The 268,310-nt window shown below is 60.4% G+C and overlaps 20 protein-coding genes and 1 long non-coding RNA gene across 25 annotated transcripts in view; 11 read left to right on the forward strand and 10 right to left on the reverse strand.

Annotated features, from left to right (window-relative positions):
- Positions 1–1,691: 1,691 nt before the first annotated feature.
- On the reverse strand, positions 1,692–40,605 carry PTDSS2 (phosphatidylserine synthase 2). Of its 3 annotated transcripts, none has more exons than XM_061450984.1 (12): positions 40,437–40,605; positions 31,706–31,807; positions 24,856–24,938; positions 19,378–19,445; positions 17,297–17,431; positions 16,160–16,210; positions 14,956–15,069; positions 10,854–10,972; positions 10,025–10,139; positions 7,858–8,003; positions 3,057–3,242; positions 1,692–2,189 (listed from the first exon to the last, which is right to left on the reverse strand). In XM_061450984.1, exons 1-12 carry the CDS (start codon positions 40,595–40,597, stop codon positions 2,045–2,047), a joined length of 1,425 nt encoding a protein of 474 aa, XP_061306968.1. In that variant the 5' UTR covers positions 40,598–40,605; the 3' UTR covers positions 1,692–2,044. The 3 variants fall into 3 exon arrangements, with proteins under 3 accessions (XP_061306968.1, XP_061306969.1, XP_061306970.1); XM_061450985.1 differs by lacking the exon at positions 40,437–40,605 and adding an exon at positions 39,008–39,148; XM_061450986.1 differs by lacking the exon at positions 40,437–40,605 and adding an exon at positions 33,375–33,394.
- Positions 40,606–40,719: 114 nt separating this feature from the next.
- Positions 40,720–63,393, forward strand: ANO9 (anoctamin 9). The gene is made up of 27 exons (XM_061450885.1): positions 40,720–40,817; positions 45,545–45,693; positions 46,157–46,702; positions 49,164–49,351; positions 50,415–50,588; positions 50,785–50,901; positions 51,392–51,528; positions 51,802–51,851; positions 53,481–53,539; positions 53,979–54,061; positions 55,306–55,440; positions 55,530–55,626; positions 56,041–56,101; positions 57,122–57,204; positions 57,590–57,694; positions 58,606–58,770; positions 58,840–58,876; positions 59,306–59,417; positions 59,573–59,630; positions 59,757–59,854; positions 59,956–60,125; positions 60,544–60,696; positions 61,162–61,309; positions 61,926–62,042; positions 62,238–62,331; positions 62,428–62,540; positions 63,326–63,393. Exons 1-27 carry the CDS (start codon positions 40,720–40,722, stop codon positions 63,351–63,353), a joined length of 3,375 nt encoding a protein of 1,124 aa, XP_061306869.1. The 3' UTR covers positions 63,354–63,393.
- Positions 63,394–68,984: 5,591 nt separating this feature from the next.
- Positions 68,985–74,128, forward strand: SIGIRR (single Ig and TIR domain containing). Its single transcript, XM_061450896.1, has 10 exons — positions 68,985–69,035; positions 71,229–71,349; positions 71,450–71,636; positions 71,725–71,855; positions 72,039–72,179; positions 72,261–72,404; positions 72,477–72,579; positions 72,656–72,806; positions 73,267–73,441; positions 73,587–74,128. The coding sequence occupies exons 2-10, from the start codon at positions 71,343–71,345 to the stop codon at positions 73,769–73,771; spliced, it is 1,224 nt and encodes a 407-aa protein (XP_061306880.1). The 5' UTR covers positions 68,985–69,035; positions 71,229–71,342; the 3' UTR covers positions 73,772–74,128.
- Positions 74,129–75,049: 921 nt separating this feature from the next.
- On the reverse strand, positions 75,050–82,831 carry PKP3 (plakophilin 3). The gene is made up of 13 exons (XM_061450897.1): positions 82,558–82,831; positions 81,499–81,575; positions 80,623–81,344; positions 79,983–80,106; positions 79,687–79,891; positions 79,314–79,488; positions 78,927–79,044; positions 78,501–78,668; positions 77,474–77,659; positions 77,047–77,200; positions 76,524–76,716; positions 76,057–76,144; positions 75,050–75,420 (listed from the first exon to the last, which is right to left on the reverse strand). Exons 1-13 carry the CDS (start codon positions 82,763–82,765, stop codon positions 75,385–75,387), a joined length of 2,454 nt encoding a protein of 817 aa, XP_061306881.1. The 5' UTR covers positions 82,766–82,831; the 3' UTR covers positions 75,050–75,384.
- A 5,788-nt stretch (positions 82,832–88,619) lies between these two features.
- On the reverse strand, positions 88,620–111,538 carry B4GALNT4 (beta-1,4-N-acetyl-galactosaminyltransferase 4). The gene is made up of 20 exons (XM_061450998.1): positions 111,301–111,538; positions 102,184–102,290; positions 100,726–100,836; positions 100,062–100,157; positions 99,652–99,742; positions 99,161–99,261; positions 98,386–98,453; positions 97,910–97,988; positions 96,576–96,642; positions 94,291–94,434; positions 93,955–94,064; positions 93,616–93,716; positions 92,979–93,061; positions 91,145–92,390; positions 90,464–90,771; positions 90,035–90,188; positions 89,624–89,696; positions 89,377–89,530; positions 88,970–89,096; positions 88,620–88,778 (listed from the first exon to the last, which is right to left on the reverse strand). Exons 1-20 carry the CDS (start codon positions 111,449–111,451, stop codon positions 88,664–88,666), a joined length of 3,486 nt encoding a protein of 1,161 aa, XP_061306982.1. The 5' UTR covers positions 111,452–111,538; the 3' UTR covers positions 88,620–88,663.
- A 2,819-nt stretch (positions 111,539–114,357) lies between these two features.
- On the forward strand, positions 114,358–115,698 carry LOC133268058 (dispanin subfamily A member 2b-like). Its single transcript, XM_061450898.1, has 2 exons — positions 114,358–114,602; positions 115,210–115,698. The coding sequence occupies exons 1-2, from the start codon at positions 114,408–114,410 to the stop codon at positions 115,417–115,419; spliced, it is 405 nt and encodes a 134-aa protein (XP_061306882.1). The 5' UTR covers positions 114,358–114,407; the 3' UTR covers positions 115,420–115,698.
- Positions 115,699–118,936: 3,238 nt separating this feature from the next.
- Positions 118,937–120,221, forward strand: LOC133268104 (dispanin subfamily A member 2b-like). Its single transcript, XM_061450987.1, has 2 exons — positions 118,937–119,370; positions 119,906–120,221. Exons 1-2 carry the CDS (start codon positions 119,185–119,187, stop codon positions 120,059–120,061), a joined length of 342 nt encoding a protein of 113 aa, XP_061306971.1. The 5' UTR covers positions 118,937–119,184; the 3' UTR covers positions 120,062–120,221.
- A 447-nt stretch (positions 120,222–120,668) lies between these two features.
- Positions 120,669–122,005, forward strand: LOC133268106 (interferon-induced transmembrane protein 5-like). The gene is made up of 2 exons (XM_061450990.1): positions 120,669–121,126; positions 121,667–122,005. Exons 1-2 carry the CDS (start codon positions 120,983–120,985, stop codon positions 121,883–121,885), a joined length of 363 nt encoding a protein of 120 aa, XP_061306974.1. The 5' UTR covers positions 120,669–120,982; the 3' UTR covers positions 121,886–122,005.
- A 48-nt stretch (positions 122,006–122,053) lies between these two features.
- Positions 122,054–144,007, reverse strand: PGGHG (protein-glucosylgalactosylhydroxylysine glucosidase). 3 transcript variants are annotated; one of them, XR_009742947.1, is made up of 15 exons: positions 143,406–143,584; positions 142,941–143,205; positions 142,234–142,444; positions 140,686–141,115; positions 129,965–130,084; positions 129,719–129,850; positions 129,334–129,445; positions 128,312–128,384; positions 127,751–127,887; positions 126,948–127,081; positions 126,742–126,837; positions 126,171–126,268; positions 123,162–123,367; positions 122,949–123,081; positions 122,054–122,156 (listed from the first exon to the last, which is right to left on the reverse strand). XR_009742947.1 is itself a non-coding variant. In XM_061450989.1 (14 exons), the coding sequence occupies exons 2-14, from the start codon at positions 143,191–143,193 to the stop codon at positions 123,017–123,019; spliced, it is 2,067 nt and encodes a 688-aa protein (XP_061306973.1). In that variant the 5' UTR covers positions 143,194–143,205; positions 143,969–144,007; the 3' UTR covers positions 122,912–123,016. The 3 variants fall into 3 exon arrangements, 2 of the variants coding, with proteins under 2 accessions (XP_061306973.1, XP_061306972.1); XM_061450989.1 differs by lacking the exons at positions 122,054–122,156; positions 143,406–143,584 and adding an exon at positions 143,969–144,007 and having other exon boundaries at positions 122,912–123,081; XM_061450988.1 differs by lacking the exon at positions 122,054–122,156 and having other exon boundaries at positions 122,912–123,081.
- A 3,522-nt stretch (positions 144,008–147,529) lies between these two features.
- LOC133268127 (uncharacterized) lies at positions 147,530–149,461 on the forward strand. Its single transcript, XR_009742949.1, has 2 exons — positions 147,530–147,738; positions 149,243–149,461. It is a non-coding gene; the product is annotated as an uncharacterized LOC133268127 (long non-coding RNA).
- A 1,756-nt stretch (positions 149,462–151,217) lies between these two features.
- PSMD13 (proteasome 26S subunit, non-ATPase 13) lies at positions 151,218–160,717 on the reverse strand. Its single transcript, XM_061450991.1, is given in 15 exon segments — positions 151,218–151,802; positions 152,450–152,566; positions 153,944–154,024; positions 154,830–154,892; positions 155,323–155,448; positions 155,527–155,606; positions 156,032–156,203; positions 157,011–157,097; positions 157,340–157,383; positions 157,740–157,795; positions 157,871–157,905; positions 159,106–159,184; positions 160,287–160,423; positions 160,426–160,672; positions 160,674–160,717. Coding segments are annotated over 15 exon segments (1,464 nt in total). The 3' UTR covers positions 151,218–151,706.
- A 113-nt stretch (positions 160,718–160,830) lies between these two features.
- SIRT3 (sirtuin 3) lies at positions 160,831–165,809 on the forward strand. The gene is made up of 7 exons (XM_061450992.1): positions 160,831–160,894; positions 161,400–161,597; positions 162,254–162,486; positions 162,637–162,737; positions 162,907–163,068; positions 163,381–163,590; positions 165,689–165,809. Exons 2-7 carry the CDS (start codon positions 161,518–161,520, stop codon positions 165,707–165,709), a joined length of 807 nt encoding a protein of 268 aa, XP_061306976.1. The 5' UTR covers positions 160,831–160,894; positions 161,400–161,517; the 3' UTR covers positions 165,710–165,809.
- Positions 165,810–167,896: 2,087 nt separating this feature from the next.
- On the reverse strand, positions 167,897–177,979 carry RIC8A (RIC8 guanine nucleotide exchange factor A). Its single transcript, XM_061451002.1, has 10 exons — positions 177,796–177,979; positions 175,255–175,302; positions 172,789–173,403; positions 172,084–172,178; positions 171,126–171,276; positions 170,397–170,492; positions 169,996–170,140; positions 169,191–169,335; positions 168,768–168,887; positions 167,897–168,289 (listed from the first exon to the last, which is right to left on the reverse strand). Exons 1-10 carry the CDS (start codon positions 177,877–177,879, stop codon positions 168,169–168,171), a joined length of 1,620 nt encoding a protein of 539 aa, XP_061306986.1. The 5' UTR covers positions 177,880–177,979; the 3' UTR covers positions 167,897–168,168.
- A 1,546-nt stretch (positions 177,980–179,525) lies between these two features.
- BET1L (Bet1 golgi vesicular membrane trafficking protein like) lies at positions 179,526–182,471 on the forward strand. Its single transcript, XM_061450993.1, has 4 exons — positions 179,526–179,638; positions 180,103–180,191; positions 180,856–180,912; positions 182,119–182,471. The coding sequence occupies exons 1-4, from the start codon at positions 179,620–179,622 to the stop codon at positions 182,284–182,286; spliced, it is 333 nt and encodes a 110-aa protein (XP_061306977.1). The 5' UTR covers positions 179,526–179,619; the 3' UTR covers positions 182,287–182,471.
- Positions 182,472–186,235: 3,764 nt separating this feature from the next.
- VPS51 (VPS51 subunit of GARP complex) lies at positions 186,236–193,787 on the forward strand. Its single transcript, XM_061450994.1, has 10 exons — positions 186,236–186,474; positions 187,283–187,412; positions 187,495–187,641; positions 188,181–188,403; positions 189,915–190,656; positions 190,963–191,181; positions 191,909–192,130; positions 192,672–192,793; positions 193,171–193,258; positions 193,500–193,787. Exons 1-10 carry the CDS (start codon positions 186,274–186,276, stop codon positions 193,758–193,760), a joined length of 2,355 nt encoding a protein of 784 aa, XP_061306978.1. The 5' UTR covers positions 186,236–186,273; the 3' UTR covers positions 193,761–193,787.
- A 6,963-nt stretch (positions 193,788–200,750) lies between these two features.
- Positions 200,751–216,704, reverse strand: INCENP (inner centromere protein). The gene is made up of 18 exons (XM_061451012.1): positions 216,433–216,704; positions 216,246–216,356; positions 214,680–215,452; positions 212,786–212,837; positions 212,605–212,638; positions 210,747–210,828; positions 209,745–209,796; positions 209,301–209,418; positions 209,079–209,213; positions 206,732–206,841; positions 206,267–206,387; positions 205,400–205,522; positions 204,725–204,897; positions 204,366–204,453; positions 203,323–203,424; positions 203,111–203,122; positions 202,073–202,232; positions 200,751–201,061 (listed from the first exon to the last, which is right to left on the reverse strand). The coding sequence occupies exons 1-18, from the start codon at positions 216,612–216,614 to the stop codon at positions 200,847–200,849; spliced, it is 2,643 nt and encodes an 880-aa protein (XP_061306996.1). The 5' UTR covers positions 216,615–216,704; the 3' UTR covers positions 200,751–200,846.
- Positions 216,705–217,331: 627 nt separating this feature from the next.
- Positions 217,332–234,387, forward strand: LOC133268072 (inner centromere protein-like). Its single transcript, XM_061450922.1, has 18 exons — positions 217,332–217,528; positions 217,676–217,789; positions 220,175–220,791; positions 221,876–221,924; positions 223,456–223,663; positions 224,303–224,402; positions 224,981–225,098; positions 226,016–226,418; positions 226,859–226,980; positions 227,236–227,287; positions 227,411–227,520; positions 228,876–228,978; positions 230,133–230,246; positions 230,505–230,635; positions 230,816–230,894; positions 232,052–232,150; positions 233,634–233,790; positions 234,134–234,387. Exons 1-18 carry the CDS (start codon positions 217,392–217,394, stop codon positions 234,337–234,339), a joined length of 2,919 nt encoding a protein of 972 aa, XP_061306906.1. The 5' UTR covers positions 217,332–217,391; the 3' UTR covers positions 234,340–234,387.
- A 1,779-nt stretch (positions 234,388–236,166) lies between these two features.
- Positions 236,167–243,194, reverse strand: NLRP6 (NLR family pyrin domain containing 6). The gene is made up of 10 exons (XM_061450995.1): positions 242,857–243,194; positions 242,646–242,684; positions 240,835–242,557; positions 239,937–240,026; positions 239,582–239,755; positions 239,073–239,243; positions 238,560–238,730; positions 237,395–237,565; positions 236,613–236,783; positions 236,167–236,288 (listed from the first exon to the last, which is right to left on the reverse strand). Exons 1-10 carry the CDS (start codon positions 243,179–243,181, stop codon positions 236,216–236,218), a joined length of 3,108 nt encoding a protein of 1,035 aa, XP_061306979.1. The 5' UTR covers positions 243,182–243,194; the 3' UTR covers positions 236,167–236,215.
- A 6,308-nt stretch (positions 243,195–249,502) lies between these two features.
- On the forward strand, positions 249,503–251,236 carry LRRC55 (leucine rich repeat containing 55). The gene is made up of 3 exons (XM_061450899.1): positions 249,503–250,142; positions 250,229–250,464; positions 250,704–251,236. Exons 1-2 carry the CDS (start codon positions 249,527–249,529, stop codon positions 250,462–250,464), a joined length of 852 nt encoding a protein of 283 aa, XP_061306883.1. The 5' UTR covers positions 249,503–249,526; the 3' UTR covers positions 250,704–251,236.
- Positions 251,237–256,582: 5,346 nt separating this feature from the next.
- APLNR (apelin receptor) lies at positions 256,583–258,189 on the reverse strand. Its single transcript, XM_061450900.1, has one exon. The coding sequence runs from the start codon at positions 257,816–257,818 to the stop codon at positions 256,718–256,720; it is 1,101 nt and encodes a 366-aa protein (XP_061306884.1). The 5' UTR covers positions 257,819–258,189; the 3' UTR covers positions 256,583–256,717.
- Positions 258,190–259,920: 1,731 nt separating this feature from the next.
- Positions 259,921–268,310, reverse strand: part of TNKS1BP1 (tankyrase 1 binding protein 1) — a 9,980-nt gene continuing 1,590 nt past the window's right edge. Inside the window, 11 exon segments of the mRNA XM_061451013.1 lie at positions 259,921–260,174; positions 260,436–260,501; positions 260,781–260,947; positions 261,041–261,153; positions 261,220–261,352; positions 261,546–261,867; positions 262,724–264,318; positions 264,320–264,961; positions 265,476–266,726; positions 267,256–267,328; positions 267,942–268,310. The exon segment at positions 267,942–268,310 is cut by the window's right edge and continues 256 nt beyond it. Coding sequence (XP_061306997.1) covers positions 260,441–260,501; positions 260,781–260,947; positions 261,041–261,153; positions 261,220–261,352; positions 261,546–261,867; positions 262,724–264,318; positions 264,320–264,961; positions 265,476–266,726; positions 267,256–267,328; positions 267,942–268,310 — 4,726 coding nt within the window. The 3' untranslated portion in view covers positions 259,921–260,174; positions 260,436–260,440.

Below are 268,310 nucleotides of genomic sequence, written 5' to 3' on the forward strand. Positions count from 1 at the left end.
CGCTCAGCACATCCCATCCCCGCTCAGCGCATCCCATCCCCGCTCAGCGCATCCCATCCCCGCTCAGCGCAGCACTGCCCCGCTCAGCGCAGCACTGCCCCGCTCAGCGCAGCACTGCCCCGCTCAGCGCAGCACTGCCCCGCTCAGCACATCCCATCCCCGCTCAGCACATCCCATCCCCGCTCAGCGCATCCCATCCCCGCTCAGCGCATCCCATCCCTGCTCAGCGCAGCACTGCCCCGCTCAGCACATCCCATCCCCGCTCAGCACATCCCATCCCCGCTCAGCGCATCCCATCCCCGCTCAGCACATCCCATCCCCGCTCAGCGCAGCACTGCCCCTTTCCAGCCTCGTCAGCACCACCACACGCAGTACATGGTACTCGTCACCACCCCACAGCAGCACCTACGAGCAGCCGTTGCATCACTGTCCACAAACACTGCACGTATCCAGGAAGGAGCCTGCTGCTTCCTCCCGCCTTGGTCACCCTCCTCTGCCTCAGCCCTGCCCCATCAGCTCTGCTTCACCCACGGAGCTCTTCAGCTGCAACCAAACCTCCATCAGCTGAGCCTGCCCCAGTGCCGAGCTGTTCCCTGTGCGTGGGGAGGGTCTGGGTCACGGTAACATGGGAGAAACCTGGATCTTGGTTGTCACTCATGAGCCCAAACCACATGGGAACCGTGGACGCAGCAGCTCTGCAGCTCTCCTGCCTCTTCAAGTGTGGGGCTGCAGTCCCAGCCCTGGTGGTGGTGCTCCTGTCATGTCCTCCTGGATGAACACCCCCTGAAGAACATCCCTTGACAGCCATTAGATCATGGCATTGGTGATGCCGTTACGTCAGTGCCGTGGACACAAGGCAAAGGTGCTGAGCAGAGGTGACAGAATTGATGCTAAGGCAGCACTTCACATCCTGGAAAAGGACCCGAACCCCCAGAAACACAGCCCAGGTTTCCAGGGTCCTCTCCAGGTGCTGAGTCACAGCGGGAATGCTGCCTGCCCTGGCCTGCAGACCTCTGCTGCTGCACGGGGAGGACCATAATGGGCTTGGATGCGTTCCTGGGTGACACCAGGGAGGGCTCACTCAGCCAGACCCAGGGCTGCTCAGTCTGGAGCTGGCTCAGGGGGAAAGGGGCTGCTCTGGAGGGTGCAGAGCCCCAGGTGCCCCGTCCAGCACGGACCAGGCAGGAAACCCTCTTGAGAACAAAGGAAAAGAGCCAAGAATAAGGCAAACAGCTTAAGACTGATGGAGTAACCACTCCCAGGTTCTGCTTGTAATAAGTTACACTCCATGTGCAGGAAAGGCAGGTTGCCCTTTCTTACTTACCCCTCCCTCCCTCCCATTTAAGAGACGACCCAGACTAAAAGATAAATTAAACCAAAAGAACCACGGAGAAGCCGTCTGTCTCCCCAGAGCTGGGATACAACACAAACCTCCTGGAGGCTATTCCAGGATGCTGGAAGTCAGTTCAGAGAAAGGCAATGGCCCCTGTGCTGCAGGGCCTGTAACAGCAGCGGAGCGGGTGACACTGTGCAGGTGCTGCAGCCTGAGCCCATGTCACTGCAGGGAAGGGCTGGCCGGACACCTGACACAACCTCACTGCACGGCTCAGGGTGGTTTCAGCATTAAAACCCAGCTCATTCCCCGTGCCTGGAATCTGCACGCTCCAACCCCAGTGCTCCTAATGCCCATGGAAATCTCACAGTTTAACTGGCTACATCAGCTGCGCTCCCTTCGCACTCCGCTGTCAAACCCCTCGTCTCCAAACCCGGCTGGAAGGAAGACGTAAAACACGCCAGGATGAAGATCCCGTCTCGTCGCAGTGATGCTGGTTCTCACTTTCCTCCACACAGACTTTCCCCCTCTCTGACCAGCTGCACACGAGGAGAAAGGGTGTGTATGTATGCCCAAGTGACATCTTCCCCCAGAGGATCTCACACCTTGGAAAGCTAACAATGACAAGGACAAGTTAGGTAGGATAAGGTTGAAACTGTCCACCAGGCCAGCTTGAGCACTACGGGTTCCTCTCAGCCCTCTGTCCATGGCTCAGAGTTTCCTCTCCCTCAGTTTGCTCCCGTTCTGTTCCTCCAGCATTGCTGAGTGTCCATCACCATTGCTCAAGCATTTGTCCTTTTCATGTTTGTGCTCTTGCTTCTGCCTCCTGATCTCCTTATACCGCAGGGTGATGTCACTGTAAAGGAAACCAAACATGAACCAGGGATGTGAACAAACTATTTCATATACAGCAGACCCAACAGGGCTGCCCTGGGTGCAAGTGCCCTTGGGATAACGTAACCCACTTGAGTCTTTGGCCTGTAGCCTGAAGGACTTGGGCTGTTGGGTGAGGAGCAGCTCCCCATGACCCTGCTTCAGTGAGCGCTTGAGCCCAGACCCCCCCGTGTGCTGGGCTGCACCCCCAGAGTGTGAGCAGCAGCTCAGGGAGGGGATCCTGCCCCTCTGCTGCGTGAAGGGGAGACCTGAGAGCAGCTCCAGTGCCTGAAGGGGCTGCAGGGAACCTGGAGAGGGGCTTGGGACAAGGGATGGAGGGACAGGCCAAGGGGAATGGCTTGAACCTGCCCGAGGGGAGACTGAGATGAGCTCTTAGGCAGAAGCTCTTCCCTGGGAGGGTGCTGAGGCGCTGGCACAGGGTGCCCAGAGAAGCTGTGGCTGCCCCATCCCTGGCAGTGCTCAAGGGCAGGTTGGACACAGGGGCTTGGAGCAAGCTGCTCCAGTGGAAGGGGTCCCTGCCTGTGGCAGGGGTTGGAGCTGGAGGAGCTTTAAGCTCCCTTCAACCCAAAGCACTCTGGGATTCTATGATTCATTCAGCCTCGGGCAGCTGCTTGTCCTTTACTTGCAGAGCAGCATCCAAACCAAACACATTTAACTGGGCTCACTTGTCACCGATGCTGGGGCAGCTCGGTCAATTGGCCACACAGCAAACTGCTCATGCAATGAAGCTGCAGAACCTCTTAGTCTGCTCTAAGCACAGGCAAACCAACCCAATTTTCCCCCTGAGACCCAGGTTAGGGCTGATCGTGGCACCTCAAACTCCACTCACCGAATGAAGAACCTCCAGGCTGTCCAGGTGAGCACCAGGATAATCCCCAGGATCCAGCACTGGGTAATGTAGAAGGGAAGAGAGAGGGTGAGCGTGTAGGGATCGTACTTGACGACGATGAGGAACTCCGTGGCAGTGATGGCAGCCACCAGCCATGCCTGCTGGCCCAGCTTCTTGTGGAACTTCCTGCACGAGGAGCACACACACACACACCAGCCAGGGCTGTGAAAGTGAGGACTCAGAGAAACAGATACAAACCAGCTGGGTAATAAAGGCATTCAGCTTTGCCCAGCTCTGAAGGCCCAGCCTGGCTTACACAGGCACTGAGGCTCTCCAGGCTCATGACTTTGATGAAGTTTCCTCTCAGAGGCTCTGAACAGTTAAAACTCATCACCAGATGATGCAGGGAACTATCCCCATTTTGAGGGTACTGGGAAAACATCCGTATCTGCCCAGCTTGCAATGAGCTGAGCTTCAGAGAACGGTGTGAAATAGGAGCTCTGCTCCTGGATTCCCTCTGCCAACATCAACCCACATCGACATAACCACACCTAACCCCTGTGTAATTGCACTCTGCCACTTGCTCTCCTCCCAAGCAGGCCCCCAGTGAGCTGTCTCTGATCAGCTCCGAAGGGGTGTTAAAGGAGGAGAGCTCAGTAACAAGCAGGCAAGATCCTGAAGACACCAGGACTGCATTTCAGTTCTAGGACAACACAACCTTGGGGCAAAACCGTGATTAATGTTTAATCCCCAGGGCTGGTTTCTAAGCCAAAGCAGACACTGATGAGAAGCTGCAGGGCCATGGACCAGCCCAGTGAAGGGCCCAGCAATCAGCAAAGCCAGAAATTCAAAAGCACTAGAACCCAGCCATCTACCCAGAGGCAGGGATGGGCAAGGAACCATCTTTTGGGCCCCCTCCTGCTGCATGGGAAGTACCCGAACCCAAAATACCCATCACCTGCCTCCAGGAGACCCCATTACCCTCAAAGCCTTTTGCTGGAAACCTGGGTAAGTGGCTGGATCTCCACCAGCTGGACCCCCCCTGCCTGGCCTTGGCTGTCCACGTCCTCTCTGGAGCTGACATTCTTACAGCTGACTGCCCAGGTGATTCCCATGTGAACAATCCAACAGGGTGCTGTGTGGGCAACACAACAAGCCCTGCCTTATGCAATGGGCTGCAGTGAAACCCTGCCCACAGCAGCACCATGGGTGCATGCAGATGTGCATCCAACAGACCAAATCATTGCTGTTCTATCACCCATCTTCTGAGTCTAAACTGGGACTTTATTCCCCCTGCAGTAACGAGGCAAGGGAGAGCTGCTAGCAGTTGCATGTGTTGTTCTCCTCTTTCCTTCAAAGGCATGATTTAATTGTTCCCTGAAATCCAACAGATTCGGATCAAGGAACACGGAACGTGAGGAAAGCAACACCCTCACCCACCACCACCAGCAAGCACACACACAAGTGGCTGCTTTCAACAGCCTTTGGACTGAATCTTCTACTTAAAATCCACACAAAGCACCACTGGGTTGCACCCTCCTGGTAGCCTTAAACCTGCCACCTCAACTGCACATTGTGCCTCTGAAGATGCACAGATAAATCATGCAAAGGAGCCACCAACTCAGCTTAAAGGGGGCTGTTCTTTTACCTTCTGTTATTCCTTAGCCTGCCTTTGCTGTACCTGTCCCTGCTTTAATCACAGGGACATCTACCCCACAGAGGGCATTGCCCTCACTTAACCACAGCACATTCGGAAGCACATCTGCCTACCAGGCCCTGTCTCTTGCCCATCTGACCGTGTTATCCCACTCCTACCACAGCACAAGATGTGAAGTGAAATGCACCCAGGAAGAACTCAGTGTGAAGTGGCAGAACCACTGGGGCAGGATAGAGGAGATGGGAGCAAAGCGATGCAAGCTCCCTCTGTTGGGCTGGGGAGAGGCAAGGACAAGCTGACCTCTGCAGTACTTGCAGGGCATTGCAGCAGTGGGACACCCCAGCCTGGGCCTGCTGTGATGTGCAGCCTCCCGCCTGGCTGAGGAAACACCGATGTTCAGCAGCCACAAAAGCTCTTTGGGCCAGGTTTTCTTGCTGGTCTCACCGTGCAGTGGATGGAAGAGAAGCCCCCTTACAAATCCCTGCCTACACTGGGAGAGCATCCTTCCTTTAGCAGGCATCTTCCTGTTGCTCAGACACATCTGCCCCACTGCATCCCCCTGGACTGCAGTATGTGGGAAGGGATCTAAGCATGGAGAACAAAGAGAGCTTCTCTCCCCTCCCCTGAATGCAGGGGGGTCATTGCAAGCCAAGCACACAAAACACACAGTGCCTTCAGCATGAGGCCCGAGTTGTGTTTGACACCAATGTGTAAGTTCAAATCCACGATGCAGCAAATCAAGTGCAGGTGGGATGATTCCTTTTTAAAGCATAGCCTGGATGAAAGGACTTCAGAAACTGCTCCAGGTGGTTCCTCTGCTGTGACAGATTAAATGGGCAGAAAGCAGCTCTAGTAGAGAGACAGAAACAGCCCATCTCTGCTGTGAGCTCAAGCTGTTCACAGGACCAGGCCAGCTTCTGCTTCACTGATCTGCTTCCTCCTCTGCCTTTGCTTTCTTGCACTAGCTCATGGCAGCACACTGCCAGAAGAATGAGAGGTAACCCCAGCAGGAGGGCTGTGCAGACCAGTTGGGTTCCTGCCCTTCTGCTCATGACAGATTTTACAGGAAAGTCCTTTTTTTAGTTGATGAATGAGATTAAAATCCACGGCCTCGATGCAGACTCCTTGCAAGAGACCTGAAGACTGGAAACAGGAATATGTGACAAGTCAAATGCTACAGACTCCTCTGCCATCAAGATGCTTCTGGTCAGGAACACTTCACACACTCAAGGACCTGAAGGCAGCATGTCCATCACAACAGCAGTGTGCTACGTAAGGCCTGGAGAACAGCTTCAAGGACCACCCCTCTTCTTGGGCTATGTCAGTGCTGGGTACTTTACTGTCACCATGCTCAGAGCAAAGCCCCAGAGCTGCCTGCAGATACAAAGAACCCTCAGTAAGAAAAATGAGAATCTTCCTACTTGAACTGCACCACTGTCTAGACTAAACACTGCAAGGTTGGCTGAAGAGAGCTAATATGGGTTCATCTCAGACAATCTCATCACTGCCAGACCAGGCAATGAGCCATGTTTCTGACAAGGAACATCAGTGGAATATTCCAACCTTCATCTGTTAAGAAGTTGAGCAAGTTTCTGGAAGGAAAAGGTTGGGAAGGTTTCTGATGTGCTGTTAGCTGGGAGCCCCCGGTGCAGCCTGTTCTCCCCTGCAGCTTCTCCCTACAACACCACAGGGGGAATCCAGAACAGTTCCTGGGCTCAAAATGATGTGCAAGTGAAAATACCCCCTGTGAAGCTGGTAAAACAGGGCCTGATTGTTTTGGATGACCTGAAATGCATGCAGGGATCCAAGTCCAGTTGCAAAAGCCTTCACAGAGATGATGTGAGAAGAGACCAGATGCTGGGTTCTGCCATCAGCAGGAACAGGCCGATGAGGTCAGCTCTGACGTGCATCAAGCAGAGCCATGACCCTCAGCAGTGAGGGGGGAAGTCACCTTTCCACCAAGAAACACAGCAGTGGTGGTGGGGGTGGTGGCAAGGATGAAGACGTGGAGCTCAGGATGAGTCTCTGCTGGGTGAGCTTCTCCAGCTCACTGAAGGAATGGCACAGACTGAACCAGCAGTGACACTCTGGTGACTGATGCTTCTCCTACATTTCAATCTTTAACAGAAGTAAAGGAGTTTTTCCGACCCCAGCACAAGGACCAGAAGATTGTGAACGGTGCTAAGGAGAGGAGCTCAGCGGTGAGAGGCAGAGACCTCTTCTTACCTTTGAGTTGGAGGCACGTCCCACACCAGTAGGTCCAACACCAAGCAGCAGCCTGCCACTGCTGAATGTCCTGAATCCGACTAAGCAATGTGGCTTGACCCTTCTTCCCCGCTCTAGGAGTCAAAGCCTTGCAAGGGAAACTGATCTTCCGAGAGTGTTGGAACCCTAAATTCTGAACACAGACACTTTTGCGTTGGTCAGTGACAGACAATGAACATCCCTGGAAGCCAGATGTTGCCTTAGACTTAAGATGTGGGCTCAGGCAGCTTGAGACATCACCACTAAAACTTAAAAGAACAAAGCTTTCTCAGGCCTTACATGGTCTGCAGAAACAAAAGCAGCAAGGACAAATACGATGCTGAAGTAGGAACAGCCTGAAAGTACATGCACTGCTCCCTGTGGGTGCACTTCACCTCCAATCCACTTTGCTACAGGGGGTCCTCTGCAGCAAGAGGAGCCTCGAGAGCTCCAGAGGAGCAGGGGCCATCTGGAAGACAGCTCAAGAAAAGAAGCACCTTTAAGAAGCACGTCTGGGTTTTAGTTTGGGCCCTGTTGCCCTTAGAAGGTACATCCAAGGACTGCACCTCCTGGCTCTCAGCCTGACAGTGGAGCTCAGGACCCCTCTGCCCATAAGCCAGTGGCACTCCAGCTAATTCACACATTACATTGTCTAAAGAGCTAATAAAAACTGTGGTTAAAACCAGTGCCCACAGAATGCCCCTCACAACAGCTGCTCTCTAACCAGGTGTAGTGAGAATGCCACCTCCAACCCGAAAGAACATAAGGCAGATGCTTTGGGATTAGGTCTCTTTGTCCCTGCCAAGCTGAACTACTGCCCTGAGATGGAAGCCAAGAAGCTGGAGCAAATCCAACAAAGCAGTGAAGCTGCACACGGTATATACAAGAGGACTGGCTTACGGGTCATCCATGAAGTCGTAGATCTCCCTCATGGCCACACCTCCCACATTGACAAAAAAGACAAGTCGCAACAGGACCAAGTAGTGCTCTGGTGGCATCCAAAGGACAAACTTCAAGTAAAAGGTGTTGAGCTCTGCCAATAAAAACTGAGAAAAGGACATTTTAGTTACATTGAGGAGACTTCACTGAATAAAGGCCGGAATCTCCTCTCTCCCTGCAGGAGCCCCCCCCCATTCCTCTGTCACACAAAGTCCACTCAGTGTTGCTGAGGGCACCATCAGCAGCTGCAGCAGTGACCACCAGCTGGGTTCAAGTATTTTCTGTGTGTTGGAAGAGGTGTCACAACCACACAGCAGAAACCACGGCAAGCACTGCCCTAATGCTGAACAGGTTAACTGGAGCCGGAATGCCGGCAGAACCACTGATAACAAACCCCAAAAGCAACAGCTTCTCCTTTCACTATCATACAGAATCTAGCTGGGGAGCCCCACAGCAACAAGAGGTGGAAGCTGCACACCTTGGGGTGCTTGGTTTCTTACATGTCACTGCCAAAGTCAACTTAGGAGAATGGCTTATACCTCTACAGCAAAATGTTCTGGAGTGATCCGCCTGGCAGTGTGGTTATGAGCAAGCAGACACACGTCTCTCGCTTCCAAAGAAAGGGTAACAAATGGCATTGAGCGTTGGATCAGCCAAAGGAGTGAGCCAATACCTGAAGCTGCTTCTGAACTGTCGGCTCGAGCAGGCTTTGCTAAAGAAAACATTATCCCAAAGACTGGTACAAATGCAATGGAATCCCTCGGTTGCAAAAGCTGCTCCAGCACCTAATCCCCAGTTTCATCAGGTGCAAAGTAAGTTTCCAGGGGAACATCTACTTTATTTACACAGGCACCTTTACTGCACTTCTCCCATGAGCTGTGGGACCCTCAGCAAGGCTGCTGGGCCACGTCAACCTGGCAATGTTTGGCTGGTGGAACTCAGGTGATGCGAAGGTGTGCTCAGTGATGCGAGCTTGCATTCACTGACGGGGCTCACAGCCTGCCTACAGACCTCCTGAAGCAAGCCAGCTCTGAGAACAGCACCACTGTAACAGGCAGTGCTGTTGTAAGCCGGGTGGTGGTTGCCAAGCTGGCTGATGTGTCCCACTCAGCAAACAGGAACTGGGAACTTCACCCCAGACTGAGCCACTGCCGGATTTCATATGCCACAGATTTCAAGATGCTTAAAGGCCTGGTGTTCTAGCAACTGTTACCCTGTATCACAGCACTAATACAGAACCTGGTTAATGCCCACTGTCACTGGAATCACTGGAAGTGTCACAAGGTTGGTTAAACTTACAGGTGCTGAACTAAGTTTGAGTGGCTCAGAGCAGAGCCAAGTGACATCCCATGGACAGCACTAAAGCCGAAGTCCCCCAGCTGACAAGAGACAGGAGTGGGGAAAAGCACTTAAATGGCCGAGTTTATCCTCCCTGTCAGTGTCACGTGGCTGCAAAAGGGGAGTTAGGAATTCCATGGTGCATTCCCTAACACCAGTTCAGAAGAAGGAGGCAGAGTGTCAGTTTGCAGGGACTGCTGGAGAGCCCAGCTTCCCCTGTTGTCTAAATGAGGAGCTGGTTCACTTGAAGTGGTCAAGCTGGATCCTGTGAACACCATCACATGCGACATGTTCAGTGACACATGAAGAAAGGAAAACCTGGGATAACTGGATTATTTAAGTCTGTGTAACAATATTATCCAAACCTGTGTGCTCCAGGAGCTGCTCAGAGCTAAGAGAGAGAAGTCCAAGGCTCCGGGGACAGCCCTCTCCAGCTGTAAGAGCAAATGTACCTGCTTCAGACCCAGAGAAACCAGCCCCTTCTACCCAAAGCCAATGTTTCCGGTGCAGCAGTTACTTGTGAACGATATGTAGATCAGTTTATATTGCTCACTCTGCAGATCAACACTGTTCAGCAAGTAAGGACAGGTATTTGTGCAACGAATCCATCAACCGCACCAGAGCCATGGAAAAAGGAGCCTCTTCTGCAGGGGCTGGAAGTGGTCCTTCCTAGCCTCAGCTGAAGGAACATCATCAGGCTGAGCCTCACCTGAGTCACCTTTGTACAGTGCCTCGAGGGCTAAAGAACACGGAGTCAAATGATAGAGAAAAGACAAAGAAGTTTCCTTACTACAAAGATGATGCCGCAAACGGCCAGCCAGCGGCGCAGGCTGGACGCCGGCTTCCACTCAAACTTCACCCAGCTGTAGGGGGTGAACTGGAAGACAATTCTCTTCATTTTACCCCTGAAAAAGAGCAGAGCACATTGAAGAAACAGCCCACAAGCCCTCCCCTCACACTTCCCTTTGAGACACCAGCTCAAGCGTACAGACCGCCTCCATTTCCTCCATCAAAACCACCCCTTAGTGAGATGAACTTCCTGAGTCAGAAGCCTGGTTTTGGACTATCAGCCTTAATATACCTCACTCACTGCAGTAAGCAGTTCCTCAGTCCTGCTTTGCTCAGCAAAGACACTACAGAAAAGCTGTACTGGTCATACTGGTACAGGACTGGTACATCATTACTGGTACGGGACTACAAGGCATCTATTAAATGTGAAGTTTTAGTGTCCCAGTTACTCCAAAGTTCTGATTACTCAGGAATGCACTGTTTGCACAAGAAGAGACCCGAGCTGTGAATGAAAGGGTATGATCCTGACTTGGACTCCTGCATCTCCTTCAACTCTTGTATGAAATCAGCTCATTTCTACCAGATGCCTTCATTCCTACACATCAGACAATGGTCATGACAGCTCTATTGCCAACAACTTCACATGCCAATTCAATAACACACAACCAAGCTTCCAACAGTAACAAGATACTGGAGTCACCCCAACACACCCCGATTCTTTCATCCACATCAGCCTAACAGAAGAACCCCTCAGTGACCACAGTCTTTAGCATGGGCCCAAACTTTGTGCTGTGCTACTGCTTGTGCATTTACCTTCAACACCAACTTACTTGTATGTAGGAATGTTCCAAAGTCCTTGCCATTTGTAGGTTTTCAACGAAAGCCAAGACAGAGTCTTCATCCCACAGTAAATTCCTAATCCATTACACAGGATCACATCCATTATCCACTGAAAGGAGAGAAAACCCACAGTAAATTCCTAATCCATTACGCAGCACCACATCCATTATCCACTGAAAGCAGAAGGACAGGGGTGCTGGAGAAGAAACCCTAAAGCTTGGAGAAGGGAAGGCACTAGAGGTACCCATCCATGCAGATACACTCTCAGTCTTGAGGACTGAACATCACAGAGAAGGGATCTCAAACCAAGCACAAGTGTTGTGCAGGTGATGGCTGCAGGTTCTCTTTTGCTGTATTTGTTCTGCTACAGAACAGACCTCATCCTCCTTACTATGAGCTCAACTCCACTCTTAGGTGCAAGCTTCAGAAACACAGCAAGAAATGTATCTGAACATCTTCTTACAGAATGGATTTTACTGTGCCCAACAGCTTTACACAGTCTTTATGCTCCAGGCTGCCTCCAGGCTCAAGATGTGAAACTAAACAAGGGATTTCTCTCCATGCCAAGCATTAATTCTGGAGATGGAGCTCTTGAGCCGAAATAAACTGGCTGCTCTCTGCATTCAAGGAGAAGGAGTGCAGAGCCTTCATTCCGTAAGCGGTTTTGATGGCAAAAGAGCTTTACCTGGTGTCTTTATACATAATGCTTTTATCCTTATTAACATAATCATGTAGCAAATAACCATTCCAGGGCTGGGAGAGAGCTTGCACTGCGAGGGTAAACCCAGGCTGAGATAACACGAGAGCCATCGCTCTGTGCTCGCACTGGGTCATTTCCTTCCCTCTGGTAACCGATTTCTGTCTCAGAGGAACACAGAAAATCCACGTGCACCACTTCAGGCTGCAGAGCTCGGCTTTGCCACAGAGAAACTGGAGCACAGCAGCCCCTCTGGCCTGAAAACTACCCACAGACAGCAGCAGCAGCAGCAGCAGCATCTGAGGAGAACGCTCAGACCATCCCTGCAGAGAGCGGGCAGCTCCTCAGAGAGGCCAAACGTTTGTCTTTTAGGACCTTTTCGTAACCCACACCAGACATCCCCCCCAGCAATATTTACTGTTACACTGGTCTAATTGCACAGTGACAGTAATATTTACTGTTACAATGACACAGCGTCAGCCACAGCAGTATTTACTGGTGTCAGAGAACAGCACAGGTGGCTTTGCACACAAGCACGAGCTGGACACAAGCTGCACTGAGTGTGGTTTGGGGCTTTTCAAGAGGCAAGAAACATCACTATCAGGAAAAGCCTCACGCTCGCAGGCCCCTGTTCTCATGGGTGACTTCAACCCCCTGACATCTGTTGGAAGGACGGTACGGCCCGGCACAAGCAATCCAGGAGGTTCCTCGATTGTGTAGAAGACAACTTCCTTCTGCAAGTAACAGGGGAGCTGACAAGGAGAGGTGCCGTGCTTGACCTCGTGCTCACCAACAGGGAAGGGCTCGTTGGAAATGTGATGCTCCAGGGCAGCCTTGGATGCAGCGATCACGAGATGCTTGAATTCGAGATCCTCAGGACAGTGGGAAGAGCGTGCAGCAAGCTCACTGCCCTGAACTGCAAGAGAGCAGACTTGGGCCTCTTCAGGAACCTGCTTAGGAAGGTTCCATGGGATACACCCCTAGAGGGCAGAGGGGCCCAAGACCGTTGGTTGATATTCAAGGATCACCTGCTGCAAGCTCAGGAGTGTTGCATCCCAACCAGAAGGAAGTGCAGCAGGAGGGCCAGGAGACCTCCTTGGATGGATAAGGAGCTCCTGAGAAAGATTCAGTTGAAAAAGGAGGCTTATCATAAGTGGAAGCAAGGACAGGTGGCATGGGAAGAGTACAGGGATGTTGTCTGAGAAGCTAGGGACCAGGTTAGGAAAGCTAAGGCCCAGTTAGAATTAAACCTAGCTAGGGGTATTAAAGATAACAGGAAGGGATTCTACAGGGACATAGCAAATAAAAAACAGACTAGGGAGAATGTAGGCCCCCTCAGGAAGCTCTCGGGAGAACTGGCTACACAGGATTTGGAGAAGGCTGAGGTTCTGAATGGCTTCTTTGCCTCAGTCTTCACTGGCAAAGGCTCTGACCAAACCACCCGAGTCTTGGAAGGCAGATGCAGGGACTGTGAGAATGAAGACCCTGTGCCCACTGTAGGAGAGGAACTGGTTTGAGACCATCTTAAACATCTGAACGTGCACAAGTCCATGGGTCCTGATGAGATCCACCCACGGGTCCTGAAGGAGCTGGTGAATGAAGTTGCGAAGCCACTGGCCACCATATTTGAGAAATCCTGGCAGTCAGGTGAAGTTCCTGACAACTGGAAAAAGGGAAATATAACCCCCATTTTCAAGAAGGGGAAAATGGATGACCCGGGGAATTACAGAGCAGTCAGTCTCACCTCTGTGCCTGGCAAAATCTTGGAGCAGATTCTCCTGGAAGGCGTGCTAAGGCACATGAAAATCAACAAGGTGCTTGGTGACATCCAGCAGGGCTTCACTAAGGGGAAATCCTGCCTGACCAATCTGGTGGCCTTCATTGATGGGCTACAGAACTGATGGACAGGGGCAGAGCAGTTGATGGCATCTACCTGGACTTGTGCAAAGCGTTCAACACTGTCCCACACGACATCCTCGTCTCTAAATTGGAGCGACATCAATTTGATGGATGGACCACTCGGTGGATAAAGAACTGGCTGGATGGCTGCACACAAAGAGTTGTGGTCAATGGCTCAATGTCCGGCTGGAGACCAGGAACGAGTGGGGTCCCTCAGGGATCGGTGTTGGGACCGGTCTTGTTCAACATCTTTGTCGCTGCCATGGACAGTGGGATTGAGTGCGCCCTCAGCAAGTTTGCCCATGACACCGAGCTGTGTGGTTCGGTTGATACCCTGGAGGGAAGGAATGGCATCCAGAGGGACCTCGACACGCTTGTGAGCTGGGCTGATGCCAACCTCATGGAGTTTAACCATGCCAAGTGCAAGGTCCTGCACCTGGGTGGGAGCCATCCCAGGCACAGCTACAGGTTGGGCAGAGAAGAGATTCAGAGCAGCCCAAGGAGAAGGACTTGGGGGTGTTGGTTGATGAGAAAGTGAACATGAGCTGGCTTCAGTGTGCGCTCACAGCCCAGAAACCAACCGTGTCCTGGGCTGCATCCAAAGCAGCGTGACCAGCAGGTCCAAGGAGGTGATCCTGCCCCTCTGCTCTGCTCTTGTGAGACCTCACCTGGAGCATTGTGTGCAGTTCTGGGGTCCTCAACATAAAAAGGACATGGAACTGTTGGAACAAGTCCAGAGGAGGCCACGAGGATGCTCAGGGGCTGGAGCAGCTCCTGTATGAAGACAGGCTGAGGAAGTTGGGGCTGTTCAGCCTGGAGAAGAGAAGCTGCGTGGAGACCTCAGAGCAGCTTCCAGTGTCTGAAGGGGGCCTATAGGGATGCTGGGGAGGGACTCTTCATTAGGGACTGCAGTGACAGGACAAGGGGTAACGGGTTCAAACTGAAACAGGGGAAGTTTAGGTTGGATATAAGAAGGGAATTCTTTCCTGTGAGGGTGGTGAGGCACTGGAATGGGTTGCCCAGGGAGGTTGTGAATGCTCCATCCCTGGCAGTGTTCAAGGCCAGGTTGGACGAGGCCTTGGGTGATATGATTTAGCGTAAGGTGTCCCTGCCCACGGCAGGGGGTTGGAACTGGATGATCTTAAGGTCCTTTCCAACCCTAACTGTTCTATGATTCTGTGTTACACACAGAGTTTGACCTTCCTCTTAATCTCAGATTTTATGGCTTTACCATCACCAAAAGGTTGAAAAAGCTTTAGAATCTTTCCCTGGTGTGAAATGAACCAAATCAAGTATTTAACCATGTGCAAGGGGTTGAAACCCCACAAAATACAGTGACAAGCATATTACACATTCAGCAGGGAGAAGCACCAATGCCCCTGAGCTGCAGCAGCCACATGCACATGAGAGGATTTAGTGCTCCTCACTTCCTGCCCCGTCCCTTGAAAAGGCAACTTCCATGTAGGCAAATGCACCGTGATCTGTGCAGTACGTACGTGATCCCACCAACATTCACTGAAGTTTGGAAGCTGGTGTTCCAGGCTGTACTCCAGGAACTCGAACATCACACTGATGATCATACACATCCACCAGTCCCGAATCATCAGCGTCTGTGCAGAGGCAGAAAAGTGGCTTTCAAACATCCACAGCAGTTACACAACAGTAAAATCCATGACAGAAGTGAGTCCTTGCACATGAGCCTGAGCAGAACCAGACACCACTTATAGTAACACCCTCTGGAAACCTAAATACAGGAGAACTCCATTAATCCTGCAAGGACACTGCTCAGATTTAGGTTTACAACAGTGCATTACTATGTTTTTCCCCAGTTTCAAAACCTCTGGACTCAGAACACAGGACACAGTGTGCTTTGCTTAGCAGTTATTTCTATGACTGAGCATCCTGTCTCCAGCATCCAGAAAAGGATCAGGAAACTCCTGGCAACCTTGTTTTTATGATGTGATAGGCCACTAAAGCCAAATGCTCACAGGCCTCCACGCTTGTCAAGTATGGCTAATGGACAAGGCAGGCACTGAGGAGTGTAGATGATGGCATCAACACCCTTACATGGAAGAACAAAGGCAGGTAAGATAGGAGCAGCTGTACAGGGTGCAGGGACATCTAGTCCAGGTCACGCTTTGCTAGAATGTTGGACCAGATGATGCTTGAGGTCCCCCCAAGCTGGGATTGTGTTATTCAGTAGGAAGGAAATCAGTTAAACAAATGCAATCACTGGATATGATCACCACTGGTAGCATCATCCTAATGCTGCTCAAAACAGGCTTTTCAGAGCCTACTTAACACAGACCAAAGAAGTCACCTGCACTGAATCTCAGCCCTGGGCTGGGACACCGCGTCTGTGTTACACCAGCTCCCAGCTTGTGAGGGTGAGCGATGAAGAACAGCATCTTCACCCACATCCAGCATAAGGGTTCAGCTGTGCTGCAGTCCTAGGACATCCCCATCACCTCAGCCCGTTGTAAAGCAACGTAATGCTGCTTGGAAAGAAATGAGGTGACCCAGCATGGGCAGGAGGGGAAGGAAATGAAACAGCTTTTCATGTGGTACACACACACTTTAGTTCACAGATGACTGCCTGGTATAATTGCTCACAAAGGCTGGATCACCCAAACACAAGCAGTCAAGCTTCAAAAGCAGAACAGCACCACAACATAAATGGAACAGAAAGCCCATTCTTACCTTCAGGTACCAGCCAAAAAAGTGAGCAGGGACAAATCCATCCAGTTTGTCCTATAAACCAAGAGGAGAGCGTGGGTCACTCTGCACTACAACAATCACACCTTCTTAAGGCTTTAAGCAGCAATAAACTTCAGTTGTTTCATATCTAAATATAGATGTATGTCATGAGTTTCTTGCTCTCAAGCACAGTGAACAAAGAAGCCATTTCCAATGCAAAGTCAACAATTTTAAGGGGCAGAAACTAGAATTAGGACTGTATTGATAAAGCAGAGGTTACCTTTTTAATGCTAAATGTCAAGCTCATTGCCTTCCAAGGGGACCACATTCCAGACAGAACAAGAACATGCATTTCTTCCTCATACACATCCTGTACCTAGTAAAGCTTCTTCAGTCTTATCAGTCCTGCCCCATAAGCCCCTGGGCAAAGAGTGCCCTTCTCCCTCCTCGCTTTGGTGCGGGACTGGAAAAGGGCAGCTGTAACTCTCAGTTATTCCTGTTCCGGATGCACTGCAGACTTGCAGAGCAGACCCAAAGGACTCCGTGCTCCTCACTACACAAGCACCAACAGCTCCATGTCACCAGGGAGCTGTAAATAACCCTTACTCCTTTGCCCTTGCATTTCAAGTCTTCTGTTTGCCAGCAACACACAACAACCTGGTGGCTTCTGGTACTCAGAAAAGGGCAACTTCAGTTGCTTGAGCAACCTGCTCTAGGGGAAGGTGGCCCTGCCCACGGCAGAGGGGTGGAACAAGATGATCTTTAAGGTCCCTTCCAACACAAACCACTATGATGCAACTTTTGGACCTTGTGGCTCAAGGTGACTGAGCAGAAGGCTCCTGAAGCACTCAAACACACCCAAACTCCTGGGGAAAGGGTTGGCATCAGTAACCTGAGAAAGAAGGGCTGTTAAACAGTTCAAGCTCTCTCCTGGGCAACGCAGTGAGGATACAAAGAGACACATCCCCATCTGGTTGACAGGAAAGGTCAAACGAAAAGAACCAAAGCAGCTACAGGATCAGTTATGACTTGCTGTATGATTCAGCACTCACAGAGACTCACAACTGCACTCTGCAGACTTCACTTAAGCAATCTTTACCTAAAAAGTCAGACTCAGCAGCAGCTTTCTCTGCCTCTTACCCAGATGTTGTGAAATGGATCCGTTTCATTGCCAGGATCATAGACGAGGCAGTTGCCACCATAGTCCCTTTCTGGCAAAGGAACACCCAAATGTGGGTCAATGTACTTCATGAACTGCCGCCCGTCCTGGACTGTCTGCAAGAGGAACATAAGGACCGTGTTTCCCCCTTAGTGAGCATCCATGCACAGGAAAGGATAAAGTTCACTCAGGTCAGTGCTGCATCTTCAAATGGGTGCTGGGTTTCTTCAGTCATTTGTTTCAGAACAATTACTGAGCTACCCCCGGCCCTCAGAGCATCACACAGCAAACACCCGGCTCCAGGGCCTCCAATGCTAAACATGGAGTTAAAAATGACCAGGGAATGGACTTCAGGTTTCCCAAAGATGAAAACTCAGAGACCCATAACCCTGTTTGCTGAGCCCCTCCCCTGCTCCTCCTTCCTCCCAAAGGCTTCACTCCTGAGCTGGCACACAGCTCATCCTCCCCACTGCCCCTCTGCCCTTCCTCTCCCCTGCTCCAGCTTGGAAAGGGTGAGGAAGCAACAGCCAGGGCTGTGCTGCAATGCATGGCAGAGAAACCACAGCACAGCCCACTGAATAGAGCCATTTCAAACAAGGCCCCACTGCAGCACAGGGAATGAACTGGAAGCAAACAGGGAGCAAGAAGTTACCAAAACAACAGTTCTAAGCAGTGACCAGAACCTGAACTCATTCTTTAGGCACTCAGGCAGACATTTGCTGAGTCAGCGAGTCCCAGCTGCTGGGTCAGTGTTCCACAGCAGGAGCAATGGGATGCCTGTGAGTGACCAGCTACAGTAAAGGCAGGGCAAGGCAAAAGGAGTTAATGGCAGTAATAGTGAAATTACAGACTAAAACCACTAAGGTCACATTGAGACAAGTCTCAGCTCCAAGCGAGCCTGTATTTGCTCTTAAGGAAGTTTAGTCACAGGCTCAGCATCCTTTTAACCTTATTTAAACCTGTGCAAAGTAGTGATGTATTTTTAGTAGAGCTGAGCCACAGTCAGTGTGTCCTGAACCACTGTAGGGCTGGAGACACAACACACTGCCCAGGGAAGCAAAGCAGCCCCCAGCTCTGCCACCACAACTCACAGCTACACAGGGACTCCCCATAATAATGGGTGTAAGGATGTACCCAGTGTGGCTGCAGCTCGGCCAGAGCATCATTTATAAGGAGCCTGGAAAAAACAGCATGCCATGAAGCAGGAACAACTTAAGGGCTCCAGGAAACCTGGAGAGGGGCTTAGGACAAGGGCCTGTAGGGACAGGCCAAGGGGAATGGCTTGAACCTGCCCGAGGGGAGACTGAGCTGAGCTCTTAGGCAGAAGCTCTTCCCTGGGAGGGTGCTGAGGCGCTGGCACAGGGTGCCCAGAGAAGCTGTGGCTGCCCCATCCCTGGCAGTGTTCAAGGCCAGGTTGGACACAGGGGCTTGGAGCAAGCTGCTCCAGTGGAAGGGGTCCCTGCCCGTGGCAGGGGGTGGAGCTGGGGGAGCTTTAGGGTCCCTTCCAACCCAAACAGGCTGGAATTCAATAAATCTCCTAAATCTGAAGCTCTTGGCACTCAGACTCGGTTTGCAGTGGGGTGCACACACACAAGAACACAACAGATGTGTTACCAGTGCCTGGTTCACTGCTATTGCTTATCTCAAAACACTCCCACTGCTGCATTTCTGAGAGGCCACAGAAGTGGAAAAGCCTGGAGAAGATTCTCGTTTACCAAAGGATGAGAATATGGTTAAAAATACCTTGGAAGTGCCAGGAGCACGTCTGGCTGGGCAAAACATCACCCTCAGCTCGCTGCCACTACACAAATGGTGCACGAAGTCTGGTTCCTTGCAAAAAGCCCCAACCATTCAAAGCACCCAGCGCAGGCTGAGCCTAACTGGGGGTTAGACAAGGTGAAACATGCCTGGATCATCATTTTCCCTCAGTCTGGAAGTGTCTTTCAGCAGCACCATGATTTGGTTTCACAGAAGTGAAGAACATCTGCTGCAGTCAGCGAGAATCCTGAAGGATTTTATATCCACATTACAGTGGTTCACAATAGAGGTCTGGGTCACTTACCTGGAAGAGGATAAAGATGAGGAAGAGCTCATAGACAACGCTGACACACAGCCAAAACCTCCAGTAAGCTACAGAGAGACACAAAGGGGATGTCAGCAAACAGCAGCTACTCAGTTACCGCAGCACAACTCCACACAAAGAGGGATGCTCCCAGCAAGCAACTAGAGCCCAGCACTGCAGTGATGTGCTCACCACCCTTCCTGAAGGGTGCAGCCAGAAAAGGCCCTTTAACTGCCACACAGGCTGCTACCTGCATGTGCCAGAGCAGCTCAGGCAGTGACCTGGATGTGGGAGATTGGATCAGGATCCATAAGAACACTTCCGTACAATGCACCAAATCCTGAGGAATCAGAAGGAACCATTTGTGCCACCTGCAAGCGCTTTCCAGCAGCCCTGGAAGGGAACCACATCCTTCTGGAACTAAGCTAGTTTCTCGCTTACCCTGACACGTCCAGCCTGGGTTTTTCCAGCCCTATCTCAGCCAACATCTGCCCAAGAGTTGCTAAACCAGACGGGACCGAGAGCAGCAGCAGGAACTGCTGCGTTTGCAAGCCCATCTTTTCCCCTGGAGACAAGGTGCTGGCTTCCTCAAGCACAGAAAGCACTGCAAAATACCAAATATCTTAACTTTCAGTGTGAAGGAATAAAAACGTACCCAAAAGGTACCGACTGCCAGAGGCAAGACCCGCGAGACCATCGGAAGCTCTTCATAACACGAGAAGCACCAGGTAACACTCAGCTGCTGCAGAGCATGCGGCCCTTTTTCACCCTCTCAAGATCTTGTCACACTGAAGCACCTCAGCCTAAGGGGCTCACACGTTACAGTATTTGTGCACTTCCAGCTCCACCAAGGTGAGCTCAGCTCCTCAGCAGCACTACTCTGGCTGTGCTGGTCCCAGCTCAGCCTGCTCCCTCCGTTCCATAAAGTGAGTCCTGGGCTCCAAGATCCCATCCAGCGTTTTGTTAACTGCAGTCCAAGAGCCTCTGCACTGGTGGGGCTGCAGCTTGAGTCCTGTGCTCAGCTCTGGGCCCCTCACTACAAGAGAGACCTTGAGGTGCTGGAGCGGGGCCAGAGAAGAGCAACGGAGCTGGTGCAGGGCCTGGAGCCCAAGTGTGATGGGGAATGGCTGAGGGACCTGGGGGTTCAGTGTGGAGAAGAGAAGGCTCAGGGGGGACCTGATGGCTGCCTACAAGTGTCTGAGAGGAGGATGGAGCCAGGAGGGGCTGGGCTCTGCTCCCAAGGAACAAGGGATGGGACAAGAGGAAACGGCCTCAAGCTGCACCAGGGCAGGTTTAGATGGAGCTGAGGAACAATTCCTGCCCCAGAGGGTGCTCAGGCATTGGAACAGGCTGCCCAGGGCAGGGCTGCAGGCACCGGCCCTGCAAGTGTTCACAAACCCTATAGACGAAGCCTCAGTGCCATGGGGCAGTGGTGGCCTTGGCAGTGCTGGGGTAAGGGTTGGACTGGATGAGCTTAAATCTCTTTTCCAACCTGGTTGGTTCCATGGCTCCAAGAGGAAGCTGCTCAACACTGAGCCAGCCCGTGCACAGACAGAGCCCTCCAGCACTGGTAACTAACCACCTCTGAGAACTCACACAGGTAACTCAGCAAAACCTGCTTCATTCCAAGGGGGTATTTAACTCCCTCAGTAACATCCCATAGTAATCACTCTGGAATGACTTTAATAGACTTTCCTCCAGGTGCTTCCTGTTTATGCTGATAAACCAGAGCTCTCCTTCCATGGTTCCATCCATTTACAGCAGGGTTGGATGGGGGCAAAGAGGAATCAAAAGCCAGTGGTTAATAGGGTTGAGTGGAGACAGAAGCTGCTCCACCTGCACGATTTGGGCATTTATCCCTCTTAACTCCAGGGGAACCTGGGGATGTTCATTTAAAAGCATCAAAATGACATAAATAATGCAAGAACATAAACTCCAGGCTTGCAAACACTGTCCATCAGCTCAGAGCCCAGAACCACCCGGCCCCTGACACAAGAACAAGTGTGCTCTTTGCCCATCTCGGGCTCAGGCAGGGGGGAAAGCCCACCCAAAGAAGCCCAACACAATTTAGAGAGAAGCCTCCCTCAGCCTGGCTTCTGACACCACCTTCAGAACAGACTGGAACGTGTGAAGGTGGCACCTTTGCCCAGCCAAGCCGCTGGACTCATTTCATCCTCATGGTCCATCGCACACTGCCTGGGAAGAGAGAGGCAACCCGGCTGGTGGGGCTGGAGAGCAGGCTCAGAGCTCTGCACATCTGCAGCTCTGAGGGTCGTTATTGCAGGTCCACAAACACAACTGCTGTTTCTTAGCTGTGCACTCCAATGAAGGGTCCTCTCAGGGGTCAGGCACTAGGAACCCAAACGTTGTGAGGTGGTTTGTGGTCGATAGGGTGTCTGCTATCCTCTCCCATAATGACTGTGCACCTCGAAGATGAAGCCCTGTGTTCAAGGCAGAACTGACCTGTCATTAACACGTTTCTCCCACAGGACTGAGCTTTGCTTCCTTCAAACACCACCTTTGGACTGTGAGCCTTGGAAATGCTGCTCTTGCTGACCTACAAAGCCTTGTATGACAGGTTCTGCACCCCTCACAGCCAGCAGCGTGGCAGACGTTCTGACAGCGCTGCACATCAGTTCACAGAGCAGGAAAGGCCAAAGCCTTATCTGAGCTTTTCCCCTCCATGCAGAGGGCTCTGGCACAGCAGATCTGCAGCTGCTGGATGCGCTCAGCAACGCCTCATCATAAAGATAAGATCTGGTGATCATTTCTTGTGCTTTCCCCCTGTGTGCCACAAGCACCCGGCAGGCTTGGAGGCTGCTCTGGATCCGTGCACGTACACCAGAGCAAGCTGTTTTCCAAGCTGTACAAACATCGTGTCCTCTCGCTTCCTGGACTGGCCTCAGCTTTCGCTGCAGGGTTATTTTTGGCATACCTCTAATATTGGCTTCTCCTTAAGTGAACCCATCACCACAAACCTCCTCAACTGGAACTGGTCACTGCTCTGACGCTGCCTCAAACCAGGTTCTGTTTTACGCTGGTCCCCCTTGGTGTACAAGTACACAACAACATGAGTAAGAATCTAACATCATGTATTAAATCAAAATAACTGCTGGCACAAGGGGGGAATATCAGATGCTATTTCTGGCATTAATTGTCATGGAAAATTTATTTCTAATTAGCATGGGGCAATTATAAGTTAACGACAAGATGACATTGAACTCCTACAACACCAGCCTATGGGTGTATTCCAGGCTCCCTAAGAGGATGTGAGAGGAAGGATGAAGGTATCTTTTGTTTGCAAACACTGAAGAGCCAGCACGCTGATGCTGACTGTATCTGTGATGTATTACGCTCCCCAGACTCAGCTGTTCAACCACCAACAGATGGACCCTCAGTAGAGCTTAAGATTCATCCCTTGGGGCAGCAAGAAGAAAATCAGATGATCTCAAAGGACTGGAGTAATAGCAGAGCTCTAATACAGTTTCATGCTTAGGAGCCACTAACTTCCCATGTTAGCTCATCAGCTGGAGCAGAAGGATTTGGGTTACCTGCCACTCACTCAGCTGCCAGCGTAACACAGCCATGAAGAAAGCACACACAGTGTAAGGACAGCCACCAAAGTACTGCCAGAGTGTGGGAAGCTTTAACACCCATCACAAAGCATCAGTGCTCTCACAGCTGCAACATCCTACACATGGACAGCCATTTAAAGAAGAAAACTCAAACTGAACCACACAAAGAGCAGGGCTACCAAAAGATTACGGGGAAAGCAGGCTTATATTGAAGGGGGAGGCTAAAAGCAGAACTTGTTGCTTCAGCAAACTTTGTTTCCTTAACAAAACCAATGGTGTTGGCATAGGCGAGCTGGGTATAAATAAACCAGGTGGATAAGCACTAAGGAAGAGGAGCTGTTTACACGAGCAACGTGAAGCACAAAACCCTGCCAGCAATATAAAGCAACCCTGAGCTGGTCATAAGAGATACACATGGGGGAATAACAGGGCTCTAAAACCACCTGACAGCAGCACTGCATCAAAGCCAGCTACAGAGATCCAGCTTGAGGAGCTCACGCAGGAGACCTGAAGCGGCTGTACGTGATCACTGCCACCTGCCTGACCCCGAGGCTTCCTTCTGCCCTATAAATGGAAGCAGCACGCACGGACGGCCTGCGCCGCAGTTCCTTTGGGATGAGATCTGTCTCCTGGAACAGCACCACTGGACTGCCTCATGGGAGCTTCCCAAGGCACTCTGTAACTGGAGGGCTGAGCCTGGGTCTCGGGGCCTGCAGAACCTGCCTGCGGGACAGGGATGCACAATGCTGCTGCTCTCCTCAATGCACTCGGTGTCTGAGGTGATCGGGTATGTGACTGAACCAAATGCAGGATTCACATCTGCTGAAAAGGACTCCACTCCAGACCAGCACCTGCTGCTGCTGAGACGGGAACATGCAGAGGTGGCTCAGTCTAGGCTAGAAGTTGGCTGCAGACATCTGTGGACCTTCCCCATCCAGTTTGCACTGCTTTCTTCTAGGGAATAAACCCAACTTCCATCCCAAACACAATCACTGGATGTTCGACACTGAAAGCACCCACATACCACCCATGTCCTTAAAAGCAGCAATTGGTCTTACAGGAGGAACCACAATTAACTGTAACAGAAGGGAAAGCCTAAAACCTGCTATTTAAAAGACCTTAGGAATGCCAACCTGTGAATCAACCAGAGGTGTGCTGTGGGCATTGCTCTAGAACTGAGGCTTTTAACGTGCCTGCTGTTTCTCATAAGGAAGAGCATTCCATAACTGGAAGGTTAAATGTTTGGTATAGGAAGTACTTACAGCTTTATCTGACTATAGGACAGCCTAATGCTTTCAGGAATATTGTGTGAGTCTATATAAATGCCCTCAATTCTTTCTCAATGATTCACAGCTAAAATAAGCAAAAGATCAAAGATACTTTAATAAGTTCATATTCACCTGATATAACCCTACAGGGAAGAGGCTTTGTGCTGTGCTTTCAAATGCTTTCAGGACCTACAGCCTTACTAGAAATCTTTACAATCACAATCAAGTGCCTCTGCTCCATCAGCTATTGCAGATAATGGGCATAGGCAAAGGCAGTGCAGTGCTCCAGCGAGCGGATGCATGGGCAGACGTGCAGTCCCAGTGCAGAAAAGAGGGATAAACAAGGGAAGTTCAGGTTCCAAGAATGTGGCAGCTCACACAAAGCTTTTTACTCCCAACAGGAAGCCAGGACAGGGAGATCCAACAAGAAATACCCAGTGTACAGGCAGCCTGGAAGCACAGAATGCTCCGCATGCTGTTTGGAGGCGGGGTGGAAGCTGGGAGGTAAGTGTGTAGTAACGAACCTCTCTTGCTATTTAAATTACTACTTACCTTCTCTACAAGTAACAAACATTTATGTGCACCATAAACCATGCAATTTACCAGAAATAGGTGACTTCAGCAAGGGGAATTACCTGGATGAGGTCTTGAAAATGGTCCATCTTTAGCTTGTGTCACTCCAAAACACAGGAAAACCAAGATACTGGCAACGATACCTCTGCAAGGGAGAAACAGAACAAGCTGCTCACATTGCTGCACCTTCTAATGACACTGGAAATGATACTCTTTGATGGAAACTATGTCTGGTCTCTGTTTCCTAATTACCAACCATGTCCCTCATAAATAGATGCCTTTTGGAGATCATGTTTCAGGGAAACAGGTATAAATTCCTGTACATCCAAGCAGTAATTTGCTTGCCAGACTGTCTCAAACCCCAAAGTTTACTCCCCACCAACTTCCATTCCCTTGCGTGTTGTTGTCATTTCCTCCTATCCATCAAGCCAGGGGAAAAGCCTGATCTGGCCAAGAACTCCTCCAGCCCGAAGGAAGCAGAAGGAGCAGTGCCCTGATGCACACAATGAGCCTTGGCCTGCAGATCACCACGACATGCACGGCTGTCAAATGCTTCCCCTTTGAGAAGCTTTATGCCCATTTTGGCAGAAAAACACAATTTAGCAGTGAGAAAACCCTCAAGCTTGAGAGCTTCTCAGCAAGAGAGCTTCAGTGCAATTGCAAATGAACATCACCACTCCAAAACATTTCCTTAGCCAAGCAAAGACAAGGAGGAGCAGATCAGCCCAAACACTGCTGCTGTTTCAAGACTTTACATAGAGCCTAACAGAAGGTGAGAGAGACATTAAAGAACCAAAAAGGATTATCAGACCATGAGCCCAAGGACAATGGAGACCCAGAGCTGCATCCCAGCACCCCCAGGCCAGACCTACACAGTTAAGTCCTGCTTAGGGACTGCCCTGGTCCTGTCCCTTCCAGGAGGCACCATTTCTGTGTGTGATCAGTGAGGTGGTGCAGGGACTGATCCGGCTGAGAGCTGAGGAAAGGCTTGCTTAGAGCTGGACAGGCTGAGAGAGCTGGGCTCTTCTCTCAGCCAGGAGAAGAGAAGGCTCCTGAAGGGGAGGCCTGAGAGCAGCTCCAGTGCCTGAAGGAGCTGCAGGAAACCTGGAGAGGGGCTTGGGACAAGGGCCTGTAGGGACAGGCCAAGGGGAATGGCTTGAACCTGCCAGAGGGGAGACTGAGATGAGCTCTTAGGCAGAATGGAAGAAGCTGTTGGAACTGGATGAGCTTTAAGGTCCCTTCCAACCCAAATCATCCTGTGATTCCATGGAAAACCAACTCCTGTCCCAGTGGCTGTCACAAGGGATGCAGCAGCCAACGTGTCAGATTAAGCGTGTGAGGAGCTGAACCCTTAGGGCACAGAAGGCTCCCGGAGGAGATCCAGACCAATCAAACCAAGCATGCAGCTGCCAAGATCCAGGATTTGAAACCCACTCATTACATGCAGCCTGGTTTTCAATGCAGCTTTCCTCTGCAAATGAGGAAATGAGAACACTCGCATCCAAACACCCTTACTCCCAGGACCCCATCGTTCAGCGTGAGGACCAGACCTGTAGACACCGAGGTACCAGTCAGGTGCTGAGGTCTGGCATCTCATCTCAATGTACCTGACATCAACTTAAACATCTCCTCAGATGAGATTTTTAACATCTCCCATGCACAAAATGGCTTTTCTTTTCCAGAGGCTCTTGTCTTTCCTGAAGTCCATGGGCTGGACTTGGGCATGTTCCTTTAGTCCTAATGGATGCAACTGTGCAAAGCGACCCACAAATGCCTTTTACTGCGTCTGAACTCCCAATAAACCTTTCCTGCTTTCTCACATTACCCTGTTAAGAGCTGGCTGAAGAGCTGACACTGAGCAATACCTCCCACCCCACGTGGGCCTGCCTGCAGCCGGTGCTGCAGCCCTGGGCTGTAAATAAAAGGGCTCCATTCGCAGGAGCCAGAGAAAATAAAATACCCAAGAAAATAAAAAGAAAATAAAATACCCGAGAACTTTTCTTTCCTTGAGGAACTGTCACATACCAGGAGCTCCTATTGAAACAGTTCACAAACCCCTATCCAAAGAGAAAACAAAGGGATTTATGAACACTGTTCTGTGACATTCACCTCTGAGTGCCAAAGTCTGTGCTTCCTGTTGTATCAGTTCTTCTGCTCGCTTCCTGACACTGGGAGCACAACAGAATTCCCTACTGAATCAGTGAAGAGAGTCCCATCAGGAGTCTCGGAGCTGAAGCTGCGGACAGCTTTCAGCTGATCTCAGATAATAAGAATATTCTGCATCTTGAGGCTGTATTTAGAAATACTGGGAGTACAAATTTACACGTCCACAGAGTCTGCATTCTGTGTCGTGCAACTATACGTGTCTGCTCACAATCACTGCATGAACCAGGACGTCCAGGATCACTGCTTTAGTCCTTGCAAGGGTAACTTCCCCCAAGCTGGAGATGACCTGAATCTAAACCACCCCAGGAACTGAATTCTGTTCCCTTTCCTAACATCCACTGAGGCAAACAGCAGCTCTGCTGGGATCAGCTGCAGTTCCAGCTGGAGGAGTTCACTTTTCCCTCTGGTAACTGAGCATCCCTCAGCTGCCTCCTCACACAGCTCTTTCAAAGCCTGCCCAGCAGCCTAACCTGCTGGTTTAGTGCAACTCCAGGTAAGAGATCCTCTGGGATTTGAGAGGGGTTTCTCCAAACTGCCCCTGCAAGCAGCCCGATGGCCACGGCAAATGAATCTTCTGGAGCAGCACACTGGGAATCATGGAATGGTTTGGTCTGGAAAGGACCTTAAAGCTCCTCCAGCTCCAACCCCTGCCATGGGCAGGGACCCCTTCCACTGGAGCAGCTTGCTCCAAGCCCCTGTGTCCAACCTGGCCTTGAACACTGCCAGGGATGGGGCAGCCACAGCTTCTCTGGGCACCCTGTGCCAGCGCCTCAGCACCCTCCCAGGGAAGAGCTTCTCCTTATCTCCAACCTGAACTTCCCCTGTTTCCATTTGAACCCATTACCCTTTGTCTTGTCACTCCAGTCCCTAATGAAGAGTCCCTCTCCAGCATCCTTGTGGCCTCCTTCAGACACTGGAAGCTGCTCTGAGGTCTCCACGCAGCTTCTCTTCTCCAGGCTCAACAGCCCCAGTGTTCTCAGCCTGGCTCCATAGTGGAGGTGCTCCAGGCCCTGATAATCCTGTGGTGGCCTCCTGTTTTGGAAGACACTAAAGAGCAAAGTGTGCTACAAAACTTACTTTAGCACTGAACCAAACCAGAAAAGAAGAGCACAGCAAGAGCTGCAGTAGCACACAGCAGCTGTTGTTTGTGTTGGTGGAGGAGTCGATTCAGAGGCACAAGACAATGGATCCTGTCTATGAGCATCTGTCTATCGCTCTTTGTTCATGGTGGCTAATGCGGCAGCTCCCACTGCTGCTCCCTCCCTGCTGCAGGGCAGCAGCACGAGTGGTGCCATTCCCCAGTGGTACCACAAGCTGCACACGAGGTGCAGCCTCCTCCTCACCGTGTCATCTCAGTGGGTGCTCAGCCACAGGAGCTGGAGGGCATCAGCTCACGAACAGCCCTCGGTCCGTTACCACGGCTGAGCAGTGAGCTGCTCCTACCAAAAACTAGTGTGAAAAGGCACCTTAAAGAGCGAGCCTTTCATGGTTTGAAATTCAATGCACAACCCACTGCACACAGGACTTCTTAAACCTGGATGTGGTTTTATATGGGAAAACACGAACCCTTTCCCCCAGAACCTCTGCACAGCGCTCAAGGTATCAGGGAGATGTGGATTTGCTCCACAGCCACTCTATGCACAGGGGGTGGCTGAATATGCACTTGGCTGCCCTCAGAGCTGGAGCTCAATCCTGTCAGCTCCTCCTGGGTGCTGAAGGGTGGTTGTCAGAGGGGCTGGACTATTCCAAGGCTGCTCTGAATGCTGCAGAACTGTGTGAGTAAGAAGTCTCACTGATGAGACAGGCTTTGATGCAACATCTCTTTGGCTATGAAGTGAATTCCCAAGAGCCTTTACAAGAGAGGCAATCTGACTGCACGCACCACACGATCCCACCAACACCTCTGGGCATGATCCCAGTGAACTCGGACTGGATTCACAGCTGGAACATTTCTAGAAACCCTACCATAAAAACCTAACCTCCTTCCCTTGCCCTGACACGCTGCAGGGAGGGAAATGGCACCAAATGGCAGCATGTGAACAGACACACGTATAAATCCTGCCTATAGACACCACACCCCATGATCTCACAGGTTCATGCTCCGATTTGTTCCTTGTCCGTCATTTAAGCTGATGACTTGTTGCACAAATCCCATCACCCACCCTGCCCTCAGCTCCTTCCTGAAGAGAATGGAGGAAGAGACTTTTATAGGGGAGAAGCTGGGACCTCAGCTCACTCCTTGCTGCTTTAGTGAGCCCAGGAACCACAGCAACAGCAGCTAGCAAAGGAATCGTGTATTTACTCCAAGGTGATGCTCTGCTCTAAGCACCTAATGCAGTTCACAGGCATTTAGGCACCTCCCAGCAGGAGCTCGAAGTCAAAGGAGGTTCAAGCCTTTGTGACCATGTATTTAGAGTGTGCACTTCAGGCCAGGACACTGCTCCACTGTCATTGTGCAGAGCTTGGAAATAAAGGAGCATGACAGCTACAGACCCTGCTCACTGCTAATAAACCCACTGCTGTTCATTAAGCAGGACAGCATCACCATGAAGTATCTGCACACGGGGACAGCCTCACACTGGCAAAGGGTTTAGATCAGCCCACACGACAGCTCTACATGAAGACTGAGCAAGATCACAGGCTAGGATAAGGGATTTTAAGCCATGGAAGTCACAGGCAACAACCCGTGCAAGCTGGGGATATGGATCTACTTCTGCATGTTGTGACCATCTTACTCCTGCTCTGAAATGCCTCTCCTTGTCCAAATACACACTTAAAGAGCCACATAAAACTGGTCAGGAACAATGAGATGTACGAGAGCAGCAGGCACCCGGATGCTAAAGAGGAGAATAGCTGGGACACGAGGTGAGCTGGAATCCTTCACACTTGATGGTGCTAAACTTGGCTTAGCCCCTACCTCAAAGACCTTAGAAAAGAGACTCAGTGGAGATCAGAGAGGAGTTCACTGAAAACTGAGTGTAAGGAGTGTGTGGACACAGACTCTGCCATCCCTTCTGTAAATCAGGGCCAAGGCAGAGCTTAGGAAAGGCCCACAGGACTCATGTTATGTCTGCACTGATCTCAGCTTGAAAGAAGCAATGATCTGCAGTTAACTGTTGTCTCTGAATTCACCATGCAGCTTGGCTGGCTGTGGCAACAGCACAAGGGTGAAGCCTGAGTGGAAACAGAGATGTAGCCTTCAAAACCAATAACAAAAAACAACATTTGGAAGACCATAATCAGTTCTCAGGATGCTGCTTTTCAAGTAGTTTTGCATCTAGATACTGCAGGCAGCATTCCACAACCAGCACTGCAGAAGGCACCGAAGAGTATGCACAGAATCATAGAATAGAATCCCAGCCTGGTTTGGGTTGAAGGGAGCTTAAAGCTCCTCTAGCCTGCCACGGGCAGGGACCCCTTCCACTGGAGCAGCTTGCTCCAAGCCCCTGTGTCCAACCTGCCCTTGAGCACTGCCAGGGATGGGGCAGCCACAGCTTCTCTGGGCACCCTGTGCCAGCGCCTCAGCACCCTCACAGGGAAGAGCTTCTGCCTAAGAGCTCATCTCAGTCTCCCCTCGGGCAGGTTCAAGCCATTCCCCTTGGCCTGTCCCTGCAGGCCCTTGGCCAAAGCCCCTCTCCAGAACCTGGAGAGAGACACTCACTGCTGCTGCCTTGTATGACGCTGTTAAACAGATTTTAACAACTGGGCACATTATTCCCTCCACTGAACATGCCGAAAGCACCCTGTATTTCATGAAAGAAAGGTTAATCTGCTGCTTAATCTTCTCTGGTTTGTTTTTATTAAAGCAGTAAAAGCTCTAATCCCAATAGTAAGATATTCCACTGAGTCACCTCAGATCTGTATTACTGCCCACCGATGTGTCATCACTTCTCTTCCAGCTTTTCCCCTTCTTTACTTGAGCTGCCGCTGCAGGGAATGTCACAGCTCCATCCGGTCCCTGGGCTCACTGGGACTAAGGTGGCATTTGTGCCCCCCAAAGCCTTGCAGAAGCTTTCCCAGCTCCAAGCAGGGCACACACGGTGTTCAACTTGTTCCATTCCACACCCTCAAGTGAAAATGCAAACCCTCAGCTCAGCACAAGTGTGTGAGTTACGTGTGACACATCTATTGTGTAAGTGGCAGAGCAACAAGCAAGGTTAGCTCAGGAAATAGCCCAATTCCTGCATCTCCAGGACAATGAATGCTGGAATCTGAGTCACTTCAGAAAATGTGAAAAATACCAAGAAACCCTTTAATAGCAAGGGTTGTGGCTAATAGAGTGGTGTAGTTAAGAAACCAGAATGATTTCCATGCTGACAGCAAGGATGCTTTGCAGTCTGTAAGCATCCCCTGCATCTTTAAGATATACTTAGCTTTTTAGAAGACCGCTTTTCTTCCGACTTTGGGTTCCCTGCTGTATTTCTTTAAAAGAGGAGAAATTCAACCACATTAGGGTAGGTCACCTTATACTGGAGCAGGCTGCTCCAAGCCATGTCCAGCCTGGCCACTCACTGCTACGGGAGTGAGTGCCACTGACCTGATTAGAAATGAAGCTCACGGAGCAGCAGCAGAGCAGCTTAGACTTACGCTTGGTTGTCACTATCTAAGGTTGAGCCCTTAAAACAGCTTAATGCAAAGGTCACCTGAGGTGGCTTATGCCCAAGGTAAGAGCGTGGACAGTGAGCTGTTCATGCAGCTGCCCTCCTGTAAAACACACCTTACAGGAATCCCTTCTCAAGCATTTACCTCTTTGTGTTGTAGGCTGTGTCTTGAGGTGTTTCTTCAAGCAGGGTCACGTAGCCCAGCGCGCACGTGAGGATGAAGAGGACTGTTAAGGTATGAGCTCTCCTACAATGCAGAGGACAGAAAATTGGCATCAGAAAGCAGAAGAACTTCGATCCATCAGTGAAGCCTCAGCCAGCCCAGCACACACACAGTGCTCCACAGCACTAAAGCTGTTTTATGGATTGCACAGCACAGAAAGCAGGGTTTTCAATGGCACTAAATTTAGTTCCCAGCCCATTGTGCACTCGCACCGACAGGAGCCTGCCACAAGGACAGGTCTTGCCCATGTTCCCCTTGAGCCTGGAGTTGAGGAGGACTTGGGCAGATGCTTGCCAAGTGACCAAGAGCAGCTTGGAAAGCCCAGCACCACCTGTGCTAACAGAGATCCAAACCCATCAGGTCCCTCTCCTGCTTTGTCAGGTATGGACCTGGCAGTGCTGCTGCCCCGCTCCGTCCAGGCCAGGTAATAAAAACTGCAGCACACTAACAATGGAACAGAAGGGAATTCACTCCAGCCATGGGAATTGTGCCTTACAAGGAAAAGCAGCCATTAAACCCCCCCTTTTCTGAATGGGACCAGTTGCAATTGGAAGAATTGTGAAGCTGCCTCTAGATGCCTTACTTCCTGTAGATCGTGCTTTCATCCCAGCTTGGATCTGAAGGGCAGGTACAGACTCACGGCTAGAAGTGGGTGCCCACAGAACCAGAGGTTTGTACTTGCAGAACCAGAGGTTGGTGCCCTCAGAACCACATGCAGCTATCTCTGCACAAGGGGTTTCTGCTGAACCAGCTCTGCCGTGCCAGCCAAGCTCCCCAGCAAAGCCTGGGGGTTGCTGATCCAGGCTGTTAAAGCGTGCAGCTGGCTGGTGTAACACACTGGTACAGGCATACTGCTGCTGTGTGTGCAGCCACAAGCTCACACTGATTTGGGTAAAGCATTTGGGTGTGAAAGGAAAAGAGCCAAGTACCCACAGTCACACCAGGAGTGAAGAGGGGAACTCACTGCAGCCAGCTGATACCACACACATGCACCTGCTGACTACAACACACACTGTTCCTACACTGCTCTGGCTGCACTGCCTTTAATTCCAAGGTGAACACCCCTTCCCTAATGAGAAGCCATTTATTGTTGAGTGGAAAACTTCTCTGACCTCAGCTCAGAAGCATGGGAAGTCTTAAATGGCCATTTAAGATCAAACCATACAGACACAAGTCTGTTTTCGAGGTCTACACAACATCTCTTTATAGAAGCAACTAAACACAAGTATAAAGCATCAAGCTTAGAGAACTGAAAAACGGAATGAAAACGACTGTGATGGATATTTGTACATACTGGCTCTATTTACATTTTCTCTTTATATTCTACTGGAATAAAAGCTAGCATTACATTTCCATTTTATACCAAAAGACCAAAGTTTGTACATGTTGTACACTGCTCAATAAACCAGAGCTCACTGAGGATTGCCAAGCAGCCCACTGACCTACCTTCAAACACCAACGCCAGTAACCCGCCTAGAACTGCTCTGAAAGTGAAGGTAAGCACTACTGTGAGCTACATTTTCTGCCTAATCCCACTCACAGCCACTACTCACAGTATCCTTTTAATCCCACTGGAAGACACATGCAATACCTCATAAGCAGATGCAATCCTCTTCTGCCACTGCTGGAAAGGTGCTGGGTGTTTAACACTCTCCTCCCTGGCAGTCCCCAGGACACACACTAACCAGCTCCAGAGGGAAAGCAAGAGGGCCTCCGAGCATTCCCAAAGTGAGGAAAGAATCAACGTGTCCAAAAGCCTCCAAATCCCAAGGTGGCTTCACAGGACAAGCTTCCTGCTCCACGGACGCATCCTGCCCTGGCCGAGCCGCCCCGGATGCTGAAGCCCAGGTGATTCACACTTCACATACCTCACATTCACCAAGAGCCACGTGAGGAGGAGCCTGCTTGGAAACCTGCGGGAGCTGAACATCTGAAACCCCAGCCTCTGAACGGAGGCACCGCACCGGGGCCGGACGGGATGCTCGGATTCACCTACATCAGAGCACGCCCTTGCTCGTTGCATTTACACATGTATGCAATACAGAACCAACCTGCATGCTGATCAGAAACAAAGCTCACGGTAAATGCAAGGCTCTGCACTGCATTTTACCTGCTTTATTTTAACTGTCTTGAAACTAGTACCTAAGAGGCTACTAAACTAAACCTAGAAACGCTGACTTCCACCCGATCATTTCACCTCCTGAACACCCAGATGAAGTCAATGACCTTTTCAACGCATTCAGCATCGCGTAAATTGCCAAAACTTCAGTTGTGAGCATGTCCTCACTCAGACAAACACATCTAGAAACCTGCCTAGTAGAGCAACGATGGCCTGCTTCCATCCACCCTTGGGGGGCATTGGCAGCAAAGCACGTGGTCAGTGTTGGAGCACGTCATGGGTGCTGTTTTCCTTTATTACTGGTGCTGCAACCATCAGCTTGGAACTCGGGAGGCTCCTCTGTTTCATGGGGAACAAGAGGCTCTGCATCTCCTCATGCTCCTTTCAGCTCAGTTCTCACCTCCAACTGAAGCCAGATTCTCTTGCAGCAAGTGTTCAAGATGGTTACTCACAGAATCAGAGCAGTTTGTGCTGGAAGGGACCGAGACCTCATCTCAGTCTCCCCTCGGGCAGGTTCAAGCCATTCCCCTTGGCCTGTCCCTACAGGCCCTTGTCCCAAGCCCCTCTCCAGCTTTCCTGCAGCCCCTTCAGGCACTGGAGCTGCTCTCAGGTCTCCCCTTCAGGAGCCTTCTCTTCTCCAGGCTGCCCCAGCCCAGCTCTCTCAGCCTGGCTCCAGAGCAGAGCTGCTCCAGCCCTCGCAGCAGCTCCGTGGCCTCCTCTGGCCTCGCTCCAACAGCTCCAGGTCCCTCTGGTGCACATGTCTTTTCAGCCTAGCATGAAGTCCAGAAGCCACAATGAAAGCTCTTCTCCATCAGTTTGCTTTCTGGGAAGAGCACGTTGGCAGCTCCAACCAGGAAACTGCAAGTGTGACAGTGATGAGAGCTGCCAGAGGCAGCAGAGCATCACACAACCTACCTGCCATAGGAACAAAGGGAGGAGGGGAGCGGAGGGGAGGGAAAGGGCAAGTAGCCACAGGTACACAGGGTATCCACCACAGCTGAGTGTGAAAGCAGAAATCCACATCACCTGGAACAAGGCAAGAAGTGAAGCAGTTACAGCAGCCACAGAGGGAACAGAAACACGAGGGAAGCTGGGAGGAATGAACCTGCAGGAAGGATTGGTTCTGTCTCCACACACTTACAATAACCCAGCAGCAAACAGCACACACTAAGCACAGCCCAGGTGGGCCAGCACTGCAGGGGTCAGCTTTCCTGCACCAGCATTTCCCTGTCCTTCTACACCTCCCCTCTGCCTCTCTCCTCGTTTAAACCCCAGGGCATCCAAGTGAAATAACGCAGGTTTCCCTGTCACCGACACCAGCATCCCAAGGGAAGCGATGTCCCCCGGTGAAACCAATCCTGCACACTCCTGCCACGCTGAGCCTCTGAGTTCACCACTTGCATTGCTTCTGGTAGCGGGGCCTGCCTTTGCCCGCCCCTCACAAGCACGCCCAGAACCTCGCGTTGAATCCCACCGCGTTTTCCCATGTTCCCCTTAAAAATTCCTGGAGCGTGCTTACAGAAAAGGCACCGATGCAGGACCACAGATCCAACCAGGTGGAAAAGAGCCCTTCAAGCTCATCCAGTCCAACCATTGCCCAGCACTGCCAAGGCCACCACTACCCCACGGCACTGAGGCCTCATCTCCACGCTGTGTGAGCACTTGCAGGGCCGGAGCCTGCAGCGCTGCCCTGGGCAGCCTGTTCCAATGCCTGAGCACCCTCTGGGGCAGGAATTGTTCCTCAGCTCCATCTGAACCCCCCCGGCTCCATCCTGCTCACGCCACCCTCAAGAGACGCCCACCCTGCCTGTGACAAGGGTCAAACACTGGGTGCTGACAGCGAGGGATGAGCCTGGCTGGGTTCACACCTGCAGGGCCCTCCTGAGCACAGCACGGGGGGGACGCAGCGGGGCCCTGGCCCCACGTGCCTCAGCCAGGGCAGCTCTGCCCGGGTTGGATGCTGAGGAGGGAGCCAGCAAACAGAGCAGAGCCTCTGCAGTGGAATGACACGGGATGCTTCCCATGAGCATGAGGATCGCTGCCTTGGAAGGGCTGCAGCCAACCCAGCCTCTGCCACCTTGGACATCTCCGGTCTCCCTGAGCCTCAAGGTCCTCTCCAGCCCTCAGCACTCCGGGATTCCCAATGCTGTATTTCCAAACCCGGCTGCTCTGCATGCACGGATCCTCATTCCCAACGGAGCGTCCCTGCGCTGGCCATCGGGAAGGATTTCTCACAAGCCCAAATAAACCAAAGCACCCAGGCAGAGGCCCTTTCCTTGCTGCATGCTCCATGCTCTTTGCACTGACCAGGCGGAAGGAATTCCTACAAGGCTGTATCAGCCCATAGAGAGTCTCCCATCACCACTTCCCTGGGTTTTTCCTTATCTCCCTTTTTAACTTAAACTCCCTGAGCTGCACAGGTCTCTGCCATCACACTAGAACGTCGTGACCAACGCCACAGCCACATGATGGCAATGCAGAGACAGGACACATTAATAACCAGCAGAGGACACGAAAGGTAATTACATTCAAATTAAAGTATAGCTTGGCAAAAGCAACTAAGGCAGAGTCACATCGTAATGTGGCGATGAAGATCTGCCTGGCAGCTCCCAACACCTCTAAATCAAGACGGATGCCTTGCTGCAAGGCTTGGGTTAAAGACAGGCTCTGAAATGCACCCGGCAATCAGGGGCACACAGGTATTAGGAGGGAAGCACTCGCAATGTCTAACTGGGTGATCCCGAACGGGTAACCCAAGGCTGGGCTGGCATGGAACACCCCAGACCCCCCCCCCGGCCTCGTGCTGCCTCTCACTGGCTGCCGGGAGGGGAGGAACGTTTGCTCTTCTCTGCAGGAGGGTTGCAGCACACCCCTGCATCAATCACTGACGAGGGCAGACAAAGCAAGCCACCCTCTCTGCAGGCAGGCACCCACCTCCTCCCTGGCTTTAGGCATCTGCCACAGCCCCTGCTCACGGTAACAAACCCAGCCTTCACCGGACTCGCTTCCACACAGTAAAGTCCCATAGCAGAGACCTGCAACACATCAGCACCCGCTCTTGTGCGGGTTACAGAAGCAAAGCCACAGGGATGCTGTAGAGTGCTCGGGGGGGGCATTTAACAACCCAAACCAACCAGCCCAGGGCCTTTCCCATGCTAGCTCAGGAAAAACATCAGATCCACTGTGCTCACCCCATACAAAAACTGAGTCAACATCTCGGCCACAAAGAGCCCCTTTGTTTGTGCTCAGAAGCCGATTCTGGAAGCAGACAGGCAAGAAACAATCAAAGGTACTGGGAACAACAGGGAACTGCCCAGAGCACAGCCTGCCAGGCAGGCCTGGCATTCCCAGCTCCTGACAGCTGGGATCGATGCTTGGAAACGAGTTCAGGGATAAAGGTACAGAAACCACCAACGTGCTCCATAAAGCTCCTGCCTGGTCCTTTCCCAGCGACACAAGAGCTGTCAGGACACACTGGCTGAGCAGTCCCACCTCACAGCTCAAACACAGGATTGCCCAGCTTCAAGAGATCGAGACTGCATATGAATTATATAGCATTTAACTTGTCATTCCAAGTTCAGGCATTATACATGTAGATATTATATCGCATGTAACTTGTTATTCCAAGTTTATGCATTAGATATATAGATATTATATAGCATTTAACTTGTCATTCCAAGTTCAGGCATTATACATGTAGATATTATATCGCATGTAACTTGTTATTCCAAGTTTATACATTATATATATAGATATTATATAGCATGTAACCTGTGATTCCAAGTTTATGCATTGATATATAGATATTATATAGCATGTAACTTGTGATTCCAAGTTTATGCATTAGATATATAGATATTATATAGCATGTAACTTGTGATTCCAAGTTTATACATTATATATATAGATATTATATAGCATGTAACTTGTTATTCCAAGTTTAGGCATTATATATGTCAATATTATATAGCACGTAACTTGCCATTCCAAGTTTAGGGATTATAGATACAGATATTATATAGCCCGTAACTTGTCATTCCAAGGTTAGGGATTATAGATGCAGATATTATATAGCCCGTAATTTGTCATTCCAAGTTAGGTATTATAGATACAGATATTATATAGCACATAACTTGTCATTCCAAGGTTAGGGATTATAGATACAGATATTATATAGCACGTAACTTGTCATTCCAAGGTTAGGGATTATAGATACAGATATTATATAGCACGTAACTTGTCATTCCAAGGTTAGGTATTATAGATACAGATATTATATAGCACGTAACTTGTCATTCTAAGTTTTAGCAGGAGTTACATGGAGCAGGGACCTGAAGCACCACTTTTGCCCGAGGATTGCACTTACAGCAGCAGAATTCCCTTTGCAAACTGAACACTTCTGGAATGATTCCTGACAGCGTCTACAAGTCCCGGGCTCCTGAATCTGCCAAACTGAGCTACGTGAGAAACCTTATCCCAGCTTCTGAACTTCAGAGGGAAAAGGCATTTTCCACACTTCAGAGACAGAGGGCATCTACTCCCTTCCGCTCCCGTTTTCCCTGAGCACCTCTGAACACACAGCACAAGAGGAATCCCAGGGCCACAGGGATAAATCCTTCCACTGCATAAGCTCCATTCTCAGCCCCTGTCAGAACAGACTCACTACCAAGGAGTTCCTCACACACTCGGGGCTCTTGGGCACGGGTCTAAAGGAACAGCAGGAGAAGCCCGGAACCTCTGACAAGCTTTAAGCTGCTGCTGCCCGCACGAGGGACACGCACTGCTGGGGGAAAGGAAGCAGACAGACGAGCTAAGGGACAAGCTGCTGACACCCGTGTCCTCGCTGCCCTCGGGAAGGGACGAGCTGGCAAAGGAGAAGCTCCTCGGGGCGCTCGGCCCTGCAGAAGAACTGTTCATGGGGGCAAATGAGCCTCACATACAGCCTCCGAGGCCAAACCTTCACAGGGAGCAGACGGCCCCACAACAGCAGGGAGGTGCAAGGAGGGGAGGTCACACAATAAACCCAGCATCGGGTGTTTTTAAGGCACCACAAGACACCAGACAAGAGCCACCTCAGCCAGGCAAGAAGAAAAGGACAATTTTACCCATTTTCCATTTATAAGGAGGCTCCACTCCGCAGGCTCGGCAGGATCCAGGTACTCAGCAGCCTACATGTGCCAACGCTAACGGGTGCTCCAAGAAAGCTCCTCTTCCCTCAAGACGAAGATGTCCTCGGCAGCACCTCCGTATGTCAGGCTTGTGCAGAGCCCCCCCTGCGACCCAGCAGCATCCCAGTGCTCCTTTGCAGTGTGCACTAGCAGAACTATCACCTAGAACCAGCAGCTTCATCCACATCAACACCCTCTGCTCCACTTGTGCCCAGGCAGGCAGGGAGAGAGCCAAGCACCCTCCCCCTGCTGCTCCTTAATGTCAAACTGGAGCCAAATCACATCGCCCTCAGCTCATGTTCCAACAAGGGACCTCAGTGACAGCCTGGCCGCCTTAGGCAGGGAGGACGTGAGGTTAACACGCACAGGAAACCTCTGCATGCATACACACGTGTGCTGAAGGGCATTCCTGCAACAGCTCCAGCAAAGATGGGGCTTAGAAGCGCTTTTCCAGGTACAAGCACATCCCCTCCTGCGAGGATGGAGTTTAACAAAACACTGTTTTACCCCATGGCCTAACAAACAGTTACGGCTTCTGCATGGAGCGTGCCCCAGGACCACACAGAACCCCTGACCAGCAGGGCTTTAGCACAGCCGGAGCTCTCTACAGGGCTACAGGAAAGGACTGGGCAGCAAAAGGCTTCTTCCAAGGCTGAGGGAAGGGGGAAAAGGTGAAGCCCATATAAATGATCACAGAATCAACCGGGTGGGAAAAGAGCTTCAAGCTCATTCAGCCCAACCCTTACCCCAGCACTGCCAAGGCCACCCCCAACCCATGGCACTGAGACCTCGTCTCCATGGTGTGTGAGCACTTGCAGGGCCGGAGCCTGAAACCTGCCCTGGGCAGCCTGTTCCAATGCCTGAGCACCCTCTGGGGCAGGAATTGTTCCTCAGCTCCATCTAAACCTGCCCTGGTGCAGTTTGAGGCCGTTTCCTCTTGTCCCATCCCTTGTTCCTTGGGAGCAGAGCCCAGCCCCTCCTGGCTCCATCCTCCTCTCAGGCACTTGTAGGGAGCCATCAGGTCCCCCCGAGCCTTCTCTTCTCCACACTGAACCCCCCAGCTCCCTCAGCCCTTCCCCATCCCGCCTGGGCTCCAGGCCGGGCTCTGGCCCCGCTCCAGCACCTCAAGGTCTCTCCGGCAGCGCGGGACGATGCCCACAAGGGAACAGGGCTCAGCAGGGCGGGCTCTGCACAGCCCGGGGGCCCCGCTGAGGAAGGAACCCGCGGCGGTGCCGCTGCCACGCTCGGTCCGGGGGAGCAGCCGGAGCAGTACCGCGGAGCGGCCCCGCCGCAACCCCCGGCCCAGCGCAGCTCCCGCGGCCCCGCTCGGTACCGGTGACCCCGCCCGCGGCGCGGGGGCTCTCACCAGAAGAAGGTGTTGGTGCCGTCGTCGAAGACCTCGGACTCGGTGCTGCGGCGGGGCCCGGGCCCGGGGCCGGGGCCGTTGTGCTGCGGGCTCGGCTCCTCCAGCGCGGCCTTACCGGGACCGGGGCCCGGGCCGGGCCCGCGCCGCTCCCCGCGCCTCATGGCGGCACCGGGGCGGGGCACGCTCCCGTGCGACCCGCGCATGCGCAGAGCGCTCCCGCGGGAGGGCGGGCTCAGGCGGGGCGTCCCTTGTTGCCGTGGCAACCGCCCCCTCCCCCCCCGGGATGCTCCGCCCCCGGGGCGCCGCCGGGTCCTATCGCCCGCCCGCTGCCAGCTCCCCCGGGGACGCTCAGCGCGTCCTGAGCGGGGGAACGACGGAGTGGTGCGTGATGGAGGGGAGCTCAAAGCTCCTCCAGCCCCAACCCCAACCCCTTCCACTGGAGCAGCTTGCTCCAAGCCCCTGTGTCCAACCTGGCCTTGAGCACTGCCAGGGATGGGGCAGCCACAGCTTCTCTGGGCACCCTGTGCCAGTGCCTCAGCACCCTCCCAGGGAAGAGCTTCTGCCTAAGAGCTCATCTCAGTCTCCCCTCGGGCAGGTTCAAGCCATTCCCCTTGGCCTGTCCCTCCATCCCTTGTCCCAAGCCCCTCTCCAGGTTTCCTGCAGCCCCTTCAGGCACTGGAGCTGCTCCCAGGTCGCCCCTTCTCTTGTCCAGGCTGCCCCAGCCCAGCTCTCTCAGCCTGGCTCCAGAGCAGAGCTGCTCCAGCCCTCGCAGCATCCCCATGGCCTCCTCTGGCCTTGCTCCAGCAGCTCCATCAATGCATGAACTCACCTCAGGACTTGCTCATCCCCCTCATGGCCGGCACTGCCCGAGACAGAGGCTCAAGAACTGCTCTGACCACACAAAACAGGGCGGGAGGAGGGAAGCAGTCCCAATGGGACTGAGATTCCTGGTGGATTCAGGTGTGCTGACAACCTAAGGTGTCCGTTCCACTGCCGCGAGCTCCCAACGTGGTCTTTGGTGAGCAACACCCGAGCTTGTGAAACCTGGAGACGCCGCTGTTGGAGGCGTCAGGAGTTTGCCAAGGAAGCACAAAATTCTGCCTTCTCTCACCAAGAAAGTAGGAAGAGGGGGGGAATGAACACAGAAAACCTTTCAGCTGTGAAAGGCAGAGTGGTGCCATGGGCACATAGACTCGCACTGAAGCAGCACTGCAGCAATATTCACCGGTAAATCCTGTATCTTCTGGCAAAAGCAACCAAAACCCACGCTATAAAGTAAATGGCTCCATCCTACACACACGTTCCTTGAATTATTCAGGGCTGAGCACTCTCCACAGGCTGTTGTGTGGCTTCCAGCTGCCCCAGACTCTGCTTTCCCACCAGCCCCATCCTGAGGCCGTGGTTTTCCCAGGCCCCGCTTCTTTCTGTGATGGATATCGACCGTTTGACCACTTTTTCCTTTGCAAAACTAACGTGAGAGTGCTTTGCTGCAAAGGTTTGTCCGTCCGGGGCTGGAGCTGCTTCTCCAGGTACATCCCAGGGCATTGTGCTGCTCCTGTGTCCCCCACCAATTCATGTAACAGCTCATCCCCTCCCTACCTGGAGCAGAGCTTACGTCCCCACTGTCAGTTTGAGCCCATCACCCCTACAGTCCCTGACGAAGGGCTCCCCTCCAGCATCCCTGGAGCCCCCTTCCTGCAGGAGCAGGCGGGGAAACGCGGGGAGGAACGAGGCACCGCTCCCGTGCCTGCACTTACCAGCCATGGCCACGCGGTGGCAGCAGCGCCCCGGGCAGGGCGCAGCGGTGCCGCGGCCGGAGCCGCCCCAAGCCGCTCGCTCATCGCCGCTGCTCCCCAAAGGGCTTTTCACCGTCTCCTGGGGAGCACTCCACCGGATCAGCCCTGGGGCCTGCCAGGGCGGCAAGCATTAGTCAGGCTTCAGACGCTGGTTCAGCATCACTGCCTTCCGCTCGAGGCTTTTCTTCCCTCTCCTTCACCCCGCAGTCAAGCCTTACGTTTTCTCTCTCCCAGCGTACTCAGCAGGTTTCCCAGGCACTTGTAGCTGCTTCTGACCAATGGCTTCCAAATGAGGGGGGAAACACAAAGTAGAAACGTTTCTCTTTATTTTCCCCACCACTTCGTACACTCGCTCACAAACTGAACTGCAAAGTCCTGTAGTGGCCAAGGGCATCCCCAGAGCTGGGCTCCCAGCCAGCTCCTGCCTTCACTGGGGCAACAGCACCCATGAACCTCTGCTCCAAACCAGTTCGTGACACAAAGGTGGTTCAGGGACACAGCCCCAACAATCGGAGCTGAGAAACATAGAATCACAGAACCATAGAATGGTTTGGGTTGGAAAGGACCTTAAGATCATCCAGTTCCAACCCCCTGCCATGGGCAGGGACACCTCACACTAAACCATGGCACCCAAGGCTCTGTCCAACCTGGCCTTGAACACTGCCAGGGATGGAGCATTCACAACCTCCCTGGGCAACCCATTCCAGTGCCTCAGCACCCTCACAGGAAAGAATTTCCTCCTTAGATCCAACCTAAACTTCCCCTGTTTCAGTTTTAACCCATTACCCCTTGTCCTGTCACCACAGTGACTTGCAGACTCCTTGATTACAGATAGGAAAACAACTTAGATGGAAAGCTGAGAGATCCTGATTGACAGCATCCTGGCAACAACACTTCCAGGAGTGCTGCTATAAAAGCACTGCAGTGCTACATAGAATACTACATAGAATATCATAGAATAGTCAAGGTTGGAAAGGACCTTAAAATCACCCACTTCCAACCCCTTGCCATGGGCAGGGACACCTCACACTAAACCATGGCACTCAAGGCTCTGTCCAACCTGGCCTTGAACACTGCCAGGGATGGAGCATTCACAACCTCCCTGGGCAACCCATTCCAGTGCCTCAGCACCCTCACAGGAAAGAATTTCCTCCTTAGATCCAATCTAAACTTCCCCTGTTTCAGTTTGAACCCGTTACCCTTGTCCTGTCACTGCAGTCCCTAATGAAGAGTCCCTCCCCAGCATCCCTATAGCCCCCCTTCAGATACTGGAAGCTGCTCTGAGGTCTCCCCGCAGCCTTCTCTTCTCCAGGCTGAACAGCCCCAACTTTAACATCTGGACCACCTCTCCTGAAGGGTCTTTCTGCTTTCACATCCTTCTGTGCACAGGGGAAGGCAACACCTGTTAAACTCTTCTCCTGCAAATGACAAAGTAAACCCCAAGATGCTGGGAACTGAAAAGAGCAAATGAATGTTTTATCACCATCCTAAACCTGGGATGTTGGCGTGCAGTGAGCTCTGGGCACCCAGAAGAGGAGCTCCTGTCAGAAAGCATCAGTCAGGAGGGATGCAGGTGGGCACCACCACAAAATCACATCCCTGCACCCAGCTGGGGTTACTGGGGCAGGGGCTGACACCAGCTCACCCGGTGCAGTCACCACGGCCCAAAGTGGTTGGGGTCTATGGGGCCAATGCGATGCCACAATGGATTAGGATGGGAACCCATCATGGGTGCAGCAGCAGAGCAGGGCGATACCTGCACTGATTCCGGCTGCTTACAAAGGGGTTGTGGTTGCAACGGATGCACCACAGCTCCACACTTCATGACTAAGCTGATTTTCCACCAGTAAAGTGGAAGGTACAACATCTCCCTCCCTGATCTGGGGTTTCCAAGCTCTGTCCTCAGCACCAGTGCCCCAAGAGCAGTGACTGCTGAGGCAGAGCATTGAGGGGGGGCTGCTTGGGAAGGAAAGCACCAAAAGAGGAACCCCATTGGTCTGATTGCTGCCCTAGTGCAAGGAGATCAATCTTGCCAAGGCAAAGCCAGATTCCTCCTAAACAGAGGGAAACACACTGTCTGCTCCAGGGTGGGCTCTGCTCCCAAGGAACAAGGGATGGGACAGGAGGAAACGGCCTCAAGCTGCACCAGGGCAGGTTTAGATGGAGCTGAGGAACAATTCCTGCCCCAGAGGGTGCTCAGGCATTGGAACAGGCTGCCCAGGGCAGGGCTGCAGGCACCGGCCCTGCAAGTGTTCACACCCCATGGAGGCCTCAGTGCCATGGGTTAGGGGTGGCCTTGGCACTGCTGAGGAACGGTTGGACTGGATGAGCTTGAAGGGCTTTTCCAATTGAGTTGATTCTACGACCTATGAAGCACCGTGAGAGATGCTGCAGGGTTCAATACCTGGACACAGCCTCCCTGCAGGCACAAACTCACCTTCCCCGCTGCCCCACAAAGCCCACGAGCTCTGGGGACCACTGCCCGGTGCCCACATTCACCCCTTGGCCCATGTGAGAGGTGCTGAGTCCCCCAGCCTGGCGCTGCAGAGCCGCAGGAGGAAGCAGCAGCGCGCGGGTGTCCCACGCCTCACCCCATCCTGCCTCACCCGGCAGCGCCCATGGGGCAAAGGTCTCTGCCGGGACACGGGGAAAGCAGGATGGATGCGGCCAGACTCCGCTCCATCCCTGGGCGCACAGGGGTAGGTGTGCACACAGGGCAGGCACACACCCGGGATAAAGGCAGTTTCCCCGTCCCGGCCGGCCCTGCAGGTCTCCTTTGGGATGCTCAAGGTCTGCCCGCTCCTTCCCCTGCTCCGTTTCCTTACCCACAGCACGACCCTGGCAAACAACTTCCTTTATTCCCGTTCTAAACTCACAGGTCTGGTTCAGACCTGGCCAAGGCACTTGGCAAAGCCACAGCGGTGCCGGCTCCACCGGGAACACCACTCGGGAAGCGCTGCCCTTCCCCATGGAGTCGCAGCCGGATTCCCTCCAGGACTGCCCGTATCTAAGAGGAACCCGCAGCAACAGCGAGTCCTGCCAGCCCCGGCTTACCACAGCACCTTTCCCTCACCCTGTGTAAACAGCCCTGCCCTGCTCCAGGCCACAGACGGCTCCACGTGGACCAAGCCTCTGCGCACAAAGCCCCCAGCGGCTGCCCCAGCATCCCAGCGCGACCGCCGTCAGGAAAGCAGAGGCTGCAGCAGGGGTCCTCCAGCACCTCCCACCTACCGGCAGTGACAGGGTGCGGAGCAGCAGCAGGGCTCTGGGGAGCGGAGCGGTCAGAGCACGCTTTGATGCTTCCCTCCCCAGCGGGAGCAGATTCCGGGTCTCAAGGGCCATAAAACGCTTCCAGATGTTCCGGTCATCAATGACACCAAACCCTGACGCCCCCCATAGAGCGGTTACCCGTGGGGACAAAGAGCACAGGACTTCCAGCACGGGCTTTGCCGGCCGCGGAGGTGCGGGGAAGGAACCCTCGCTCTCTGCTCAGCCCTTCCAGGAAGCCGCGTTTCCTCCGAGGTTCACACAAGGGTTCTGGGGCCACAAAAGGAAACCAAAGCGGTGCGGAGCAAACCGGGCACGGCCCAGGGCAGGAGGCAGGGAGCTGCACTCAGGTGGAAGAGCCTCGGCGCAGCGTCCTCCCTTACCTGGAGCCCAGGCTCTGCCCCTTGCCCCGTCAAACTCCCCCTGGCCCCATCCCATCGGCTCCCGAGGCGGGCGCTGCTCCCCCCATCCTCTCACCCCCCCGTTCCCCGTGGCCCGGCCGCCCCCAGGCTCCGCTTCGGCGCTGCTCGGGCTCGGGCAGCTCCGCTCCGCACCTCCTCCTCCTCCTCCTCCTCCTCCTCCTCCTCCTCCTCCTGCTCCCGCCCGGGGCCGGGCAGCGGCAGCCGCACGCGGAAGCCGAATCCCTGCGGGCTCCAGGGGAGAGCCGGGGCAGGGAGCGGCGGCTCCGCGGGACCCTGCGGCGCTCCCCGGGGCGAGGAGGGAGGCTCCGCTCGGCTCCGCTCCGTTCCGCTCGGCTCCGCTCGGCTCCGCTCGGCTCCGCTCCGTTCCGCTCGGCTCCGCCGGGCTCGGCTCGGCTCCGCCATGCAGGTAGGACGCGGGACCCGCTCCCGGGGGGGTTTGCAGCCCCCGGAGCCAGCCGCAGCCCGGGCACACGGGGCACAGCGAGCTCGGGCGCTGCCGCTTTCAGCCTTCGGAGCGCTCTGAGCCCTGCAGAGCCCCCGATCCCCTTCCCGGGGAGCGACCTCATCCCCCCCCCCCCCGTGACAGGGGCACGGGTGTGCGGGGCCGGCTCTGCCACCCCCGCTGCACGGGGACCAAGCGCCACACAGCAGCCGAGGTGCCGCGGGGTCACCCATGGCCCCACGTGTTGGCACCAGAGCACAGGGGTGCCAGAGGATGGTCTGGACCGAGACCGGGTCTTCAGCTCGTATAAAACCAGGAAGAGGCACTTAGAGCTGCGAGGTGACGGCCCCAGAGGCTTCAGGAGCACCTCAAAAGGGGAGAGGGGAGATGAGGCTTGTTTCTTTGGCTAGAAAAGACAAGGTGTGGGTTTCTCCCACCCAGAAAGGCAGGGAGACTCAAGGGTGCGTCTCGTGAATGCCCGCGTGTGTCAGTGACCTGCTCCATGAGACTGACAGGCTCCTTGGGAAACGATGAGGTAAAGCTGGAAGTGCTCTGAGCCATCACAGTGCGCATCCTGAGACAGGAGGGATTTGATCATCCCGGTGTGGGAGACGGGAACCACCCAAACCCTCCCTGGGCCCCGGTTAGGAAATAAAACAAGGACAGGAGATGCCACCCAGGTGCATCGCCTCAGTTACTCACTCAGGTGAGTGCATTCCAGCCCAGGAGTGCCTGCTCCCCTTTCCCTGGATCCGATAACCCCACACAGGGCAGGGGGTACCTGGTCTGTACCATAGGGACCAGGACCCCCTGACAGAGCAGCAGAGAAACCTGCTCCGGGGCAGGGAAACCCTCTTTAACACTGAAATCCCTGCTTCTCCTTGTGCCGGCTGCTTCTCCCGCACCTTTGCACAGCGCAATTCCAGCCCCAGGGCAGGAAAGAGGGAAAGGCCCCGTCCTCAGTGATAACAGGGATTAGAGTCCAGGCTTTATCCAGCAGCCCCAAGCAGGGTGGCCCTGCCTGCACATGGGACCGACCCGCCTGCCCTGCGCTGTGGAGTGAAGCCATCACCGGCAGGGTCCTGGTCCCTGGGATGGGAAGTGAATGGATGCGGGAGAATGAGGGACCCCGACCCCTGCTGCAGGATTCAGCTGCCTCCAAGCCACGTCCAGCCCCAGGGCAGGCCGGGCTCCTGCACAAGCAGCCACGGCTCAAAGCTGCCTTTGCCCTGTGATGGATCCAACCTGCTGCGATGCTGCTCTCCCATCACCAGGGTGTGCACATCCCACCCTGCACTGATGCAGGTTTAGCGGTTACCCCACAGAGCTGGGCACCGGGGTGGCCTGTGCTAAACAACCCACAGATTCCTGCCCAGTTCCAGCCCTGTGCACCAGGCACTAAATCCCATCACTGTGGGAGCACAGAGGGATGCCAGGTCCTGCTAACCTGACATCCTTAACACCTACACATGTGTACATGGGTGGCCCGAGCAGCATCCCAGTGCTGGGGAGGGACTCTTCGTTAGGGGTTGCAGTGACAGGACAAGGGGTAACGGGTTCAAACTGAAACAGGGGAAGTTTAGATTGGATCTAAGGAGGAAATTCTTTCCTGTGAGGGTGCTGAGGCACTGGGATGGGTTGCCCAGGGAGGTTGTGAATGCTCCATCCCTGGCAGTGTTTAAGGCCAGGTTGGACAGAGCCTTGGGTGCCATGGTTTAGTGTGAGGTGTCCCTGCCCATGGCAGGGGGGGTGGAACTGGATGATCTTAAGGTCCTTTCCAACCCAAACCGTTCCTTGATTCTATGATTCTTGGGGTTTGACTGGAAAATCAGAGTGCACCAAGTCCCTGATGGGATTAGAAATCAGGGATTGCTACTGCAGGCAGGTGGGGAAGCAGGGCAGGAGCTGGCTGCATCAGGTCAGGGACCAGCAGGTTATGACTGGGAGCGCTGATGGAGGAGGATGCTCTGGGGATGCTCTGCAGGCTCAGCCCCAGTGCCCTCAGGGAAGGTCCCGAGGCACAAGCAGGGGCTGGCAGCTCCATCAGGGATAAGGTTCCAATAGCCCAGCCTGGCTGCACAAAGCCCCGTGGCTGGATACATCCCATTGTGAGCCTACCTTGGCAATCCCATCCGCAGCTCCCCAGGAAAGGGATGCACTGGTCAGGATGCTTCAGCTCCGGAGCAGGGAACCGTGCTGTAGGTGGTGGAGCTGGGGGTCACCTGAAAGAGAAGCTGATACCAGCAGGTCCATGCACCCCATCTTGAGCTGCTGGGGTCAGCAGCAGCAGGGCAGAGGTGCCGAGGGGCATTAGAACACCTTAAAACCCTTGCTCCCAAAGGGTGGGTTCCCCTCCGCATCCGCAGCCCCAGGCAGGGAATCCCGTCAGGATGAGGCTGACAGGGACCAGCCGAGCAGCAATGGGATAGATCAGCACCAGCATCAGAGCCGCAGCAATGGGGCAGAGCCCAGTGAGGCTCCCATCTGCTGCACTGGGCCCAGAGAGCGGCTCTGAGCCAGGGACATGGAGCTGCTGCACCCACCACGGGTTTACCCCCCCGGGGAGACCAACCCAGGCCAAAGCCCAATTACCCCAACCCCCAAACCTGCTTAGGGCTTTGGCAGGGCAGAGGATGCGCTTTAACCCCCCACCGCCCCCATCCTGCCCCAAATCGGGTGCCTTCAGCAGTGAGGAGCTCTGGTTCCTGTTGAACAGCCCCTGCGGGAGAGCAGCCCCCTTCCCACCTCGTCTCCGCTGTCTCCTTGCGGCTCTGCTGCTCTGGGTGACGCCTGGTCCCAGATCCTCGTGTGTGGGCGCGCTTCATCTCTCCCCTCATCCCGGGCTCTGCTGCTCCCACGGCCCCGTTCCCCAGCGAACGCTCTGGAGCCAGATCTTACATCAGGGCAGGGTTGCACCAGAGCTTGCAGCCGGATGAACTCGTCTGCCAGGCCCCGGTTCAGGGCACGGTGTCCTCGGTGGCCGCACTGGTACTGATGGTAGCCCCTTCCCCTGGCAGCCCCGTGCCCTCGGGAGCAGCAGCGCATCTGTGCGGCCACAGCGGATCGCAAACCCGCTCCCAAAACGCTGGGTTTAAGGCAGGATCCATTGCCCCGTTCCCAGCACCATCCACGGAGCGTGTCCTTACCAAACCCACCGCAGTCACTGGGACCTGGAGCCTGACACACTCCTGCACGTCCCCTCTTGCCCAAGAGGGAGCTGTGGCTGCAGAACCAGGCAGGATGAGATCACACCAGGGGAGCCAGGCACCGAGGACAGGGACAAAGGGGTCTGAAGCTGATGTGCCCCAGCTCTGGGTGCCCACCGGCCCCGGGCCACCCAGGGGTGCTCAGTGCAGCATCCCTCAGCAGAGGGACAGGGAATCACAGCGGGCACTTTGCTCTGTGCCCCCCCCAGAGCCGCCCCACTGGGGTGCCTGAGCCTGGAGCAGGGAGGGGGAGCATCCGTGTTCACCCCTTTCTCTGGGGCCAGTAGCCCACAGGAGAGACCAAGCACCAGCAGCTCACCCTCCCCGCTGCCCCTTGGCCACAGGCAGAGGCATCCATGGCATTTCCCAAGGATTGGGAACATCATCACAACATAAAACTCCCTTTCCCACTCACCCCAGCAGTGCCCTGGCTGACAGGAGCACCCCAGTAAAGGACTGTGCAAGCCACTGCAGCAGGGACAGAGGGGCCAAGCGCTGACTCTCTTCAGGTACAAACACTGGGGCATTGGGTGAAACAAGGAGCGAAGTCCAGAGCAGAGGGAGGGTTTCTCCCCTGCGGTTCCCTGACATCCCCAGCGTGAGCAGACATGGGACGTGAGGAGGCTGCGCACTCATCCAGCATCCCAATAGAGCTGGATGTGGCTCAGGAACACCCCACACTGGAGACAGGAGCGTATGGAGAAGGCTCCAGACAAGCCTGCTCTCACCCTCTCCGTGGGCATGGGCAGGGAAGCAGCCGGGGGGCCTCCAGCTGACGCTGGGATGCAGCTTCAGCTGCACGGGCTCTCTTCTGATGCACCACAGCCTGGTCCCGATGCCCGCAGCAGGCTCTGCTCTGGGCATCCCGGTGTCACGCACGCATCCGCAGGGAGAGGTTTGCTCCGTGCCCGGCCACGGAGCCTGCTGAGACCTCCGGGGTTTTCTCTTGCCAGGATGAGATCCTGCTGACCCCCTGGAGGGATTTTCCTGTGGAAGATGTGGAATCTGCCCCCTCCCTGGTGAGTTCTGCTCCCTCCGCACCCAGAGAGCTCAGCACAGCCCAGAGGGGCAGCGCCAAGGCAGCAGCTGCCTCCGTTTCCCCATCAGAGGGGCCTCACACACAGTCATGATCCAGCCCCAAACCCCGGAGAGCCTGGAGCAGGGAGCGCTGTCCCCTTGCCATGCCATTGATTCCCTGCTGGTCTCTATGGGCAGGAGGAAGAGAAGTGGGATTTTGTCCTGGTGAGCGACATCCATGAAGTGGGCAGCGAGAGGGAGATCAAGAGGAAGAAGTTCCTGGATGAGCTGAGCAAGAAGGGGTTCACCATCAAGGTGAGGAACAGGCACTTGGCTCTGTCACAGTACCCAGGATCCAGGCCTGGCTTGGGATCCTGAATCCCAGGACATGGGAGAGACCTGAAACATTGAGCCCATCACTGCTGGGAAATGAACTGCTTGCCCAAGGGGGCCTTGCAGCTCTGCCCCATCCCTGCTCTGCCACATCCCTGCTCTGCCCCATTCTCTGCTCTGCCCCATCCCTGCTCTGCCCCATCCCTGCTCTGCCCCATCCCTGCTCTGCCCCATCCCCTGCTCTGCCCCATCCCTGCTCTGCCCCATCCCTGCTCTGCCCCATCCCTGCTCTGCCCCATTCCCTGCTCTGCCCCATTCCCTGCTCTGCCCCATTCCCTGCTCTGCCCCACCCCTGTTCTGCCCCATTCTCTGCTCTGCCCCATTCCCTCCTCTGCCCCATCCCTGCTCTGCCCCATCCCTGCTCTGCCCCATCCCTGCAGTTTCCCCCCATCCCTTCTCTCCCTGCCATTAGAAAATCGAGGACCAGAAGCTCTTCTATGGGGTCCGTGCCCCGAAGCTCCTCTTCCGGCAGTACCAGTGGCTCCTGAGGAACCCCGACAGCCGGCAGCAGAGCCCCGACGGCCACCACGATGTAGCGGTGACCACGAGGTGGGTGCTGAGCTGGACGCTCACCGCCAGCACCCTGTGCTTCCCTCTCCCCACGCCAGCATCCCCCTTGCAGCAGGGCCTGGCTTTCCGTGCTCCACAAAGCGCCCAACAGCCGGATTCCCATTGTTTCCCCGCTTCCTTCCCTGGATTTTGGTGCCCACCTTCTCCCTTCCCTCCCTGGTTCTCCAGGGCCCCACAACACACGCACTACAAGTAGTGCACACGTGCCCGTATCCCCAGAGCAGCCTTTATCCACGCTCTCTCCCTGCTCAGGATACGGATCGTGAACTTCATCCTGCAGAACACGGTGACGCCCGAGCTCGGTAAGGGAATGGGGCTGGAGGGATCTGCACAAGGCTCCTGCCCCATGGTGGGCACAGGCACCCTGGGGGCATGCAGAGGGGGGACAAAGCCGGGGCGCAGCTCAGACACAGAACTTGTGCTGCATCTGGAGGCTGGGACACCGGGAGTGCAGGACCCAGCTGCAGCCCCTACTCCCTCTCCCCAAGCCCATTGCTGCTCCTGGTGTCCCCAGAGGAGCTGGTCCCTCCCTGGCACCCCAGGATGAGCACTCAGGGCGCTGGCTCTGAGCATCCACCCCAGTCCAAGCAGGCTCTGAGCATCCACCCCAGTCCAAGCAGGCTCTGAGCATCCACCCCAGTCCAAGCAGGCTCTGAGCATCCACCCCAGTACAAGCAGGCTCTCGGGCGCTGGCTCTGAGCATCCATCCCAGTCCAAGCAGGCTCTGAGCATCCACCCCAGTACAAGCAGGCTCTGAGCATCCACCCCAGTACAAGCAGGCTCTGAGCATCCACCCCAGTACAAGCAGGCTCTGAGCATCCACCCCAGTACAAGCAGGCTCTGAGCATCCACCCCAGTACAAGCAGGCTCTGAGCATCCACCCCAGTAAAGCAGGCTCTGAGCATCCATCCCAGTACAAGCAGGCTCTGAGCATCCACCCCAGTCCAAGCAGGCTCTGAGCATCCACCCCAGTCCAAGCAGGCTCTGAGCATCCATCCCAGTACAAGCAGGCTCTGAGCATCCACCCCAGTACAAGCAGGCTCTGAGCATCCATCCCAGTACAAGCAGGCTTTGAGCATCCACCCCAGTACAAGCAGGCTCTGAGCATCCACCCCAGTCCAAGCAGGCTCTGAGCATCCACCCCAGTCCAAGCAGGCTCTGAGCATCCACCCCAGTCCAAGCAGGCTCTGAGCATCCATCCCAGTACAAGCAGGCTTTGAGCATCCACCCCAGTCCAAGCAGGCTCTGAGCATCCATCCCAGTACAAGCAGGCTCTGAGCATTCACCCCAGTACAAGCAGGCTTTGAGCATCCACCCCAGTCCAAGCAGGCTCTGAGCATCCACCTCAGTACAAGCAGGCTCTGAGCATCCATCCCAGTACAAGCAGGCTCTGAGCATCCACCCAGTACAAGCAGGCTTTGAGCATCCATCCCAGTACAAGCAGGCTTTGAGCATCCACCCCAGTACAAGCAGGCTCTGAGCATCCATCCCAGTACAAGCAGGCTTTGAGCATCCACCCCAGTACAAGCAGGCTTTGAGCATCCACCCCAGTCCAAGCAGGCTCTGAGCATCCACCCCAGTACAAGCAGGCTCTGAGCATCCATCCCAGTACAAGCAGGCTCTGAGCATCCACCCAGTACAAGCAGGCTCTGAGCATCCACCCCTAGTCCAAGCAGGCTCTCGGGGCGCTGGCTCTGAGCATCCACCCCAGTCCAAGCAGGCTCTCGGGGCGCTGGCTCTCTGGCTCTGAGCCCTCCTGGCTCGCTCCCAGCCCAGCGCCGCCCGTGGCGCAGCAGCACACCCGCAGGGATTAGCGCTGATCCCGCTGATCCCAGCCTCCCCCAGGCTTCCGTCTGCTGCCCTCCGAGGCGCGGGGTGCTCCTGCCTGGCAGGGCAGAGCAGAGCCCCACTGACCCCCCCTCTGCCTCCAGAGAAGCTGCAGGACCTGATCAAGAAGAAGGTTTTTGAGGCCGCGTTTCCCCTGCACGAGGTGAGGCCGAGCACACGGCGATGGGGCACGGGCACGGGAGGTGCAGGAGCAAGAACCGGGGAGCCGTTGGGTCATGTGGATGAGGGCACAGCAGAGCTCCCAGCGGCAGCCTGGGCATCACAGAGCCATGAATCAGCCAGGCTGGAAAAGCCCTTCCAGCTCATCCAGCCCAACCATTACCCAGCCCTGCCAAGGCCACCACTGCCCCATGGCACCGAGGCCTCGTCTCCACGCTGTGTGAGCACCTGCAGAGCCGGTGCCTGCAGCCCTGCCCTGGGCAGCCTGTTCCAATGCCTGAGCACCCTCTGGGGCAGGAATTGTTCCTCAGCTCCATGTGAACCTGCCCTGGTGCAGCTTGAGGCCATTTCGTCCCATCCCTTGCCCGGGTATCGAGGCTCTCCGGATGTTCCTGTGTCCGACCGAGTTCTCTGCTCCGCAGAAAGGAGAGCTGAGCGAATTCCTGAAGGAGAAATGGGCTCGCTGGAGAGTTATCTTCTGCCGCCAGCCCATCGAGAAGATCAGGTAACGCAGCACGAGAGGCCCAGGACGTCCCTCAGCGAAGGTCCCACCTGAAACCCGGGAGCTTTATGCCCTTTATGCTCCTGTTTCCATCATTACCTTGAGCCTGGCTCCCCCCTCAAGCACTGGGCTCCCTCTGAAGCCTGAGAGCTCTTTGCCAGGGGCCCTCGCTATGGCACCAGCTCCATTTGCTCATCCTGCAGCATCCAAGAGCCCCGCAGACACAAGGGTTTAATGGGCCCCTGGGTTTCCAACCGCAATCAAAGGGAAGGTGAGGCGGGAGCAGAGCATCAGAGGCTGAGCCTGGGGCCACGTTAGCACTGCGGGAAGAGCACGGCGCTTGGCTCAAGGGGGAGGAAGGAGCAGCCGTGCTCGGGAAGGAGGGCAGAGGCACACGCACATCCCTGCGGTGTCAGGGGGCTGGGCAAGGCAGGGGAAGGGCTCAGCACCGCCCCTGAGCGCTGCTGGGCAGTGAATTCCCTGGACCAGAGGAGGGCAGGCCGAGCCATCGGTAGTTGCCATCCTCACCCATCCCAACCCGCACCGGAGCTAAGGGGATGCTGCCTCCAGGAGGCAGGGAAAGCATCGCAGGGGGGACTGAGCCACCACAGCCCGCACCCCCCGCAAGCCTGGCATACCCAGAACTGTTCTGCAGGCACCGGTTGCAGCTTGGGCCCTCACCATCCCCACCTCCCTGACCTGGCGCACACCGGTCCCACAGGCTCTCCCCTTCCCTCCTTCATGGAAAGGCAGGAGCAGCACCCATGGACCATACCCCCTTCCTATCAGTGACAGCAGCTCCCCTGTGCACATTAACGGGGGGGGAAGAAAGCAAAAGGGAAAGAAAAGGCCACCAGGAGACCCCCAGCTCTTTTTCTTGCTGAAATCGCCTGGGAATGCTGCATAGAACCATAGAATAGTTACGATTGGAAAGGACCTTAAGAGCATTCAGTTCCAATCCCCCTGCATCCTGAAGCTCCTCTCCAGCCAGGCTGACTCTCCCCATCCCAAGCCCCAGGCACAGGCATCACCACACCTGGACCCTCACCCTTGGGGCTGTGAGCATCCCGTGGGGCCGTGAGCATCCCCTGGGGCCCAGCATCCCATGGGGCCATGAGCACCCCACGGGGCATCCCATGGGGCTGTGAGCATCCCACGGGGCCGTGAGCATCCCCTGGGGCTTTGAGCATCCCGTGGAGGACCCCACGGGGCCGTGAGCATCCCGCGGTGCCCGCTGTCCCCCCCAGGTGGTACTTCGGGGAGAAGGCAGCGCTGTACTTCGCCTGGCTGGGCTGGTACACGTTCCTGCTGGGCATCGCCGCCGCCGCCGGGCTCCTGGTGTTCGTGGCGGGGATCACGGTGTTCAACTCCAGCCAGGTGAGGTAAGGCCTCGGGAACGCCGGGCGCACCCCGCGGGGCTCGGGGCCGGGCCGCCCCCTTTGCTCCCCTCTGCCCCTTCCTCTCCTTGCAGCAAGGAGATCTGCGAGGCCACGGGCACCATCATGTGCCCGCTCTGCGACCAGCAGTGCCCCTTCTGGCGCCTCTCCGACACCTGCACCTATGCCAGGGTACGCAGCCCCTTCCTTCCCGAGGCAGGCTGCCCCTTCCCTTCCATTTCTCCTTTCCCTTTTTCCTTTCCTTTCCCCTCCTTTCCCTTCTCTTTCCCCTTTCCCTCCCCGAGGCAGGCTCATGGCACAGGATGGGAAACGCTCCCAGCTCGTGCTGCCCCAAACCACCGGGAACTAAACCCACCCCAAAAAAACAACTACAGCACACAGGAAAACCCCACTGGGCCCTGTACTGAGGAGGAGGAGCACGGAGATCACGGTCTCCATCGCCAACAAAGTCCCACCGTCCACCCCCTTCCTGCAGGTCACCCTCCTGCAGCATCTCTGCCTGCCTCGAGGGGATCGGGGTGCCGAGAGCCCCTCCCAGCTCCGAGGTGCCCCTGCAGCCATCACCATGTTCCTCGTCCCCCCCAGGTCACCCACATGATCGACAACGAGGGGACAGTCCTGTTTGCCATGTTCATGGCCATCTGGGGTAGGTGCCTGCGGCTTGGTGCCAAGCGCGCACAGCAGGAAAGAAGGGGCAGCCTCATGTCGCTTGGTGGGGGGAATAGGGGACTCCAATGCAGCTTCACCACGCAGCAGCTTTCACATCCACCTCCAGGGCCGGGCCCTCCCCGGCAAGGCAAAGGCAAGGCAAAGGCAAGGCAAAGGCAAGGCAAAGGCAAGGCCAAGGCCAAGGCCAAGGCAAAGGCAAAGGCAAAGGCAAGGCAAAGAATCACCCCTTCAGCACCCCCTACCTCAAAACTCTGCCCCCTTCATTCACCACAGCCCCCTCATGGCTTTTATAAGGCTCTGTGAGTGGGTGTTATGGGGCAGCTGCCCGGGATGGGGGGCAGCTGCAGGGAGGAGGGGCCAGCAGACCCTCATCAGCCTCCCCAGGCTGCTCCATTGCCTCTCAGCTGCGCTGGAACGAGCCCAGCAGATCCCTGTGCTCTGAGCTGACGTGGTCCCATCACCCCATAGAACCAGAGAGCGGTTGAGGCTGGAAGGGACCCTAGAGATCATCCATGACCCTACCGGCTACCCATCTCGTTTGCCTTACCACGGCAGTTACAAGCAGCACTGCAGGTGTAGGCATTGGCTCTCCACCTGCACAGCCATGGTCTGAGCACCGTGGATGGGGTCTGTGCGCTGCTGTGGGGCGGTTGACACAGGGATGAGCTCCGGGAGGTTACTCCACAGGACAAGGGGGAGGAAAGGGGCTTACAGAGGCGCAGCTCGGGATGTGAAGCCTGAACACCATCGGCCTGTTCCACTCGAGGGGTATTGTCCACTAACTCAGACGTGTGTGCTTGGCACCATGCAAAGCGCTCACCGGGTTCATGCCCCGTGCTGCAGACACTGGGGCTGGTGACATCTCGCCCACCTCCATCCCCATCCCCACACGGTGCCGCGTGTCCAGGTCCCGTTGGGGGGTAACACGATGCCCACCCCGCAGAGGGGTGACTCCAGAGCCACCCCAGTGTCACCGCGCTCCCTCCTTGCCCCACAGCCACCGTGTTCCTGGAGCTGTGGAAGAGGCAGAGAGCCAGAGTGGTCACCGACTGGGACCTGTACCGCTGGGATGAGGAGGAGGTGAGGATGCGTCTCCCCTGCTTCCAGCAGGAGCTATGGCAGCTATGCTTCAGCTGGAGCCATGGAAAAGCCCCGTCACAGGGACCCCTTTGCCCAGCTCCATTCTCTGTAGATGGAACAGCTAACGGAGGCACAAACAGCAAAGCCCACATCTGGCAGCCCTGGAAGAGACAGAGCCCTGCAGAGGGCTGAGCACACAGCAGCCACCTCACCCGCACAAGGGCTTGAACTCATCCAGCTCTGGCCTCACTGCCTGGGCTGGGCATCCACTGCCCACCCCTGTCCTCTGGTGCTGCTCATCCCGCAGCCACCCCTGGACATCCCAGCACCCGGGCTCTGCTCTGCTGGCTCCATCCCCATGCTCTGTCCTGGCTTTGTGTTGCAGGAGGAGCTGGCCCTGGAGCTGATCAATAACCTGCAGCACGAGCCCCGGCAGTACCAGCACTCCTACTTCCGCAGCACCATCATCCTCCTCCTGGTTCTGGTGATGGTACGTGCCGGGGACACAGGAAGACCTGGCTTTAGGGCACGTGGGCTTTCCCCCTTCCCTCCCCACTCTGCTGCAAGAGCAGCACCTCACAGTGTCCTGTGGAGGGCCCTGGCACAGGGTGCCCAGAGAAGCTGTGGCTGCCCCATCCCTGGCAGTGCTCAAGGCCAGGTTGGACACAGGGGCTTGGAGCAAGCTGCTCCAGTGGAAGGGGTCCCTGGAGCTGGAGGAGCTTTAAGGTCTCTTCCAACCCAAACCATTCCATGATATAGGAACAATTTGAGGCCATGCCCAGATGAGCTCTGTGAAGGGGGAAACTAGGGTTGAAGGGCTGGTGGTGCTCAGGGGGCTGGTGATGCTCAGGGGCTGATGGAGCTCAGGCACTGGTGATGCTCAGGCATTGGTGGTGCTCAGGGGGCTGATGGAGCTCAGGGGGCTGATGGAGCTCAGGCCCTGGTGGTGCTCAGGGGGCTGGTGGAGCTCAGGGGGCTGATGGAACTGAGGGGGCTGATGGAGCTCAGGTCCTGATGGAGCTGAGGGGGCTGATGGAGCTCAGGTCCTGATGGAGCTGAGGGGGCTGATGGAGCTCAGGTCCTGATGGAGCTGAGGGGGCTGATGGAGCTCAGGTCCTGATGGAGCTGAGGGGGCTGATGGAGCTCAGGTCCTGATGGAGCTCAGGCACTGGTGATGCTCAGGCATTGGTGGTGCTCGGGGGGCTGGTGGAGCTCAGGTCCTGATGGAGCTGAGAGGGCTGGTAGAGCTCAGGGGGCTGATGGAGCTCAGGTCCTGATGGAGCTGAGGGGGCTGGTAGAGCTCAGGTCCTGATGGAGCTCAGGTCCTGATGGAGCCCAGGCCCCGGTGGAGCTCAGGCCCCGGTGGAGCTCGCTGGGCTGGGACACATTCTGCCTGCACAGATCGCGGTGCTGGTCGGCATCGCGCACGCCCTCGTCATCTACCGGGTGGTGGCAACAGCGCTGTTCACGCAGAGCAGCTCCGAGCTCCTGCGCGAGCAGGCCGACACGGTGGCCGTGATGACGGGGGCCGTGCTGCACTACATCACCATCGTGGTCATGAGCAAGGTGCGGAGCGCGGCGCGGGCAGGGCGCTGCTCCTGGCTCTTCCGCCACCGACCCGCTCGTGTCCCGCAGGTCAACAGGCGCGTGGCCCTCTTCCTCTGCGACCTGGGTAAGGCTCCACACGGCGTCCCTTGGGCCCGCGTGCAGCCACGCTCCTGCCCGCTTCCCTTCCTCCATCCCAAAGCACCCGCTGGGCACCCACGCGCGGCCAGCAGCCCCATGCGCTGCAGGCGGCTGTCCCACGGCCACATCGTGCTTTGGGGGCAGTCGCCCTATAGGGCCGAGAGCCAGCGGGAGCAGGAAGCCGCCGCTGCTGCAGGAGCGCTCCGTGTGCTGCCCTCCCTGCTGCAGGGCCCCTTCTCCCCCCGATGGAGCCGGGCTCAGCTCCACCGCAGGGCTCGGCTGAAGGGTGGGGAAGGCTCCACAAGGGGCAGGGACTCTCCCGACCCTCAAAGAGCCGCTGTGGCACCCAAGGGGCAGCCAGGACAAGGGCCCCCCACGCCGTGACCAAGTCCCTGCGCTCTGCTCCCTCACGCAGAGAAGCCCCGGACCTTCTCCCAGCGCGAGAACACCTTCACCGTGAAGATCTTCACCTTCCAGTTCTTCACCAACTTCTCCTCGCTCATCTACATCGCCTTCTTCCTGGGGCGGTGAGCGGGGCCTGGGACCCCATGGGGGACCTCAGAAGGGCCGGAGTGGGCATGGGGACGCGGGAAGCCCCTCATGTCTCTATCGGAGCCCGGGGGCGATGTCCCCATCATCGGTGCTGGGGCTCAGCAGACGTTGCTGTTCCTTCCCTGCCCAGGATCAACGGGCACCCAGGGAACTACGTGCGCATCGCCGGCAAGTGGAGGCTGGAGGAGGTGATGCTCTGGCCCTCACCGCAGCTCCCGCCCTCCCTGCCCCACTGCCCAGCGGGGCAATGGGGAGCTCAGCTCCTGCCCTGGCCGCAGCCCGCGGACACAGCCCCTCTCCTCTCCCCCTCGCAGTGCCACCCCAGCGGCTGCATCACCGACCTCTTCATCCAGATGGCCATCATCATGCTGCTCAAGCAGACCATCAGCAACGTGATGGAGTACCTCAACCCGTGAGCCCTCCTCCTGCTGCTGGTCCCTGGGAAGGGGCTCCCTCCTTCCCCGCGCAGCCCCGCTGAGCTGCAGGCAGCACAAAGCTCTCCCTCCCTCGCAGCTGGATACGCCACCAGCTACGCAGGAAGCGGCTGCGGCGCCCCAAGAAGAGGAGGATGATGTTAGGGGAGGAAGAGGAGGCCGAGGACCCCTGCAAGAGGCAGTGGCTGAGCAATTACGAGCTCAACGAGGTCAACATCTTCAGCCTGTTTGATGAGTTCCTGGAGATGGGTACGTGGAGCAGGGGGTCAAGGAGGAGGGATGCGGGTGCAGAACCACGTCTCCCCCTTGCCTGGAGAGAGCCTGATGAGGAGCCCCAGCGTAGACAAGGAGAGCTCTGAGACGAGCTCCATCAGCCCTGGCTCACCAAGATCATCCTCAAACAAGAGAGCAGGCAATGGCCTGGCCTTGGGCCCCTGCTCTCCTCCTGCAGTGCCAAGGGAGTGGCTGGGAGCCCAAGCTCAACCTGTGTTCTGTGGGACCCCCCCAGATCCCCCTCTCCAACAGCCCTGTGGGAGGTGGGGGTCCCCAGGACATGTCTATATCCCCCTTTCACCCCTGCAAAGCCCCCCTGGCACAAGGCAGGACAAACCCTATGGGATGTCTATGGTGTGGTGGCTGCACACCGGCACCCCGTTGCCCCTCGCAGTGATCCAGTACAGCTTCACCACCATCTTTGTGGCCGCCTTTCCCCTCGCCCCGCTGCTGGCCTTCTGCAACAACCTCTTTGAGATCCACCTGGATGCCATCAAGATGATGCGGCTGCACCGGCGCATGGTGCCCAGGAAGGCCAACGACATCGGTGAGGCAGGGCACAAGGAGCCCCCTCCTTCCTGCACCACTGCTGGTGCCAATGGTGCCAGTGGGAAGCCTTTTCCCCAGTGTGAGGCCCCTGAGCATCCCCTGGCCAGGGGCTGGCATCACTCAGAACCACAGAATCCCAGCCTGGTTTGGGTTGGAAGGGACCTTAAAGCTCCTCCAGCTCCAACCCCTGTCATGGGCAGGGACCCCTTCCACTGGAGCAGCTTGCTCCAAGCCCCTGTGTCCAACCTGGCCTTGAGCACTGCCAGGGATGGGGCAGCCACAGCTTCTCTGGGCACCCTGTGCCAGCGCCTCAGCACCCTCCCAGGGAAGAGCTTCTGCCTTATCTCCAACCTGAGCTTCCCCTGCTCCAGTCTGACCCCATCACCCCTTGTCCTGTCCCTACAGACCCTGAACAGTGGCTGTGAGCTGCCCCAGGGCCTCACTGACCGCTCCTCTCCCGCAGGAATCTGGCTGCTGGTCCTGGAGGCCATCGGCATCCTGGCTGTCATCGGGAATGGGCTGGTGATCGCCATCACCTCCGACTTCATCCCCGTGCTGGTCTACAAGTACACGTACAGCCCCTGCGTGACTGGGAACAGCACTGGCGTGGAGTGAGTGCTGCCCGTCAGCCCTGCCTGCAGCAGCCCTGCCCGCTGCAGCCCTCTTTGCAGCGCCCCTGCCTCCCTCAGTGCCACCAACACAGGGGTAGGAAGCAGTTGAGCCTTTCCCCACACCAGGATGCGGGGAAAGGGAGCAGGGGAGGGTTTCCCTGGTGGCACCTTCTTCAGCATCCCAGCCAGCTCACAGCACCCCTCTGGTGGGTAAACTGGAAAGAGCACCACGTAAGGACTGGGTGCCTGCATGCGCCCTCTCCAACCCTCTCCTCTGTCCTCCGAGCCCTTACTCACCGGCCAAGTCCATCAAACTGGACAGAAGCCCCAGGAACTTCCCCAGGCTTTGTGAAAGCGGGCAGCCAGGGGCGGGGGGGGAGCCCCAGATGGGTGCTGGCTCCCCCAGAACGGGAGGCTACAACCGGTGCTCAACCACAGTACCAGCCACCCGAGAACCCCCACGCCAGGGGACCCACAGAAAGGAGAGCTGCAGCCCGACAGGCTCTGCAGCAACCAGAGACTCCGGTGTGCTGGAGCAGACACGGGAGCTGCGGGCTGGGGGTCACCACAGCCCCTGGTGCAGCCACGGACCCGCAGCCACCGTGTCCCCCCGCAGCTGCTCCGCCGGTTACATCAACCACAGCCTGTCCACCTTCCGCGTCCAGGACTTCGAGTTCCACTCGAAGCTGCCCCAGCTGCCAGCAGGCTCTGTCACCAACATCACAGAGTGCAGGTAAGAGCAGCCCGCGGCCGCGGCCGTGGCCCAGCGGCATTGCCCAGCCCCTCGCTGGGACACCCGGCCTGGAGCCGGGGAGCAGGTGGTGGTGGGGAGGGCTGGGAGCCAGCCCCCCTCGGGTCCGTGGGGGAGCCGAGGCAGGGAGCAGGGCACAGGGGACCCCGTGCCAGCACCCGCGGGGCTGCGCTGCAGGTACCGGGACTACAGGAACGCCGAGGACTACGGCTACACGGTGCAGTTCTGGCACATCTTCGCCGCCCGGCTCGCCTTCCTCATCCTCTTCGAGGTGAGCACCCGGCGGGGAGGCTGGGGTGAAGGGGGAGGATGCTGACAGGGGAAGGGGGGGCCCGGGGAGCTCCTCACTGCCCCTTGCTCTGCGCAGCACGTGGCTCTGTGCGTGAAGCTCATTGCAGCCTGGTTCATCCCCGACGTGCCCCTGTCAGTCAAGAACACGTTCCTGGGCAGGAAGCACAGCGACCTCCGTAAGGAGCTCAGGTGGGTGATGCCCACGCTCCACACAGGGCCCAGCCTCCAGCAGGACCAGGTCCATGCGCTCCAGAGCCCCACAGCAGGGGGTCACTCACCATCAGAGGCACGGTGGGGCCGCTCCTGGCCCTGCGGCAGCTCCAGCACCCTTCTCAGGGTGGCTTTCCCCCCAGCTCCCAGCCCAGCCTCTGCTACAGCAGAACAGGCTCTTCTTAAGATGAGGTGCATTACTCATAGCTGAGAATCCGTCTCCCTCCGTGCCCGTGGCTTCACTCACTAGCTCAGTCGCCTGGTTTTAGGCACTCAAGGCCAGTGAAATGAGTCCCATGGCAAGTGTTCACCATTTAGTGCTCACCAGAGGAAGGGGCTGCTTCATTTGGGCTTTTCCTTTAGGAAAAGGAAAGCTCCGAGTTAAGACACAATTTTGCCCAAATTTTCCATTTGCACTTTAAAAAACCCCACGTGAAGTCTTTCAGCTGAAACAGAACTGATGCAGCCGAGAGCCACAGCCTGGGCTGCCCCGGTGCTGCTGCCCCCACGGGCTGAGCCCTGCTCATGGTCACCAGGTCCCTGCTACCACCACAAAGGCCTGGCACAAGCAGAGCTGTGTTCGGGGAGCACCACGCTGCCACTGTTCAGCCTTCAGTCCCTGGCTCGCCCGCTGCAGGGATTTCCCACAAGCAGGGCTTCTCTCTGCACTGTGTCACTCCTTTGGCAAACAGCCTGTTCCACAATCCCCATTGCTTCCCAGTCACTCGGTTCCCTTCCACCACAACTCTCTCCTTTCCCCCCAGCATGATGGAGTACTCCACCGAGGTGTAGCCTCTGCTCCCCGAGGAGCAGCACGGATTGAGGCCGTGCCGTGGGTGCAGAGGAACCACTGCAGCAGCACAATGGGCCACGTGTCCCGGCGGTGACCGGGCTTGGACGTGAGCTGGGAAGGGACAATGCGATGGTGGCTGAGCAGGAGCGGGAGGATTTCTGCCTCCACGAGCAGGAAGGCAGTCGTGGCAGAGCCAGGGAGCTGGCTGAGAAGCTGGGAGCATCCATGGGGCAGCATCCAGCGGCTGCAAGCGAGTGCTGTTGGGCTTCCTCATTGACACCGCCTCAGTGTGCGGCACAGGAAGGGCATTTACCTCGCTCCAGGTTCCCTCTGCAGCTCTTCTTTTGCACTTTGGACCCTGTTTTCTCTGCCTCCAGTGACCTCTGGCTCTTGCACCACCGAGACACTCGAGTCCTTCCTCCTTCACCATGGCCAGCACCATCCTCCTCTCAACACGGCCACCATGAGGCTGCAGCTCCAACCCCCTGCTTTCCTGGCTGCTGGAAAACCAGAGCTGTTCCCCTGACTGAGCTTTGCTCCGGGCTCAGCTGAGTCCCTGTGCCTGCCCCAAGCATCCCACAGCTGTTCCTGGCTCAACTACCACGACCAAAGCAGGAAATAAAGCTATCACCCCTGTGGAGACAGCAGCCAGGGCTTCGGCTGTGCTCACACTGGGGTCATCCCAGCCCCTCCTTTGCCACCCACAGAAACCACCCCCAAAACTGCTTCTGTCTTAAATGTGGATAATCAAAACATGCCGGAGCTGAGGCTCCCCAGGGCCACCCACAGCTGTGGGTGACTCCATAGTGTGGGTGCTGCCTGGTGAGAGGCTGAAGAGAAGTTGGTGCTGTGGCCACGCACAGTGGGAAACCGCTTGTTAAATGTGCTGGGGTGACAGAAACACTGAGCTGCACAGGCAGGGCTTTGGAGGGCTCTCCTGCTCCAAACCACGACCTGCCAGCCTGAACCCAACACTCCTCCACCTCCTCCCTGTCTGCAGCCCATCTCACAGGGGTTAGAGCCAGGCTGGACCCGTGGCACAGCAGCACTGCAGCCCATCTCACAGGGGTTAGAGCCAGCCTGGACCCGTGGCACAGCAGCACTGCAGCCCATCTCACAGGGGTTGGAGCCAGGCTGGACCCGTGGCACAGCAGCACTGCAGCCCATCTCACAGGGGTTGGAGCCAGGCTGGACCCGTGGCACAGCAGCACTGCAGCCCATCTCACAGGGGTTAGAGCCAGGCTGGACCCACGGCACAGCAGCACTGCAGCCCATCTCACAGGGGTTAGAGCCAGGCTGGACCCGTGGCACAGCAGCACTGCAGCCCATCTCACAGGGGATAGAGCCAGGCTGGACCCGTGGCACAGCAGCACTGCAGCCCATCTCACAGGGGTTAGAGCCAGCCTGGACCCGTGGCACAGCAGCACTGCAGCCCATCTCACAGGGGTTGGAGCCAGGCTGGACCCGTGGCACAGCAGCACTGCAGCCCATCTCACAGGGGTTGGAGCCAGGCTGGACCCGTGGCACAGCAGCACTGCAGCCCATCTCACAGGGGTTAGAGCCAGGCTGGACCCACGGCACAGCAGCACTGCAGCCCATCTCACAGGGGTTAGAGCCAGGCTGGACCCGTGGCACAGCAGCACTGCAGCCCATCTCACAGGGGATAGAGCCAGGCTGGACCCGTGGCACAGCAGCACTGCAGCCCATCTCACAGGGGTTGGAGCCAGCCTGGACCCATGGCACAGCAGCACTGCAGCCCATCTCACAGGGGTTAGAGCCAGGCTGGACCCACGGTACAGCAGCACTGCAGCCCATCTCACAGGGGTTAGAGCCAGGCTGGACCCGTGGCACAGCAGCACTGCAGCCCATCTCACAGGGGTTACAGCCAGGCTGGACCCATGGCACAGCAGCACTGCAGCCCATCTCACAGGGGTTAGAGCCAGGCTGGACCCGTGGCACAGCAGCACTGCAGCCCATCTCACAGGGGTTACAGCCAGGCTGGACCCGTGGCACAGCAGCACTGCAGCCCATCTCACAGGGGTTGGAGCCAGCCTGGACCCGTGGCACAGCAGCACTGCAGCCCATCTCACCCATGTGCATTCCCAGCCTCCAGCTTTGCTCTCTGCCAGGTCTGCCTTTAGCAACTCGCTTCCTGACTCCAGGCAGCTATTTGTGCTTAAGGAACAAAGTCTCTGCTCGTTGCTGCCCAGGATTGATAAAGAGCTGCCCAGGACCGATAACGTGCCCTCATATGTGACTTCACTCGTTGCGAGTGCAGGAACAGCCCTTTGATGCCCAGGAGGTTCCCCTCCCCTTAGGTCAGACCTGCACAGCCTCACCAAACTGGGTTTGCAAGCGTCCGGGGGAAAAGCTTTTCTCTTCAATGTCCCTAATTGCAGTTAAAGGGGAGGCAGCAGCATGGGCTGGGTGACCCCAGCTCCATTTCTAGCCTCCTTATGGTCCTTGTAAACTGGAGGACAAATCCACCAAAGCCTCTCAAAGCTTTAGTCAAGAACTGGAAACCGTAACTGGTTTGTCAGTTTAACCCCGAGCTCCACCCTTCCATCCCCTCCTCTAGAAAATGCCAAGAGGTGCCTCCTGTGCCAGAGGGGAATTCTGGGATAACCTGAACGAGATGTGGGTGCCACAGCGTGGTCGTGTGTGCGCCTGCACATGTAACAGCAGTGAGAGCCACCCGCGAGCTCAGGGAGACACAGATAAGCAAACATCAGCACCTCAGGTCAGGAACAAGTACTTCATTAGGGCTGATTTGTCTTGTCCTGGAATTAAGAGTCCTCAGCCGCCCCGAGAGAGGAGCAGGATCGTGACTCAGGGTCTGTTGCTACGCGGCTCCTCATCCTGCAGCAGTATCCTCGCTTCTGGGACTTGGAAGCAAACCCCGGCTTCATATCAATGGCCTTGGAACACAGTCACCTGGCAGCTCTAAAGAGCTTTCATGTCATTAGCTTCAAGCTGTCACGCATCAGGAACTGGCTGTTAATGGGCTCACACTGTAATCCTCATTCACCCGCTGGCTCACAGGGAGCATCTTGTGCTGCAGCGATGCAGGAGGCGGCAGGGCAGGGGCTGCAGGACACAGCCTCAGCTCAGGAGGGCTCAGTGGAGGGTTCACATGCAGAGCTGGGACTCTCCACGTGCCTGAGAACCGCAGAGAAAGGCAGCGGCGTTAGCTCGGCCTCACACCTCCCCTCCCAGGAGCATGGAGACCCACTTGGGATGTGGCAGGGACCTGACACCAGCCCCGCTCCCAGCCCTCATTCCCGCCCTGGGACCGAAACCACCTCCACTCCTCGACTGTAACTCACCCACGCGAGCCCCTCTGACGGACAAGCAAGGCCCCACGGGCTCCCGTTCTGCTGCCAAACCCTCTCCTCCCCAGGGCTCGGGCTTGCTCGCTGCGATGAGCGCACAGACCCGCTCACACCGCTCCCGCAGCCAGACGGCGCTGCCCAGGGCGGCCCTCCCTGGAGGGGCTCGTTCAGCACCCGCGGCCCTGGCCACGCAGGCGGCTCCTCGCTGGGGGGCACGGGCCGAGGGCCCATTCCCACAGCAGCAGCGCTCCCTCGGTACCCTGCCCCACACGAGGCCAGCGGCACCGGTATCCCACACAATCCGCCCCAGCACGACTGGGGACCGGCGGCGCCCCGCCGAGTGAACGTGCGCACAGACCTACCCGCAACCCGCACGCTCGCTTCACGGGGCAGCGGGCGCCATCCCCACCCGCCTCCATCGCAGCACGGAAGCTCCCCGGTGATGGGGGGACCCCGGAGCCGCGCGGCCGCCACCACCGGCCCCGGGGCACGCCGCCTCCCGGCCGCCGCCATGTCGCTTGCCGCGGGGCACGCTGGGAGCGGTAGTGCGGCGGCTGCAGCCGCAGGGGAGGCTCAGGGGACGCGGGACTACAACTCCCAGCGTGCACCGCGCGGGCGCGCTTCCGGCGGGCTGTTGCCATGCAACCGGGGCGGGGGGGAGCGGCCATGGGCAGCGGGCAGCGGGCGGCGGAGGCCCGGGCGGGAGCAGCTCCTTGCCGGCAGCACCGCTGCGCCCGGGGCTCGATGCTTTCCCTGCCCGGCGCAGGCAGAACCGCTGTGTCCGCGGTGGGGCCGGGGGAAGGCAGCAGGGGCCCCTCCCGCGGCTGCTCACGCACCGCAGCCTCCGGGGGAGGTGAGGAGGGTGCTGGGAGCCGACACCGTCCCCGCCCGCCTCCTCCTGCTGCCTCTGGGGCCTCCCAGGAGGAAAAGAGCCCCTTTGCTGCCCGCTCTGGCCCCAAAGACAGGGGCGGCACCGCTGTGGGGCAGGGCTGAGGGGCAGGGCTGAGGGGCACGGCTGTGGGGCAGGGCTGAGGGGCAGGGCTGAGGGGCAGGGCTGAGGGGCACACTGGTGTTTCCTTCACCAGCGGAGGCTGCTGTTGTGCCGTTGCTATGCCCAAAGCCCGTGCAGTCTGTGCCTGGGGCCTGCAAAGGCTCCCAACACAGAATCCCAGTCGGGTTTGGGCTGGAAGGGACCTCAAAGCTCCTCCAGCTCCAACCCCTGCCACGGGCAGGGACCCCTTCCACTGGAGCAGCTTGCTCCAAGCCCCTGTGTCCAACCTGGCCTTGAGCACTGCCAGGGATGGGGCAGCCACAGCTTCTCTGGGCACCCTGTGCCAGCGCCTCAGCACCCTCACAGGGAAGAGCTTCTGCCTAAGAGCTCAGCTCAGTCTCCCCTCGGGCAGGTTCAAGCCATTCCCCTTGGCCTGTCCCTCCAGGCCCTTGTCCCAAGCCCCTCTCCAGGTTCCCTGCAGCCCCTTCAGGCACTGGAGCTGCTCTCAGGTCTCCCCTTCACGCAGCAGAGGGGCAGGATCCCCTCCCTGAGCTGCTGCTCACGCTCTGGGGGTGCAGCCCAGCACACGGGGGGGGGTCTGGGCTCAAGTGCTCACTGAAGCCGGGTCCTGGGGAGCTGCTCCTCACCCAACAGCCCAAGTCCTGCTCCTCAAGGCTGCTGCCATCTCGGTTATCATTACCAGTGATCCCGGCCCTTTGGCTGGGTCCAGTTCCCTCTGACCAGAGCAGCCACAGACCTGCTTTCACCTGTCCAAGAGGCTTTTAACATCTCCAAGGAGAAGGAAACAGGAGCCCGCAGTATTCCCATGGGCCCAGCCTTTCCCCCCTCCCTCCATCAGTAACTCACCTTCACGAAGCCAGAGAGCACCGAGTTTGCCAGTGCTCAGCAAAGCAGAGCCCCAGACACCGGCTCTGCCCCAGGCTCTCCCCACGTCAGACACCTTCACCCCCGGCACACTCCGGTGCAAGCCCCCGGCTGCAGATCCGGTATTACCGGCGGTGGTGGTGCCGGCTGCGGGCTCCATCCCGCCCCAGCACCCCCAGGAGCTCGCTGGGAGCACTGCGGGATCGCCGGGCGCGCTGCTTCCCCCTCCCTGTCCCCCTTTTCCCCTCCCCTACAGCCGGGCCGCGGTCACGGCAGGTTCAGGTGAGCCGGAGGTGGAGCGGGGGAGGAGGGACCGAGCCCTGGTGCAGCCCTGCCATTGGGGGCACAGGGCAGGGGCTGGCACGGGAGCGCATAAAGCGATCCCAAAGGAAAGGAAAGAGGAAGGAACCAGCAGAGAGCGGCACGGGGGCAGCGAGGGCAGGAGCCGCGGCCGGGCACGGGAAGCACTGAAGGTAAATGCAGCTTCTCCTCTGCTTCCCCTTCCGTGTCCATGGCCTGGATGGGGTCAGCGGGGCTCTGCCCTCTCCCCAGCAGCCCTGCTGCTCCTCGGCTCTCCCGCTTGCTCCCTGCCTCGTGTTCCCTTGCCGGTGCTTTGGGGGCACGCTGCAGCCCAAACCGTTGCCGACCACCACGCAGCGCCCATGCAGTGCTCTGCTGTGCTTGGAGCAGAGCCGGGTGTCCCCAGCGCCAAGAGCTGGGGAATGGGAGCGTGCTGCTGCCCCTTAACCTGTGCTCCTCCCTCCAGTCGCAGCCCTGACACCGGCCACCCTCGGGGCACCCACTGACATTTCTTGCCCCAGAGCAAAGAGGCCCCAGATGGGTGTTTAGGGCGTCCTTGAGCTCTCTGGCCAGGCGCTTCCTTCTGACCATCAGTGTTCCAGTGCCTAAAGGAACTCGATGAGCTTTAAGGTCCCTTCCAACACAAACCAGCCTGGGACTGTATGAAACGATTTACAAGTGCCGCAGCCAGGCAGCACCAAGCAGAGCTGGATCATCCCCACCAGGCAGGGAAAGGCCCTCGGCTCCCTGGTGTAGCATCTCCCATCCCCTTCCCCATGCAAAAACTGGGTGGGCCGCCTCCTCTCTGTCCCCTGTTCTTCCGTCCCTGGTGCCATGCAGCTAACCTTCAGGAATGAGCCACTTCAGCTCAAGCTGAACACGTTACAACCGTCCCTCTTGGACCTTGACCCAGCTTCACCCCACGCCTGGCACCAGCGCTGCTGTGCCAGAGGGAAGCAATGAGCCTCGGTTCACAGCACTGCTGCAGACCCCCTTCCCCGGCCACACCAGCAGCAGATTCAGCTCCTCCAGGGCCTCCCCAGCCCCACTGATGCCCAAACCAGTTTGGCACAGGGCTAGAGGAGGCTGTGGGGCAGGACAGCCGGGAAGGTGTTGGTCCCTGCTGCTCCTGCTCCGTGGGACGTGTTCCCAGCCCTGCGGAGCCACCAGCACCGTCACGTCCTTGATCCCAAAGCGCACCCAGTGCCTGCTCCCGGTGCTCCTGCAGGTGTCCAGGGATGGAGGAGCCCGGCCCCACTGCCGGGCCCTGCTTCCCCAATTGCAGCAGTGCCCTATCCCACTGCTGTCATTTACCCGTGTCCTCCCTGGGCCCCCTCCCGCGGGCCCTTGCAGCGATGCTGCTGCTGACTGAGTGATACCAGCCGGGGGCCCGTTCCCCCGGTCCCTGGGCACGGTCCTCGTGCTCCCCCCACCTGCACCTTGTGTTGCTGTGCCTGGCCCCAGGCATGGCTGCGGGGCAGCAACGCGCTGAGCCTCCTAATGCGAGGAGAGAGCTGCACCCGCTGAGCTCAACACCAGGAGCTCACAGGCTGGGAAGCCTGTTCCTGTAAATCACAGAGTCCCAGCCTGGTTTGGGCTGGAAGGGACCTCAAAGCTCCTCCAGCTCCAACCCCTGCCACGGGCAGGGACCCCTTCCACTGGAGCAGCTTGCTCCAAGCCCCTGTGTCCAACCTGGCCTTGAGCACTGCCAGGGATGGGGCAGCCACAGCTTCTCTGGGCACCCTGTGCCAGCGCCTCAGCACCCTCCCAGGGAAGAGCTTCTGCCTAAGAGCTCAGCTCAGTCTCCCCTCGGGCAGGTTCAAGCCATTCCCCTTGGCCTGTCCCTACAGGCCCTTGTCCCAAGCCCCTCTCCAGGTTCTTTCCTTGCCTTTAGGCGCTGGAGCTGCTCTCAGGTCCCCCATAAGCCTTAATTAAATCAAACCACCCCACTGCTCACTTAGCCGTTTCGATGGGCGCACAGGCTGAAGCAGCACTGCAGCCAAGACAGGGTGTTGGTGGCATGCACAGGGTCCCACTGAGCCCCCAAACACAGCCATGGGGACATCTCCCCCCATGGTTGAACCACAGCTGTGGCTCGTGTCCCCTCCCTGGCCCCTGGCTTGAGCCGAAGCCACGCTTCAGCGTCCTGCAGCCCCTGGTTGGTCATTAACCACCCCCTGCCTGGCTGCGGGGCTGCAGGGAGCTGTCACTGTGACCGGGCAGCCATGGCCAGGACACGGCTCCGGCTCAGCCCCAGAGCAGCGCCCGCTGCCCCCCACCCGCACCCATGGGGACCCCCGGGGCGCTCCCTGTGCTGCCCGCCCGCAGCCACCAGCACTCCCGGGGCCGTGTCTGGCCCGTTCCAGGCCCGGCCGCCCCGCACCGGTGCCGGATGGACTCTGACCCCGGAAGAGCCGGCAGCGTGGGGCCCTCCTGGTGCCGGTGATGCGGCAGCTCCCGGCGCGGCGCCCCGGCTCACCATGGCAGGTGGGTGCAGGATGGGAGCTCAGCACTTCCAGCAGCGATGGAGCCCCCACGGGGTCCCACTCCCTGCCCTGGCTTCACCGCTCCTCCCGTGTGCCCCCAGACCCCTGCAGCGTCCCCCCCGAGGTCCTGGTCCCCGCCACCAACCAGACACTGGAGCTGGCACTGGGCGCCCGCGTGGTGCTGAACTGCACCGTGCGCTGGGTGGGCACCGGGCTCTGCCAGCACAGCCCCGCATGGAGCAAGGACGGGCAGTGGCTGGGCAACGGCAGCAGCCAGGACACGGCCTGGTAAGCAGCACACCATGGGGGTGTGTGTGTGTGTCTGTCGGGGTGGTCGCTGCTCAGCCCAACCCACAACGGCCCCGTCTCCCCACAGGTTTGCCCCGAATGCCTCGGAGCAGCTCCTCAGCAGCGTCCTGCAGCTCAACCTCACACAAGACAGCGACTTCGGGGTGTTTGCCTGCTGGGTCAGCAATGCCACGGCCACCTTCACCCTGCGGAGAGCAGGTAGGGACACAATGGGACAAAAGGACACCTCCAAGGAGGTCCCACTTGCCACGGGCAGGAGCAGCAGCCCCGTGGGGACCATCGCGGTGGGTGGTGGAGCATTGCACCCCATTGGTGCCCTACCCCAAACCCCTAAATCCGGCGCCAGTCCCTCAGCTCACCGTGCCATTCCTGTGCTTGCAGAGCTGGCAGGGCACGTGCCCGCGGTGCTGGCAGCCCTCCTGGTCCTGGTGCTCCTCATGCTGGCCGCCGGGCTCTACGTGCGCTGCCGCCTGAACGTGCTCCTCTGGTACCGGAACCGCTATGGAGAGCTGGAGATCAACGGTGAGACCCCGGGCAGGGCACCGGGGTGGTGCCCCTTGGGACCCCCCCAGCATCACCCCCTGCCTGCCGTGCCATCCGCAGACGGGAAGCTCTATGATGCCTACGTGTCCCACGCCCCCGCCCCGGATGACCGCAAGTTCGTCCACTTCATCGTGAAGCCGCAGCTGGAGAACCGCTACGGATACAAGCTCTTCCTGGACGAGCAAACCATCCTGCCCAACGCAGGTGGGAGCAGCCCCGTGCGACCGGGCCAGGCTCACAGCGGCACCCCGGGGCCTGACCCCCCTTTCCCTGCAGAGCCATCAGCAGACCTGATCATGAACGTGAGCCGGTGCCGGCGCCTCATCGTGGTGCTCTCCATCGCGTACCTGGAGCAGGACTGGTGCAACAGCAGCTTCAGGTAGGAGCGGGTCCTGCCCGCGCCCGGGGCAGAGGAGCCGGCGGGTGCTCGGCTCTGGCACAGCGTTGTCTCACAGGGAAGGGCTCTGGAGGCTGCTGGAGCTTTCCAAGAAACCCATCTTCATCGTCTTCGAGAGCCAGTACCGGGAGATCCACCACCCCGCCATCACCCTGCTGAGGCAGCACCGCGGCGCCGTGACCCTGCTGCTGTGGCGAGCAGGCTCCATGGTGAGAGCCGAGCAGGACCCGTCCCAGCACCCCCCCACTGCCGTCCCAGCACCCCAGTTTGCGTCAGCCTCCCCACAGCACTCCGGGGCTGCTCCCTGAGCTTTGCTGCTCCTAAAGGGGGACTCGCTATGAGAGAGCAAACACCCAACCAAACCAGCCCCGAGCTGGTGCTGGGTCCCCCCGCCTGGGTCAGGAGCCCCCCGGGGTCTGCCCCAGCCAAGGCACCAGCGTGAAGCCTCAGCTCTCGGGGTGAAGCTGCTCCGGCCATGCCAGGGCCAGGCTGGGAGCGGGGCTTCGGAGCGTCCCAGCCGGTCGGGCCGGTTTCTCCACCAGCACAGCCCTGGCCTTGGCTCAGCTCCCGGTGCAGGGAAGAATGAGCTGAGCCCCACAGAGCCCTGCATGGGGCTGGGCTGGGCTGGCGGCACTCCCAGCGCTGCCCATCTCCCCCTGCCCCACACAGACCCCCTCGTCCGACTTCTGGAAGGAGCTGTGCCTGGCCCTGCCCCGCAGGGTGTCCTTCCAGGGGCCCGTGGGGGACCCGCAGACCCAGCTGCAGGAGGACAAGGACCCCATGCTGATCCTGCACAGCAGCTACCTGGACAGCGGCGAAGACCTGCACCCGGATGGGGACCTGGGTACAGTCCTTGTCCCCTTGACCACCTGGGGGGGGGGGCAGATGTGCGCTGCAGGTCCCCTTTGGGCTGTGCTTCACCCTCCCAAGAGGCTCAGCCCCTTCCCCACCACCCCCGGCCCATCCTAACCCATCTGCCCCATCTCCAGGCCTCCGGGAGTGCGTGTTCCGGAGCCTCCCTCCGCCGCGCCTCGCCGCGCCGGTGCCTGCCGGGACGGGGCAGCCGCAGCTCAGGGACGGGCAGAGAGCAGAGATCGACGTCTCGGACCTGGGGTCCCGCAACTACGGCGCCCGCACGGACTTCTACTGCCTGGTGACAGAGGACGACGTGTGAGCGGGGCCCTCCCCACGGGCTGCGTGGACACAGCAGGGCTGGGGGAGCCCGGGCTCTGCCGTGGGACCACAGCCAAGGTCGCGGTAGGAAAAGGATCCTTCCGGCAGCACGCCCCATGGTGGGAAACCATCACCAAGGGACACCGCAGCCCATGGTGCCTGGGCACCTTCGGGTGCTGGGCCCCTCTCCTTCACCCTGTGCAGCAGGGGCGTTTTTCTGCCTGATGGACCAGCACTGGGATGGGGGATGCTCTGAGAAGAAACATGCCCCAGTGCCAAGGGAATGGCCTGCTGGGGGTGGCTGTGGCACCCCCTCTTCCATGGCAACCCCCGTGGCAATAAAACGCTGCTGCACAGAGTGGGTCCCATCCTCCTGCAGGGATGCGGGTGCCACCAGCGGGTCTGTCCGCACCATGGCTGGTGGTGCTGGTCCCATCCCTGGGCCACATCCTGTCCCCATTGCACCAACCCGCAGCAGCACCTGGTGAGCAGCGGGGGGACAGCAGCAGGCAGCGTTCAAGGCTTTATTTGGGGACACGCAGGGCTCAGGGTGTTTCTACATGAGAATGGAGAGGACAACGGCACCGAGACACCCGGCCTGGGCCATGTGGGTGCCACGCACTGATGGGTGACACCAACACCGGCTGTGCCACCCACTCCCCCCAGCCTCCCCTCTCTACCTGGTGTCCCAAAGGGGGTACACAGCACCCCAAGCACAGCAGGGTCCCCCCAGCCCCACACCCGCAGGCAGAGCGAAGCCACCCCACAGACACCTGCACCCCCGACAGGGAGAGCTTTGACCCGGCACCCTCCCTGCCTGTGCCAGGCACCCACAGCACCCACAGGGCACCCAGCACCCACAGAGCACCCAGCACACCCAGAGCATCTCCCCACCCCGCGGGGAGACACCACCCAGCAAACACAACCTGGCCCTACCCAAATCCTGCTCGTGCAGCAGGGGCCAGGCCCAGCCCGGAGCAGAGCAGCCACCGAAGAGGGGACAGTCCCTGGGGGGCTCCTTGCAGAGAGGGCATGGGCAGCCTCAGTCACCCCCCAGCCCACCCCTGCAAAGGGGGGAATTGGCACCACATCACACCAATAGAGCTTCCCAGCTCCTTACAGCCACCGGACACCCCCTAACACCTGGGAAGCCAGCTCAGACCTCCCTGAGCATCCCTTGGGCCACGCAAAGCCCCGTCCCCCCCCAGGCAGGGCAGAGCCTGTGCACCCCACGGCGTGCCCCACACCAGCCCCTGGAGCACGGTGATTTGGGAAGCCCCTTCGCCACCTCCCTGCAGGAGCTCCCCAAAGCCTGCAGCTCCCGCTGAGCCCCGAGCCAAGCTTTGCTGTGCAGCCAGGCCCCCCCAGGAGCCTGCAGGGTCCCCAGCTCTGAGCACCCCTGGGTGCCATGGGGCAGCCCCTCGCTAACTGTGGTCCCAGCGGGGCCAAAAGCAGGGGCTGGGGTTGGGGCTGGGCAGGAGCGAGGACGAACGTCCCCATGCGGGGAAGGGACCCGGTGGGGGCGCGGGGGACGCAGCGGGGTCTACGCTACGGAGCGGGGTCCGGTGGTGAGCAGCCGAGGAGGCAGCACAGGGCAGCGCGGTCCCGGTGTCCTCAGAGCCCCAGGAAGTCCTCCTTGCGGTACCCCTTCTGCAAGCACACGCGGACACGGTCACCCCCTGCCCGCGCCTCGCCGGGGGCCGGGAGTGCGCGCACGGAGCCGCTGTGCCCCGGCATCAACCCCACCAGGGCAGGGACCAGCACGGGGACGATGCTCTGGGGACATCCCACCCCTTCAGGAGGGGGAATCATGGAGCTGGGGCCCATTGTGCGCCTGGGAGCATTCCAGGTAATCCCAGCATCCCAGCCTGGTTTGGGCTGGAAGGGACCTCAAAGCTCCTCCAGCTCCAATCCCAACCCCTTCCACTGGAGCAGCTTGCTCCAAGCCCTGTGTCCAACCTGGCCTTGAGCACTGCCAGGGATGGGGCAGCCACAGCTTCTCTGGGCACCCTGTGCCAGCGCCTCAGCACCCTCCCAGGGAAGAGCTTCTGCCTGAGAGCTCAGCTCAGTCTCCCCTCGGGCAGGTTCAAGCCATTCCCCTTGGCCTGTCCCTCCAGGCCCTTGTCCCAAGCCCCTCTCCAGGTTCCCTGCAGCCCCTTTGGGCACTGTGAGACTGTTCCAAGTCTTTGGGTTGTGGCTTTTCAGGGTGAAGCCCGTGGCCTTGCCTCCCTCAGGACCCACCCCAGGACCCCACCGGTGGGACGGGACACCGCGGCTGGTACGCACCATCTTGAAGTCCCGGTGGAGCTTGTTGTATTGCCACATGTTGCCCAGGAGGCTGGCTGCTGCTCGGGAGGACTTCTCGTTGTCCGAGCTGGCCAGGGACAGGGTGCAATGAGCTTTGGGTACCAGTGCACGCAGGGTAGTGCCCATCAACCCAAGGATCCCACCCCAGAAGGGCCCTAGGGGCTGAAGACAACACTGGTGGGAAGAGGCAGAAGAGTAAAGGCTGGAGGCCACCGCAGAGTATAGGGTGGCAAGCAGCGAGCGGTGAGGAGCACCCAGATGGGAAAAGGTGACTGCACCCCAGCCCATGAGGGGGTGTCCAGAGGACGTGGCCAATGAGGCCACTCTGAGCTGCTCTGGGGCCTCCTGACACCAAGCCTTGGGAAGGGAGCCCTCACCGGACCAGGGGAACAGGGGCAGAGCAGGACCGGAGCCCGGGTGTGAGCAGAGCAGAGAGGAGCCCCCACCTGTCCCTCCTCTTCTTGATGTAGAAGAGCTTCCTGAGGCCATCGAAGTAGACGATGTCGCGGGCGGCCATGGGGCTCTCCACCACCAGGTTGTTGAGCACGGCGATGATGTTCACGATGACATCGGCCGGCGGAGCCTTGTCCCCGACGCTGCCCGGCAGCTTCTCGATCAAGTGGCTGACCACCTTGGTGGCTGCGGGCGAGGGCAGCGCGTCAGGGCCGGCGGCTGGACCGGGCACACGCGGCAGCCTCGGGGTGCACTGAGGGGACGGAGGGACCAGCACCAGGGATGCCTCAAGCCTCTCCCTGGGCACCCGGGATGGGACGAGGACAAAGCCAACGGGACACGGTGGGGCTGGAGGCGGAGCGCAGCGTGTGGGGGGGGGTTGGTCCTGGGGATGGAGCGGCTTCCGCATGCATGAGGGCAGGGACGCAGTGGGCAGGAGGGTGCTGGAGGTAACTGGAGGGCAGAGTGAGGAGGAAGAGGGCGGAGGGCGGGCGCCGGGCTCCTCCCCACACTCACACATCTCGTCCTTGTTGCGGGCGTGGCGGGACAGGTTGCGGATGAGCCCGGTCAGGGAGCGCAGCTGGTGGTGGTCGGCGGTGCGGACGCGGTCCAGGACCGGGTTCAGGATGCGCTCCTGCTCCAGGGCCAGGCGGCTCAGCACGCCCGCCCACTGCGGGGCACACACTGCTCAGACACGCCAATGGGACCCAACGGGACGCCCACTGCCCCCTCCTCTTCCTCCTCCTCTTGCTCAACAGGGCCAGGTCGGGTCACCCATGCCTGGGTGGTGAGTGGTGCGACGGACACGTTCCCCACCCAGGACAGACCGGTACCAGCCCACATGAAGGTGCATCCCATCCCAGCCCTGTGACTGGTGCGGTGATGGGGACACCCAGGCCAGACGTGGCATCCCCCCCCCGGGCCGCCCCCCCCGCGCCCTCACCCTGCGGTCCCCAGCGGTGATGTTCTGCAGCGCGCCCGAGGCCGCCTCCGTGGTGTGCTTGTTGAGCTCGCAGCGCTGCAGCAGCCGGTTGTAGATGCCCACGATCTGCGGGTTCCAGAGCCACTCCATGCCCTTGGGGTCCTTGGAGACCTCCGTGAAGGTGACGATGTCCGCGTTCAGGTAGTGCTGTGGGGAGGGTGCTGTTGGAGCCGCCGGGATGTCCCCCTGTAGCACCCCCCAGTCCCCCTGCAGCACCCCCCAGTCCCCCTGCAGCACCCCTCAGTCCCCCTGCAGCACTCCCCAGTCCCCCTGCAGCACCCCTCAGTTCCCCTGCAGCACCCCTCAGTCCCCCTGCAGCACCCCTCAGTTCCCCTGCAGCACAACCCTGCAGCACCCCCCAGTCCCCCTGCAGCACCCCCCTGCAGCACCCCCCAGTCCCCCTGCAGCACCCCTCAGTTCCCCTGCAGCACCCCTCAGTCCCCCTGCAGCACAACCCTGCAGCACCCCCCAGTCCCCCTGCAGCACCCCCCTGCAGCACCCCCCAGTCCCCCTGCAGCACCCCTCAGTCCCCCTGCAGCACCCCTCAGTTCCCCTGCAGCACCCCTCAGTTCCCCTGCAGCACCCCTCAGTCCCCCTGCAACACCCCCCTGCAGCACCCCCCAGTCCCCCTGCAGCACCCCCCTGCAGCACCCCTCAGTCCCCCTGCAACACCCCCCAGTCCCCCTGCAGCACCCCCCTGCAGCACCCCGCAGTCCCCCCGCGCCCGGCCTCAAGCCCCGGGCAGCCCGTGCCGGCTGTGTCACACCCGTGGCGCGGCAGAGCGGGGGCTCAGCGCCCTGATTCACGCCACGCTCCTGAATCACCTGCGCTGAGCTCATCCGCGTGTGCCAGCCCTGAGCCGAGGCCGGCGTCCACCTCCGCCCCGCGTCCACCTCCGCCCAGCATCACCTCGCTGCCGGCCGCATCCTCCCGCTGCCACCCCAGCCCCGGGACACGGTCCCAGCGCCCCCCCACCCCCGGCGCTGACCTCTCGCGCCTTCTTGCTCTGGGGGCTGAAGCAGCCCACCAGCTCCCCCGTCACCGTGCTGCTGTTGCTCCGCCGGTGGCCCTCCAGGCGCTGCAGCGAGGACGGGGGCATCTCGTCGTACAGGCGGTAGGAGAGGTTGCGCAGGACGCAGACCGCGTTCTCCACGCTCTGGGTGGGGGAGATGGGGCACGGGGGTGTCAGTCCTTGTGGCGCCTGACGGGGCATCTCTAACGGCACATCCCCATGGGGCTCCATCAGAGTCACCCCAATGCCACCAGCGGTGCCCAGTAAGCCCAGATGGAGCCGGGCTGGTTTTCCCACCATCCCGTCGAGATGGGCCTTTGCACCGTGATGGCCAGGAGACGGGGAGCAGCACCACATCCGAGGGCACCCGAAGCCTCCCAGCGCCCAGCTCCTGGGGCTCACCTTGTCCTCTGACTTGCCCACTTCCAGGGAGCTGTTCACATAATGGATCATGGAATCCACCAGCCCATGGCACTCACGCATCTTCTGCCGGGTCTGCTGGCTGGCAGAGCTGAGGTTCCTGCATGGGGAGCATGGGTTCATCACAGCAAGAAGGGGCTCCCCCACGGCCACCCCTTCCTGCCCCTAGGACCACCGCGGGGAGGGCAGCTGGTCCCTGTCCCATGGGGCTGCCCAGGCTTTGCCTTGATGCACGAGTGCTGCAAGGGATGCGGACGCAGAAGGGGGCCCTGGAGGCCTTGCTCCCTACGTGCACAGCACGCGTGGTGTCTCCTGCTCCACCCAAACCTGTACCCACGGTGCGAGGACCGGAGCCGCCCCAGCAGGTACCTGAGGAAGCCGGTGGAGTTGTAGAAGATCTCGGCCTCCGAGGGGTTCTGCTGGATGACACCCGAGCCCCCCAGCCCCGAGAGTGGGACCAGCACCAGGTCCGTGAGCTGGTCCAGCGTGTCCCGGGCCAGGCGGTCCTTCAGGTTGTCACTGGAGGAGAGGTTCCAGAGGATCCCTGCGCAGAGAGGGATCCTCAGTGCCGGGAATGGGGGGAGCGCACCCACCGCGGGGGGCTCGCGTCAACACCCACGGACAGGAGCGACCGTGGGACAGGGTGGGTAACGATGACACGAAGCTGTCACCCCCAGCATCCCTATGGGACGGGTCACCGCGTGCCACCCGCCCGGGGGGGGGCCCTGCCGTGCTCCCCAACCTGTGACGTTCTTGCGCAGCTCGTCGTCGGGCTCCCGCAGCGTCCGCATCAGCTCGTAGATGCCGTTCTCCTCCACCAGCGCCAGCTTGTTCTCGGCGTTGTCGTAGATGAGGTTGCGCATGGCGCCCGTGGCGTGGCGCTGCACCTCCTGGTTGGGGCTGTTGAACAGCTTCACCAGCTTGGGCATGGCCTGCAGGCTGCGGGCCTGGAGGGGACAGCAGGGAATGGGGCTCCCTGGGCTCCTCCACCACGCAAAGGGGCAGGGGCACCCCCTTGTCCTGCCCCCGGGTGCTCACCTGCTTCTTGGCGTTGCTGTCGCTGTAGCACTTGTGCTGGAGGTAGGCAGCGCCCAGCACCTGCAGGTTGGGGTCCGTGGCTATCAGGTACTTCACCGCCGAAGGCAGGTCGATGTCATCAAACCTGGAACCACGGGCAGGTGAGGAGAGCCCAGGCAGAGCAAACCACAAGGGTCCCGCACGCCTGCACCTCGGAGGAGAACCATCAACCCACCGCGCTCTTGGGCATGAGATTCCAGACCCAGCTTAGTGAGCATCTTCCTACCCTGGTGTCTCAGCTTGTGTCCATGAGAGAAGCTAAACCCCCACACAGGACATGCCTGGCTCCATCACTATGGGGTCAACTTATTCCCACCATAGAATCACAGAATGGTTTGGGTTGAAGGGGCCTTAAAGCTCCTCCAGCTCCAACCCCTGCCACGGGCAGGGACCCCTTCCACTGGAGCAGCTTGCTCCAAGCCCCTGTGTCCAACCCGGCCTTGAACGCTGCCAGGGATGGGGCATTTACCTCCATCTCACCCCTTCTCCCGCATCCCTCGCGGCAAGGTAGCACCAGGCAATAGACAGAAGGGTTTGCCCTCGACCAGCTAAGGCGGCGACAAGGCCCAAGCTGGTGCTGGCCACCCCCGCTGTCACTCACCCCCCCGACTGGTGGCTGAGCAGGGTGCTGTGCCCGTTGTACATCTCCATCCCGCGCTGGTCCTGCAGGTGGTGGCTGGACTCGGCCAGGCTGCGCACCGAGGGCGCGCGGGAGCTGTGCTCCACCATGCCCAGGTAGGAGCTGCCTCCCGAGGCCTGCGGGCCCGCGGGGATGCTGCCGAAGGAGCCGGTGCTGAGCCGGGAGCGGTTGTTGCTCTGGAAGCGCTGCAGCGTGCGCATGGCGGGCGCGCGGATGGTGCGGCTCTGCGGCGCCTCGCTGCCCTCCAGCCACTCCGAGCCCGCCTTGGCGGTGGAGCCGCCGCTCATCTGCCGCTCGAAGGTGTAGGAGCGGGTGAAGCCGCCGCTGCCCTGGCTCCGGTAGAGCGGGCGGTGGCCCACGGAGTCCAGCTGCTCCGAGAGGACGCTGTAGCGGTCGTCAGCCACGGCGTGGGGCGGCAGCGGCCCCTCGGCCAGGCGCAGCGAGCGCAGCGACAGCGTGTCCAGGTTCTGCCGCGCGCGGTAGCTGCGCTCGTGGAAGGAGCTGGGCCGCGGGGAGCTGTTGGCCGCCTGGGACATGGCGTAGCCGTAGCCCCGGCCCTTGGCCAGGCCCCCGTTGCTGATGGTCGCCATCCGCTTGTGCGGGGTGAGGTCCACGGCCGAGCGCGAGGACCAGCCGCTGCCCTTCAGCGTGCCGAAGTCCTTCTTGGTCAGCGGCTGGTAGAGCTGCAGGGGGAGCAGGGGTTAGGGGTGCCCTGAGCCTGCCCCTCCATCCCCACCAGCGGTGGCACAGCCAAAGCTACAGCCAGGCTGGGTCTCTCTGGCGTCCCCAGCTGCCGCAGCGACGGGCAGGGTCAGGGGATGAACCCCCAGTACGTACCGAGGCTTTGGGGTCCACACCATTGCTCTGGGAGCGGGAGCTGAAGGAGGAGCGCAGGGCTGTGCCATACTGACTGCCTATGGGATGGAGATGGGGAGGGATCAGCCAAAGGGGAGGTCGTGGGGACCAGAGATCCCACAGCTCATCCCAGAGGGACCTGCGTCAGGAGCCACAGGGGACAAGGGAGCAGGAGGACACTGCCTTCGCCTGCCTGCTGACCAGGGGCAGTGCCAGCCTCCTGCCTTTCATCCTGCCCCGACGGCAAAGGGAGTAATTGCCACCTCGGCTAGGACATGGCGGCTCAGCCGTAGCCGGATCAACAACCCAGGCACCCTCAAACCCAGTGCCGGCTCCGCCACCCGGGGGACGGGATCCCACTGTGGGGACGGGATCCCACCACGGGGAGGGGATCCCACCACGGGGACGGGATCCCAGCCGGGACCAGCCCCACCGCACCCTTCACCACCGCCGCAGGGCCGCTGGCGGGCACGGGGCCATTGCCAGCGCCGGCAGGGATGGGACCGTGACTCACACCCGGCACGGGGCAGCCCTGGGGGTGCCGAGGGGGGTCTCACGTCTCCCCCCACCGCCGAGGCCCCCAGCACCGCGGATCGGGGCCCGCTGAACCCCGGCACCGGTGCGGGGCGCAGCGCAGGGCGGAGGCCGGGAGCAGACGTTAATGGAGGAGCTTGGAGCCCGGCCAGAGGCGCAGCTCAAAGGCTGGCAGGGACGGGCAGGGAGCTGCCGGGACAAGCAGAACCCCCCCCCCCCCCCGACCCAAGCAGGGAGCGGGACCCCCCCAGTGCAAACCCTCCCGGGGGCAGCGGGGAAGCTGAGGCACGACCGCTGAGTGGGGCAGAACGAGCCCGCAGTGGGGCCGTGCAGCCCCTTCCCCGGGGCTGGGGGTGCGGTGGGGGCTCAGCCGGGTGGGGGCACCCCAAAACCCCGCTCCGAAGTGTGAACCCAAGCCCAGCGTTGGCCGATGGGCTCCCGACGCGCGTTCAGACGCGTGTGCCCGGAGTGGGGGGGACGGGGGGGACACGGGGGGGGTTCTCCCACCTCTGGTGCCGTCGCCGTGGTCGGGCGCGGGGCCCCTCAGCATCATGCGGATGCGGACCTGCTCCTGCACGCGGGCGCTGCGCAGCCGCTGGGCCTCGGCCGTCTCCCGGCTCCTGCCGTCCAGCTGCCGGTCCGACGGCAGCGCCAGCGAGCACACCCCGGCCTCGGGCTGCAGGGCCGAGAGCAGGAACGCGTTGGTCTCCTGCATGGCGGCGGTGCGGAGGCCGAGGCGAGCGGCCGCCCTGTGCAGGTGAGCGGCGGCGGCTCCCTCAGCCCGGCCCGCCCCGCGCCGCCACGCCCGGGAGGGAGGGGACGCCCCGGCCCCAGCGCCGCCAGCACCGGTGACACCGGTGACATCAGCACCAGTGACACCGGTGACATCAGCACCGGTGACACCAGCACCGGTGACACCGGTGCCAGCACCCGCGGTGACCTCGCCGGGACGAGGGTGCGAGGGAGCAGGATGCCCTCGAGGGCTCTGGGGGGGGGTCGTACCTGTGGCTGCAGCGGTGAGAGCCAGACCCACCGTGGGCAGAGCCACCGGTGAGCCACAGACCCCAAAGAGCCCCACCAGTGAGGCCTCAGAGACCCCCATTGGCCCTCCTGTGAGCTCAAGACCCCTAGAAAAGCCCCAGAGCTACACGGGGACACTACAGAGAACCCCAGACCCCCAGATTGCCCCTCTGGCAATCCCCAGACCCCACATGGCCTCCCCCCTTACACCCGGACCCCACGTAATCTCCCTGTTGATCCCTAGAGACCCACATCATCCTTCCAATGAACCCAAGACTCCAGGTAACCTCCCAGGAGAGCCCTGGGCCCGTGGCCCCACCAGCGAGCCCCAGGCAGCCTCCTCAGAGAGCCCCAGACCCCCGAGCCACCCCCTAGGAGCAGCCGGCACCCCAGAGAGCTCTCACTGACCCCAGCCCCCGGGGCTGCCCACCGCCAGCAAACCCCTTCGGCGGGGGGCTGGCCCGCCATAGGGCCGAGCAGGGGCTCATTGGCGGTAATTACCGGGCGGGCCCTCCCTGCTTTGCTTTTCAAATGAGCCGGGAATTAAAGCAGGAGCTAACAATGACTAAAGAAGCGAGAAGGGGCGGCTCAGCGCCGGCGGAACCGAACGCGGTGACTCAGCCGCTGCCACCACAGGTACTAATTAGCCTCACCCCACCCGCCTCAGCCTCCAGGGACACCCCGAACCCCCCCAGTGCCCTGAGCAGCTCCCGAGACCCCCACGGCATCAGCGCCCATCGCTCCGACAGCCCCTGAGTCCCTGCTGCGCTGCTCACTCCTGAACCGAGCTGCGTCCGTTCTCTGCCGTGCTCGGCCCCGGGGCTCTGCCCCTGCTCATGGCACGGCGCTGGTGGCTCCAGCGCAGCGCCGGGGCTCAGGAGCTGGCGCTGGCTCTTTGAAGGGGAGCGTGGCACCGCGGCCGCGGCTCAGCTCCTGGCGTCAGCGCCCCGAACCCGCCCGGCCCCGGCGTTCCGGCCCCAGCTCTGCCGGCTGCGGCTTGCGCCAGGCGGCGGTGACAGCACCGGGGCGGTGCTGGGAGGGTGAGGAGGGCGGCTGGCCCTAAGGAATGTGCCGCCGTCAGCAGGAGCAGCGGCGGGTGCCGGGGTGGGGTGGCAGGAGCTGCGGTGCGCGGTTTGGAGTCACAGAGTCAGGTTGGGGACGGAGGGACCTGAAAGCACCTCCGGTTCCAACGGCACGGGCAGGGACCCCTTCCACTGGAGCGCCTCGCTCCGAGCCCGGGCCCAACCTGGCTTTGTTTTGGGGTGATGGTCCCCGCTTTGCTTCCCTCCCCAAACCCCCCGGGGCCGCAGACCCCGGTGCCACCATCGCATCATGCCCAGGGGCCAACGGGGGTGACACCGCCACCCCCGCCTCCTTAGCCCATGGGTCCCACCGGACCCGTTGTGGGTACAGGGATCACCCCAAGGGCCCCCCCTTTTTCCCTCCCCGTGACGCCTGCCCACGGGAGCGTCGGCGGGCGCCCGCGTTTGGCAGAGCTCAGCGGGACGCTCCCAACGCTCCGGCTGAATCACGGGATCCCCCCGGGAGCAGGCGGGGAGGGCGGATCGCTCCCTGCAAGCCGCTGCCTGCCCGCCCAGCCCGTGCCAGCACCGGGGGGCTCGGGGGCGGCCCGGAGCCCCTCCAGCCCCGGGGACAAAGCGGGTCCGGGATGGCCCTGAGCCCGCTGGCAGCCCCGTTCCCCCAGGAGCCGCCTCCCTTCCGAGCCCCCATCCCACCGGTGTGACACTGCCCTGCTGCTGGGAATGGGGCTTATGGGGGGGCTGAGGCAGGTTTGAAGCCAAAACGGGCAGCGCTCCCCTTGTAAAGCGGTTTGTTCATAGGGAAAAGCATCGGACGGGAGGAGGAATGCCCTGGGATGCTTCAAAAGTAGCAAACTGGCACAAAAAGTCTCACGATTGGAGGAAAAAGCGGGGGTTCCCGAGGGGACCCACCCACAGTGCGGGTGACACAGGGTTAAATTAACTCGGTCCGGGGATCCCAAACGCGGTCACTGATCCCCAAGCCTGGAGGCTGCCCTATCCCTCCCTTTGCAGGTGACAGAGCCACATCCCCGGGGCCACCCCAGCCCCTGGGTGCGCCTCATCCCCGGGCACCCGGACGCCGGTGTCACCCGTCCCACACGCGGCTCCCCGGGGAAGCCGGTGCCGCTTCGGGGAGGGAGGGGCCGCCGCAGTCGGGCACCGCACGTGTGCGAGAGCCCCGCGGGGGAAACGGAGGCACGACGAGAGCAGGGGCGAAGCCTCCGGGCAGAGCGGAGCGGGGGCCCCGACCCCGCGGCCCCGTCCCACCCTGGGCGCGGGTGGCACCGGTGTCCCGGGGGACCCACGCTGGGCACCGGCCGGCACGTACCTTGCTGGGGGGCCCCGGAGCGCCGTTGCCCTGCAGCATCGTCCCGGGCGGCAGGGGCACCCCTGGGTGCTACCGCGGGTGCCGGTGCAGGGTGGGCGATGCCGTCTGCAGTGGGGCCGGTGCAGCGGGCGTGGGGCTGAGCGCGGGCCCGCCCCGGGACCTACCCAACCAGTCTCCTCTTCACATGCGGGTGTTTTGCATGAGCCTCCAAACCCGCTCCCCTCGCAGCCAAGTGTGAGCTCCTGGGGCTGCTGACGGCCCCGCTGTGAGCCCCGGCACGGCCGGGGGGCTGCGGGGTGCCCGGCGTCCCACTGCCCCATCCCTGGAGCCACGTCGCATCCTGCTTTGTAACGCTCCGAACAGTCACCGTTAGTCCCCACCGCCGTGGCCGTGGGACAAAGTGTCCTTCCCACCGCATCCCCTTGAGCCATGGGGCACTCATGGGTACAACAGGAGGGGTTTGGGGCTGCCCAAAGGAGATGGAGGGAGGCAAAGCTTGGGGGGGGATGGGGGATTTTAGGATGCAGGGGGCTCCCCCGGGGGATCACAGGGAGATGTTTGTGTGCGTGGGATGCAGCAGGAGCCCTTTGAAGCCAGATAAGCAGAGAGGGAGCGTTTGGAACGGGCCAAACCAGTTTGGGGGCCATTGCTTCCACCCGGGCTTCACACTGCACCCAGTGCTGCAGAGAGGTGACCCCGGCAAAGCCCAGCACAGGGCAGGAGGATGCCAGGAACTGGCCACTGCTGTCACAGCCCATTCTCAGCCTGGAGGTGTGGGAAGCCCCTGTGCTCCCCTCCAGCCACCCCATAGCAAGGCTGCTTGAGGCTGGTGTTCCCCTCCACCATCCCGAACAAGCCCCAGTGTCACCACAGCATCCCCTTGGGACAGGGTGAGCCACCGGCCACAACCCCACCCAGCCCTGGGGACCTGCCCGCACCCCACTGTCCCCTGCGGCTCCCCATGGTCCCCACAGCTCAACCACTGCCACAGAACCAAAACCCTGCAGGCTCCTGCTGCTGCCCTTCCCCAGTGGAACACCATTGGCTGCCCCTGACCGGACCCCAGCGGGGCTGGACCAGTGTCCCCAGTGGGGATGGTGCTGGGGGCACCAGTCCCTCCCAGCATCACCAGCAGCAGATCCTGGTGCCTGCACTGATGCCGGTGGCTTTGGGAGCTCTCCCGCTGGAAAGCTGCTGGAAAAGCTGTGCCTAAGGAAAGGCGGCTTTAGGGATCAGGGCGCAGGCCACGGGTCGGGCAGCTCCCGACCCACAACAAAGTGCTCCCAAAGTGCTGCAGAAACCAGCAGTGTGGGGAGGAGAGGAGGAGCGTGGGGAGGAGAATCCGCTGCCCCCCGAGGCTGTCCCCTCCCTGCAGCCGCAAGTACCAAATCTGGAACAAAATCCCCCAAAGCACAGTTGTTTGATGGCAAACAGGTTGCTGAGCCACCACCTCCATCCTCACCCCACGGCTCGGCTGATGCTCAGAGCCCTGGGGATGCAGCTGGGGGAGACTCCGGGGCTCAGCTCTCCCAGGCGTGCTCACAGTGACGGTGGGGGACAGCAAGGACGCGATGGTCACATCCCAGGGACAAGGGGACCCGGTTGAGGGGCAGAAGGAGCCCACAGGAGGTTTGTGGAGCCCACAGACGCTGCGTGATGCCAGGCACGTCTATGGCAGGGACAGGCGCTCAGGAAGACGGGGCAGGTACCTCCCATCCCATGAACGGCAGCAAACGGAGCAGCTCACGGCTCCCCCCGGCTCCCCGCCCCGGGGCACCCCGAGCCCCCCATGCAGTGTGTGGGGCGCAGGCAGCTGCCGGGGTGGGGCCGAGGCGTGGGGCGGAGGCTGAGCCTGCTGCAAGCCCGGGCGTGCGCCGGGCACCACCAGCGCGGCTCTGCCGCCTCCTCCCCATGGCACAGCAAAGGGGCCCCTCGGCGAGCCCCGGTCCTCCCCCCGTGCCCGCATCCTGCCCCTGCCCCATCCCACCCGTGCAAAGGGAGCTTTGGACCTTCCCACCAGTGCCTCCACGCAAGCTCCACTCTCCTGGAGGACGCCCCGAGCCCTCCTGGGTGCTGTCTGTGAACAGCAGAGGGATTGCGAGGGGGCACAGGATGGTACCATAGAACCACAGCCTGGGTTGGGCTCAAAGGACCGTAAATCTCCTCCAGCTCCAGCCCCTGACACGGGCAGGGACCCCTTCCACTGGAGCAGCTTGCTCCAAGCCCCTGTGTCCAACCCGCCCTTGAACACTGCCAGGGATGGGGCAGCCACAGCTTCTCTGGGCACCCTGTGCCAGCGCCTCAGCACCCTCACAGGGAAGAGCTTCTGCCTTACACCCAAGCTGAGCTTCCCCAGTTTCAGTTTGAACCCATCACCCCTTGTCCTATCGCTCCAGTCCCCGATGAAGAGTCCCTCTCCTGCATCCAAAAGCGTACTCCCAGCCTGCACAGCCACGCACCCACCACAGCGAGGGGACAGGGGCCAAGGGTGATGGAGAGAAAGGAAATCCCGGCCAAGACAATGATTTTATTTTTTTAAAAATAAAAACCCTAAACCAGACAAAACTTCCTGAAAACAGCTTCCTACCTCATAATTTCACAGAAATTAGCTTGGAAACAGCATTTGCTCTCCCCCTGCTCACGTACCTGCTTTGGGCTCTGCCCTTTCCCACCCCAGCCCAGTCCCTGGGTGCAAGCAGCGCCAGCCCCTCACGCCGAGGGGCTTTGCCCCCCATCCCTACGGCCACGGCAGCGGGTCCCCACCCCGCAGGGCAGAGCCAAACCCCTTCTCCCCCCCTCCACGGTGGCTCCACAGGAGGAGGGGAGGGTTTGGGGAGCCCCAGGGACCCAAATCCCCCTCCTGTGGGTACCGGAGCCCCACAGTGTGCAGCCTGACACCGGAACAAGGTGCTGGGTGTTTGGGGGCGACCCAGGGAAGGGCGAGCACCGGCTGCGGGTTCGGGTACCACCTCCCACCTCCAGCATCCCCAGCTCCGGGATGAGCCTCGGCTCCATCCCTCCCCCAGCCGGTCCCGGCGCTACTGAGTTAATAACTGCGGTTCTGACTACGGAATTAGACCCTTATACAAAGACCTCCCCGCTCCCCCCCTCCCCGGGACACCTGCGGCGCGCAGCGGGCACCGGCAGCGGCCGGGCTGGGGACGAGCGGGGCGCCCATGGCCTCCGGGGCGGCGGGGGGGGGGCAGCGGCTCCGGGCCCCGCGCTAGTCCTTGGGCGGCTTCTTGCTGCGGGCGTTCCACATCCCGCGCTTGGAGTGGTGGTAATGGTAAAAGTTCCTGAGACGCAAGCGCTCCACCTCCAGCCCGCTCTGCAGCACCCTGCGCCGGCGGGCGGACAGCGCTCAGCGGGGCACGGCTCGGAGGCAGCCCCCCCCCCGCCGCCCCGGCCAGGCTCTGCCCCTTCTCCGCCACCCGAAGGAAGGGAGCGCGGGTTCCCCATGGGATGCGCCCCCATCTCCAGCCCTCCCCAGGGTCGGGGCTGCTGGACCCTCCCCCCGCCCCGGTCTCACCTGTCCAGGAGCTCCCAGTCCTCGCCGCCCCAGCGGTCTCTGAACTCCTCCGTGTTCATCCCCCCCACACGGTCAAAGTCCGACTTGTAGATGCCGAAGAGGCCGAAGCCGTTCACCTCCCAGTAGCCTGGATCGGGAGAGCAGTGAGGGGACCCCCAGATCCGAGGCCATCACCTCTGCGCTCCCCCCACTACCCAGGCATGCCCCATCCCAACCCCTTTTCCCATCACTGCTCCACCTCCCCGAGTGTGGGACAGCCTGGTTTCGGGGAGCATCGCACCCAGCGCCCCACAAGCACCCTTGGGCTCGAATCCCATCATCGTAGAGCAGAACAAGCACGTGGAGCCAAATGCAACCCAAACCATTCTCCAGGGGGAAGGTGGGGTGACGGGGGGGGCCCCGCTCACCATTGGGCTCCCGGGGGGAGCTGCCGCAGCTCAGGCGCATGACGATGGGCGCATAGGCCAGCTTCCCCTCCACGCAGTGCTTCCGGATGCTGTCCAGGATGTTGGAGGGGAAATGGATGTGCAGGTCGCAGAGGAACACGATGCTGTGCCCGTCCTGCGGGAGGGGACAGACACGAGCAGCAGGATCAGGGTGAAACAGCTCCAGGAGGGAAGCCAAGGTCAGGCTTGAATCCTCTCCCCGGCTCACCTCGACCGTGTCCACACCAGCCTGCAGCCCGGCCGAGCGCTCGAAGTTCCCCGTGCGCCGCAGGTACTGGTAGCTGAGGGCAGGACAGGACAGGGATGTCAGTGCTGGTGACCAAAGGGACTCAGCCACGAGGGGGACAGGGACCACTGGCGAGGGCAGGGGACCTTCCTGAAAGCCTACAACTCATGCCAAGGGTCCCCGCATGGAGGCAGAGGAGGTTTCTGCACCCAGCTCCTCACGGAAAGCAAGTTTAAACCCCCAAGAAGAGGAGGAAGGGGGCAGCAGACAGACCCGTGCTGGGGTTGGGAGGAGAAGCAGGTTGAGTGAGCCATGTCCCACCAACAAGGAGCCCCCAGACCCCCATTGGTGCCCTGTGGGAGCACAGTGGGACGTGGGGCTCGCGGTGGGTACCGGGGCAGATGCGCATCCTGCAGCGCCTTCTCCACGTCCATGTCCTCGCTGTCAAAGTCCACCAGGATGACGTTGAAGTTGGGGTCCTTTGTGGCCCCGTACAGATGGGCCATGTCCGAGATGAACTGCTGGACCCAGCGGGCTTGGTTCTTCACTGCAAGACACGGCCACAGACGTCCCTTAGGCTCACCATTGGGGTCCCAGGAGCACCCCATTGTCCAACCAAACCAACACCCCTTCTGATGGGAAGCAACAACCTCAGCATCCCATTGGAAGCCATAACCTCAGCACCTCACTGGAAGCCATAACCTCCTCCTCCTTGGGCCAGCCTGGAGATGCAACTGGGGAGCAGAGGGGTTGCCCTCCTGGAGGATGCTGAGGGCAGTGGGAGCAGCAGAGACCCAGGAGACGCACCCTGCCATCACCTACCGGGTACCACGAAGTGCACCATCACGTCCTGCTTCCAGCTGAGCCGCAGGGGCCGGCACAGGATGGGTTTTCCATAGAGGATGCTCCAGGTGCTCGGCGGGGACTCGGTGGCCCCCAGCGCCAGCCCCTCGGGGTTGGCCTCGGCGCTGTCGTCCTGCTTGTCCTGGTGCAGGAGGACGTAGACGTACTCGGAGAGCCGCACCGTGCGCTGCCCGCGCTCCGCCAGCTCCAGCTCCAGCAGGTACCGGTTCCCCCGCGCCGTGTCCCGGCGCTTCTCCACGTTGATGATCCTCAGGAGGGTGTAGATGCTGTGGGGAAGAAGCAGTGATGGGTTCAAACTGAAACTGGGAAATTCAGGTTAGATTGGGGCAGGAACTCTTCCCTGTGAGGGTGCTGAGGCGCTGGCACAGGGTGCCCAGAGAAGCTGTGGTTGTCCCATCCCTGCAGTGTTCAAGGCCAGGTTGGACACGGGGGCTTGGAGCAAGCTGCTCCAGTGGAAGGGGTTGGGGTTGGAACTGAAGGAGGTTGAGGTCCTTTCCAACCCAAGCCTATGATCCTATGAAAGCACCATCACGAGCTCTGCTCCCCGCAGCTCCCTTGCTCAAGGGCCAGCCCGAGCCCCCCCTCCAAGGGTGAACACGCATCCCCCCGGCTCCCACCCGCACCCTGCTCCCTCCCTACCCTCCGTTCTTCTCATTGAGCCTCTCCATGTACTGTGCCACCACGTCCACCACCTCGCTCTCGCTGAGCTGCAGGTTGCCCGACACGTTGCAGCGGAGGTCGTTCCAGTCGGAGCGCAGCAGCTCGAAGTCCACGGCGCTCACGCTGAACGTCCGCTGCCAGTTGATGGAGTCCTCCAGCCAGCTCTGCTGCAGCTCCCCCCCCTCGTAGCTGTAGTCGGACACCTCTTCCTCCTCCTCCTCCTCCTCCTCCTGGCCCTTCCCCTCCTCCTGCTGGGACGCCGTCGTTTCCGACACCTTCAGGAAGGACGTCACCAGCGTCGCCTCCGAGGAGTTGTACCCGGTGGTGGCCGCGGCCCGGCCCGGGGCAGGGGTTGTCTCCTCCTGGGTCTCTCTGCTGAAGAGCCCCTGGGTGCCCAGCGCGAGGAGCCCGGGCAGCGCCCGCCGCTCGGTGCCCGGCCTCGGCTCCCACCTCCAGCCGCCCGCACGCGGGTTCTTCTGCCCGGCAGCGCCCCTCTCCCTGGAGATGCTGCTCAGGAGCCAGGGGCTGCGGTGCCCAGGCACGGCACGGAGCTTGCTGGAGGCGACGGGATGCTTCTGAGGGCTCCTGGAGTGGAGATGGACCTTCTTGAGAGGCTTCGGGTAGAGGAAGAGGCCGGGGAAGGCCGGCTCCCGGGCCGGGGCTTTGCGCTTGCCCGGCTGCAGCCGGGTCACGTAGACCTTCTCCTGGGGTTTCTGGGCCTTTCGGTCCTCCCTGGGTGCTGCAGCCCCGCTGGGACCCGGCGTCCTGGCCCTGCCACCGAAGACGGGAGCAGCGCGGTGGGGTTGGAGGCTCACGGCCCCGGCACGCTTGGAGGATGCCGGCAGCCCCAGGTCATCCTCCTCGCCCTCGCTGGGATCCTGGGGCAGCCAATGGAGCATCCTCCCGTGGACCTGCCCCGGCACGGGGCCCTCGTCCTCCGCTCCATGGAGGCCGGGCGCGGGGCTGGCGCTGGGCTGGTGGGAGGTGCTCCCCCTCCCCGCCTGCCCCGGTGCTCGGGGCACGGCCTCATCCCGGGCCGGGCCCTGCCTGCGCCCGAAGCTGTAATAGTCCAGGTCATGGCCATAATCCCTGGTGACCGGCGGCGTCTCCTGCCCCTTGGCTCCGGGTACCGGCACGAAGCTCCTCTCCTTGGCTTCGGGAGGCGGGTCTGTGGGCTCGGGGCTGTCCGCTCCTTCCTCCTCCTCCTCCTCATCCTCGAGGAAATCTGGAGAGCAAAGGCAGAGATAAACACCCGAGGGGCCTGGTGCTGGCCCGAGGCAAGGAGGCAAAGCCTGTCCCAGCAAGAGATCAACCTGCGGGGTGAGGGACGGAGCTGGTGGGCACTGAGGGATGCTCGCCAGGGCTGGCAGCTCCAGGCTCTGCCCATTGACCCCCCCAAACCTTGGCTGCACCTTGGCACCGCTCCCATTCCATCCCAGAGCAGACCCAGGGCAGCGGGGCCAGCTTGAAGAGCCCGGCTCCTGCATGAGCATCCCCACGCTCCATGCAGCTGCAGCCCTGTGGAGCCCTCCCTGCTTTCCAGCCCAGAAGCAGATACACAGATTCAGGAAGCAGCGAGGGCAAATCCCAACCCTGGCATCCCACTTCCCGTCCCCCACAGCGCTTGTGGCCGAGCCAAGTGGGAGGTAGGACCACGGAGCACATGGAACAAGCTGCTCCAAGCAGCTCCCTCCCGGAGCCCGGGCATCACTGGAGGCATCCCAAGCAGCTGCATCTCCAAGTGGATGGGTTGCTGGGCAGGATGCGTGCGCTCAGCCCCTGCCAGCGCTGCCAGCGGGGAGCAGTGACTCACTGTCTGCGTTGAGGAAGAGGAACGGGCGCTGGCGTGGATCCTCCTCCTCTTCATCCATCTTCATGTACTTGTAAAAGCCAAACCTGGAGAAGGAGGAGAAGGACGAGGGCCTGGAGATCAGGGAGGAGCGGGCGGGAAGGGACGTGCTTGCACACACGTGAGCTGCTCAGTGGGGAACAGACCCGGCTGCAGAGCAGGCACCGGGACACAGCCCGGCTCCAAAGGGAGCTGGGATCCCAACATCACGGAACCGTGGAATGGTTTGGGTTGGAAGGGACCTCAAAGCTCCTTCAGCTCCAACCCCTTCCACTGGAGCAGCTTGCTCCAAGCCCCTGTGTCCAACCTGCCCTTGAGCACTGCCAGGGATGGGGCAGCCACAGCTTCTCTGGGCACCCTGTGCCAGCGCCTCAGCACCCTCCCAGGGAAGAGCTTCTGCCTTATCTCCAACCTGAACTGCCCCTGTTTATTTGAACCCATCACCAGCAGGAGCACGGCCGGGTCTGAGGCCAGGATGTGCCCCAGAGGTGGGAAAAGAGCCAGCCTGGAGGTGGCCCTTCCACGGGGGACGGAGTCTGGGGACACACGGCTGAGGAGGCCTCGTGTCAGCGCTGTTCCTCCACCCAGCCCCAGCACTCACTTCTCCAGGTAGAGGGGGGACTCCCGGTAGAAGCACTTGTTCTCCGTCTCCATGTGGGTGAGGCGCGTGAAGTCGTTGGGGTACACGAACGAGAGGTAGACCTGGGGACACGACCACGGCAACGTCATGGCTCGATCCAGGCATGGGGCTGGGGCAGGACCTGAGGCCCCCAGCAGCGAGGGGACCCCCAGCACCTCAAGCACCCCGTGGGGCTTTGGGCTCCAGCGAGAGCCGCGTTCTCCTGGGTTTTAAGGGGTGGAAACAGCCTGGCCCTGGCTGGGGGCTTCGCTGTGACCCCCACGGGCGTGTGGCCCCATCCCGCTATGGGGAGGCACTCACAAATTGCAGGCCCTGGTAGCGGGCGATGGGGAAGTCCTTCACCACGTAGGTGGGGCTGTAGGCACAGGGCACCAGCACGTTCTCCACGCGGGAGGCCTCGATCGCAGGGGCTGAGGAGAAGCAGCAGCAGCTCAGCCCCAGGCCGTGTCCTGCCACCCCTGTACCCAACCGCACCGCAGCCTGCGGCCCCTGTAGACCCCAGCAGAGATGCTCTCCACCCTAGAGATGGGCAGCAGGGTAGGAGGGATGCTCTGGGTGCCTGCGCCAGCCAGGTCCTGTCTTTTCCTCCCCCAGAACCCCCCAGAGATCCATGAGGATCCCGTCCCAGCCGCTTACTGAGGAAGAAGGTGTCCCTGGGGTCAGATTTGAGCATGTCAGCCCCGTGCTCGTCTTGCTGAGCCTCCCAGAGGTAGCTCCCGCTGTGGCTGGCCAAGGTCTGCGGGATGTGCTCCACGTGGTTCATCTTCAGGGACGATTCATCTGGGGAAGGCAAGGACAGGGGCTGAGCCCCACAGGCACAAAGAGAGCTTGGCCCCAGGAGCAGCCTCCAAGGTGGCACTTCCCAACCTCTCCATCCCTCCCCGCCAAGAGGACTCAGAGGCTTGGAGCCAGCCCAGAGGAGGCCACGAGGATGCTCAGGGGCTGGAGCAGCTCCCGTATGGAGCCAGGCTGAGGAAGCTGGGGCTGTTGAGCCTGGAGAAGAGAAGCTGCGTGGAGACCTCAGAGCAGCTTCCAGTGTCTGAAGGGGGCTACAAGGGTGCTGGGGAGGGACTCTTCATCAGGGGCTGGAGCCATAGGACAAAGGGTAACGGGTTCAAACTGAAACGGGGAGTTCAGGTTGGAGATAATGAACAAGTTCTTCCCTGGGAGGGTGCTGAGGCGCTGGCACAGGGTGCCCAGAGAAGCTGTGGCTGCCCCATCCCTGGCAGTGCTCAAGGCCAGGTTGGACACAGGGGCTTGGAGCAAGCTGCTCCAGTGGAAGGGGTCCCTGCCCGTGGCAGGGGTTGGAGCTGGAGGAGCTTTGAGGTCCCTTCCAACCCAAACCAGGCTGGGGTTCTATGACTGGATTCTGCTCCCAGGGGAACAAGAGCAGATGCTGCAGGAGGCAAACCCAGCTCCTCAGGCTCTCCCATGCTCACAGACCCCGGGACTGATCAGCCTAACGATGACTGCCATCAACTGAGGAGCACCGGAGGACAAGGGTACAGCTGATGTCAGCCCGGCTCCCACGGCATCGCTCACCAGGCTCAGGGACGAGGGGAGCTCTAACCCCAAGGACACAGGAACCACAGCCCCAGTGCAGGTGACGGCAAGAGGAGCTGGTTGTGCCTCTGCTCGGGGCTGAGGTGTCACATCACCCCTGCCATCCAGCCGCAGCACCTCCCGCAGGGGGTCACCGCGCTCCAGTCACCGCACCGCGCTCACAGCTGCCTGCCCCAGCACCAGCCCGGCCTGCTGCAGAGCTGGAGGGGAGGAGGCAGCTCCCCAAGCTGCAGGATCCCTTCCCCAGCCCCACATTCTGCCTGCCGCAGGGAAAGGCTCCCCAGACGTGTCTCTTGGTGGCTGAGGTTGGGCTGCAACCCCTGGGAAAGCCTGGGGAAAGGGAAGGGAGGAGGAGGCTGGGGGTGCTGCTGGCAGCCCCTGCACCATGGTGATGGGCTCCCTTCGAGTGATGTGGCTTCACCCTGGGATGCTGCTGGACTCCAAGGGAGCTGGGAAGCAGGAAAGAAGCATAAAGAGGCAGCGCTAATGGACAGTGGTTGTGGGGGGATTTATCCACACATCATCCATCTCATGGGCACCTGCATCAACAGCAGCGATACCCCTCCATCCCTCTTCTCCTCACTGATCCCTGCTGCTGCCTGTCCCCTCCTGCCTTATCGACACCTTCCAGGCCGTGATTGATGACCGGCCCCAGCGCACTGAGCACTGGGGCAGGACCCATCTATCACATCCTTTCTCACTGCCACGGAAGGGGCAGGAAGCAGAAGATCTATAGATTTAATTAAACCTTGCTCCATCCATCCCTGCGCTCACAACAGCTCAGGGCCAGGCCACGGAGCCAGCCCCCCATGCTCTCACCAGCAGGGATGAGGTGGGAGCACCAGGAGAGCTGTGTTTCTGTGCCGTGTCCATTCTTAGGAGGGTCAGAGCATGCTCCTAGCACCGTCCCTACCCACTGCAACCCCTTGCTCCCAATGGGGCTCCAGGAAACCTGGAGAGGGGCTTTGGCCAAGGGCCTGTAGGGACAGGCCAAGGGGAATGGCTTGAACCTGCCCGAGGGGAGACTGAGCTGAGCTCTGAGGCAGAAGCTCTTCCCTGGGAGGGTGCTGAGGCGCTGGCACAGGGTGCCCAGAGAAGCTGTGGCTGCCCCATCCCTGGCAGTGCTCAAGGCCAGGTTGGACACAGGGGCTTGGAGCAAGCTGCTCCAGTGGAAGGGGTTGGGGTTGGAGCTGGAGGAGCTTTAAGGACCCTTCCCACACAAACCCCTCGGATTCTAGGATCTGATTTCCCAGGACCTGGTTTCCCCCCCATGCTCCGGTGCTGTCCCTCCCCTGCACCAGCACAGAGCCTCCTGAGATGCTGCTGCCGTGGCTGCAGACGGACACGCTGGCTCTTACCTGTGTACAGGGAGATGTAGGAGGAGTCGATCACTTCGAACTTCAAGCTGGGGAGGAAAACTCGCCACTAGGAAAGAATAGGACGGGATGGGGATGAGCAGGAGGGTGCCAGGGGTCAGGGTGCAGCCGCTGACCCCGCACCCTGCGATGGGTCCTGCCCCGTCCTCTGCTCCCGGGATCTGCCTGCACTGATCCCACTGGTCGCAGGTGGCACCAGTAACCTCATAGGAGGCAGCGCAGCCTTGCGGGGGGGGCAATGACACCAGGCATGGAGCAGGGAGGCCACAGCACCCATCAGGGCCACAGCCAGAGCCCCCAACAGCCTCCCCTCGCCCGCAGGGCTGCACACACACATCAGGTATGCACTGGGTCCAGAGGGTCCCCGCCGCCGCCTGCACTCAGCCCATGACGTGCATCCTAAAGGCATTTCAGGAGCCTTTGTCTGGACAAGCCCTGAATTCCCTGCAGGAGCCAACGCTCTGCTCTGCTTTCCCGGAGCATCTGAGGCTTCCCCCCAGCAAGAAAACCTCCCTCTGTTTGTTTGCAGAGCAGCAACTCGGATCCTGTCAACCGGGGGGAGGCTGGAGCCCGGCGAGGGCCCCGCTGGTGCTGAGCAGCAGAGCGGCCAGGAAGGGCTGTCCCCAGCCTCCCGGCTGCGCTGCTGGCCCCAGTCTGCCTCCAGTGATTGATGATGCTTGGGAGAAAGGAAACCTTTGCAAGGGAGCCAAGAGCTTCCCCTCCCAAAGCCAGCTCCTGACACACGCTCGGGGCTGTGCCAGGGCTGCGCAGCCAAGGCAGGCAAGTTCGGATTTGAAACTCGGGGTGTCTGCAGGGGGGAAGGAACAAGGGACCCAGCTCCATCAGCTCAGCTCAGCCGTCTGACCCTGGCGCTGCTGGGTGCACACAGCGACCAGGACCTGCCTGCCCTCGTCTAACACAGCCTGGGCTCCCCTTGCCTGTGGCAACGGGCTCCTCTGAGAGGGACCTTCCACCTCTGCCAGCCCCTCTGCAGGAGGCCAGGGAGAAAGGAGAAGGGACGGTGCTGGAGCCTGGAGCAGAGGGAGCACATCCCATTCCAGGAGCACATGGGGCAGGAGCACGGGGAGGGACAGCAGGGTCTTTAGCTCCCCAAAGGCCATTGGAATGAAAGGATTGGGTGAGCACGGAGAGGAGCTGCCTGTGCCGGGCGCCCTGTGCAGGAACAGCCCAGGGAGATGGGAGATGAGCCCGGGATCAGGGCAAAGCGTTCCAGTGTGCATGGGAAGAGCCCCGGTGCTGGCTCCTGATGGGACAAGCCCTGGGAGGAGCATGGGGTGGGGGGGGCATTTACTCACCCCAACTTCCACGTGGTCTGAACCCCGGTCGTCTTGTTTGTGCAGCAGCTCGAAGTAGTAGCGCCTGGAGGACATGAGGCTGCGAGAGGGGAGCAGCTGGTTAGGGATCACGGGGTGACACTGAGCGAGGCGATGGGGAGGAAGGAAACCTTTACAAGGGAGCCGTTTCGGGAAGCCCTCCCCGTCCTGCTCACACCAAGGCTAAACCTTGCTGGGGCAAGGGGCCAGCAGCGTGGGGTGGGCACTGCTCCCCCATCCCACTGCGGCTCCCGGAGACCAGGGGACCCCCATCCCCACCTCATCGTCTGCAGAGCTGGCTGGGGCCCCCAGCGCCTTCCAGCCACGGGCCTGGGGGCACGGCGGGTTGAGCCCTGACCCCTCCTGCCTTTTGGGAAGGGGCCGTGGGCAGGGTCTAAGCCCTGGGAGCCCCAGCTCCATCCTGCTGGGACGGGCGGCGGGAGCGAGGACGCACTCACCGCAGAGGCTTGGACACTTGAGAGCTGAACTTGGTGAACTCCCCCGGCGCCGTCCACTCGGTGCCCAGCTGGGGAGGGAAGCGGGAGCACGTGAGACACCTCCAGGACACCAAGAGGGCACAGAGCCCGAACTCTCATGGGATCTCTCCTCCACCGCCATTGGGCGCCATCCTGTGCTGCTCTTCAGGCCAGGGGATACCTCAGGAGCTCTGCCCCAGGGCCTCCTTCTCCCAGGCTGGTGGCATTCGTGTCACAAAAGCTTGTCACCAGCCAAGAAGACCCCCAAAAGCTCATGGCAGACCACGGGGTGTCCGGTTATAGGAGACAGCACCAAGAAAACCCAGCGGCAAAGATCAGACCTCCTATTCTGGGGCATAAGCTGGTCTTTGGTAGCTACAACCGGGATGGGACCAAGGGGCTGATGGTCCTTCAGAAGCCAAAGCAGGGGCAGAGATGGGACCAGGCTGAAGAAGCCCAGCAGTTCCTAAGGGGATAAAGAAGCAGGAGCTGCTCTGGCCAAGCCCACACAGACCCCGTCCTCTCCCTGGAGGAGCTGCTGAGGCAGCACAGGGACCTGCAGAGGGAGAACCTGCGGCGGCTGAAGAGCTGCCACGGGTTTGAAACACCCTTAACTGAGCACTAGGGATGCCCAGGAGGGCCCCGGGGTGGGTTTCAGTGTGCTGGGAGCGAGGCCCTGAGGGAGGAGATGCTCTCGGTGGGAGCTGGAGCATTCCCAGCATGGGGAATGGCAGAGGGTGCAGCGGGACACACGTACCCTGCCCACGAACGCCACGAGCCGGGAGTTGGCCGGGCTCTCATCGGAGCTGAGCCACAGCTCCGAGTTGTCGTCAGATGCCACGGAGAACTGGAAGTCCGCTAAGGAGAGAGAAGGAAAAGGTCACCACAGGGAGATACAGCAGCCCAGGGGCATGGGCTCAGCCCCGGAGCATCGCTGTGAGATGGGGAAGCAGGGATGGAGGGATGGATGGAGGGATGGATGGACGATGAATGGATGGATGGATGGATGATGAATGGATGGATGGGTGGATGTCATGGGGCCACCCAGACCCCACATCTTGGCTCTGTCCTGGATGAGATTAGGGCTTCACCTGCCTCTGAAGCCACATGGGAAAAAGGTTCAGGACCCTCCTGCCTGAGAGCCAGATTTTGGGGCTGTCTCCAAGAGCCCTCCTGTCTCTGGGAAGGGGAAGGAGGCAGCTTCTCCACGTTGCTGCAGGGGAGCCGAGGCCAAGCTCCATCACTCACCATCCTTGAAGGGGTGGATGTAGCCAAAAATCCTCAGCCCGTAGTTCTTCCATTTGGGTGACACCGCCAGCTTCTTCACTGTGGTGCGGGTCTGCAGAGGAGACAGGGACATGACAGCATGAGCAGCTCATGCCCAGCCTCATGCTTTGCACCAGCATCACCCAGCCCATCTCCTCCTTGTTACCGCAGGGTCCCGTGCCCCTGGCACCAGAGGGGACATGGAGGTCCCACCAGCACCCACCTCTCCCTCCGTCCCTGCTCTGCTGGGAACTACTTGCCCCAAACCCAACCCAACCGCTTGCAAGCAAAGGTCTTGAGGAGCAAGCCCAGAGCCAGTGCAGGTCCAGCAGCATCCAGAGTGGACGAGAAGACCCTCCCTCTGACCCAGCACCATCACACCAGGGACTCACGTGGGGAAAGAGTGGGAAATGGAGGTTCTTCCTCAGGTGCCTCACGGCGCCTCCACACCAGTCTTCGAAGACGTGCAAGTTTGCCTTCCCCTTGTACTGCAGGATGAGAGGGAGACGAGGGGGTCCTCCTCACATCCCCCTCCCCTCCAAGGACTGCGCCAGGGCAGGATGCTGAGCCCCACGGGTGTCACCTGCCCGGCCTCAGCTCTCCTGCAGTGACACTGAGCTCCCATCCCTGTGCCAGCCCCAGGGCCACAGCACAGGCCCCAGCAGGTAACCCCCTCCTGCCACTCCCCTGGGTCCCAAGTGCACTTGGACGTGGGCTGTTGTGTGGACACCAAAAGCCCAGCCCCATCCTTCACTCACGCCCAGCACCCATCCCACCGGCACAGCCAGCACCAGGGGACAGGCTCCACGTGGATCCAGCCAGAGAAGACAGGCAGCAGAGTGAGGGCCTGATGCTGTACCTGAGGAGGTGCCCTCATGGGTACCATGTTGACCCCAGGATCATGCAGAGCCCCCAGGATGGGTGATGGAGAGCAAGGAGGAGGATGGATGGAGGTGGCCCTGGAGCCTGGCATGCTGGGGGGACAGGGGCTGCCCAACAAGGGGCCAGGTGGCCCTTCTCCTCCATCACCCCCTTTGCCGCTCCCTGCCCACCTACCTGCTCATTCCAGGACAAAGGCTGCTTGGTCAGGTTGAGCTTGGGGCGCGCGGTGGCTCGGTTGGACCGGGAGCCTCTGGAAAACCATCCCTCCAAGTCCTGCCCATCGCTCTGCCCAGGAACAGGAGGGAGAGATGAGAGATGGGAGATGAGGACCAGCCCCGCAGTGGCTGCAGGACGTCTCCCTACAGCACACATCTCATTTGGGGCGTCGAGCGCTGCCAGACCAAGGGGGGAGCTTTCAAGGTTAAAGGCAAAGGAAAGCAGGGGCAGGAGGAGGCAGGAAACATTGGCGCAGTGTCCTGGGGAGCAGGGTCAGAATGTTCCAGCTAAACTCGTTTCCCTTCCTCTGCTGAGGAGAGACTGCTCCAGAACAGGGAGTCTTCTGTTCAGCTGAACGTTCAGCTGGGCTGAGGAGCTACTGCAAAAGGAGTGGTTTGGGCTCCATCTCCAAAGGGGCAGAAGCAGTCCCTGTGCTTACCCACAGGCAGAGGAAGTGGGACGTTTAAAGGGAATTAAACATCCAGTCCCTTGTGTCTCAGAGGCATCAAGTGAGCATTCACCTGCCCCCAGCTTGCTGAAAGGGTGACGGGTGGCAAGGAAGAGCCCACCCAGAGCATCCTCCTTTCCTCCTGTCGCAGGGGGACCTGGCCCATGGCAACCCACACTCAGCATCACCCTCTCCGCGGATGGACCGGGGGGGACACGGGGATCCCTGACATCTCTCTCAGGAGGATTCACCATCATCATCCTCCCCCATGGCCTCAGCTGGGCAAAGAGGGACTGTTCCATCACCCAGACAGCAGAGCCCAGGTGGGAACTGCGGCACCGCAAAGCGCTGCCCTCGGGATGCACTTAGTGCCAAAGACATCACTAGCAAAGAGCCCAAATGAGCCATTGACATCCCGAGGGGGGAGCGCTGCCCTTGGGAAGCAGCGGAATTGTGCCGTGCTCCATGGAAGGATTCACCCTCCTCCCGGCAGAGCTGAGGGGTGATTCCTGCTGTCCCCCTCCTCACCCGGCACCAGCTCGTGCCTTCTCCAGGCACCTCAATGTCCTCCTTTGTCTCTTCCCCAGTTTATGAGGAGCTGGGATCCATCAGAGCAGGGCTCTCCTTCCTCCCGCATCACCCTGCTCCCCAGCCAGGCACAACCAGCCTCTTCCCCTATCTCTCACGCAGCCCGAAGCTGGTTCTGCTTCTGGCACAGCTTACACAGGAGGGCAGCGCCGGAAGATGCCAGACTCCTCCCGGAGGAGCACAGACAGGGCAGGATGCGCAGGGCACCACACACGTTCCACTGGCACCTCGGGGATGCTCTAACGCGTGCTGCGGAGCGGACCCAGAGGCTGTGCCCCCCCTCCCCGCCCCGGCCCCGCTGGGCACGGCTGGGAGCACCCTTGGCCGGCCGTGGGGCACAGGAGCAGCGACCCGCGGGTCCCCCCCGGCTCCCCCGTTACCGCCGGCTCCTCCTCGCGGCTCTCGCTGGAGTCCTCGGCGGTCCCGCGCCGCGCCGCTGCCGGCGGCCCCCGGGCCGGGTCCGTCACCTCCGGCGGCCTCTCGCCATCTGCGGGGCATGGAGTGAGAGCGGCTCCGAGGGCTCCCCCCGGGGCACCCCTCCACGGGACCCGCGCCCGCACGGGAAGGGCAGGCGCTGCCGCCGCCGCGAGCGGGGGGACCCGGGGCCGCTCCGGCTGCACCAAGCAGCAGCTTGCAGAGCTCATCAGCACCAGGTTTAATTGCACACACACACACACACACACACCCCACCGCTGCCCAGCTCTCGGCCTTTACGCAAGACACGGCCGGATGAGCTCCTGTGGGATCGCCTCCTCCTCCATCCTCAGGGATGCATCCTCCTGGAGCATCCCGCACTGCCCTGAACACACCGGATCCCAGCCGCCCCCCCCCCGGACATATTGCCCCCAGATCCATCTTCCCACCGCAACACCATCGTGAAGAACTCAACAGACCCATCACATCAACTGTTACCGCGTGCTGCCTTAATTATTCCCAACCTACAGAACCCATCACTTTCGGGCTGCAGAGTGGGTGCCTCTGAACCCTTCAGACAGACACCCCAACCCTGGGGGGATGGAGGGGGTTTGCAGCTCTGGTACACAGCATGGAGCTTCAAACCAGCACCAAGGGATGATGAATGCGATGCTCAGAGTTGGGTGTCCAAGGGCCACCACCACAAACACCCATGGGTCCCCCCCAAAACCAGCCACCCCTTTATCACAATACAGAGGAGCCCCAGACACAACAAGCAGTGGTGCAGTGCTGTCCCCTGGCCATGGGCATCACCCAAGGGGATCACCAAAACCCTCCCAAGGCTATGGCAAGCTGCCCCCCATCCTTCCCCAGCCCCTTCCTCCAACCCCCATCGAATGAAACAGCCCCTGTGGCTGCTGCAGTGGGAGCAGTTGGGTGCCTTCAGACCCCACAGCCCAGCGAGGAGGGCCTCGTGGTGCCCCATGACACGCTCCAGTGCCATTAGTATTCCAGCGGCAGCACAGCCAGCGTCTCCTTGGAGATGGCAGCACAAATCCCATCCCCTCCCGAGGACAGGAAATCCAGCTCTAAAGCCCCTTCTTCTGCTCTCAGCCATTCTTCAGCCCTGGCAGCTCCCTGACTCCCTCCTCCCCTCACCCATCTTCACCCCATCCCTCCTCCCCTCACCCATCTCCATCCCTGCATCCCCACGGAGGACGATGTGGAGCACTCCAGGGAGCGGTGGGACTGGATCCAGTACTGGTCTCCTCTGCTCTCAAGGACCCCCATCACTCCTAGGGATGCTCAGCAGCGGGAATAAAGCTGATCCTCCCTGTACCGAGGCCACAGATGCCGCTGCTCTGACACAGAGCACTGGGGACAGTGTGATTCCCCCCTCCCCACGCTGATCTGGGGATTAATCACAGCAGTGAGGAGGAGCTGAATGCTCCCAAGGGACCTGCTAAGGGATGGATGCAGCAGCTGGATCCGCAGTACCCACAAAGGGTCTCTCTCTCCTGGCCTTGGGGCAGATGAACCTGTCTCCCATGGGATTTGCCAGCTCAGCATCCGTTTGTGATGCCATCTGGAGGAGCCACGCTGCAAGTCCCGTCCCCAGGATGAACTAACTCCAACACGGGCTTCTGCTGCCAAGCCCCAGGTCCTGGTGAGCAAACCTGAGCTAGAAGAATCCCAGGCTGCATCCTCAGGGATGGGGTGGACACAGTCACTCCCCTCTGGGTACCACACCTGGGTTTGGCACTGGGTAAATAAGAGATTTGATATAAGTTGGAGGAAAGGGAGAGAAAACATTCCCTGCAGCACGATCCATCCTTGGAGGGTCCCAGGACCCAAAGCCACGATCTCCTGCTCACCTTCCGTCTTCACCACCCAGCTCCATCCTCAGCAGGATGCTCAAGCAGCTCCTCTCAGCCACTAAGGGAGCAGAACAAGGCTTGTACTCCCTGCCCAGGTTTGTGTCCAAGTTAAACATCACCGCTGCTCTGATGGGGTTTGAGTAACCCAGGCTCAAAGCCCGAAGGCCTTCAGTGAAACCCTCTCTTCTCCAGGTGGGGAGGGAAGCGCTCGCATCGAGAGGTGCCGCATCCCAGGAGGAGCAAAAGCACCAGCCAGGCCCCAGGAAAAGGCTTCTGGGCTCTGCACTGAGCTTGTTCCCTGCTATTTAAATGCTGGATGGGAAGGCCAAGGGCAGCCCTAACCAAACACCCAAGCGCTGATGAGCCTGTGTGGGAACTGGAACTGAACGCCCTTGGCAAGGGGAGGGAGAGGGCACCGGGTACCAATGAGCATCGCTTTGCTCCTCCCTCCCAAAGCACAGAGACCCTTTGGTCTGAACCTCACGAGAGGAGCAGGTCAAGGGCCATGAGAAGAGGAGGAGAAAGCAGCACCGGGAGGAAGGGGGTTGGTTTCCCCCGGCTTTGTTCTCCCTTTGCATCCCCCAGCACCACGCGGCTGCTCCCCAGCATCCCCGGACACAAGGACACACAGGCATCACCGTGCAACAACCAATCCAGCAATAAAACTGCCTCCTGCTCTCTCTGAGGGACCACAAAGGCCACACAAAGGCAGGCAGCGGGGGGGGAGAGAGGATGGGGGAAGGTCTGGAGGATGAGCGAGGGACCCATTTGTTCCAAGACGGCATCACCCGGAGGGATGCTGCATGGGGATGCATTAAGAGCTCTTCCCAGCGAGCACAGAGCGATGCTGATGCTGTCTGAGCCGTGAGCAGGGGCAGGAGCTGCACACGCCATGGAACCAGCCAGCTCTGAGTCACAGCAGCCTCCAGACAGTGAGCCAGGGCCAAGAGCAGTGCTCGGGATGAGACAGTGGGTGCAGGAGACCAAGGACCGACCCCATCACGCAGCACAGAGACCGGGTTTCCCCTTCCCCTGTGGCAGCCGCATCCCCCGTGCCCTGGGGAGCACAGAGGCCCTTTCACATCGGCTCCTGCCCCAGCTCCCCGCAGCTCTCACGCGAACACTGCCCCTTTCTTCCCTTGCCTTTCGGAGACGGGAGCTCTCCGGCAGCTTCCTGGACGCTTCCCAAAGCCTCCAACACGGCTGGAGGTGCCCCTCGTGTGCTTCCTCCTGCAGCTCCCGACTGCTCCTAACGAGTGCTCCCTCCACGCTCACTGCTCCGCTCCCAGCACCCGGACCCAGAGCCTGAGCTGCCCTGGCACGGAGGAGAGGAGCTCACAGGAGCATGGAGTCCAGCCAGGCCAAGGGCAAGGTCCTGCTCCTGCACTGGGGTGATCCCAGCAGAGACCCAGGCTGGGGGGCATGGGATGGAGCCCGAGGAGCAGGACTTGGGCTGCTGGGTGAGGAGCAGCTCCCCATGACCCTGCTTCAGTGAGCGCTTGAGCCCAGACCCCCCCCGTGTGCTGGGCTGCACCCCCAGAGTGCGAGCAGCAGCTCAGGGAGGGGATCCTGCCCCTCTGCTGCGTGAAGGGAAGACCCACCTGCAGCCCTGATCCAGCTCTGGAGCAGTAACAGCGCTGCCTGCCAGGAAAACCCCAGGATGCTCCCGGCTCCACAGCCCCGGGACACGGCCCAGTGAGAGCAGTGACACGGACGGGGCCGAGGTGAACGGGGCTCGCTGCCATCACAGGGGTGCCGGGGATGCATGAGCTGGAGGAGCGAGGGATTCTACTCCCGTCTACCCCAAACCAATTCATTTCAAGCTCTTTACCCTGCCCATGATGTCCGTCTCGGGTGCAGCAATGGAAATCGATGCGGATCGCTCAGGGCTGGCAGCAGAGCTGCCATGAGAGCGCTCGAGCTGACAAACAGGCTCCGGGAGAGGCAGCCCCGGCGCTCCCATGCTGTCCAGGACACACTCAGCTCAGGGTCCCAGGTCCTTCCTACACACCAACAGCAACCGGATCCTCCCCACTGACCCCAGCTCACATCTCAGCACCCTCTGCCCTCCAGGCACCACCAGCTCCAAAGGAGCCGGAGCAGCTCCAGCGGGACCACGCACTCACCATGGAATCCCAGAGCGCTTTGAGTTGGAAGGGACCTTAAAGCCCATCCAGCTCCAACCCCTGCCACGGGCAGGGACCCCTTCCACTGGAGCAGCTTGCTCCAAGCCCCTGTGTCCAACCTGGCCTCAAACACTGCCAGGGATGGGGAAGCCACAGCTCCTCTGGGCACCCTGTGCCAGCGCCTCAGCACCCTCCCAGGGAAGAGCTTCTGCCTAAGAGCTCAGCTCAGTCTCCCCTCGGGCAGGTTCAAGCCATTGCCCTTGGCCTGTCCCTACAGGCCCTTGTCCCAAGCCCCTCTCCAGCTTTCCTGCAGCCCCTTCAGGCACTGGAGCTGCTCTCAGGTCTCCCCTTCAGGAGCCTTCTCTTCTCCAGGCTGCCCCAGCCCAGCTCTCTCACCGCTCCATCACCACCACGCTCCCTCAATTGCTCTTTGATGCTGGAGCCAGCGGCACAGGATGGGGCTGTGACTGCAGCCACGCAGCTGGCACTGGCACGGGATGCACTCACATCCCTTTGGACACCAGCAGTGAGCAAATATCACATCACACCAGATCCCTCGGGATCCGTGCTGGATGAGGGGGTGATGGGTCCTGTGATACCATCTCAACTGCATCACGGCACAGCCAGGCTGGAGGAGGAACATGGTGCAGCCAAAGGGCCCGTCAACACAGCGCTTGGCCAGCCGGGCCTTCCAAAGGCCCCTTTTCCATGAGGATCTGCCTTCTTCCCAGGCACAGAGGAGGCGACAGTGACCCCAGCTGCAGAGCATCAACAGCTCCACAGTTAAAGGAGGCTTCAAACGGAGCCCCAGGAGGAGGAAAACAGCACAGAATTAACTGTCAGCAAAGGCTCACATGAAAGGGGACAGGGATGTGCTTTAGCGGTTGTTTTATGTCTTTTCATGTTCTTAAAAGGCTTTAAGCTGCCAGGACTTGAAGAGCCTCTGTGGCTGAGAAGCAATGAAGGGACAGAGCTCTGCTCTCCTCTCCTGCTGTCACCAAGGCCCAGCGGGACCCGTGGACATGTCCCACATGGACACACGTGCCAAAAGCATCCCCAGTTCCAGAGGCTTCTGCAGGGACCAGAGCGACAATCACATCCACAGCATCCATCCTTCCCCTGGGGAGGGACCACACAGCTCCCAACGGGACAAAGCAAAGGGTGAAGCATCCCTGGGAAAGCTGCATCCCTGCTCCTGCCCTTCACACTCAGGATGAACCCCCAGGGATCTGCTCCCACCCTCGGCCACCCCAAACTTGAGTGGTTTAGGCAGGATCCAAATCCCTTTCCCTGGTTACAAGGGGAGATCTGAGCTCCCCCCACACCCTGTGGGCAGGAGGATGGGCTCCAGCCCTGAGCACAGCTCGGGGTCCCCACACGGTCACTCCAGATAGCTGTGGCCAGAGCAGAGACAGGACCAGGACCAGGACCAGGCACCCTGCGCCATCCCACCCTGGGGTGCTCACGGCAGCATCCGGAGGGCAGCTCAGGATAAACCACCCCACACAACCCACTTGATTTCATTTCACTTTACCAAGCCCTGGAACCCCCCACATCTCCCCCAGCTTCAAAGGACTTTCTGGGGACCCCCCACAACTGCCAAGGGGACCAGGTCTGGGGGAGGTTCAAAGCCTCGTGCCTCTTAAGAGCCAAACCGGTGCCTTTGAACCACCCACAACAGGCACGTGCCAAATTTTTCTCATACTTCTCCCCCATCACCTGCCAAAGAGCCCCAAGACACCCCCAGCCCCTCCAGCCAAAAGATGGGGCAGCTCACTCCTCCATCCATCCATCCATCCATCCATCCATCCATCCATCCATCCATCCAACTGCTTCCCATCTGCTTATGCTCAGCAGGGCCAGCGCAGTGACAAAGAGCACAGATGGAGGAAGGGTCCTGGTGACACCAAACCAGCCCCTTCCCCTGGCTCCAAACCCTCCTTTCAGGCAGCTTTCAGCTCCAAACCTTCCCTTCCCCGGCACCGAGGGGTTGTCCGTCCAGGGAATGCTGCCTTGACAAGCAGAGATACGAGAACGGGCGATGCCAAGAGCAAGGGAAGCAGCACCAGCTCCTCACAAACCCCGCTGCCTTCCTCTTCAAAGGGCTCTTTCTCATCCTCTCCCCCCCTGCTCCCGGCGCCCCTGACAAAAGGGATGGAGCCCCCCGCGGCCGCAGCGCTTCAGCCTCCCAGTTAAACCCCGATCACCACAATCGCTGCCCGGAGGGGCCGCGTTATCCCTGCAGCGGGGGGGACACTGCTGTGCTCATCCCAAACCTCCTCCCGGCTTGCGAGACCCCGAAGGGCGATTCCCCAGGGAGGGATGGGAAGGACGAGGCTCTGCGGGCTGAGCCGAACAAAGAGCATCCAACCACCACAGCCCGTGGCTCAGCGCAGGTTTGGGAGCCCTCTGGATCCCACACAGCGGGTCCCTGCTCCCACACGCAGAGGCTCCTCTCTAGGCTGAATCCACAAGGATGCACACAGCCAGCTCCAGGTGGTATCAAGAGGCCCAAGATGGGTTTTCCTCCCGAGCGGCCTTGCTTTAGCCATGAATTAGCTTCAGCGTCCCCCGGGATGCATCCTGTGCTCATCCAGTCCCAAACCACCCCAAAACCCAGCCCCCAGCACCACCAATATCCCACATGCCCCAGGGGGATGCCTGCAGGAGCAGGACCAGCCCCTGCCAAGAGCCACTTGAGGTTTTCACTGGCATTTTTTCCCCCTTTCTTCCCACCTGGCACACCAGCATTCCCACCCCATCACCTCAGCGTTTCCAGCCGAGAGAGCACCGTAATGGCCTCATTATTCCAGATGAGGAATCTGTGTGTTCAATTAGGCAGAGAAGGGTAATTATCTACTTGTAGAAGATGAGGACAGGGGGAGTTTCTCAGGGCACCAGCAGTTCCCAGCCAAATTCCCAGATGCTCTGGCTCCATGTGGGGTTGCCATGGGGCACGGGGACACTGGTACCCCAAATAATACCACCCCATCTTCACTGTGCTCCCCAGACCCCACTGTCAGGTCCCCCCACATCACACTCCTCGCCCCGCGCTACTGAAGAGCCTCATGCCCAGCACCTTCAGCCTCCAGGACATGCATCCGCTGGTGACACTTCATCTAATGAGTAATTAACCTCTGTGTGATGAGGTCCCAGCAGCTGGAGCAGCCTCAGCAGCAGGTTCTGGCTCATGGTGGCCAAAAATCAAATCCCAGTTTCTGAATCTCAGGCACCTTCTGGTGCACAGGTCCCTGGGGTGATGCTGAAGAGTCCAGCACCCTCCCCAGATCCAGGGATGAGCACCCCACCCCATCCGTATGGGATCTGGCACCAGCACACACCAGAGCTCCCCACAGCAGGTCCTGGATGGTGAGATGCCATGGATTGAGGAGGAGGAGGAAGGAGACAGGATCCAGGAGGGTGCAGTGACCCCCCCGTCCTCCCACTTGCACACCCAGGGATACCCACTAAGCCCGGGGAGCATCATGTACTGGGTTGCAGCAGCAGGACCAGGGTCCATCTACGTGTGACCAAATCCCTTCCCCAGCCTCCACCTATCCCATTCCCTTCCACCAGCCCCTCTCCACCACTGCACCTCCAAAAGCCTCCATGGGACCTAAACCCTGGCTTTGCCCCACGCTCACAGGGCTTTCAGCCCCCCAGTGCAAGCAGCAGCATCTCCCTGAGCACGGAAAGGCAGGATCCAACCCAGGCGAGGTCCAGCTTCCCCTGCAGAAGCCACAGCAGCAGCACAGCCCCCTTTGGAGCATCCCGCGGGATAGGCTGCGATGCCGGGCACGTAGGGAGGAGGTGAGGGAGGGTAGGAACAGGGCCCAGCACCTCACACACCCCCCCCCCGGGCAGGCAGCGGCACACGCAGGCATCGCGCCGCGCATCCTCCCGTGCCAGGAAATCCTGCGGTGCCGAAAGAGGAAGAGCTCGGCCCTGCCTCAACCGGGACAGCCCGGGATGACCCAGGATAACCCCGGGCAGCCGCTTTGCGGTCAGACCGCTGCTACTTGTGGCTTTGCCATGAGGCTCGACCCTGCAGCGGGGAAGGGGAAGCAGCGGCGCAGCCTCCCCGCAACCCCTCCTCCGCGGGGATGGATGCACGGTCCCTGCTGCTCCGATCGCCGCTATCCCCATTTCCCCTTAAGGCCCCGAAATCTGCAGGATCATGCCGCCGCTACGGTGGGAAACTTCGGGTTTCCCAGCTGAGAGGCTTCACCAGCCTCCAGAGCCGCTCCGTGCGCCCAGGGAAGCCATTCCCCGCCATTCCCTGCCTAAATAAGCACCAGCTCTCATTCCTTCCTGTTTTTTTAGGACAAACCCCGTAAGTTCAGTCCGAGCAGAATCGCTGCAGCTCAAGTTTCACACAGCAAATATTCCATGGAGTTTTATGTCCCCTCCAAGCAGTCCAATGAGGTCTGCAAGGGTAAAAAAGGGAGCAATTCACCACAAAGCGGAACCGCAGGGCGCCAGCACCTGCCCCTCGGAGCATCCCGGATCGCATCCCGGGCGTCCAGAGGGTCGGAGGAGGAAGGGGGTTATTTGGATAGGGAGGCACAGGATGAGAGAGTGCTGGGCAAGGATGGGCGAGTTGGGTTGGGTTTGCCCCTTCCAGGCAGCGACAGTGGCTATAAATGGCCTCTTTGTCATCGCAGCCAAGCGGCGGGCGGAAAAACGAGGCCGGGGCCCCTCGAGAAAGGGGATGAACCCCCCCCCCCAAGCTGTTTGGGGACCTTCCTGGGTCTCCCCCGATCCCAAAGGCACAAGGGCAGAGCACGAGGTGCCCGCGGTGGGGGCCTGCTCTCCCCAGACCCACCCGGGTGATGCGGGATGGACCCGCCCTGGGAGGAGGGGTTTCACCTTGGGGGGGGGGTGTCCCACCTTGGGGGCGCTGGGTGAGAGCGGAGTTGGGGGGGTGGGTTCAGAGAGCCCAGCGCCTTGGGGGGCATCCCCCGCTCTTTGAGGGGGACCCCAAACCGCACCGAGGGGTGATGGGGATCGGGGAGTGCCCCCCGGTGTTGCCCCCCGCCGTTAAAGGGAGGGTCGACCGCCTCGCCCCCCTCCCCGTTACCTCTGCCGTAGGCGAAGGGGAGGCGCAGGGCGCGGCCCTGGCGCACCAGGCTGATGTGGAGGTAGGTAAACCACACGGCGAAGGTGAGCAGCACGAGCAGCAGCAGCAGCTTCAGCTGCTTCCGGAGCTTCTTCACCGGGAGCCGCGGCATCCTGCCGCCCGCATCGCCGCCGCCGGCCTAGCCGCGGCCCATCGGGCCCCCCGCCCGCCCAGCCCGCTCGTTCCGGGCCGGCCGCGAGGGCAGCGGGGCGGCTCGGCGCGGGGACCCCCGGCCTCCCGGGGCATCGCCGCCGGCCCGTGGCGCCGGTACCGCGGGTGGGGAATGAATGAGCGGGGCCGGGCGGGGCGCGGCGCGGGTGATGCGGGACGGGACCGCCCCGATGCCGCCGCAGCCACGCCCCCTCGGCCAGAGCGACGGCACCGCCAGCCAATTGCGAGGCGCCCAGCGGGGGCTCGCAGCCAATGGGAGCCCCGCGAGGGAGGAGCCCGCGGAGCGCCGCGCGTCTCCACGCCAACGGGCCGGCATCCGTGCGAGGGGCCGCGGGCGAGGCCATGCGGGGCGCGGGGGGGGTTGGCTCTGTCCCTGTTCCCGTTCCCACCCCGTCCATACCCGTGCCGGAGGGAGGGACGGGAAGGACTCTGCGAGCGGGGCAGAGCCGGGGGGGCGGCGGGATGGGTAACACGGGCCTCGGTGGGGCCGCTCCCGACCCGTTCCCCCCGCGGCGGGGATGGTACGTTCCGGAGCGGCCGTGGCAGGGCCTGCGGAGCCCGAGCGCCTCGGGTCCGGTCTGGGGGTGTCTGGGACCCCCCCTCACCGATGCGAGCATCCCCGCCCCGCCCCGGTGGGTGCATGGATCCCCCCGACCCCCTCTTGCGGGGATCACTTGGGGATGGGATCGCCGTGGTCCTCTCTGCTGGGTGCGAGCATCCCATGGGAACGGATGCAGAGACCCCCACGGGCATCGGGAAGTGCGAGGGCTGGAGCTCGCCCTGTGCAAAGCACAACGCTAATTAACAATAGGGCTTAATTATGCCCTCGGTGACCACGGCCTCGCCGCTGCTGGTGGCGGAGTCACGGACCGTGTGCCTCGGAGGAGCCGCTCCACGGCTCCGGGGTCGCCCGTGCACAGCCAGGCTGAGACCGGCCACAACTCAGGTCACCGATGCAGGGGCCGGTTCTTGCCTTGGCAAGAGAAAAGAGCGGGTTGGTTTCGTTTCCGGCTCTCCCTCCCCGCCGCACAATCCGAGGCAGCTCCTCCTCCTCCTCGCGGCTCCGGAGGGGGACAAAAGCCGGGGGAAAATCAGTTAATAGAGAGAAAAACCACATCCAGAGCTGGGAAACTAGAGGGCACCAGAGCTCTGGATCGCTGCTCCCTGAGCGCCTTCCCTCGCAGGGTAATTAGCTGATAATTGAGCCCAGTTCAGCCCAACCGGGATGAAAGGCACCGAGCAGAGAGCTCGGTCCCGTTAGGGAGGAGGAGGAGGCCGGGATGAAGGGGATCTCTGCACAGTGGATGTGGAAGAGGCACGTCTGGTGAAATGAAGAGGTTGTTTCCCCTGATTCTTGCACCTCTTCAGCACGGGGAGCAGGAGGCCACTGGTTGTGCAGCCTTCGCTCATAGGACCTCAGTTCAGCCTCTTCCCACCCCACCAGAGGCCCTGGGGTGGGGGGCAGGAGGTTTGGGAACGTCGATGGGTCATCCCGAAAAATTCATGCTAATGGAGGGAAGTGGGACACAGTGCAGAACAACAGAGCTAATACCCATGCACATGCAGGGTCCCAGCCTGACCAGAGCACCCCAGATGTGCCTTTACAGAGGGCTCTTACACCCTCCCAGTGCTCCAGCAGTGATTGGGCTCATCCCCAAGTCCCGGTGTCCCTGGGGTCCATCTTGCTGGAGTTACTGTGATCCGGGATGTGTCACAGGGATAGGATGCTGTGGGATCCCGCCTGTCCTGGGACATCCTTTATCCTTTGAAGACAGCCTGAAGCTGCTGAGAAGCAAAGTCCTGCCCAGGGCCGGGCTGTCCTTTGGTTTGGTTTATTTAAGCATGAACAATCCCAGAGTTGCCTGTAAAATTTTATTACCTCCTTATAGAATACGGTGAAGATATACAACTAATTAAAGTGCACTAACAAAGGTAATACTCTGTCATACTACAGAGGCCCATCTGTGCAATAGCTTCAGATGGGAATGGATTGAGAGCAGCCTTGAGGAGCAGGACTTGGGCTGTTGGGTGAGGAGCAGCTCCCCATGTCCTGGTTTCAGTGTGCGCTTGAGCCCAGAGCCCCCCCGTGTGCTGGGCTGCACCCCCAGAGTGTGAGCAGCAGCTCAGGGAGGGGATCCTGCCCCTCTGCTGCGTGAAGGGGAGACCTGAGAGCAGCTCCAGTGCCTGAAGGGGCTGCAGGGAACCTGGAGAGGGGCTTGGGACAAGGGCCTGTAGGGACAGGCCAAGGGGAATGGCTTGAACCTGCCCGAGGGGAGACTGAGATGAGCTCTTAGGCAGAAGCTCTTCCCTGGGAGGGTGCTGAGGCGCTGGCACAGGGTGCCCAGAGAAGCTGTGGCTGCCCCATCCCTGGCAGTGCTCAAGGCCAGGTTGGACACGGGCTTGGAGCAAGCTGCTCCAGTGGAAGGGGTTGGGATTGGAGCTGGAGGAGCTTTAAGGTCCCTTCAACCCCATGAAGTTGTGCCCCATCGGCCTGAACCACTTGCACTGAAATTCCAGCAGCCGGCGTGCGGGAGCTGGGCTGTGGGGCTGAAGGCTGAGGGAAGGGGGCTCCCTGTGCCATGGGGACGGGACCTTCTTCCGGGTTTCTTTGCCAAGCACCCTAAAACGCTCGAGGTTGTCCCCAAACGCCTCCCCCCCCCCCCCCGGGAGGGGACAGAGGGAAGAAGAGAGCAAAGAAAAAGGGGGCAAAAAGGGGGTAAAGGAGGGGCCATGGAAGGAAGGGGTGGAGAAAACAGAAAACAGCAAAGGGGGAGGGGGCACAGGAAGGGGGGGGCAGGGGCAGGGAGGGACCGCCCCGCCTCGCACTTGGTCTCGGGGAAACGAAACCGAGGAGCCCCGGAGCCTCCCCCGGAACCTTCCCTGGAACCGCACGCGGGATGGAGCGGTCGCGGGCGCCCTACGAGCCGCTGCCGGAGGCGCTGGACATGCAGGGGCTGCCTCAGAGCGCCGTGATACCGGTGGAGGGCCCCCGGGAGCCCCCGCCCCGAGACCACCTCGTCTGGTCCATCTGCACCACGCTGTACGCCAACGTCTGCTGCCTCGGCTTCATGGCGCTCGTCTACTCCGTGAAGGTGGGGGGCATCGGGGAGGGGGTTCCCATCGGGGGAGGGCGTGGGGAGCCCGGGCATCACCAGTCCGGTGGGATAGGGGCGGCCCCGGAGACCCCGCTGAGTCTCCGACCGCAGGGAGACCCCATAGAGTGCCCCGAAGTCAGGGAGACCCCATAGAGCCCCAACATTGGGGTGTCCCATAGATCCCACAGAGCCCTCACGGACCCACAGAGCCCCCAGTCCCAGGTAGCACTATGAGCCTCACAGAGCCCCAAACACGAGAGCACCCAAAGCCCCCCCATGGCCCACTGGCCCTGGCTGGAGGCTCTGAAGAAGGGGTCAGCACCTTTCCCATCCACTTGCAGCCTTGAGCCCCCCGAGTGTCCCCCTCCGTAGGCTCCCCCCAACCCCACATTGTCCCTTTCACCCCATCCCCACTGACTGTCCCCCCCATCCCCACTGACTGTCCCCCCATCCCCACTGACTGTCCCCCCATCCCCACTGTCCCCTCCATCCCCACTGACTGTCCCCCCCATCCCCACTGACTGTCCCCTCCATCCCCACTGACTGTCCCCCCATCCCCACTGTCCCCCCCATCCCCACTGACTGCCTCCTCCGGCTCCCCCAGTCCAGGGACCGCAAAGTGCTCGGTGACTACAGCGGAGCGCTGAGCTATGGATCCACCGCCAAGCAGCTCAACATCACTGCCCTGGTGCTCAGCATCGCCCTCGTCGCCCTCGCCATCTTCATCGTCATCCTCGCCGCCAATGGCACCATTGCTGCCATGAAGAGCTTCATGAACGAGCAGGAGCATCAGCCCTTCTATGGCCCCACTTAGCCCTCACAAGTGCAGTGACACCTCCCTGGAGCACCCTGGAGCCTGCTGGGATCCTGTCCTCCTTCCCTCACTGCTCACAGCCCCTGTGGAGCCTTTCTTTGCCTCCCTGGAAGTGCATGGATGCACTCTGGGAGCTGAGCTCCCAAAAACTGCCTATAGCAAAGGGGCAGAGCTTGTTTTCCTGCTTGCTGCTTCGCCCTGATTTACAGCCCCAAGTGCCCCAGAGGAAAAATGCTTCCTTCCAAAAACCTGGTTCAAATAAAGGTTTCTTTCACTTTTGCCCCTGGCTCGGGTTCATTTTGGCAGGGGGAGGCGGTTGGGATCTCCCCACCCCAGCTTGGCTGTCTGGAAAACAGCATCTGCCCTTGGCAAGGACCATCATGGGGATGATGCATTTGGTGAGCCTGGGTACTTGTGGGGAAGAAGCATCCGCAGGGGATATAAAGTGCTTGTAAGGTTCACCTTCACCCCAAGGATGCAGGTAGCACCTTACCTCTGCTGGGGTGTCACCAGGAGGATGGAGCCAGGAGGGGCTGGGCTCTGCTCCCAAGGAACAAGGGATGGGACAAGAGGAAACGGCCTCAAGCTGCACCAGGGCAGGTTTAGATGGAGCTGAGGAACAATTCCTGCCCCAGAGGGTGCTCAGGCGTTGGAACAGGCTGCCCAGGGCAGGGCTGCAGGCACCATCCCTGCAAGTGCTCACACACCATGAAGACGAGGCCTCAGTGCCATGGGGCTGGGTAAGGGCTGGCCTGGATGAGCTTGAAGGAATTTTCCAGCCTGGGTGATTCCTTGATTCTGTGACTTTGGGCTGTGGGGCTGTGCAAAGGGCTTGAGCCAGAGGAGCTGCATCAGGACTGTGCAGCCACGCATGCGGCAGCGGGGTCCGGATGTGCTTCCAGAGGGAAGGGGAAGCTGTGAGGGATGTGGCTCCATCCCAGATCACCGGGGCAAAGTGGAACAGGGACCCCCCCCACCCTTGCTCACATTGTGCTGGGTTTGGCTGGGACAGGCTTAATTTCCCTCCCAGTGGCTGCGCTGGGACCGGTTTGGGTTTGTGCTGGTGTCGAGGTTTAAACCCAGTCAGGCAACCCGTTCACTCACTCCCCCCCCCTTCTTGCCCTCCCCCTACTCCCGGAGGGACGGGGAGGAGAATCAAAAAGAATGCAACTCCCCCGGGTTGAGATAAGAACAGTTCAGTAACTAAGGTATAACACAGATCACTGCTGCTACCACCAATAATAAAGGAAATAAGGGAAGAGAATACAACACCTCACCACCAGCTGACTGATAACTCGTCCCCCCCAGCCCAACCAAGCTCTGACCGATACCTCCTCCAACCCTGCAGTCTCCCAGCCCTTCCGGCTAACTCCCAGTTACATCCTGGGCATGACGTGCTGGGGTATGGAATACCTCTTTGGCTAGCTTGGGTCAGGTGTCCTCTGCTTCCTCCTGGCTTCCCCTCCCCCCTGGCAGAGCATGAGGCTCACAAAGTCCTTGGCCAAACCAAAACATCTCTATCAGCTCTGTTCCCAAGACAAAAGTCAAAACACAGCACTGCACCAGCTACCAAGGAGGAGAAACATGACTGCTACTGCTGAACCCAGGGCAGCTGGAAACAGGGTGAGTAACGCAGGATGTTTGGTTACTGCTGAGCAGCTCTTACACAGCACCAAGGGCTCTGCTGCTCCTCCAGCGAGCAGGCGGGGGGACACAAAGAGATGGGGCGACACAGCCAGGATGGGTGATCCCGGCTGACCCTGGGACATCCCAGACCATGTGGTGTCACACTATGGGGTTAGGGGAAGGAGGAGGAAAGGGGACATTCGGATCAATGTTGTCTTCCCAAGTGGCCATGGTGCGTGAGTCCTGGGCATGGCTGAGCCCTGCCTGTGATGGGAAGGGTGAAGGAATTCCTTACTTTGCTTTTGGTTTCCCTATTGAGCTGTCTTGATTCCCAGCCCACGCATTTCCTCACTCTCACCCTTCCCCTTCTCTCCCCATCCCATCAGTGGGGACTGAGCAACGGCTCTACGGGGCTCTGCTGGACCACGCCAAGCACCAACCCTTCACACAGCCATCACCACCACGACCCCTGCCCAGCTTCACCAGCATCCAACGGGACCCCACGGCAAACCCTGGCGCAATCCCATCTGGCAGCGCCTCAAGCACGCGGCTGGCCCGGCTCCCCCTTCGCAAAGCTCGCTGGAAGCCTTTGTGCTCCTCATCCTCAGGGCCTCGGGCTGAGGCCCCGCGAGGCTGCGGAATGAGGTCTTTCACTTCCAAGAACACGGAGCTCCTGCCAAGCAGCCGCGCTCGGGGGGCGGTGTCAGCGGCCCCACCGCAACAACAGGGGCTTGTGGGGAGCCGCCTCCTGGTGAATCATCCGTTCCTGCGCTGCTGCCTTGGGGGGACGCCGCTGGGAGGCTGCCCCTGCCCATAGGGGCATCCCGCGGATGTGAACGTCCCATCCGGCCCGTCAGGGGCCGAGGGGCTCTTTATGAGCCCAGAACCCTCCTGGAAACCTTCACGCTGAGCCCCGGGACCCGGCTCCTGCCCCGCAGCGCTGGCAGCGGCCGCAGCCCTTGCACAAGGGGCTGGCGAGGTTCCGGTGGGATGTGCTGCATCCCACACGTTCCTGCCCCTTCCCGCTTCCTCCCGGACCCACAGGAGCAGGATCCAGCTTGTTCTGCCCAAATCCCTCGCAGCACATCGCTGCCGCGGGGTGGGTGCCCATGGGAATGGCACAGGTTTGGGGTCACTGTGCACCCCAGAGCTCTCCCCAGCTCCTCAACCAGCCAACACGGGCAAAAAAGTCCTGGGGCATCCCGGGATGCTCTGGGCTGACGTCCCAGCAGGGAGGCCCCAGTCCCATATCCCTGTTGGAAGCAGGACCTTGCACTTGGCCTCGTTGAACTCCATGAAGCTCCCACCTCTGCAGTGCATCCAGGTCCCTCTGGATGCCAACCCTTCCCTCCACCGTGTCAACTGCTTGTATCGACACTCGCATGGACACTCAGAACAGACGGATAAAGGAACAAACCTGCTGCTCTCAGTCCCTGCGGCTGTCCCTGGCCAGCACCCCAATACCCAACATGGGGAACCCCCACTGAGCTGTGAGCAGCTTTTCCTGCAGTGCCCTACATGAGGCACTGGGGCTGGAGCACAAACACCCCCAGGACACACACACACCCCCCCCAGCCCTCGCCCGCCTCCAGCCACCCCCTTGTGCATCCCCTCCAGGCGTGAAAGGGAGGTTAAAAGGGACCTTTGGTTCCCGGTGGGTTCAGGCCTGAAGATCGGGGGGCTCATCCCCACTCCGGTGCTACCCAGGAGAACGGGTATGGAACCGTTCAGCCCCTGCAGGAACACACACGTTCCTCAGCAGCCGTCGGGACCAGTTCTCTGCACAGCCTCTGGCACCAGGACCCGGCCACCCAGCAGGAAGGATGCTGCTGGTTCCAAGGCCACGCGCTCCGAAGCTCCGCGCCGCGGTGCTCGCCTGATTCAGGCGGGTTTCTCCTTCCCGCTGCTTCCTTCTTTCGCTTTCTACCCCCGGACCTTGTTCTGCAGCGCGAGCTCCTGGCGGGCACTGAAACCAGCGGGAGGAGAACCCCCGACCCCGGTGAGCAAGCCCTGCTCGGGTCACCCCCGAGCCCCGTCCCCCGGCGCTGGGGGCGGTGCGGGACCGGTCCCGTCGCGGGAGGGTCCGGAGCTGGGGACGGTGCGGGACCGATCCCGCTCCCTTCCTCCCGCAGTGCCCCCATGAAGCCGCGGCAGGCGGAGGTGTCGATTCCACTGCAGCCCCCCGGGGCGGGCGCGACCCCCGCCAGCAGCCCCGTTGAGCCTCCCCGGGACTACGTGCTCTGGTCGCTCTTTAACGTGCTCCTGGGCTTCGGGCTGACCTTCCTCGGCTGCTTCTGCTTCCCTGCGCTCGTCCATTCCATCAAGGTGAGGGGGGGGACACCGGGGACCCCCATCCGACAACCCAGACCCAGACCCGCCCGCTTCAACCGGAAAGGGCGCCCCGGGACACCCCGAGCCAAACCGGACCCCCGTACCGCGACCCAACCCGGATACAGCCGGACATGCGACACCCCTACACTGAACCGGACACCCCCCCGCCCCGGCCCTATCCTCACCATTCCCCTCATGTGGCCCTGACCACTCTCCCATCCAGGGATCCCCAGCTCCACTTTCCCTGCCCAGCCCCACCGATGCTGCCCAGCCCTGGAATCCCCAGCTCCACTCTCCCATCCCAGCCCCACCGATGCCGTCCAGCCCTGGAACCCCGGATCTGATCCTCCCCCACTGCAGCCCTCCAAACCTCCCCACCCTGGAGATGGGGACGGGCAGTGCCGGTGGCTTCACCCTCTACCCTGGGGTGATGCATCCCAGAGGTCCCACCACCAACCCCCTGGATGTCTCGCCCCCCCCCCCCCCCCCCAACCCCCTGTAACCGCTGAGCCCCTCATTTGCCCCCCAGGCCCGAGACTGCAAGGTGCTGGGGGACATGGAGGGTGCCCGGCAGCACGGCACCCGTGCCAAGGCGCTGAACATCGTCTGCTCCGTGCTGCTGGTCCTCACCCTCTTGGGCATCACCATCTTCATCATCATCTCCATCGTGCTCTCCACCACCTGACCACTGCGTGGCCACGGCCCTGCTTGCTGCCACCCCACGGGGTGCTGCTGTGACCCCCATAATGCCCCGCCTTGGGGGCAGAGGGAGAGGAGCGGTGCCCCCTCGCTACCCGCGCTCCCGGTGTCCGCTCCACCGCCTCGCAAGGGGACGGCTGGGACACACAGGGGGGGACAAGCCCCAGAGCGCTGCTGGTGACACATGTACAGGTCACTGCTGCCACAAATAAAGCTTGAGCCGCCAAAGCCCCTCGTCTGTCATCTCATTCACCGCGGGGAAAGAGAAGAGGGTCTTTGTGCACCTCTGGGGCAGCTGAGGAGCTGCCGGCTCCCTGCCTGCACCCCGCTGCCGTGCAGAGCGCTTCCAGCCCGGATCCCACACCAGGTTCCTCCAGGAAGCTCAGGAGCAGGGGAAACAATAAATCAGTGCCGTGTTTTCCTGGTAGCACAAACCCCGTCCTGCCACAGCCCCGAACGCTTCCCGCTTCCAGGGAAGCCCGTGCGAGCGGCTCCTCCACATCTCGGTTTTCAGTTCCTGTTTAACGCCTCGGGCGCTGCCAACGAGGGGTTTTCCCAACCAGGACAACGGGGGGAACTGGGCTGGAGGCACCGGGTTCCGACCCCTCGGGCTGGCGGTCACTTGGGTTCAAAGTCACCCCAGAGCTTCCATCCTCCCCGAGCCTCTCGCTGGGTCCTCGTTGCAGGGGGAAGGCTGGATGTAAACCCCCATCGGCTCACACATCCCAGCGTGTGTGTTCCGTGTCCCAGCCAAGCCGAGGGACAACCACAGCCCCGCCAGGGCTGTAATTCCCAGGTTTATATATAGAGGAGCCGCAGCCGGGGGCTATATAAGAAGCGGCCCCGCGCCGCTGCCGCAGCCGGGCTGGTGCAGCCGGAGAGCCGCGGGGTGCCCCTCGCCGTGGCCATGGACACCTCGTACCCGCGGGAGGACGAGCGCAAGCGGGAGCCGTCCCCGCTGCCCCGCGACCACCTCGTCTGGTCCATCTTCAACACCATCTACATGAACTTCTGCTGCCTCGGCTTCGTGGCGCTCGCCTTCTCCGTCAAGGTACGGGCGTGAGGCAGGGAGGACCCATGCGGAGGTGATCGGGGGCACCGGGGAGCCCTCCCCGTGCTGATGCCAAGGGATGGGCTTCCCGAGGACGCACGGAGCTCACCTGTGCGGGCTGGGGTGCGGGACCAGAGCCCAGCGCCCTCGGGAGGCTGGTTGAGGTGACAAAGTAAAGCCCCCCCAGCACCTTTCCTGCTACCTGTTAACAAGGCTATGAGCCCCTTTAGACAATCACAGCCTCCTGCCACTGCTGGAGGACCAACTGCTGCTTCTAGAAGGTGCTGGGGTGCCTCCAGCCCCTCCATGGGCTCGGCTGGACCAGGGTGGAAAGATGGGGGAAGGAAGGGCTGGAGCCAGAGGGGCTCTGGAATACGCGGGAGGGAAAATCCCATGGGCAAAGAGCAGGGGGCCGGGATGGATCCAGCCACGCTCTTGGCACTGCTCGTGGGCTGCGACAGGGCGAAGCCACGTAGCCCGGCTGGGGGGGGGACACGGGCAGGGCACGCGGGCACTGCTGCCCCATCTCTGGCATTGCAGGCGCGGGACCGGAGGGTGGCCGGGGACGTGGAGGCCGCCCGGCGCCTGAGCTCCAAGGCGCGGTGCTACAACGTGCTGGCCACGGCGTGCAGCGTGCTGCTGCCGCTGGTGCTGGCCGCGCTGGCCATCACCGGCGTCGTCCACCTCGCCCAGCTCGCCCAGGACTCCGTCGGCTTCTTCACCTACCAGCTCAACGGCAGCGACGACGAGGACAAGTGATGGGGGGCGAAGGGCTTGTGGAGACCCCTTCGCGGGGCTGGTGGCCCCCCAGGACTGCCCCTGGTCCAAGGTGACCCAGCGTCGGGGCCACTGAGCTGGGGGGGAGCTCAGCCCCACATCGTCCCTGCTGCAATAGCGTCCCCAGCCCCACGGCGCCCGGCCCCACAGCTCGGTTTCACCTGCCTTTACCCTGTGTGCACGCACACAGCACCCCCGCCTCGGGCAGCGCTGCTGATTAAACATCTCACACTTCACAAGCCTCTGGGTGCCTCTGTCGTGCGGGGGGGGGGTGTGTGAAAGGGACGCTAAGCATAGGGGTTTCATGCTCTGATCGTGCTTGACACAGCCAGGACAAGCCATAATCCCCGTGACGCTTCATGCCACCCAGCCTAGAGCAGCCAGAGGCCACTGGGGCTTTATCTCCAGCCCCACACAAACCCAAATCGAGCCCATGGGGCTGTCACTGGGATGAGGGGATGAAGGGGACGCCCTGCTGCAAAGATTAGGGGTTGGGTGAGTGGTGATGAGGCCTGACCAGGAACCAGTGTAATTACAGGGCAGAGGACCCACTTCTCCTCCTTCCTAAAGCATTCCCACATGCTGCCTGCAGCAGGGAGCGGCCAAGGGGCTTTTTATAGACTGCGGGATCCAGCCGAGATTCCTGGGGTTTGCTTGGAGAGGACAGACCCAGCCAGGCCGGGAATGCATCGACATCCCCACTCTGACCCAGCAAAGGGGATGCTGGGGGGAACGCTGCAAGGCGCAGGCTGGGTCTGCGGGTATGGTGTCCCCATTTGCACGTGTACACGGGCACAGCCTTTCCCTTTCTTGCCCCCGGGGCTTCCCAGGACATAGGAAATGCCTTAAGCCAAGACACTGCAGGACATGGCAGAGACCAGACCGGATGCCCGTGCTGCTTACGAGGATGCTCAGCATCTTGGAGCTGCTGCCACCCCAGCCACAGTGACAGCTCTGAGCCCACCACCCGTCCTGGGGCCACAGAGACACAGAGCACACACAGCCCCATGGGGACAGAGGGTTTATGGCCAAGCCTGGGACCCACCTTCCCCCTCCCCTCTGCCGCCATCCTCTCTTCAACTTGCTCCTGCTCCGGCGCAGAGCAGCCGAGGTTCAAGGGGTGCCAGGGGATGATCTCTGGATCCATCCGGCAGCCGTGGGGAGCGAGACCCTCTGCCCTGCAACAAACCCGGCCTGAGCTGCGGGTTCCCCCACATGCTCCTCGCCGCAGCAGCAGCCCACCCCGGTGGCACCGCACCTTCGTGCAGGGGCAGCCGCTGCCCCGACTCCTCCAGCACCGCTTCCAGGGGCAGAGCCCGGGGGCTCTCGGTCACTTCGATCCCCATCTCTTCCCTGGTGATGCTGAACCTGAGCTTGTTGCCCAAGTAGGAGACGCCGGTGATGTTCAGCTCGTGGATGTCGTCGGGAAAGGCCGGGTCGAAGCGGAGGCTGGACCTGGTGATCCTGGAAAGGCAGCGGCACATCAGTGCTGGGAACAAGGGGTGGCCACGAGAGAAAGCAGCTCTGGGGGGGGGGCAGCCACCTCCCCACAGAGACAGACACATCCCAGAGGCATCTCCCGTTACCCTGTGCCTCTGTGGGCAGAAAGAGTCACAGAATCATGGAATGGTTTGGGTTGGAAGGGACCTTAAAGCTCCTCCAGCTCCAACCCCTGTCACGGGCAGGGACCCCTTCCACTGGAGCAGCTTGCTCCAAGCCCCTGTGTCCAACCTGGCCTTGAGCACTGCCAGGGATGGGGCAGCCACAGCTTCTCTGGGCACCCTGTGCCAGCGCCTCAGCACCCTCACAGGGAAGAGCTTCTGCCTTATACCCAGCCTGAGCTTCCCCAGTTTGTTTGAACCCATCACCCCTTGTCCTGTCGATACAGTCCCTGATGAAGAGCCCCTATCCTGCACCCTTACAGCCCCTTCAGACACTGGAGCATCAGTACTTGGATATCCCTTCAGATACGTCCCTTCTGGTGTCCCATCACATACAGGAGAATTCAGCCCTTGGTGTATCCCAAGGATCTCTGGGCAAACCAGAGCACACCAATGAAGCACCTGGTGAAGACCAACTTGGGCTGTGATCTTATGGCCCAGCTCCCCAACGCATTCCTGCCCCTTCCAGGTCCTCCCTTGGGCTCTGCGGCCTCCACTCTGTTGGGTTATTTGGATAAAAAAGGAACAAAGGAAAATGCTGTTTTCCATTGCAGAGCAGCTCAGATCCCGCTGTGGCTCCGGGCCCGCCCCGGCACCTCTGCTGGGAAGCTCTGGGAATGCCCTGCCCCGAGAGGGGAAGGGGGACAGGGCACTGGCACGGGTGGTCCCCGGGCAGGGATTGCCACTGAACCTGGTCACACAGACCTGCGGGTGCAGGCTCTGGCCATGCACTGCAATGAGTGAGGAGCTCAGGAGGTGGCTGTGGCTGGGATCATGGGATGCAGGTTGAGCCTCATGGGATGCAGGTTCAGCTGAGGTACCCATCACAAGTCCCTGTTCTCACTTGCTGCCATTGCTCTGACAGCCACAGAACACAGCGCAGGTGATGCAGGAGCTCACCCCATGCCTGCTGGAGATGCTCCTGGAAGTGGTCCTCAGCTCCTGAGACGCACCTGACCCCAGCACTGCCCCATTGCCTGTAACGGGCCATCCCAATGGGGATGCTCCCACAGAGCCCGGTCTTCACCTCTCCTCCGGGCTGTGACCGGAGCAGGTCAGCAACGTAACCCCCAGAAACCCACCTCAGCTCCGCTCCCTGCAGGTTGAGGGGCTCAGCACCACTGTGGGAGCTCCTCCACTGAGAGATCAAACCCAAGCAAACAGCTTGAACCCCTCCAAGGCCTCACCCAAAGTCAGATGGGGCCATTTGTGTGTTCTGGATGAGAAGAGGCAGAGGTCACCGCTATCTGCCCCTCAGATCTTGACCTAAGAGCTCTCGACCGTCACCTCCAGTCTGCTGGGAGGGCTCAATGGGCTGGAGGGGACTCAAGAGAGGCTCGAGGAGTGGAGAGCCTCAGGGGCAGGGCAATGCCAGCCTGGGCCGTGCTTCCATGGGGCACGGCCCGAACCCAGCCTTGAGGGCTGCTGAATGGCACTTCAACATCCCTGCTCATCTGGCTGCAGCCCCAGCGCCTGCGGCTTGAGCCGGTGCCAGGGGTCCGACCCGACCCACACACACACAGAGCATCCACAGCCCCCAGAGCGGGGATGAGGGGGTTGAGCTGGGAACAGGCAGCTCACACCCAGCTCCACCACGAAAGGGGTGGGCTCCATCCTCACTTCAACCAAGAACACACTCCAGGGGCGGCTGCTTTGGGCAGGAGAGGGTGGAAATGATGGGAAGAGCTTGATGTGGTCCCTGAGGTGTTCCAGCGCTGTGGTGATGCTGGATGAGCGCTTTCCTCCACAGGGACCTGCAGAGCCTCCTGTGTGCAGCAGGATATGGCCTCAGAGGGGCTGCGTGAGGCTGTGCCGCACCACGTCCAAAGGACACGGGATGATGCTCCAGCTAAACCAGAAGCAGGCTCAGGGGATGCCATTTAGGTTCCCAAGTGTGCAAGTGACTCACCCAGTGTCCTGGGAAGTCTTTTATCTGCTCCAAATCCATTCCAGTCTTTACAGTGGGAATAGGCCTATGGCAGCTCAGTGTGGAGGAGAGGACCAGGGTCTCTGTTTGCAAAGGTCCCCTTTGTAAGGGGTGGAGGTATAAGGTATAAAAGCAGCAGGCTTGGGTTTGCCCATAAGGTGGCTGCATGGACTTTCTCTTCCATCAGTTAACTAACAGCCAAACCTATTGGTGGCTCATAGCCTGGAAGCTTCACCCACACTGAGCGAAGAAACCATGGCCACAACCACCCATGGAAGGGGCAGGTCCAGATGCGTTTCTGATACAGACATCAACATGATGCAGGCTACCTACAGCCCTGAGATCATACAGAGGTGATGGAGGGTCTCAGCTCGTGCTGAGGAGCTCGGTGTCGGCCCAGCTTTGGCTCCTTCTGAACCCAATGCCTCTCAATATTGATGTGGCTGAAGCAGAAATGGACCAAAGCTCATCATTTCTGGGAACTCCACCCCGACCTCCACCAGGATTCACACTTCATCCAGGATCATCAGCAGTGCTCCCATCTGGTCACTGCCTGCAGGGAGCTCTGGAGGATTCTGGATGCTGCAAGTCCCTTTCTTTTTCATCGCTCTGGCTCAAAGGTGAGGGCTCAAGCCCGTGGCGTAGCTTACAAACTGCAGGGACACAACAGGGGCCTCACCTGAAGCCGGTGTAGCCGAAGAGGATGGCCTGCAGGAATCCACCCATCCCTGTCAAGAAGTTCACGGCTCCTGACCCGTCCGAGTTCTCCACCCAGATCTGCTCCAGCGAGAGAAGGGGAGGACTCAGCCCTTGCACTGGGACCCCCACGGGCTTGGGGGTTTGTGTGCACTGACCTCTGTCAATGGCACGTACCTGGGGTGCTGCAATGCCCGTGCCCTGCTGCCCACCCTGGCACTGGGCGGCCTCTGATGCATCTCTACACGTCACCACCCCCGTTCCCTGCCCATCCCTGGCAGCAGATGGAAGCCTGGGGGATGGCACTGGCCCAGGGCTTTGTATCGCCCGGTAGGAAGCTGATGCCTCCTTACTGCCCTGGGAAGCACGCGGATAGGAGATGGAGCGTGCAACCACGCAGCTCAATGCGGCAATGACCTGGGGACCACGCGTGCAGCCAGCACAGACCCTGGTGGTGCCTCTTGGTGAAATGGGACCCATTTGAGAGCAGCAAGGAAGAGCCGAGCTGCGGCGGTCACGGGAAGCGCCAAGGTGGGACCCAGCACCCAGCTCACCTTGAAGGGCTCCGTGATGTTGCTGAAGCACTTGTTGAGCAGGGCCTGGGCTCTCTGCACCTCCTTCAGCTCCAGCCAGCCCACGGCAAACATGCTCTGCAGGAGAGAGCCTCCAGCTGGGACTGGAGCTTCCAGGTCCCGTCAACCCAAACCAGGCTGGGATCCCACAGTTCTGGGAACCCCACGGCAGGCGTTGCCCTGCTCACCCAGGTCATGGCTGGGCCGTGCAGCTCTGTGACGGGCTCGTACATCTCCAGGTCATTCCTCCGGACTTCAGGGCTCATGGGGTGCATCAGTGGGAAGCCGAGCAGGACCACGTCCGCTTGTTTCACTGGCTCACCTGGGGACAGGCTCGGTCAGGCCACAGTTCCAGCCGGGAACAACCGGCTGACCGACGGTGTGGTCACTGATGGGAACAAACCCGGCACACAGAGACCTGCACAACAGCCACCACATCGGGGGGAAGGCAGTGCGACCCCACTACCTTGCCAGAGCAGAGCAGCAGCCCATGGTCTGCCCTCAGCACCAAGGCGGGACACAGGCTCAGCCCTGACCGACAGCACCCAGGCTGGTGTCACCCAAACCTCGGCTGCCAAGGACCAGCTCGCAGGGAGAAAAGGGGCACCAAACCGGGCCGCTTCCACTGGAACCAGCCCCTTCCCTTCCAGAGGCCAGGGGCTGCTGCAAGGGTAACACCTGGCAGGAAGGTAAGACCCATCCACGACGGGCTCACAGCAACCACATCACTGCAGCCCAGCGCTAGAGGTCTCTTCCTACTCTCTGTGCTCCCAAATGCCCCCGTTTGAGAAGCCCACTAACGAGAAACCAAGAGGCAGAACCCATCCGCACCCCAGGCACCCCAGGGCAACCCCACGGCTGCAGCTGGGGAGCAGCACCGAAGCCTTCAGCCAAGCACGAGCCGCGGTTCCCGTGGCTGCTCCGGTCCCTGTCGCTCACAGGCTCACAAGGAGGAGCAGCGGCTCCGCGGCGGCCGCTGCCCTGCGCTCACCCGGGCGGTAGCCGTCGTACTCGGGATGGTATCCCTTCCCCGCGTCAAAGGGCACTTTGATGCTGCTGGCGCGGCGCAGCCACTGCTCGGGCACTGGGATCAACAAGTCTCGAGCCAGACGGGCTGCAAAAGTCAAGCTGAAGAATGCTGCGCGTCACGGACGGGGGCCTGTGACCCCTGGCAGCGGGGAGCAGGACGAAGGGGACAGAAAGAACTGATTGAGCTGACTGCAAAGAAAGGGCTCTCAGAGAGCACGGCTCGGAGCTAAAGCCCGGGGTAGCAGCTTCACTGCCGGTGTCGGGGCTCTGCTCCTCCGGGCGCAGGTGCCCCCTGCTGCCTGCCTGCGTGGGCATCCCATAAAACACAGGCAGAGAAACCCTCCTGTGGGGCGGAACCCCCCTCATGCGGGCACCCGAGGCAGCTCAGATGAACCTCCACGGGACAGCTCCTTCTAAGGGCCAGGCTCAGAGAGAGGCAGGGGAAGAGCAGGAGGGTGCATTCCGTGCAGGACCATCCCTGGGGCAGGAGGGAGGGGCCGGGGCAGCGCTCCCGCACGGTTACCTCCGCTGGGCCACGGCGTTGGTGTAAGCGGAGTTGTCAACGTGGCAGTGGTGCTCATCCGGGGGCATCACATCTGGGGAGGGCAACGGGAGCCTCGCAGCGACCTCCCGGCGGGAGAGGAGCGAAGGGACCCGTGCCACAGCCCTGGCACCGCGGCCCGCGGGCACCTCCCTCGCTCCCCAGGCCAGGTGACCTCCAAGTGGCTCATGCAATCAAGCCGTTCAATCTTCCCCTAGCCACAAGCTCAGCTCCGTCCTTCGCTGCTTTCCTGCAGCCTGACGCCAGGAGAGGAGAAGGCCTCTTCCCAAGAGGAACACGAAACCAGGCACTTAAATGCATGACTCCGCTGGGAGCACCGGGCTCAAATCCAGGGATCTCCACACTGGAGCCAGCCTGCAGCAACCCCAGGGCCTTCTCCAGCCCATGGAGACCCCTTTGCTCTAACCCAGCCTTGCTCCTGCAGACCCTCCTCCCACAGACCCCCCCCTTCTCCTCCCCAGTGCCCCCTTTCAGAAGCAGCCCCCCTTTGCTCACACAGGGTGCTGCAGCAGGACCGCTGCCACAGGGAGACCCTGCACCCTGCCACCCACACCAGTGGCTGACCCTGCTCAGCACCAACAGCACCACGGGTGCTGCACGGGACTGAACTCCTGCAGCTCCGGGGATTTCAACTCGGGTCTCTTAGAGAAGACTCAGAGCTACGTCCTTCCCCTCTAAGGCCCCTGCACTCTGTGCCACCAGCCACAACAGCAGATCTGAATGCTTCGCCCATGCTTGTGGCATCAGCTTGTGCCAGCACGGAAGAAGACATTTAGAGGTGTCCCGTGAGCGGGAAGGGGCTGAGAGACTCTAGCACTGGAAGAGAGCCGAGCATCTTGTCCTGTTTGCATGGACACAGCCATTATCCCTGGGATATTCCAGAGGGCAGCGGCCGCGTGCCCCAGTCCAGGTCTGGCAGGGGGGCTCCGAGCCTCTGCTCATCATCCCATCCCTGCAGACGGGGCTGGCAGCGGCAGGAGTACCTCTGATGTGGTAGCACTGCTCCTCCTCGCTCCACACCATCCTGCTGCACCAGTACTGAGCCACGGCACGCACCAGCCTCCAGCCACCATCCTCCCTGAACAGCTTCTGGTCCTGGAGCAGCCGCAGCCAGAGGGAAGCGGGCTGTGAGGGAGGCTGCCCCAGAGCCAGCCCAGCGGCAGGACAGCAGCGCTCAGATGGATGCAGCAGGAGGAAAGGGCAGAAAACCGGCCTGGGTTGAGCCAAGAGGATGCTGAGCCACCCACGAGGAGCAAGGACAGAGCAGGCAGGGCTGGAGGAGGGACCGGAGGCACCACCAGTAACTGATGGGAGCAGAGAGCAGCAGAGCCCCTGTGGGAGCAGTGACAGCGCCGGAGCCGCCGGTACCTGCGTGCTGTGGTAATACTGCTCAAAGGCCACCAGCACGTCCCCGGTGACGTGGATCTCCTGCGCTCCGTAGATCTCCTCAGGGCAGACTTCCCGGCCGGTGGCTGCGCTCTCCCATGGGAACTTAGCGCCCTGGCAGGAGCAGAGCCCCGCTCAGAGCGGAGCCGAGCAAAGCCTCACGGCGCCCATGGGGGCTGCACGCCCCCCGCCCAGCACCTCCATGCCCGTCCCCGGCCCCATCCCCACCTCGTAGCCTTGCTCCCGTGCGTTGCGCAGGGCTCCTTCCAGCGTGCGGATCCGGTATTCCAGCATGGCTCGGGCAGCCTCGGGGTAGAACAGCAGGATGTTCGGGAATATCCAGGTCTCCTGGTGTTAGAGGAGGTGAAGTTTTTTACAATAAAATAATCATATAAAATAGTAGAAATTATTATATTTGAGAAATTTATAAATCAATAGTGAGGTTTTATATATTAGAAAATGTTGTAACTTTGCAATTTTGTGTCACGGTTGTTCTGTAACCAGTGTTGCAATAATATGTGTATGGGTGGATTTAGAAAGGTATGTACTGGAGACTATACCCAAATGGAACCTATGCATAAGGTAGCCAGAAGAGCATACCAGAAGCTGATAAGAAAATGCTAGCGTCCACACAAGGGTTGGGATATATCCAAGTAAGGAAAAGGTCCTGAGGAAGACTTCTTACTTCATCTGAGGAAGACTCCTTACTTCATCAGGACGACCACCAGAGGGGGCGGCGCAAGCGCAGAAGAGGATGATGTCGGAATAAATTGATGTAGCAATCTTTGATGCATATGTATTAGTCAATGATGTAATCTGTGTTGAATATGTATTAGTTACAAAATTTTAGTGTATAAATTGCGAACGCGATGTGACGGGAATCGGAACCAGATCTGGGTGCGTACCCCTGGTTCCCGGCGCCTCAATAAAGCACCTCATATAACCATCCCGGTGGTTATGTGTTTGTCTCGACGCTAACGTTTTTGGCGACCCAGATGGGACCTCGCGGGCATTGCTGAGGCGGATCGCGTTTCGATCCTGCTCCAGCCGGCACCGAGAGATTCTCGGGGAGCTATCGACCGCGACCGACCTCCGCTGCTCACGACGGACCTCTGATACGGTAAGAAAGGTGCTTTTTGATCTAGGTTACGGTACCGACTTTTGGTAAATGTATGGTATTGACCTTTGGTAAAGGTCTGGTAAAACGCCTGCCAGTTACACGCAGCAAAAAGCTGTGTGTGTGGCTGGGCTAGTAGTAAAGCCTGCCTGTTAGACGTGGCGAAAGCTGCGCTTGGTTGGGGCTAGAGAGCTCTCGGGGTAAAAGCCTAGGCGCCGTCCATTAGACAGTAGCGAAAGCTCTGCAGGTTCGGCATTGGTATTTATGCTGCAGGAACAGCATCGGTGTAGATAACTGTTGTAACTTAGTGTTGTACAGGAAACAAGTTTTCCTTAGGATTTGTGGTACAAAAGGAAACTCCTTTGTACTCACAAGATGCCGCCGATTCCCAAGTCGTCTCCGCTAGGCTGTTTGCTAAGCCATTGGAAGGAAGGGGGATTTGGGCAACGTATGCGGAAAAGTAAATTGATTGATTATTGTAATGTTTGGTGGACACAGTATCAACTAGGGGATCAGGAAAAGTGGCCTGAAAATGGGACTCTGGAATATAATACTATTTTGCAACCAATGTTGTTTTGTAGAAGGGAAGAAAACTGGGATGAAGTGCTGAATGTAGACCTTTTCTTTACTTTAAGGAACAATAAGGAATGGCAGAAGTCTTGTGGGATTTTAGTTGTTAAAGCAAGTGCAAATGAACAATGTAAAGGATGTGTTACTGAGAAGAAGTGTGTTGGATGTCTTGCTGTAGAAAAGAGTTTGCAGCACCAGAAAGATGATGAAAATCTTGATTTGGCAGCGGCTCCGCTTTCACCGCTAGTAGCAAAGGAAGAAAGGGGGGAGGAGAATGATAGTGATAATGGTCTTGAGAATGAGAGTGATTGCGATTGCAGAGAAACAGAGATTTCTGCTACTCCAGTTTCACACCGAACTCGTCAGAGGGGAGAATGGAAAAAGAAAGTGCAGACTCAGGTGTCTTAGGCACCTAGTGCAGTGCTTGCACCTTTAAGACAGGGAGTTGGAACAGAAGGACCTGTGTATGTTAAAGTGCCCTTTTCTCCTGGGGATTTGGTTATCTGGAAACAATCAGCAGGGAACATACAGAGAGAATCCTGATAGGGTAGCCCGTGTAATGAAAATGATCATTAAAACCCAGAATCCAGACTGGGATGACATCCAGGTGCTTTTAGACACCCTTATGGATTCAACAGAAAAGGAAATGGTGTTGCGGGCTGCAAGAGAAAGGGTTCGGGAGGATATACGACAGGGACTGGTTGAAGCAAACGTAGATCAAAATTTCCCTACAGAAGATCCAATGTGGGATTATAACACGGCAAGGGGAATGAGGAATTTGCGAAGGTATCAAGATTGGGTGATTGTTGGAGTGCAGAATGCTATGCCTAAAACAATAAATTGGTCAAAGCTATATAACGTAAGGCAGGAAAAGACAGAATCACCGTCTGCTTTCTTGGAAAGACTTAAAGAGACAGCAAAGAAATATACGGATCTGGATGTGGAAACTGAACAGGCTAAGGCACAATTGGCTTTGATCTTTTTGGGGCAGTCTCAGGATGACATTAGGAAGAAATTGCAGAAGCTGGAGGGAAGCTGGAGAAGCTGGAAGCTGCAGAAGCTGGACTTGCAAAACTTAGACAGATTGCTAGAAGCGGCTTGGAAGGTGAATAACAATAGAGAAAAAGAGAATTCCCGGAGGCAACAGCAAAATCTATTGGCAGTGGTCCAGGGGAGAGAGCAGGGCTTCGCTAACTCTAGGGGTAGAGGGAGAGGAAACGTGCGGGGACGAGGAAGAGGATTCTGTAATCCGAGCACAGGAATAAATGTGGAAAGAATAGGATATAATCAGTGTGCAAACTGCAAACAGGAGGGACACTGGAAAAATGAATATCCATTAAAGGGAAGAATTATGTCTCCAAGGAACCCTTTTGTGGGATCGGAAGTAGCTCAAGCAATGGTGCTGGGGGAATATAATAATCAAAGCTGACTAACCGAAGCAAGAGTTAAGGAGCCCCTTGTGAAAATACAGTTAGGAGAAGAAGTAAAATTTTTAGTGGACACAGGGGCTACCTATTCAGTCTTAAATGACTTACACGGAAGGTTAGGGAAAAAGACAACCACAATAATAGGGGCCACAGGGAAGGAAGAAACACGGCCGTTCCTACAGCCCCTAGATTTGCGATTTGGGGGGAAAGAGTTGACACATGAATTTCTGTATATGCCTGAATGTCCTGTTCCTCTTTTAGGAAGAGATCTGTTAGCTAAATTGGATGCAACAATTATTTTTGAAAATGGTGAATTAATAATGCAGATTCCGGAACCCAAGGCAGGACAAATTTTGGTTTTGAAAGATAAACCTATTGCTCGAACCCTGGAGGAGGCAGAACAAGCTGTAATACCAACAGTTTGGGAAACAGAAATTCCAGGAAAATCAAAAACTGCTCAGCCAGTAATAGTGGAATTAAAGGATGGAGCTAGGCCAGTAAGAGTTAAACAATATCCCCTGAAATTAGAAGCAAGATATGGAATTATAAAAACAATTGAGAAAGTTTTAAAATACCAAATTTTAGAAGAATGTGAATCAGAATATAACACCCCAATTTTTCCAGTGAAGAAACCTAATGGTGAGTACAGGTTAGTCCAGGATCTGAAGGCCATAAATGAAATAACAAAAGATATCCACCCAGTGGTTGCAAACCCTTACACATTGTTAACATCTGTGAAGGAAAAGTATAAATGGTTTACAGTGATTGATTTAAAAGATGCCTTTTTCTTCATTCCTCTTGACAAAAGTAGCAGGAAATTGTTTGCATTTGAATGGGAAAACCCAGAGAATGGACGAAAGACCCAATTGACATGGACCAGACTCCCGCAGGGATTTAAGAACAGTCCAACTCTCTTCGGAAACCAGCTGGCCAAAGAACTGGAAACATGGACCACTCGAGGAAAAATACAGGTACCGAGATCACAATATCTCCTATTGCAATACGTTGATGACATCTTTATTGCAACAGAACAGGAGTCATTGTGTATAAAGGTAACCATTGAAATCTTAAACCAACTAGGCCTGAACGGGTATAAGGTCTCAAAAGAAAAGGCGCAAATTGCATGCACAACTGTGTTGTACTTAGGATGTGAAATTTCACAAGGGCAGCGAAGGCTGGGAATAAATCGCATAGAGGCAATTTGTGCCATTCCAGAACCACGGAACCTACATGAGTTAAGAACATTTTTGGGTATGGCAGGGTGGTGCAGATTATGGATAATGGACTATGGACTCATTGCTAAACCCCTGTATGAGGCCCAAAAATCACCTGTTTTTGTTTGGAATAAACCACAGAAAGAGGCCTTTAAGAAACTGAAAGAGGCATTAATGAAATCTCCGGCTTTGGGACTCCCAGATCTGACAAAGGACTTTCAGTTACTCGTCCATGAGAGACAGAGATTAGCGTTGGGAGTGTTAACTCAGAAACCTGGGAGCTGGAAGAGACCAGTAGGATATTTCTCAAAACAGCTGGACCCAGTAAGTGCGAGATGGCCTGTATGTTTGAGAGCAGTAGCAGCGACTATTGTTCTGATACAGGAGGCCAGAAAACTGACCTTGGGAAAACACATGGAAGTGTTTGTGCCACATATGGTGACAATCGTCTTGGAACAAAAAGGGGGGTACTGGTTATCCCCTAGCAGGATGATGAAATATCAAGCAATTTTAACAGAACAAGATGATGTAAGCTTAAAGACTACTAACCTGTTAAATCCAGCAGCCTTTCTAGGAACGGACCTAGAAGAAGGGACGCTTGAACACAACTGTATAGAGGTTATTGAGCATACATATGCAACTAGAACAGATTTAAAGGATGAACCTCCCGAAGAACCTGACTGGGAACTCTTCACAGATGGTAGCAGCTTTGTGGAAAATGGAACACGGTATGCAGGATATGCTGTAACAACACAGCAAAAGATAATTGAAGCAAAAGCGCTACCTCCTGGAACATCAGCACAACGGGCTGAACTCATAGCTCTTATGAGAGCACTGGAACTGAGTAACGACAAAAAGGTAAATATCTGGACAGATTCAAAGTACGCGTTCGGTGTAGTACATATACATGGAGCATTATGGAAAGAACGAGGGCTTCTATCTTCTCAAGGGACTAACATAAAATATCAAAAAGAAATTTTGGAATTAATAATTGCTGTGCAAAAGCCTAAACAGGTGGCCATCATGCATTGCAAAGCGCATCAAGGAGGAACTTCAAAGATATCTGAAGGAAATACGTCGGCAGACCGGACAGCTCGACAGGTGGCCCGGAAGGTATGGAATATAATGGCACTGATACCTCTCAAGGTAAGCCCACTCCATACCTATCTCTCACAAGACCCAAACTATTCAAAGGAAGATGAGAAATTGGCAGGACTTCTAAAGGCTCAAAAGAATTCTGAAGGATGGTATATAACAGTAACTGGACAAATAATAGTGCCGCCAGCTATAATGCGAAAAATTCTACAGAACGAACATCAGAAATGTCATTGGGGTGCAGAAGCATTGGTGACTTATTTAAAGCAAGGAATAATTTCCACACAGATGTTAACCATGGCAAAATCAGTAGGGTCAAAATGCGAAATTTGTTTGAAAAATAACCCAATAGTAAGGAGACAGGTTGAAATGGGAAGGATCAGAATAGGGATGGAACCAGGAGATTATTGGCAAATTGATTTTGTGGAATTACCCAAGACACAAGGGTACAAATACTTATTAGTAGGGGTTGACACCTTTTCTGGATGGCCGGAGGCCCTTCCCTGTCGCACCAATCAGGCAAAAGAGACAGTAAAGTGGTTGCTCAGAGAAATTATTCCACGATTTGGTGTTCCTTTAGGAATATCATCAGACAGAGGCCCACACTTTATCGCAACAATAGTACAGGAGATAAGTAAACTGTTAGGAATATAATGGAATCTACATACTCCCTGGAGACCCCAATCTAGTGGGCAGGTGGAAAAGATGAATCAGACAATAAAAAGACAAATCAGTAAAATATGCCAAGAGGCCAAAATAAAATGGCCACAGGCACTGCCCATAGCTTTGTTGCGAATCAGAATAAAACCTAGAAGTGGAATGTCAGTAAGCCCCTATGAAATTCTCTATGGGAAACCGTATGAGGCACCAGAACCTAATCCCAATACCCACATTAAAGGGAACCAGGATGTTTACAATTATGTGCTATCTCTAGGTAAAACCCTAACCAGACTGAGAAGCACCCTGGTGTGGAACAGGCCATTGTCCTTGGAAAATCCAGTGCATGACATTCAGCCAGGAGATCAAGTATACATCCGAAATTAGAATGAGGAACCACTAAAAGAAAGGTGGGACGGACCTCATCAAGTACTATTAACAACGTTCACTGCAGTAAAGGTAGAAGGGGCGGATTCTTGGATACATTATACGCGGGTAAAAAGAGTTCCAGAAGTCTGGGAAACACAGATACTAGGTTCTACGAAACTGAAGCTGAAATGTAAATAAGATGTCTGGGTTTTGTTACAAAATTTTGATTGTCATTTGGTCATTAACACAATTGATGTTTAGTCCTATCCTAGGAATTTCTCAGAAAAATGGATTGACAAAACTTAAAACAAGATGCCATTCTGACCTGCAAGTTCACGGAAACCATTCTGATGGGACCAACACTTTTAAAGGTAAACGGTTCTATAGAACTAAATCTACAGTTAGCTACAGCAAAATCAAAGTTACAGGAAAAAGAACTAAAAGATCAGTGAATCCCACACGGATAATTCAATCATATTGCCGAAATCCCGAAGAAAACCTAATGATAGGTCTGATTAAGGATTTCGCAAAAATGAAAAACACAAGTAGAATAACAGCATGTTTGCCGATACCCAAAGCAGCTGGAGAACCAATTGAATGGGGAATAATAACGCTTTCACTTTCAGAAATTAACGGAACAATCACTTGTCAGGAAAAAGAGGTAACGAAAAATATAACGGTGACAGAATATCATAAGGAAGGTATTCTGGGAACCTCCGTAACAAAGTCATTATGTGAAAAGAAACTAAACTCACAGTTTACCTCTTATGAAGGAGGAGTCGGAAAATGTATTTATGATAAAGAAACTAAAGTAAACAAACAAGAAAAAGTATGGGAATGTGAAAAAACCAAAAACTGGGACACGGCTTGGTCAATGAGCATTTTGCAGAAATTTCAATATATTGGAAACACATTTTGGTGCCTTAGATGGACAGGAAAGCAAAATATGACAGAAAACATAAACATCGATAATTTGTTGTCCATAAACAGAGTTAGTCGAGATGTCATCAAAAATGTTCCTTGGTGGAATTGTACCAAAATTTTAGATTGTGACTCTGACCCCGAAGAAATCACAATACCTCCAGTTAAAATTGCTCTAATGGCAGGATGTGCATGTCGAGGACTGAGAATTGGAGGAAAGGTGATACAGGTCCCAGTTGACAATGTAGACTGTAAATATTCTACGGTGCGTAGCATAGGACATTTTGTATGGGCAGCAAGTGATGGAACCTGGACTACCCACCTATCCGTGGAAGGTCCAGCTAAAGAAATCACCCTAGGATTACCGACTCTTTGTCCAATTTGGAAGAAGTCACCATTCAAAGGCAGATTAGAAACCCCGCAAATTCGAACAAAAAGAGATGTAGATGATAACGACAGTGACGATGAAGACACTTGGCAGAAACCCTCCACAGGAGTTAAAACAGGATGGGCTTTTGAATCCCTATTTGCCCAAGTAGCAGCATATCGAAATAGAGAGATGATTGACAGCCTGATTGGCCAAACAAAAAGATTAGCCAGGATAACAAAGAAAGGATTCAAAGATTTAAATTTGCAATTACGGGCAACAACTAAAATGACCTTGCAGAACAGAATGGCATTAGACATGTTGTTACTTAAGGAACATGGTGTCTGTGAATATTTAAAGGACAGAGTGGATCATTGCTGTATTCACATTCCTAATGTGACTGCAGATATAGAACACGACATTTCCCAACTAACCAACATTGAACAAGAAATAGAAAAGGAAAAAGAAAAGGCTAAACAAGATTGGCTAGGGACAATATTTAACAGTCTGGGCCTTCACCTTACTGGATGGATTCGTTCCCTCATACAAACCGCAATTGTAATATTAATTGTGTTTTTGATAACATATCTGATGTATCTTTGTATCCGAAAGGAAATAACTCGCAACAGTGCTTGGACTCATCGAATCATAGGAGCAGTAACTAGGGAACATCCAAAGAGCCCCACACCTCCACCTACTTATCAGGAGACGGCTACCTAAGAGAATGAAAATACTTGCTTAAGTTAAATGAAGTATTTTCAAAGGGGGGAAATGTTAGAGGAGGTGAAGTTTTTTACAATAAAATAATCATATAAAATAGTAGAAATTATTATATTTGAGAAATTTATAAATCAATAGTGAGGTTTTATATATTAGAAAATGTTGTAACTTTGCAATTTTGTATTATGGTTGTTCTGTAACCAGTGTTGCAATGATATGTGTATGGGTGGATTTAGAAAGGTATGTACTGGAGACTATACCCAAATGGAACCTATGCATAAGGTAGCCAGAAGAGCATACCAGAAGCTGATAAGAAAATGCTAGCGTCCACACAAGGGTTGGGATATATCCAAGTAAGGAAAAGGTCCTGAGGAAGACTTCTTACTTCATCTGAGGAAGACTCCTTACTTCATCAGGACGACCACCAGAGGGGGCGGCGCAAGCGCAGAAGAGGATGATGTCGGAATAAATTGATGTAGCAATCTTTGATGCATATGTGTTAGTCAATGATGTAATCTGTGTTGAATATGTATTACTTACGAAATTTTAGTGTATAAATTGCGAACGCGATGTGACGGGAATCGGAACCAGATCTGGGTGCGTACCCCTGGTTCCCGGCGCCTCAATAAAGCACCTCATATAACCATCCCGGTGGTTATGTGTTTGTCTCGACGCTAACACTGGAAGCAGATGGCAGGGTTGGGGGGGGGGCACCCAAACGCTCCCACCGGTTCACCTTCCATCCCAAATGCCCTGACTGCGATTTTGCTACTACTTAAAGGTGCCATTCCATGGGTTCATTAGGAGGGATAAATCCACATGGAACTGCTCCCGCCCATGCCTGCTGCTCTCTGGGGTCTCGCAGGAGGATCTCAGTGGGACCTCCCGTCATGCAAGACAAGGGAGGCTCTGGAGAGGGTCAAACCCAACACATCAGCAGGAAGAACGCACACAAGGTCCACGGGAAGCCCCTGACCACTGGAAGCGTTGGCAGAGATCAGTTACTCAGCTGCAGTAAGAAGTTAATGCAAAGACAGGGCACAGCAAGGGCTGGATCTGCTGAACCTCAGCCCGGCAGCTGCGGCCTTCATCCAGATGTGCCTCAGCTGGAACCGAAATCCATTTACAGCCAAGGTTCAGAGTAACTCCCCCAAACCCAGCCCTTGCTGGGTCCTGCCTTTGGCATGGGATGAACGCTGGTAACTGGTGCTCAGCTGAGCCTGAGCAGTGCTCATACAAGGTCTGGGATGTGCCGGTGTCCCACGCTCTGCTGATGAAGCACAGAGCAGGAGACAGAGGCCACAGCCACCAGTGGAAGCTGCAGCCCCGTAAGTCACCTGCCTCTATGGGGATGGAAGGAACCCAGTAAGGCGTTAAAGGTGCGTGTGTCCCCAGGGATGGTGGGTGAGGCTCTCCAAGCACCCAAAGCCAGCACTGGGTGGCTTCACCTGGGACCTCTGGAGCAGGAGGCAAAGGGTGAGTGTTAAAATCCCCTGAGCAGAGTTAGTGCAAACAGAGCAGGTTTTGCTGCAGCTCTGGGGGTGCGTGGATCAGTGCAAAGCACAGAGCAGGGGCTGGAGTCCTTGGCAACAGAATCCCAGCCTGGTTTGGGTTGAAGGGACCTGAAAGCTCCTCCAGCTCCAACCCTAACACCTTCCACTGGAGCAGCTTGCTCCAAGCCCCCCGTGTCCAACCTGGCCTTGAGCACTGCCAGGGATGGGGCAGCCACAGCTTCTCTGGGCACCCTGTGCCAGCTCCTCAGCACCCTCACAGGGAAGAGCTTCTGCCCTCAGATACAAACCACCGACCAAGGCTGGGAATAGACTGGATTCAGCCTCACCAGCCCAGGAGCAGGAGCCTCAAGAGCACCCGGTGTCTCCTGCTCACACCATGCAACCGAGCTGAGCACCCACCGGTGTGGCTGCCCCAGAGCAGGTCCAAGCCCCTGGCAGGACAAAGCCACCCTGCCCGTCCAGCTTACTGAGCACACCCCAAACCTATGCTCAAAGGCTGAACATGCCCGTCACAGGAAACACTTCTCTTCCCAGTGGTTCAGGGCTTGCCGATGCCACCAAAGCTGGGAGGAGAAAAGCAGGTTTCAACTTGCTTCCTTTTAAAGAGCTAACTGTTGGTGGCTGTGCTCTATGCTAGTCACTGGAGCACCCTGGGGCTACCAACCCGAACTATCCCAGCCCCAGACCTCAGCGTGGGGAAGGGGAGTGCCCTGGGGTGGGTATCACCCTTAATGCTGCTGCAGCAGCCCCAGGCACCCAGCTTCAATCTCAACAATCTATTCCTGAGTGAGAGACAACCCGGATGAGGAAATTCCGGGATGGAGCTGGGTCTGGGCAGCTTCTTGAATGGAGCGGGAGGATGGATGCTGCTGGAGAGCATCCTCCTACTGGGACCAGGCTCCTCCTGCTTGGGGGCGGCATCACAGCATCCTGCATCCCGCCCGCTGCGCGAGCCCCGGGTACCGCGGCAGCACTCACCTGGTCCCAGAAGACGTGGCCCCAGTAGTCCTCGCCGCGCGCACCGTTGGCCACCCCGCCGGGGCTGATGCCGTGGGAGGGCAGCGCCGGCTGCGGGGCGATGGAGCTCAGGAGGTAGAAGAGGCTCCCGCGCAGGGCTCGCCGCAGCCGCAGGGGCCCGGCCAGCTCCACGCTGCTGCCCCGCCACAGGGCGGCCCAGGCGCGGGCATGGCGCCGGTGCAGGGACCCCGCGGCCGCGCAGGCCAGGCCCCGCCGGTAGCTGCCCTGGGCCCCCTCCTCGCTGCCGGCCACGGCCGTCAGGAACTGCCAGCACCGCTCCCGCTCCTCCCCGCGCAGCGTCAGCGCCCCGGGCACCGGCGTCCAGAGCATGTGAACGGCGGGACGGGGCCCCCCCTGCACCTCGGGGACCAGCGTCCTCCCGTAGACGTAGCTGTGGGGACAGCAAGGGGCAGGGAGAGGCGAGCAGAGATTGCGGGGCCGGAGCACGTCCACCCGAGCCGTGGGGACCTGCCCCGGCAGCAGAGGTCAGGCTCCGGCTCCCATCCAGGAGGGAAGCTCCATCGTCCCCGTGCTTCAGCCCCAGAACCGAGGCTGAAATCCGTTACAACCGGTCCCCAGTCCCAACCAGCCACTCGTAGAGGTCATCTTGAAGACAACCACATCTTGTAGAGGTCACCTCCAGTCATTCTGTCCCTAGAACTGATGCGCATGGCTTCAAGGACATGGGAACTTCTTAACAACTTATCTATGCTAAAATTTGGCAGCTTTGGGGCTGTATCTGGGGTGGGTAATTCAGGTGGAACGCTTGGCATGGTTTACCCTGGAAAGGTTGGGCTCAAGGATGTAAAGAGTCAAGATGCTTCAAATATGTGGCCAGCCCGGCAAGAAGGTACCAGGCCCTGGAGTCCTCAACCGAGCTGTCTTCATTAGAACCCTCACAGGTCAGAGCCCCTCGCCCAGGTTGGAGACCCCAGGCCGAGCACATGGGCAAGGGTGCAGAGCTTGCCTAAGTTCATTATGGTCCATGCTAATTAGTAACCAGTCGCTGCACAGAGCCTGCACTCAGAACCTGCTGACTCAGCACTGGCTTTGGACACAAGCACGACACACGATGTGACTCAGGGGCACTAGACTTTTGGGACCCCCCCAGCACCCAAACCTTTGTGGATCCAGACCAAACCCTCAGTGTCCCCCGTGTGTGCGAGCACTGGCTTCTGGCACACCAGGCATTGGGCTGGCAACAGAATCTCCTCCAAAGCCAAACAAACCCATTCCTGTGCAATGACACCCAGCCCCTGCGGCCCTCGTCCCTTTTTCATGCCAGTGGCAGGAATAATTCCGGGGTGGCAGCTAATGAACGTGTTTCTATGCTGGATTTTGGGGTTTGTTTTACATGCCTTATGTGAAGGGGTAGATTTGCACCAGCCTCCACCATACCCAGCATGGCTCCAGCCTTACTCCTGCTGTGTACCTCCTAACACAAGCAGGGCAGTGCACAGCAGCCCATGCAGGATGCATTCAGGGCCAGGTGCCCCCGATCCCACTCACTGTGCTCCCTGGAAGTCGGGTCCCTGTTTCAGGTCCAAATCCTGGCTCTTCGGCTCAAAAGGAGACTGGAGCTGGATGGTGATGGGTTGGGTGGTGTGAGCCGACCGCCGGATGGTGATGCTGACGACCAGCAAGTGGACAAGGGAATAGTGAGCGTAGATCTGCTGGGTGGCCACGTAATCCGTTGACCGAAGCTCATGGCTGAAGGTTCCTGTAAGCACAACGAGAGCCATCAGCCTTTGGAACCATCAGGACCTGATGCTCTGCCCCACGCTCCCCATTCTGCCCCGATTTACTGCTTCCTACTGGCAAAGGAACTGCCTTTCCCAGGTCCAGATCCAAACACCATTACACCGAATCTGGCCAAGCCACTGGGGAACGATTTGTGCTGTACAATGTTCCCCCAGGCTTTATGATTAAACAGTGTTTGCTCAGCCTGGCTCCAGCAGGGACTGATACAGCCTGGAAATTACTCATCCTCACAGGAAAGGGGAACTTCCCACTTGCTCCAATGTGGCTCTGGAAGAGCACCCGCAGGCGAGCAGAGAACGGGGAGAAGAGAGATGGGGCCTTGTGGGAGAGGCAAAGAGGCTTTAACTTCCAGAAGGGAGGCAGCGGCAGCTGGGGGGAAGAGTGATGGGTGCACGCGAGGAAGACGCACGGGAGGCAGCAGGACAAGGCCGGCCCTGCCCAGCCCCACCGTTTACCCGTGCGGGTGTCCAGGGTGAAGGTCTCATCCAGGCCGCCCTCGCCGGGCACCGCCATGCGCACGTTGGCGGGGCTGGGCACGTCGGCGCGGTGCGCATCGCCCGCGGCACCGCTGTACACGCCGCTCACGTGCAGGGCCTCGCGGTACACGCGCGTGCCCAGGTAAGCGTTGGTGACCGTGGCCAGGAGCCGCGGGTCCGCGGGCAAGGAGGAGGAGGAGAACACGGCCGGGTCCTCGCTGCCGTCAGCCATGGCCCCAGCGCCCTGCGGCACAACACAGGATGAGGGGCACAGCGGGGCTGAGCGCGGCCGCCAGCCCCGGCACCATCCTGCGGTCCCAACTGCTGTGAGCATCCCTTCAGACCCCACCTCCTCCATCCCGGCCCGGGCAGGCGCATCCCCTCCTCCTGCAGCTCCCCTTGTTCCTCCTCTCTCCAACCACCCCCAGCTCACCCAAACCTCACCAAGCACCGCGGCCTCCAGCACTTCCCCAGCTCCCCTCCTGTTCCTCTTCTGCTGCCCTCTCCGTGACAGGATCCCACCAACGCAACCCAGCCACCTTCCCCTTCTTCCTTCCTCTCCCCCCAGCGCTATTAAACACTGCTCTGTGGCCTCTGCAGCTCACTGCCCCCCTGTGCTCCCCCTCATTCCTGCACCTCCAGCTGGCACCCAGCTACTGGCTTCTGGGGTAGGGCATTTTTATAACTACATATACAAATACGTATCTTTATATATTTATACATTTAAGGATATATAAAGATACAGACGTTTACAAAAGGCACCTTACAGAAGGGAGCTGCAGCTGGGGCAGGCACTGCTAGGAACGGCAGTAACACAGGAAGGATAAAGCGAGGCACCCAGGGACACCCCAAGCAGCGCTGGAAGCCCAGCCCGGGCTGAGCACCCCAAACTCCCCCCTCCCGAGCGCAGCGGCTGCGGACGGCCCCGGTGGTTTCCTCAAGCAGGGCTGAACGGGGAGAAAATCCCTGCTCTGCCCCCGGGGAGCTGCGACCAAACAAACGCGAACCCAGAGAGAGCGGCTCCGAGGAGAGGATGGATCCTGCCTGGGTCCGGCCGCTGCTCCGGGGGCCCCGTGGAGGGGGCGGACGGGGACGGGACGGAAGTTGCCCGACGGAGAAGGAAGGAAACAACTTTTTTCCCGTCCTCGAGCAACCGGTAATGGTTAAACCGAGCCCGGGGCGGGACGGGCGGGCGCAGGGGCTCACAGCGGGGAAGGAGGAACCGGCACGGGAGCAGCGCCCCGTGCTTCATTCCCGAACTCACCCGAGCGAGGCGGCGGCTCCTTGTCCCCTGCACGCCCTGACCCTGCTCCTCAGGCGCCTGCGGAGAGAACGGAGCCAGATTCCAGCTTGGGATCCGTCTGCCGCTGCCTTCCCGTGCCCCGGCTGCAGCCCGAGCCAGAGCTGAGGCAGTGCCTGCGAGCACCCTGCTCCAGCATCCTGCACCACGGGGCACCAGCGCTGCTCAACACCTCCTCTTGCTTCCACAGCCCTGTCACGGGCAAAGCAGCTTCCCAGAGAGGTCACAGAACCATAGAACAGGGAATGGTTTGGGTTGGAAGGGACCTTAAAGCTCCTCCAGCTCCAATCCCAACCCCTTCCACTGGAGCAGCTTGCTCCAAGCCCCTGTGTCCAACCTGGCCTCGAACACTGCCAGGGATGGGGCAGCCACAGCTTCTCTGGGTACCCTGTGCCAGCGCCTCAGCACCCTCCCAGGGAAGAATTCCTTCCTTGAACCTGAGTCCCCCCCGTTTAAGTTTGAACCCAAGTGGCAATAACAAGGTTACACAGCCTTGCTGGCCATAATACATAAGTACTGATGAGGTAACCTGTGCCATCTGCGTTTCCCAGGTGTAGACACTGATCCTGACGAGCCCTAGAACCAATGGAAGCAACTCCTTTGAACCCAGATGCAGCCACCGGAGCTTAATGAGCAGAAAATGGCTCATGTGGGGCTCCCCCCACTCACAGCCTGTGTACATCTCACACACGTTACATCAGCCCCGAGTTATCTGTAACGTTTCTTGGGGCTCAGTGACTTTCTGCCGTTATGTCCAGATCCTTTTCCACTTCATATAGAATCTTAGGGCAGTTTAGGCTGGAAAGGACCTTAAGATCATGCAATTCCAACGCCTGCCGCTGGCAGGGACACCCTGCACTCCACTCACAGGGAAGAGCTTCTGCCTAAGAGCTCAGCTCAGTCTCCCGTCGGGCAGGTTCAAGCCATTCCCCTTGGCCTGTCCCTGCAGGCCCTTGTCCCAAGCCCCTCTCCAGGTTTCCTGCAGCCCCTTTAGGCACTGGAGCTGCTCTCTTAAGGAGCCTTCTCTTCTCCAGCCAATACATGGATATTCCCCTGGATCACAGACGTGCCTCCAGCTGTCAATGCTCGCTAGTAGTTGGAGGCTCCCAAATCCACCTGATCCTACAACTCTTCTATCCCAAAGCCTTCCCTGTTTTCCAGCTTCCACCCATCAGCCTCCACACACTTGCAGCTGGAGCATCTTCGAGGTTCCCCACTCAGCCCCATCACACCCTGCCCGTGTCCCCAGTGTGTCAGAGGGGCCCCACATCAGCGTGCCTGGTCCTTGCAGGCACAGAGCCCTCAGCAAAGGTCTCTGCTCCTGTCCCTGTGACCAGGGCAGACACTGAGCCCCTGCCCTGTGCTCAGAGAGGGGGAACAGCTTACGGGGGAGAGCCAGCAGTGACAGGATAGACATTGCACAGAGAACTGTGGAACCATGGAACCAACCAGGCTGGAAAAGCCCTTCCAGCTCATCCAGTCCAGCCCTTACCCCAGCACTGCCAAGGCCACCCCTAACCCATGGCACTGAGGCCTCGTCTCCACGGTGTGTGAACACTTGCAGGGCCGGTGCCTGCAGCCCTTCCCTGGGCAGCCTGTTCCAATGCCTGAGCACCCTCTGGGGCAGGAATTGTTCCTCAGCTCCATCTAAACCTGCCCTGGGGCAGCTTGAGGCTGTTTGGTCCCATCCCTTGTCCCTTGGGAGCAGAGCCCAGCCCCACCTCGCTATGACTGCTGTCAGGCAGTCTGTTCTCTGTAAATACAGAGCTCCTCCAGCTTCACCTGTGACCCCCAAAACACAGATGTCAACCAAGGCACAACGGTCTGAGACCATGCTGGAAATGCGGCGTGAGCTGGTAGGAAGGCTCTGTGGAGCACAGAGAAAGGCTGTGTTTGTCTTACCCCTGGGTCCCACCAAGCTCAGTAGCACCAAAGGGAGCGTTTCCCCAGGGACACGTGTCCTGGAGCAGCTTTTTCCTGCCGGAAAACAGGGAGGAAGCTGAGGGAAGGAGCAGCAGCAGCAGCAGTGAGCGTGCAGGGGAAGAAAAGGAGCTGCTGGGTCCTCTCCTCACCAAAACAAGGGTGGGAAGGGGCAAAAAGCTCCCTGCATCTTCTGCTCCCCAGGTTCCAGCACAGCAGCCGAAGAGCAGGATGCTCCCTGCAGGCAGAGCCTGCCAGGATCCATCCTATTGCTGCCAGTACCTGGAGGCACCCTGATGGGCAGCGAGCGGCAGAGCCCACCCGTTGGTACCTGCTCTGTGCCCTGCTCCTTCGGCACCCGAGGATCTGACCTCAGCCCTTCCTGCAGCAAGCTCAGTCCATTCCCATCTCGAACCTCCCGGTCCAGGCGAGGGCTGAGCCTGTGGCTGAGGCGGGTTCACACCGGCTCCGGGGTGCAGGAGCCTCCTCCAGCGCACGGGGGCAGCGCTTTGCCCGCAGTGACCCGGCAGCGCCGACCCGGCTGCCTTTGCCTCGCTAACGGGACGCTCACTGAGCTTCCTTCTGCAAAGCCCCTTCTCGCAGCGAGGCCGAACCCCCTCAAGAGGCACGGCCGAGCTCAGAGCACCTGGTCCTGGGCAGGGGCAAAACTGCTCCTGCCTGAGAAACCGTCCTGGGCAAAGAGCTCCAACCTCCTCCAGGACAAGAGCCCACCCGAGCTGCAAAGGGGCTGCTGCGACCCTGAGCCCCCGGGAGCTGCAAGGGGATGGGAAGATGGGGAAGCTGTCACCACAGATGGGACGAGCAAGGTCCTGCTGACTATGGGCAGAGATCCGGCATCTCATCAGCAACAGCTTAAACCAGCACATTGTGCTTTGAGCGTTAAAGGTTTTAACAAGCGGGAGAGGAGATCGCGCAGAGCATCATGGCTGGGCCCCACCTTGCTGGTGGGCACGCAGGTTTTGACCTCTCAGACGTGGACCACTGGGTGCTGCTGAGGGTGAGAACTAAAGGAGGAGAGGGAGATGGGGACAAGCTCCAGTGCAGGGGACAGGGCTGCTGCAACCTTCAGGGCAGCGCCTGCCAGTGGCCCGGGGATGGGGATGGGATGGCCCTGCCCGGTGACAGGGATGGGACGGCCCTGTGATGGTGACAGGGATGGGATGGCCCTGTGATGGTGACAGGGATGGCATGGCCCTGCCCGGTGACAGGGATGGGATGGCCCTGTGATGGTGACAGGGATGGCATGGCCCTGCCCGGTGATAGGGATGGGACGGCCCTGCCCGGTGACAGGGATGGGACGGCCCTGCCCGGTGACAGGGATGGGACGGCCCTGCCCGGTGACAGGGTGTCGGGGTGGCAGCGGTGACAGCCGTGACGGGCCGGGCAGCTGCAGTGTGAGGAGCCTCGTCCCCTTGTGCCAGCGCCATGCCCGGGCTCCAGCGCAGCTCCCGGCTCCTGACAACGCTGCTGCGGCCCCTGCGGGTCCCCCGAGCGCACATCAGGTCCCAGCCACCCGAGCACCAGCTCTCACCTGCCGTGAGTAACGGGGGGGGGGGGCACCAGCTCCATGGGGACAAAGGCAGGGGCTCCAGCTCCAGGGACGCCCCGTCAGAGGGGCACAAGCCCCCTCTGCATCACAGCAAACTGGTTTGAGGGGTTCTAAGGCAAAAGGGGAGGGGGGAAGGAGGACGGGTGCCTCCCCCCCCAGCAGCACAGGCTCCGGGCTGCTCCCCACAGCAGGCGCACCCCCTCCTCCTGTTTGACTCCATCCTTTGAGCCCCTGTTTTACCCTCTGGGGTTTAGGGAGCTGCTACAGGGAGGCAAAGCCAAGGCACAGCCCAAGGACCCGGGGAGGGGGGGGGCAGCAGCCCCCAGCCCGCACAGAGACACCCCCGGCCCCGGCCCCCCCTCCATGGAACACTCACCCCAGAGCTGGCGTCCCCACGGCAAGGACGGGGGCTGCTGCCAGCCTCGGTCCCCGCATCCCCTGAGGCCGCCTGGGCTGGGCCACAGAGCTCGGGGAAGGGGCTTTGCCCCACGCACCCCGGCTGGAGCCGGGCCCCGCTGCGCGGGTTTGGCCCCGCTGTGCCCCCGGGGTCTGCACAAAGCTCCTGCGGGCCTGGAGCCCGTGGGCGGCTGAAGGCAGAGGGGGCAGCGCGAGGGGCTCGGGGCCAGGGCGCCGGTGGCGGCAGCTGCACCAAAGTCATCTCAAAGTCAGGAGAGCTGCGGGGAGCGGAGCCCAGGCCCGCGGCCAGGGACAGGGCGGGCGTCACGGGGCTGTGGCACTGATCCTGCTCTGACACCCGTCCTGCTGTGGCACCCGCACTGCTCTGACACCCACCCTGCTGTGGCACCCATCCTGCTGTGGCACTGATCCTGCTCTGACACCCGCCCTGCTGTGGCACTGATCCTGCTCTGACACCCGTCCTGCTGTGGCACCCATCCTGCTGTGGCACTGATCCTGCTCTGACACCCGCCCTGCTGTGGCACTGATCCTGCTCTGACACCCGTCCTGCTGTGGCACCCGTCCTGCTGTGGCTCCCACCCTGCTCTGACACCCACCCTGCTGTGCATTGACCCTGCTGTGGCACCCGTCCTGCTGTGGCACTCATCTTGCTGTGCATTGACCCTGCTGTGCCACCCATCCTGCTGTGGCACCCACCCTGCTCTGACACCCACCCTGCTGTGCAATGATCCTGCTGTGCAATGATCCTGCTGTGCCACCCACCCTGCTGTCCATTGACCCTGCTCTGACACCCACCCTGCTGTGCCACCCACCCTGCTGTGCCACCCATCCTGCTGTGCATTGACCCTCCTGTGCAATGACCCTGCTCTGACACCCACCCTGCTGTGCCACCCACCGAGTTGTGCATTGACCCTGCTGTGCCACCCACCCTGCCATGCCATTGACCCTTCCATGCCACCCAACCTGCTGTGCCATTGACCCTTCCGTGCCACTGACCCTTCCATGCCCCCCACTCCGCTGTGCCACGGATCCTTCCTCCCATCTCACTGCCCCTCCGTGTCTCCTCCGCCGCAGGAACAAGCCATTGCGTTTTCTGTCATGTTCGGATGCTTCATGCTCCCAACAGGCTGGATCCTGGGAAACATCGAGCACTACAAGAGCAGACCCGAGTGAGGAGCAGCGAAGCAGCACCCGGGCCCTGGTGAGAGCAGACATGAGTGGAACCAAGGCCCCAGGACGGAGCTTCACCGGGGGGGAGCCCTTGGGCTTTGCTCATTAAAGTTCCCGTTCACACCGAGGGTGTTGGGTTTGCCTCAGCTTGTCCATAGGGCACCGATGTGCCCCCTGCTCGGGGCTCAGTGGTGGCCCTGGCAGTGCTGGGAAAGGCTGGACTCGATGGTCCTGAAGGTCTTTTCCAGCCTCGCTCACTCCATGGCTCCACAAAGGCGATCCCTTTGTGAGGCTGCAGCCCGGAGCTGTGGTCTCCCATGGAGCTGGAGCGCGCTCCCCTGCAGCGGGGCTGGCTCCAGGAGCACCCAGCACTGCCAAGGGAGCAAACTCCGGTTAAATCCCAGCCAGGGAACACTCACAGCCCGCAGGGACATCGCCAATGGCCTGGAGCGGGGCTGCACGTCCGACGTGTCCCCTTCCTGCCCCAAACAGCTCATCTCCCAGTTACCCGTTAGGGAAGCAGCACCACTCCAGTACCCTGGAAAACCTCTGAACCAGGAGCCACAGCTCAAGGAGCAGCCCTTCAGCTCCGTGCATGGCTCACACCAGCGGCCAGGCCACAGAACGGGAGGCTTCAGCTCCGATTCGGCACAAGGCTCCAGGTTCTGGTGCTCAGTAGAGCAGCAGCAGCCCCAGTGCCTGCGCTCTGTTGCACTGGTGCCATTTCCTTTGCTCCTCGCGTGCAGGGAGGTGACACCCGGAGGAGATGGAGCTTTCTGAAGCCCTTTCCATCCATACCCATGGAACGAAGCAGAGCTGTCCCCGTCACAGGTGCCTCCTCCTCCTGCTCCCCTGAGGTCGGTGGCCCAGGAGAGGGCTGTGGAGCACAGGATGGAGGAGGGAATGTCCCAGTGCCCAGCACAGGAGGGAGCATCGGGGTTCACCCACCCCAGCAGTGGGACTGGCCTGGGCAGAGCAGAACCAGCACCGAGGGCAGAACTGGAGCTCAACAGCTCCAGCCAGGAAGAGGTTCAGGCCGAAGAGGGGCACAGGGGGTGATGTGATGTGGCTGAAGCCTCCCTTTGCCCCTGCAGAGCGGGCCCAGGAGCAGAGCTTCCTTTTGCCCACCGCTGGCATGAAACCCCCTGAGCCCAAGCAGTGAGGCACAGAAAGCACAGAAGTAAAAGCCCCCAAGGCACTTTGTAGTGACCCAGAGATCCGACAAGCAGAGCTCCTGAACCACAGCAGCACCCGAATGGGCACCACAACAACTGACCACGGACACACAGGTGCAGGATTCAAACATCCACTTAGAGCCCAAGCAGAATCCTCCTTGTTCTCAGTTTGGTGATAGGTGAACGTGCCTCTGTTCAACTTAAAGCCACTGTTTGCTGTTGCTGCCTTACATTCAGGAGCATTATGCATCCAGACGGGCACTCAGAGGTAGCCCCAGTTCAGACCTGTTTCCAGCTCTCACGGGCACAGTGACCTTGCATCCGTGTGAAGGCAGGGTTGGGCAAAACAACCCCGTTACAAAAGCCTTTAGAGAGCAGTTGTTAAGAGGCAGAAGAGCACAAAACCTCCTCATCTCTGGCCTCCTTTGGGGCCTTTCCAGGAGTGCCGTTTTCCCAGGCACTGGGACTGCAGCTTCCCAAAGGAAGCAGAGCACAAGGTGCTACCCGCTGGGTAAGCGACACATGAACCCCGCTGCTGTGCAAACCCGCTCTCCTTTCCACCAGGGCAGAGGCTCAATGCAGGCGTTGCAGACACAGACACAGCTACGGGGGAAAGGGAAGGCAGGGAAGTTTATTCCAGCGCCTCACGGAGCAGTGCTGGGAACACAACCCCCCCAGGGGCAGGAACCCCTTCCACTGCACGGGAACCCCTCTGGTGGAGCAAACTCCCTCTGCCACAGGGAGGAGGGCTGCAGGACGGGTGGGAGCAGGGGGCTGGATTCAGGCTGCCGTGGGCAGGGAGCAGCTGTGCCCTCCTAAGGCCAGTACCACCACCTAACACCAGGTACAACGTCAGGCACCGCTCCAGCTCCTGTGAAGGAGCTGCTGCTGCCCCTCACCCAGCAAACAGCCTCTGCTGCTGACAGGCACCAGCACCCATCCTCCCACAGCAGTGTGACGAATGAACCCCTGTCCCGGAGCAGGATGGGACCCCCAGGGCAGTGCCACCCATGTGAGTGATCAGGGAAATCTCACTTCCAAGCACCAAAGGCTCACACAGCAAAAGGCCACTTACTCCTCCCAACAAGCCTCAAGAGCTGCTCCCCCCCTCTCCCCCCCCCAGTATAATGCAGTTCAGTCAGTGGTGAGTGCTGCTGGCACCAGGAGCAGCAGGATTCCCTCTCCCGGGGGCTCTATGTCAGGATGTCATGGGCTTGGTGCTCCACCAGCATCTCCATGCTCCTCACGTCCGTGCACCAGAACTCCAGGCGGTCTTTCATTCCTTTGATCTGCAAGGCAAGCCCACAGCAACCTCAGCCCCTCAGCCACTGCAAGCACCAATGTCCACTTCAAGGACAAACACCTGAGATCCCAAACTGCCATGTGTCTAGGAAAGATGCTCCTGAACATCTTACACCATTGGCACAGCAATGGTGGAAGTTAAAAGGGAAGGCACAGAAGGGACTGTTTGCATCCAGTGCTCCACGTACTGGTGTGTTGGGGTTTTGAGGTGAAGGGCCCCTACATGGTCTCCCAAAACGTTGAGGATGCACCTGAGACACTCAGCACCATCTTTACCACCCTCAACCTCTCTTGCCACCCACAACCCTGACACTCCAGGACCGGTTCATGCATTGAGGCCCCAAGCACCACCCGGATGTCTGCATCCTTCTGGAAAACAGTCCCAGCACTTGTGCTCCATGGCGCTCCGCGTGGCTCTCAGAAGTGTCACTGCCTCCTGCTTAGTGCAACACACACAACGCGCCACACACACAGGGTAAAGGCTGAAGGAGCAATGGAAAAAGGAATGGGGAAAAGCTGATCCCTTTCCTCCCACCCTCAGCATCCTCAAGAGCACCAAGGAACCCAGTGACCCCTCCCAGCTCTCCCAGTCACCCCACCCACCACACACCAGTTGTGCCTTTGCGTCCAGTACCTGCTGTAAGTCCAGCACACGTGGCTGCACCCACGTCATGTGCACCCTCTTGTCCACTTCATCGATGCTGCCCTTCACCAAGCCCACTGAGAGTGCCTTCATCACCAGCAGCTCCACCTGAAACCAGCACAGAGAACTCCAGGAAACAACTGGGAACCAGTTTGCTCTCCCAGAGGAGCAAACCCCCGAACCCGCTCTGCCTTTGGAGGCGTTCACCACGCACAGCAAAGCCAAGAGCTGCTCACACCCCTCCTCCTGCCTGCAGGCTCAGCGGTAACTACACAGCAGCTCCTTTTCCCTCTGAGCAGTTTCACTTTCTTTCCTCTGAGATCCAGGAAGAACGAGGGAACTGGGAACAGTCAACATGGATTTAGCAGGGGTGGGATGTACCCAGCCAACGTGGTGGCCTTTCAAAGTTAAACAGCTTGCTCAGTGGTCAGTGCTGGAGGTGCCCTGCGCCTTTCCTTTAGCAAGACCTTCTACCGCATCCTTGCTGATGCCCTGGTGAGCTACAGAACAGACAGGAGGAGCACGAGAGCAGCAGCAAACCTCCTGACCCACCCACCCCAAGGGTTGTGGTTGAGGCCTGAAGCTGAGCAGGCAGCTGGCCCCGAGCAGTGCTCCTTTGGGAGCAGCACCAGCTCTGGCACAACTGAGGTGAATGTGCTGGAAACGAGAGCTACCGACTGCAGTAACTCTCGTTAGACTGCGCTAACACAAAGCACGGCGAGGGTGAGGAGTCCTGCAACAACCCCAAGCAGCAGCACAGAGGGGGCTATGTGGGGTATTCTCCAAATATACTCAAAGTGGCCTCTGCGGGGAAGGAGCAGAGTCTGGGGTCAGCAGGAGCCACAAAGGGGAACCATGTCCTGGTGACTCCGCTCGGCACTTGCTGCATCACTGCGTCAGTTCTGCACCACCCCTTCCAGTGCAGGGGGACACTGCAGGACTGCGGAGAGCCCAGCCAAGGGCCACCAAGGCCCTGAGACTGTGAAGCATTTGTTCAGCCTGGGTGAGAGGCTGCCTGAGGGCACCTCACCACAGCTCTCCAGCACCCAGTAACACGGAAGATAGGAGGAACTGTTCTCACAGGGACACAGAGTAAAGGACAGGGCACAGGAGGATTTGCTTCAGCTCAGATCCCACCTGGGTAACAGCAGGGAGCTCTTCACCATGAGAGAAATTAAACACGGGTGCTGGAAACACTCAAAGCAGGCAGGGCCCTGCACAGCCTAACCCAGAGGCCTCTTCCAGAGCAGGGGGGAAGAGACGACCCCAGAGCTCTCCTGCAGCTGAGCACCAGGACTGGGGATCCTCAGAAATGCATCAGCCGAGAACCAGGAGCACCAAAGCAGCCACCCCCTTGGTAAAGAGCTCTCCAAAGGCACAGGAGCAGGGAGCACATTTCCAACTGGAGCTCGCCCACGGGAGCAGCTCCATCCGGACCCCCGCGGGCTCCACAAGCGCCACGCTGGTGTCTGCGGCGCAGCTCACCTCGTTCACGGTGACTTTGGCACTCCTGGCTATCTCCTCGAAGGTGAGCTGCCTGTGGTTGGCCGGACGCGTGAAGGTCATCTGCAGGCAAGCAAACAGACAACGAGTGAGAACCCAGCCCCGTGCTGCCCTGCTCTGCTTGCCCCAGCTCTGCACTGCCCACCTTTAACCAGGATGCTGCAAGGGCAAACACTGATGTGGGCAGAGAGGAGCAGCACCGCTGCCTCCTGCACACACACACACACACACACACACACACACACCCCCTGCTGGGGCAGCCACCCAGCCCCAGGACACACAGAGCACATCAGCCAGGGCTGAAACACCTCAGCACAATCGGGTCCCTCAGGTAATGCAGGACCTTTGGGTTCACATCACACCCCAGAAGTGGAATGTGCACACATATTGATACATGGGGGTGCACAAACACATATTATCCTTCAGATAACTCAATATTGAGTTTTGGAAGATCCAGGGCCAGGGAGGCAAAGTGACAGGAAAAAGAGTTTGAAACTGTTTGGGAATGAAGATTTTCAGTGTGTTTTAGAAACCCTTGTTTCTGGAACACACTCTCAGAGTTACCCTTCAGGTACCACCCTCAAGGCACAAAGCTTGCTCCTTCCTTCCCACCTCCACACCCTGCTGAAGCTCACCCCCCGGGACTCCCAATAAGCAGTGCACAAGGCAGCAGCCTCTCCCCAGCACCACTTGCCTTCTGGCACCATCTACAGGCAACCTTGGCAGCCAGCTACTGAAACCCAGGAGCTCCTGTGGGACGGGTGAAGGAGCTCAGCGGGGAACAGACTGTTTCACCCCCACCAAGCGGCAGCTGGAGCAGCCCCTTCCCATCTGCCACATGTGTAACAGGCCCCAGCTCCTGGCTCACCTCCATTAGACATAAGAGCTGAATCTTCTGCAGCAGCAACGCTTCGTTTGCAGCCAGATCTGGCTGGAAGGGGATGGAACGGAACAAGTAAAGTCATCATTACTTTGACACAAGCTAACCTGTGAACTACAGCTGTGTCAGCGAGGTCTGGTACAGCCAGTGCAGTTAGCACCCAACACCGCACTCCTCAAGCTTCCCAGGACACAAGGGACAGCCACTATCTCACACTGGAAGCAGTTCAATACTGGGAGTGAATGGCGTTATGGAAATGACATCAGGGATTATCTTCCTCTGCAGGACCACATGATGGGATCAACCAAGCATAGAGGGAAGCCAAAACCGACCACCACACATCAGGGTGAAAGAAGCATCACTGTGCTGTGCTTGAAACCACACCAGTGATCAGAATTCTTCAGGAATTCTGCCCGTGAAGATCCAGTGTCCCTCTGTAATCCAGAGCCCAGGCCTGCAGCCCTGGAACAGCCCCACTCACCTGCTGGCCCCACGCTGACTTCAGGGCCTGGAAGGTCTCCACGTTCCCGCTGTTGAAGGCATAGAGGGTGTCAATGAGCCACTGCCGGTCCGTGCTCCTCAGCGACTCCAGGACAGGGTGCATGAGCTGCAGCACAGGCAGGATGGTGTCAGTGGGGTAAAACCAGCTCCTGAGAGCAGCTGAAGTGGGGCAGCAGGAACTCACCAGCTCCCCAAAGTTGTAAACTCCTTCTCCCAAGAGCCCGGCCAGCCCCAGGGTAAAGGCTCTCTCCTGCTGCTCTGATACTGGGAGGAAAAAACACAAAGCAACAAGTGGATGGAGTGTGGATGAAGCAGCACCTGGGCCCCCAGCAGGCAACCTCAGCCTCCTCTCTGTGCCTGTATTAAATCACCCCCAGCCTCCTCCTCCCCAGGCCTGAAGCTCAGCCTGCAGCAGCCACAGCCGCGGCACAGAAGAGCCACTCTTTGAATCTATAGTGAGGACCTGGGGAACTAGAACAAACTCTTCTGGTGGGGGCACTTCCTCGCCCCCGCCACCTCAGTGCAGGTCAGGAGCACAATCCTACTCAGCCAATTCCTCTTTGTAGCTAACCCCTGGCCTCAGTACAGCCAGTTAAAACACACTGAGAAAGCGCCAGTGCCTTCCCTTAGACTGGAGGGATAAAGCAAAGAGCGAAAGCTGGGGCTCCTGTGGGCAGAGGAGGAGTTACCGGGCAGGTCCTTGACGTCGATGCAGCCCAGGAACCGCAGAGCATCCTTGTAGTAAGAGGCGTGGTTCCCGATGGTCTGGTAGTACTTGCTGGAGAGGTCGTAGAAGCGGCTGTGAACCGAGGTCACCCCGGGGAGGTTGTTCAGCATCTCCTCCACCTCCTCAATGGTCTCCTGCAGGAGGGTGAAGACCTGGCTGTGACAGGTGAAGGTCCCCTCACCCCCCCCCCACTCCCAGCCTTCTAGATCACTGTGTAAGGGCTACAGCAGCCTCGTGTGGGCCACAAGCAACAGCCCCGTGGTAGTAAAGAGGGAGCTGAGGGCACAGCCACTGCACAGCACTAAAGAGAAAGCTTCAGCGCCCTCCTCTTACACAGGAGTTGGGTAAAACCACAACCCAACCCAAACCCAAACCTCCCAGAACACGACCCTGCAGCTGTACCTGCATGTACAGACATGCTTCACATGTACTCACCCCCACCAAACCTGTGCTTGCTCTGAGCAACTTAAAGCTGCACTGCCTGAAAACTCATCTCAGGTTTCAGAGAGGGCTCTAAACAAAGCCAAGAGATGAAACCTCAACGTGCTTAGCACAGGGGAGGATGCACCAGTCCACGGTCAGCAGCTCACCAGCAAGCAGCAACACTGCTGAAGGCATGAGAGCCTCCAAGCTGCAAGCTGGAACAGGTCAAGGTGTTTGTCCTCCCCAGTGGTACACATCGATGCTGCAGTGACCAGCAATAAGCACAGCACCTCAAATGCTGTGTCAGAACCTCACTGGAACCTCAGAACTCTGGCCAGAAGCACTCTATGTGCTTTTACATGGCCTGCAAGATGAAAGGCAGAAGTGCAGCTCCTCCTGGCAACCCCAGGAGCTGCAAATCTATCATCATCTCTCGAAGACCAAAGCCCAGCCGCAGGCCCGGCCACGCTGTGGTGTCACCGCCCCAAACCACCCAAGCACCAGAGCCTCCCCCTCACCTTGGTGACCTGGAGGTCTCCAATGTTGAGCTTCAGGGCCCCAATGGCTGTTTTACACAGGATGACAGCTTCATCGCTGCTCTTCACCTGCAGGGCACACACACGTGCTCAGAGCTGCCACCAGTCCTGCAGCCAAGGGGCCAGGCTGCATCAGCCCAGGCTCTGCTGCATCTGGTAACGTGCTCCTGCACTGCACCACAGAGCTGCCATGGCATCCTCCAGCACAGGTTTAACACACACACATCCTCCTCCCTCAGCTGCACCACAAATGCCCACATGGAAAATGATCCCTGCAAGTGAACTGCCAGAAAGAGCAGCTGCAAACATACCTTTTCCCGAGTCTTTTCCAGGAAAGTAAGGGCCACGTTGGGATCTGAAGTAGAGGGGAAAAGCAGCAATATCAGGAATTCCTGCTGGAACTAAACCCCAGCCTAAAAATACCGGACTCATGAAGACTGGAAGGTGTTTTCTACAGTTTACTGCTCCCTGCAGCCCGGGCTTGCTGCTCACCAGCCTTTCCTCCAGCAAAGAGCAGACCTGCTACTCCATGTAGCAGCAATTACACTTTCTGAGGTGATGTCCTCCCCTTTCAATACACCAGCAGGACAACAGGCTAATGCTGAAGGTTTAGCTGCTGCTATTAACCAGTTAATGGCTGTTACTATTAACTGGTAACTTCACAGGTACCCGTTCTCACAAGCACTGTGAGCAGGAGGTGAGGACGCTTACCTGTCATCTGCCTGACCACATGGAGAATGATCTCCACCAGGGACAAGGGGTTCACCCTGGAACACAAAGCTCACTGTCAGAGCGCTGTCCGGCAGCAGAAGGTGCCTGAGGGCTCCAGCAAACAAACTCACCTGTGCTCGAACTCGCTGATGAAGTTCTCATAGAGCTGCAGGCACAAAGACACCAACAGTCAGGGCAAGAGGGCCCTTCAGGCCCCCTCCAACACCCACTTCCACTGCGCTCCATTTTCCCAACAAAGCAGAGAGCATCCAACGGGGATGTGCGCTCTGTACAGACCCCAGGAGCCAAAACCTGCTCACTGCAGCCAGTTCTGTCCCTGCAGCCTCCTCCTGCTTGCAGGGAGAGGTCCAGGACTCACCACATCCAGCACCTCCTGCTCTAGGCTGGCCCCTGCTGTACCACAGGCACAGGGCTAAGGCTTTCCCAGCGCTCCCTGCATGCATTCCAGAGAGGCTCTAAAGACCCTTGGCTCTTTGTCATGGAAATAACTACCTCCTGGGAAACCAAATTTCAACCCAAGCCCACAAAGCCCGTGACTCCTTGTAGCACCCAGACCAGATGTGACCGTGCTGAGCAAGTTCTTACAGCCTTGTAGCACCCAGACCAGATGTGACCGTGCTGAGCAAGTTCTTACAGCCTTGTAGCACCCAGACCAGATGTGACCGTGCTGAGCGAGTTCTTACGGCCTTGTAGCACCCAGACCAGATGTGACCGTGCTGAGCGAGTTCTTACGGCCTTGTAGCACCCAGACCAGATGTGACGGTGCTGAGCGAGTTCTTACGGCCTTGTAGCACCCAGACCAGATGTGACTGTGCTGAGCGAGTTCTTACGGCCTTGTAGCACCCAGACCAGATGTGACTGTGCTGAGCGAGTTCTTATGGCCTTGTAGCACCCAGACCAGATGTGACGGTGCTGAGCGAGTTCTTACGGCCTTGTAGCACCCAGACCAGATGTGACTGTGCTGAGCAAGTTCTTATGGCCATGAATGTAAGAAGCTCCCAAGGGGTGGAACAACCTCTGAAACACCCAAAGCATTCGAGACCCCCCCCAACCCATCCCCACGTGTGGCTGCAAACCCCTTGCAACAAAAGGGGAAGAAAAAGGCTCCTCCTGCAACCCCCCCTCCCCCAAAACCCCTCCAGTGAATGAGATTTCGGAACAGTTTGAAGCCTCTGACACTGACACCTTCAACCCCGGGCAATCGCCACTGCCCCCGCGTCCTGCAGGCTCCCACCCAGGAGCCGGCACTGCCCCAGCCCGGCGGGCCTGGCACAGCCCGGTTCACCAGGCCGGCACCACTGCCGTTGGCCTTCGCTACGGCCACACAGGAGCAGCGCAGGCTCACCTTGATGAGTCCATCCCCTTGGGCGAAGCAGGGGTCCTGCACGAAGTCCAGGACCTGCAGAGTCAGCTGGTGCCAGAGCCTTCAGAAATGGGAACCACCCCTGAGCTCGGGCCCTGCACCGGCTCCGCGCCCCACACCCAACATTCCCGTCCCGACATTCCCGTCTCAGCATCCCTGTCCTGACATTCCCATCTCAACATCCCATCCCGACATTCCCACACCCGACATTCCCATCCCAACATTCCCATCCCGACGTTCCCATCCCGGCATCCCCATCCCAACATTCCCACACCTGACATTCCCATCCCAACATTCCCGTCCCGACATTCCCATCCCGGCATCCCTGTCCTGATATCCCCATCCCAACATCCCTGTCCCAACATTCCCAGCTCAACATCCCATCCTGACATTCCCATCCTGACATCCCTGTCCCGACATTCCCACACCCGACATCCCCATCCTGACATCCCCATCCCGACATTCCCACGCTCTACATTCCCATCCCGACATCCCCATCCTGACATTCCCGCACCCAACATTCTCACATCCAACATCCCCATCCCGACATCCCCATCCCGACATTCCCACACCCGACATCCCCATCCCGACATTCCCACACCCGACATCCCCATCCCAACATCCCCGTCCCGACATCCCCGTCCCGACATTCCCACACCCAACATCCCCATCCCGACATCCCCATCCCAACATCCCCGTCCCGACATCCCCGTCCCGACATTCCCACACTCTACGTTCCCATCCCGACATCCCCGTCCCGACATTCCCGCACCCGACATTCCCACACCCAACATCCCCATCCCAACATCCCCGTCCCGACATCCCCGTCCCGACATTCCCACACCCAACATCCCCATCCCGACATCCCCATCCCAACATCCCCGTCCCGACATCCCCGTCCCGACATTCCCACACTCTACGTTCCCATCCCGACATCCCCGTCCCGACACCCCCGCCCCGCCGTTACCCACGCGGACAAAGCCCGAACGCTCCCCGCTGGCACAGCCCCCCCCCCCCCCCCCCCCCCCCCCCGAGGGCACGACCCGGGGGTGAGGCGGACACAGCCCCCGCCGCTCAAGCTCCCCCCCGGGAGCGCTCTTCAGCCCCCGGCCCGCTGGGCCCCGCCGAGGCCCCGGTGCGGCGGCAGCTCCGGCCCCGCTCACTTCTTGTTGTAGAGCTCCTCGAGGCGGTGCCACACCGCGGCCTGCCCCGGGCCCGCGCTCTGGCTCTGGCTCTGCTGCAGGAAGCCCGGCACGTCCCTCATGGCGATGGCGATGATGGCGGCGGCACCGACACCGGCCTCAGCCTCGGCCCCGGCGCGACCGCGCTCCGGACCTGCACACTCACTTCCGGCCCGCGCGGGGCACGCCGGGTACCGTAGGGCTCCGCGGTGACACCCCCCCCCGCACCGCGGTAACCATGGCAACGCATCACGCACCCCGGTCCGCGCCCCCCGCCCCATCGGGACCCCCCGAATCCCCCGCACCGGCTCCGAGCGGGGCCCGCGGTGGGGCCGGGCCGGGCCGGGAGGCGGCGGCGGCCCCGCGCTGCTCCTCGGGGCACTGCGGTAGCGCGGGGCGGGGAGCGCGGCCATGGAGCGCGGGGCGCGGCGGGGGCTGCTGGCGGCCGGTGAGAGCGGGGGGGTGCGGGGGGGGTGCGGGGGAACGCGGGGTCCCCCCCTCACCGGTTCTTCCCTTGCAGCCTGGCGGAGCCTGCGGGAGCGCGGCCCGGCCCGGATCCCGCTCAGCGCCGCGGGCCCCGCCGCTCGCAGGTACCGGGGGCCGGGGGCCGCGCCGGGCCCGAGGTGAGGCAGCCCCGGGGGAGCCGCATCCACCGGGGGACACCGGGGGCTGCAGCGGGCAATGGGGCAGCGCCGCGGTCCCGGCGGCTCCCGCCTGGGGCTTCCCCCGCCTGCCCCTGCCCCGTCGGTTCAGCCCCGGTTACCGGCGGCTCCCCTGGCACCGGGCATGGGGAACAGGTGAAGATGCCGCCGGTAACCGGGGCAGCGCTGTCCCCGGTGGCAGCATCGCCCTGCGGGAACCGCTGGAACTCAGCTCTGCCCCCCCCGAGCAGCGCAAATCAACCTGGGAGCCCCAGCGCGGCTGCTCCGCAGCCCCGTGCCCACCCCGCTCCCGGGTACTGGGCATGGATTTGGGATCCGCATAGAGCGCAATGGCAATACCGGCCCCGGGGCTGGGGTGGACGGACGGAAGGGCCAGGGCAGTTCCCGGCTGAGCCGCTGCCAGCCCGGGCTCTGCTTCACCCTGTTCCCGCAGGATCCCAGGGACAAGGCTCCTCTCCCTGTCTGCGGCCGCCGGAGCCGTCCTGGGGCTGGGCCGGTGGGGAGATGACGGAGGGAAGCAGCAGCTCACCCTGCGGGATGTGGCGGAGCTCATGCGGAAGAGGGAATGTCACCGGGTGGTGGTGATGGCTGGAGCTGGGATCAGCACCCCCAGCGGCATCCCGGACTTCAGGTTCCACCTCCATTAATTCCCTCACCAGTGCTGGGAGAGCCAAGACCTCTGCTTGGTGCTGGTCCCTGCCACTCTCTGCCCCTTGTTTTGCTTTTCTGTGCCAGGCTGGGCACAGGAGTCCCCAGTCCTGCTGCTCCTCCTTTTCCAGCCAGGTGTGGGGCCATGCCTTGGCCCAGGTCTTCAGGATGGTTAAGTCCCAGAATCCCAGCCTGGTTTGGCTTGAAGGGACCTTAAAGCTCCTCCAGCTCCAACCGCTGCCACGGGCAGGGACCCCTTCCACTGGAGCAGCTTGCTCCAAGCCTCTGAACACTGCCAGGGATGGGGCAGCCACAGCTTCTCTGGGCACCCTGTGCCAGCGCCTCAGCACCCTCCCAGGGAAGAGCTTCTGCCTAAGAGCTCATCTCAGTCTCCCCTCTGGCAGGTTCAAGGCATTCCCCTTGGCCTGTCCCTGCAGGCCCTTGTCTCAAGCCCCTCTCCAGCTTTCCTGCAGCCCCTTTAGGCACTGGAGCTGCTCTGAGGTCTCCCCTTCAGGAGCCTTCTCTTCTCCAGGCTGACCCAGCCCAGCTCTCTCGGCCTGGCCCCAGAGCAGAGCACATCCACCGCTGGCACTGGGTCATCCCTTCTGCCCCTGACTCCAGCCCCTCTCCCCTCTGCAGGTCCCCGGGGAGCGGGCTCTACAGTAACCTGGAGCAGTACAACATCCCCTACCCCGAGGCCATCTTTGAACTCGCCTATTTCTTTACCAACCCCAAGCCCTTTTTCACTCTGGCCAAGGAGCTCTACCCCGGCAACTACAGACCCAACTACGCCCACTACTTCCTGAGGCTGCTGCACGACAAGGGGCTGCTCCTGCGCCTCTACACCCAGAACATCGATGGGCTGGAGCGGGGTGAGCTCTCCCTTCCCCATTGCTCAGCAGCAGCAGGCAGGGAAGGGGTGAGGGTGGGAAGCAGAGCAGGAGGCAGGGCTGGGACAGGCCCAGTGGAATTCCTGGTTTCACCCTGTGCTGAGCTGCTCCTTTCGCCTGTGCCGTGCCCAGTTGCTGGGATCCCTCCCGACAGGCTGGTGGAAGCCCACGGCACCTTTGCCACTGCTTCTTGCACCGTGTGTCGAAGGAACTTCCCAGGAGAGGACTTCAGGGTGAGTGCTCGCAGATGGGCATCGCCACAGCTCAATGCAAGGAGGGAGAGGAGGAGGAGGAGAACCTTGGTGGGCTGTGACTGCCCTCAGGCCCAGGGGCTTGATGGAGGGGCTGAGGCTTGGGGCTGTGGTGGCTCTGCCCCTGGCTGTGGGTTCACTCTCGCTGCAGGGGGACGTGATGGCGGACAGGGTCCCTCGCTGCCCCGTCTGCACCGGGGTCATCAAGCCTGACATCGTGTTCTTCGGTGAGGAGCTCCCGCAGCGCTTCCTCCTGCACGTGGCCGACTTCCCCATGGCTGACCTGCTCTTCGTCATTGGAACATCCCTGGAGGTCTGCGGCCCAGGGGGACACGAAGGGCCTGGCGGGACCTGGAGGAGAGGGGCTTAGAGGAGAAGGGAAGAAGCGGGGTTATGGAGGTAGAATTTGAGGTGGCAGGAGAGAAAGGGGGTGCCTGCACCCGAGACCCTCTGGAAACGCCCAGTGCTCTGTGAAAGCAGAGCGAGAGCTGAGCTTTGTGGTACCCGAGGGAAGGCCCCTGCTGGCACCCACAGTGGGGACCGGTTCCACGCAGCGCTCACAGCTCGGGGTGGGGTGAATTCGTGCCCTCAGTGGGTGATGCTCTCCCTGCCCCTCCGCTTGCAGGTGGAGCCCTTTGCCAGCCTGGCCGGGGCCGTGCGTGGCTCTGTTCCCCGGGTGCTCATCAACAGAGACCTCGTGGGCCCCTTTGCGTGGCAGCAGCGCCACAACGATGTGGCCCAGCTCGGGGACGTGGTCCGCGGGGTGCAGGCGCTGGTGGAGCTGCTGGGCTGGAGCCGGGAGCTGCAGGCGCTCATCCAGAAGGAGAAGGAAAAGGTGGGAAGGGCTCAGAGCTGCATCTCCCTCCCTGCCTCCCTCAGCCTCTTCCTTGCTCGGGCTGGAGTTGTGCCGGGGGAGCAAGTTTGTGTTGCAGGGGCTGCACTTGCTCCACAGACACTGCCCGGCCTGCAGCCTGCACTCACAGGGCCCCAAAGAGGTGCAGAAAGGTTAAAAAGCAACAAGAGGCCCCAAACCCAACCCCAGGGCTGCTTCGCAGGGAGGGTGAGCACGTGGCTGGGTGTTGCAGTGGTCCAGGAGGGAAGGATGCAGGGGTCCAGGAGGGGAGGACGCAGGGGTCCAGGAGGGGAGGACGCAGGGGTCCAGCAGGGGAGGACGCAGGGGTCCAGCAGGGAAGGATGCAGGGGTCCAGGAGGGGAGGAGTCCAGCAGGGGAGGGGTCCAGCAGGGGAGGACGCAGGGGTCCAGCAGGGGAGGGGTCCAGCAGGGGAGGACGCAGGGGTCCAGCAGGGGAGGGGTCCAGCAGGGGAGGGGTCCAGCAGGGGAGGACGCAGGGGTCCAGCAGGGGAGGGGTCCAGCAGGGGAGGACGCAGGGGTCCAGCAGGGGAGGGGTCCAGGAGGGGAGGATGCAGGGGTCCAGCAGGGGAGGGGTCCAGCAGGGGAGGATGCAGGGGTCCAGCAGGGGAGGGGTCCAGGAGGGGAGGACGCAGGGGTCCAGCAGGGGAGGGGTCCAGCAGGGGAGGGGTCCAGGAGGGGAGGACGCAGGGGTCCAGCAGGGGAGGGGTCCAGCAGGGAAGGATGCAGGGGTCCAGCAGGGGAGGGGTCCAGGAGGGGAGGACACAGGGGTCCAGCAGGGGAGGGGTCCAGGAGGGGAAGACGCAGGGGTCCAGCAGGGAAGGATGCACCAGCCTCAGGTGAAACAGGGAGAGCAGGGGAAGGGCCAGGCTCTAGGCTGGGTAGGAGCACGCTGGGGCTTCTCCAAGCCATGACCCACTTGGGTGCTGCAGAGGTTTCCATTGGTTTCCTCTGGGTGTTGGCTTGTTCCCAAAGGCACCAACAGAGCTCTGCAGGTGAAGGTGCAGCTCCTGAGCTGGAGGTGGCTGGCGAGAACATCCCCCATCCCCTGTGTGGGGAACAGCAGGACTCAGCACCAGAGACAGCAAACAGGGGTGCTCTTGAGGCAGTGCCTGCTGTGGAAAGCTCCAGCAGCCTGAGCTGCTGCTCTGGGCTGGGTTTAAGCTGCTTTTTCCCTGGCCAGGAGGCTGTGACACTGCTGATGGCAAACGAACATGAAGTTACTGAGCTAGTAACCGCAGTGCAGCTTCCCTCTACCTGTACATTCATTCCATTGCTTTGGTTCCATTTCTAGTGGGTTTTCTGGTCACTGGAGAAATAACAGCAGTAACAAAGGGAGGCTCCAATGGTGCTGTGTGAGACTGGACAAGGTGCAGTGGTGCCAGCCAGGCCAGAGGGTGCTCACTCCACCCCGCAGCATGTTTGTTAACTAGATTTTTCCCCAGTGATAATTTAGTTCTCTTTTTATCCCGTTGATCCTTTATTTCCCTGTGCCCCCATTCCTACATCTGGGATCTGAGGTCTTCAAGAGTAAGAAATGACACGAGAGCAAGATCTTAATGATCCCAAGTTTAGTGCTAGGGGTGATGACTGCATTGCTTTAGGGCTGCTGGGAAGATCCTTCCACATTTGGCATCAAACACTTTCTAGGCTTCTTTGAAGCAGCAGTTGTAGCTCCTGGGCTGGGCCAGCCTCCACTTATGCACGTGGGCACAGCGCTGCTGCCTGCTCCCTGCAGTGAGAAGCCAGTTGTACTTCACAAATGCACCTTCCCTGTGCGACTTCAACCCAGGACAAAACCTGGCTTCAAGATTCCAAGCCAGCGCTCAGGTTGTCCTTACCTGCAGCACACGCTGGGGTTGGGATGCGCAGGAAGGGTCAGGCTTTTGCTTTCCACTACAAACCATTCTGCAGCGTGCTAGGCCAGCCCTTGGTTTAGATCCCGGGGGATGAAGTGATGCCAATGGGGTAAAGCACAAACCCCAGGCTGCTCCTCCCGGTGGGGATTGGTGCTGACGGGAGCTGGAAGGGCCCAGCCGACGCTGTGGTTGCTCTGCTTTTAGCTGGATGCCAAGTTCAAGTAGGAGCTGCTGCAGAGGGCCGGGCGCTGGGCAGAGGAGCCGCGGTGACACCAGCACGGGCAGAGCAGGCGGTCCTGGTGGAGCCATGGCAGAGGCCACCAGCGCAGCAGTGCCGGAGCAGAGCCCATGAAGGTTTCCCTACCTGAGACACCGGAGCAGGCACCGAGCGCTGCTCCCTCCTCATCTGGCACCACTGAGGGACACTTAACCTCTCCCATGGCTCCGGCTGCCACGCCACCAGCCCAGCACAGCTCCAGCACGGACCGCACCAGCGCGCCCCAGGACCTGCACGTCAGAGGAGGCTCGAGCACCCAGCTGCTGCCTGGGGCTCCCTCTTCCCGAGCCATCCAACCTCAGGGCCCCTCACAGGGTTTGGGCTCTCAGGGAGCAAGAGCTGGAAGCGCTGTGAGGGTCAGGCCTGAGGGCAGGAGCACCTGGAGCGAAGTCTTCCAGCTCCCCCCAGGGCAGAGCATCTCCACCTTCAGCAGCTCCTCCTCAGACCCGGTCTGCAGTCCTCAGGTGCCAGCTCTGCAGGCTCATTGTTCAGATGCAGCCTCTGCTCATAGGGACAAGCTGCCCCGGGGCCTGGTCACTGCAGCCACCTCAAGCTGCTGTTTGGAATCAGTGCAATGTTAACCATTTAGTAATAAACGAGTTTCATTCTTCTGCCGCTCTCACCCGAGGGGTTTCTGTAACCTCCCATCTCCTCAGTGGCACACACTGTCCCCAACACCGCTCCCTTCACTGCCCCTTACCCTCCCTGTAAGCACCGTCCCAGGGAGAGGTGGGATCACAGCACCACGGTGATGTCCTGCTCATTCCCAAACGGGCCCAGCAGAGGTACCATGCATATCCCAGTGCAGCACCACATCCTTTTGGGACAGGAATTGGTCCTCAGCTCCATCTAAACCTGCCCTGGTGCAGCTTGAGGCCATTTCCTCTTGTCCCATCCCTTGTTCCTTGGGAGCAGAGCCCAGCCCCTCCTGGCTCCATCCTCCTCTCAGGCACTTGTAGGCAGCCATCAGGTCCCCCCTGAGCCTTCTCTTCTCCACACTGAACCCCCAAGCTCCCTCAGCCCTTCCCCATCACACTTGGGCTCCAGGCCCTGCACCAGCTCCATTGCCCTTCTCTGGCCCCACCCCAATGAGAAGCTCAAGCGGTGCCCATTGCACAGGCAGAACCCAGCAGTGGAATCAACCATCAACTGCTCCAGAGCATCCGGCCAGGAGCTGAGCCACATCCTGTGAGCAACTCCGTGCCCAGCGCTTGAGCTGAGGCTGGCTCACAACCCTCAAGCTTCAATGCTTGGTTTAATGGTGGGATGCTCCCCTGGGTTATACCTGGGGGTGGTGCAGGGACAGGTCCTGGCTCAGCCCCAGTTTAATGCTACACTTTCACCTCAGAGTGGCCAGAACAGAACCGCGTGCACAGAAAGAGCCAAAGAACATCCCTGACCTGCTCAGGCCATTGCGCCCCATGAACCACTGCCACGAGCTCGTTGTGGTTTCTTTATTCCAGCATCACTTCTGCATTCCTACTCGTGACAGGGAGTTGGGGAGCTCTGGCACGTGACACAGACTAAAAGGTTTCCTTTAAAATAGTTCTCTTTAAAAAGAAATAAAACCAACCAGAACAAGACAAACCTAAAGCCACAGCGGGGGGGACAGGACAGGCACCAGCCCCGGGTGTCCCTGGGGAAGCCAAGGCAGGCGAGGGCAGCCCACAGAGCACAGCCTGCCCTTTCCTTTGGGAAGCTCAGGATGGGGAAAGGCCCATGGCAGAGACTGAGCTGGGAGGCCACAGGAACACTGCACAGTGCCAGCCTGCTCCCGGCCAGCACGGGGGTGGGAACTGCATGGGAATGTTGGCAATGGGAATGCTGGAAGCTTCACACAGAGGCTTCACCTGCTCCCTGCACTGCACCCGCTGCAGCTGCCCTCACTCCTGCCACTCACACGTCCACACTGCTGATGTGCACAGACAGCACCACATGCACACAGAGCTGCCTGCAGGGCCATGGCTGCACCCACGGGCTGCCCCCCGGAACTGCTGGGAGCCACCACTCAGCCCCCCATTCCCAGCTGTGATGCCAGGGAGCAGCTCCCCCCCACCCCGGGCTGGCCACACTTTCCCATGCACACTGACAGGGCTGCACATGCACACAGTGCTCTGCAGGCTGCTGAACCCGGTGGTGGGACCAAGATCCTCCCCCAGCCCGTTCCTGCTGAATATCCTGCATTAAAAACATCCTACTGGGAAGTCCTGGAAAAGTTTGGAGTGGGGAATCCTCAAGGTGGAGCCAGGCCTCGGGCAGGAGGTGTGGAGCTGGGAAGAGGCAGGAGGTGCTCCTGTGAGGGGCTGTCGAGGGCTCCATGCTGGATCCAGACCCTGCAGGGAGGCTCCTGGACCAGCACCAGCCTCTGGTGCAGCACCAGCCCCGGAGCACTGGGGGGGCTCCCAGCTCAGTCCAGCCCCAGGTCCGAGTCGGACGAGGACCTGTCCTCAGCGGCGTCGCGCAGGGCGCTGTGCATGGGTGCCAGGCTGCCGCCGGGTGTGATGCCCATGGGCTGGATCACCTGCTCTCTGCAGCCAGGGACAGGGGAAAGGAAGCACCGGGCTGCAGCAGCCAGCATGGAAACGGACGTGGGCTACAGCAGAAACATGGGGCCTGCCCAAGGCAGCCCAGAACCACCCCAGGCCACCACCAAGAATCCCTTTTGAGAAGCAGGGGACAGCTCTGGCCATAAAGCCCCCAGCACGGTGAGGGGATGGCTGGGAGCACACGTGTTCCCTGCTCAGGGCCCTCAGAGCAGTCCCAGTGCTTGGAAGCACAGGCACATGGAGGGATTTCACAGTACAGCATTGTGCCAGGGGTGTGTGGGGCTGGGGATGCCTCCCTCTGCACCAGTGGGGCCCAGCTCAAGGAAGCATTTCCCCACGTATCTCCCGCTCCCCCTCACCTCCCTTCAGTCAGTGGTGGCCTTAGAAAGGCCTGTGGCAAATGCAGATCACAGCCACACGGGTGCTAATGCAGACACGAACAGACAGAGCTGTCTGGTACCTGGACAGTTTGTCAAACATGTTCACTAACTTCATGGCCTCATATTCCTTCTGCTCCTCAGTCATCCCTTCCATGGGGTTGGGCAGCTTCTCCTCGACTCGGCCCGTCACGGGGTTAATGCTGCAAGAAGAAGAGCAGGTTCAGGGCAGGGGAGGGGGAAAAGCAGAGCAGTGACCAAAGGGCTCTTTGAAGAGCTGGGTTCTACTGAGCAGAGGAGCACAGTGTCAAGACTGCCTGTAAGTGCTGCCAGTCCCCAGGGCTGGCACAGTGCAACGTGGTGCTTCTGCTTCCTGTGTCCTACACACAGTGCCTGTGGAAGGGCAGGACAAGGGAGATGGCAGAGAACAGATGAAGAGGGGGACAGAGCGGGAGTGGGAGGTGGTGTAGGAAAGGGGGGCTCTGGACAGGGAATAGGCTTCTTACTTGGGCTTTGCCTCTTTGTACTCCTCCGTGTCTGTGTCCTCATCTTCCGAGTACTCTCCCTCTTCCCGGCCCCCGGCCATGAGGCCTCGTGCTGCCAGCAGCCCCGCGGCATTCCCATAGCCCGTGTACTTCACAAACCGGGACACTGCGGGAGAGGGGAGACACCAACCCCCTGTGCTTCCCTCTGCTGGTGCCAATGGGGAGACACAAACCCCCTGTGCTTCCCTCTGCTGCTGTCAATGGGGAGACACCAGCCCCCTGTGCTTCCCTCTGCTGCTGTCAATGGGGAGACACCAACCCCCTGTGCTTCCCTCTGCTGCTGTCAATGGGGAAACACCAACCCCCTGTGCTTCCCTCTGCTGGTGTCAGTGGGGAGACACCAACCCCCTGTGCTTCCCTCTGCTGCTGTCAATGGGGAGACACCAACCCCCCTGTGCTTTCCTCCTGCTCCTGCCCATCTGCCCCTGTGTGTGCCCCAACAGCAAGACTGGAGCAGGGCCACGGAGACCTGGAGATGCCAACACTCCTTTGGGCTCTGCCATGGAACAGGCTCCCACTTTGCCCCAGGAAGGGCAGTACAACACCCATGGGTGAGAGTCTGAACAGGGTGGTGGGGTGCCCTCCAGCACAGCTCTTCACTCACCGCTGGCATGAGACACAGCAGCTCCTCCCCACAGCGCCCCGGGATGCTTTCCACTTCCTCCTACTCGGTGTACCCGGCCCACGGGAACAGAGGTTCCCACTGGATGCAGAGGGTCGCCCACCCCACGCTCCCTGTCCCAGGGCAGCCCCTGCCTGCGCTCACCGCTCTCCTTGCAGAGCACGAAGAGGAACTCTGCGGCGCAGTGCTTCACGTCCGTGTCGATGTGGGTCATGAGCCGCACCAGCTTGTTCCGCAGCGCGTTCCCCACCTCCGGCCGGTTCCTCACGTCCCGCAGCGGAGGCAGCACCTGTGGGGCCGTGGGGAAGGGGATCAGTGGGGCTGGAGCAGGTCAGGAGGGGACAACGCACGTGTGGTCAGCCCCAACGAGCAATGCACAGAGACGTGGACAAAACACTGCGGGTATCAAAGTCCTCAACCCCCCCAGACCAGAGCCCAGCAGAGACACGGGGCCCTGTTGGGAGGGTGGCAGTGACCAGGTGTGTTCCCTGGACCCTCTCTCCTGGGAGCAGCATCCCTCAGCTGGTGCCTGAGCCTCAGCGCACCTTGGCCTTCAGGAACTTCCTGGTCTGGCGGTGGACACGGGCGCTCTCCGTCAGCAGGTTCAGCACTGGGGTCAGGCTCTCCTTCAGCTTGTGTCCCTGCAGAGGCACCACAAAACCAGCACCACATGAGACACACTGAGCTCAGCCCCTCTGGCTTGCGGCAGAGAACGTGAGTGCAGACATCAGGGAAAGAGCTGGACATCAAAGCTCCCAGCCTCTGCCGCAGCAGTTTCAGTGCTCCACCACTCCCAAACCCACGGCTTTCTGAGCCCTGCTCCATAGCACAGCAGCTTCCAGCTGCTAGAAATACTTGTGGGGCATCCAGAGTGGAGAAGTGCAGTGGCAAAACGTGAAGGCCCTTTGGAAGGACTCCAGAGGCTGAAACCACAGCTGGCTTGAAACCAACACAAACCGAGGCTTCAGAAGCTGCTCACCAGGTCGCTACTGAGCTGAGTGAAACAGAACCCATTTCCCACCACGCAGCTAATCCCCTACTGCTCAACCAGCCTCACTGCCCCCAGCCCACCAACTGGTGACACAGCCACTTTGTCGGTCAACAGACACTGGTTTAGCCCCACCAGCCCCAAGTTTGGCCTCCGTTAAAAGCTGCCCCTTCCATAAAGGGCTGTCTCCAAGCCCCCCGTGTGCTGTGGGGCCTTCCCGGGCTGCAGGCAGGGTGCCCTACAGTGAGCTGCTGCAAGCGAGCAGGGAAGCAGCCTCACAACTCACCCTGTCCAGGCGGCGCTCCAGGAAGTCCAGCAGGATGCTGACCGCATCCATGTTGACACCCATGTACTCCAGGGAGCCGGGCCGCACTTTGGGGGTGAGGAGCACATCCAGACACTTGAGGGGCAGGTTGCCCAGCAGGTTAACCGTGTGGCTGGGCAAGGAAGGGAGGAGAGAACACAGTCATGGGGCTTTGCTCACGGAAGTCCCTCAGCTCTCCAGAGATGGAGGCTCATCGCTAACTTCCAGCGGTGAGGGGACCCTGAGATCCAAGCTGCCTCTGGACGGCACCCCAGGCTCCTCACACCACTGAGAGGGGATAAATTAAACTGCTTTTGGGGTCACAACTATGTTCTGGGAGTCTAAAGAGACTTTGCTGACAGCTGAGAAACCATGGATCCTGACACGGAGGCCAAGCAGGTCTTTCTCCAGGGCCTCCTGCTGTATCACTATCATTCCTTCTCACCCCAATAGCCATTCAGTGCGTTGCTTGGGATTCCTGACTGAGGGCAGTGTCACCAGCTCAGCGCTGACACCCCGGGCCAGGAGGCCAGGAATGCTCAGTGATGTGCCCCAGGCAACTCCTCAGCCTGGCTTAAGGGACTGACACACCACAGGCTCTAATCAAAGCACCAGATATCTGCCCTGGCAAAGGCCACAAGTGGTGGCACTTGAGCAGGTCGGAGGCAGGGGATGGAAGGGGATGGAACACAGTCCTCGGGCAGGCTGGGAGAACACAACACACTCCTCTTTGTGGTGGCAGCACAGACAAGGTGTCTGCAGGAAGGACAGGGCTAGTCCACCAGGCTGGACCAAAGGTACCCGCTCTGGTGTCTGACCTGCTCATCACAGTCACCTCAGCAATCGCCACACAAGCAGAGGATGCTAAAGCCAAAGTCAGGCAGGATCTGCCTTAGCAGACCTGTTGCTAGTGAGATGGTGACCAAGTGCTCTAACAGACCTGTGGAACTCCTCTGTCCTGTCCTCTCCATCAGCAGAGATCATGAGGCAGTGACGCAGGAGGGCCCCCAGGTGCCGGTACAAAGCAGCATCCTCCTGCCCCCAAACAGAGAATGGAAACTTGCATCAGGAAAGGGATCCTCCACATCCCAGAGCCTGCCCTGAGCCCACAGCCCCATCCAGCAGCCTGCAACTGACTGCAGGGTGGCTCAAGTGAAAGCAGCCTCCAGTTCTCCTCTCAGGACAATTCACAGATTCCCTGCTGCCCTATACCTTTCCCCTCGCTCTGGGACACTGAGCCAAAGGCTGGAAGTGGCCCCAAACCAGCCCCATGGGTTAGCCAGAGGTGTTCTCCATCACATCCTCCCTTGACCTGGTCCAGAAAGCGAAGGAGCACCAGGCCAGGCTCAGAAGTCAGTTACTGGGGTGTCTGCTCTGCCCTTGTGCAGTGAACAGTGTCATTAAGAAGGGAAACACCCAGCTTGTAAAGTGCAATGCTCTGGAAGTCTGACGTGTCACTAATGCACTGGACAGAGGCAGTGCCCAAGGGAGGAAGCTCTGACACACGAGGCTCCTGCCACCCCTCTGTGTCCCAGGGGCTGCACGAGGGCCAGTTTGTAACAGAGGACACGCAAGTGAGGAGAAAGGCAGCAGTGAAAGCCAGCCTGGAGACTGGCACGTGTACGGGGGAACACCAGGGACTTACCTCATCCACCTCCCTCTTGCTGGAGTCGAAGGTGATGTTGAAGAGCACTTTGAGGATCTCCATGGCGCGCTCCGTCTCCTGCCGAGGCAAAGGTGGGAGAAGCCCCTCCTCGGCGGCAACTTCGTAGGGGTCCATCCACTTCACACCCAGGGTGAGCTCCAGGGTATCCGCCATGAGGCTGACGCCCCGCAGCTCCTGGGCCAGCTGCTGGCGCGTGTCCACCCGCAGCGCCGTCAGCAGGAACAGCAGCCGCAGGTCGAAGAACTTCACCTCGTGGGGAAGGCTCCTCTCGTTGTAGAGCTTGATGCGCCCGGCCAGGCCCACCACGAGCCGCGCCTCGGCCGCCAGCGCCTGCGCCCGCGGGCTGCTGAACACCACGTTGCAGAGACACTTGAGGGACTCCAGGATCACGTCCAAGTCGGGGACCTCCCGGATGAGCTCCTCGGAGTAAGCGATGCCCGCGTGCCTGGAGAGGGTCCGCAGCCCGTCCTTGGTGGTGAAGGGCTCCAGGCAGGACTTGTCGCGGGACAGGATGCGGATGCTCTCCAGGCAGGTGACCTGGCAGGACGGCTGCAGCTCTCTCTCCAGGAACCTGATCAGCAGCTGGGCCATTTTCTGTGCCGTTGGGAACAAGGAACCAAGGAATGCCTCGTGCTCTGCCATTGACAGGGCTCCCCGCACCCTGTAACACTGCCCTGGGAGATAGGAGCATCATCTAGAGATGGGCCTGCTGACGGCGCTGGTTCAGGGGTGCACCCAGCAAGTGCTTGGCTCTGGCATCTGATCCTGGCCCAGTTCAAGCAAGAAACAAAGAGTGGCTGGGAGAGAGTATGAGATGTAAGGGGGGAGGATGAAGAGACAACTGCTACTACCCCATATTGCAGCCTCACCCAGGGTAATGGGGTTTACTTGACAGCTGCATTAAGCAAAGAGGACAGAGCAAAAGCATCCCTTAAGGCTTCACTAACAACCAACTCAACAGCAGCCCTCCGCTCCCACCCAGAGCCTTCAGGTTAGGGAGGCATCTGCTCTGGGTGCTCCAGAAACAGACTGACAAGGCTGAGAGATGCATCAGAAATTACCAAGGGAGGGGAATGGACCTAAGTGAGGTGAGAGCAGCACGTGATGCCCTCAGAAAGGAGGTGATAAGACCTCGGGAGATTCAAATAAGCATTATCTCAGTGCTGTCTGCAGACCTACTAGCCCAGATCCTCTGCAGGGACAGGCTGGCAGAGCTCCACTAACACGGATTCACAAGAGCAGAGAATCAAACCCTCGTGGGTAACAGCACCGTGCGTGCCAGCGAGCGAGGCACGAGGAGGAGCAAAGGGAACTCCACACACCGGGCACAGCCTGACCTGAGCCACGTGTAGCAACACTTCATGTTACACCAGGCACCCACTGCACTGACACCGACACCCTGGTGAGGTCAGGTCTCCCTGCATCTCTAACAACACCAGAGCATGTGTCTTTCCGTGCACAGCACTAGGGGGAACGAACTCAAGATCACAACAAGATTTGTCACTGCCTTAACACAGCCCCAGCTGGATGTGGTGATGATAAAAGGACCGAGGGAAGGAATGAATTTTAGACTCAGGTTAAAGAGATCTTGGAGAGTGTTCCCAAGGCTAAACCCTTCCAAGAACCGAGCACCAGGAGCTACATGGTGATGCTCCATCTGTGCTTCATGACTTACACCACAAAAGTGGAGCACCCCAAGGCTGTGTGACTGTGACTGTCCCTGCCCAAGCAGCCGGACAAGCAGGGCAGAGAGCTCAGATCCTGGGACATCTGGTCCTGTGCATCTGGCTGTACCTGGAAAAGCTGCACCCTGCATCAGCTGACAGAGGGGTCCTGTGCTCCACCCTGGCTGCATGGTCCATACTTGCTGTGCTAACACAGGCACTGGCACAACCAACCAATGGGCTGGACCAGATGGAAAATAATCCAGGCTCTGTCAGGAAAAACTGACTTATCGATGCAGAGAAGGCCATCAGCCATGTGCAGCCACACACAGGTCTGCCCTGGCAAGAGCAGAAATGAACAGGCAGGAGAGCTTCCTTCCACTGAGGGCCAGATTACAGCAGCTCAAAGCATCTGTTAATAGAGAGCCTCAGCCAAAGCCTGCAGCTGCCTCACATAACCCCTCTGGAGCCCTGCACGCTGCTGTGGCCTTGGCCTGGCAGAGCCATGCCACAGAGGATCACACCCATGGCTGGGACTGCATGTCTGCAGGACACAGAGGGCTTGCTGATGCTGGAAGGATGCTGACCTTCATCCTAAACCACCACCTACTGATGGGAACAGCCAGGCAGATGCTCTGAGCACCCCATTCCCTCACCAAGCTAATGAAAACACTCCTTTCTTTCCCCAAGGAGCTGCCAGCACCAAACCTGCTGCACAGGAGTACCAACAGCAGCACATTCACACACACAGCCAGAGGAAGACAGCAAAGCCTGTGCGCACCTTCCTCTCTTCCCGCTCCTCATCGTCAAAGGTGAAGCACTGAGATTTCTGTGGGGGAGAACAACACCATGGAAAACAAACAGCAGGTTAGAAACGCACAAACCCATGGCCCTGGGCAGGGCAGGTCTGAAACCAAACTGCCCCAAAGCAAGCACCCCCTCAAGAGCAGCCCCCAGCAGAGGCAGGGAATCAGTGCTCGGAGAACCTCCGTCTGTGAGACAGACGAGAACCAGATAGCCCAGGCACTGGAGGAAAGAGGATTCAGAAATCAGAATTCCAGCCTAGTTTGGCTTGGAAGGGACCCTAAAGCTCCTCCAGCTCCACCCCCTGCCACAGGCAGGGACCCCTTCCACTGGAGCAGCTTGCTCCAAGCCCCTGTGTCCAACCTGCCCTTGAACACTGCCAGGGATGGGGCAGCCACAGCTTCTCTGGGCACCCTGTGCCAGCGCCTCAGCACCCTCACAGGGAAGAGCTTCTTATCCCATAACAGCCACAGTTCTCTGCTCCGTGACACCACCGAGCTGTGCCTACACAATTCTCCCCTTGACATTTACTGTTCCTCCTCCTGACCAACAGAAAGCACTTCTTGTTACCTGCAAACAGACCCCTGGGGGGAGGTCCCATTCTTTAAGCACAAGAGACCTGATCTCTCCACCTCCAGCAGATCACTTTCCTTGACCAGCTCCCACCTTTGACTGACACCACTCATCCCTGTGGAGCTGCTCAGGGCAGGGATCACCACAACCAGGCATCCTCACGCCCTGCATTTATTCTCTCTTGAGGGATGGCAACTCCAGGGTATCCCATCCAGGGTCTCAAGGACCGAGCTCATCTCCCACTGTATTTACCACATTATATGAGCTGCCCATTGCCTTCCTCCAGCCCAGGACTGGCTGCTCGGGGCTTTGGAGATCCCAGGTGCCCCCTGACTCCCTCATTCCACAAGTGCAGTCTCTCCTGCCACCTTTTTAATGCGCTGCCAATTCCTGGCTGCTTAACAGCGGAAGATCCAGTGTGCAGCTTAACCGTGCCCCAGCACCAAGGTCCTAGGGATGGCTTTGGTCCTGCCAGCCTAGACCAAACCGTGGTGGATAACACAACACCAACAGGCTGCTGCAGAGCCTTCAGCCTTCACAGGGTGCCCTCTCCTGCTGCCCCTCACTCTGAGGAACTGGGGGTCCAGTCCTGGAGCTGATGTGCTCTGCAGGCAACCAGGGCACTTGTGCTCTCCCACTGCACCCTCTTGGCACGCTCCTGTAGCCCCATTCGTGTCTATTTTGCATACTTGTGGCTTTGCTTTAGCTGTAGTTTACTCCTGGCAATGACTGACTGAGCCTGCAACAGTGAATTCAAACGTATCCCACAAGGAGGGTGCAGCACCGTTGACTGCAGTAAAAATGAGGCAAGGAGATTGCTCAGTTCATCTGCAGCATCACAGCCCCCTCTGATTGCTCCCGACAGCCCAGCAGAACCACTGCCACCCTCACAGCTTCCTACACTGCAGCACCAGCAAAGGACAACAGAAAAACCCATATCTGGTACCTCAGGCTGGCCACACGCGGAACTCTGGCAGCACTTCCAGCTCCTCCAGCGTTACACCTGGAACAGGTGATGTTACTCCTATGGAGCAACATCCAGGAGGGACCTGCTCCTTCTCAGCCACATCTCCCCAGTTTCAAAGCTGGGAAGAGCCTCACTCTCCTCTTGCACACCCCTGCACAAGGCTCCCGGCTCTCCCCGCTGCTCCCCTCCTACTCGGGGTGGTGCAGGCTGAGTCAGGAGCTCTGCAGGGCCCCCCGCCCCGGTGGGAACCCTGAAGATTTCCCTGACAACCAGAGTCTATTTGTGATGGGATTTACCCCCACAGATCCCCCTGTGCCACTTTGAAGCTCAAAGTGCTTCCCCCTCTGCTTCCCTACTGTTCTTAGAACCACAGAATGGTTTGGGTTGGAAGGGACCTCAAAGCCCATCCAGCTCCAACCCCTGCCACGGGCAGGGACCCCTTCCACTGCAGCAGCTTCCTCCAAGCCCCTGTGTCCAGCCTGGCCTCGAACACTGCCAGGGATGGGGCAGTTTCCTGTTTTGATGTCCTCTACCCCCAGTTCAGAGCAGGCACCTGCACCCGGCTCCAGCAGCCCCATCCCTGCCCTCCTGTGATCTTTTACTTGCAAATCACAACAACCACTTCACCTGCAGCCTTCCCAGGCCCCAAAACTCATCTCAAAACCTTGCCTTAACATAAAGGCTTCTCCTGCTTGGTCTGCACCCAGATTTCCCTCCAGGTTTTACTTGATAGCTCAATAACAATAATTACAAGAATAACCCCTTTGCCCTTCTCCACCCTTTACTTGCAATACAGAAAGGAACCAAGAGAACGAGAGGCTGCTCAGCTGCTCCCCAACCAAACACCAGGCAACAGCCCATCCGCAGGGAAAACAGAAGCAGCCCGTCCATGTGCTGGCAGTAACACGCAGGCAGACGTGCTCCGCGGGGACCCATGGTCACAAACCCCACCGCAGGAGAGGCTGGGACCTCACTCACCTCCCGGTTGTAGACCTGAAGCACCTTGAGCACGGCGTCCTGCTCCCCGCTCTCCAGCGTGGCCACCACTGCCCTGAGCTCCATTATCTCCCTGGCTCAGCTCGGCTGGGCTCAGCTCAGCAGGAGGTGAACCGGGAGCTCCCCCGCTCCGGGTAACGGCAGCGCGGAAGGACCTGGATACACGGGAGCCGAGAGGAAGAAGGGTGGGGAAAGGACAAACGAGAGGGAAGCCGCAGGTGAGATTGCTCACGCTGCTGCATCCATACAGGCAGAGCAGATGGATAACCCAGGGCCACCAGCAGCCAGCTCCCTCCCTCACCCCTAATCCTCTTCTTTCTCTCTTTGCTTTTCAACGTTTAATGCATGCCCGGCCAGTAAAGCACCCGGGGAAAGCCTTTCCCCCCTCCCAGCCCGGGATTAACACAGAGCAGCTCCCTGAAATAGCTCTCTGCCCCCTCCTCCTCTGGCTGCCCTGATTCCTAGCGCTGCACAGGAGCAAGAACACAGTGCAACACCCAGCAGCATTCCCGTGGAGAGGAAAGGCGGGAGAGCATCCCCCGGCCCCAGGCAGGGCCACCTTGGAGGGTGGTGAACAGAAAGCCACGCTCCGGGCTTTGTGGCGGTCGATCCTGGGGCTCTGCTGCCTGGCACAGTCAGCGCAGGGACGGGCCGTGCGAGTGCATCAGGCACACGCTGGCAGAACACACGGACGGGGCCGGCCTTGGCAGCTCCTCTCTGTACCAGGGCCGTGCCTCACGATGGCCATGTCAACGAGCAGAGATGCACACACGAGGGGATTATTTTGGGCACAGCGCGAGCTCGGCAGCTCACAGAGCTCTGCAAGGCCACAGTGCGGGGAAGCAATCCCAGTGGTGGGAAATAAAGCGGCTCCGAGTACATCAGTGAGCGCAGAGAGACCCCATGGAGCCATGGACCGCGCTCTGCAGCACGGAGCCCCGGTCAGACCCCATGGAGCCATGGACCGCGCTCTGCAGCACGGAGCCCCGGTCAGACCCCATGGAGCCATGGACCGCGCTCTGCAGCACGGAGCCCCGGTCAGACCCCATGGAGCCATGGACAGCACTCTGCAGCACGGATCCGCGGTTAGACCCCACGGATCCCCGGTCAGACCCCATGGAGCCATGGACACCACTCTGCAGCACGGATCCGCGGTCAGACCCATGGAGCCCCGGTCAGACCCCATGGAGCCATGTACGCGCTCTGCAGCACAGACCCCCGGTCAGACCCCACTGCAGCACGGCAAGCACCGATCGCAGCTCCGGTTCTGCGCCGGGCCCAGCGCCGGGCTTTGGGGCGCCCATAGGGCCACCCCTCCTGGCCCACGCAGCCAGGGAGGGGCCTGGGCCAGAGCTGCGGGAAGCGGGGGTCCCTCGGGGGGCCCGGCCCGGAACTGCACCCGCGGAGGGGCTGAACCGGGCTCTGCGGTCAAGGCAGGAGCCGGGGCCGCCCTGGCCACGTCCCACCCCTCCCCGGCTGCCTCCCCCGCCTCGTTCCGCGCCTTCCCCGTTTCCCCCCCCCAGCGGCCGGGCCGGGCGCTGCCGGTACCTGCGGCTCGGAGGCCCTCGGAGCCAGGACCGACCCCCGGCGCTGGGGCCCTGCGGCCGCGGGCCGGGGAGGGGCGGAGGGGAGCGCCGTCACCTTCCTGCCGCCGCCCCGGCTCCCTGCCTCATTTCCCGGCCGCGCTGCCCCCGGCCCGCTCCGCTCCCGCCGCAGCGCCCGGAGCCGCGCAGAGCGGGCGGAGGGGGGCGGACATTTTGTGGGCCCGGCGCGGCTCCGCCCGGTGGGGCGGGACCAGCGGCAGCCATGGCGGAGTGGGGCCGAGGTGAGGCCGGGGGCGGCGGAGGGACTCTGCTGCTGCTGCCGCCGCCGCCGGGGAACGGGGGTCCCATGGGGGCGCGGGGGAGGGATCGAGGCCGGGGCCGGCCCCGCCGTCCTTCGGGAGCCGCTTCAGGCCGGGGCCCGGTTGGCGGGGGGAGCCCCGGAAGGGCCGAGGCGGGGAAGAGCCCCGGTGTGAGCGGCTTCAGCCTCCCCGCGCTGGGCACGGAGCCCCCGGCACTGCTGGAGCCGGGAGCTCGGGGCAGGGCGCTGCGGTTCTGCCCGTGTCCCTCTGGGGGAAGTTCGCGGTAGTTTGGGCAGAAGGAGCTGGGGATCGTCCCGTGGCAAAGCCGGGGGGGGCAGCGGTAACGGCCCCCGTGGCCAGCGGAGACCTCGGGGGGCGGGGGGGGCAGCGAGCGCGTCGGGAGAGCAAAGAGCCGGTGGGGCTCAGCCGCCTCCTCCCCGGCCCAGGTGCGAGCGCTGGGAGCGAGGATGTGCTGGACGCGGAGAACAAGCGCATGGCGGAGAGCCTGGCCGGCAAGGTCACCCGGCTCAAGGCGGTGAGTGCCCGAGGCCGGACGGCGCAGCCCCTGCCCCGCTGGCCTTGGGGTGCCGGCCCGCGTGTGTGATGGCCCCGAGCTGTTCCTTAACTTCCCCTTGCGAAACGCCGGGGGTATCTGCGAATCCGCGCTTCCCTGCCCAGCTTTAGAGACAGCATCCAGAGGGGATGGCGTGGGTGTCGCAGCACACAGTTTTAGGCACAGAGACCACATCAGAGCTGCACAGGGGTAGTAAAGCCCAGCTCCTCGAGGAAAAGGTCGCAGTAAACAGGCACGTAAAGCAGGTCTGAAAAATACGCCTTCTGTGTGGTGTTCTCAGAGCTGCTTTGCTCCTCCTAACATCAAGCGCTTTGATTTAGAGCTTAACAGAAGTCAATGACTCGCCTGGTAGAAGGGAAGACTCAGTCCCTGCTGTTGTGTCCCCATCTGTAAGTGCTCCTGCCCGATGTGACGGTTTTGGACAGCCCAGCTTTATTCTCAGAGCTGACAAAAGTTCAGCCACCCAAACCTGAATGAGAATCTTGTTTCCTGACGGAACAAGCCTCTGCGTGTAGGGGGGAGCTGAGGCTTGCTTTTCTGATGTGCATTTCAGTTTAACCAGCAGCACGTGTGTCCGGTTCTCTCTGCACTGAAAGTCGCTAATCCCTGTTTCATCCCTGTGTAGCTGGCGCTGGACATCGACAAAGATGCGGAGGAGCAGAACCGTTACCTGGATGGCATGGTAAGGAACCGGTGACGTGTAGAGAGCGGCCTGCGCCTGCTGGCTCTCAGTGAGCAGCAGCTCCAGGTTAACAGCAAAGGTAGATCCCAGCACTCCATTTGGCAAACCAGGAATGTAACTGAACCCGGTCCCAGTGGATTTCATGGTACAAAACCATCAGGCACTTCACTGCTGGCAGGGTCGCTTTGTCCAAGGGGCTGACGGGGTTGGTATCTAGCATCTGGATGGACTGATGTAGAAATACAGGTGGAGATCACCTCCTTCCCAGGGTTAAAGAGCTGCCTCCTGCAGCTGCTGCTGGGAAATGGGCCTGTTCCTCAGCTGCCCCTGTGATTTTGGTGCTGGTCAGGGCCCTGTTCTGTTTTCCTTCTGACACATGCCACCAGTGAAACCAAATTCCCTTCCCAGTTATCTGCCTCTTAAGCTCTGGTTGCTGATGGAAGATCCCAGTGCACTAGGGGCAGGCCAGGCTAGCACATCCTTGGAGCAGAGGGGTCATCTGCTGAGGCTTTTTAGGAGAAAGGCAGCTCATGAAGGAAGGGAATCCAGGCAGAGGTTTGAGTTGATCAGCACCATAACACTGGTGCTCAGAGCACCTTTTCTGCCTGAGCTGGACATGGAGAGCTGGTGTGTGGAAGCAAGAGAGCGGATAATTGTAGTGTTGAAACCAGCTGAGTCAAAGCTCAGCTTGTAGCTGTGTAATAGCAGCGTCTGCTGAGAGTGTTGGAGTGTCCGAAACGGATGTTTTCTCAGCCTGATAAGCAGGAGAATGGAGAATCAAAGTAAAAGGTGTCATGGCAAAAGACCTTAAAGGAGAAGTCTTTGACCAGCATGAAACTGTGCTGTTACAGAGGAGACTTCGAAGCATTTCAGGAGCAACACGAGCAGAAGCTCCGAGTAGTTTGTGGATAAGGAAAACCAGACCAAAAGTCAAAATGAAACTGCCCAAACTGCATTAGTTTGAGAGCTGTTTGCCCCCCTCTGGCAGAGCTGCATGTGAATGTCACCCCATGCTGAGGGGAGAATAGAATGATGGCAGGAGATCACGCCTTCTGGGCTTGGGAGCACAGCCTGGTGTGTGTGATGGCCCAGCTTCACCTAGGGAATGTCCTGCGTGGGTGAAGGCTTCACGTGCAGAGGTGCTGTTAACTCTGATCTGTTGCTGGTGTGTTTGTAAGCCTCCACCTGCCCGTCCTCTGTCCCCAGGACTCGGACCTGCTGAGTGTGACGGGGCTGCTGACGGGCAGCGTGAAGCGCTTCTCCAGCATGGCGCGCTCCGGCAGGGAGAACCGGCGGCTGCTCTGCTCCGTCTCAGCTGGGCTCATCCTGCTCTTCGTCATCCTCTACTACCTGGTGGCCAAAGCAGGGACTTGAGCTGCTCTGCGGGTTTCACAGGACAGCAAACACAGTGACTGACAGAACTGCTCATCTGGCTCTGCCCCGTGGTGGAGGCCTCCAGGTGTTCCAGACAGACCTTCCAAATAACCTCTGTCCACCGGCTTCTCCTCCTTGTTCTGCTGGTCTGAGACATCTCTATAAAATTATGTGGTTCTAAACAGGTTCTCATGTATAACACATCCCGAAGTTAAGTGCTGACACCTTTATCTCTTGCCTCGTTGGCCACGTCTCACAGCCTATTTTTAAAGGCTGCTTTTGTGTTACCTCCCTTTTTGATGCTGTGTACTAGGCTTGTGAGGAGATGTGGCTCCAGAGACTCACTGATACCCGTAACCCAGCTGAGGTTTGGAAGCTCTGGAGTTCAGGATGCTGATTGAGGAGGTCTGGAAGCATGAACGTGTGACAGACATTCCAGCGTCTCCACTCAGCTGATACCTGCTCTCCCCGTGGCCTATTGATAGCATTGGGGTCACTGGGTGAAATGAAGTGTGCTCTGCCTTGAAATGAAATTGGCAGATCTGCACCCTGATACTTCCCAATTGTTGCAGAGGAATAAAACTTCATTTGAATGTGAGCTCTGTCACCTTTATCCCCCTTCTGGGCAACACCAGGGATGAACCCTGCAAGAAAGGAGGGCTAGAGCCCATAAGCCACTTCCATTTGCCCACATACGGTATCTTCTAGTCCCTCCCACGCAGCTGGAAACACACTCCCTTAACTCTGAAATCAGTGTAAAGAGAACCTGATGGCAAAAGGTCCAGTTCAGTTCAGTTCTTGTGGTATTCCGGTACTGGAGCACTTTGGGAAGATGTACAGAGGCTGAGGTCAAGTGCAACTCCTGAACGGTGCCACTGGTGGAGGTCACGGAGGGATTGGGTCAGAGGGTGGCTTTGTTTCTGCTTTCACGGAGCAGGTACCCCTGGCTTTGCCTTTGCAGTGCTCCGGGAGCCTGCCTGCAGTGCTTGGGGCACATCCCTCCCGTCCTGTCCCAGAGCCATTACTCCCGCAGCAGGGCCGGTTTCCTCCCCGGAGGTGCTGCACGTGGCTCTGGGGATGCAGGAGCTGGGACCGCACCTTCCCATCACCCTCCCAGCCTTTCCTGGGCTGCTCTCTCACATCACAGCCCCAGCTGCGCTCTTCCATAGCTCAGTTACTTCACTTCGCTCTGTAACTGTCACGTGCTGTGCCTGTTGGGAGAAAGGATGTAAAATAAACCAGCCTCTGGTGCCTGTTGCAAGTGCTCCTGTCCCAGGCAGCTGAGCAGAGCTGCTGTGTCCCATCCTGACTGTTTCTGCACCCACTGCTCACGTGTGCTGGGTTTCCTTTGTGAAAGTCTCTGCTGAGCTGCTTCACTTCTCTTCCTGCACCAACCACCTGAAGCTCTGACGTTCCAGCCCTTCTCCTCCCCAGCAAGCCCATGTTCACCAGCGGGGGGTTCCTTTGGCCTCCCCTTGCACCCATTAGGAATTCCCTTGTCCTTGGACTGACCCAGCTCCAGATCCATAAGGGGACAGTGTTATCCTTCGTTCACCTGTACCAGGCTGTGTCCAGACACTGCCCTGGCTGGACTTGGGTGTCTTTTGGCTTCTACCTTTGGGAAGTGCACAGGGAAGGCCAGTAGAAAGGAGGCAGTGGTGACTTTGGTTCTTCCTCCTGCTTCTCTGGGGAGATGCGGCAACTCCCAGCTCTTTCCATTTGCTTTTACTGTTGTAAATAAAGCTCTGGCTTTAGAATCTTCAAGTGTTTCTCTCTTGTGCTCACGTTAGCAAGGCTGCGTGCCAAGATCAGATCCCTCAGGTGTTGTGCTGGAGCTGTAGAGAACCTGCTGCCTAAAAGCCCAATCTCAACATTATCCCAGGAAGTGGGAACTGCACCTCTTCAGGGAACTGCAGTGCAGGGACTGGAGCTTTTGTCTCTGATCCTTTGAATTCCTCTAGAAATCAATCCAAGGGTTTTTTTATGTATATGTAAAATTAACCTCAGGGGTTTTAAACTTGAAATGTCAGGTTAAGGTTCTTGAAGTTGTGCCCTCTCCAGTTCCCACCCCACTGCTGCCATGTGTTTGGATTCAGCCCCCATAGGACCCCATGGGCTCTGTGCCCTCTCCTCCTCCTCTTCCTGCTCCAGGCAATCCTCCAGGCTCCCCCTGCTTCTCCCAGGCTGCCCATGTCCTGCTGGGGTGGTGATTGGCATCATTGGGTGCCAGCCTGTGATCAGGTCAAAGGCTTCCCCATGCAGAGGGATCTGCAGGAGCACTGCCAAGCAGTGTGCTCCATCGGAGGGTTCCTCTCTGCGTGGGGCTCATTTGGGAACCAGCCACAGCCCCTGAACACAGCACCGGGAAGCTCTTGGGAAAGCTGGGTGAGGATGGGTAACCTCTGTGAGTGCTGCAGGAGAGCCCTGCACTGCAGTGAATGCCCTCAGGAAGCACAAAGTCAGAGAGAAGGAAGAACTGAGCATGTGGGTGAACCACAGCAGCAGCACGGAGGGACATGGGATCAACCACCCAACACATCAGCACGGGGGCTTCCTCATTCAGCCACCACCGACCCCTCAGGCCCCCTGGACATCTGCTCAGTTAATCTGTTCATCTTGGTTTAGGCTTCCTATAGCTCTAAAATGACAGTGCTTTCCTGCAGCATACAAATGTGAGCAGATCCTCCCCACACCCCCCCCAGCTAGAGGGGAATGTACAAAACATCGGGGTGTCTCTACTGAAGCTGTGAATGCTCCATCCCTGGCAGTGTTCAAGGCCAGGTTGGACAGAGCCTTGGGTGACCTGGTTTAGTGGGAGGTGTCCCTGCCCATGGCAGGGGGCTGGAACTGGATGATCTTAAGGTCCTTTCCAACCCAGACCATTCCCTGATTCTATTGAAGCTGTAAGAACCAAGAGCCAGAGCTCAGCAGTGAGCTGTTACCTGAGGGCGGCTTTGGAGAGGAGCAGCCCCAAATCGCTATGGCACAGGGGAGCGCATCCTTCCCTCGAGCACTCACAGTCAGCACCGGAGCTGGGGTGGGCCCCGTGCGACTGGGATGGCTGCAGCACACATGGACAGTCCTTCGGTAGCAATGAGAAAGGTGAAATACCGCCGGGAGCCGCTGCCTGCATCTGCGTGCTCCCAGTGCTGTGCTGGAAGGAGCAGGATGCGGGTCGCTGCCTCAGGGTGGGATCGCAGGTCCTGGGGAAGCTGCGGGCGCCTGGGGCTGGATCTGCATCACCTGGGAGGGGAAAAGGGACAAAACCCACCCAAAAGGTGACTGCGGGGCCTTGTCCTCAGCAAGGGCTGCCCGTTGTGAGCAGCTCTGGGTGCTCTTTGCTGTGCCCTGCTCTGTGTGCCCACCCCAGCCTGTTGGGAGCCCTGGGTCACCCCCGCGTCACCAGGGCCCTGCTTCTGGTCCTCCTTGGTGTTTCGCCCCTTGCTTGGGGGCTGTGAGGGCAGGGAAAGGAGCTTCGGGGGGATCAAACCCACCCCTGGGGGCGGGCAAGGCCGCTCGGGGCGCAGATGCTGATTTCAACCCAGAAACGGAGCCACGAGTCCCGCCACCGGGCAGGGCTCAGCCGGGGCTCCTGCTCCGGCCCCCGTGCCCCCCCCCCCCATGACACCCCCTCCCCAACCGCTGGGGGCGGCTCCGGGGCAGCCCCCGATGAGGAACCGGAGGGGGCCGGGGGAGCAGGGGCCGGGCGCGTCCCCGCAGGGTCCCCACCGCCCCGAGGGGAGCGCTCGCACGGACGCCGCCTGAGGGGCCGGGGCCGCCACCGCCGCTCACCCCTCGGGACCGGCGCCTCCTCCCGCGTCCTCACCCCCGGACACAGCGGGACGGGGCGGGATGGGGCGGCCGCGGCCCGGGGCCAGCGCTGGGACCGCCATGACGGGCACGGAGCCCGGTTGCCACGGCGACAGCGACGTCGCGGCGGAAGTGACGCTCGGGGGCCGGGCCGGAAGTGCGGGAAGCGGTGGCGCGATGGCGGAGCCGGAGGCGGCGGGGAGCGGCGGCGGGGGCAGCCCCGAGCCCGGCAGCGGTTCCGGTACCGGCGGGTGGCGGCGGCCCCATGGGCCCCTCCAGCGCTACTACGGCCCCTCCGCGGCAGAGGCGGCCGAGGCGGCCCCGGACCCCGCCGACATCAACGGGCCCCACTTCGACCCCGAGGTTTTCCTCACTAAGGTGACCTTTGAGCCCGCCGTGACAGCGCCCGGTCCCCGGGGACACCCCACGCAGCGGCACCCCCGGGGAGGGACCCTGTGGATCGCCTTCCACAGGGGCTGTAGATCACGGGTGGCTCCATGGGGGCAATATCGGGGTCCTGTGGGGCAGCTGGGGGGGGGGCAGGGGCAATCAGCACTCACTGGGGGCAGTTAGAGCTCCTGGGGGCAGATGAACATCCCAGGGGGACATTTGGGGATCTGGGGGTCTTGACAGCACTCCCTCGGTGGTAGTCAGGGCTCTGAAGGGGCAGCTGGCCATCCTGGGGGGGGGGGGGACCCGAGGGGCAGGTAGGGCCCCAGAGGGGCAGTCATAGGCTTATTGGGGTAAATCAAGGGCCTGGAAGGGGAAGTTGGTTGGGGGGCAGTGGGGGTGGGGGCAGTGAGCTGAGGGCAGCAGGGCTGGGAGCAGTGAGTTGGGGGCAGTGGGGCTGGGAGCAGGGGGTTGGGGGCAGTGGGGCTGGGAGCAGGGGGGCTGGGAGCAGTGAGTTGGGGGCAGTGGGGCTGGGAGCAGGGGGTTGGGGGCAGTGGGGCTGTGGGCAGTGGGGCTGTGGGCAGTGGGGCTGGGAGCAGTGAGCTGGGGGCAGTGGGGCTGGGAGCAGGGGGGTGGGGGCAGTGGGGCTGGGAGCAGGGGGCTGGGGGCAGTGGGGCTGGGAGCAGGGGGTTGGGGGCAGTGGGGCTGTGGGCAGTGGGGCTGGGAGCAGGGGGCTGGGGGCAGTGGCTCTGGCTGCAATGTGGTTGGGGTGTTCATGCCCCTGTCCCCCCCCCAGGTCCGCAGCGAGTGTCCCCTGGCGCAGCTGCTGGCGCGCGAGGCCGAGCTGGGCCGGGAGATCCGCGCCCTGGACAGCGACATGCAGACCCTGCTCTATGAGAACTACAACAAGTTCATCTCTGCCACCGGTGAGCACCCGGCGGGGGGCACGCGGGCACCGGGGGGGTCCCGGGCAGCCGAGGGACCCCACGTGTGGCTCCTGCTCCCCAGACACCATCCGGAAGATGAAGGTGGATTTCCGGCACATGGAGGCCGAGATGGACGACCTGGCAGCCAACATGGCCGCCATCAGCACATCCAGCGCCCGCGTCAGCGCCGCGCTGCAGGACCGGCACCGCCGTGGCGCGCAGCTCGCCGGTATGGCGGGGGGGGAGGCCCTGGGGAGGCCCTAGGGGCAGGGCTGGGCTCTTGGGGGCAGATGTAGGGGTCTGGGGGGCAGATCTTGGGGCGGAGGGGACCCTGGGGGCAAATCTTATAGGTAAGGGTAGATTGAAGGGGTTGGGGGAGACTTGGGGTAAAGATCTGGGGGTTATGGGGCAGAGGTGGAGGATAGATAATGGGGGGTGGGGGCTGAGGAGCCTATCCAGGGGGTGTAAGGGGCACAGATCTTGGGGTTATGGGGCAGGTTTGGGGCAGATAACGGGGTGTTGGGGGACCCTGGAGGGCAGATCTGAGGGGGTTGGGGCAGATCTGAGGGGGTTGGGGCAGATCTGAGGGGGTTGGGGCACATCTGAGGGGACTGGGGCAGATATGAGGGGGTTGGACGGCTCAGATTCAGGGGGTGGTGGGCAGATAACAGTGGGGGTGCTGAGGAGCACATCTGGGGGGTGGATGGACCCTGGCGGGGCAGGTCCAGCTCCAGGCCCTGGCCTATGGCCCGGTCCCTCTGGCCGCAGGGGTGCAGGCGCTGCTGCGGAAGCTGCAGTCCCTGGTGGAGGTGCCGGGGCGGCTGCGGCTCTGGGCAGCACCAGGGGCTGAGCCCGCCCGTGCTCTGCGCTGCCACGCGCGCGCCCGCGCCGTGCTCCGCCACTACCGGCATCTGCCCTCCTTCCGCGCCATCGAGGACGAGAGCCGCGCCATCATGGCCGAACTGGCCCAGCGCCTGCGTGCACGCCTCCGGTGAGCACCGGGGGGTCACTGCAGAGCCTGCTGGGGAGCAGCTGGGGGGGTCACTTCAGAGCCTGCTGGGGAGCAGCTGGGGGGGTCACTGCAGAGCCTGCTGGGAAGCAGCCTGGGGGGGGTCACTGCAGAGCCTGCTGGGGAACAGCTTGGGGGGGGGTCACTGCAGAGCCTGCTGGGGAACAGCTTGGGGGGGGGGTCACTGCAGAGCCTGCTGGGGAACAGCTTGGGGGGGGGTCACTGCAGAGCCTGCTGGGGAGCAGCTGGGGGGGGGTGTCACTGCAGAGCCTGCTGGGGAGCAGCTGGGGGGGTCACTGCAGAGCCTGCTGGGGAGCAGCTGGGGGGGTCACTGCAGAGCCTGCTGGGAAGCAACTGGGGGGGTCACTGCAGAGCCTGCTGGGGAACAGCTTGGGGGGGGGTCACTGCAGAGCCTGCTGGGGAACAGCCTGGGGGGGGGGGGGGGGTCACTACAGAGCCTGCTGGGGAACAGCTGGGGGGGGGGTCACTGCAGAGCCTGCTGGGGGGGGGGTCACTGCAGAGCCTGCTGGGGAACAGCCTGGGGGGGTCACTGCAGAGCCTGATGGGGAACAGCCTGGGGGGGTCACTGCAGAGCCTGATGGGGAACAGCCGGGGGGGGTCACTGCAGAGCCTGCTGGGGAGCAGCTGGGGGGGTCACTGCAGAGCCTGATGGGGAACAGCCTGGGGGGGGTCACTGCAGAGCCTGCTGGGGAGCAGCCAGGGGGGGTCACTGCAGAGCCTGCTGGGGAACAGCTGTGGGGGGGTCACTGCAGAGCCTGCTGGGGAACAGCCTGGGGGGGTCACTGCAGAGCCTGCTGGTGACAGCGCCAGGGAACAGCCTTGGGGGGGGGGGGTGTCACTCTGGAGACTAATGAGAGCCATTCCATGAACAGCCCCCTTTCGGGTATGGTGGTGGTTGTGGTGCGTTAACCCTGAAACGTACTGATAACAATTACAGCAGGACAGCTTTTCAAGGGATGGGAGTGTTAAATCTGAATCCTAATGACAACAGCCCCCGAGAAACATCCCAGAGAAGGGAACACTGGAGCATGTTGTTAGTGTGAGGAACCATCCCTGGAGGCATTCCAGGCCAGGCAACGTGATCTCATTGAACATGTCCCTGCTCATTGCAGGCGGTTGGACTTAGTCTGTGGTTCTACTCCATGATCCTATGATCCCTCATGCAGAGCATTCATAGAGTACGAGGTTCAGTCTGACCACTACTGGGGTTTTCTCATGTGTTCATGGCCAAGGCATAATTCTGGAACCTTCTGAGGGGGTTTGTTACTTCTGTAAGCCCTGAAACCTGCCGTGAGTTCTTTATTACTACACGCACTGCTGCCTCTGGAGCATTAGTGCCCCCCGCTTTGTTTCCTCATTAATTGCTGTTTACTCTGAAGCCTACCGATGGCTTCCGTTGCTGTTCCCTGTTTGCGGTGACCCGAACCCCGGAGCCTCCTGCCCCCGTAACCCCTCCTCTCGCCCGTCCCCAGGGATGAGACCTTGGACCCCAAGGAGCTCACCGAGTGCGTGGAGATGCTGCTGCAGCTGGAGGAGCCTCCCGAGGAGCTGTGTGAGGAGTTCCTGAGCCACGCGGGCGCCCGCCTGGAGGCCGAGCTGGCGACGCTGGAGGCCGAGCTGCCGCCACCCGGCCCCCCCGGCGCCGCGGCCACGCCGCCGCCCGCCTCCGACATCCTGGACTTCGTGGACCGGGGCAGCTCGGCCTTCGTGGGCAGCCTGTGCCTGCTGGCGGGCTCCTACCGCAGCCTCTTCGAGGGCCGGGCGGGCGCCGGGCCGGGCCGCCTGGAGGCCTTCGCGGCCGCGCTCACCGCGCGCTACTTCGAGCTGCTGGAGCGGCGCCTGGCGCTGGAGCGGGGCCTGGGGGACACGTCCCTGCTGGTGCGGGCGCTCGACCGCTTCCACCGCCGGCTCCGCGCGCTGCTGGAGCTGCTCCCCGCGGCCGGCGCCGAGGCGGGCGCCGCGTTGGTGGCGCGGGCGGCGCGGGAGCGCGTGGACCGGTACCTGCGGGCGCTGCAGACCTTCTTCATGGGCTGCCTCGGGGATGTGCGCCAGGCGCTGGCTGCCCCCCGGCCCCCCGGCAAGGAGGGGCCCGGCCTGCCCGACCTCCTGGCCACGCTGGCCGCCTCCGTGCTCAGCCAGCTCAAGGCCGTGCTGGCCTACGTGCAGCTCTTCACCGCCAAGGACGTCGCCTTCGCCAGCCTGCCCTACTTCAAGGTGAGCTCCGGGGGGGCACAGGGCAGGATGGGGCCTGCGTGAGGCAGAATCGGGGGGCTGTGGGCATCCTGGAGGCTGCCCCAGGCAGTTTCATACAATCCCAGACTGGTTTGGGTTGGGAGGGAACTTAAAGCTCATCCGGCTCCAACCCTGCCATGGGACACCTTCCGCTAGAGCAGCTTGCTCCAAGCCCCTGTGTCCAGCCTGGCCTTGGACACGACGCACTCATGGGGGGGTTAAAGGGGCACTTTATGGGTTTTGGGGCCGGGGGGGGTATTTTTGGGGTGTAACTGGGCCTTGTTGCAGGGGGAGTTCTGCGTGGAGGCTGTGCGGGAAGGGCTGGTGGTGGCCTTCGTGCGCTGGCTCTGCCGCACCGCCCGCGGCTTCGCTGATGGCCCAGCTGAGCGAGGGGCCCCCGCAGCACCCCCGGCCCTGCTGCTGCTCCTGGCCCGCCTCTGTCTGGACTACGAGGCCACCACCATCAGCTACATCCTGACTCTGACCGACGAGCAGTTCCCCCCCCAGGTGAGCCCCCAAAACTGCCCCAGTTGGCCCCAGAATGGCCTTAAGGGGACCCCAACTGTCCCCAGGATGCCGCAAAAGGGCTCCCCACTGCCACGTCACATCATCTATTCGGGACACAGTGGTGGTTACCATGTGGTGCACGGGGTTTTCCTTCCATCAGTGTCCCCGAAAACATCCCTGAGTGGACACTAAAGGGCCTGATTCTACCCCAGATGGCTCCAGGGGGGTCCCAGGTGGCCCTACATGCCTTCAAATACCCCTAAGTTGCTCTGTGGCATTGTGTCCACCCAGAGGGGGGTCCTGGGGACAATGGTGTGTGCGGAGATTATGGGGATCTTGCTTCTACCTCTGTGTGCTCAGAGGCATCTCTGGTGGACCCCAAAATGTCCTCAAGCCCTTCCCTGTGCCCTGCTGTTACCCCCATGTCCATCCAGGGTATGACCCTGGGGTACAGCACACATGACAGCTCCTTACCTGGGCCAGTGTCTCCCAGATGTCCCCAAGGGGATTCTGCACGTCCCAAAGCCCCCCGGATGCCCTGAAGATACAGGGATGGCAGCGATGCTGCTGCAGGTGGGGTGGCCTGGATTGCACCCCATGGGTCCCTGGTGTCCGTGTGCTGTGGAACAGCCGGAGGCTCAGGGGATATCCCCATGGCCCCGTGATGGGGACAGCGGGGAGGTGCGGGGCGCTCCTGCCCGTCCCCACATGTCCCACGTCCCCGCAGGACGGGGCGCGTGCGGTGACGCCGGGGCCGGTGCTGTGCGCGGAGGCGCGAGGCGCGGCGCAGCGGCTGCTGGATCACTACGTGCAGGCGCAGGGCGCGGCCCTGGCACAGATGCTGCGCAAGAGCGTGGAGACGCGCGACTGGCTGAGCACCGTGGAGCCCCGCAACGTGCGCGCCGTCATGAAGCGCGTGGTCGAGGACATCACCGCCATCGACGTCCAGGTTGGGCCCACACCGCGGCCCCGAGGGGGCTGAAGTCCCATGGGGGGGTCCCCGTGAGGTCCTCGAGGCTTCAGGAAGTCCTTGGAGCGTCTCCACAGGGCTCCATGAAATCCCTGGCAGTTACCAAGCAGGGGAGGCTGAGCTGAGCTCTTAGGCAGAAGCTCTTCCCTGGGAGGGTGCTGAGGCGCTGGCACAGGGTGCCCAGAGAAGCTGTGGCTGCCCCATCCCTGGCAGTGCTCAAGGCCAGGCTGGACACAGGGGCTTGGAGCAAGCTGCTCCAGTGGAAGGGGTTGGAGCTGGATGAGTTTAAGGTCCCTTCAACCCAAACTGTTCTGTGATTCCCAGAGGTTTCCAGGGGCAGCTGGGAGTACCAGGGCATCCGGGAGGCTGCTGTCTTGAGGGTCAATAGGGGATGCCCAAGGTCCCCTTGAGGATCCTTGGAAGGGTGTCAGAGGGTCTGGGGGATCCTGGCCAGCTTGGGGAGCACCGGGGGGTACTTGGGGTGGTTCAGGATGGCAGCGCTGAGGCTGAGCTGCTGCAGGTGGGGCAGCTCTTCGAGGAGGGCGTGCGGCGGGCGCAGAGCAGTGACTCCAGCCGAAGAGCCTTCTCTGTGTACAGCAGCTCGCGGGCCCCAGGGCGCTACGCCCCCAGCTACACCCCCAGGTCAGCACTGTGCCCCCCAGTACCCACCACAGCTTCCCCGTGACCCCCTTTGCATCCCCAAACTGCCCCTGTGTTCCCAGATGCTTCCCGTGTGTCCCCGTGCTCCCCCACCTGCCCCAGTATCCCCCAAAGATCACTGCCGTGTGCCCCACAATTGCCTCATCTCCCCATGTCCTGTTGCCATCCCCACATTCCCCAGTTGTCTCCACGTCCACCGCCCATCCTTGTGTTCCCCAAGCATCCCTTCTTCCTCCAACCATCTCCGTCTGCTTCCCCTGTCCGCTGACAACGCTGCGTCCCTGGCCCCACATCCCCTGGCTTTTTCAAGCACTCGACTGTCCCCGTGCCCCTGACTGTCCTGGTGTCACCACCCCCAGTGCCCCCATGGACACCCACCTGCTCAGCAACATCCAGAAGCTCTTCTCCGAGCGCATTGACATCTTCAGCCCCGTCGAGTTCAACAAGGTGAGGCTGCGGGAACATCCCCTTGTCCCCAGGGTCCCCTCCGGTCCCGATGCCCCCACAGTCCCCAACCTCCCCACCTCCTGCCTGCCACGTACCCCACGGCACTGGTGACTGGGATGGGAGCTTCCTAGGAGCCGATGGTCTGGAGAGGGGTGTCCCCACGTCCCCGTGCTGCCGAGGCCTGGGGGTTGGTGACCTGTGGCCAGCGCCGTGGCACGGTCCCCGCTGTCCCCGCGCACAGGTGTCGGTGCTGACAGGGATCATCAAGATCAGCCTGAAGACGCTGCTGGAGTGCGTGCGGCTGCGCACGCTGGGCCGCTTCGGGCTGCAGCAGGTGCAGGTGGACGGGCACTACCTGCAGCTCTACCTGTGGCGCTTCGCCGCCGACGAGCGCGTGGTGCAGGGGCTGCTGGACGAGGTGGCCGCCAGCGCCGCGCACCGGTGCCTCGACCCCGTGCCCATGGAGCACAGCGTTGTCGAGCTCATCTGCGAGCGCGGGTAGGGCACGGGGACGTGGCAGCACGTGGGGGGTGATGTGCAGGACGTGGCAGCACGTGGGGGGTGATGTGCAGGACGTGGCAGCACATGGGGGGTGATGTGCAGGACATGGCAGCACATGGGGGGTGATGTGCAGGACTTGGCAGCACATGGGGGGTGATGTGCAGGACATGGCAGCACATGGGGGGTGATGTGCAGGACATGGCAGCACATGGGGGGTGATGTGCAGGACGTGGCAGCACATGGGGGGTGATGTGCAGGACTTGGCAGCACATGGGGGGTGATGTGCAGGACGTGGCAGCACATGGGGGGTGATGTGCAGGACGTGGCAGCACATGGGGGGTGATGTGCAGGACGTGGCAGCACGTGGGGGGTGATGTGCAGGACGTGGCAGCACGTGGGGGGTGATGTGCAGGACGTGGCAGCACATGGGGGGTGATGTGCAGGACTTGGCAGCACATGGGGGGTGATGTGCAGGACATGGCAGCACATGGGGGGGTGATGAGCAGGACATGGCAGCACATGGGGGGGTGATGAGCAGGACATGGCAGCACATGGGAGGACATGGGGGGTGATGTGCAGGACATGGCAGCACACAGCAATGCAGGACATCTTTGTCACCATGGGGATGTGTCTATGAGGGGACACATCTTGGGTCTTGCTGCATAGCCAGGGAGGGGTCCGTACCCTGTGACTCCCCACACGTCCTGGGACACTCTTTGTGTCTTCCCCACACAGCAGCACATGAGGACAGCCCCTATACCCACCCCTGGCAATGTGCAGGGACACCCCCTGTCCCCACACAGGTCTCCCCATGTCAAAGACAGCCCCAGCCCTGATAACACCCCACGTTGTCCCCTCACGCCAGTGACACTCAACATGTGGTGACATCCCCTTGTGCCTGGGAACACGCTGGGCGCAGTGGGGACAGTAATTAAAGCGTGAGCTGTGCTTTGTGTCCTCTGCCTGTGCTTGGGGCTGTAGGGGTGAAGGGGGCTCCCCTCCGTGCCTGCTCCCCATGGGGCAGTGGGCAGAGGTGACCTCTTGCACAAGCTCTCTTCCTCTGCCACAAACAAGGGCCCGAGGAGCATCCCAGGGGGAATTCTGCTGCTGGGAAGTGCAGGGCTGCAGTTCCTGCTCCCTCCCTGCAGCGAGGCCATTGAGAGCTGGGAAGTGGATGCTGACCCCAGGCAGCAGCCAGCCCCATCCCGGCCAGGGTCAGGGGTTTAACGGGCTCAGGGCACGGAGAACCAAGGGAGGTGAGAGCAGCGCCCGGCACCGAGACAGCACCGAGCTGCGCCCGCTCTGCTCCTCGTGCACACCAGAAACCAGGGAATGCGGCTGCTCGGGGAGGAAGCTGAACGCTCCCGTCCACAGCCGGCGCCTCCTGCGAGGCCTGGGAAGCACAGGTGGGAGAGCGTCCGGTTGCTCCTGCGCTCAAGAGCAGCCCCACGGAGGTTTTCCTAAAGCTCCCTATGGAGAACCCCAAAGCAAACCCAGCTCGTGGATGCCCCAGCCCAGCTGCTCCAGGAGAAGCAGCACAGGGCAAGGGAGAGCTGGAACTGAGGCCCCAGCCGGACATTGCAGGGGCTCAAACCCATCGCCATCACCACGGCACGAGGACCACAACGGCTTCCCCTTTGCCGCAAGACCGAGCAAGCACCAGGCTCCGGCCGGCAGCAGGAGCTGTGGAGCAGGGCCATGGGGGGTGATTTCCTCCCTAGCAAGCCGCAGTTCATCACACGGACGCCCCCCAGCTGAGCCCAGCTCTTACCCCCCGGGGCTCTTCCACCCCTGCCCTGCTGAGGAGGTGGAAACCCCTGTGGGGGGGTCCCACAGCCCTGGGTGACTGCGGTTAAGGGGGGTGCTGCAGCAGAGGTGATGCTGAGCTCGAGGGGAATGGACAGGAAAAAAACCAACCCAAACCCCCGAAAAACAAAGGGAAAAGGTCCGTGGAAAGCTGCGAGGGCAAAGGAGGGAGAGGCAAAGGAGGCCGGGGCTGGCAGCCTGGGTGCTCCCTGCGCCCTGCTGCAGGCAGAAAGCCCCAGAGCTCGGGGTCTGGCTCTTGCGTGGATTGAATCCATTGGGGGCACCGGGACCCTCTCCCGGGCACAGAGTGGGAACCCCCAGCCCAGAGCGGGTCGGAGCTCCCTGTGTCGTGGTTCAGGTGAGCCCAGAGACGTGCGTTCGATGCGAGGGGTTTCCCTGCTTTGGGGTTTCCCTGCTTTGGGGTTTCTGTGTCACCGCGTTCTCACCAAACCGAGCCTCAGAAAGGGCCTGAAAGGCTTCAAGAGACCCAGGAAAGAAAGTGCCGCGGGTCACAGCTGAGGGGGAGCAGGAAGGGAGCGAAGGGCAGAGCTCACCCTGACCCCAGGATCCCAGCCTGGTGCGGGCGGAAGGGACCCTGAAGCTCATCCAGCTCCACCCTGTTCCCTTCGCTTCCCATTCATTCCCATCCCTTCCAGGCTTCCAAGGGGTGTTCATGCAGAGCCGCTGCCAACCCTCTTGCACAATAGTTCCCTATTGTTTCCCCGCTCCTCTCCTGCAGTTCCCATCCTTCAGGACCTCCCATGTGTTCCTGAGCCCCATGTTCTGATATAAATACATCTGTGCACAAAGAGGAGGCTGCTGCGTGGACGGAAACAACCACCCATTAGGGAGGAACATCTCCAATAGCTGCTCCCACTGCTCTCAGCCCAGTGGCACATGGAGAACCTGCCTCCAGGAACGGGGCACTGGCAGCTGGATCCGATGCTGATGATCCCTGGAATAACACCAGTGCCAGCCCTGGACTCTACAGGAGCGAGCTGGGGATGGACAACGGGGCTGACCTGACAACAGCCAGATCCTGAGCTCCAGCAGCCCAGGGGCGCTGCCGCCTCCTCCCTTTGGGTGCCTTCCCTAGGGAAGAGCCCTGCGATGCCGGGAGGTGCCTCCTGCATGGATGGACTCTGCTCTGCAGGACCCACACTGGGGCAGCCCCGGGATGCTGCTGCTGGGCTCGCGGGTGATGCTGTTACCTGCCTGCATCCGGCAGAAACATCTTCCTGCCGTCCTATTGATCCCTGTCAGTATCCCTAATCCCCTGTTGAGGGTTCTGAGCCCGACCGGTGCTGGCCTTGAGGCTGTGCTTGCACTTTGCTTACCTTTACCTCTCAGGTGCTTCTGCCATCCCTTGATTGCCAGCGGAGGGTTTCATTGGCACCACAGTAAAACATGGGGCAGGTCCCCCCCGTCCCGTTTGGAGGGTGAAGTGGTTGTGGAGGATTCCAGAGAAGGGGAAAGGGGGGGTTATTTTCCTGTTGCTTAGAAACCAGGTTCTGTTCCGCATGGAAAAGGCTGTGATGCTTCCTGAGCAGAGCCAGACCGTGTTCCACAGGACACAGGGAGAGGCAAAGCTGTGCTGGGAGCTCATTGCCCCTGGGGGAAAAGCAGAAGGACTTCCAGTGGTGCAGGTCAGCAGGGCACGGGCTGGTCCCTGGTCCTTGCTGGTCCCTATTTCCTGCTGGGCCCTGTTTCCTGCTGGGCCCTATTTCCTGCTGGGCCCTGGTCTTTGCTGGTCCCTATTTCCTGCTGGTCCCTGGTCCTTGCTAGTCCCTATTTCCTGCTGGTCCCTGGTCCTTGCTGGTCCCTATTTCCTGCTGGTCCCTGGTCCTTGCTGGTCCCTATTTCCTGCTGGTCCCTGGTCCTTGCTGGTCCCTATTTCCTGCTGGTCCCTGGTCCTTGCTGGTCCCTATTTCCTGCTGATCCCTGGTCCTTGCTGGTCCCTGGTCCTTGCTGATCCCTGTTCCCTGCTGGTCCCTGCTTCTGCCTGTTCCCAGCTCGGATTCCAAGCTGTGAGCCCCAGGGGTTCAGCCTGGGAGCTCCGGGCAGGTTTCACCAGCAGCTGCCCTGGCAGGAGCTCATCCCGATCTCTGCATCCCTAGAGCTGATCCCACTGGGAGGGAGCTGTTTCCACGTTCTTGGATGTGAGACACAGGACACTGAGTGCCGCTGTGAGAGAGCGAGGATTTCACATTGGCCCGCTGAGGGACAGCAGCTCAGCAGGGCCTGGGGTGGGAGGGAGCGCATCCTGCCATGGCCGCGCAGCCCGGCATGACCCCCCCGCTGGGGCTGGTGCATGAACCCGTGCCGAGCGCTGCTGAGGTCCCGGTGCTCCGAGGGGAGGCTGCAGCAGAGCAGCTGCTCCGGTCCCCACTGCCCGAACAGGCAGAACCCCCCCCAGGAGACGCTCTTGGATGCAAACGAGCTTCCCGGGGCCCTGCACAGCCCCGGCGGGCCCCGAGGTGGGAAACCACTGGGAAATCTGAACCCCTTGGCAGGGAACTCTAATCCCGATTTTCACCGTAAGCTACTTACGGACATCTGGGATGTGCCTGAAAGCCTCTGGTTTCCCTGCTGCTGGCAACAGCCGCCACCGGGGCACGAGGATCCGATTTAGTAAATGATAATATTTCATGGTAATCCCTGGACAATCAAAGGATAAGATCAGGACTAAGCCATGGGACAGACGCTGGTGTGCTCCAAGCCCCTGTGTCCAGCCTGGCTTTGAGCACTGCCAGGGATGGGGCCACCACAGCTTCTCTGGGCACCCTGTGCCAGCGCCTCAGCACCCTCACAGGGCACCAGCTCCGGGATCGCACGTTCACCACGCAGTAACAATCCCATTCCTCTCACTGGGGGCATTCGGCTCCAGCCGTTCCCTGTGGCTCCAGGGAAACTCTGTCGGTCTGGAAAAGACAACGCAGACCGGGCTGTGCTCTACTCCAGTGAAGTGCTCTGATGGCCACGCTCACATCTGGCAAACACCACCTCATTCTTGTCCTGCTGCATTGCCTAGGCCGGGCTGGGCAGAGCATTGGGCAACATGGACAAGGGGGAAGCATCCCTGCCCGTGGCAGGGGTTGGAACTGGATGATCTTAATTAATCCCTTCCAACCCAAACCCTTCCATGATTCCAGGTCTCCGCTGGGCAGGAGCTGCAGGGATGGGGCAGGCGGATCTTGCCATTGTCACCTCTTAGAGAGGGGCAGAACGGCAGAGCAGGGGCAGGGCAGGGGCAGGGCAGGGGCAGGGCAGGGGCAGGGCAGGGGCAGGGCAGGTTCAGTGAGGGCTCTGCGCCCACAACCAGGAGCCTGCCCCAGGTCCGTGCTGAGCCCGTGCTCCCTCGGGAGCAGCTTGAGCCCTGCCCGTGTGACCGTGACTGAACCCCAGCCCCGGGCAGGACCGCACCAGCCCCGCGCCTCCAGGACCCGGCTCCCAGCATCACCCCGCGCCGGGGCGGACGCGCACCGAGAGCTCCAGGGAAACAGCAGTGAGAAAGGGGGAAAAGCCCGGAATCACGAGTGGGAAAACCTCCCTTAAACCCCTGAGCCTGGAACCCCTGCGTGCGGCCCCTGCTGCTCCCCACAGCGTCACCAGCAGCGCTCCAGCCCCGCGCCATGACCAGAGCTCCTGCTTCAGCTGCTGCCGGGAGCCCCGCTGTTTTCGGCCGTTCCAGGGTCAGCTCCAGAGGAGCTCCGGGCGCCCATCCCTCAGCACGGAGCCCCTGGGATGCACCATCAGCCCAACTGCCCCTCTCCCGCCCTGCGACTTCCACAGGGCTGCCAAAGCAGCAGCGTTCCCCCCTGTGCCAGGTGCTCCGAGGTTCTCCATGGGCAGAACTTTCCCATCTTCAGGAAACAGAGCAAAAAGAAGCCCGAAAGGACAGATCCCAACCACTGCAGGTGCTTCCCAGCGCAGAGCTACGACGAGGCCACACAGGAGATGGTTTAAGTCACTTTTATCAGGGTCAGACATTCCAACAGCGTTTGACACAGGAGCTTTCTTACAAACAGGTCATGCTCATGGTGAGGGACAAAACTGGATGCACAGAGAGTGGGGGAACAACCCCAGCACCCCCAGGTACAACTCCCCCCACAAGCTGCCCGGGCTGCACGCAGAGGGCTCACACACATCTAACATGAGGGGTACGTACACACAGGGGCCTGTCCTCGGGGGCTGCAGCCTTTAGAGCAAATGAAGAGGCAAGAGAAAGGGAGCGGAGGGAAAAGCCACGGAGGCTGCAGAATTCCACAGCAGGCAGTGATGCCCTGCAGCTGCCCCAGGGAGCGGGTGCTGTCCTACCCCCCTGCTCCTGCTGTGCAGGAGCTCGTGTCTGTGCCACGTGTACAAGCACGGGCTGAAAGAGGAAGTGCTCTCGGGAGCTGCTGTGCTGCTGTTGGGAGGAAATTGCTCTGGAACAGCCCCTTTGGCACTGCACTGAGGAGAAGTGCGGAAAGGCCGAGAAATAAAACCAGCCTTGATGCTGAACAAAGGAAAGAGCCAAGGGGTGGGAAGGGAAAGAGGGATTGGGGTTAAAAGCATCCCTGACACCAAACCCTGGGCACAGAGTGGGGGTTTCAAGCAGAGGAACAATCAGAACGTTTGTACAGTTTCTAACTGAGCCTGGTACTGGACCCCAGGCACCCCTGGTGATGTGAGCACACCGGGGTCCCACCTGTCCCAGCACCTAAAGAGGGGTCAATAGAACCCTCAGCACCACCAGCACCAGTGCAGCTCATGCATGTGATGGCTCTTGGGGGCTGGCGTGCAGCTGGGAGATGAAACCACACCACAGCTTTGCAATTTGCAAGGATGGAGGAGGCCACTCCTGGTGGTATCCCCTGGAGACACTGAACTCCGGTACCTCCTGGAGAACACCAGCAGTGCCCTGGCTTCACCCCAGACGGGTGCAGTGGCTCTGAGCTGCACAAGAACTCTGCCTTCAGCCACAGGACAGACACATAACCTCTGTCTGCCGCTGGCAGCTCCTACCAGGCCTGCTTGGCTGAAGGGGGGAGCATCACATGAAGCTTTAAGTGATGCACTCATGACCTAAAGGTCTAGGTCTTTGCCAGCCCAAAGTTAAAGGTAAGGGGAGATGCATCCTTCCAAGGCCGCATCTCCCCAAAGCTTCCAGCTTTGCCTAAGAGAGGAAATGCAGGAGGCCCAGTAAGAGCTGACATTTATTCAACGCTAACACCTAAAGATTTACAGACTGACGAGGAAGCCTGCTCCCCTCCGAGCCGGCAGCACATACCTGGGCCCCTCAGTACTTCTTGACGCTGTAGGGCAGCCCCAGCACAGGCTTGGCCCGCGGGAAGGGGGGGGAGTTCCAGACGGCGGAGCTCGTGCGCCGCAGGTACCGGGGTTTGCTCTTGTAGAAGATGTCCTGGAGCTGCAGGCTCGGCATCGTCCCGAACACGGCGTCCACGCTGGGCGGGTTGTAGTAGAGCTGCAGCACGGCCTGGTTCAGCTGGCTCCCTGCAGCGGGGCACAGGGGGAGCTGAAGCCCTCGCGGCCCTGCTCACCCCCCCCTCATCGAGCCCGGAGCACAGACAGGAGAAATCACAGAATCCCAACCGGGTTTGGGTTGGAAGGAGCTTAAATCACCCAGTCCCACCCCCTGCCATGGCCAGGGACACCTCACACCAGCCCATGTCGCCCAAGGCTCTGTCCAGCCTTCTTTGGGCAGCCTGTGCCAGGGCCGCACCACCATCAAATCCTGGCCCCAGTTCAAGCCAAGAGATTCACCACAGGTCCCTCGGAGAGGGAATATTGTGTATTGATTTCAAGAGACAGGGCTCTGCAGCCCTCCCTCCATGCACATACCGGTACTGTCCCCAGAGCAGGCTCAAACTGAAACAGGGGAGACCGAGATGAGCTCTGAGGCAGAAGCTCTTCCCTGGGAGGGTGCTGAGGCGCTGGCACAGGGTGCCCAGAGAAGCTGTGGCTGCCCCATCCCTGGCAGTGCTCAAGGCCAGGTTGGACACAGGGGCTTGGAGCAAGCTGCTCCAGTGGAAGGGGACCCTGCCCGTGGCAGGAGTTGGAGCAGCTTTAAGGTTTCTTCAACACAACCCAAAACCATTCCAGGGTTCTCAGTTACACTGGGGTAGGTGACATCATGGCATTGAGCATTTCAGAACCAGAACAACCCCAGTCTGGATCCTGGTCCCTGCCATCTGGCAGAACTTTGCTTTTTAAAGCCAAACCAATGTCAAAGCGGGCTCAAGGCCAGAGCAGCAGCTCACAGTCATGCGTTTCAAGCCAGCAGCCCCCTTAAGGCAGTTTTAAACAGCATTTGCTCCCCAACACTGCTGTAAGATCATCCCCACGTGGCTGAAGAGCCCCTGGCTCTGCACTCCAGCCATGCTGCTGGAGACCACTGCATTTACCCAGTGCATGCACCAAGAGGACCTGCTCCAGCTCTTACACCAGCTCTTACTGCCCACTGGAGCAAAGCTTGGAGGCTCTGGGACAGGTACCAACACGTACTTGAGGCCCAGGCAGGGATGGGCTTGCGAGGCTGGCTTTCGTCATCAGTGGAGTCATCACTGTTCACATCCATCCCATAGCTGGTCGAGGCCACCACGGGCGGCTTTGGACACTTGGGGCCCTGTGGAGTCATCTGGTAGGAGGCGCAGGCAGGCGAGTTCTGCAAGACAAGCGTGTGCCCAGCTGTCAGAAGCAGCAGCACCGCATCGCTCCCGGCGCTGCAAACACCGCAGTGTCCCCGCGCTGCCCTGGAATTGCAAGTCCTGGGCTCTGGCACTTCCAAAGCTCTCACCAAGAGCTCGCCCCAAGCCCTGCTGCAGTGAAGGGATTGCACTGCTCCTCCTGTGTGGCCAGGCTGCTCCATCAGCCCTGTGGGACGTGACCACACCGGCTACGGATGCTTCCAATATACCCAAGTTCCCTTCCATTCAATCAAGGCTTGAAGGGAGCTGTTACATCCTCAGAGCTGGAGCTGAGCCGTGGGCCCTCAATGCTCTGCAGCTTCTGAGCTTTAACACTATGACTGGTTATGACCACATGGAGAACCCGCCTGCAAAGCGGGGGACAAGCTGCTGTCGTTTTTATGGGGAGAGCATTACTGAGAAATGCAGGTGGCGAAGGTTCACCACCCATGAGACACGTCTCTGGAGTCGGGCTGAGCTTTCCTCCCCCCCAGGAGGCTCCTGATGACTTTCTGTCCATTCACATTAACTCAGATTTGCTGGGCTTGCATTTAAGGTCACAACACGGAGCTTTGCAAGGAGATAAAGACCCAGGGGGTTGGTTTCAGTGGGGAAGCCTCCGCGCTCAGCGGCGGGTTTGGCCCCGGGTCCATCAGCAGGGCCCCAGCCCAAGGCTATTCCCCAGCCTCTGCTGCCACCCCGTGGCTGGTTTCAACCTTGAACCTCAGCAGCAAACCCACTCCCATCCTCTCCCTTCCTTCTGCCTGCGCAGCTCGCTCAGGGTTTCAGGAGCAGCAAACCGCAACAGCCGCTGCCTCATCCCGACAGGGAAGCCCTGGGGACCGCTTGCCGCTGCTTCCCTTCCCTCCTTTCACTCCCCAAAAGCCACTTAAATGCTCAACACCAGCAGGAGTCAACCTCAGGTGACCAGGAAAGCAGTTTACAGAATCCCTTTGCTACCGAAAGGGGACAGGAAAAGCAGAGGGTCAAAGTGCTTGGAGCAGTGTCAGGGCTGGGCTCCTTCCCTGCTGTCATCCCACAAGGAATCTCACTGGGGAGCAGAGTTACCTGCTGCTGTGTTAGGGCTGCCTTGCCAGACTGCTGCTTCTCTGCCAGCTTCTTCTGTTCTTGCTCCTGCCTCTTCATCTCCGCCAGCCTCTGCTCTTCCTGCTGGGAAGCCAACACCACAAGTCAGCCAAGCAGCCAGGCACCAAGCAAGCCATGCTCTTAACCCGGGGGGGCATTATTTCTGATATCCAAAAGAATATCCAAGCATTTCAGTGCAAGTCTCTGCCCTGGTGATGCTCAGGAGCACGTTGAGCACGGAGCAGACAGCAAACAACCAACACAGAGGTCCGAGCTTTCCTCGGCAAGTGGCACAAACAGAGCAACACTCCCACTTCAGAGCAGGAGCTGCCTTCCTCTGACAACAGTGACCTCATGCTTTGAGGAGCTTTGCACCAATTGTGTCTTCGGGGTATCAGCACTGACAGCAGCTGCCATCTGTGCTACAGGGGAGTTTTTCAATACCTAAAGGGGCCACAGGAAACCTGGAGAGGGGCTTTGGCCAAGGGCCTGTGGGGATAGGCCAAGAGGAATGGCTTGAACCTGCCAGAGGGGAGACTGAGATGGGATCTCAGCAGCAGGGATCTCAGCCAAGGCACCAGCACTGCCCCTTCACCACCAGGCAAACCCTCCTGCTCAGTTACTGAGGGCTGGCCCCAGGGCTGCAGAAGACCTGGCAGAGGTTGCTCCTGTGCTCTGCTGAGGGTGGCACAAACACGAAGCAGAGGTGGAGCTTCTGGAGAGCCTGGCATCAGTTACTGTTTGCTACCAAGAGAGGTACAGATGCACCCAGCACACACAAGCTGAGAACCTCCCTTCGGTTCAGTGTGTGTCACCTGTCCTTTCCTCCAGCAGTGATGCCATGCAAAGAGAGCCAGCCTGCCTCCCAGAGGGACGGGGGGACATCTTTGCCCAGCTCAAATGCAGTAGGGCCACAGCACCCATCAGGGTTCTCAATAGCTGCACAGCTGAGCTGCCCCCAGCAGGAACAGCTCCTGCAGTCAGATCCACGTGGCTCTGCCCATCCACAGCGAGGGAGCACTTACTTCTTTCTTCTCCAGCTCCTTCTGGAGTCTCAGTTTAGCAGCCAGCACCTCCTTCTTCAGGCGGGCAGCCTTCTCCTGCTCCCGGAGCCTGAGGGCCAAAGCAGAGCATTACCCTCACAACCAGGCCGGGGCACGCTCTCATCCCGAGCCTGCACCAACCCCTTGGTTCCTCACAGCTTTTCAGGGCGCTCCCACCAGAGCTCCTGCATTACTGAGCCCAGAATGTCTTCTGGCAGCTCAGGACCAGGACATCGTGCTGCGAGCACAAAGTAGCTCTTCACTGCCCGAGTGTGTCTCTGTTCCTGCTGCTGTTCAAAGCCCCAGCACAGAATTCAGTGCGTGAGTGGATGTTGTCTTACTTTTCTGCCTGGATCCTCTCCTGTTCCTTCTTCCTCTCCAGCTCTCTCTCTGCAGCCAACTGCTTTTCCCTCTCCTGTTCTGCCTGTCTCTGCTCAGCAATCTTCCTGGCACGTTCCTGCTCCTCTTCCTTCCTCTTCTGCATTAGCTCTTTGTGCCGACGTTCCTCCTCCTCCTGGTAAGCCCAACAAGGCAGTTACTCAGTGTACAGGAACTGGCTCTGGCACAAAGGAGCAGGAGCAACTTATTCAACCCAGAGCCTCCAGTTCCTATTGCTGCACAGTGGGGAAACAACTTGGGGCTGAAGTCCCAAGTGCTTTCAAGGGAGGTGCTATTTCAGTGTTGGCCTCTCCCTGCCCACAGTGGACCCCAAAGGGCCTGGTGGCCACCACAGCCCCATCTCTGGGACACAGGTTTCTAGTGCAGAGATCTTCATCCTGTCAATCACAAATTAGGGTCTTTAGTGAGACTGTCCAGAACTGGAGAAGGAACCTGGGTCACCACTGACAGCTCACAGCACCCTGGCAGGAAAGGTGGGAAGCACAACACCGTGGAGGGCTTCCAGGACAGAGGCTCTGCACCTCCCTGATCTGCACTCAGCTGGCTCTTGTTAGCCCTCCTGTTGCAGGGGCTGTGGCCATTCCACCTGCACCAGGACGAGGGGCTCCAGCACAGACCTGCTGCAGGGCTCGCTGTCTCCTGGCCTCCTCCTCCTGCCTTCGCCGGGCCTCTGCCTCCTCCATCTTCCTGGCAGCTGCTTTCTTTTTGATCTTCTCCTCTGCCAGCCTTTCCTCCCGCACCTACAACACAAACACACACAGACACACGGAGCCAGCTGAGCACCCGGCCTTGGGTGAGACTGCCCTGTCCCTGGGGAGCACCACAGCAGGATGCAGAGCTCCCATCCCCTCAGGGGGCCAAAGCTTCTTCCTTTGCCACCAGGAGCCAATGGGACCTGCACTTGATTTGAAAGGGCAATACTTGGGGCAATGACCTTTTCCATGGCCACAGGAAGAGCTGGGGTATCGCATTCTACACCTCATACCACAAAAGCCATCACAACGTATTCTCAGAACCGTGAATAGGAAAAGCAGATGGAGATAATTGAAGCAGACAAAGGACTGCTCTGCTTGCATGTGCAAATTGCCTCAAAGTCTCAGACCCCAGAGAGGGGCTGGAGGAAGTGGTTTATTTTCACCTCTTCCTCTATTAGTCAGATGAGAGAACAGCTTCAAGACCAAGCCTCACGGCCATTAGTCTGCTTTAGCTACTGGAAGTTCTCTCATCTAACGGAGCCTTAATGAAGCCCATTTAGAGAATCACAGTTCTGGAAAATCAGGGTTTCAGCTGCTGTATCCACGACAAGGCAGCCACTCAATCACCCAGCTTCTGGAACGTTCTTTATCCCACTATTCTCCAGCTCATTCTCTGGATCTCAAGCAGCCTCAGCTCCTCTCTCTCCACAAGGCACATTTGCATGGCATCACCTCACTCAGCAGAGCATCTGTGCTCCCCAGTGAACTCTGCAGTGCGCTGGGCCTTACCTTCTCTGTCTTCTCATCAAACAGAGCTATCTTCTGCTCAATCCGCCTCTTCCTCTCCTCCTCCATCTGCTCTGCCCGCTCCCGGGCCTGCAGCACCTTCCGCAGGCGCTCCTCGCGCTTCCTGCGGGACACAGCCCAGGCTCAGCCCTGCAGCCCAGCCACCGGAGCTCCTTACACACACACGAGCCCACAGACACGGCTCGGGGGCAGCAGGGCCTTCATACGGCACCATTAAACACCAGGGGTACTTTTAAGCCCCAAGACCGAGGACCTGAGACAAGAAGCAGCGGCCAGGATGGTTTCACTTGTCGTTAGCCCTCCCAGTGGAGAAAAGAGCAAACACTTTGTGGAGGCAGAGCGAGGCAACTTGTGCTGCCTGCACGGTGTGTGCAGGAGGAGAGACCTGGCCCTGGGGCCCTGCAGGCGCAGGGAGCAGCCCGGCCAGGGCAGAAAGCCAACACTCACAGCTTGGCCTCTTCCAGTCGCCGTTTCTTTTCCTCCTCCAGCTTCTGTTTCCTCAGCTGCTCAGCCTGCTGCTTCTTCCTCAGAGTCTCCAGCTTCTGCCTCTCCTTTTCCTGAGGTGGAGTGAAATGAGATTATACTCCTGTGACAGAGCTGCTTTCTACCTCACCTTGCCCAGGTTAAGCAAGGGCCTGGAGATAACACCAAGGAACTGCAGCCAGAACCCAAGGATGCTGCCAGCAACCCCGGAGCAGAGCCCAGGTAGCCAGTGATGTGGTCATGTGCGCTTGGGAACAGATGCAATGGAAAACAAGGCTGTGGTGTTAATCTCGGAGAAGCTGGGAAGCTGAAAAAGAAGCATCAGCTCCTGAAGGCCAGGCAGCTTCCGCAGGGACTGCAGGCAGCTTCCCCAGGGACTGCAGGCAGCTTCCCCAAGGACTGCAGGCAGCTTCCCCAGGGACTGCAGGCAGCTTCCCCAGGGACTGCAGGCAGCTTCCCCAGGGACTGCAGGCAGCTTCCCCAGGGACTGCAGGCAGCCAGCACTGAGGCTTGTGCTGGTAACCACCAGAAAAGCAGTGCTGATGCTTGGCAGTGCTGGTGCTTGGCAGTGCTGCCAACTCCCTGCAGCGTGCTGGGACAGAGCCTGCTCTAGGAAACACCTTGCTTGCCCCAAGTCAGAGCTCCGGTGCTGTCCCTGCCTCCCACAAAGCTTCCTCTCATGGTGAACCACCACCAGCTGGAGTGCTCACAGCTCCTTTCAAGCCCCACCTGTCAGGCAGGCAAACCCAGGGCATTCCTGTCCTTCTGCTAAGCAGTCCAGCTAACTGAGCCTAAGAACACCCTCATTAGAAGAACACGATCCAGCCATCAGTCCAGTACAGCAAGCAGACCGAGATAAACTAATTTAATGCCAGATTTGATACTGCAGATGCCCAATTACAACAGGCCTGGTCTCAGCACAAAGCCACTGATAAGCTCGGTGAAAGGTTCAAGTGATTGCCTTGTGCTGGGCTCCACGCTGTGAGTGATTGGTGCTATTAGCATCTGAGCTGGCTGATTTGAAACTAATGCTTGTATCTTCCTGCTCTGGTGCTGTTTAGTTACATCTGGCTCCCGCATGGAAAAAGTCCTGAGGGGAAGCTGCCTGTGCTGGAATGAAACCTGAAATAGAACATCCAGGACAAACTGGCCAGAAGATCCCCTCCCGTCCCATTAGCACCACTGCCAGCACAGACACCAGCATCAGGAGGAGCACCATGAGGCTGAGGATGGAGTCCTGCTCTAATCCCTGCTGACAGACCTCTCCTCTCTGCTGCAGCACAGCAGGACTCTCAGCAGCACAACCCTGACACCTTTAAGCAACAAAAAGGTTCTGGTATCAGGTTGCCAGAAACAAGCTGGATGCAGGAAAACCAGTTCCTGCAGGATGCCCTCCTCTCTCTCCCCACTCTCCTGCAAGTGAAAACATGCTGGGTATCAGCAGTATGAGCAGCCTGTGCTCAACATGGCCCTAGGTGCATCTGTGAAGCTACACCCTTGTACCTTGTACACTGACTTCTCTTCCCAGTTAAAAGCAGGTAAGGAAGAGCGAGGGCTGCCCATCAGGGGTGGATGCAGGCAGTATTCCTCCCGCAAGTCCAGCCCATGTAATTAAACCATCATGATTTAGGACCAAACTGTCCTGTGAAAACTCCCTTTGGAAATCTAGAAGCAGATCTCAGATCCCATCCACCCAAACAACTGCTCTGTTTGGTGCACGGGGCTCCCTCTGTGATGCTGAGAACATCACTGTGGTGTGCGCAGGGCAAAGGCACCAGCTGCAAACAGCACAGGAGTGGATTTGTCTCCGCTGGTTGCAACAGTCACACAACATTAATGTTGATGCCCACTGGACTTGGACACTGGCACACTCGTCCCTCTGACCCAGCAGCCTCCCATTCAGGAGACCTGCTTCTTCCTGCTTCAAAGGTCTGAAACGGCTCAGACCATCAGCAGTTTGGATTTGAGGCATTTGCTCAGACATTTGTCAGAACAGTCCTAGAAAGGAGACTTTGGACGTGAGACTTCGGTTGTAGACACACCTCCACTGCAGCATTCAAAATCCCCTTGATTTTCGTTTCCCTGTTTTCATTCCTCACTTACTAGCTAATACCACAGGGCAATGGTACAGCAACAAAGCCCAGAGTCCAAATTAGAGCCCTTTAGCAAGCTGACTAAGCACAGTCTTGTGTACTTCATGTAAGTGTAAAGTAACCAGAGGCTGCTGTTTAAGATGGGTCAAAAAGTTTCTTTTCACATCAGCTGACACCCATCAGACCATCACATCCCAGCTTCCAGGAGCTTTGCTTACCTTGGGATCGGCGCGCAGAGGGGTGTTGTGCTTGATGAAGGACTTGATGACCCCATTCCTCCCCACAGAGCACGGTGTCATGAGCAGCTGGTTCTTCTGCACAGTGTGCAGGAACGTCTTGAACGGCCGCACAACCTGTGGGAGGAATGCCAGGGAGGACCCTCAGGAGGCGGAGGGGGAGCAGGACCCGGGGCAGTTACATCAGGGGAGCAGAGCTCTTACTTTGCTGGCTGGGAAGGTTGGGGACGGGGACTTCCTTCTCAGAGGAGAAAGCCCTCCCTCTTCTGCTTGCTGCTGGTCGTAGCGCTCATCCACAGCTCTCTTGTAGCTTGGCTTTCTCCTGGGAGAAAACCACAGCATCGTCCGTGGCAAATCCTCCATTGTCTCAAAGCCAGGTGTGAAAGAGGCCATAAAACTACCCTAGCTTCCATCCCCCTGGCTATGCACAAGGAGTCATCCAAGAGAAGATTCCCCACATGACGGAAGGTACAACTTAAATAAGATGCAGATTAAATCCCCCTTTCCTGGAGGCAGAGAAAGCCTACTGCAAGAGCCCCACAGCCATAAGACACTGAAGCCATTGAGCAACGTTTCAGTGTTGAACCTGCTTTGAACTGGGCTATGGATCTCCCAAGGCACGTCCTGACTGGAATGATGCAAACGTACCTGGCGCTCTGGGGCGGTTGCTGGGCCTCCCCACTCTTATTTAAGTTGCTTTCTGAAAGAAAACATCATTACATTGTTAGTTCTAGCAGAAAAATACCCCTTCCACAGAGCTCTGAAAGCAGATGGGATTCAGCAGCCACTGTACAGCAAAACAGCCTGCCACAAGTCCTGCACAGCACGAGCTTCCCTGCTTCAGCAAGCAGCACACAGCACCCTTCAAACCTAGACACGTCTAGACACCTAGAGTAACCCACGTTACAGCTTGCACAAACACTGCCCAGGTCACAGAATCCCAGCCTGGTTTGAGTTGGAAGGGACCTTAAAGCTCCTCCAACTCCAACCCCTGCCACGGGCAGGGACCCCTTCCACTGGAGCAGCTTGCTCCAAGCCCCTGTGTCCAACCTGGCCTCGAGCACTGCCAGGGATGGGGCAGCCACAGTTTCTCTGGGCACCCTGTGCCAGCGCCTCAGCACCCTCCCAGGGAAGAGCTTCTGCCTAAGAGCTCATCTCAGTCTCCCCTCTGGCAGGTTCAAGCCATTCCCCTTGGCCTGTCCCTACAGGCCCTTGTCCCAAGCCCCTCTCCAGGTTTCCTTTAGGCACTGGAGCTGCTCTCAGGTCTCCCCTTCAGGAGCCTTCTCTTGTCCAGGCTGCCCCAGCCCAGCTCTCTCAGCCTGGCTCCAGAGCAGAGCTGCTCCAGCCCTCGCAGCAGCTCCGTGGGCTCCTCTGGACTCGCTCCAGCAGCTCCAGACACAGAGCAACCACTTGCTTCAGAAACATGGTTCAAGCAGGCCTCCCATGCCCCGCAGCACACAGCCCTCGTCCCTCACTACATCTGTCTCCATGTGCTCCCCAGGGTGGAAAATAACTCAAGAGGCACAGAACTTCCAAACTGCTCCTCTCCTGAAGCAAACCCTCACTCCTCAAAGGTCAGGTCAGGCTCTCAAGCTGGGCAGCCAAGTGTTGAGACTGCCCAGGGCTCTGCCCCAGCCCTCCTGCGGGTACCGTTACTGCTCGTGCCCTCCTGCAGCCTCTTGCTCCTGTTGCCGGAGTGAGAGCACAGCGACATCTGGAGACTCTGTTGATCCTGCAGGAAAAGCAAAGGGGATTGAGCACAACTCACCCAGACACAGCCAGTTCCTGCTTCAAGCCCTGCTGTCACCGACAGGGACGCTGCCTGCAGAGGATGCAGCTGGCACTGGCACCCGGGCAAAGCCCTGAGCTCCAGCTGTGAAAACAGCTCGGGACAGCATCTTGGATGTTGTGTCACCACTGGGAGCACAGACACTGACAGACCCAAGTGTCTGCAACAGGGGAAGAACCCCCTAAACTGAACAAACTCAGACACTGGCACAGTCAGCAGCATGCAGGATCCTGGCAGTCACAGTTCTCCTGGTGAATGGACAGACAGGAGACAGCAGAGACAAACTACTCATGTCCTGGGTTTCTCTGGGTGCTATTCACTGCTCTCAGGCTTACACAAGTGCTGCACTGATGGGTTATGTGCCTGCAGCAGCAGGGAACGGCTTTTGCCTTCTGCTTGTGCCAGCAGCACAAGCATTAAGCCCCACACTGGCCAGCCTGCAGCACAGCAGACACCGAGGAGTTGGGAAGAGAGGAAACTTCATCCTCCCCACAGGCTTCTGGCGGCTCTTATCCTGTGCAGGAAGCATCTCACAGCCTGACAGAAGGACTCATTAATTCAAGATCAGGCCTGAGGAGAATCTACCCTTTAAGTGGCAACATCCTGGTCCTGTTTTCAGCTGTTCCTATGGACAAAGACACTGCCTGGTTGGAGAAGGCTCCAAGTCACCACATCCTCACGGCTCCCAGAGGAAGTCTGACAGAAACCAAACCCCATCTGCTTTGCCAAGAAGATGCTGACAGATGGGTCGATGGGGCAAGGTAACCGGTGACAGAGGCTGAGCTGCAAGCTGCCAGCAGCAGGGGTGTAGAAATAAAAGGTGAGGATCAAGGATAGACCTTGCTACTCTCCATGGACTGCACTGAACTGATGGGTTATCGAGGTACAGAAACAAAAAGGCCCAGCCCTGCAGTGCACTTGGGTGTGGGTTGTGTTTTTCCTTTCCTTCTCCATGTTTTCACTTTAAGCTGTTCTTCAGCTGGAACTCAGGCAAGCCAGAGATCCAGGGACACTGGAAAACCAGGATTTATTGGAACTGCTGCAGCTGCACTGACAGCACAGCCCCAAGGCACATACAAGCCTGTCCCTGTTCATACAAGTGCTTAAGGCCACAGAGCTCTGCTCCATTCATTCAGCCTTTGCTTACTGGAGGTGATTCTGGACAAAACCCCGACATGAGCCTGGGATTTCCTCCTCAGGAGGAAGGAGGGAATCGTGGAGGGATGTTTTGACCTGAAGGAGATTCACAACTTTCTGTGGTTGCCGTAAGCCAAAGTGAGAGCTGTGAATCACCTCACAGCTTGGTCAAAAGCAGCTTTAAAACTACAGGAAAACAGTGCACAACCTGCCCCTGAAAACAGCTGCCTCGACTGTGAGAAGGTGCTTTACGTGCAGAGATTCAGAATGGAAGCAGCACGAGCCAGAAAGCAGGACCCACCTGGGAACGCCAGCGATCCCAGGGCTGGTCATCAGCACTGGTAGGCCCCAACCCAACTTTAAACCCTTGTGCAACATGACAGAGGCAAAGGCGTTCTGCAGTCAGAGCTTTGAAAGCAGCCGAGCTGGTAGCACCCTACTCCAAACGCCTGTGCTGGTGCCCAGAACAAGCCTTGGCACTCATGGGCCAGATACGATTCCCCAGTAACAAATAAAGGTGGGTTCAACACGTTCCTCTCAGGAACCCACCCAAACAGAAACACTTCTCTGCTCAGATCTTACCGGCTTGGAGGGGGTGCATGGTCCAGGAGAAGGCCTATGGGAAAACACAGAGAAAAAAGGCAGGTGCATTTAATACCACCAGAGAAAGGGGAAGCCCCTTGATACGTGCAAGCAGTAAATGACACCGTAAGTCCCCCAGGAGGGATATTAAGGATGAAGAAAGAACATAAAGGATTCTCACCCAGGTTTGAGAACCGTTTCCTCTTCCTCTGGTATCTCTCCAGAGCTGGAGACTGCAGAGAAAGAAAACAAACACCGGAGCTGTGACAGGCACAGGCCAAGGCTGTCAGCAGCCCTTGGGGCTGAGGTTATCCCCTATGGGTCACGCACACACTGCACCCAAGAGCAAGAGAGAAAATGCAGCAATTGGAATGCAAGAGAGGAGGTGGTTTCAATGACAGAGGAGTTCAAAGCACTCATTAAGCACTTGCATTGAGAAGGGCTGGGCTCAGACTCAGGAGCAGTGGTTACACCCAGTGTTACTTAGGGTGAGTGCTGCTTCCTGCATGGAGCATCTGCTGGCTCAAGGGCAGCTCCAAGTGCCAGCACAGCCAGAAAAGGCTGCGTCAGGTGGTTTTTATTACCTTTGCTATATTTTTATTTATCTATTTTATTTTATTCCTCTATTTCCATCACATTACAAAGGTGCTGCTGCGCCTTCAGCCACTGCAGAGCCCCCAGGATCAGCCTTTGCACAGCCCTCACACCCGAGACCAAAGGAAGCACAAACACACGTGGGGTGCATGCACACGCCACACGCACACATGTGCATCATCACACACACATGTGCATTATCACACACACGCGATGCACGCACACTGCATGTGCACCCCCCAGACACACAGAGAACCCCCCTGCACACACACACACACACACACACACACACACACTCACACTCTGCCATCCATCAGAGTGCCCTGGGCTCACCCAGAGCTGCCCGGAGCATCCCAGCTCCTGTCCCTGGTACCAGATGTTTTGACCAGGCAGAATTGTGTCAAGCAGCACAGGGGGAGAAATAAACCCCTGACCCCCCCCAGGATCCCAGATCTGGACACATGGACCTGCCTTCACTGCGCAGGGAACCCTCAACACTGCTCCGAGACACCACAGAGCTCCAGGCTGCCCTGCTCCCAGGAAACCCCCCCAGGATGCTGCAGGGCTCTAGTGCTGGAGGAGTACTCACCCAGAGCAGCTACACTGGGGTGGAAAACCCTTCCCTGCAAAGCAGGGTACCTCTTCCGCAGCAAAGCGGGATACCCCTTCAGGAAAGGCACAAACCCCACTCAGCTGCACACCAACACCTTACACAGCATCATCTCAGCTCTGTGTGTTCTCCTTTCACAGCAGCTGCACAAAAGAGCCACCCCCAACATCGAATTGGGTGAAGAGGCTCTTTTGCATCCCCTGCATGTCAGGAGCCATTCACTAGGCCAGCATTTACCAGCTACATCTTTCCCTTGGCATGGAAAGCCAGAGCCTCTACCCAGCCCCTTGCTCTCCAGCACCAAACCCAACCCAACATTCCAGCACCACAGGAGAGCACTGAGATCAGTCTGTGCCCACTGCCTCCTCTCCTGAGGTGCCTCCACTGCACACTGTGAGTCTGGAAGACTTCCAATGCATTTACCACGTTGAGCCTCAGCATTCCCTCCTCAAGAGCAGCTCTGGCAGTTACAGCCAGGCTCTGCCCAAAGGCAGCAAACCTGTGACAGCCACCTCATGCCCCAGGAAACACACAGGCCCCCAGGAGAGCCCACAGCAGCCACAAAGCCCTTTCACCATCTTCCTCCTCCGCTTTGGGAGCTGCCACCACCATAGGAACCCAAGAAGCCTTAAAGCTGCTCTCCCAGATGATTTACAAGGCTTAACTGAGTTCACAAAGTTACTGGGTTCCCTAGGCACATCGGTCTCTTGAAGCCAGAGCACATCCATGTTTCACCCCAGGAAGATCAGCTGCACACCCAAAGGGCAGACCTAGCCCGTGACATTGCTTTCCTTCGGCAGTGGGCAGCAGCAGGCCAACAAAGAGAGCAGGGAGGGCGCAAAGCAAGCTCAGTGGTGGTGCTCACACTCACCATCGATGGAGCTGGAGATCACGGACGACGCCCGAGCCGCCTTCCTCTTGATGGCCGAGCTCCTGCGCACGCTCTCCCTCCTGCTGGCCAGGGAGTACTTCTCTGCCAGGGAGGTTCTGCGGATCAGGGAGGCTTTGCCCATGAGGCTCCTGCGCACGGAGTGACGGCTCAGCCTGGAGCCCGTCGGGGTGCTGGGGGGGTCCCTCACGTGCCGGGGGGAGGCCTTCTCAGGGCCCCGCTGGGCCCCAGCAGAGTCCTCGGCCTCCTCCAGCCGGGTCTGCTCACTGACAGTGACCGCAGCATCGGCCGCCTCCGCTGCCCTCGGCTCGGGGGCAGCCCCGCTTGCTCCCACACCGCTTGCTTCGGGGGTACAAGGGAGCAGCTGCTCGAAGGCTACAGGCACAGGCTCAGGGGGGGATTTGGCTGCACTGCTTTCCTTGGGAGAACCATCCTGAGAGCTCAGGACGATGGGTGAGGAGAGCTGCTCTGCTGCTTTGGGAGCTCTCTCCCGGAGCGGTGTCACAGCACTGATGGGATCGCTGGCATCAGCTTTCACTGAGGGAGCCTTCCTGCGTGCGTGCCGGACGGGAGGGGTCTCGGGAAGGACTTGGGAGCTTTTAGCCTGTGCCACCTGGGATCTTGTCACACGTCGAGGAGGGGAGGCGTCTTTGGCCTCAGCCATGACAAGTTCCAGGTTTTCTTTATTTTGGATCCGTTGGGAATATCGTGTGGAGGACACCAGTTTGAGACTGCTGTTCTTCCGTCTGGACAATCTAACAACACAAACACTGTGTGAGACTGCAACTGGATTCAGAAACAGAACAAAGCCCTTCCATGCACTTTAGGGAACATGCAGAGAAACAAAGCTAAAGCATCCAAGATGAGAACCCCTGAAAGCCCAATAAAACCAGAGGGAAGTGGAACTTCCTATGAGGCTACAGAAAGCCATGGAAATGCTCTTTCTCACTGAGAGAGCTGGGCTGGGTCAGCCTAGAGAAGAGAAAGCTCCTGAAGGGGAAACCTGAGAGCAGCTCCAGTGCCCAAAGGGGCTCCAGGAAACCTGGAGAGGGGCTTGGGACAAGGGCCTGCAGGGACAGGCCAAGGGGAATGGCTTGAACCTGCCAGAGGGGAGACTGAGATGAGCTCTTAGGCAGAAGCTCTTCCCTGGGAGGGTGCTGAGGCGCTGGCACAGGGTGCCCAGAGAAGCTGTGGCTGCCCCATCCCTGGCAGTGCTCAAGGCCAGGTTGGACACAGGGGCTTGGAGCAAGCTGCTCCAGTGGAAGGGGTTGGGGTTGGAGCTGGAGGAGCTTTAAGGTCCCTTCAACCCAAACCAGGCTGGGATTCCACGAGATAACGACAGGAAGAGGAAACACAAAGAGAGAGATCGGAGCCGCTGGCCCCTCGCGGCGCTCTCAGGCCGCTGGGCCGGGCCTTTAACCCGCGGAGCGCTGCGGGCAGGACATCGCCTTCGAGCCGCCTCCTGCGGCCGCTTCCCCCCCTTCCGGAAGCCGCGGAACCGGACCCCGCGCCGCAGCCGGGGTCTCGGGGTGCCGATCCCCCCCGCACCTCTTCCTGCTCGGCTCCTGGTTCTCCTGCAGGGCCGTCAGGCGCTTCCTCCGCTGCCGGCTCTTCTGCGACGGCGTCTTGGGCATCAGCTCGGGCTTGTCGCTGTAGTGGCTGCAAGGGGAGAGCGGGGCCGGGATGAGCGCGGGGCGCGGGGGGCAGCGGCCCGGGCGGGCAGGGGCCCCGCTACCTTTGGAACATCCTCTCGGCCTCCTCGCGGATCTCCGCCAGCCACACCAGGTCCACGTCGTCCACCTGCCGCAGGAGCTCGGCCAGCCGCTGGTTGCACATGGTGGGCAGCAGCGCCGTGCCCGCCGCCGCCGCCATCATCATCCGCTCGGCCGCCGCCACCATCACCGCCTCCGCCGCCATCGTCCCTCAGCCGCCGCCACAACGGCCCCGCCGCCCGCCTCGAATTCAAACCAAGCTCCGCCCCCTGCCCGCAGCGTCACGGCAGCGACAGCCTATCACCGCCGCGCCCGCCCCCCTGCCCGGCCTCCCTATTGGCTACATCGACACGGGCGCGCTCAAAATCAGCTCTGCTCAACAGTCCTTACTGCCGCGGGGCACACAGCCTGGAAGGCGGGGCTAGGAGGAGCGACCAATAGGCTGCGGGCTTTTAACTCCGGAGTAGTGATGGGCGTGAGCAGTAACCAATGAGAAGCCAGGTCGCGGGGAGCCGCGCGCTGTGATTGGTGGAGGCCCTGTTGATCTGGAGGCTGCAGCTGGGAGCCGTGTGTGCGGGGGAGCGGTGGGCAGCGCGAGTCTGGTCCGTCCCGCGGAAGGTCCCGTCCCGCGGAAGGTCCCGTCCCGCGGAAGGTCCCGTCCCGCGGAAGGTCCCGTCCCGCGGAAGGTCCCGTCCCGCGGAAGGTCCCGTCCCGCGGAAGGTCCCGTCCCGAGGAAGGTCCCGTCCCGCGGAAGGTCCCGTCCCGAGGAAGGTCCCGTCCCGAGGAAGGTCCCGTCCCGAGGAAGGTCCCGTCCCGCGGAAGGTCCCGTCCCGAGGAAGGTCCCGTCCCGAGGAAGGTCCCGTCCCGCGGAAGGTCCCGTCCCGAGGAAGGTCCCGTCCCGCGGAAGAGGCTCCGCGCTCTGGGGCAGGGGCGGCCGCTGCGAGCCTCCCCTCTTCCTCTCTGCTGTGTTTCAGGCGTGGCCATGGTGGAAGCCGCCGGCCCCACGCGGCTGCTGGAGGTGTGCGGGCAGCGGCTCTCCCGGTTCCTCCGCGATGCCGAGCACAAGCGCCTGGCGTGGCTGCGGGAGGTGGAGGAGCAGGGCATGCGGATGCTGGAGAGGTAGGGACCGCCCCGGGGGCTGGCCGGGCCCGCAGCGCCCCAGCTCCTCTCCGTGCAGGGCTCCGTGTGCTCCCGGCTCTTCCGTGCCCTGTCTCCAGCGAGCGGCAGCGCGGGGATGCTCTCACGGTGCTCTCCTTTGCCCGACAGCAACCTGGGCGCTGAGCCCGGGCCGATGACCAGAACGCCCTCCCAGAGGAGACGCTCCAGGAAGAGGCAGTCCTCCTCCCTGAAAGACTACAGCAAGGAGCCCAGCAGGAGGAGGTAGGTGGCTCGGTGGGCTCCGGCTCCGCCCCGGGCGCCGTGTTTAACCGTGGAACCAAGCGGTGACCGTTCCCTTGTACACAGGGACATCAAACGGCTCCTTTATTCCCGAGTTAGCAAACACACTTAAAAGGGCCCGTCAAGATGGACCCGCGGTTTGATTCCCGTGGAGTCTGGCGCAGGGGTGGCTGGTTTCCTCCCCTTTGGTGTATTTTCCTCTTTTTCTGGTCAGAAACAAAGAACAATAAATACTGTATGTTCTCAGCTGTTTGGGTTTGGGCTTTGCTTGATTTTTGTTGCAGCAGGTTTTGGCCTGAGGTTGGTGTTCACTCCCTAAACCTTTGTGCTCCTGCCTGAGAGAGCCCGAGGATGGAGCCTGCTGCCAGTGCTGTGCGTGTCCAGGGTGGATGTTTGAGCTGGCAGGAGGGAAGGCTCGAAGGGAATAGTGTGAAGCTGAAGTGGAAATCGCCCGTGCACAGCAGCAATGCTGTCCCCAGCTGTAGTTGATTTCCAAGCACACAGATCCTTGCCTGCCCAGTGTTTGAGGTGTTTTGTCCTGAGCAGCCTGATAGGGAGCAGTAGAGCCTTCTGTTTTCAGCTGGGATCCTGAAGATCCCTACAAGGAGGCTTCCACATGGAGCCGCTCATGGGCGTTGAGGGTGGGCAGCTGCTGCTGCTGTCCCAGGACACGCAGTGGTGAGCTCTTTGTGCATGAGGGCACCTGGTTTTGATAACCATGGTGGAAACCCCCAGGAGTTGGACAAGAAGAGTGGGAGCTTAAAGACTGTCAGAACCAGCCATGGAGGACAGGAAGGGCACAAGAGCAGGGAGGGAGCATGGGAAGCTCAGGTGTGCGGCAGGGCAGAAGGGAATGCTGCAGAGCTGAACGAGCAGTGCTCCTTGCTCTGTTTTCCTCAGTGTGTATTTTAAAGCCCATTCTTCATGTTTGTCAGTTGGACATTTCCCACTCGGTCTCTTTTGCAATTCAGGGCAAAGTCCCTCTTCTTGCTAGAGGTTGGAATAAGAAATGAGAAAAGGCTGGAAGGAGGGGATCGGTGTGGGACCACTCCCTGCTTTGCTGGTGGTCATGCACCAGGGGCTGTAGCATCTGTCTCTCTGACTTGCTGATCAAGTCCATGGCTCCGTCCTCTTGTGGCAAGTTCCTAGTGCAGCAAAGAGAGTTTCACTGCTGAAGACCCCCAAGTCTCTGCAGTTGGCCAGGTTTAACAGAAGCAAGGGAGACGTTATGGTACCTGGTGATGTTTCGCTTGGATAACCATAGCTGAGAGAATCCCTGAGTCCCAGCAGCACAGGGATGTCCCTGTGGAATCCCTGAGTCCCAGCAGCACAGGGATGTCCCTGTGGAATCCCTGAGTCCCAGCAGCACAGGGATGTGCCGATGGAATCCCTGAGTCCCAGCAGCACAGGGATGTGCCGATGGAATCCCTGAGTCCCAGCTGCACAGGGATGTCCCTGTGGAATCCCTGAGTCCCAGCAGCACAGGGATGTGCCGATGGAATCCCTGAGTCCCAGCAGCACAGGGATGTCCCTGTGGAATCCCTGAGTCCCAGCTGCACAGGGATGTCCCTGTGGAATCCCTGAGTCCCAGCAGCACAGGGATGTGCCGATGGAATCCCTGAGTCCCAGCAGCACAGGGATGTCCCTGTGGAATCCCTGAGTCCCAGCTGCACAGGGATGTCCCTGTGGAATCCCTGAGTCCCAGCAGCACAGGGATGTGCCGATGGAATCCCGGAGTCCCAGCAGCACAGGGATGTGCCGATGGAATCCCGGAGTCCCAGCAGCACAGGGATGTGCCGATGGAATCCCGGAGTCCCAGCAGCACAGGGATGTCCCTGTGGAATCCCTGAGTCCCAGCTGCACAGGGCTGTCCCTGTTGTTCCCTCAGGGCTGTGTGTGGCAGCAGTGCTGTTCCCCAGCCTGTTCACAGACTGTGTTTAGAGCCGTGGATGATTTCTCAGCACATGGGTCCCTTCCTTCCTTGGTGCTTGTGCGGTGTTTTATCCTGAGCAGCCTGACAGCAGCAGAGCCTTCTGTTTCCAGCTGGGATCCTTTAGATCCCTAGGGGGAGGCTTCCACATGGAGCTGATCATGGGAAACTGTGATAACTGGGGTCCCCACTCCCTCCCTGTGTGGATGTCTGTAGTTTGCTCAAGGCAAAGTTGGTTGTACCTGTATGTGAGCACATCTGTGAGCTCCCAAGGCTCAGCTCCTGCATTTCACCAGTGACATGGGGGGGATGTGGGGGGAATGGTGGAGGGAATAAGGTACAGGCTCACCTGACAACTTGCTGTCTGCTTTTTTTCTCTATAGCCCCTTCGGGAGCTGGAGGCTCCATCATTCTATTGAATGTTGGTTTCGTTTCAGGTTGTCCAGAAGGAGAAGCAGCATCAAGCTCGTGTCTTTCAAGCCAGGCTCCCAAAGGCGCCAGAGCAAGGAGCAGCCCCTGGATCCTGGCTGTGGTGGGGAGGGTGCCCAGGCCTATGCTGCACCCGAGCTCCCAGCACTGCCTGGGGACGGGGCAGCAGAAGCACCAGGTCCCAGCAGAGCCCAGGCGGGTGACCCACAGCGCTGGCCTGCGGGTGCCTGTGAGCTCCCTGTCTGCGAGCAGTCACCGCGGGGGGATGCAGCCAGCGAGTGGCAGGATGAGGCCCCTGTCACCGGGGTCCTTGCTGGCCCCGCAGCGAGGGGGGCACAGGCAGCCCCCGGCAGAAGAACGAGCACCTCCACTCCCAAGGCTGCCGGAGCCGGGGCTGCTCCGGACCTGGCAGAGCCGCTCCTGCCGGGCTCCGGCAGCCGAGGAGCTGCGCTGGGACCCCGAGCGCGGCGCTGCTCCGGGCGCCGGAGCTCGCTGAGTGCCCCCCCCGCGGGCCGGCGGTGCTCCCTGGCCGGCCGGAGGGCGAGCAGGAGCCGCAGGGCAGTGGCCAGGAAGGCGGCGGCGGCTGCGACGCTGGAGTCGTCCTCTGCCTCCAGCAGAGTGAGCTGTAAGTGTGTGCTGCTGCCCGTGCCTGCCGTGGGCTGCGGCGTGGGGATGAGCTGCCCCCCCCGGGCACTGCCCCTCGCCCCTCTTAGCCTGCTCTTCACGGCTCTTGTGGCTTCTGCCCATCGTGGGGGCGATCTTCGGGTCTTCGTCCGCTGTCAGAGCGAGCCCTGGGTTGTGTTTAACTGCATCGGGAGGTGTCTGCGGGGCACAGGGGCTGGAGGCTGGGTTATAGAGGTTGTGCATGGGCAAAAGCCAAGAGGGAAAGGGAAGATGTGGCCTGGCAGGTTCCAGCCGTGGTGGGGTTTGGCTGCTCAGAAGTGACCGCTATGGTCCCTGGGATGGGCTTCATGCCAACGTGGAGTTGTCTCCTGACAACTCGCAGGGAATCTGTAGGAACTGAACTGAATGTCCCCACCCCGAAATCTGCCTGAAACAGGCAGAGGATATAAAGGGTTTGGGTGTAGATAGAAGAGAACCAGAGGAAATGGGGCTCACATGGAACCCCAGCTTGGTTTGGGCTGGAAAGGACCTTAAGCTCATCCAGTTCCAGCCCCTGCCACAGGCAGGGACACCTCACACCAGACCGTGTCGCCCAGCCTGGCCTCAGAATCCAGGCCATTCCTCTTGTCCTCTGTTCCCATGGCTCCTGGGGAGGTTTTGCTGTTTGGGCTTTCTAAAAGCATTGCTGCTGAAGTCGGTGGCTTCTGGCAGAGCCCAGAGGCCTCGGTATTTCGTTGTCAGCTTTGAGTCACGCTGTCTCAGGCGTTTGTTACCACACTTGAGCAAAGTGCTGCTCGGGGGGGTGAAACCAGCCCAAATGCACCAGATCTCTGCAGGAGCTGGGGCTGGGTGATGGGAGCTGCTGCCTCCCTGTGCAGCTGGAGCAGCCTGCAGGCAGGGAGCTGCTCCTCGGTTCCTCCTCGCAGCCCACACCCGTGTGTCAGTGCCACCCGAGGGAGGTGGCGGTGCTGGTGTGGAAGCCGGGATGAGCAATCGGAGCCTCCCCGGGGAGGGTGTGCACCACGCACACGCTGCTGCTCCCGGGGAGCACCGACCCCCCCCAACCTCCTCCTGCTCTCCTCCAGGTCAGAGCTCCCTGGAAGCGTGCGTGGAAGAGGATGTGGCCGGGACGAGGTGAGGCTGCGGGGAGGGCGGGCACGGGGAGCCCCGTGAGGGAGCTGCGCAGGGCACTGCGGTGCTCCAGCTTAGGGCTGGCTCCGTGCCCCTGGGGCGGTGTCACCCTGTGCTCCGTGCCCCTGGGGCGGTGTCACCCTGTGCTCCGTGCCCCTGCGGCGGTGTCACCCTGTGCTCCGTGCCCCTGCGGCGGTGTCACCCTGTGCTCCGTGCCCCTGCGGCGGTGTCACCCTGTGCTCCGTGCCCCTGCGGTGGTGTCACCCTGTGCTCCTGCTCTCACACTGCCGTGGTGTCACCCTGTGCTCTGTGACCCTGCGGTGGTGTCACCCTGTGCTCTATCTCTGTGGCACTGTGGTGGTGTCACCCTGGGCTCCGTGACCCTGTGGTGGTGTCACCCTGTGCTCCGTGCCCCTGCGGCGGTGTCACCCTGTGCTCCGTGCCCCTGCGGCGGTGTCACCCTGTGCTCCGTGCCCCTGCAGGGGTGTCACCCTGTGCTCCGTGCCCCTGCGGCGGTGTCACCCTGTGCTCCGTGCCCCTGCGGCGGTGTCACCCTGTGCTCCGTGCCCCTGCGGCGGTGTCACCCTGTGCTTCTGCTCCGTGCCCCTGCGGCGGTGTCACCCTGTGCTCCTGCTCTCACACTGCGGTGGTGTCACCCTGTGCTCTGTGACCCTGCGGTGGTGTCACCCTGTGCTCTATCTCTGTGGCACTGTGGTGGTGTCACCCTGGGCTCCGTGACCCTGTGGTGGTATCACCCTGTGCTCTTATCACTGTGAAACTGTGGTGGTGTCACCCTGTGCTCTGTCACTGTGAAACTGTGGTGGTGTCACCCTGTGCTCTATCACTGTGAAACTGTGGTGGTGTCACCCTGTGCTCTGTGACCCTGCGTTGGTGTCACCCTGTGCTGCTGCTCTCACACTGTAGTGGTGTCACCCTGTGCTCTGTCACACTGTAGTGGTGTCACCCTGTGCTCTCTCACACTGTAGTGGTGTCACCCTGTGCTCTGTCACACTGTAGTGGTGTCACCCTGTGCTCTGTCACACTGTAGTGGTGTCACCCTGTGCTCTGACACTGTAGTGGTGTCACCCTGTGCTCTGACACTGTAGTGGTGTCACCCTGTGCTCTGTCACACTGTAGTGGTGTCACCCTGTGCTCTGTGACCCTGCAGTGGTGTCACCCTGTGCTCTCTCACACTGTAGTGGTGTCACCCTGTGCTCTGTGACACTGTAGTGGTGTCACCCTGTGCTCTGTCACACTGTAGTGGTGTCACCCTGTGCTCTGCGACCCTGCAGTGGTGTCGCCCTGTGCTCTCTCACACTGTGGTGGTGTCACCCTGTGCTCTGTGACACTCTTTAGGTGATGGTGTCTCCTGGGCTGGTCTGAGCAGCTCCTGTGCCTGTGCTGGGGGCTGTAACCAGGCTCCCAATGCCTGCTGGTGCCCGAGGTCAGGCACCCGCAGTCTCACCTCGGAGGTGGATGCCCAAGGCCCAGCCAAGGGCTCACAGAGCTTCCTTTCTGCCTGTGGGCTGTGCAGGAGGGCTCAGAGCTCATCAGTGCTGGTCTGTAACGCAATGGCTGGGTGCCCCACAGCAAGGCACAGCTCCAGCCCTGTGGCTTGGCTGAAGCAGGCCTGTGCCTCCAGATGGACCTGGAATAGATGGGATGCTTATCTAAATCTATGTATGCGTTCATTTGGGTTTAGCTGTGCTTTCCCTGGGGTCCCACCCGCTGCCTCTGTCACAGTTTGATCATCACCTGTAACTTCAGAGAGCTGGAATCATTAAAACAGCATTTCTCTTCCAGGCCTGGGCTGGAGCTGGACCCCCCAAGGGAAGGGGTGAGTTCTAAGGAGCAACCTCAAGACCGAGCTGCCCCCTTTGCTGAGCACAGCCCTGGCCAGGGTCACTGCCCCATCCCTGCAAGCTCCTCGAGCTGGGCAGCGCCTCGGAGCGCTGGGGTGATGGCTCAGCAGGGAGGGAGAGCACGGTCTGTGTGCAGGGGTGCTGTGCTGCTGCTCCTCCTGGGAGCACACGGCGGTGGTACCCGGGCTGCCGGGGATCCCACCTGAAACCCTTCGCTGTCTTCCGGGGCTGGAGGCTGTAGTTTGGGAGTTGGTGTCTCCGAGGTGTGCAGGCACTGCCTGTTCCCAGGGTGCTCTGGCTTTGGGGTCAGGACCCAGCCAAGCTCCTGCTCTGGTTGGGAAGCGCTGGTCACTGAACTCCCTGCAGAGCCTGGTGTTCCGGGAGCTGCTCAGCATCCATGCAAGAGGGAGAAGCAGGCTCCTGCCTGCAGCTGGAAGGGACTGGGGCTTTCCAAGCAGTGGCTCCTGTAGCCTTGTCCTTCGGGGCAGCAGCACTCACTCAATGTCCCTGTTCCTGCAGGCTCCTGAGGACACGCTCCCTTCCAGCAGAAGCACCCTGGCTGCCAGCTGTCCTGCAGAGCGCTCGGCTGCTCCCGAGCAGCAGGCAGGGAGCGATGGAGGTAACGCTGAGCTGCTCCTGCTTTGCTGTGTGAGGGCCCAGGGACACGGAGCAGGGATCAGCACGAGGGGGTGTGGGAAATGTGGGACATGGTGACAGAAACCCCCCTCTTCGGTAAACTGTGACCCCCTGGAGAGGGCCCGGCTCATCCCACTGCGCATCCCACGCCTTGCGCACGTGTCCGAGCTGTCCTGTCCAGCTTCAGTCCATGTCATGAGGACGTGGGGACCCTTTGGAAGGCCATTGCTCTTAGACCTGGAATCTTCCACCTAGTGTAATGTCCTGGTAAAGCACCCTGGCATCCCTTTCCTCTGCTTTTATGTGAGGGTTTACCAGCTTATTCCCTGTGCCTCCAAGCGAGGGAAGGGCTTTCTGGTTATCCACGGTGGGAAGTGGGATCTAATGAGCAGCTGTAGCTGGAGTGTGGGACAGGTTATTCCCATTCAGAGGGGTCTGTACCTGATGTGTCCTGCAGCATGCTCACATCCAACCCTGGTGTCCCAGGCTCCTGCTTTCTCAGCCTGGTTCCCGTGCCATGGGGTTCTGAGGCCAGCGCGGAGCCCTGTGGGTGTCCTGCAGTGGTGCTGACTGCAGGCTCCTCCACAGGAACCCCGGTAAATCCCATCAGGGAATCCCAGAACAAGGACCAGGAGCGATCACCCTGTGCCAGGCCCCAGGAGGATCCCCCATGCATCTGGTACGAGACCCATGTGAGGAGGAGGCAGGAGCCGGTGTCTGAGGGGCTCAGACCTGGCCTTAAGTGATGGGTTCCATAGAGCTTTGGGTGTTTGTCCCCAGTTCTGACCCCTCCTTGGCCAGACCTTGTCCCCAGGAGCTCCTCCTGGAGCTGCGTTTCCCTGGGCAGGTCTGGCTGGGGAAGCAGAGGCAGGAGGTGACCGAGATAGCGCAGGAACAGCTTGGTGTGCCCATGGGTGGCTCCTGAGGGTGCTCTGGGAGCAGCTCTGGAAGGAATGCGAGTGGGTCACTGACCTGTTTATTTATATCCCGTGCAAGTGCCTGGAATAGCTGACCTGTTCCCTCTCAGCGCTGACCAGTGCTCCACGTCAGATTCCAGCTGCTCTTAGCTTTGCCCCTGCCCTGGTTTGGCTGGAGGGAGCTGCCTGGGGTAGAGAACAGGAAGGGGAGCAACAGTGACCTCTGGATGTGCAGCTTCCCTCAGGGCTGCTGCTGTGGGATGGGGTCCTGGCTGTGCGGTGAAGCATCCCCCTGGGATGAAGGGATGCGAGTGAGGCCGTTTCTGACACTGGTGAATGTGTGAGTGTCCAAAGGCTTCCTAAGGCACACGGAGCCAGTGGGGTGAGCTTGTGCTGTTTGTCTGCTTGTGCTGTTGACACCACCTGGAGTGGGTCTGAGTGGAGGGGGAGCGTGATGTCGTACATCCCTGCCCTGCAGCTCCCCTACGGGGTTACCCTGTGCCTTTCCCGTCCTCCTTCCCGATGGACTGTGTGCCTGGCACAGGGCTGACCGGGCTCCATGGCCCATGTCCTCAGCTGGCAGCGAGCAGGCAGAGGGCAGCGTGTGACACCAAGCGAGCGCTGCCGGCGGGGTTGGGATGCGGTGGTTCCCTAACGCGCCTCTTGCTGATGCCACCAGGACCAGGAGCCGCACGCAGGCGATGGGCGCTGTGTGGAAGGGGCAGCAGCAGCAGCAGCCGGGGGCTCAGGCCCCGTCCCCTTCGGGTGAGCGGCGCGGGAGCCCCGCAGAGCCTCCCCCCGGCGCGGGCAGCAAGGTGAGCGGGTGCCGCGGCCCCTCGGCCCCTTGGTCCTCCCCGCTCCTCACCTCCCGCCTCTCCCCGCTCCTCACCTCCCGCCTCTCCCCGCTCCTCACCTCCCGCCTCTCCCCGCTCCTCACCTCCCGCCTCTCCCCGCAGGTGCTGCGGAGCCTCCTGCGGGCCGTGCAGCGGCACCCGCTGCTCCCCAGCCCGGCCCCCCCGGGCCACGGCGGGGTCGTGAGGAGCCTCCTCCAGCGCAGCACCCGCACCCGGCCCAGCCCCAAGGTGGGTCCGAGCCCCAGCGGGTGCAGGGTCCTGGGCTGGCGGTGATGGGGGGATTCTGGCACAAGCACGGACCCATTCCTGGCTCAGCGCCGGCCCTTGCACGCTGCCCCCCCAGTTCTGCTTCGCCCCCCCCCGGGCGGCCCCGCAGGGTCTGTGACAAGGACGTTAGTGACTGGGGTCTCTGGTACCCCCAGACCTCCCTCCCCTGCAGGGCACCTTGTCTGCTCTGTCGGGAGAGCACTCAGAGCCTCGGAAAGCTGGGTATCTTTGAAGAGGGAACGTGTCCTTGTGTCTTAGGGGGCTGCTTTAGGGCTGGGGTCAGGCAAGGGGTTCTCTACTCTGTCCTGGTAAGGAGCTGCAGCTGAGAACAGGGGTGTATGCTAGAGGGGTTCTAGTGTTAATCCCAAACCCTTAACCATGGTTTTGTCTCATCTCTGCAGGGAGACTTCGTTGTAAGTAACAACACCCTTAACCGTGGGCACTGGAGGGTTCTATGGGCCTCGTGGGCACTGACAGCTCCTTCCCCTCTCACTGGCATCGTGCAGCTGTGGCCACGCCAGTGGTGAGGTGCAGGAGCTCCTTCAGGTGTGTTCTGGGCTGGGAACTGTGAGGAGACCTTTGCCTCTAAGCAGGACTCCATCGTGCTCCTTTCCCCGCCTTCTCCAGCCACTGGTGCAGGTGACACGGTCCCAGGCAAGAAGCATTCGCTCACTTACAGCAGGTGCTGTTCCTTGCCTGAAGATGCTCTCTGCAGCTGCAGGACTGAGGAGTTTCCCTCCCGTGCCCGTGACTCTCCTGCTCCCATTAGCTGAATCAGCACTGTTGCCAAACCTGCGTTGTTTCTCCCCTGCTATTCACTTCCCATCCCGGTGTGTGGGTGAACGTGACTGACAGTGACTCCTTTGTTTAGCCTCCAGCTGCCTGTGCGCAAGCAGCCCGGGGGTAGGAACAGGCCCCAGCAGTTGGTACAGTCTGAACTCATCTCCCTCCAGGAGAAGGAGCGGCAGAGACTGGAAAGCCTCAGGAAGAAGCAGGAAGCTGAGGAGCAGAGGAAGAAGAAAATGGAGGAGGAGAAGAGGCAGCGGCAGGCGGAAATGAAGCAGTGAGTTGGTCCCTTTGCCTCCTGCGCCTTCCCTGGGTCACCACAGAATGGCCCTGGAGGCCCTTCCTGCCCCACAGCAGCTCTGCTGTACCCTGCCTGCTGCCTCCCCCTTGGGTTGTGCAGGTGAAGCTGCCTGGCCCCCCAAGCCCTGCTGCTCATGGCAGCAAGAACCACACCATGCAAAGTGCCTGCTGATGTCTGAGCTTAGCCCAGGAGCCTGCTGAGGCCAGGCCCAGCCCAAGTGAGACAAGCAAAGTAACTTCTCCCTAGTCACCATGACAAGTCCCTGTTCCCCATCACCCCTGTGCCAGCACGGACCGAGCCATTCCCCATCACCCCTGTGCCAGCACAGACCGAGCCATTCCCCATCACCCCTGTGCCATCACGGACCGAGCCATTCCCCCATCACCCCTGTGCCATCACGGACTGAGCCGTTCCCCCATCACCCCTGTGCCATCACGGACCGAGCCGTTCCCCATCACCCCTGTGCCATCACGGACCGAGCCATTCCCCATCACCCCTGTGCCATCACGGACCGAGCCGTTCCCCCATCACCCCTGTGCCATCACGGACCGAGCCATTCCCCATCACCCCTGTGCCATCACGGACCGAGCCATTCCCCATCACCCCTGTGCCAGCACGGACCGAGCCATTCCCATCACCTCTGTGCCAGCACAGACCTAGCTATTCCCCATCACCCCTGTGCCAGCACAGACCGAGCCATTCCCCATCACCCCTGTGCCAGCACAGACCGAGCCATTCCCCATCACCCCTGTGCCAGCACAGACCGAGCCATTCCCCATCACCCCTGCGCCAGCACAGACTGAGCCATTCCCCATCACCCCTGTGCCATCACGGACCGAGCCATTCCCCATCACCCCTGTGCCAGCACAGACCGAGCTGTTCCCCATCACCCCTGTGCCATCACGGACCGAGCCATTCCCCATCACCTCTGTGCCATCATGGACCGAGCCATTCCCCATCACCTCTGTGCCATCAGGGACCGAGCCATTCCCCATCACCCCTGTGCCAACACAGACCGAGCCATTCCCATCACCTCTGTGCCAGCACAGACCGAGCCATTCCCCATCACCTCTGTGCCAGCACAGACCGAGCCATTCCCCATCACCCCTGTGCCAGCGCAGACCGAGCCATTCCCCATCACCTCTGTGCCAGCACAGACCGAGCCATTCCCCATCACCCCTGTGCCAGCACAGACCGAGCCATTCCCCATCACCCCTGTGCCAGCGCAGACCGAGCCATTCCCCATCACCTCTGTGCCAGCACAGACCGAGCCATTCCCCATCACCCCTGTGCCAGCACAGGCTGTGCTAACAGCCTCTTGCACTGCCCAGGAAGAGGGAAGAGCGCCTGAGGAAGGCGCTGCAGGCTCGGGAGCGGGCAGAGGAGGAGAAGAAGAAGCGGATGGAGCAGAAGATCCTGCAGAGCGATGAGAAGGTGGGAATGGTGCTTGAGCTTGGGACCACCTGCTGACGCTGTGTGAGTGAGCTGAGACCAGGAGGCTGCAAACAGGCCCTGGCACGATGCGTGCGAGCACAGGGCTGCTGCTGGCGGTGACTAATGGGGTGGTGGGGAAGGCTGCAGCAGGCACCCTGAAATCCTCTGTCTGACAAGCGCAGGCTTTTGTTCTCCAACCCTCTGCAGTGGCTCCAAACGTTCCTGTTCTGACACGCAGTGGTTGCGGTGCTCCGGCTCCAAGGAATGTGGCAGCATCCCTTGGCTGTCCTGGGAACAGGCCCTGCAATGAGCCAGCCTTGCTCAGCTCCCTGCACCACCAGGGAGCTGTTCACACGCTGCATTACAGGCAGCGAAGCCTCAGTGCTTGTGGGGGTGCAAAGATGCTGTGGGGAAGAGCACTGAGCACACGAGGGATGCTCCTGGCTCGGAGACTTGGCTCTCTGTGTGTTTGCATCATGCTTGGTTTCCAACGCCTTGCCTGGCCCTCAGCTGAGGACAAGTGGATGAGGAGTGTGCTGGGGTGGGCTGCTGACGTCTGGGTGCAGGGTGTTGCTGTTTCTGCACACATCAGGTTGTGTGGGGCTGAGGGAGGCTGCTCCTGACTGACCCAAGCCCTCGCAGCCTTGGGGAGGAGAATTGCTCACCCTGGGGCATGGACTGGAGTGACCTCTGGAAAGGGGTAACCTCAGAAAACAGAGGAATTGTGCTGCTTTCTGCTGCCCCAAAACCTGGGTGGCCCAAAGCACCCCCAGCCCTGGCTGGGCTGCTCCTGCAGACATGCCAGTGCTTCACTGGGGCACAGCTGGGGTGAGGGCCAGCTCTCACACCCCCAGTGGGTGCTGCAGCTCGGGTAGCTGACAGCAGCACTGCAGGCAAAGCAGAACCCAGGTGCCAGACCCCTTCGTCCTGCAGAGAGCCACTGTCGAGGTGGAGCCGTGTTCTGGGGTTGTGTAGTGGTGTCTGTGCCCCCAGCCATGGCCTTGCTGCACAGGGGCGGTGTAGATCCGGCACACACGTGCTGGGCGCTGGGGTCTCGGTAGGACCCGGAACCTCTTGGCCCCCAGCAGCAGCGCCCTGGGCACGCACTGGGGGTGTCATTGGGGTGCTGGAGCAGAGCGTGTGGCTCCCCTCAGGTGCGGCTCTCCCAGGCACGGGACAGGGAGGAGAAGGCGGAGGAGCGGGGCAGGAAGAAGCTGTCCAAGAAGTCTGGGGAAGCTGAGGCACGGAAGCAGAAAGCGCTGAAGGGGGTAAGAGCAGCCCTAGCTCCCTCCTGCAGGTAGAGGAGGAGCAGTGGGAACCCGTGCCCTGCTCTGGCTGGTGGGACACGGGAGGTTCCTGACTCTCGAGCACAAGGGTACCCGTGGGGACAGAAGACTGCCCAAGGGGCAGGCCTGCCATGGAAGAAAGGAGAGAAGGAGACAGCTTGTCTCAAAGCGTGCACTTGATGTCCTCCCACCTTTCCCCCCTTGAGCTGGAGGCTTACAGGGGTTTTCTCCTCTCCTCAGGAGGAAGATGAATTGGATCAGCCAGAGCCGCTGCAGAAGAGGAGAGAGGATGAAGTGAGGGGGAAAGGAAAGAAAGTCTTGGAACTGAGAAGTCTTCTGGAGCAGCAGCAGGCGGAACACGGGAAGGAGAGGTATTGCCTTGGCTCTGCCCTCAGGAGGCACTGGGCAACGGGAACAGAAACAGCATTGCTGAAGGTGGGAGCCTGCTGAGGGCTCCGGCTGGCCCCGGGCACGGGAGCAGGGGGCTGTAGGGTTGCTGGGGGGCACAGACAAGCTCTGCTCTGTAACTACAGTGCAGGTTTTCTCCCCAGGGATCACAGACCCGGAGGGAAGGAGAAGCCTCCCCATCCGCAGCTGGGGGCAGCGGCGTTCCCCGAGAAGCACAGAAAGGTGGGAGCTGAAGTGGTCTTGGAGCAGCTTCTCTGCTGGGAGCATGGGAGGCACAGGCGTGTTTTCAGTGCTGTGTTCCTGTCCAAGGCTTCCATGTTCTCTGTTGCCTTATTTAGAGAGGCAAACACAATCAAACTGGTGACGAGCCCAACGTGTTACTGCAGGGAGCTGGGGCTGGTGCAGGAGCCGCCAGCTCTGGAGGTGAAGCTGGAGTTGCCTTGCTACCGGTGAGCTCCCCAGCCCATCACGAGCTGGGGACAGCCATAACACGGCCCTGTGAAGGACACCCCCAGTGCCATTCACTGACACTTCAATGGATATGGAAATCAGTAAGGGGCAGGGGGGGTCCTACTCCATTCCCTCCCTGGTTTTGGAGGATGTGATCCCATAACACAGGTACCAGATGGCTTCGTGTGGCTCCCTTTACCCTCACACAGGGAATGTTGTGGCTGTTTTTCTCAAAACATCACAGCAATGTTTTCTTCCCCCTCTCTCCTGACATCGCTCTGCTCTTCTGCCTTCATTAGTAAAGAATCAAAGCCCCACATGCTGCTACCCCTAAGCATGAGTTCCTCCGTCTGTGCTTGCTCTTACTGGGTCCATGACATTCAAACTCCTGGTGATGCTGTATAATATTAATGAAGGTCTAAGCAGAGCTCCTCCAGATGAGAGGGAAGCTGACTCTAATTGCAGGTGCCTGCAGCTCATGCCCTCGCATTGCCCTTCCCTGCTGAGGAATGTGGGAGAAGGAACTCCTGGGAAGTGATTTGGGTTTGGGTGGAAAAGGAGCTCAAGCAGTGAAAACTTTTCCTCTTTAGAAAGAGAGCCCAAAGGAGCTGTGGGGCAGGAGAAGAGAGCCAGGCAACCAGAACCCATTGCTGTGGCTTCAAAGCCTGGCTGAAAGCAGTAAAGGGGAGCGTGGGCTCTAAAGAGCTTGCAGATGTGGATCTGAGCAAAGACTTGGGGTTACGTTATCTCTGAGTCTTGGGTTTGGTTTGGTTGTTCTGTGGGTTTGGTTTTTTTTCCTGCAGAAAAGACACAGAGGAGCTGAGGATTCTCTTGCAGGGCCCCAGAAACGATGGCTCAGTTCCAGAGCCAGCCTGGCTGCTTTGCTTGGGTGAACATGAATGAGGAATGGCTTCATTCTCGTATCTTAGCAGGAGGAAGCTGGTCTGCAGCGCCCGGGAGAGAGGAAGCTCAAGCAGCCAGAGGCCCCGACTGCTGCCGCTGGCACAGGGCTGAGCAAAACGCTAAAGGTGAGTCCTGGCTGCAGCGGAGCCCTCGAGCCCGGGGGGAATGTGGTGTCCGACCGGCTCCCGGGGCTGGGAGCCAGCCCGTGGAGCAGGGATGGAGCAGGAAACGCAGCCCCGGTGCGTGCTGCTGGGCTTCAGCCGGCGCTGTGCGGAGACGGGGATGGCTTCGGCTTGGCCAGAGCTCGGGGCAGGAGGAACCCGAGGGGAAAACACGTGGGGTTTATGCCGGGAAAGATGAAAGGGGCTGGAGGTGGCCACCGGATGGCAGCGCCGGGAGCCCCGGTTCCACCGCGGGGCTCCGCAGCCTCTTTGAGGTGGAGCTGCTTAAACCTGATAGCGGGAGGTGGAGGAAAAGCTGCTCGGAGCCGGACTCCGTTCTCCCGCCCTGGGGCTGACGGGGTCCTCCTGCTCCTGCTGCCTTCGCCCTGCTGTGGCTCCTGTCAGAGCTCAAGGGAGCAAGAACCAGACCTGCCATGAAACGGAATGGTTCGAGGGGTGCAGCCGCGTGCGCAGAGCCAAGCACTTGGTTCTCCCAAAGCTTTTGCACACAGATCAGGAGGGGAAAGGGGCTAAAAGCCGTTCCCGAGTGGCTGAGCACAGGGGCAGTTCCTGCACTTGCACAGGGGTGGATGCTGCTGTGCTCCTGCAGTACAGAACCCTCCCGGTTTGCTCTCCAGTTGGCATCTCCAAGCGCTCCTGTGCTGCATGGGACTGTCGGGTGTCCCGGTCATCCTCTTCCTCTCCGCAAAGCCAGGAGCTGTCTCCAAGCTTTGGCTTGTGCTGTTCTGACCTGCAGCTGCAGTGGGAAACAGGGCCCTGGCTTCTTCCTACGCAGGCACCGGCAGTTCCTCCTGGCAGCTCTGGAGCTGCAGGGTGGGAAGGGGCTGTTTCACTGCGGTCTGCAGTCCCTGTGGCAGTACAGCTCATGGAATCATGGAGCTGTTTGTGTTGGAAGGGACCTTAAAGCTCCTCCAGCTCCAATCCCAACCCCTTCCACTGGAGCAGCTTGCTCCAAGCCCCTGTGTCCAACCTGGCCTTGAGCACTGCCAGGGATGGGGCAGCCACAGCTTCTCTGGGCACCCTGTGCCAGTGCCTCAGCACCCTCCCAGGGAAGAGCTTCTGCCTAAGAGCTCATCTCAGTCTCCCCTCGGGCAGGTTCAAGCCATTCCCCTTGGCCTGTCCCTCTAGGCCCTTGTCCCAAGCCCCTCTCCAGTTTTCCTGCAGCCCCTTCAGGCACTGGAGCTGCTCTGAGGTCTCCCCTTCAGCAGCCTTCTCTTCTCCAGGCTGCCCCAGCCTGGCTCCAGAGCAGAGCTGCTCCAGCCCTTGCAGCAGCTCCATGGCCTCCTCTGGCCTCCCTCCAGCAGCTCCATGTCCCGCTTGTGCTGGGTCCTGTGCTGCTGGGATGTGGTCCGGGGCTCTGGGTGCCTGCAGGGCAGGGCCCTCCCTGGCCACCTCCTGCTCCAGCCGCTGCTGCCTCTGGTTTCAGAAATCCATCTCCGCACCCTACTTGAAGCCCCTGAAGGGCACGGAGCAGAGCAGCCACCCAAAGGTGAGCGAGGACAACTATGGCATGGACCAGAACAGCGACGATGCCACAGATGATGAGAACGACCCTCGGAACCCGGTCCCTGCCTGGGCCGACGGTAGGTGCTTGCGTTGGTTTCCTTTCTCTCCTCACCTGGAAGCTGAAGTTCTCCAGGGCAACTCGGTACTATCCTGGCTTCCCCAAAGCCAGGCGTGAGCGTGTGGGAGCTGAGCAGTGCTGGGAGCTGCTGGCTCTATGTGGGGCTGGAGCCATGCTCCTGCCAGTGCTCTGGAAGCTAAAGCAGAGTCGTTCCTGTGTGTGTTGGGATCCAAGGATGTGAGAATGGGGGGGGCCTTGTCCAAAGCCCCTCTCCAGGTTTCTCGTAGCCCCTTTGGGCACTGGAGCTCTCTCAGCCTGCTGTGATGTGTATCCTAACTGCCTCTGTGGGGCCGCTTCCCCAGGCCCTCGGCTCAAGCAGGGCATCATGCACCAGTACTACCACCCAGTGAACACGGACCAGCTCTTCGGGCTCATCTCAGGCCTCCGGCTGGAGGAGATCTTTGGCAAGAGCAAGCCCCGGTACTTCAAGCGCACGAGCTCGGCCGTTTGGCATTCCCCACCCCGGCCCAGATCCGCCTCTGGCCCCTCCTGCAGCCTCAACAAGTGAGGAGAGGGGCAGGGATGTGTCTGATGCCCACCCGCAGCCTCAGCCTGGGTCTCAGTGTGGAGCCCGGGGGCAGGTCTCACTGCAGCCTCTGTGTACAATTTTAACCCATTTTTTGTACAGATTAAATTATTAAATAAAGCTCTGTTGCAATAACACCCCCCCCCCCCGTGTGTCTGCTCCGTTTTGGGGCTGGGATGATGCTTTGGCGATCGATGCTGTGCTCCCTGCCCGTGCTCAGGCAGTTGGCTGGGATGTGGTGTTGTGCTCTGCTCTTCCATCTGCTCTCTCTTAGGTTCCCCCGAGCCCTTTGGGGCTCTCTCAGCATCCTTGGGGAGTCCCTCCAGGATTTCAGGGTCCTTCAGCTCCTCCAGCCCCTCTGTTACCCAAGGGGCTTGTCCCAGGGCAGAACAGACCTGACACGAGCTCTCGCTGGGTGAGGCTGAGCCTGTGGGTGCCACCTCAGTGCTTTCCCCTCTGCTGCTCCACGGGGCCCAGCTCGGCCGCACCGCAGCTTCCTCCCATGCAGGATGTGGCAGGTCCGGTTTCAGCCTCCGCAGCAACACCCGGGCTTGGTCCTTTTTGGCTCCACTGGGGTTCCTGGCCCCTGCCCCTCCTGGGTCCTGCTGTGTGCTCCGGGTGCGCTGGGATCCTCTGGGTCAGCTCTTTGCAGCTCTCCTGGGCTCTCTGAGGCTCCCTTGGACTCAGCGGGGCTCTTTGGCCCTGGTTCCTCTGAGCTGTTCTGGCCCCTTTCACCAGTGCCTTTCTCAGATGCCTCCAAGGGCTTGTGGCATCTCCAAGCCTCCTGAACCTCCGCAGCCGGTCTGGGATGTGCTGCCCGTTCCCAGGCTCCGACTGCTCCCCACCAGTGGTTTCTGTTCCTTTGATGGTCCTCACGTCACCCCCCAGGCACCTGAGGAGCAGCAAGTCCAGGGGTCAGGCACAGGGTGGGAGCCAGGGTTAGGATCTCCTCAGACCGGAGTTCGCTGCAGCCAGGAGCAGGGATGTGGGTCCCATCGTGCCTGTGGGTGAATGTGTTTTGCTCCAGCCCCACACCAGTACTGCCCATCAGACCATGGCCAGTGTTTGATGCTCTGACCATGAGCCTGAAGCTCCCAGGAGGGCCCCTGCTGCAACCACAGCACTTCCAGTCGGGACGGGGACCAGGAAATGCATTGGAGCAGTTCTGGAGGACGTGGGATTGGCTGCGCCAAGAAGCTGGAATTGGGATGAGAAGCTGTGGGAGCCCTGCCTGGATGTGCCAGGTCCCTGAGCTCCAGCCCAGTGCCCAGCTCTGCTCAGCTGTGTTCCGGTGCTCCCGGCAATGGGAGAGGAGCAGCCCATGGAGCTGCACAGCATTCAAGGGCACGGCTGCTGATGGGAACCACCACGGTGTGGAGAGCCTTCTGGGAGGAGCTTTATTGCACAAGGCTACAACACGAGTGCTCTTCACAGTAAATCCATGGCCAGAAGCAGAGGGAGACCTTCCTGGGGACTACACAGACCCCATCGACACGGGAGCCACAGTGAACATCCACAGGGAGTGAATAGGAATCTCGGCAGCCACCATGTGTCTGGGCACTGCCAGCACCAGGGAGCAAACAGAAACAGTTTGGACCCACCAGTGCCTCACCCCCACTCCCTTCAGCCGCAGCTCTGCTCCTTCCCACCCTCCCAGGGCCCTGGGGCAGGCCCTGTTGGACCCGTAATGCACAGACAGGTCTCGGCTGCAGGGGGTTCCTTCCTGCGCTCCTCTGGGGGATCGGCAGAGTCCGTCGGAAGGTTTTCAGCACTGAAAGGACGCCTCAACAGGAAACCCCTCATCCATGGCACACGTTCAGGCTCGGTCCCTGAGCCCCTCGCGTCACCGGTCCAGCCCTCACACGAGTTTGACTTGTTCAAGCGCTGCCGCCTCCTGCAGGGTCTCTTCATCCAGCCCCGAGCTCGGCAGCCTTTGGGGAGGAGGAGGAAGAGGTCAATCCCCTCCCCGAGCTGACCGTGGCCCATGGCACTGCAGCCAGAGAGGGCAGAGGGGGCCAGCATGGGGGTCTTGGTGCCATGGGGACCCTGCCTCTGTGGGCTTCCTGCTGCTATACAGCCTACTGCTCTCTGCAGCTGCCTGACAGGAGGATGCAGTGAAGGGGGTCAGGCTCTGCTCCCAAGGGACAAGAGGCCTCAAGCTGCATCAGGGGAAGTTTAGATGGAGGTTGGGACCCCTTGTCCCTTACCACAGCTCCTGTAAGCACCCAGGTGATGCCAGGACCCTTGTCCCTTACCACAGCCTCTGCAGGGACCCGGGGTGCTGCCCCAGCGCCCTGCACAGCGCCCGCACGCTCCCGTTGTCCAGGCTGTTCTCGCTCAGGTCCAGGGTCTCCAGGGCGCATCCAGCACGGAGCACGGAGCACACGTCCTCGCAGCAGGCTCCCAAGAGGCCGCACTGCCACAGGCTGCGGGGACAGGGAAGGGACACGTGGGGACACCCCATGCACAGCCAGGAACCCAGCCTGGCCGCTGCGTGCCCCAAAACAGCTTTCAGGGAGGACTTGCTCCAGAGCTCGCTCCAGGCTTCCTGTGAGGTCCTGGTGCTGGATAAAACCTCCCAGGATGGGGAGCATCCCTTTGGATGGGCATGGGCAGGACCGGGCTTCCTCTTGACTGGGTTACCCCAGTTACTTCTCGCAACCCCAGAATAGGATTTGGTCTTTATGGAGCAAAATAGGGTTGGGGTGATCCTTATGGAGCAAACATCCGTGCACATGCACTTGGAACGTGCCACGGGATGGAATGCCTGCAACTGGGGCAGGGAGCGCGCTGCTGCTCCGCCTGGGAGAGCTTTAAACGCCACTTGAAGTCACCTCGTCTGGGTGCTCATGAATCATTTAACCCACTGTAAACATCACTTCCCATTTCAAGCTGCGGGCACCCGGTCCCTGCGGCTCCTGCGGCCCAGAGGCACGCGGGGCGGGGGGGGGGGGGTCCCGCACCCAGAGACCCTGCCCCGGGGATGCAGGGGCGGCTCCCGGAGCCCCCCGACTCAGCCCCACATCGCGTCACCCACCTGAGGCTGCGCAGCCGGCAGCGGGGGTCCCGCAGCCCCGGGCTCAGCCGCCTCACTCCCCCGTCCCCCACAGCGTTGCCCCCCAGGTGCAGCTCGGCCAGGCTGGGGCTGTCAGGGAGCACCGCGGCGAGGGTCTCACAGCCCAGCTCCGTCAGCCCGCACTGCCACAGCCTGCGGGGAGCGGCGAGCGGGGCCTGGCCACGGGGCTCTCCCGTCCTCCAGGGCCCCAGCGCCAACACCCCCCCAGCAGTCACGTCTGTCCCCGGGGGCACTGCAGCCCCTGCCCTCGGCTCAGCATCACCAGGGAGCTCTCCCAACCTCCGCTGGACAGGCCCAGCGCGTCCCCCTCCTCCATCGCTGCAAAGCAAAGGTGCCCCGAGGGAGCTGGGGGGTTCAGCCTGGAGAAGGCTCAGGGGGGACCTGATGGCTGCCTACAAGTGCCCGAGAGGAGGATGGAGCCAGGAGGGGCTGGGCTCTGCTCCCAAGGAACAAGGGATGGGACAGGAGGAAACGGCCTCAAGCTGCACCAGGGCAGGTTTAGATGGAGCTGAGGAACAATTCCTGCCCCAGAGGGTGCTCAGGCATTGGAACAGGCTGCCCAGGGCAGGGCTGCAGGCACCGGCCCTGCAAGTGTTCACACACCGTGGAGACGAGGCCTCAGTGCCATGGGTTAGGGGTGGCCTTGGCACTGCTGGGGTAAGGGCTGGACTGGATGAGCTTAAAGTTCTTTTCCAGCCTGGTTGGTTCCATGGCTCTGTGATTTCTCACTGTTACCTGCCCTGCTCTGTGCCTCCACCAACCCAGCCGGACCCTTGCCCCTGGGGCTCCATGCAGCAGGGGGATGTTGCCCTGGCAGATGTGACTGATGCTGTTATCCCACTACTGTCCCGCAGCCCCTCAGCAGCCGTGTCCTGCCTGGCTTCCTGCTCCTGGCTGACTGGGATGGGGCTCGCTGGTAGCACCAGGGCGAAAGCGGGTGAAAAGCTTGTTCAGAAGCAGATGGAAAAGACAGTTCTGGCTCAACAGCGGTGGCCGTGGTGGAGCCCTGTGGGACTGGGGCACCCACCAGTGCTCTGCCACTGGCCCTGGAGCACCGAGATCCCTGTTCCTGCCGCACAGCATTTCCCAGAGCCTCCCCGGCTCAGCCCCACATCGCGTCACCCACCTGAGGCTGCGCAGCCGGCAGCGGGGGTCCCGCAGCCCCGGGCTCAGCCGCCTCACTCCCCCGTCCCCCACAGCGTTGCCCCCCAGGTGCAGCTCGGCCAGGCTGGGGGTGTCAGGGAGCACCGCGGCGAGGGTCTCACAGCTCAGCTCCGTCAGCCCGCACTGCCACAGCCTGCGGGGGATCGGGGCCTGAGCCGGGACACACCGAGTCCCGGCCACCCGCTGCTTCCTGCCCCATCCCTGGCAGTGTTCAAGGCCAGGTTGGACACAGGGGCTTGGAGCAAGCTGCTCCAGTGGAAGGGGTCCCTGCCCGTGACAGGGGTTGGAGCTGGAGGAGCTTTAAGGTCCCTTCCAACACAAACCAGGCTGGGATTCTATGACTCAGTGCCCCTGAGCCCCGGGCTGTGACCGGGCTGGTTTAACGCATCCCCAGGCAGCGACGTGGCCGCATCCTGCGCACCCGCCCCAGTCCCACCCTGCAGCCCCACCGGCTCACGGCGGGACCGGTCCATACTCGAGCCTCCGGAGGCCGCGCCCGGGTCCGCGCAGCGCCGCGCACAGCTCCCGCACGCCGCCGTCCCCCACCGCGTTGTCGCTGAGGTCCAGCAGCGCCAGCCCGGGCGCTGCCGCCAGCACCGGTGCCAGAGCCCTGCAGCCCGCGGCCGTGATGCTGCAGCCGCCCAACCTGCGGGGGGACAGAGTGAGGGGGGCCGTGCCGGTGGCCCCAGCTTGGAGGTGGCTCCTGCAGCAGCGGTGCGGACACCGTGGTAATGGCTTCAACCTTCCAGGGTCCCCACTGCAGTGCCAGTGTCCCCCACACAGTATCTGCCACGGCAGCGCCAGCGGTGTCCCTCACGCAGTGCCCATGTACCCCCCAGTACCCCTTCCTGGTGTCCCTCACACAGTGCAAATGCTCATGTCTCTCCCCCGTGTCAGTGTCCCTGTCCCTCCCCACTGTCCCTCACACAGTGTCCGTGTCCCCCCCCCGTGTCAGTGTCCCTGTCCCTCCCTGCTGCCCCTCACCGCAGCTCCCGCAGGGGGCCGGCTCCGCGCCGCAGCCCCTCGCACAGCATCCTCACGCCTTCGTCCCCCAGGTCCTTGTTCCCAGCCAGGCCCAGCTCGATCAGGGCAGGGCTGGTGCCGAGGACGGAACCCAGAGCCGTGCCGCAGGCGGTGCTGAGCTCACACCGGTCCAGCCTGCAGAGGAGAGGGGTGCAGAGGGGTCGGGGCCGCCGCTGGTGATGGCCTCACACCGGGCAGGTCTCCACAAGCAGCCCCCAGGGCCGGTCCCACCGCACAGGACGTGGTCACCCCCGGTGCTGCAACCGGTGCCCCGCTGGGGCTCTGTGCCACGGCCCCTCCGTCAGCAGCCGCGTACCTCAGCGTCTTCAGCTTACAGCCTGATGCCTCCAGGGCTTGACAGAGCATGTGGATGGGTGACAGCATCCCCTCTTCCTCCTGGGCTTCCCTGCAAGGAGATGCTTCCTATGAAATGAGTGGAGAGGGCCTTTGGCCGAGGGCCTGTAGGGACAGGATGAGGGGAAATGGCTTTAAACGGTAGGGGTTGAGTCACTGGCAGAGGTTGCCCAGAAGAGCTGTGGTTGCCCCAAAAGGAAAAATCTCTGAGCTGGACCCGTTCTCTCTGAGCAGAATGAGGAAGTTGTGCCCACACTCCTCATCTCTGTCCAGTTTTCTCCCCGCACAAGCACAAAGGAGAGCAGAGGTTTCACTCTGGGGTTGCTGCTGAGAGCACAGGGCTGGGGCTGTTGGTTTCACAGCCGTGAGCCTGCTGGAGGAGGGTCCCTGGCCCCAGCCAGCACAGCCACACACTGTCCCAGCACAGGCTGTCCCTTCCAACCCAGACCAGTCTGGGATTCTGTTCATATCCCAGCCTATTCCTGCTCCCATCCTATTCCCATTCCTATCCTGTTCCTATTTCTGTCTTATTGCTTTCCTATTCCTATTCTTATCCCACCCCTACCTCTAACCCTACCCATATCATATCCTATCATATCCTATCGTATCCTATTGTAGCCTGTCCTATCCTATCCTATCCTATCGTATCCTATCCTATCCTATCCTATTCCTATCCTATCCTATCCTATCCTATCCTATCCTATCCTATCCTATCCTATCCTATCCTTGTTCCTCCTTCCCTCCCTCTCCCAGCACTGCTCCCTGCCCACCGGCTGTGACTCGAGGTCACGGCTCTGCCCATGCAGATCTCACCAAACCCCCGGGGCTCAGGGGGCTCAGCAGCCCAGGACCCCACGCACCGGCGCAGCTTCTTGCACGGCTGCGGCTCTGCGGTGTCCTCGGGCTCATCCCACAGGAAGCAGCAGTGCCCCAGCTCCAGCACCTGCAGCCCAGGGAACCTCCTCAGGCTGAAGGCAAGGACGACCTGGTCGAAGCGGTTGAGGTTGAGCCCATGTAGGCGCAGCCCCGTGAAGGGGCACAGGGCGGCCGCCACCAGCCGCTCGTCCTGCAGCTCGTAGAGGCAGTGGCAGAGCTCCAGGTCGCGGACCAGCCCCGTCTCCTCCAGCAGAAGAGCCAGGGCCGTTTTCTGGCTGTCCTGAAGCCACTCCAGCAAATCCTGCGTAATCCTGGCAGAGATTTTACAGCCCGTCTCCTGCTCCAGCTCCCTCCTGCGATCCTCGTTTAAGAGTCCAAAGAGGAACCGCACGGTCAGGACGAAGTAGTTCCTGGAGCTGCCGTAGCTCTCCAGCAGCTCCTTCACGTCCCTGCTGGGACCCACGAGGGGCTCCTGCTCCTCCCCTTCATCTTCCAGCAGGTAGAAGAGTGCCGCGAAAAACTCCTGGAAGCTGAGGTGGATGAAGCCGTAGGAGCTGACGCAGGAAATGTCCTTCTGGAAGAGGTGCTCGTTGAGGAGGAGCGGGAGGGCTTCCTGCCGGCCCAGCGCCAGCCCCTGCACCTCCTGCTCCTCAAAGAGGACCCTCTGCCCGCGGACGCCGCCGGCCGCCAGGCAGCAGAGCCTGCGGAGCACGGCGGGCACATCCTGCCGCTGCCGCCCGCGCAGGGAGCGCAGCAGCGCCGAGAGGTAGAGCACGTAGATCCCGGTCGTGGTGCGGGGGCCGTGGGCCAGGCCGCCGGCGCGGCCGAGCTGCTGCCTCAGCACGGTGCAGACGATCCAGCAGACGACGGGCACCAGGCACATGGTGAAGAGCAGCTCGTGGCCCCGCACGAAGCGGAAGGCGGCCGCCGCCTGCTCCGCGCTGCCGAAGAACCGCTGGAAGTAATCCCTCCGGTCCGCCTCCGAGAAGCCCAGGATCTCGGCGCAGCGCTCGTGCTCCAGGAGCCGCCGCAGGCTCTGCAGCGCCGCCGGCCTGGTGGTGATGAGCAGGGAGCTGTGGCACAGGAGCCTCCTGCGGAACAGGCTGGCGAGGACCACGGCCACCGGGCGCCGCTCGCCGGGCTCCGCGCACAGCTCCGACCACGGCTGCTCCACCGAGAAGCGCAGCTCGTCAAAGCCGTCGATGACGAACAGGAGCTTCTCCGGCTGCTGCAGCACCGCGTCCAGCGGCAGGGGGCTGCCGGGGCAGCACCGCGCCAGGAGGTCGGCCATGCTGGCCTCGCCGGCCAGGAGGTTCCCCTCGCGGCAGTGGATGTAGAACACGAAGTCAAACTCCTCGAACATTCGGTCGCACGCCCAGTCCAGCATGATCTTCCTGGCCGTCATGGTCTTCCCCATGCCCGCGGCGCCCAGCAGCACCACCTCCTTGGGGCTCCAGCCCTCCTCGTCGGGCTTGAAGAGGTCGGCGACGGCGATGGAGGAGCCGGCGCGCTCCTTCATGAGGTCCGCGTGCCCGCGCCCCACGGCCGCGATCTCGCGCTCTCGCTGCCGCTCGTCGCGGTGCTCGGTGACCATCACCAGCCGCGCGTACCGAGCACTGAGGCTCGCGCTGTCGCCCAACCGCCCGTTCAGGTCCTTCATGCGGCCGTAGGCCTGGCGCACGGCCCTCTTGTACCCACTGCGGTGATCTGGAAGGTGACCCCCCCCTCGGGCAGCAGCAGAGCACGGGGCGGCAGCGGCAGAGGAGCCCCCGCGCTTTCCCCTGCCCGTACCTACCTGGTGGCGATGATCCCAGCAGAGGAGCAGGCCCCAGCTCTGAGGGAAAAGGGGCGTTAGTGGGAACCATCGCTGAGCTCCAGCACCCCAAACCCCTCCGCTTCCCCACGCCCGGCCACAGGGACCCGCATCCATAGCAGCCTCCTGGCCCTGCAGGGCTCCTGCACACACAGCCCCTGGAATGGGGCCGGGAGCTGCTCAGCATTCCCACCTCTCTCTCTGCTCTCCCGGAGCACGGCAGCGGTGTTGCGGAGCTGGATGTGCTCCAGGACGGTCATCGCCACGTCCAGGGCGGCCTCCGTGCCATAGAACTCCAGCATGAGGTTCTTGGTGTCTATCCAGTCGGCATTCTGCAGCCGGCCCCAGGGAATGGGGCTGCAGCCGCGCAGCTCTGCGTGAGCCAGCGCATCCCGGAACCGCTTAAAATCCAGCTGGGAGAGGTCCTCCAGGGCACGGAGCAGGAGATCCCCAGCCCTGCCCTGCCCCTGCCAGTGGCCGCTGCCCGGGGCACCGCTCCTGCTGCTGCCCATGTGCATGGGCACAGCTTGGCCCCTGCTGCAAAGCCACTGTGAGACCCCTGCAGCCCCACACACAGCCCCATAGCAAGAGCCCTGTGAGACCCCTCCAGCCCCACACAGCCCCATCCTGTTGTGCTGCCTCTGCCCCGAGCAGCTCTGCCCCTGCTGCCACCAACTTCCTCCTCTGTGCTCTGCTCTCCAGGGCTGTGGGGCTGTGGGGTTGGCTGTAGGGCTGTGGAGCTGCAGGGCTGTGGGGCTATGGGGCTGTTTGTGGGGCTGGCTGAAGTTGCCCTGCCTGCTCCCCCACCCCAGACCATCCCCACCAGCACAAGGCACAGTGGGGCAGCTCCTTGCTGCAAAGCCTCGCTGGAGCCATGTCCCACAAGCAGAGCAGAGACTCCAAAACCAAAGCAGAGAACCCATGAGCAGAGCAGAGACCCCATCACCAGAGCAGAGACCCCATGAGCAGAGCACAGTCATCACCAGAGCAGAGACCCCATCACCAGAGCAGAGACCCCATGAGCAGAGCACAGTCCTTATCACCAGAGCAATGACCCCATCACCAGAGCAGAGACCCCATGAGCAGAGCACAGTCCTTATCACCAGAGCAGAGACCCCATCACCAGAGCAGAGACCCCATGAGCAGAGCACAGTCCTTATCACCAGAGCAGAGACCCCATCACCAGAGCAGAGACCCCATGAGCAGAGCACAGTCATCACCAGAGCAGAGACGCCATTTCCAGAGCAGAGACCCCATGAGCGGAGCACAGTCCTTATCACCAGAGCAATGACCCCATCACCAGAGCAGAGACCCCATGAGCAGAGCACAGTCCTTATCACCAGAGCAGAGACCTCACCACCAGAGCAGGGCCCCCACCTCCAGAGCATTGTTCCCACCAGGAAATCTGAGGACCTACCAGGAGACCAGTGTCCCACCAAGCAGAGCAATGTCCTCACCAGGAGAGCACCATCCTCACCGTATCCCACCAGGAGAGCAGCTTCCCTACCAGGAGATCTGTCCTCACCAGGAGAGCCATATGAGGATGTGGGTGCCTCCAGCAGCAGAGCCCAGGGTGGCTGCTGGCCCTGCTCTGCTGGGCTGCGCTGCGTGGGGCACTCTGTGCAGGGCCACTGGGCCAGAGGCTCTGTAGGGATGGAGCTCACCGCAAGCCCAGGAGCCACATACGCACTCCTGTTTCCTGAGTGAGCAACTCGCCCTTCAACACGTTGATTTCCTTCTTAGGTCAACGCTCTCAGAGCGCATCACATTCTGCACCTCTTTTAGTTTCCTCTTCTCAGCACTGGCTCCATCCTCCTCATGCTGCAGGGGAGGGTTCGTTGAAGGCATGAGGGGGACCTCAGCCCCCCGACACTGTGGCTTGGCTGCCGGTCAAGTCCTTGCTCCCCTTGGGACATGCTGCTGAGCCCCAACACCCGGGGCCTGGTCAGGGAGAGGGGGAGTGGTGACTTCTCATCCCAGCACAGAGCCCGGCATCAGCTCTGGTGTCTCCCCTCCAGGGCAGGGCTCAGGTACCAGCCCATGGCCAGCGTGGCCGCACAGTGGTGTGGCTCTGCTCTGCTCTGCTCTGCTCTGCTCTGCCCAGGCAGTGGGTCCTGCACCGGGACGGGGCATGCATGGGCTTCCTGCTCAAGCAGAAACGTTCAGAACCTCAGGCTGCCCCACAAGCACCAGACCCAGACCCTGAGGAGCCTCCAGAAGGCAAAGTGTGGATGAACGGCTGTGTTCCGTGATCTCACCACACCAACCATTGCACAACCCTGGCTGTGCAGGAGAGGAAGCAGCAGGCATGGTGCAGCCCGAGCATGGCACTGGTAGCAGCAGAACCCATCTCTGAGCATCTCTGGTGCTGCATAGACGTCCCCAGAGCAGCTCTGCAGGAGGTGACACCGGGTGGGGTGTGAAGAGAAACCAAAAGCACAGCTCAGCCCCACGGCAGGCAACGGAGCGTGCACAGAAACCCAGTGTCCCAGAGAAGGCTACAGCACCCTCACTGTAGCACCCCCACTGCAGCACCCCCACTGCAGCACCCCCACTGCAGCACCCCCACTGCAGCACCCCCACTACAGCACCCGCACTGCAGCACCCCCACTGCAGCACCCCCACTGCAGCACCCCCACTACAGCACCCGCACTGCAGCACCCGCACTGCAGCACCCTCACTGCAGCACCCCCACTGCAACACCCCCACTGCAGCACCCTCACTGCAGCACCCCCACTGCAGCACCAGTGAAACCTGCTCAGCTGGGGGTGAAGCACTTTGAGGCTCACCCTCGCCATGGACACCCCACGCTCCAGAAACCACTTTGGGGTTGGGACTTCTGATGACAAAGGGCCTCAGGCACAGGAGAAACGTGCTCTGGACGGAGAGACCCAAACTGAAGTCGAGCTGAGCCCTGCAGTGCCGCTCCTGTTCCCCTTCGCTTCCCCCAGCTTACAGCGGTGTCATTCAGACTGGGATGAATTACTGCAAACTCATTCGTGGTGGTGGAGCAACCAGTTAAGAACTGGTGTGATGTGTTGGGAGTGATGCTGGAGACACTGAGCTCCACACTGACTTTATTGCTTAAATATTGGTGATGCAGAATCTGGGCACATCGTGGCTGCAGTGAGGTTTTGGGGGGGGGACGGGTGCTCACTTGGCAAGGGACAGTGCTCCAGTGGTGCTCCAGTGGTGCTCCAATGGTTGGACTTAATGGTCTTAAAGATCTTTTGATACTAGGATTCAATGCTGGTGCTGTGATGATGCTCCGATGGTGTCCCAAAGGTGCTCCAATGATGTTTCAATGGTGCCCCAAAGATGCTCCGATGATGCTCCAATGGTGCCCCAAAGGTGCTCCAATGATGCTCTAATGGTGCCTCAAAGGTGCTCCAATGATGTTTCAATGGTGCCCCAAAGGTGCTCCGATGATGTTTCAATGGTGCCCCAAAGGTGCTCCGATGATGTTTCAATGGTGCCCCAAAGGTGCTCTGATGATGCTCTGACAGTGTGCTCTGACAGCTCCTTGGCACAGCCGCAGGCCGTGGCTCTCACCGGGTGCCCTCTGTCTGAACTTCCTGCCCCACAGAACCGCAGGGCTGTGAGGGGCAGGAAGTTCAGACAGATGCTGCTCCCACTGGCACCGCAATGGGGCCTCACCTGAAAGAAACCACATCATCCCCAGGGCAGCCCAGTGCCACACGGCACGGGCCAGCCCCAGTGCCCCAGGATGTGCTAAAGGGTGCTGAAACCCACAGCGGGGCCAGGAGAGCGGCTGTGCTGTGCCCAAGCCTTCCCCGTTGCTCCCCAGCACAGGAAGACACGTGGATGGGCGCTGGCGGTAGAGGCACATGCAGTAAACAGGGGTTTGAGGCACTGCCCCAGGTGACAGCATGGCAGCTGCACCAAGCGAGGGGTGTGAGAGCTGTGCAGGGGAGCAGGAAGATGCTGCTGGAGCCACGTCTCCTGTCACCATCTCAGGCTGCAGCCCAGCGCTGTGCTGCTGTTGGAGGGCCAGCAAGGAGCTGCTGTTTGTGACCAGCTGCTCTGACCACTGTCAAGAGAAAAGATGCCACCATTCCTAGAGCCTCAGAATCACAGTGGGTTGTGTTGAAGAGACCTTAAAGCTCCTCCAGCTCCAACCCCTGCTACGGGCAGGGACCCCTTCCACTGGAGCAGCTTGCTCCAAGCCCCTGTGTCCAACCTGCCCTTGAACACTGCCAGGGATGGAGCAGCCACAGCTTCTCTGGGCACCCTGTGCCAGCGCCTCAGCACCCTCACAGGGAAGAGCTTCTGCCTAAGAGCTCAGCTCAGCCTCCCCTCAGGCAGGTTCAAGCCATTCCCCTTGGCCTGTGCCTACAGGCCCTTGTCCCAAGCCCCTCTCCAGATTTCCTGTCGATCCTGTAGGCCTTCCTCTCCTTTCCTCCTCCTCCCCAAAGCCTGAATGCACACGGGTTAAATGAAGCAGGCTATCAGATGCTGCCTGCCCTGAGAGAGATAAAGCCCTGGATGTAAGGCAGATTTATCAAGCCAGGCTCCTCGGAGCCATCCCAGGCTCCTCGGTCTGGACTGAGCCGGGCTGGTGGCTGCCAACACCTCCCCAGAGAAGGGACAGGGAAGGAGAATTGAAAAGGGGGGGTCTGGAATCAAGCTTGGAGGGATCATCCAAAAACCCGTCTCTCTCCCGCTTGTGGGTCTGTCCCGGGAACGCTGTTTCGATGGGGCTGGGCTCTCACAGGGGCTCGTGGTGACCCCATGGCTGTGTCTCCATGGCTGTGACCACAGGGGTGTTGGCAGGGGGCCGCTGCCGAGCTCTCCCCACTCCGGGCATGGGTTGGATCCTTTGCTGCCAATGTAGCCCGAAATCCTGGGGGGGTGGAAAAACCCCGGCAGCAGGAGGGGACCTGCAGCCGGCTCGGGCTCATCCCCAGTGCTGCCTCTGCCCGGCGTGGCTCTGGGGCTGTCCGGGTGCATTCGGCTCCCGGAGCTGCTGGCAGCACCGGTGACACCGCAGCGAGGGGCACCGTGTGCCCCCGGGCGGAGGAGCCGTCCTGCGGGAGGAGGAGGCACCGGGATCCAGCCGGGAAAAGGAGGCACACCATGAAAACAGCAGGAGGAAATGAAAACGAGGAACCCCCACCCCAGATGCACGGGTTGAAGATGCCTCCTTCCCAACAGTGCCACAGCCATGGTGTGGCAACGCTTCCAGAGCAAAACACAGGCATCCTTGTGATTGAAAAGGGCTGCTTCATGGCCAAAAGCCGGCTGCGGGGGCAGGGCAGCAGCTGAATCCCGTTCCTCCCCATCCAAAAGGAGAAAGGAAACGGGATTTTTCGGCTCGGGCAGAGCAAAACAATCAGTGTCAATCTGAGGCATTTTCCAGGTCTGTGAGCAGGGAAAACTGAACCCAAGGCACATTCCAGCTCCAGCGGCTGATGGGGTTCGTGTGCAGGGTTAGGTCGGCTTTCAATGGGAATGCACGTCCCTGCCGCAGCCGCTACGGCTGCACCGCGGCAGCGGCTCCCTGCGGGGTGGCAGCACCGGTAATGGCGATCCCGGGGCGATCCCGGTGCCTTGTTCTCCCCCTCTGCCGAGACGTCATTTGTGTCTGTTTCCAGAGCCCGGGAAACCCTGATTCACCCCATCCCACGGGGACGCTCCCCAGGGCCGGGGGATGCGGGGAGGGCTCGGGACCCCTCGTTCCGCTCCCTCCGGCCATGCGGGTGCGGGTCCCCCCGCCTCGACCTAGCCAGAGCGTCCCTTGGGGTGGGGATGTTGCTCCCCACCGCCGCCGCCGCCGTCTCCATGTCTCCATCGCTCCGCATCCCGCTCTCCTGTTGCTCAGAGATGTGGAGGCAGTTGCTAAGAGACACCGAAACGTCAGTATCTGGCCCTCAAGGAAAAAAAAAAAAAAGAGGAAAAAAAAAAAAAGAGAAAGAGAGAGACAAGGGAGGACGAGGAGGAGGGGAGGAAGGAGGTGGGGAAAGACCCTGCTCCCATTGCCAGGCTCGGCAGCAGCCTTGGCCGCGGCTGCAGGAGCCGCTCGCCCAACTTGGCGGCCTCCGGGGCAAGGGCGGCCGCCCGGGGACCCCCCCACCCCGGCCACCCATCAGCGCCCAGGCTTCAGGGAACCGAGCTCTGCTCATCCCCTGGTGTGAGTACCCGGAGCTGGAGCGGGGGCCGGGGAGGCAGGGGGTGGCCGGGGCGGTGGTGACCATCCTGCCCCCGTGAGATGGGGCCGTGGGGCGGGGACGGGCCTTGGGAGGGGGGGGGGGGGGGATACGGGCGAGGGAGGATGGAGCAAAGATGGCCATGGGGAGTGGGGCGAGAGCAGGCCGGGATGGGGACCCCGGGAGGGTGCCGTGGAGGGGGGTCCCCACCGGGCGGGGGGGGGGGGGCTGCGCACCGGGGCCCCCCGGCTCTGGCCACTGCAACGTGGATCTGACTGCAACGTGGATCTGAGCAAGGTCAGCGGGGCTGGGGCTCTGCTTTGGCTGAAACCCCCCCGGGGGGGGGGGGGGGGTTGGAGGAGCTGGTGGCCCCGGCATGGGGGGCACGGGGAGGCTGCAGGTGCCCCGCAGGGCTGCCGGGGCCGCGGCCCCCGGCTTCCTCCAGCCCCTCTTCCTCGCAGGCAGCGTAACCGGCCGGACAAGGCCCGCCCCGGCCCCCGGGGCCCGCAGCCCCCCGTGCCCCCCGGATGCGGCCGGCATGGCCGGAGCATCGCTGTGAGCGCCCGGCCCTGCTCCCCGCCGCCGGCGGCTCTCGGCGTGAGCGGCCCCCTCCCGGTGCCGGGATGGCTCCCGCCGCCCCGTGAGGGCCCGGGCCTCGCCGGCGCCCGCCGGGCTGTGTCTCGCCGCCGCCCCGCCATGCTGCTGGGCCCCTGGCTGGTGGCGGCGGCGGCGGCGGCGGTGGCGGCGGGCGCCGGGGCGGGCTGCCCGGTGCTTTGCACGTGCCGCGGGCAGGCGGTGGACTGCAGCGGGCAGCGCCTCTTCTCGGTGCCGCCGGAGCTGCCGCTGGACACCGGGAACCTGAGCCTGGCGCACAACCGCATCGCCAGCATCCCCCCGGGGTACCTGTCCTGCTACGGGCAGCTGCGAGCCCTCGACCTGCGCAACAACTCCCTGGCGGCGCTGCCGGCCGGGCTCTTCCTGGGCGCCCGGCGCCTGGCGCACCTCGACCTCAGCTACAACAACTTCAGCCTGGTGCCGGCGGACATGTTCCTGGAGGCCAGCGGGCTCCTGCGCCTCGACCTCAGCCACAACCCGGGGCTGCGCCGCGTCCACCCCGACGCCTTCCGCGGGCTGGCGCAGCTGCGGGAGCTGGACCTCAGCTTCGGGGCGCTGCCGGCGCTCAGCCTGGAGGCGCTGGAGGGGCTGCCCGGGCTGGTGGCCCTGCGCCTGGGGGGCAACCCCTGGGTGTGCGGCTGTGCCATGGAGCCCTTCCTCAAGTGGCTGCGGGGACGCATCCAGCGCTGCGCTGCCGGTAGGTGCCCGCGCGTCCGCACTCCTGCCCCATGCACCGGGGTGGGGGGAGCCCGGCGCGGTCCTGATGTGTGTCCCCCCCCTCAGAGTCGCAGCTGGCCGAGTGCCGGGCCCCCCCTGAGGTGGCGGGAGCCCCCCTGCTCTCGCTGACGGACGAGAGCTTCCAGGCCTGCCACCTCACGCTCACGCTGGATGATTATCTCTTCATCGCCTTCGTCGGCTTCGTCGTCTCCATCGCCTCGGTGGCCACCAACTTCCTGCTGGGCATCACCGCCAACTGCTGCCACCGCTGGAGCAAGGCCAGCGAGGACGAGGACGTTTAGGTACCGCCGACGTCCCCGTGACCCCGCCGGGACCCCGGACTGTGCCTTGTCCTTGTCCCCTCCCGCTGCCCCCCGCGCCAGGGTGGCCTCAAGACGCTGGCCTGGCGGTGGCGGGGGGACCAGGGGACACCTCCTCTTCGTTCTACCCCAGTATGGGGAGGTTTTGTCCCGGTGGGCACCCCCCAGGATTGACCCCCCCCAGCACCCTGAGCTTGGACTCTGCTGTCCCCGCTACCCAGGGCCGGTGAAGGCAGCGGCACAGGGTCCTTGGGGGTCCCATGGAAGCCTCCACACCGTGCCAGGCAGTGGGACCAGGGGCTGTGACTGGGGAGCAGCCCCTCTGCTTGGGAGAGAGACCCCAGAAGTGGTGTGTGCCTTGGGGGGACACCAACCACCCTCCATGGGGGACATCCAAGGAAACCCCCGCTTCCAGCCCAAAAGCATCATCAGTGGAGGCCCCCCGAATCCTGCCCGTGCTCTCCAGCCTGGCCCCAGGACCTGGAGCCATCACCCAGCTCAGCACTGCCGCTCCCGGGGGACGCCGGCGCCCTGCCGGTGGCACCGGGCCGTGCCGGGACAGCACCGGGGCCGCCGTGCCCGCGGCGTCCCAGGCGGGAGCATCCCCCGGTCCTCGCCTTTCTGTTCCGAAGTTTCGCGCAGGTTCGGTGCCAAACCGGGCCCTGGGCTCCGCGCGGCGGCTGCGGGACCGCGGCGCCTCGTCCCCGCCTGCGGCTGCGGGGAGGGGACCGCAGTTCCCAGCACAGGAGGCCGGGAGGGGGCCGGGGGGGCCTCAGCGCCTCCCGCGGGGCTGCCCGTGAGAGGGGTGGGACGTGGGTGCAGCTTCAAACCAGACCAAGCCCCCAAAGACAGGAGGAAAGGGGGGACCCAGGCGAAGCGGTGCCCCCCCCCCGCAGGAGGCTGCGATGTCCCTGCGGTGCCGCTCCGGGGCAGACCCCTCCCCGGGTCCTGTGCCCACTCGGGGGTCACGGGGATCTGTGATGGGCCACGCTGGGCTGCGGGGAAGCACCCATGGGGAGGCGGGACCCCGAGCGCGGTGCCGGAGGAGGGACCCACCCCACACCCCCCGCATTCCGCTCTGGGCCCGGCACATTTTTCCTTTATTTCCTTGATTTCTCTGTTTTTGGCACCCCCAACACCCGCTGGAGCCCGCGGACACGGCCCGGCCCCGCCGGCAGCTCGGGGGGCAGCGGGGAGCCCCCCGCACAGCTCCCCGCGCCCGCCCCACAGCCAGGCCCGCGGCTGCGCCCCAAAGACAAAGGGCGGGCGCTGCTCCCGGAGCCGCTGCGGGGAGCGGGGACCTGCGGTGTGCGCCGGGTTCTGCCGGTGTCCGGGTGCCGGCCCCACGGGTGTCCCCCCGGCACGGCCACCTCCTGCCCTGCCCGTCCTCCCGCTTCTGCCCTGCCCTCACCATCACCCTGCTCCTCGTGTCCTCTTGTTTCTGGTTCTTTTTCTCTTACTGCTTTTCTATCTCTTTATCCTTTTCGTTTCTTTTTTCTTTTTTTTTCTTTTCTTTTCTTTTTTCTTTTCTTTTCTTTTCTTTTCTTTTTTTTTCTCTTTTCTTTTTTCCTTTCTCCTTTCCTTTCCTTTCCTTTCCTTTCCTTTCCTTTCTTTTTGTTCTTTGCATCTTATTGACATTTTATTTTATTTTATTTTATTTTATTTCTTGTTTTCTCCTCCTCTCTCCTCTTCCCTCCTCCTTTCCCTCCTCTCCACGCTCCGGTGGGTCCTGGGGGAGGACGGGGGAGGCCGACCCCCCCGGTCTTTGTACGAGCACATTTTATAACCGTGGACTTTTGTAACCGGCAGCACTTTTTCAGAGCCGAACCTCAACAATAAAGAGCATCAGCGCAGCCCGGCTCAGCGCCGGGACACGCGTGTGCGGCAGTGACACGCGTGTGCAGCGGTTACACGCCGGGGGGGGCTCGGGGCCTCAGGGGCGCCGTCCCGCAGCCTGCAGAAGGCATCAGCCGTGTTTTCCCTTCCCGGCGCTTCCTGTTATTCCTCCGGCAGCATCCCCTGGTCCCAGCGGGGCCCAGCTGCCGGCAGCCAGGTCACCCCCGTGTCACCTCCGTGTCCCCGCCGTGTCCCCGGGGCCCTCCCGGCCGGTGCCGAGCGGGCTGGGGGACGCTGGAGCCGTGGGGTGTCCAGGCAGCCCCATGGAGCGGGATGGGCAATGCCACTGATGGCAGGCCTGCTCGAGGGGCTCATGGGGGGCTGGCAGCACCCCTGCCCTGCTGTGAGCCCCCAGCACCCCCAAACTGCTGCAGGCAGCAGACCACTGCAGACGTCACACTGCTGTTCTGATGGCCACCAGCCCGGCACTCCAGCTGTCCATCCATCCATATGGCCTCCCACCATCCACCCATCCATTTATCCATCCATCCATTTATCCATCCATCCATCCATCCATCCATCCATCCATCCATCCATCCATCCATCCATCCATCCATCCCTCTGTCCATCCATCCATCCATCCACTCACCCACCCACCCACCCACATACTCCATCCCCACCTGCCATCCCAAACCTCAGCTCCCTCCCACTTTTTCCCACCCCTTTTCCCCATCCTCCCTCCACCTGCCCCAGCCCCAGAGGGTCCCGTAGGGCTGTGGGGACACCGGAGCCCGGAGGTCCCGCTCTGCAGCTCGTCCCTTCCGCCCCTTGGCTGAAGGCGCTTGGACCTCTGGAGATGGAGAGAAACCCCCAAACTTTGTCCCCCTTTAGACCCAATTTTATCTCTTCCCTCCCCCCCCCCGTCTGTACCCTGAGCTCTCCCTCGTCCCCGTCCCCGGCGCCTCCCACAACAACCTGGAGCTTTTCCTTCCCCAAACACTGGGACAATCGGCCCCAAGGGGCTGTTGGGGGCAAATCTGGGGTCGGGTCCCACCGGGGCAAACACCAGCGCCCTCCCCCCGTTGTTTTCTCGCCCATTCCTGGCCGTGGGCTCTGTCACAAGCGAACCCGGGCACGAAGCGGGGCCGGAGCCGCCGGTGCGGGACGCGGGGGGGGGGCCGCTCCGTTTGCTGGGGCGGGAGGTGTGAAGCACCGGAGCGGGGCTGAGCAGGAGCTGCTTCAAAGGGGCTCCCGGGGGCACCCCCCGCTTGGCCGTTTGGTGCCGGCGGGGAGCTGGGTCCTGTCCCCGTCCCCATCTCCGCGCCCCCCCCACGGCGCACACCGTCAGCTCCAGCCCAAGCTCCCTGCAAGGAACAAGCTCCGCTCTTCCAGCCGGGAGCATCCCCCAGATGCAGGAGCAGAAGCATCAGCCCCTGTTTGGGGCTGGGGGTGCCCAGATTGCTCGCGGCAGCGCACCCCCAGTTCCTCCGCATTCCCAAGGCTTCCCAAGGATGCTCCCCGTCCCCATCCCCCCGGCCCTGCTCCTCGCCTCTGCCCCCTATCTCCGCTCCTCATCTTTCCTCGCCTGCTGCTGCAGGAAGACAACACCTTCCTTATCTCCTTCCGACGGGTGGTCCGGGCCCCGCCGCCCCTTCCCCCCCCGGCCCCGGCCTTGTGTTTATTCCAAAGTATCCCCGCATCCCCCCGGGGACTCCTCAGGGAACGTTTCCCTCCTGGAAGGGAAAGGGAAATCTCCAAGAGGCGGATAGAAAGTCTGAGCTCCCGTCTCCGCTGGCGCGGAGCCCGCGGCCGTTTCCGTGCCCACCGGGGAGGAAACGGCCCTCAGAGCCCCCCCCCCCCCCCCCTCAAAACACAGGGGCCCATCAGCTCCCTGAGTGCTGCGATATGTGGGGTTGGGGTGGGATGGACGGGATGAGGGGTGGAAGGGTGGAAGGATGGGGGGGTGGGAAGGGAGGAGGGAATTACGGAGGGAGGGATGGATAGAAGGATAGAGGGAGGATGGAGGGAAAGAGGGAGGGATAAAGGCAGAGAGGGAGGGAGGGAGGGAGGGAGGGAGGGAGGGATGCCTGGATGGAGGAATGGAGACAGGGAAGGAGGAATGAAGGAGGGAGGGAGATAGGGAGGGCTGGCTGGGTTGATGGATGGACAGACGGGTTGATGGATGGACACACGGGTGAGCACTATCAGGGGTCTCTCCGGTGTGCAAACGCACTTCTCCCTCCCTCCAAATTCCCCTTCGGGATGTGCCCCTGATGCAGCTTTCCCCCAAATCCCCCCCCCCCCGGCAAAGATCCCCCGTGGCTCCCCCCCATTCACTTGGTCAAACCAAAGAGCCCCGCGGTGGCTCTGGCCAGGCTGGCTCCATAGCGAGGTGGTGGCAAGGGGAAGGCTGAGGCAGCTCCCCCCCGACGGGAAGCTGCCCAAGGAGCCCAGTAATCATCCCGCATCCTTTCCAAGCGGGAACAAAGGCTGAGGGACAGGATAGTTCATCACGAGTAAATGAAGGATGTAAATAACAAATAGGGGCAAGATTTATTTAGAGCGAAGCCTCAGGAAGCCGCGGGGGCCGGGAGGGAAATGGGACAGGAGCCATTTGGTGGCTCATCAAAATCCCGGCTTGGGGGGGGGGGGGGGCTTGTCCTGCCCAAGCCCCCTTCCCCCAAACCCGAGCAGTCCTGCATCCCATCCCTTGCCCCATCGTTCCTCATCCCACCCCTTGTCCCATCTCCTCAGCCCCATCCCTGTGTTCGGGGTGTTTAATCCCATCAGGCACAGGGTGAATCACCCGGGGCTGGGGCTGGCCTCAGATAAGGAGCTGAAAATCCTGAAAATAGGATTCGGTGGCACAGGGCCTCCTGATGCAATCAGGGCTGGGGGGCGGCTGGGACCCCCCACGGGGACCCCTCAGGGGGTTAAAACATCCACGTCCCGGTGCCTGCGGTGCTGCAGAGCAGGGATGGGAATTGTCCCATTTCCCAGCTGAGCTGGGGAAGAGACCGGGAGAGCGTGACCAGGGGTTGAGCCCAAAGGGGGCTGAGGGGAGCCAGGGGGTACCCAGGAGGGAACACAGCAGCTGTGGGGTGTAGAGACCCCCCCTGGTGCACACACACACACAGGGACACCCCTGGTGCACACACACACACACAGGGACACCCCCTGGTGCACACACACACACACAGGGACACCCCTGGTGCACACACACACACACAGGGACACCCCTGGTGCACACACACACACACAGGGGCACCCCACGGTACACACACACACACAGGGGCACCCCTGGTGCACACACACACACACAGGGACACCCCCTGGTGCACACACACACACACACACAGGGACACCCCCTGGTGCACACACACACACACAGGGACACCCCTGGTGCACACACACACACACAGGGGCACCCCACGGTGCACACACACACACAGGGACACCCCAAGGTGCACACACACACACAGAGGGACACCCCACGGTGCACACACACACACAGGGGCACCCCACGGTGCACACACACACACACACACACAGGAGCACCCCACGGTGCACACACACACACAGGGACACCCCACGGTGCACACACACACACAGGGGCACCCCACGGTGCACACACACACACACACACACAGGGACACCCCACGGTGCACACACACACACACACACACACAAGGACACCCCACGGTGCACACACACACACAGGGGCACCCCACGGTGCACACACACACACACAGGGGCACCCCACGGTGCACACACACACACACACAGGGACACCCCACGGTGCACACACACACACACAGGAGCACCCCACGGTGCACACACACACACAGGGACACCCCACGGTGCACACACACACACAGGGACACCCCAAGGTGCACACACACACACACAGGGACACCCCACGGTGCACACACACACACAGGAGCACCCCACGGTGCACACACACACACACAGGAGCACCCCACGGTGCACACACACACACAGGGACACCCCATGGTGCACACACACACACAGGGACACCCCATGGTGCACACACACACACACACACAACCTCCCCCCCCGACCCTACAACCCAGCCACCCCCCAACACTGCTCCCCCCGCCACCCCCGACCCCACTCCCCATCGATCTGCACAAACACCCTGCTCTTTTTTTAACCAAAATCCATTTATTTGTCACAAAATCCCGAGCCCGGCGGGGGATGGGGGGGGGGGGGGCGGGTGCTGAGGGCGCCGCTGCCTGAGCCCCCCGGGGGCTCTGCCCAGCCCCTGCCGCAGCTTTCCCTTCCCAGCAGCAGGACCCCAGAGCAAGCCAGGCTCCGGGGCAGGAGGAGGCGGTGGGGTCCCCCCAAGGAGACCAGCTCGGGGGGCACCGGGGCGGGCTCAGGCACGGAACAGCGTCTCCTGGGTGGCGGGGTCCAGTTTGCCCGCCGGCGCCGCCGCCCCCTTGCCCCCCTGCCCCGAGGAGTAGCTGCCGGAGCGCTCGGTGCCGGGCCCGGGGGGGCGGCAGCACAGGAGCGCGGCGCAGGCACGGCGGAACCGGGGGTCGAAGAAGGCGTAGAGGAAGGGGTTGAGGCAGCTGTTGATGTAGGCGATGCCGGAGCAGTAGGGGTGCAGGTTGCTGAGGAAGGTGTGGAGGCCGCAGGACCAGGGCAGCACGCCCAGGTCCATCAGCACGTACAGGGTCTTCACCAGGTGGAAGGGCAGCCAGCAGCCCCCGAAGGCGGCCACCAGCACCGTGATGATGGTGAGGAGGCGCTTGCGCTTGCGGGGCCCCTCCGCGCGCTCCCGGTGGAAGTGGCTGGCCACGGTGCGGGCGATGAAGAAGTAGCAGGTCAGCATGACGGCGAAGGGGGCCACGAAGCCGAGCGCGGTGGAGGAGAGCCCCAAACCCACCTCCCAGGCGCCCTCGGTGCCCGGTGCCGCCAGGCCCCCGTAGTCCATGTAGCAGGTGATCCTGGTGTCCCCACCGAGCGCGGCCGCGCGCCGCAGCACCAGGGCAGGCAGCGCCAGCAGCGCCGCCAGCACCCACAGGGCCACGGTGGCCACGAGCCCGCTGACCCGGGAGCGCAGCTTGGCCGTGGCCAGCGGCCGCACGATGGCCAGGTAGCGGTCGAAGCTCAGCCCCGTCAGGCAGAAGACGCTGGCGTACATGTTGACGAACACCAGGTAGCTGCTGACCTTGCAGGCGGCCGTGCCGAAGGGCCAGTGGTAGCCCAGCCAGGCGTAGGCAGCCCACAGCGGCAGCGTGGCCACGAAGGTGAGGTCGGCGGCGGCCAGGTTGGCGATGAAGGTGTCTGCCGAGCGCCGCCGGTCCTGCCCGCCCTTGAAGACGGTCCAGAGCACCAGCCCGTTGCCCACCGTGCCCAGCAGGAACACCAGCAGGTAGATGGTGGGCAGCAGCGCCAGCGAGGGGCCCCACTCCTCGTACTCGCACTCTGTGTCGTTGTCCCCATAGGCATAGGCCTCCGTCGCCTCCTCCATGCCGCCGGCCTGGGCTGGGTGAGCTCAGCTCAGCTCATCCCGTGCTCACCGAGCTCCTCCGGCCCTCTGAGCCCGGCCCAGCGCATCCCCCCCGCGTTACCTCCCCTTCCTCCTCCTCCTCCTCCGCCCTCCGGGATGGGATGGGAAGGGCGGGGGGGGCGGATGGGGGGAGCCCCGTGGGAAATTTCACAGCTCCCCCTCCCGCTCCGGCTCCTTCCTGGGGGCTGCTCCAGCTCGCACCCAAGTGTCAAACACCGGCTCCGGGGGCAGAGAACGCGGCTCCGGGAGCCCCAACACCCCCGGGGGGGGGACCGAGGAGGGGAAGGAGCCCCGGTGGGGTGGGGGGGACCCGGCTCTGCCAGCGAAGCTCAAACGTGCACCTGGGGTGTCAGCTTCGGGGTATCGCGCCAGGTCCCACACTGGGGGTTGGCGGCCGGGTGCTGTGCGGGAGGGGGTGTTTGCATTTGGTGTTTTGCGTTTGGGACCCTCTGGCGTTTGGATGCTGCAGGGAGCGTTTGGTGTTTGTTTGGCGTTGGGCGTTTGGCGTTTGGCGCTCTGCAAACGCTCCCGGCTCCGCCCGAGGCGCTGGGAGCGTTCACCGAAACCGAGGGGGGAGCGGCCCCCCCCCCGTGTGCGCGGGACCGGAGGAGGTCGGGAGCTGCCGGTGCTCCGGGATCCGCTGCCCGGTGCTGCAGCCGGAGCAGCTGCAGCTGGGCCGGACCGAACGCCCCCGGGCAGGAGCGGGAGGGGCGCTCCCACCGCCCATGGAGCCGCCTTGCCCCACCGGGGCTGAGCCCTCCCGGTTCCAGCTCTGGGGACAGCCCCGGGGGAACGCGGCAGGAGGGGAAGTGTGAAAGCCACGAGGGCCCCGGGGGGGTGGGAAAAGCCCGGGGGGAGCCAGGACTGGAGCGCGGAGGCGCCGTTTGGTGTTGGAACGGGGGCACGGGGGGGGACCGGGAGTGGGAACGGCTGAAACCGAGCGGAGCGCGGATCCCGGCTTCCCGGGAAAGTGGGGGGAGCTCAAAGGGGTCTCCGGGAATAGACACCGAGGGGTGCGGGAGAGATTGGGGCTGGGGAAGCGGGACCTCGGAGGAACCAAAGCAGCGAAAGGGGACCCAGCGGCAGCAGCCGGGCAGAGAAAACCAGGGGTGATGGGGTGGAGATAACCGGAGATAAGGAGCACCGGCGGCTGATAACGAGCACTAAGGAGATAACGGGCACTGACGCCTGCGGAGGACCGGGATGAGCTTGGCCGGGCCGCATCACCCGCGGTGCGAGCTGCGGCGGCTGCGGGCTGAAGTTAAAAGCCGAGGTTTGAGGAAGGAAGAAAAGCCCTGACCCACCCCCCCCCGCGCTGGGGGAGCCGTTCCCGGGGCCCCTCAGCCGCTGAACGGGCCACAACAGGGAAATGACCCCCCCGGTGCCGCCGCGAAGGAGCTGCTCGCCGTTAACACCGAGCCCGGTTCCTCCCGTCCCCACGGGGAGCGCAGAGCGCACTTAACGCTTCCCGGCCCCGCACAAGAGCCGCCGGCGAGGCCGGCGTGGGGGGGGACACAGAGCCCCGGTCACCCCCCGCCCCCCGGGGTGGTTCGTGCAGCGGGCGGCGGCCGGGGCTGCCCCTGCGGGCTGGTACCGGGTCAGGAACGCCGGTACGGGAAGCGCCACGAGCCGGGGCCGCAGGGAGCACCGCCCGCAGCAGCGGCTCCAGGGAGCCAGGCCCGCGGGAGCGGTGGAGGGGAAGAAGCCGAGACTTGGCCGCGGCTCCAGGATGGACCCAGGGCTCGGGGAGCCAGGCTTTGCAGGGGAAGGCCGAGCCCATGGAGCAGCCGCCAGGTTCCCCGCCTCAGACCCCATCGCCGGGTGTGGGGCGGGGCCTGCCCCATGGGAGCCGGAGCCCCCGCCCAGCCGTGGGGCCGGGGACCCCCATCTTGGTGTCACAGCACCGCGCAGCCCCCCCTTCTTGGGCAGGCCCAGCGCGGGCACGGAGCTCCTCCTGGTGGCAGCGCCCGCAGAGGCGCCCCGCAGCCCAGGGCCACCCCGCAAGCGGACACCCCCCAAGGGAACACGCGGGGGCGCTGAGGGAAGAGCCAGGCCCCCCCGACCCAACCAGAGAAGTTTTATTGTCCTGTTCAAGTGGCACCAACATCCTGACCTGCTGCTCGTTGTGCGGGGGTGACACAGGAGCAGGGCGAGGGACACAGCCCACCCCACGGCTTGGGGGGTGGGAGCTGGGGGGCTGAGGAGGGGGACGAGGTGTGGGGTGGGGGTCAGGGACCCTGCGAGCATGGTACAAAGTGCATAGATATGTGTGTGTGTGTGTGTCCTGATCCGGGGGCAGCGGCTGGCGAGGGGGAGCCTGGAAAAGACAGCGGGAAGAGGGGGTGAGGCACCCCTAGGGGATCCAGTGCCAGGGAGGGGGGTCCCGGCTGATGTAGGAGGGACGGGGGGGGGGCACCCCTCCTGGCAGCAAGGACCCAGGGACATGGGGACACGCTCCCACCCCTGCAATGCCACCATTTCCCCTCCAGCCCCCTGGGAGTCAGGAGGGGTGTGGGGAGGGGTTGGGGGGGGAGTGTCTGTCCCCAGTGTCCCCCCAGCTCCTGCATCCTGCACTCACCCCCCTCAAGGTTTCTTCTTCTTCAGCTTCAGCGCTTGCAGCCAGTGGGGGGGGGAGGCCTCGGCCCTGGAGGGGTGGGCACGGTATGAGCCCCCCAGAATCACTGCTGGTACCCCCTCAGGAGCCCCAGCACCCCCCATGGTCCCTCAGGCACCCCCAAGCCCCCTCACACCTCTGCAAAACCCACCCTCAGGGCTGCCCCAAACCCCTGCTGGAGCACCAAAGTGAGTGACAGCCACCCCCACCCCCACCCTTCAGCATCCTCCCAGCACCCGCAGTGCTTGTGGGTGCACGTACTCCCCCAAACCTGCACACCACCCCTAAACCTGCCACCCCCGCTCTCACCCCGAGGACCTCTCTGGTTTGGGGGGCAGCACCAGGGGTTTCCCACTCAGGCCGGGGATCTTGCAGGACTTGGAGCGCTGCACATGGGGCTCCCGGGGGGGGGTCACTTTGCTGTCCCCCGGCGGGGTCCCCTCCTCGGCCGAGCGGTTCCGGCCCCTCAGCTTGGCCTGGGGGCAGACAGGGAGGTCCGGGTGGGCTCCGGGTGCTCCGTGTGCCCCCCGCCTCCGTTCCCCCGGTCCCCACCACCCGGGAGCCCTCACCTTGAGCGCGGCCGCGCTGAGGCTGGGGAACAGCGGCACCTTCCCGGCCCTGCCCGCCCGCCGGCTCCGGGGCTCCACCGCCGCCTCGTCCTCGGGCGCCGCCGGCCGGGGCTCTGCGCACGGACAGGGTCAGTTCAGCACCGCCCGCCCCCGCCCGCCCCCCGCCCCTCGGGCCTCACCGGTGGAGTCACGGAAGAGCCAAGCGTCCCCCTCCGGGCCGGCGGCGGGGCGCAGCGCTGGGGCCCGGTGCCTGCGCTGCCGGCCCAGCTCCGCCTTGCTGCGGAACACGCGGCTGTCCAGCACCTCCGCGTCCTGCGGGGCACAGGGGAAGGGTCAGCGCCAGCACCGGCACCCGCAGAGCCCCACAATGGCACCAGGGACCCCGAATCCGCAGCCTGGCCCTCGGGGACAGGAGGCCCGGAGGGTGAAGCCCCATCCACAGACCAGAGTCTCTGTGAGGGATCCCCAAGGCCATACACGTGGCTGGTGCTGCCACCCCCCTCACCTCCAGGAAGGTGAATTCCTGCCCGGTGAGGTCCGGGGGTGCCTCGGGATGTGGGGTGCCCATGGGGAGCCACTTCTCCTCCCAGCTGGAAGGTCTCTTCCCATCCGGGTGGTCCTCAGGGGCTGCTGCACTCCCTGTGTCCAGTGGGGTCCCGCCAGCAGCCTCTGGCAGCGGAGAGGAGGCCCCAGGGCTCCGCGGGGCAGGGGTCAGCTCCAGGGGGTCCCTCTCCTCCTCTGCAGGGCTGGGTGGGTCGGTGCAGGGGGACCCCACGGCCTGGGGGTCACCCATCTGCAGGCTGGGGTCCCAGAGACCAACGCTGCTGCTGGGAGAGACGAGACCCTCGGGTTCCTCCAGCTCCAGCACAAACCCTCCCCTGCCCCACTGAGCAGGGCAGGACCCGGCTGTCCAGGCCTGTTCCCTCTCTCCCAGGACATCACACCAAGAGGAACTCTGGGAAGTTCCCAAAGCCCTTTCCAAGGCCTGCGGAGGGCAGGGAGGCTGCCAGGCTCACAGGGGACCAGGGTGATCTCCCCTCCTTGGGACAGAAAAAGGGGTCAGACCCCCAAGAGGGCCACCAGCCCCAGCAGGACCAGAGGGACATGGGGTGACCAGGAGCAGGAGCACAAGGCACCCAGGGTGTAGGAAACCACACAGCTCCCGGGGGAGCTCCCCACGCTCCACACAGTCAGCCAGGCTGAAGCCTTCCCCTGGCCCATGGGACTTCACTTCCCACTTCCTGCAATCCCTGTTTTCAGGCAGCCTGAGGGAATTTATCATCTGGGATTCCCCAGCTCCGTAAGTTGCCTGGAATCAGGGTTCCCACATCCCAGTGAAGCAATAAGGGCACAGGGATAATTGTGCCAGTTCCGGGGGCCCAGAGGAACATCAGCACCTTGCACACAGCTCCCCACGTCAGAGGGAGATGCCCAGAAAGCATCGTCCACTCTCGGATCAGCTCACGGTGGCAGATCCTGCCAGGACAAGGTGAAATCCATTCCCCAAAATGTTCCTGCTGCAGATGTGGGGCAGGGGGCTACAGGGACACAGGAGGAGCCGGAGCTTGGGCAGGACACCAGCACAGGGCTGTGGCGCTGGGAGCCCCCCCACAGCACAGTGAGGACACCCGAGGGGACGCAGCCTTCCCAGGGGCCGCGCTGCCGCCACCAGCACCCCCCTACCTGTGCCTGGAGCTGGTGTCACCTCCCAGGTGCCGCTCGCCCACGTCCCGGCTCCGCGCGGCGCAGCGGGCGCTGAACGCATCGGCCCATTCCCGGCGCTGGGCCTCTGCATCACCGCAGCCGCGCTCCTGCAGGCCGGCTCCTCCCGACGTGCCGCAGGAGTCATCACGGTGCCGGTACCCTGGGGCTCCCATCACACCCGCCCAGGGCATGAAGCCACCGGTGGACACCACGGCGCTGGAGGGACCCAGGTCCTGCTCTGTGCTGATGCTGCTGAACTGGCTGTGCCGCTCGGCTGCTCCAGGCTCCTCAGCCCAGTCCCTGCTGCCAGCGGCACTGTGCTCAGCGCTGCCACAGCCAGGATCCTGGGATGGGGGATCGGGGCAGTGGGAGCTGGGCAACTCCCTCCCATCGGCAGCAGCATCCACTGGCTCAGTTTGGTCGGTGTCGTGGCCAGGCCTGACCTCGCTCCCTTCCTCTCTGGTGTCTGCAGAGCTGCACTCACCGGCCCAGGTCAGGCTACCAGGGCTGAGCTCCAGGTCCTGGCTCTCCATGTCCCTACTTCCATCAGCCTCAGCTGCTCTGCTGGGGATGAGCTCCTGCTCCTGGCTCTCCATGTCCCTGGTGCTGTGCTCATCATCCCAGGTTGGTTTGTTGGGTTTGAACCCGCTGTCCTGGCTCTCCAAGTCCCTGGTGCTGTATCTGTCCTCACAGGCCAGGCTGAACTCCCTGTCCTGGCTCTCCATGTCCCTGGTGCTGCACTCACTGGCTTTGGTTGGTCTGCCAGGGCTGAGCTCCTCGTCCCAAGTCTCCACATCCCTGGTGCTGCGTTGATCATCCCAAGCCGATCTGCTGGGGCTGAGCTCCCTGTCCCAGGTCTCCATGGCCCCGATGCTGTGCTCACTGGCTTTGGCTGGTCTGGCAGGGCTGAACTCCCTGTCTTGCATCTCCACGTCCCTGGTGCTGTATCCATCAGGCTCAGTCAGTCTGCTGGGACTGAACTGGTCCAGGCTCTCCACATCCCTGGTGCTGTATCTGTCCTCCCAGGCTGGTCTGCTGGGTTTGAACTCCCCATCCTGGGTCTCTACATCCCTGGTGCTGCCCTCACTGGCTTTGGCTGATCTGCTGGAGCTGAACTCTCTCTCCTGGTTCTCCACGTCCCTGATGCTGTACTCGCTGTCCCAGGCTGGTCTGCCAGGGCAGAATTTCCAGGCCTGGTCCTCCATGTCCCTGGTGCTGCATTCACTGCTCCAAGTAGGCCTGCTGGGGCTGAACTCCTGGTCCTGGCTCTCCATGTCCCTGGTGCTGTATCTGTCCTCCCAGGCCGGTCTGCTGGGGCTGAATTCCCGGTCCTGATTCTCCATGTCCCTGCTGCTGTACCCATCAGCCTCCGCCGGCCTGCTGAAGCTGAACTCCCTGTCCTGGCTCTCCGTGCCTTGGGTGCTGCATTCACCAGTCCAAGCAGGTCTGCTGGGGCTGAACTCCCGGTCCTGGCTCTCCATGTCCCTGCTGCTGTACTGGCTATCCCAGGCCGTCCTGCTGGGGCTGAACTCTCTGCCTGCAGCCCCAGCATCCCCAGTGCTGGATCTGCCAGCCCCAGCCCAGGGTGAGATCCTTGTCCGTGGTCCCAGCACCCCTGCTGCTGTATTTACTGGTCCAGTCTGGGCTTAGCTCCCTGTCCTTCATCTCTGGATCCCTGGAGCTGTACTGGCCAGCCCAGGCCGGTGTGATGTCCTGGTCCTGGCTCTCCGGATCCCCGGCGCTGTACTTGCCAGCCCAGCTGGGCTCCCTGGAGCTCAGCTCCTCATCCTGGTGCTGGGCTCCCCCCACACTGTAACTGCTGCTCCAGTCGGCACTCCCGGAGCCGATCCCGTCCCCGCTGCCAGTGCTGTCCAAGCCGTAGCTGGTGCCCCACGTGGGTTTGCTGGCACTGAAGTCCTGTTCCTGCCGGCAGCTCTCCCCAGTGCCAGGGGCTTTGTGCCAGTCGCTGCGGCCCAGCCCCGTGTCTCCCGGCAGCTCTGTCCCTCGGCAGCTGCTGGCCCAGTCGCTCCTGGTGGTGCCGAAGGGCTGCTCCCCGGCCCCGGTGCTGTCCCAGCTCTGTTCGGTCCCGAACTCCTGGTCCTGCTGTGGCTCCCGGGGCCAGTCTGTCTCTCGGGTCCAGCGGAAGGTGCTGCCGGGGCGGGGGGTGCCGATGCCGAATTCACTGCTCAGGTCCTTTCGTGACCAGCCGAGCAGGCCCTGGGCAGGGACAGGACAGGGGCTAAGCGGGGGTCTCAGTCCCAGCTCAGCGGCAGAGAGAAGCTGGGGAGGTGCAGCCACAGGGAGGGCCCCTTGGGTGCCTGGGGCACAAGCAGGGGCCCATCCCGAAGAGAGCCCAGATCCCATCACCCGCCCGCCCTGCCCCGCGGGGCCCCATTCCCACCGGGAGCTGCCAGCTGCCCTGGTACTCACGGCCGTTGTGCCTGCCCAGAGCCCTCCCCAGCCCGGCTCATCCCGCCGCCGATCCCGCAGCTGCTCCCGCAGCTCCAGGTTGGTCAGCAGCCGCCGCAGCGTGGCCGTGGGCCCCGACTCGCCGGCCATGGCTCCCACATGCGGCGGCCGCACCCCGGCTCTCCCTGCAGCACGCTCAGCTCAGCCTCCACCCATCCTGACCCATCCCATCCCAACTCACGTACAGGAGCCAGGCGCCACGCACGCCACACTGACACGGTGCTGTGTTAACCCTTGCACTGCGGAGCTGCGGGTCTCTCACCTCCGTGCCCTGTCCTGTGTGGCCTCCGGGTGATGCCAACAGCTCCGTCAGCCAGCCCGGGTCACCGGGCGCATCGTGGCTCCTTGGGGACCCTCCGGCCTGGCCCGGCCCGCCGGGGCCCTGCAGGCTCAGTTCAGAGTCGCCCACCGGTGCCCACACCGAGCCGGTCACCGTGGCTGGAGCCGGTGGGGCCGGAGCCGGTGGGGCGGCCTCGATGAGGGGCTCGGGCTCAGCTGGGTCCTGGCCAGGCTCCGTCACGCACAGTGTCACGTCCTGCTCTGCCTCCCCATCATCGTCCTCCTCCGGCGAGCTCTCAGCCTCTGCCTGGGCCACGGGGCCCCCCGGACACGGGGCCCCCTCTGCTCCGCGGGGGCCGGGCTCAGCGGCTCTGGGGGCCGGGTCCTCCCCGTCCGAGTCACCCGTCTCCCGGATGGGGGAGCGGGGAGGGGATGGGACCCGCCGGGCCCCCCGTCCTGGGAACGTCCACTCGAAGGACTGGGAGAGGCTCCAGCCGGACTCACTGCCCAGGGCCGGCTCCGGCAGCGGGTCCCCAGGCCGGGGCAGGGCACCCAGCGAGCCCCCCAGCCCCCCCAGGCCCTGCCCCGCAGGTGGGGGCCGCAGCACCCCCTCCGATGAGCGCCGCAGCCCCGAGTCCCTGCAGGGGGGAGCGGGGCTGAAGTTGGGACCCTCAGGGGACAGTGGGGACACTGGGGGGTCATCGGGTCCCTCAGGGGAGCCCGGGGGGCGAGAGACTTTACCCAGGGGCTCGGGGGGTGGGCTGGGGGAGGCCGGGTACTGGACAGCAGCCTCCGGAGAGCCGGGGGGATAGGTGGCCCTGGGGGGCAGCTCGGGAGTGCTGGGGGGGCTGACGGCCCTGGGAGGCAGCTCGGGAGTGCTGGGGGGGCTGACGGCCCTGAGGGGCAGCTCGGGGGTGCCTGGGGGGGTGGCTGTATCGGGGGACCCCTCTCCAGGCGTGTGGGGAGAGCCGGGGGAGCGCGAGATGCTGAGCTGAGGCTCAGCTGTGGAGGAGGGAGCCCCCGGAGCCTGGATGGAGGCAGCCGAGGCCCTGGCTGGAGGCTGGGATTCGGGGGAGCCGGGGGCCCGTGTGGGGGAGCCAGGGGCCAGGAGCTCGGGGGGGGCATGGGGGGAGCCGGGGGCTGCAGTGCAGGGCTGGGAGGGAGCCCCCAGGGCCAGCACTGGGCAGGACGGGGGCCTGGGAGAGCCGGGGGGGCCCAACTGTGGAGAGGAGAGCTGTGGAGAGAGCCGGTGGGGGCACGTCACCCAGAGGAGCCTCCGGGTATCACCCCCAAATCACAGCCCCGAGGCCCGGTGAGGGTCTGCCCCCCACTCCCTCGAGGCAGGAGCTGCCCCACTTCCCCCCAGCACCCAGATGCTCCCTGTCTGGCAGGACCCGGCCGTGCCGGATCCCCCCCGGCTCCCCCCGAGCACACCCCCCCCCCCCTTCCCAGCAGATGGAGAGGAAGAACTGAAGCAGGAGCAGGAAAACCCAGCCCTGGCTCCCAGCACCCCCTTGCCAGCATCACCCTGCCCGCTGCTGCCCGCGCGGGGTGGTGCCGGCCGGCGGGGGCCGGCGGGAGCCCCGGGGCCGGTCCTGCCCCGCCGCCCCCCCGCGGTGAGTCACGCCTCGCACCGCCCCCCCGAGCAGGCGGCGCAGGGCCGCAGACACGCACCGCGCGGAGAGGGAGCCCCGGAGGAGACAGGAGAGCCCCGAAGGAGAGAGCGGAGCCGCCGCGGCCGGGCGGGCGCGGCCACAACTCACGTCAGGGGGGGAGCGCGGCCTCCGGCGTCCGCGGGGGGCCCCGGCGCTGCTCGGGCCGGCGGGGGGGGAGCCGCTGCCGGACAAACGGGGAACGAGCGTTAATTCCCTCCCTGCGCCCCTGCCCCCGGCTGCAGGACGGGGCTGGGAACCCGTAGGAGGCCCCGCAGCCTGCGCCAGACCCGACACCGAACCACCGCGGGGGGGAAAGGGGGGGTAATCGGCCCCGCTCCCGTTTCCCGGGAATTCTCGGTCCCGGGAGAGCCCGTTTCTCACACCGGGGTTTAAAATAGCCGGGTCCTGCTCCCTGGAGATGCCCGGCTCCGGGAGCGGGGCCAAGCGCTGGCTCCCACCCAGCACATCCTGCAGCGAAGCCGCCCTGGCACGGCCCGAACAGCCCGCCCGGGAAACAGGGAGCGATTCCCAAGGGGAGCGACCCTCTCCCCGTTATTCCCAGCCTCGGGCAGCGCTGTCCAGCCGCGGGAGCCAGGCTGGCTCCAGGCCCGGCCCCCGAAGGCGCGCAGGCAGCTCCTCAACCGGGACAGCTCGTTCCTGTGGTCGGCACAAGCCGCCGGCGTGGCCCCGTCCTTCCCACGGTGGCCACCGGAGCTCGGCTCCGTTATTCCCGTCCCCAGGATGACCCGGAATAACGCCCCCCGGCCCCGCAAGCTCGCGCCCCAGCCCCTCACCTCGTCTCGGCTGTGGGGTGTCCGTCGTCCCCCGGCCCCGGCTCACCCACCGCGGGTTGGGGGGCCTCGCAGGGGGTGGCTCTCTCTGCCTCCCCGCTGGGGCGCCTCCGAAAGGCGGTGAAGGGCTTGGAGCCGAAGCGCAAGGAGGGGTCGGGGCAGAGCCGGGCTCGGTCGGGGCTCCCTGGGCCCTCCCTGGTGTCCATCTTGGCCAAGATCTGCTCCACGGTGGTGCCCGGGAACCGCTCCGGTTTGGTGGCCACTGGCACCGGCGTCACCTTGAAGGGCGCCGGGCCCTTGCGGGAGGGGGTCAGCGGCAGGGGGGACTCCTCACCGGGGGTCACTCCCATGGCCTCCCCAACTGCTGCTGCA

Source organism: Pezoporus flaviventris, unplaced genomic scaffold, assembly GCF_033815535.1.
Source record: "Pezoporus flaviventris isolate CSIRO_AGI_PZ_B2104156 unplaced genomic scaffold, CSIRO_AGI_Pfla_v1 ptg000012l, whole genome shotgun sequence".
NCBI lineage: Eukaryota > Metazoa > Chordata > Aves > Psittaciformes > Psittacidae > Pezoporus > Pezoporus flaviventris.

Coding starts and splice junctions, on each gene's coding strand:
- LRRC55 (XM_061450899.1), top strand. CDS start 249,527: ATGCTGCTGGGCCCCTGGCTGGTGGCGGCGGCGGCGGCGGCGGTGGCG. Junction 250,143..250,228: donor CATCCAGCGCTGCGCTGCCG/GTAGGTGCCCGC, acceptor CCCCCCCCTCAG/AGTCGCAGCTGGCCGAGTGC.
- VPS51 (XM_061450994.1), top strand. CDS start 186,274: ATGGCGGAGCCGGAGGCGGCGGGGAGCGGCGGCGGGGGCAGCCCCGAG. Junction 191,182..191,908: donor ACGAGCAGTTCCCCCCCCAG/GTGAGCCCCCAA, acceptor ACGTCCCCGCAG/GACGGGGCGCGTGCGGTGAC. Junction 192,794..193,170: donor GCCCCCAGCTACACCCCCAG/GTCAGCACTGTG, acceptor CACCACCCCCAG/TGCCCCCATGGACACCCACC.
- NLRP6 (XM_061450995.1), bottom strand. CDS start 243,181: ATGCACATGGGCAGCAGCAGGAGCGGTGCCCCGGGCAGCGGCCACTGG. Junction 237,566..238,559: donor TGCCGGCTGCGCAGCCTCAG/GTGGGTGACGCG, acceptor CGCTCCCCGCAG/GCTGTGGCAGTGCGGGCTGA. Junction 236,784..237,394: donor TGCCGGCTGCGCAGCCTCAG/GTGGGTGACGCG, acceptor CTGTCCCCGCAG/CCTGTGGCAGTGCGGCCTCT.
- INCENP (XM_061451012.1), bottom strand. CDS start 216,614: ATGGCGGCGGAGGCGGTGATGGTGGCGGCGGCCGAGCGGATGATGATG. Junction 204,898..205,399: donor GACAGCGAGCCCTGCAGCAG/GTCTGTGCTGGA, acceptor TGGGCTTACCAG/GAGGAGGAGGAACGTCGGCA. Junction 203,425..204,365: donor AGGAGCTGGAGAAGAAAGAA/GTAAGTGCTCCC, acceptor TTGGCTTCCCAG/CAGGAAGAGCAGAGGCTGGC.
- SIRT3 (XM_061450992.1), top strand. CDS start 161,518: ATGCGGAAGAGGGAATGTCACCGGGTGGTGGTGATGGCTGGAGCTGGG. Junction 163,069..163,380: donor TCATTGGAACATCCCTGGAG/GTCTGCGGCCCA, acceptor CTCCGCTTGCAG/GTGGAGCCCTTTGCCAGCCT. Junction 163,591..165,688: donor TCCAGAAGGAGAAGGAAAAG/GTGGGAAGGGCT, acceptor CTCTGCTTTTAG/CTGGATGCCAAGTTCAAGTA.
- BET1L (XM_061450993.1), top strand. Junction 180,192..180,855: donor AGGTCACCCGGCTCAAGGCG/GTGAGTGCCCGA, acceptor ATCCCTGTGTAG/CTGGCGCTGGACATCGACAA. Junction 180,913..182,118: donor ACCGTTACCTGGATGGCATG/GTAAGGAACCGG, acceptor CTCTGTCCCCAG/GACTCGGACCTGCTGAGTGT.
- LOC133268072 (XM_061450922.1), top strand. CDS start 217,392: ATGGTGGAAGCCGCCGGCCCCACGCGGCTGCTGGAGGTGTGCGGGCAG. Junction 223,664..224,302: donor CACCCGCTGCCTCTGTCACA/GTTTGATCATCA, acceptor CTGTTCCTGCAG/GCTCCTGAGGACACGCTCCC. Junction 227,521..228,875: donor CGGCAGGCGGAAATGAAGCA/GTGAGTTGGTCC, acceptor TGCACTGCCCAG/GAAGAGGGAAGAGCGCCTGA.
- LOC133268058 (XM_061450898.1), top strand. CDS start 114,408: ATGGAGCGGTCGCGGGCGCCCTACGAGCCGCTGCCGGAGGCGCTGGAC. Junction 114,603..115,209: donor CGCTCGTCTACTCCGTGAAG/GTGGGGGGCATC, acceptor CGGCTCCCCCAG/TCCAGGGACCGCAAAGTGCT.
- PKP3 (XM_061450897.1), bottom strand. CDS start 82,765: ATGCAGGAGACCAACGCGTTCCTGCTCTCGGCCCTGCAGCCCGAGGCC. Junction 79,045..79,313: donor AACTCCACCGGCTTCCTCAG/GTACCTGCTGGG, acceptor CTCCCCATGCAG/GAACCTCAGCTCTGCCAGCC. Junction 78,669..78,926: donor TGGGCAAGTCAGAGGACAAG/GTGAGCCCCAGG, acceptor TCCCCCACCCAG/AGCGTGGAGAACGCGGTCTG.
- RIC8A (XM_061451002.1), bottom strand. CDS start 177,879: ATGGAGCTCAGGGCAGTGGTGGCCACGCTGGAGAGCGGGGAGCAGGAC. Junction 173,404..175,254: donor AGGAGCGGGAAGAGAGGAAG/GTGCGCACAGGC, acceptor CCAACGGCACAG/AAAATGGCCCAGCTGCTGAT. Junction 168,290..168,767: donor ATGTTTGACAAACTGTCCAG/GTACCAGACAGC, acceptor CCCTGGCTGCAG/AGAGCAGGTGATCCAGCCCA.
- B4GALNT4 (XM_061450998.1), bottom strand. CDS start 111,451: ATGCCGCGGCTCCCGGTGAAGAAGCTCCGGAAGCAGCTGAAGCTGCTG. Junction 99,262..99,651: donor CATCCACCCCTTCAAGGATG/GTGAGTGATGGA, acceptor CTCTCTCCTTAG/CGGACTTCCAGTTCTCCGTG. Junction 89,531..89,623: donor CTGGTGTGGACACGGTCGAG/GTGAGCCGGGGA, acceptor CCCCTCCCGCAG/GACGGGCACAGCATCGTGTT.
- LOC133268106 (XM_061450990.1), top strand. CDS start 120,983: ATGGACACCTCGTACCCGCGGGAGGACGAGCGCAAGCGGGAGCCGTCC. Junction 121,127..121,666: donor CGCTCGCCTTCTCCGTCAAG/GTACGGGCGTGA, acceptor CTGGCATTGCAG/GCGCGGGACCGGAGGGTGGC.
- ANO9 (XM_061450885.1), top strand. CDS start 40,720: ATGCTCCGCCCCCGGGGCGCCGCCGGGTCCTATCGCCCGCCCGCTGCC. Junction 50,589..50,784: donor TGGAATCTGCCCCCTCCCTG/GTGAGTTCTGCT, acceptor CTCTATGGGCAG/GAGGAAGAGAAGTGGGATTT. Junction 50,902..51,391: donor AGAAGGGGTTCACCATCAAG/GTGAGGAACAGG, acceptor CCCTGCCATTAG/AAAATCGAGGACCAGAAGCT.
- SIGIRR (XM_061450896.1), top strand. Junction 72,180..72,260: donor TGGAGAGCTGGAGATCAACG/GTGAGACCCCGG, acceptor TGCCATCCGCAG/ACGGGAAGCTCTATGATGCC. Junction 72,405..72,476: donor AACCATCCTGCCCAACGCAG/GTGGGAGCAGCC, acceptor CTTTCCCTGCAG/AGCCATCAGCAGACCTGATC.
- APLNR (XM_061450900.1), bottom strand. CDS start 257,818: ATGGAGGAGGCGACGGAGGCCTATGCCTATGGGGACAACGACACAGAG.
- LOC133268104 (XM_061450987.1), top strand. CDS start 119,185: ATGAAGCCGCGGCAGGCGGAGGTGTCGATTCCACTGCAGCCCCCCGGG. Junction 119,371..119,905: donor CGCTCGTCCATTCCATCAAG/GTGAGGGGGGGG, acceptor TTTGCCCCCCAG/GCCCGAGACTGCAAGGTGCT.
- PGGHG (XM_061450989.1), bottom strand. CDS start 143,193: ATGGCTGACGGCAGCGAGGACCCGGCCGTGTTCTCCTCCTCCTCCTTG. Junction 130,085..140,685: donor GCCACGTCTTCTGGGACCAG/GTGAGTGCTGCC, acceptor CTCTAACACCAG/GAGACCTGGATATTCCCGAA. Junction 129,446..129,718: donor AGTATTACCACAGCACGCAG/GTACCGGCGGCT, acceptor CGGCTGCTCCAG/GACCAGAAGCTGTTCAGGGA.
- PTDSS2 (XM_061450984.1), bottom strand. CDS start 40,597: ATGAGGCGCGGGGAGCGGCGCGGGCCCGGCCCGGGCCCCGGTCCCGGT. Junction 17,432..19,377: donor TCATCTTTATCCTCTTCCAG/GTAAGTGACCCA, acceptor TTCCTCTTGCAG/ACAGTCCAGGACGGGCGGCA. Junction 15,070..16,159: donor TTTTTGGCTGGTACCTGAAG/GTAAGAATGGGC, acceptor GCCTCTGCACAG/ACGCTGATGATTCGGGACTG.